At 46.4% G+C, this 288,358-nt stretch overlaps 3 protein-coding genes and 1 pseudogene across 3 annotated transcripts in view; 2 read left to right on the forward strand and 2 right to left on the reverse strand.

Moving 5' to 3' along the window:
- DNAJC2 (DnaJ heat shock protein family (Hsp40) member C2) overlaps window positions 1-3,481 on the reverse strand; it is a 116,686-nt gene extending 113,205 nt beyond the window's left edge. Inside the window, exon 1 of the mRNA XM_063927003.1 lies at window positions 3,189-3,481. Coding sequence (XP_063783073.1) covers window positions 3,189-3,246 — 58 coding nt within the window. The 5' untranslated portion in view covers window positions 3,247-3,481. The remainder of the gene's footprint in view (window positions 1-3,188) is intronic.
- Window positions 3,482-8,022: 4,541 nt separating this feature from the next.
- Window positions 8,023-8,140, forward strand: LOC134937750 (5S ribosomal RNA; annotated as a pseudogene).
- Window positions 8,141-55,460: 47,320 nt separating this feature from the next.
- Window positions 55,461-78,761, forward strand: PSMC2 (proteasome 26S subunit, ATPase 2). The gene is made up of 12 exons (XM_063927009.1): window positions 55,461-55,689; window positions 55,899-55,936; window positions 59,028-59,109; window positions 59,682-59,781; window positions 60,280-60,411; window positions 60,549-60,621; window positions 60,713-60,808; window positions 60,974-61,138; window positions 61,343-61,430; window positions 77,085-77,287; window positions 78,191-78,287; window positions 78,453-78,761. The coding sequence occupies exons 1-12, from the start codon at window positions 55,620-55,622 to the stop codon at window positions 78,608-78,610; spliced, it is 1,302 nt and encodes a 433-aa protein (XP_063783079.1). The 5' UTR covers window positions 55,461-55,619; the 3' UTR covers window positions 78,611-78,761.
- Window positions 78,762-94,214: 15,453 nt separating this feature from the next.
- SLC26A5 (solute carrier family 26 member 5) lies at window positions 94,215-230,977 on the reverse strand. Its single transcript, XM_063927010.1, has 19 exons — window positions 230,829-230,977; window positions 218,532-218,719; window positions 212,266-212,405; window positions 198,108-198,218; window positions 180,543-180,727; window positions 179,084-179,248; window positions 177,780-177,932; window positions 177,303-177,385; window positions 174,552-174,699; window positions 173,191-173,304; window positions 170,285-170,362; window positions 169,847-169,942; window positions 167,083-167,189; window positions 154,135-154,204; window positions 147,116-147,208; window positions 145,081-145,191; window positions 115,637-115,861; window positions 112,086-112,140; window positions 94,215-96,947 (listed from the first exon to the last, which is right to left on the reverse strand). The coding sequence occupies exons 2-19, from the start codon at window positions 218,684-218,686 to the stop codon at window positions 96,772-96,774; spliced, it is 2,265 nt and encodes a 754-aa protein (XP_063783080.1). The 5' UTR covers window positions 218,687-218,719; window positions 230,829-230,977; the 3' UTR covers window positions 94,215-96,771.
- Window positions 230,978-288,358: the final 57,381 nt, after the last annotated feature.

Below are 288,358 nucleotides of genomic sequence, written 5' to 3' on the forward strand. Positions count from 1 at the left end.
GTATATAATGCTCACACAGAAAGAGTAAATGGAATAATTGAATCGAACTTGATTTTACTATAGAACATTTTCTGTGGAAATAAAAAAATAAAAAATAGTCTTCAACTGCACCAAATCCATCAGTCTTCTGCCACCTGATACTTATTCCAGTGTCATCTGCTGATGTAACTATGTGTATTTACCCTGTACTTGTCCTATACTATCATCAACTGTTAGTTGCGGTTTTCATGTTTGATTATTTATGTGCTCTGTAATTGGGTGCTGCGGAACCCTTGTGGCGCCATATAAATAAAGGATAATAATAATTGGTGCATGCAAGTTTACAATATGCTTTTGGTGGGAAATAAATTCAGCTCATCTGCACAGTCAGTCACTGCCTACACCCAGCATGTATTGGTAACTATGCAGCTGAATTTATTACCCCTTATTTGTGTATCCTGCAATTGAAGCTGTCTAAAGGTGTGTACACACGGTAAGATATTTTCTTCCGATTCTGACTATATAGTCAGAATCGGAAGAAAAGATAGTGCAGATCGCAAGGTGACAGTCACCTTGCGATCCCGATCCGCGGCCCCGCGCGGTCGGCATCGGCCGAAAAAATAGGCTGTGCAGGCAAGTCAATAGAAACATAGAATTTGACGGCAGATAAGAACCACTTGGCCCATCTAGTCTGCCCCTTTTTTTTTATTCTTTAGGTAATCTCAACCCTTTTTGAACCTTAATTCTTTGTAAGGATATTCATATGCCTATCCCAAGCATGTTTAAATTGCTCTACAGTCTTAGCCTCTACCACCTCTGATGGGAGACTATTCCACTTATCCACTACCCTTTCTGTGAAGTAATTTTTCCTTAAATTTCCCCTGAACCTCCCCCCCCTCCAGTCTCAGTGTATGTCCTCGAGTTCTAATACTTCTCTTCCTTTGAAGAATGTTTCCCTCCTGAACTTTGTTAAGACCCTTGATATATTTGAAAGTTTCTATCATGTCTCCCCTTTCCCTTCTCTCCTCCAAACTATACATGTTAAGATCTTTTAGCCTTTCCAGGTACGTTTTGTGATGTAGGCCATGTACCATTTTAGTTGCCCTTCTTTGTACACTCTCTAATGTATTTATATCCTTCTGGAGATATGGTCTCCAGAACTGGACACAGTATTCCAGATGGGGCCGCACCAATGACCTATACAGTGGCATTATCACTTCTTTTTTCCTGCTACTGATTCCTCTCCCTATGCAACCAAGCATCTGACTTGCCTTTCTCATTGCTTTGTTGCATTGCTTTCCTGCCTTCAAGTCACTTGAAATAGTGACTCCTAAATCCCTTTCCTCCTCAGTAGTTTCCATTATAGTACCCTTGATACTATATTTAGCCTTTGGGTTTTTGAGACCCAAGTGCTTGATTTTGCATTTCTTTTTTTTTTTTTAATTTTGTGTCAATTGAATACCTCCAGGACCTCCATCCCAGCGCTATAAACATAGCGTTGAAGTAAATTGAGCCCACTGACTCATAACATTTGTATACAGGCTGACCTAAATGACAAGTTTGTATGTTCTCCCTGGGTTTGTGTGCATTTCCCTTAAATACTCCAGTTTCCTCCCACAGCCCTACACACATTCTGGTAGGGTTAATGGCTTCTAACAAAATGGACCGTGATGTGATACGTGTCTATAGAAGAGATAGTCAGGATTGACACTTAGCCAAAGTCGCACAGAACCAGGATCGCAAGCACACTCATTATGTGCTTGCGATACTGGCTAAGTGCCGACCCGGCCCCCCGTCGCACAGTGAGAATCGGATAAGTCCGAATCTCACCGTGTGTACACGGCCTTACAGTTCTTAAAAAAAAATACATCCAAAGTACTCGTCCATATAATCATACAATTGTATTACATTATTTCATATGCATGCTAACAGGACTTCCAAGCATGTTTGCTGATTAGCACATGTTGCAATTGGTCCATTTTATGAAATACCAAAGTATACAAACACAATGGGATCAATTCAATGTTAATGTTAAGAGCACCAGAAAGGAGATCCCTGAAGCTAGCCAATTGTCCCTCATTGCTAGTCAGAATATGCCAATTCTCACATTTTAAGCTGGGTGTTTAGTCGTGAGAACCGCCATTCTCGACTTAAGTGACTGCCATGATACCATGCTAAAGGCAGAAAAACACCAGTGAAGCACTAGTTAAGTTGGATTTCAGCTCGCACCTCAGGAGGGGTGCGAGCAGAAATCTTCTAGTCAGGCTTAATTTTGTGTCAATTGAGTACCTCCAGGACCTCCATCCCAGCGCTATAAACATAGCGTTGAAGTAAATTGAGCCCACTGACTCATAACATTTGTATACAGGCTAACCTAAATGACAAGTTTGTATGTTCTCCCTGGGTTTGTGTGCATTTCCCTTAAATACTCCAGTTTCCTCCCACAGCCCTACACATTCTGGTAGGGTTAATGGCTTCTAACAAAATGGACCGTGATGCGATACGTGTGTTTGTGAGGTAAGGAATTAGACTGTAAGCTCCAATTGGACAGGTACTGATATACAGGGGGTGAGTAAATTGTTTTTTGTGCAGCACTAAGTAATGGGTGCTGACGGAGATATACAATTGATTTTGGGCACCCATTGCTTATCGTGCCCAAAAGAACCGGGTTTAGCCATATAGGGGGCGACTGAATTGTTTTTTTGCGTGTTGCTAAATAATGGGTGCCTAACAAAGCGATAAAGTTTTGGGGCGCCCTTTACTTATCGCAGCTAAACCTACGCAGAGTCCTGTTTAGCCCACCTAGACGACATTTTGCTGATTACTGCTCGCCACCTTAGGAGACTATCACTCATTATTAAATCCGTCCCACTATTCTGATCAATGAAATTAAAGTGTAACAAAAATCCTGTCCTGAGCTCTAGGCTGTTACACAGGGCCACAGACCCACGGCACCCAGCACTATATTTTACAGTACAGCCTTGTGGAACACACGCAGAGGTGTGCCATACCTCCCCTACACTTACTGCCATTTCAGCAGCCAATGTATGATCAGTGAGTGACAGCACACAGTTGCTTGTGCCAGTCCCCCGGCAGCGCCAGCAATCAGTCCCCCATGCACGGAGCGCATTGTTCGGCTACACACAGAGTGCAGTCCACGGTGGGGTCAGGCCTGTGATGGAGGCAGAAGATGGGGGCTGCTCACTCACCTGAACACAAGGATTTGGTGACCACGGTGATGTGTTCGGGCTGCGCTTCTAGCAGCATGATGGCGAGCTGAGGACGCCGGTCAGCGGGGACTGAGCTGCTTCTCCTCCCGGCCGGCACTCACCCACCACAGAGCCGCATGGAGGAAAGAAACACGAGCACTTCCAGGTCACCGCCGGCGCCAGGTGTTACACACAATGCTGTCCGGCCGGCATCGCCTCCCTCCTGAGTCCGCCCTCGTTTACTCTGGTGTGCTGAGAGCAATACTACTGGTACTGGTACTGGTACTGGTACTGGTACTGCTGCTGCGTAATCTTTCTCATCATATGGGCCTATGTGCTGCCACGGAGTACTGAAGGAGGAAAAAAATATTAAATACAAGTGCATTTAGGAGTCTATTTAGAAAGAATAGAAGAACCCTGTTTCTAGGAAAACGGCATTTCACTGCGTTGGCCTATTTACAGCGTGTTACAGTGGAGAAGTTTCGGACTCCTTCAGTGGCATGAATCCAGTCCTCACATCTTTTCAGATTTTCAGAGAACAGTCCCATTTGTTTGGGAATGTCCCGCTTTCCCACCCGCGTGTGTCCGTGTCCCGCAGCGGTGTGGAGGCAGTCGGGAGGCACCTGTCACTGTGGTGAATAGATGCTGACCGCATTATTTATTTATTTATTAACAGTTTCTTATATAGCGCAGCATATTCCATTGCGCTTTACAATTAGAACAACAGTAATAGAACAAAACTGGGTAAAAACAGACAGACATAGAGGTAGGAAGGCCCTGCTCGCAAGCTTACAATCTATAGGGAAATAAGCATTGATACACAAGGATAGATGCTATCGAATAATGGTCCACCAGATTGCTAGGTTCTTAATGGGTTGTATGATGATACCCCGCAATGTTGGCCAAGTGTTAGGAGGGTGTAAGAGTAAAGAAAGACAAGATATGTGATATTATGTGTACTGTACAGAGAGGATGCAATTAGATAGGGAAGCACTGAAGGTTATGTGGGTGTTTCTGGAATTTGATAGGCTTGTCTGAAGAGGTGAGTTTTCAGGGAACATTTAAAGGTTTGGAGACTAGAGGCGAGTCTTATTGTGCGTTGGAGGGCTTTCCACAGAGTGGGTGATGCCCGGATAAAGTCCTATAATTTTGAGTGTGAACAAGTAATGCGTCTGGATGAGAGACGTAGATCTTGTCCAGACCGCATGCACACATCTATTCACAGGAGACAAGGGCTGGGGGCATGCCAGCAGCTCATAGAGCGTTGGGCATGCCTCCAAAGTGATGAAAACGGGAGGTGTGGTTCTCGGTCACTGCATCCCGCAAGGCCACGTCCCCTTTTCAGGAGCGTGCTGCTCCACTGCGCAGGTAAGTTCAGAATTTCTGATCAGTGATGTTGGGAGAAATGCTGAATTGCATCACTATACTTTAGTCCATACTTGCCTATCAGCGCTGACGTGTACCGCTACATCTGATAGGCGTGTCATAAACATGACTTACATCCTAATGTAAATGAGCACCACAGTTAGTAAGATCTACTTGTCGAAGAAAAAACACTGATATTTTGAAGGATTTGTTTGTGTATTGTGTTTTACAAGAGGTTCTATATACCGTAAGTGGCTACGAGAAACCTTATTTAAAATGCATGTAGCCATAGGAATCATTGTGCCTTATAACCAATGCAGGGAAATGGCACTGATGAGCCAATTTGAATGTACAGTGCCTTGCTGAAGTATTCACTCCCCTTGGCTTTTTACCAATTTTGTTACATTACAACCTGTAATTTAATTTTTTGTTTTATCTGAATTTTATGTGATGGATCTGCACAAAATAGTCTAAGTTGGTGAAGTGAAATGAGAATAATTTATATAAAAAAAATAATTTTTATAAAAAAATATATAAAAATTGGCATGTGCATACGAAGCCCTTTGCTATGAAGCCCTCAAAAGTTCTGGTGCAACCAATTAGCTTCAGAAGTCATATAATTAGTGAAATGAAGTCCACCTGTGTGCAATCTAAGGCCCCAGAGGCTGCAACACCACTAAGCAAGAGGCATCACATCATGAAGACCAAGGAGCTCTCCAAACAAGTCAGGGACAAAGTTGTTGAGAAGTACAAGTCAGGGTTGGGTTATAAATAAATATCCAAATATTTGATGATCCCCAGAGCACCATCAAATGGAAAGAACATGGTACCACAACAAACCTGCCAAGAGAGGGCCGGCCACCAAAACTCACAGACTGGGCGAGGGCATTAATCAGAGAGGCAGCACAGAGACCACAGGTAAACCCTGAAGGAGCTACAGAGTTCCCCAACAGTGACTGGTGTATCTGCGCATGTGACCACAATAAGTTGTACACTCTATAGAGCTGGGCTTTATGGATGGTCAGAAAAAAGCCATTACTTAGTGTTAAAAATAAGAAGGCACATTTTGAATTTGCCAAAAGGCATGTGAACGACTCCCCAAATGTATGGAGGAAGGTGCTCTGGTCAGATGAGACTAAAATGTAACTTTTCGGCCACTAAGGAAAATGCTATGTCTGGTGCAAACCCAACACATCCCATCATCCCAAGAACACCATCCCCACAGTGAAACATGGTGGTGGCAGCATCATGCTGTGGGGATGTTTTTCAGCAGCAGGGACTGGGAAACTGTTTAGAGTCGAGGGAAAGATGGATGGTGCTCAATATAGGGATATTCTTGAGTAAAACCTGTTTCAGTCTGCCTGTAATTTGACACTGGGATGGAGGTTCACCTTCCAGCAGGACAATGACCCGAAGCATACTGTTAAAGCAACACTCGAGTGGTTTAAGGGGAAACATTTAAATGTGTTGAAATGGCCTAGTCAAAGCCCAGATCTCAATCCAATTGAGAATCTGTGGTCAGACACGAAGATTGCTATTCACAAGAGGAAACCAACATGGAGCTGGAGCAGTTTTTCCTTGAGGAATGGGCAAAAATCCCAGTGGCAAAATGTGACAAGCTCACAGAGACTTATCTAAAACGACTTGCAGCTGTAATTGCCACAAAAGGTGGCTCTACAAAGTACTGACTTTAGGGGTGTGATTAGTTATGCACGCTGAAGTTTTCTATTTTGTGCTATTTGTTGTTTGCTTCACAATAAAATAAAAAATCATCTTCAAAGTTGTAGGCATGTTCTGTGAATGAAATGATGCAAACCTTCAAACAATCCATTTTAATTCCAGGTTGTGAGGCAACAAAACATGAAAAATGCAAAGGGGGTGAATACTTTAGCAAGGCACTGTATGTATTTCTGATTTCTCTTTTTCCCCAAGAATATAACAGCTACATAATGGGGGTAAGGTGCAATCAGCGAGATTACTACTATTTCAGGGAGTATCCTGCAGAATGTAGGAGGGTAGGCAACTATGCTTTAGTATGGTGCGTGCGATTCATGAAGGAATGGAAAGCTCAGCTTTCGGGTGGTCTTCTGTATGCCGGCGGTCGGGCTCCCGGCGCTCAGTATACCGGCGCCGGGAGCCCGACAGCCGGCATACCGACACTTATTTTCCCTCGTGGGGGTCCACGACCCCCATAGAGGGAGAATAAAATAGTGTGGCGCGCGTAGCGTGGCGAGCGCAGCGAGCCCGCAAGGGGCTCATTTGCGCTCGCCACACTGTCGGTAAGCCGGCGTCCAGCGACCTGTGGGGGTATTCTACTCCTCCACTGAATAGTAGGTCTCTGGGCATTCCTGACTTTACATCGGACTCAGTTTTCCCTGGTAATCTGTTTTTTGTTTCATTCATTGACAGTTTCATTAACCACTTTTGGGGGATCACATGTATATATATTTTTTTGATACATCCTTTTTGACAAATTGATCAGTAATAGGGAGATATACATATCTCTTACATTAACCAGGGAAATATGTTTAATAATGGGACTATACTAAATTTTTCAACATCATTGTCCAGGATATACTATTAATTTGTTAATACCTACCAATTACCAATTTTATGGTTCTTAATAGGGGATTTTTGGATACACTGCAAATTTGAAATAGGTTGCGGACTGTTTTGAGCAGCTGTGGATTGCACGTGATTTATCAGAGATTATCATCTAATTATTTTGGATCAAACACGTGATTCACCACAGATTATTACCTGAGTATTTTCCTATAAAGCAACATTTTTCAAATCAAATGAAATTTCTGGAACACCCTCTCATTCTGTTTAAACAATTTGGGTGGCTCTGCAATGCAATATGTAAACAGAGCACCATCATGTTATAAAACAGGACAGTAGAAGTGTTTCCCTATCTTTCTTCGGTATCAGTGTTGTCTCTCACCACACTCTCATTTTTTCATTCGATGCCCAGGCAGATGATTAAAAAGCAGAAGTGGTGTGCAACAAAACCTGATTCCCTTTTTCCTCCCTCTTTTTCTTTCTGATACTCTTTCTATATCTCCCCCCTTTTTCCTTTATACCTCCCCTATATCACAGCAGGGTCACACCATCATTCCTTCAGGACTTCTACAAACCTGGGGAGCCCCATCACACACCTCCAGATTATAGCCCCCTACTGTCTTGGTTTCTATAGGACTTCCAGCAATTATTAGATGTGATTTATCCACCCAAGGTCTACAACACGAAAGAGGCCTCACTTCATCAGATTTTTTTGAAGCCAAGACCAAGTGGTCCATTTCAGTACCAGGTCTGGGAGACCATCAGAGAATATCAGGCATCACTGGTTTCTTGATTTGGGAGCATTTAATAATCCTACAAGAAACTTTGGATTTCTACAAGAAACTTTTGGGATTTCTCTCAGAGTCCACAATACAAGGTTCCTGGTGTCATCAGGTGTGATATATCTACCTGCGGTCAAACCATACTGAGTATGCCCAACCTCGTCTGATCTTGGAAGCCAAGCACTGTGGGCCTGGTCAGTACCTGGTTGTGAGACCACCAGGGAATACCGGGTACTGCAGGTATTTTTATCCGAGCCAAGGACACAGGACCTAGAACCACACATTATTTCATATCCATTTTATTTGTAATTTATATCCAGTCAGGGATTAGGGTGGAGCCCGGTACACATCATACTGTAGATTTTTCTTCTTCCTGGTATATCCCTATTATAGGTTATACTGTCACAATTTCAGGAAGAAGACATTATACATACATATATAATATATATAATTTTCAATATTGGAGACACATACATATTTTCGTTCACAGAGCCATTAAGCCAAACTTAGATTACATCATGTGATGTTTACTTGGATTGATAAGGTTGTCTTTAATTGTTAGTATTTCTTCTTTTTTTCTTTTTGCCTCATAGCCATTATTTTAAGAAGGTTGCATATAAAAGTTATATTTTAAACAGACAACATTACATAATTTTCAATAAAAGTGTGCCCCAGAAGAGACATATAGTCTTTCTTTTTTCTCCTTGGCTCCGGTACTATACGGGAACCATTTTTTACAAATAGTTTACTGAACTATTTCTGGGAGAACCACCAACCCAGCGCCTAATACCAATTATTTGTTTTATATACTTGGCCAGATGTTGGATTATACTAGAGCTATAGCTTTAATGATATTATCCTAAACATTAAACATTTAGATAGAGTGATCCTGTGCAGACTCTACCAACCTTCCTTCCAAAATCATACCTAGAGCCAACACGGAGGCTCCCATTTCTGGGAACGATACTGAACATGGAGTCACAGAAGGTGTTCCTTCTGTTGGAAAAGGCATTGGTAATCCAGTCGATGGTTCGGGATGTCCTGAAGCCAACCCGGGTATCAGTGCATCTGTGCATTCGCCTTCTGGGGAAAATGGTGGCCTCTTATGAGGCACTTCAATACGGAAGGTTTCACGCAAGACCCTTCCAGCTCGATCTGTTTGACAAATGGTCCAGATCGCATCTTCACATGCACCAGAGGATCCATCTGTCGCCAAAGGCCAGGATCTCCCTTCTGTGGTGGCTACAGTCTTCTCACCTCGTCACAGGATGGAGGTTCGGAATTCAGAACTGGATTTTGTTAACCACAGATGCAAGCCTCAGAGGTTGGGGGGCAGTCACTCAGGGGGTGTAGTTTCAGGGAAGATGGTCAAGTCAGGAAGTCATCCTTCCAATCAACATTCTAAAACTCAGGGCCATATACAACGCCCTTCTGCATGCCACATCTTCTTCAAAATCGGGCAATTCAGGTCCAGTTGGGCAATATGACAGTAGTAACGTACATAAACTGACAGGGCGGAACGAAAAGCAGAGCAGCAATGTCAGAGGTGTCAAGAATTCTCCTCTGGGCAGAAAGACACGCTGTGGCATTGTCAGCGGTCTTCATTCCGGGAGTAGACAACTGGGAAGCATACTTCCTCAGCAGACACGACCTGCACCCGGGGGAATGGGGCCTTCACCTGGAAGCGTTCAGGTGCTTGACAAGTCAATGGGGATATCCACAGATAGACATGATAGCCTCTCATCTCAACAAGAAGCTCAGGCGGTATTGTTCCAGGTCGAAAGACCCACATGGTGATAGACACCCTGACAACTCCATGGGTCTATCAGATGGTGTACATGTTTCCTCCACTTTCTCTGATCCCATGAATTCTAAAATTAATAAAAAGGGAAAAGGTTCAAGTAATACTCATTGGCCAAGAAGGGCCTGGTACGCAGACCTTCTGGAGATGCTCCTCGAAGATCCGTGGCCTCTACCTTTCCGCGAGGATCTTCTGCAACAGGGCCCATTCGTCTATGAGGAATTACCATGGCTACGTTTGATGGCATGGAAGTTGAATAGCTGATTCTAGCCAGGAGTGGGATCCCTAACAAGGTTATCCTGACTATGATCCAAGCCAGGAAGGGGGTAACGTCTAAGCATTACCATCGTATTTGGAAGAAATAGGTGTCTTGGTGTGAGAGCAGAAATTATTCTGTGGTGGCATTTCATCTGGGACATTTCCTGCTTTCTCTGCAGGCAGGCGTGGATGTGGGCCTACGTCTGGGCTCCATAAAAGTCTAGATTTCGGCCTTGTCCATTTTCTTTCAGAAACAATTGGCTTCTCTCCCTGATGTCCAGACGTTCTTGAAAGGTGTTCTGCACATCCAACCTCCCTTTGTGCCTCTCGCGGCACGTTGGGATCTCAATGTGGTGCTGCAGTTCCTCCAATCGGACTGGTTTGAACCGTTACAGGAGGTGGACGTAAAATATCTTACGTGGAAGACCGTCACACTGTTGGTCAGCAAGATGTGTGTCGGAGCTGGGGGCTTTGTCTCACAAAAGTCTCTATTTAATTTTCCATGAGGATGGAATGACCCCTCAGAAATAATCCTTCCTCGTCTTTTGCCATCGTATGAGGATTATCATTCATTTAAGGGTGATTGCATTTTGTTCATAACATTTGAGTATGTATATGTATTTTCATGGTATTTGGTGAGCGCTGTATCTATGTGTGCATATTTCTTCTATATTCTAATTTTCCATGAGGACAGAGCTGAACTCAGAACTCATCAGCAACTGCTTCCTAAAGTGGTGTCCGCATTTCAAATCAATCAACCTTTTGTGGTTCCGGTTGTCACCGACACCTCTGCTACGTCAAAGTCTTTGGATGTTGTGAGGGCTTTGAAGGTGTATGTGAAAAGAATCAGCTCGTCACGGAAAGACGGACTCGCTGTTTGTTCTTTATGATCCCAATAAGATTGGGTGTCATGCTTTAAAGTAGACAATTGCACACTGGATCAGACTTACTATCCAGAATGCTTATTCCACGGCAAGTTTGCCATGTCCAAAATCTGTACTCTACTAGGTCGGTGGGTTCTTCCTGGGCGGCTGCCTGTGGTGTCTCGCTTTACAGCTCTGCCGAGCAGCTACTTTGTCAGGTTCGAACACGTTTGCTAAATTCTACAAGTTCGATACTTTGGCCTCTGAGGACCTTCAGTTTCGTCAATCAGTTGGTCAATCAGTTCTGCAGGAACCTCAGCACTCTCCCACCCAGTTTGGGAGCTTTGGTACATCCCCATGGTACTAAATGGATCCCAGTATCCTTTAGGACGTAAGAGAAAATAGGATTTTAATTACCTACCGGTAAATCCTTTTCTCTTAGTCTGTAGAGGATACTGGGCGCCTGCCCAGTGCTTTGTTCTTCCTGCACTGTTACTTGGTTAAGTAATGTTGGTTCAGCCGTTGCTGTTCCTGTTTCAAGTTTGGTTAGCTTGGCTTTCCTCTTGTGTGTGCTGGTTTGGAATCTCACCACTATCCTTATCAATCCTTCTCTCAAAGTATGTCAGTCTCCTCGGCACAGTTTCCTAGACTGGGTCTGGTAGGAGGGGCATAAAGGGAGGAGTCAGCCCACACTATCAAAGTTTTGAAGTGCCCATGGCTCCTAGTGGACCCATCTATACCCCATGGTACTAAATGGACCCCAGTATCCTCTACGGACTACGAGAAAAGGATTTACTGGTAGGTAATTAAAATTCTATTTCTCTAACGTCCTAGTGGATGCTGGGGACTCCGTCAGGACCATGGGGAATAGCGGCTCCGCAGGAGACAGGGCACAAAAGCAAGCTTTTAGGATCACATGGTGTGTACTGGCTCCTCCCCCATGACCCTCCTCCAAGCCTCAGTTAGGTTTTTGTGCCCGGCCGAGAAGGGTGCAATCTAGGTGGCTCTCTTAAAGAGTTACTTAGAAAAAGTTTTTAGGTTCTTTATTTTCAGTGAGTCCTGCTGGCAACAGGCTCACTGCATCGAGGGACTTAGGGGAGAGATTTTCAACTCACCTGCGTGCAGGATGGATTGGATTCTTAGGCTACTGGACATAGCTCCAGAGGGAGTCGGAACACAGGGCTCGCCCTGGGGTTCGTCCCGGAGCCGCGCCGCCGACCCCCCTTGCAGACGCTGAAGATGAAGAGGTCCGGAACCAGGCGGCAGAAGACTCTCAGTCTTCATCAGGTAGCGCACAGCACTGCAGCTGTGCGCCATTGTTGTCAGCACACTTCACACAGCGGTCACGGAGGGTGCAGGGCGCTGGGGGGGGGCGCCCTGGGCAGCAATGTATAATACCTGTATGGCGAAAAATACATCACATATAGCCCTTGAGGCTATATGGATGTATTTAACCCCTGCCAGATATCTAAAACTCCGGAGAAGAAGCCCACCGAAAAGGGGGCGGGGCCTATTCTCCTCAGCACACAGCGCCATTTTCCCTCACAGAAAGGCTGGTGGGAAGGCTCCCATGCTCTCCCCTGCACTGCACTACAGAAACAGGGTTAAAACAGAGAGGGGGGGCACTGATTTGGCGATATGTATATATATTAAAATGCTATAAGGGAGGAACACTTATATAAAGGTTGTCCCTGGATAATTATAGCGTTTTGGTGTGTGCTGGCAAACTCTCCCTCTGTCTCCCCAAAGGGCTAGTGGGTCCTGTCCTCTATCAGAGCATTCCCTATGTGTGTGCTGTATGTCGGTACGTGTGTGTCGACATGTATGAGGAAAATATTGGTGAGGAGGCGGAGCAAATTGCCTGTAATGGTGATGTCACTCTCTAGGGAGTCGACACCGGAATGGATGGCTTATTTATGGAAATTACGTGACAATGTCAACACGCTGCAAGCCGGTTGACGACATGAGAGGGCCGGCGAACAAATTAGTATCTGTCCAGGCGTCTCAAACACCGTCAGGGGCTGTAAAATGCCCATTTACCTCAGTCGGTCGACACAGACCCAGACACGGACACTGATTTCAGTGTCGACGGTGAAGAAACAAACGTATTTTCTTTTAGGGCCACACGTTAAGGGCAATGAAGGAGGTGTTACATATTTCTGATACTCCAAGTACCACAAAAAAGGGTATTATGTGTGAGGTGAAAAAACTACCTGTAGTTTTTCCTGAATCAGATAAATTAAATGAAGTGTGTGATGATGCGTGGGTTTCCCCCGATAGAAAATTATTGGCGGTATACCCTTTCCCGCCAGAAGTTAAGGCGCGGTGGGAAACACCCCTCAGGGTGGATAAGGCGCTCACACGCTTATCAGAACAAGTGGCGGTACCATCTACGGATAGGGCCGTACTTAAGGAGCCAGCTGATAGGAGGCTGAAAAATATCCTAAAAAGTATACACACACATGCTGGTGTTATACTGCGACCAGCGATCGCCTCAGCCTGGATGTGCAGAGCTGAGGTGGCTTGGTCGGATTCCCTGACTAAAAATATTGATACCTTTGACAGGGACAGTATTTTATTGACTATAGAGCATTTAAAGGATGCATTTCTATATATGCGAGATGCGCAGAGGGATATTTGCACTCTGGCATCAAGAGTAAATGCGATGTCCATATCTGCAAGAAGATGTTTATGGACACGACAGTGGTCAGGTGATGCAGATTCCAAACGGCACAAAGATGTATTGCCGTATAAAGGGGAGGAGTTATTTGGGGTCGGTCCATGGGACCTGGTGGCCAGGGCAACTGCTGGAAAATCCACCGTTTTTTACCCTAAGTCACATCTCTGCAGAAAAAGACACCGTCTTTTCAGCCTCAGTCCTTTCGTCCCTATAAGAGTCATATCTGCCCAGGGATAGAGGAAAGGGAAGAAGACTGCAGCAGGCAGCCCATTCCCAGGAACAGAAGCCCTCCACCGCTTCTACCAAGTTCTCAGCATGACGCTGGGACCGTACAGGACCCCTGGATCCTACAAGTAGTATCCAAGGGGTACAGATTGGAATGTCGAGAGGTTTCCCCCCTCGCAGGTTCCTGTAGTCTGCTGTACCAATGTCTCCCTCCGACAGGGAGGCAGTATTGAAAACAATTCACAAGCTGTATTCCCAGCAGGTGATAATAAATTTACCCCTCCGACAACAAGGAAAGGGGTATTACTCCACACTATATGGTGGTACTGAAGGCTAGGTGAGACCTATTCTAAATCTGAAAAATTTGAACACTTACAAGGGTTCAAATCCAGATGGAGTCACTCAGAGCAGTGATAGCAAAGAACAAGGGGACTATATGGTGTCCCGGGACATCAGGGATGCTTACCTCCATGTCCCAAAATTTGCCTTTTCTCACCAAGGGTACCTCAGGTTCGTGGTACAGAACTGTCACTATCAGTTTCAAGACGATGCCGTTGGATTGTCCAAGGCACCCCGGGTCCTTACCAAGGTAATGACCGAAAGGAGGATTCGTCTTCAAAGAAAATGGACGACCTCCTGATAAGAACAAGGTCCAGAGAACAGTTGGAGGTTGGAGTAGCACTATCTCAAGTAGTTCTACGACAGCACGGGTGGATTCTAAATATTCCAAAACCGCAGTTGTTCCGACGACACGTCTGCTGGTCCTAGGGATGATTCTGGACACAGTCCAGGAAAAGGTGTTTCTCCCAGAGGAGAAAGCCAGGGAGTTATCCGAGCTAATCGGGATCCTCCTAAAACCAGGAAAAGTGTCAGTGCATCATTGCTCAAGAGTCCTGGTAAAAATGGTGGCTTATTACGAAGCGCTTCCATTCGGCAGATTTCACGCAAGAACTCTTCAGTGGGATCTGCTGGACAAATGGTCCGGATCGCATCTTCAGATGCATCAGCGGATAACCCTATATCCAAGGACAAGGGTGTCTCTCCTGTGGTGATTACAGAGTGCTCATCTTCTAGAGGGCCGCAGATTCGGCATTCAGGATTGGATGCTCGTGACCACGGAGGCCAGCCTGAGAGGCTGGGGAGCAGTCACACAAGGAGTGTGATCAAGTCTGGAGAATTCTCTCCACATAAATATACTGGAGCTAAGAGCAAATTTATAATGCTCTAAGCTTAGCAAGACCTCTGCTTCAAGGTCAGCCGGTATTGATCCAGTGGGATAACATCACGGCAGTCGCCCACGTAAACAGAAAGGGCGGCACAAGAAGCAGGAGGGCAGTGGCAAAACTGCAAGGATTTTTCGCTAGGCGGAAAATCATGTGATAGCACTGTCAGCAGTGTTCATTCTGGGAGTGGACGACTGGGAAGCAGACTTCCTCAGCAGGCACGACCTCCACCCGGGAGAGTGGGAACTTCATCGGGAAGTTTTCCGCATGATTGTGAACCGTTGGGAAAGACCAAAGGTGGACATGATGGCGTCCCGCCCGAACAAAAAAAATGGGACAGGTATTGCGCCAGGTCACGAGACCTTCAGGCGATAGCTGTGGACGTCCTGGTAACACCGTGGGTGTAACAGTCGGTGTATGTGTTCCCTTCTCTGCTTCTCATAACCAAGGTATTGAGAATTATAAGACATAGAGGAGTAAGAACTATACTCGTGGCTCCGGATTGGCCAAGAGGGACTTGGTAACCGGAACTTCAAGAGATGCTCACAGAGGACTAATGGCCTCGGGAGCTAAGAAGGGATTTGCTTTCAGCAAGTACCATGTCTGTTCCAAGAGGAACCGTGGCATCGGCCTTTAAGAAAGGACCTGCTCCAGCAGGGACCTTGTCTGTTCCAAGACTTACCGCGACTGCGTTTGACGGCATGGCGGTTTGAACGCCGGATCCTAAGGGAAAAGGCATTCCGGAAGAGGTCATACCTACCCTGGTCAAAGCCAGGAAGGAGGTGACCGCACAACGTTATCACCACATGTGGTAAAAATATGTTGCGTGGGTGAGGCCAGGAGGGCCCCACGAAAAAATTTCAACTAGGTCGATTTCTGCACTTCCTGCAAACAGGAGTGTCTATGAGCCTCAAATTGGGGTCCATTAAGGTTCAAGTTTCGGCCCTATAGATTTTCTTCCAGAAAGAATTGGCTTCAGTTCCTGAAGTCCAGACGTTTGTCAAGGGAGTATTGCATATACAGCCCTTGTGTGCCTCCAGTGGCACCGTGGGATCTCAACGTAGTGTTGGGATTCCTCAAATCATATTGGTTTGAACCACTCAAATCTGTGGATTTGAAATATCTTACATGGAAAGTGACCATGCTGTTGGCCCTGGCCTCGGCCAGGCGATTGTCAAAATTGGCGGCTTTGTCTTACAAAAGCCCATATTTGATTTTCCATTCGGACAGGGCAGAACTGCGGACTCGTCCCCAGTTTCTTCCTAAGGTGGTGTCAGCGTTTCACCTGAAACAACCTATTGTGGTGCCTGCGGCTACTAGGGACTTGGAGGACTCCAAGTTGCTAGACGTTGTCAGGGCCCTGAAAATATATATATATATATATAATTCCAGGACGGCTGGAGTCAGAAAGTCTGACTTGCTGTTTATATTGTTGGCACCCAAAAAGCTGGGTGCTCCTGCTTCTAAGCAGACTATTGCTCGTTGGATTTGTAGTACAATTCAGCTTGCACATTCTGTGGCAGGCCTGCCACAGCCAAAATCTGTAAATGCCCATTCCACAAGGAAGGTGGGCTCATCTTGGGCGGCTGCCCGAGGGGTCTCGGCTTTACAACTTTGCCGAGCAGCTACTTGGTCAGGGGCAAACACGTTTGCTAAATTCTACAAATTTGATACCCTGGCTGAGCAGGACCTGGAGTTCTCTCATTCGGTGCTGCAGAGTCATCCGCACTCTCCCGCCCGTTTGGGAGCTTTGGTATAATCCCCATGGTCCTGACGGAGTCCCCAGCATCCACTAGGACGTTAGAGAAAATAAGATTTTACTTACCGATAAATCTATTTCTCATAGTCCGTAGTGGATGCTGGGCGCCCATCCCAAGTGCGGATTGTCTGCATTACTTGTACATAGTTATTGTTACAAAAAAATCGGGTTATTATTGTTGTGAGCCATCTTTTTTAGAGGCTACTTCATTGTTATCATACTGTTAACTGGGTTCAAATCACAAGTTGTACGGTGTGATTGGTGTGGCTGGTATGAGTCTTACCCGGGATTCAAGATCCTTCCTTATTGTGTACGCTCGTCCGGGCACAGTACCTAACTGAGGCTTGGAGGAGGGTCATAGGGGGAGGAGCCAGTACACACCATGTGATCCTAAAAGCTTGCTTTTGTGCCCTGTCTCCTGCGGAGCCGCTATTCCCCATGGTCCTGACGGAGTCCCCAGCATCCACTACGGACTATGAGAAATAGATTTATCGGTAAGTAAAATCTTATTTTTTTTCACACATTTCACCCTTGTAACACTCCTGACACATAGTAGCTGCTCTCACTTGTCTAACACTGTTTAACACTTGCTATCACCCACTAGTGTGTTGCCTTGGGGTGGTTTGGTTGGTATGGCTTAGGGGTGTCTCACGCCCTAGACTTAAACCCTTAGAATGTTAGGGACTTACCTGGTGATGAGGCTACCTGGTCTTCGTGGGTAAGCCATAACCTTGGCCAAGATTATACAAAAAAAATCTATGTAAATGAAAAATTAATTGCAAAATGTATTACAATTCTAATTAGTAATGTTTGAACAGTGCACCTGCATTCTTCCTTCATTTGTGTGTGGCACTCAGGGTAGCACCTCTCATTACAGGTAGTCAGAGTGTGCAGTCTAAGACCCACCTTCTATGAGCTAAGATATTCTACTGTGTGGTATGAGATAATAGTGAGCTTTGTCCCTTTAAATATTTTCTTATGAAAGTTGCAGATTAAAAATGTAAAAAAATAAGATTTTAAACCTACCAGTAAATCTTTTTCTCGTAGTCCATAGAGGATGCTGGGGACTCCGTAAGGACCATGGGGATAGACGGGCTCCGCAGGAGACATGGGCACTTTAAGAAAGACTTTAGGTCTGGGTGTGCACTGGCTCCTCCCTCTATGCCCCTCCTCCAGACCTCAGTTAGAGAAACTGTGCCCAGAGGAGACGGACAGTACGAGGAAAGGATTTTTGTTAATCCAAGGGCAAGATTCATACCAGCCACACCAATCACACCGTATAACTTGTGTATCTATTAAACAGTTAACAGTATGAAAAAATAACGTAGCATCAGTCCAACCTGATGAAACTATAACATACCCTTATGTAAGCAAAACTATATACAAGTCTCGCAGAAGTAGTCCGCACTTGGGACGGGCGCCCAGCATCCTCTACGGACTACGAGAAAAAGATTTACCGGTAGGTTTAAAATCTTATTTTCTCTAACGTCCTAGAGGATGCTGGGGACTCCGTAAGGACCATGGGGATTATACCAAAGCTCCCAAACGGACGGGAGAGTGCGGATGACTCTGCAGCACCGAATGAGCAAACCTTAGGTCCTTCTCAGCCAGGGTATCAAACTTATAGAACTTTGCAAAGGTGTTTGATCCCGACCAAGTAGCAGCTCGGCACAGTTGTAGTGCCGAGACCCCTCGGGCAGCCGCCCAAGACGAGCCCACCTTCCTAGTGGAATGGGCCTTGACCGATTTTGGTAACGGCAATCCAGCCGTAGAATGCGCCTGCTGAATCTTGTTACAGGTCCAGCGAGCAATAGTCTGCTTCGAAGCAGGGGCGCCAACCTTGTTGGCTGCATACAGGACAAACAGTGCTTCTGTTTTCCTGACGCTAGCCGTTCTGGCCACATAAATGTTCAAAGCCCTGACTACATCAAGGGACTCGGAATCCTCCAAATCTCGTGTAGCCACAGGCACCACAATAGGTTGGTTCATATGAAAAGATGACACCACCTTAGGCAAGAATTGAGGACGGGTCCGCAATTCAACCCTATCCATATGGAAAACCAGATAGGGGCTTTTATGAGACAAAGCCGCCAATTCCGACACTCGCCCAGCCGAAGCCAAGGCTAATAACATGACCACCTTCCCAGTGAGATATTTTAACTCCACCATTTGAAGTGGTTCAAACCAGTGCGACTTAAGGAAACTCAACACCACGTTAAGGTCCCAAGGCGCCACCGAAGGTATAAAAGGAGGCTGAATATGCAGCACTCCCTTCACAAAAGTCTGTACTTCTGGGAGAGAAGCCAATTCTTTTTTAAAGAAAATGGATAAGGCCGAAATCTGAACCTTAATGGAGCCTAATTTTAGGCCCAAATTCACTCCAGTCTGTAGGAAGTGAAGGAAACGGCCCAGATGGAATTCTTCCGTAGGAGCGTTCCTGGCCTCACACCAAGAAACATATTTTCGCCATATCCGGTGATAATGTTTCGCTGTCACGTCTTTCCTAGCCTTTATCAGAGTAGGAATAACCTCATCCGGAATTCCCTTTTCCACTAGGATCCGGCGTTCAACCGCCATGCCGTCAAACGCAGCCGCAGTAAGTCTTGGAACAGACATGGCCCCTGTTGTAACAGGTCCTGTCTTAGAGGAAGAGGCCACGGATCTTCTGTGAGCATTTCCAGCAGATCCGGATACCAGGTCCTTCTTGGCCAATCTGGAACAATGAGAATTGTTCTCACTCCTCTTTTTCTTATTATTCTCAACACCTTGGGTATGAGAGGAAGTGGAGGAAACACATAGACCGACTGGAACACCCACGGTGTCACTAGGGCGTCTACTGCTACCGCCTGAGGGTCTTTTGATTTGGCGCAATACCTCTGTAGCTTTTTGTTGAGGCGGAATGCCATCATGTCTATCTGGGGCAGTCCCCACTGACTTGCAATCTGTGCGAAGACTTCCCGATGAAGTCCCCACTCCCCTGGATGCAGGTCGTGTCTGCTGAGGAAGTCTGCTTCCCAGTTGTCCAGTCCCGGAATGAACACTGCTGACAGTGCGCTTACATGATTTTCCACCCAGCGAAGAATCCTGGTGGCTTCCGTCATTGCCACTCTGCTCCTTATGCCGCCTTGAGGGTTTACATGAGCCACTGCGGTGATGTTGTCTGACTGGATCAGAACTGGTTGGTCGCGAAGTAAGTTTTCCGCTTGACGTAGGGCGTTGTATATGGCCCTCAGTTTCAGGATGTTGATGTGAAGACAAGTCTCTTGACTTGTCCAAAGTCCTTGGAAGTTTCTTCCCTGTGTGACTGCTCCCCACCCTCCGAGGCTCGCGTCCGTGGTCACCAGGATCCAATCCTGAATGCCGAACCTGTTGCCTTCCAAAAGGTGAGAACTCTGCAGCCACCACAGGAGAGATACCCTGGCCCTGGGGGACAGGGTGATCAGCTGATGAATTTGTAGATGTGACCCGGACCACTTGTCCAATAGGTCCCAGTGGAAAGTCCTTGCATGGAACCTGCCGAAGTGAATGGCTTCGTATGTTGCCACCATTTTTCCCAGGACTTGAGTGCAATGATGCACAGACACTGGTTTTGGCTTCAATAGGTTCTTGACTAGAATCATGAGTTCCTGAGCTTTTTCTATCGGAAGAAAAACCCTTTTCTGGTCTGTGTCCAGAATCATGCCCAAGAAGGTCAGACGAGTCGTAGGAACCAGCTGTGACTCCGGGATATTGAGAATCCAGCCGTGTTGCTGTAACACCTTCAATGAAAGTGACACGCTGTTCAGTAACTTCTCTCGTGATCTCGCTTTTATGAGGAGATCGTCCAAGTATGGGATAATTGTGACACCCTGCTTGCGCAGGAGCACCATCATTTCCGCCATTACCTTGGTGAAAATCCTCGGGGCCGTGGAAAGCCCAAACGGCAATGTCTGAAATTGGTAATGACAATCCTGTACCGCAAATCTCAGGTACGCCTGGTGAGGTGGATAAATGGGGACATGAAGGTATGCATCCTTTATGTCCAGAGATACCAAAAAATCCCCCCCTTCCAGGCTGGCGATGACCGCTCTGAGCGATTCCATCTTGAACTTGAACCGTTTTAAGTATAGTTTCAGGGATTTCTTTATTCAATATGGGTCTGACCGAACCGTCCGGTTTCGGAACTACAAATAGGGTTGAGTAGTATCCCTTCCCTCTCTGAAGCAGGGGAACTTCGACCACCACTTGTTGAAGACACAATTTGTGAATAGCATTTAACACTATCTCCCTTTCTAGGGGAGAAGTCGGTAGAGCAGATTTGAAAAACCGGCGAGGAGGCACCTCTTCGAATTCCAGCTTGTATCCCTGAGAAACAATTTCTATTGCCCAGGGATCCACCTGTGAGTGAACCCAGATGTGGCTGAAAAGTCGAAGACGTGCCCCCACTGGGGCGTACTCGCTCAGTGGAACTAGCTGTGCTGTGCAGCTTTTTACCTCTGCCCTTACCTCTGGCAAGAAAGGACGATCCACGTACTCTTTTGCTTTTATTTGAACGAAAGGACTGCATTTGATAATGTGCAGTGATCGCGCTGAGACCAAAAAAAAGTGGGTCCCAGGGACCCCTCACTTTTAAAAATTGGGGTCCTACCTGTCCTTTTCTGGGTCCCATCGGAATGAAGGTTTTAATTAGTCATATTAATGATTCAAATATAAAAACACAAACTTGATTTGGACACTACAAAAGGGGTGCAAGGGGGAGGATGGGGTGACAATGCTGCTGGGCTGTGTAGCATACAGGACACCCCGCACTTTAGATGTAATTAGACATTTTGGTAACCTTGTGGCAGAAAGAGAATTGTTTCTCCCGCACCGACACTGAAAACTGCGACAGTGCGCGCCAAAGGCGCGCTGGAATTTTTTAGGGGCGTAGCTTCGTGGGGAAGGGGCGTGGTCACATAATAGTACCAATTCACATTATTCCACACAGTAGTGCCGCTTATACACGTTGCACCAGGTAGAACCTCCTATACACACTGAGCCAAGGAGAGCACGTTATACACATTGCGCCAGGCAGCACGTTATACACATTGCGCCACACGTTGCACCAGGTAGAGCACGTTATACACATTGCACCAGGTAGAGCACGTTATACACATTGCACCAGGCAGAGCACGTTATACACATTGCGCCACACGTTGCACCAGGTAGAGCACGTTATACACATTGCACCAGATAGAGCACGTTATACACATTGCGCCACACATTGCACCAGGTAGAGCACGTTATACACATTGCGCCAGGTAGAGCACGTTATACACATTGCGCCAGGCAGAGCACGTTATTCACATTGCGCCAGGCAGAGCACGTTATTCACATTGCGCCAGGCAGAGCACATTATACACATTGCGCCAGGCAGAGCACGTTATGCACATTGCGCCAGGCAGAGCACGTTATGCACATTGCGCCAGGCAGAGCACGTTATTCACATTGCGCCAGGCAGAGCACATTATACACATTGCGCCAGGCAGAGCACGTTATACACATTGCGCCACACGTTGCACCAGGCAGAGCACGTTATACACATTGCGCCACACATTGCACCAGGTAGAGCACGTTATACACATTGCGCCAGGTAGAGCACGTTATACACATTGCGCCAGGCAGAGCACGTTATTCACATTGCGCCAGGCAGAGCACGTTATTCACATTGCGCCAGGCAGAGCACATTATACACATTGCGCCAGGCAGAGCACGTTATGCACATTGTGCCAGGCAGAGCACGTTATGCACATTGCGCCAGGCAGAGCACGTTATGCACATTGCACCAGGTAGAGCACGTTATACACATTGCGCCAGGTAGAGCACGTTATACACATTGCGCCAGGCAGAGCACGTTATTCACATTGCGCCAGGCAGAGCACGTTATTCACATTGCGCCAGGCAGAGCACATTATACACATTGCGCCAGGCAGAGCATGTTATGCACATTGCGCCAGGCAGAGCACGTTATGCACATTGCGCCAGGCAGAGCACGTTATTCACATTGCGCCAGGCAGAGCACGTTATGCACATTGCACCTGGTAGAGCACTTAACAATTATATGATTAAAAAACAGGACAACATTATTAAATAATAAATTTTCTATATGTAATGGGTTTATGGTGCCGCTATAATAGAGCCCCAGACTGGATTTAGACACTACAAAAGTGTTGTGGGGGAGGGAGGGTGACAATGCTGCTGGGCTGTTATCATATCGGAAGTATGCATTCAGGATCCTGGCTGTCGGGATCCCAGCAGCCGTAATACCGATGCCGGAATCCTGACAGCCGCCACAATACCAACGCTGGCATCCCGAGGAGATCAGGATCCCGGCAACGATATCCTGACAGTCAGGATCCTGAAGGGAAGTATGCACTGCCGCCACTGGTTTAGCGTGCGGGTGGGAAGGGGGGGGGTTAGGATATGGTGTTGGGGAGGTTAGGGTTAGGCTGCAGGGGGGGGGGGTATAAGTGTTAGGCACTAAGGGGGTGGGTTAGGTTTAGGCTGCGGGAAACGGAGGGTAAGGAGTGGGAGGTTAGGGTACCCTCTGCACTCGTCACTCTTGCCGGCTTTGCTGCGATTGGGATGCTGGTGTCAGTATACTAAATGCCAACATCCTGACCGACGACTTCGGATACTTGGTACAACCAATGGATTTAAGTCATGCTGCCTGTAATTTATGTGCTGACTGATCAACTTCAGTGACACTCACTGTGCTGGCTTCCTTTACAGTAACCAGCGGCAACCAGCAGTAACCAACAGCAACCAGCAGTAACCAAGAAAGGCAGCCAGAACAGTGAGTGTCACTGAAGTTGATCAGTCAGCACATAAATTACAGGCAGCATGACTCGAATCCAGTGGTTGTATCAAGGGTCCTGTATGCTGCAGAGACCAGCAGCACTGTCACCCTCTCGCCTCACCCCCACTCCATACCACAAAAAATGTTGCCTTTAACACATGTTTGCCGGCGCCATGCAGCCCCCATCTCCGCCATCCCACCGATATGAACAGCCCCCCAGCCGCCACCGTAAGTTCAGCTCACCCTTCCGCACAGCACGCACAGTCCGCGGTCACCGGCGATCAACTTCCCCGCAGCACAGTGTGTAGCGCGCCGCAGAGCCGTCCTTGCTCTCTGTCCGGCTCCCGTGAAGCTGCAGCGGGTGATCGGCGGGAAGGGGGGGCGTCCTCACTGTCTGTCCGGCTCCCGTGAAGCTACAGCGGGTGATCGGCGGGGGCGTCCTCACTCTCTGTCCGGCTCCCTTGAAGCTGCAGCAGGTGATCGGGGGAAGGGGGGGGGGGAGGAGGGAGGGAAGCCGTCCTCACTCTCTGTCCGGGGGCCCGCGCCGCCACAAGAGGACTTACAGGAAGCTGCTTGAACAAGATGACCAGCTTCAGCGGAGCGCGTCCCCGGGGACCCACACAGTTTAGAAAAGTGAGTCCCCGGACCACAGATCAGGGTAAAATACGCGCTATAGCGCGTATTTGCGAACACTGATGTGGCGCTTTCTTAGGTTGTGAGGGAACATAAGGCAAAAAATAAGATTTTACTTACCGATAAATCTATTTCTCGTAGTCCGTAGTGGATGCTGGGGACTCCGTCAGGACCATGGGGATTAGCGGCTCCGCAGGAGACAGGGCACAAAAATAAAAGCTTTAGGATCAGGTGGTGTGCACTGGCTCCTCCCCCTATGACCCTCCTCCAAGCCTCAGTTAGGATACTGTGCCCGGACGAGCGTACACAATAAGGAAGGATTATGAATCCCGGGTAAGACTCATACCAGCCACACCAATCACACCGTACAACCTGTGATCTGAACCCAGTTAACAGTATGATAAACGTAGGAGCCTCTGAACAGACGGCTCATAACAATAACAACCCGATTTTTATGTAACAATAACTATGTACAAGTATCGCAGACAATCCGCACTTGGGATGGGCGCCCAGCATCCACTACGGACTACGAGAAATAGATTTATCGGTAAGTAAAATCTTATTTTCTCTGACGTCCTAGTGGATGCTGGGGACTCCGTCAGGACCATGGGGATTATACCAAAGCTCCCAAACGGGCGGGAGAGTGCGGATGACTCTGCAGCACCGAATGAGAGAACTCCAGGTCCTCCTTAGCCAGGGTATCAAATTTGTAGAATTTTACAAACGTGTTCTCCCCCGACCACGTAGCCGCTCGGCAGAGTTGTAATGCCGAGACCCCTCGGGCAGCCGCCCAAGATGAGCCCACCTTCCTTGTGGAATGGGCCTTGATAGATTTAGGCTGTGGCAGGCCTGCCACAGAATGTGCAAGTTGAATTGTGCTACAAATCCAACGAGCAATCGTCTGCTTAGAAGCAGGAGCACCCAGCTTGTTGGGTGCATACAGTATAAACAGCGAGTCAGATTTTCTGACTCCAGCTGTCCTTGAAATATATATTTTCAATGCCCTGACAACGTCCAGCAACTTGGAATCCTCCAAATCGCTAGTAGCCGCAGGCACCACAATAGGCTGGTTCAGGTGAAACGCTGAAACCACCTTAGGCAGAAACTGAGGACGCGTCCGCAGTTCTGCCCTGTCCGAATGGAAAATCAGATATGGGCTTTTATACGATAAAGCCGCCAATTCTGACACTCTCCTGGCTGAAGCCAGGGCCAGTAGCATGGTTACTTTCCATGTAAGATATTTCAAATCCACCGATTTGAGTGGCTCAAACCAATGGGATTTGAGAAAATCCAAAACTACATTAAGATCCCACGGAGCCACCGGGGGCACAACCGGGGGCTGTATATGTAGTACTCCTTTTACAAAAGTCTGGACTTCAGGAACTGAAGCCAATTCTTTCTGGAAGAAAATCGACAGGGCCGAAATTTGAACCTTAATGGACCCTAATTTGAGGCCCATAGACAATCCTGTTTGCAGGAAATGTAGGAATCGACCCAGTTGAAATTCCTCCGTCGAGGCCTTCCTGGCCTCACACCACGCAACATATTTTTTCCAAATGCGGTGATAATGTTGTGCAGTCACCTCCTTCCTGGCTTTTACCAGGGTAGGGATGACCTCTTCCGGAATGCCTTTTTCCCTTAGAATTCGGCGTTCAACCGCCATGCCGTCAAACGCAGCCGCGGTAAGTCTTGGAATAGACACGGTCCCTGCTGAAGCAGGTCCCGTCTTAGAGGTAGAGGCCACGGATCTTCCGTGAGCATCTCCTGAAGTTCCGGGTACCAAGTTCTTCTTGGCCAATCCGGAGCCACGAGTATCGTTCTTACTCCCCTGTGCCGTATAATTCTCAGTACTTTTGGTATGAGAGGCAGAGGAGGAAACACATACACTGACTGGAACACCCACGGTGTTACCAGAGCGTCCACAGCTATTGCCTGAGGGTCTCTTGACCTGGCGCAATACCTGTCCAGTTTTTTGTTGAGGCGGGACGCCATCATGTCCACCTTTGGTTTTTCCCAACGGTTCACAATCATGTGGAAGACTTCTGGATGAAGTCCCCACTCTCCCGGGTGTAGATCGTGTCTGCTGAGGAAGTCCGCTTCCCAGTTGTCCACTCCCGGAATGAACACTGCTGACAGTGCTATCACATGATCTTCCGCCCAGCGAAGAATCCTTGCAGCTTCTGCCATTGCCCTCCTGCTTCTTGTGCCGCCATGTCTGTTTACGTGGGCGACTGCCGTGATGTTGTCCGACTGGATCAACACCGGCTGACCCTGAAGCAGGGGTTTTGCCAGGCTTAGAGCATTGTAAATCGCTCTTAGCTCCAGTATATTTATGTGAAGAGACATCTCCAGGCTTGACCACACTCCCTGGAAGTTTCTTCCCTGTGTGACCGCTCCCCAGCCTCTCAGACTGGCATCCGTGGTCACCAGGACCCAGTCCTGTATGCCGAATCTGCGGCCCTCTAACAGATGAGCACTCTGCAACCACCACAGAAGAGACACCCTTGTCCGTGGAGACAAAGTTATCCGCTGATGCATCTGCAGATGCGATCCGGACCATTTGTCCAGCAGATCCCACTGAAAAGTTCGTGCGTGGAATCTGCCGAATGGAATCGCTTCGTAAGAAGCCACCATTTTTCCCAGGACTCTTGTGCATTGATGCACAGACACTTTTCCTGGTTTTAGGAGGTTCCTGACAAGTTCGGATAACTCCCTGGCTTTCTCCTCCGGAAGAAACACCTTTTTCTGAACCGTGTCCAGAATCATTCCCAGGAACAGCAGACGTGTCGTCGGGGTCAATTGAGATTTTGGAAAATTCAGAATCCACCCGTGCTGTTGCAGCACTACTTGGGTTAGTGCTACTACGTCCCCCAGCTGTTCTCTGGACCTTGCCCTTATCAGGAGATCGTCCAAGTAAGGGATAATTAATACGCCTTTTCTTCGCAGAAGAAACATCATTTCGGCCATTACCTTGGTAAAGACCCGAGGTGCCGTGGACAATCCAAACGGCAGCGTCTGAAACTGATAATGACAGTTTTGCACCACGAACCTGAGGTACCCTTGATGTGAAGGGCAAATTGGGACATGCAGGTAAGCATCCTTGATGTCCAGGGACACCATAAAGTCCCCTTCTTCCAGATTCGCTATCACTGCTCTGAGTGACTCCATCTTGAACTTGAATTTTTGTATGTACAGGTTCAAAGATTTCAGATTTAGAATAGGTCTTACCGAGCCGTCCGGCTTCGGTACCCCAAATAGTGTGGAATAATACCCCTTTCCCTGTTGTAGGAGGGGTACCTTGACTATCACCTGCTGAGAATACAGCTTGTGAATGGCTTCCAATACCGTCGCCCTGTCTGAGGGAGACGTTGGCAGAGCAGACTTTAGGAACCGGCGAGGGGGAGACTTCTCGAATTCCAACCTGTAACCCTGAGATACTACCTGCAGGATCCAGGGGTCCACCTGTGAGTGAGCCCACTGTGCGCTGAAATTTTTGAGTCGACCCCCCACCGCCCCTGAGTCCGCTTGTAAAGCCCCAACGTCATGCTGAGGGCTTTGCAGAAGCCGCGGAGGGCTTCTGCTCCTGGGAGGGAGCTGCTTGGTGCACTCTCTTACCCCTTCCTTTGCCTCGGGGCAGATATGACTGTCCTTTTGCCCGCTTGTTCTTATAGGAACGAAAGGACTGCGGCTGAAAAGACGGTGTCTTTTTCTGTTGGGAGGGGACCTGAGGTAAAAAGGTGGATTTCCCGGCTGTTGCCGTGGCCACCAAATCCGATAGACCGACCCCAAATAATTCCTCCCCTTTATACGGCAATACTTCCATATGCCGTTTGGAATCCGCATCACCTGACCACTGTCGCGTCCATAAACTTCTTCTGGCAGATATGGACATCGTACTTACTCTCGATGCCAGAGTGCAAATATCCCTCTGAGCATCTCGCATATAAAGAAAAGCATCCTTTAATTGCTCTATAGTCAATAAAATACTGTCCCTATCCAGGGTATCAATATTTTCAGTCAGGGAATCCGACCAAACCACCCCAGCACTGCACATCCATGCAGAGGCGATGGCTGGTCGCAGTATAACACCAGTATGAGTGTATATACTTTTCAGTGTAGTTTCCAGCCTCCTATCAGCTGGATCCTTGAGGGCGGCCGTTTCAGGAGACGGTAACGCCACTTGTTTTGATAAGCGTGTGAGTGCCTTATCCACCCTAGGGGGTGTTTCCCAGCGCGCCCTAACCTCTGGCGGGAAAGGATATAATGCCAATAATTTCTTTGAAATTAGCAGTTTTCTATCGGGGTTAACCCACGCTTCATCACACACTTCATTCAATTCCTCTGATTCAGGAAAAACTACAGGTAGTTTTTTCTGACCCCACATAATACCCCTTTTTGTGGTACTTGCAGTATCAGAGATATGCAAAGCCTCCTTCATTGCCGTGATCATATAACGTGTGGCCCTACTGGAAAATACGTTTGTTTCTTCACCGTCGACACTAGATTCGGTGTCCGTGTCTGGGTCTGTGTCGACCGACTGAGGTAAAGGGCGTTTTACAGCCCCTGACGGTGTCTGAGACGCCTGGACAGGTACTAACTGGTTTGCCGGCCGTCTCATGTCGTCAACTGATTTTTGTAACGTGCTGACATTATCACGTAATTCCATAAACAAAGCCATCCATTCCGGTGTCGACTCCCTAGGGGGTGACATCACCATTACCGGCAATTGCTCCGCCTCCACACCAACATCGTCCTCATACATGTCGACACACACGTACCGACACACAGCAGACACACAGGGAATGCTCTTATCGAAGACAGGACACCACTAGCCCTTTGGGGAGACAGAGGGAGAGTTTGCCAGCACACACCCAAGCGCTATAAATATATAGGAACAACCCTACAGAAGTGTTGTTTCCTTTATAGCAGCTTAATATATCAATATCGCCAAAAAAGTGCCCCCCCTCTCTGTTTTTTTACCCTGTTTCTGTAGTGCAGTGCAGGGGAGAGTCCTGGGAGCCTTCCTCGCAGCGGAGCTGTGCAGGAAAATGGCGCCGTGTGCTGAGGAGATAGGCCCCGCCCCCTATTTCGGCGGGTTCTTCTCCCGGTGTTTGTGAGACCTGGCAGGGGTTAAATACATCCATATAGCCCCAGGGGCTATATGTGATGTATTTTTAGCCAGAACAAGGTATTATCATTGCTGCCCAGGGCGCCCCCCCCCCCCAGCGCCCTGCACCCTCAGTGACCGCTGGTGTGAAGTGTGCTGACAACAATGGCGCACAGCTGCAGTGCTGTGCGCTACCTCATGAAGACTGAAAAGTCTTCTGCCGCCGGTTTCTGGACCTCTTCACTTTTCGGCATCTGCAAGGGGGTCGGCGGCGCGGCTCCGGGACCGGACTCCATGGCTGGGCCTGTGTTCGATCCCTCTGGAGCTAATGGTGTCCAGTAGCCTAAGAAGCCAATCCATCCTGCACGCAGGTGAGTTCACTTCTTCTCCCCTAAGTCCCTCGATGCAGTGAGCCTGTTGCCAGCAGGACTCACTGAAAATAAAAAACCTAATAACTTTTTCTAAGCAGCTCTTTAGGAGAGCCACCTAGATTGCACCCTGCTCGGACGGGCACAAAAACCTAACTGAGGCTTGGAGGAGGGTCATAGGGGGAGGAGCCAGTGCACACCACCTGATCCTAAAGCTTTTATTTTTGTGCCCTGTCTCCTGCGGAGCCGCTAATCCCCATGGTCCTGACGGAGTCCCCAGCATCCACTAGGACGTCAGAGAAAATTCGATTTACCTGCCGTAGCTGTGGAGACCAGGTCCGAGAGACCTTCCCCAAACAATTCCTCACCCTTGTAAGGTAAAACCACCATATGTCTTTTTGAGTCGGCATCACCTATCCACTGCTGGGTCCAGAGGACTCGTCTAGCAGAAATTGACATAGCGTTTATTCTGGAACCCAGTAAACTAATGTCTCTGAGCATCTCTCATATATAAGACAGCATCCTTTATATGCCGTAGGGTCAATAAAATGGTATCCTTATCTAGGGTCTCAATTTCCGCTGATAAGGAATCTGTCTATGCTGCTACAGCGCTACAAACCCAGGCCGACGCAATTGCCGGTCTGAGTAATGTACCAGAATGTGTGTAAATGGATTTCAAGGTAACCTCCTGCTTGCGGTCAGCAGGATCCTTGAGAGTAGCCGTATCTTGGGATGGCAGCGCTATCTTTTTTGACAAGCGTGTCAACGCTTTGTCCACCTTAGGGGAGGATTCCCACTGTATCCTGTCCGTTGGCGGGAAAGGATACGCCATAAGAATCCTTTTGGGAATCTGCAGTTTTTTGTCTGGAGATTCCCACGCTTTTTCACATAATTCATTCAACACATGTGAGGAGGGAAAAGTTACCTCAGGCTTCTTTCCCTTATACATGTGTACCCTCATGTCAGGGACAGGGGGTTCCTCTGTGATATGCAACACTTCTTTTATTGCAATAATCATATATCGAATACATTTAGCCACTTTTGGCTGTAACTTTGCATCATCGTAGTTGACACTGGAGTCTGAATCCGTGTCGGTATCTGTGTCTCCTATCTGGGATAGTGGGCGCTTCTGAGACTCTGAAGGTCCCGGCGACATAGGGACAGACATGGGTTCACTCCCTGACTGTTCCTTAGCTTCAGCTTTGTCTAATCTTTTGTGCAATAAGTTCACACTAGCACTTAAAACATTCCACATATCCATCCAGGTATCGGCACAGCCGACGGAGACCTCACATTCATACGCTCCCCCTCCTCCCTAGGTGAGCCTTCTACCTCAGACATGTCGACACACGTGTACCGACACACCACACACACAGGGAACCTCTTATCTAAAGATAGTTTCCCCACCAGGCCCTTTGGAGAGACAGAGAGAGAGTATGTCAGCACACACCCCAGCGCTATATGACCCTGGAAAAAAAACACTAAATGTTTATCCAGTAGCGCTGTTTATACTTTATATCTGCCAAATTTGTGCCCCCCTTCCCTCTTAAAACCCCTCTATCACCGTGTATTATCAGGGGAGAGTCTGGGGAGCTTCCTCTCAGCGCTGTGCTGTGGAGAAAAATGGCGCTGGTGAGTGCTGAGGGAGAAGCCCCACCCCCTCGGCGGCGGGCTTCTGTCCCGCTCAAAATTCCTGAAAACTGGCGGGGGCGCTGTTATATACATGTACAGTGCCCATCTGTACATGTATATACTTATTTTGCCAATGGAGAGGTTTTATTGCTGCCCAGGGCGCCCCCCCTGCGCCCTGCACCCTTACAGTGACTGTGGTGTGTGAGGTGTATGGGAGCAATGGCGCACAACTTTACTGCTGTGCGTTACCTCAGTGAAGATCATGAAGTCTTCTGCCGCCTCTGAAGTCTTCTTTTCTTCTCATACTCACCCGGCTTCTATCTTCCTGCTCTGCGAGGAGGACGGGGGCGCGGCTCTGGGACGGACGGCGAGGGTGAGACCTGCGTACCAATTCCTCTGGAGCTAATGGTGTCCAGTAGCCTAAGAAACAGAGCCTTGAAACTCACAGAAGTAGGTCTGTTTCTCTCTCCTCAGTCCCTCGATGCAGGGAGTCTGTTGCCAGCCGGCTCCCTGAAAATAAAAAACCTAACAAATATACTTTCTGACAGGAAACTCAGGAGAGCTCCCTGTAGTGCACCCATCTCCTCATGGGCACAGTATCAAACTGAGGTCTGGAGGAGGGGCATAGAGGGAGGAGCCAGTGCACACCCAGACCTAAAGTCTTTCTTAAAGTGCCCATGTCTCCTGCGTAGCCCTTCTATCCCCATGGTCCTTACGGAGTCCCCAGCATCCTCTAGGACGTTAGAGAAATATAGTGAATATTGTCTGCAGGAATGTCAGGGAGTTGCCATTCACATTACATTGCCAGAATAAATTAATAGACCAGAGTCTAATGCTGCACTATCAGGTACGGTATAAAAACAATTCCAAGCCGACCTGATGCTCCAGTCTCCGGAGGCCTTGAGTCTTCTCCATGTACCAAAAAGGAGCCGCAATCACAGACATTGCAGCTTCTTACTGGTCCTCTTCCTCACACCATGGCTGTGATAAAGTGGTTAGCAACACAGTAATAAAAGTAAAAAAACATGTCTGCTAAACAGCATGTACTGTACTATACATACAGTACTGTGCAAAGTTTTAGGCAGGTGTGGAAAAAATTCTGCAAAGTATGAATGCTTTCAAAAATAGAAGTGTTAATAAGATTTTACTCACCGGTAAATCTATTTCTCGTAGTCCGTAGTGGATGCTGGGGACTCCGTAAGGACCATGGGGAATAGACGAGCTCCGCAGGAGACTGGGCACTCTAAGAAAGAATTAGTACTACTGGTGTGCACTGGCTCCTCCCTCTATGCCCCTCCTCCAGACCTCAGTTAAGGAAACTGTGCCCGGAAGAGCTGACATTACAAGGAAAGGATTTTGGAATCCAGGGTAAGACTCATACCAGCCACACCAATCACACCGTATAACTTGTGATAAACTTACCCAGTTAACAGTATGAACAAACAGAGCATCAACCAATGGATGCCAACATCACATAACCCTTTATTAAGCAATAACTATATACACGTATTGCAGAAAGTCCGCACTTGGGACGGGCGCCCAGCATCCACTACGGACTACGAGAAATAGATTTACCGGTGAGTAAAATCTTATTTTCTCTAACGTCCTAGTGGATGCTGGGGATTCCGTAAGGACCATGGGGATTATACCAAAGCTCCCAAACGGGCGGGAGAGTGCGGATGACTCTGCAGAACCGAATGGGCAAACACAAGGTCCTCCTCAGCCAGGGTATCAAACTTGTAGAATTTTGCAAATGTGTTTGAACCCGACCAAGTAGCAGCTCGGCAAAGCTGTAATGCCGAGACCCCTCGGGCAGCCGCCCAAGAAGAGCCCACCTTCCTTGTGGAATGGGCTTTCACTGATTTTGGATGCGGCAATCCAGCCGCAGAATGAGCCTGCTGAATCGTGTTACAGATCCAGCGAGCAATAGTTTGCTTTGAAGCAGGAGCACCCAGCTTGTTGGATGCATACAGGATAAACAGCGAGTCAGTCTTCCTGACTCCAGCCGTTCTGGTTACTTAAATCTTCAAAGCCCGGACTACTTCAAGCAACTTGGAATCCTCCAAGTCACAAGTAGCCGCAGGCACCACAATAGGTTGGTTCAAATGAAAAGATGACACCACCTTTGGCAGAAATTGCGGACGAGTCCGCAATTCTGCCCTGTCCATATGGAATACCAGATAGGGGCTTTTACATGACAAAGCCGCCAATTCTGACACACGCCTAGCCGAAGCTAAGGCCAACAGCATGACCACTTTCCACGTGAGATACTTTAGCTCCACAGTCTTAAGTGGCTCAAACCAGTGGGATTTCAGGAAACCCAACACCACGTTAAGATCCCAAGGTGCCACTGGTGGCACAAAAGGGGGCTGAATATGCAGCACTCCCTTAACAAACGTCTGAACCTCAGGCAGTGAAGCCAGTTCTTTTTGAAAGAAAATGGATAGGGCCAAAATCTGGACCTTTATGGACCCTAATTTTAGGCCCATAGTCACTCCTGACTGTAGGAAGTGCAGGAATCGACCCAGCTGGAATTCTTCTGTAGGGGCCTCCCTGGCCTCACACCAAGCAACATATTTTCGCCATATACGGTGATAATGCTTTGCTGTCACGTCCTTCCTAGCCTTTATCAGCGTAGGAATAACTTCATCCGGAATGCCTTTTTCCGCTAGGATCCGGCGTTCAACCGCCATGCCGTCAAACGCAGCCGCGGTAAGTATTGGAACAGACAGGGCCCTTGTTGCAACAGGTCCTGTCTGAGAGGCAGAGGCCATGGGTCCTCTGTGAGCATTTCTTGCAGTTCCGGGTACCAAGTCCTTCTTGGCCAATCCGGAACAATGAGTATTGTTCTCACTCCTCTTTTTCTTACAATTCTCAGCACCTTTGGTATGAGAGGAAGAGGAGGAAACACATAGACCAACTGGAACACCCACGGTGTTACTAGTGCGTCCACAGCTATCGCCTGAGGGTCCCTTGACCTGGCGCAATACCTTTTTAGCTTTTTGTTGAGGCGGGACGCCATCATGTCCACCTGTGGCAGTTCCCGTCGATTTGCAATCTGCATGAAGACTTCTTGGTGAAGTCCCCCCTCTCCCGGGTGGAGGTCGTGCCTGCTGAGGAAGTCTGCTTCCCAGTTGTCCACTCCCGGAATGAACACAGCTGACAGTGTGCTTACGTGATTCTCCGCCCAGCGAAGAATTCTGGTGGCTTCTACCATCGCCACCCTGCTCCTTGTGCCGCCTTGGCGGTTTACATGAGCCACTGCGGTGATATTGTCTGACTGGATCAGAACCGGTTGGTCGCGAAGCAGGGTCTCCGCTTGACTTAGGGCGTTGTATATGGCCCTTAGTTCCAGGATATTGATGTGAAGGCAAGTCTCCTGCCTTGACCACAGCCCTTGGAAATTTCTTCCCTGTGTGACTGCCCCCCACCCTCGGAGGCTTGCATCCGTGGTCACCAGGACCCAGTCCTGAATGCCGAATCTGCGACCTTCGAGAAGGTGAGCACTCTGCAGTCACCACAGGAGAGACACCCTTGCTCTGGGGGATAGGGTGATTAACCGATGCATCCGAAGATGTGATCCGGACCACTTGTCCAGTAAGTCCCAGTGGAAGGTCCTCGTATGGAACCTGCCGAAGGGAATGGCCTCGTATGATGCCACCCTCCTTCCCAGGACTCGAGTGCAGTGATGCACTGACACCTGTTTTAGTTTTAATAGATTCCTGACCATTGTCACGAGCTCCTGAGCTCTCTCTATCGGGAGATAAACCTTTTTCTGTGTCTAGGATCATGCCTAGGAGAGGCAGATGAGCTGTAAGAACCAACTGCGACTTGGAATATATAGAATCCAGCCATGTTGCCGTTTCACTTCCAGAGAAAGTGATACGCTGTTCAGCAACTGCTCTCTTGATCTCGCTTTTATGAGGAGATCGTCCAAGTACGTGATAATAGTAACACCTTGCTTCCGCAGGAGCACCATCATTTCCGCCATTACCTTGGTGAATATTCTCAAGGCCGTGGAGAGACCAAACGGCAACGTCTGAAATTGGTAATGACCATCCCGTACCGCAATTCTGAGGTACGCCTGATGAGGTGGATAAATGGGGACATGAAGGTATGCATCCTTTATGTCCCGAGTCACCATAAAATCTCCCCCTTTCAGGCTTGCAATAACCGCTCTTAGCGATTCCATCTTGAACTTGAACCCTTTCAGGTATATGTTCAGGGATTTTAAATTCAATATGGGTCCGACCGAACAGTCTGGTTTCGGGACTACAACATGGTCGAATAATAACCCCCTCCTTGTTGAAGGAGGGGAACCTTGACCACCACCTGTTGAAGATACAATTTATGAATTGCAGTTAACACTGTTTCCCTCTCGTGGGGGGAAGCCGGCAGGGCCGTCGGTGAGGGGGCATCTTCTCAAAGTCCAGCTTGTATCCCTGAGACACAATATCTATTGCCCAGGGATCTAACAGGGAGTGAACCCACTTGTGGCTGAACTTACGAAGGCGTGCCCCCACCGGGCCTAGCTCCGCCTGTGGAGCCACAGCGACATGCGGTGGATTTTTGTAGAGGCCGGGGAGGACTTCTGTTCCTGGGAACTAGCTGTGTTGTGCAGCTTCTTTCCTCTGCCCCCGCCCCTGGCAAGAAAGGACGCACCTCGGACTTTCTTGTTTCTTTATTTGAAAGGCTGCATTTGATAATGTCGTGCTTTCCTAGGCTGTGCAGGAATATAAGGCAAAATATCAGAATTACCAGCTATAGCTGTGGAGACCAGGTCCGAGAACCCTTCTCCACACAATCCTCAGCCTTCCACATGCCTCTTAAGTCGGCATCATCTGTCCATTGCATAGTCTACAGGACACATCAAGCAGAAATCGACATAGCTTTGACTCTAGGACCCAGTATACTCATGTCTCTTTGGGCATGTTTTATATATATATATATATATATATATATATATATATACCTATCACTTAAGACAGCATCTTTAATATATATATATATCTTTATATATACATATATATATATATCTCTATATGCATACTAGGGTCTCAATCTCTGCTGATAAGGTACCTGTCCACGCTGCCACAGCGCTATAAACCCATGCTGACACAATCGCCGGTCTGAGTAGTATACTAGAATGTGCACACTATCTGCAGGATCCCTGAGAATAGCTAGTGCTACCTTCTGGGCAAACGTGACACCCTAGGGGAAGATTCCCATCACATCCTGGCCCTAGTGGGGAAAGGATACTGCTTGAGAATTTTTTGTGGGAAGCTGCAGTCTCTTGTCTGGAGATTCCCGCTCTTTTTCCTCATGAGAGGAGGGAAATTTACCTCCGCTTTCTTCCCCTTAAAATGTGTACCCTTGTGTCAGGGACAAATGAGTCATCAGTGATATGCAAATCATCTTTTATTACAATAATCATATATTGAATACCTTTCAGCCATCTTGGCTGTAACTTTGCATTATCGTAGTCGACACTGGAGTCAAACTCCGTGTCGATATCAGTGCACATTATTTTGGATAGTGAGCATTGTGAGACTCTGAAGGTCTCTGTGACATAGGGACAGACAAGGGTAGATTTCCTGTCTGTTCTCTAATCTTTTGTGCAATAAATTCACCTCAGCTCTTACACATATCCAAACAGGTGTCGGCGTTGTCGACGGAGACACCCTCTCACACACATATTTGCTCTATCTCCTCCTTAGGGGAGCCTTTTACCTCAAACATGTCGACACACACGTACCGACACACCACACACACAGGGGATGCTCTATTTGAAGACAGTTCCCCCACAAGGCCCTTTGGAGAGACAGAGAGAGAGTATGCCAGCACACACCCCAGCGCTATATATGACCCAGGAATCACACAGTAACTTAGTGTTAACCCAGTAGCTGCTGTATATATTGTTTTTACGCCAAATTTATGTGCCCCCCCTCTCTTTTTCACCCTCTCTATCGTGCAGTGGAGAGCCTGGGGAGCTTCCTCTCAGCGGATCTGTGGAGAGAAAATGGCGTTGGTGAGTGCTATGGAAGAAGGCCCCGCCCCCTCAGCGGCGGGCTTCTCCCGCGATTTTGTGTAAAATTAATGGCGGGGGCTCATGCATATAACAGTGTCCAACTGTATATATGCTGCTTTTGCCAGGAGGTACTTATTTGCTGCCCAGAGCGCCCCCCCCCCCCCCTGCGCCCTGCACCCTACAGTGACCACCGGAGTGTGTGGGTGTAATGCGGGAGCAATGGCGCACAGCTGCAGTGTTGTGCGCTACCTCATGTGAAGACAGGAGTCTTCTGCCGCCGATTTCGATGTCTTCTTGCTTCTGCCGGCTTCTGTCTTCTGGCTCTGCGAGGGGGACGGCGGCGCGGCTCCGGGAACGGACGACCAAGGTTAAGATCCTGTGTTCGAACCCTCTGGAGCTAATGGTGTCCAGTAGCCTAAGAAGCGCAACCTAGCCGCAGTTAGTAGGTTTGCTTCACTTCCCTCAGTCCCTCGTAGCAGAGAGTCTGTTGCCAGCAGAAGCTCTCTGAAAATAAAAAAACTAACTAAAACACTTTCTTATTAGCAAGCTCAGGAGAGCCTACTAAAAGCACCCAGCTCTGGCCGGGCACAGATTCTAACTGAGGTCTGGAGGAGGGGCATAGAGGGAGGAGCCAGTGCACACCAGTAGTACTAAATCTTTCTTAGAGTGCCCAGTCTCCTGCGGAGCCCGTCTATTCCCCATGGTCCTTACGGAGTCCCCAGCATCCACTAGGATGTTAGAGAAAGTTTATTTATATCTATTAAAAATGCAAAATGAATGAACAGAAGATAAATTTAAATCAAATCACTATTTCAATATCTAAATCAAATCACCCTTTGCCTTCAAAACAGCATACATTCTAGGTACACTTGCACATAGGTTTCGAAGGAACTCAGCAGGGAGGTTGTCCCAAATATCTTGGAGAACTAACCACAGATCTTCTGTGGATGTAGGCTTGCTCCAAACCTTCTATTTCTTCATGTACTCCCAGACAAACTTGATGTTGAGATCAGGGTTTTGTGGGGGCCATATCATCACTTTCAGGAATCCTTGTTCTTTTTTACACTGAAAATAGCTCTTAATGACATTGACTGTATGTTTGGGGTCATCTGACTGCAGAATAAACTTGGAGCCAATCAGATGCCTCCTTGATATTATTGCTTGATGGATAAGTACCTGCCATACTATACGCATGCCACATATCATTTTAATCAAATTAGTCTGCTTCAGTGTTGCAAGTAGAAAAAAATTCTTAGTGATACTTTGACCACATGCCACATGGGGCTTGGCCAATGAGAATGGGGGCGTGATACACATATGAGGGGCAAGATACACATATGCCCCCAATAGTGCCAGATACACATATGCCCCCAGTAGTGTAGTGCCAGATACACATGCCCCCCGTAGAGCCAGATACACATATGCCCCCACTAGTGCAGTGCCAGATACACATATGCACCCAGTAGTGCAGTACCAGATACACATATGCCCCCAGTAGTGCAGTGCCAGATACACATATGCCTCCAATAGTGCAAGATACACATATGCCCCTCAGTAGTGAAGTGCCAGATACATATATGCCCCCAAGTAGTGCAGTGCCTGATACACATATGCTCCCCAGTAGTGAAGTGCCAGATACACATATACCCCCCATAGGGCCAGATACACATATGCCCCCAGTAGTGCATTGCCAGATACACACATGCCCACAGCAGTGCAAGTCACAGCTGCTGCATGGGGCCGGCTCTGCTGCTGCTGTCTGCGGGGAGGAGAGTGCAACGTGCGCCTCTCCTGCCCCTCAGTGCTCAGTCTGGTCTCCGGCGGTGTGTATCTCAAATCAGACACCGGTTCGCGAACCAATCAAAGTTTGCAGTTCGGCAGCCAATCAGGAGCCACCGCTGCCGGTCCGCAAGCTCTGACTGGCTAACAAACGGCGCCTGATTTGAGATACACGCCGCTAGAGACCGGAATGAGCACTGAGGGTCAGGAGAGGCGTGTGCCCGTGGGCACACAGTGGCTGCAGTCAAGGTGGACGGGCCAGCAGTACTGCTTACCGGCTGTCAATTTCTCACCGGTACGCAGTACCTGCCCGTACCACCATACTTGCAGTACTGGTCTGCTTGTACATCTTACTTACATAGCGATGCTAATAAGACGCATTTTCAGCAAAAAAAAGATGCAAGATGCTAATAGAGTTGCACAGGACCTGTCAGTTCATTCATATGTGTGTATGTTTGTTTATTGGTGCCTATATGTCTGTGTTTTTACCTGTGGGGGCCTATGATACTGTCAAATGGTAATGACAGAGAAAGGAATACATATGATATATCGGCTATTGGGATCCCGGCTGTCAGCATCCCGACAGCGGCATCCCAGCAGTGAGTCCGCTCACCACGCATCAGGCCTGGTGGCGAGTTACATTCCCACTTGGATGGTGGCGTGTACCCACTACCCAAGTGTGAATATGGGGCTGCGGTCGGGATTCCGACCTCCAGAATTTAACCACCTCTCGGGTTTCCGGCATCGGGATCTTGAACGCCGGGATCCCGACAGGCGGTATATTAACCATATACCCAGAGAAACATGTCAAGGAATAGCACTACCTGACCTGTAACAATTTAGATGACTGTCTAAGCCACTTGAAGCCCTTATCCACAACCACGGCTCTGCGTAGAGGAGCTGCAGCTTTATTAGGAGCACAGTGCATATGGGTAATTGCCGGAGTATTGACTTTTGAAGCCTGCTGCAGCAGTGGTGTTTGGACCAGCATACTGTTCGAAAAAAATGTAAAAGAAATACCACAGTAAGCCCTGTAATAATTATGCCATCTTTACATAGCGTAATCACAGGGCCCACTGCGGATCCTGTACTTCTGCACAGATTCCTCTGCCCGCAAGCAGAGAAAGCTGTACAGGGATCCAGCAGTATGGTCAGCTCTGTGTGTTCGTTAGATACATAAGCTGATCACTGCAAAAAAAAAAAAAGGAAAGTAAACAAATTCCATACACACCTACCCAGGTACCGGTGAGCCGTGCGGGCTGTGACCCATCGTGCAGACAGCTCACTTTACAGCACCGGAGGTCACAGCAGCAGGGAGCCCTGATGACCGATCCCTGCCTCTGGTGAGTATGAGCTGCGGTGGTGATGGGGGGTGATATGTGATAGGGGAAAGAGCCCAGCGGCGACGCATGCTCAGCACATACTCAGGGTATTTCTCTGACGTCCTAGTGGATGCTGGGACTCCGTCAGGACCATGGGGAATAGCGGCTCCGCAGGAGACAGGGCACAAAAGTAAAAGCTTTAGGATCAGGTGGTGTGCACTGGCTCCTCCCCCTATGACCCTCCTCCAAGCCTCAGTTAGGTTTTTGTGCCCGTCCGAGCAGGGTGCAATCTAGGTGGCTCTCATAAAGAGCTGCTTAGAGTAAAAGTTTTGATAGGTTTCTTATTTTCAGTGAGTCCTGCTGGCAACAGGCTCACTGCAACGAGGGACCTAGGGGAGAAGAAGTGAACTCACCTGCGTGCAGGATGGATTTGCTTCTTAGGCTACTGGACACTGGCCCTCATTCCGAGTTGATCGCTCGCAAGGCGAATTTAGCAGAGTTGCTCACGCTAAGCCTACGCCTACTGGGAGTGTATCTTAGCTTCTTAAAATTGCGACCGATGTATTCGCAATATTGCGATTACAAACTACTTAGCAGTTTCAGAGTAGCTTCAGACTTACTCGGCATCTGCGTTCAGTTCAGTGCTTGTCGTTCCTGGTTTGACGTCATAAACACACCCAGCGTTCGCCCAGACACTCCCCCGTTTCTCCGGCCACTCCTGCGTTTTTTCCGGAAACGGTAGCGTTTTTATCCACACGCCCCGAAAACGCCGTGTTTCCGCCCAGTAACACCCATTTCCTGTCAATCACACTACGTTCGCCAGAGCGAAGAAAAAGCCGTGAGTAAAAATACTATCTTCATTGTAAAATTACTTGGCGCAGTCGCAGTGCGAATATTGCGCATGCGTACTAAGCGGAATTTCACTGCGATGCGAAGAAAATTACCGAGCGAACGACTCGGAATGAGGGCCACTAGCTCCAGAGGGACGATCACAGGTACAGCCTGGATGGGTCACCGGAGCCGCGCCGCCGACCCCCTTGCAGATGCCGAAGTAAGAAGAGGTCCAGAAACCGGCGGCTGAAGGCTTTTCAGTCTTCATGAGGTAGCGCACAGCACTGCAGCTGTGCGCCATTGCTCTCAGCACACTTCACACCAACGGTCACTGAGGGTGCAGGGCGCTGGGGGGGGCGCCCTGGGCAGCAATGTTAATACCTTTTCTGGCTAAAAAGAATACATCACATATAGTCCCTGAGGCTATATGGATGTATTTCACCCCTGCCAGGTCTCAGAAAAACCGGGAGAAGAGCCCGCCGGAATAGGGGGCGGGGCCTATCTCCTCAGCACACAGCGCCATTTTCCCTCACAGAACTGCTGGTGGGAAGGCTCCCAGGCTCTCCCCTGCACTGCACTACAGAAACAGGGTTAAAACAGAGAGGGGGGGCACTTATTTGGCGATATGATTATATATTAAGATGCTATAAGGGAAAACACTTATATAAAGGTTGTCCCTGTATAATTATAGCGTTTTGGTGTGTGCTGGCAAACTCTCCCTCTGTCTCCCCAAAGGGCTAGTGGGGTCCTGTCCTCTATCAGAGCATTCCCTGTGTGTGTGCTGTGTGTCGGTACGTGTGTGTCGACATGTATGAGGACGATGTTGGTGAGGAGGCGGAGCAATTGCCTGTAATAATAATAATAATAATAATTTTTATTTATATAGCGCTCTTTCTCCAACAGGACTCAAGGCGCTTTACAGACATCAAAAACAATGCACATAATACAGAGGATTTGAGTAATACAACAATAGACAAGCAACACAGACATAAAAGAAAACCTTAAGCCCACAGAAAGCATAACGCAGGATTGGTGCAGGCATTTTGGGTAATAACTTCCAAGGGTTGTGTATTCCACCCTTATAGGTGCCAAGTGCAGCAGCCGTCTTGGGCGCTAAGCGTAGGATTACCCAGGGTGGAATAGTCCACCCCTAGAAGAGATGACACAAAATGGGGGTGATTTCAGAGTCCTACAGTTTAGAGTAGGGTTCCAACAAAACCACAAGGTCCATGTATTTTTCATCCCATCCACAAGTGTACCATATGGGGCAGCCATGTTGGGCGCACTTTGAAGGTTACACTGTGGGAGGTGAGCCATACAAGGGCCAAGTTCATATATGGGAAAACTGATGCTTATGTAGTAGTATGATGTACCCTGCATGTAGGGCACAATGGAAAGGTGTGCAATCAGTGGAGGTAAACATTACAGGAAAAACACATGGTGGGGTGAAGCGAGCAATGGAAAGAAAAAAACATAATAGCAGGTAACTAGTGGCAGAAGTAGGAGTGGGATAACATTTTGATCAGATCTTAGTTCGGGTGGGTAGGAGAATGAGGGGGGCATACTCAGACGCAATGGGGATGTCCCTGCTGATCCTGGTCCTGGTGCTCTGCCCCCACAGTTCCCTGTTCATCTTGATGGTTAGGCCCAGGGGCAGACTTGATGTTCTCAGCCAGAGAGGTGGTAAGCCTGGTCTTGGTGTTCTCATGTTTGAGGCGAGGAGAGGCCACATAAAGTTCCAGAGTTTTTAGGTTGTAATGCAGTCCTTCTGTTAATTTGTAAGTTTGTTTGACTTCTGTTTTCCTTCGGTTTAACACAGGTATAACACTGCTATTGATATTAGCTGCCACTTAATAACTAGCCACTTTATACACTAGCCACTGCAACGTCCTTATAGGCCTGACGTCCTATACTATACTGGTTAAGTAAGTCTACAAACACATGCTCTTTGTGATTAAAACCCCCTCCCCCACACAGCAACCCTCCACCAAAAGGTGATAATCAACTACCAAATGTGAAATCTAAGCCCCAGTCAATCACAAAGTTTTTGCTGACTACAGATATTAATCCACTTAACAATTTACCAAATATCTCTTTTTATCTTTTTAGCAATAAACACACAGTGATCAGCTCTCTGCTGTAGTAATGGTGATGTCACTCTCTAGGGAGTCGACACCGGAACGGATGGCTTATTTAAGGAATTACGTGATAATGTCAACACGCTTCAAGGTCGGTTGACGACATGAGACGGCCGGCAAACAAATTAGTACCTGTCCAGGCGTCTCAAACACCGTCAGGGGCTTTAAAACGCCCATTTACCTCAGTCGGTCGACATAGACACAGACACGGACACTGACTCCAGTGTCGACGGTGAAGAAACAAACGTATTTTCCTTTAGGGCCACACGTTACATGTTAAGGGCAATGAAGGAGGTGTTACATATTTCTGATACTACAAGTACCACAAAAAAGGGTATTATGTGGGTGTGAAAAAACTACATGTAGTTTTTCCTGAATCAGATAAATTAAATGAAGTGTGTGATGATGCGTGGGTTTCCCCCGATAGAAAATTATTGGCGGTATACCCTTTCCCGCCAGAAGTTAGGGCGCGTTGGGAAACACCCCTTAGGGTGGATAAGGCGCTCACACGCTTATCAAAACAAGTGGCGTTACCGTCTCCAGATACGGCCGCCCTCAAGGAGCCAGCTGATAGGAGGCTGGAAAATATCCTAAAAAGTATATACACACATACTGGTGTTATACTGCGACCAGCTATCGCCTCAGCCTGGATGTGCAGCGCTGGGGTGGCTTGGTCGGATTCCCTGACTGAAAATATTGATACCCTTGACAGGGACAGTATTTTATTGACTATAGAGATATTTGCACTCTGGCATCAAGAGTAAGTGCGATGTCCATATCTGCCAGAAGATGTTTATGGACACGACAGTGGTCAGGTGATGCAGATTCCAAACGGCACATGGAAGTATTGCCGTATAAAGGGGAGGAGTTATTTGGGGTCGGTCCATCGGACCTGGTGGCCACGGCAACAGCTGGAAAATCCACCTTTTTTACCCTAAGTCACATCTCAGCAGAAAAAGACACCGTCTTTTCAGCCTCAGTCCTTTCGTCCCCATAAGGGCAAGCGGGCAAAAGGCCAGTCATATCTGCCCAGGGATAGAGGAAAGGGAAGAAGACTGCAGCAGGCAGCCCATTCCCAGGAACAGAAGCCTTCCACCGCTTCTGCCAAGTCCTCAGCATGACGCTGGGGCCGTACAGGACCCCTGGATCCTACAATGTAGTATCCCAGGGGTAAAGATTGGAAATTCGAGATGTCTCCCCCTCGCAGGTTCCTGAAGTCTGCTTTACCAACGTCTCCCTCCGACAGGGAGGCAGTATTGGAAACAATTCACAAGCTGTATTCCCAGCAGGTGATAATCAAAGTACTCCTCCTACAACAAGGAAAGGGGTATTATTCCACACTATATTGTGGTACTGAAGCCAGACGGCTCGGTGAGACCTATTCTAAATCTGAAATATTTGAACACTTACATACAAAGGTTCAAATCAAGATGGAGTCACTCAGAGCAGTGATAGCGAACCAGGAAGAAGGGGACTATATGGTGTCCCGGGGCATCAGGGATGCTTCCTCCATGTCCCAATTTGCCCTTCTCACTAAGGGAACCTCAGGTTCGTGGTACAGAACTGTCACTATCAGTTTCAGACGATGCCGGTTGGATTGTCCACGGCACCCCGGGTCTTTACCAAGGTAATGGCCGAAATGATGATTCTTCTTCAAAGAAAATGGACGATATCCTGATAAGGGCAAGGTCCAGAGAACAGTTGGAGGTCGGAGTAGCACTATCTCAAGTAGTTCTACGACAGCATGGGTGGATTCTAAATATTCCAAAACCGCAGCTGTTTCCGACGACAATTTGCTGTTCCTAGGGATGATTCTGGACACAGTCCAGAAAAGGGTGTTTCTCCCGGAGAAGAAAGCAAGGGAGTTATCCGAGCTAGTCAGGAACCTCCTAAAACCAGGAAAAGTGTCAGTGCATCATTGCACAAGGGTCCTGGGAAAAATGGTGGCTTCTTACGAAGCGATTCCATTCGGCAGATTTCACGCAAGAACTTTTCAGTGGGATCTGCTGGAAAAATGGTCCGGATCGCATCTTCAGATGCATCAGCGGATAACCCTGTCTCCAAGGACAAGGGTGTTTATTCTGCGGTGGCTGCAGAGTGCTCATCTACTAAAGGGCCGCAGATTCGGCATTCAGGACTGGGTCCTGGTGACCACGGATGCCAGCCAGAGAGGCTGGGGAGCAGTCACACAGGAAAAAAAAAATTTCCAGGGAGTGTGATCAAGTCTGGAGACTTCTCTCCACATAAAACAATGCTCTAAGCTTAGCAAGACCTCTGCTTCAAGGTCAGCCGGTATTGATCCAGTGGGACAACATCACGGCAGTCGCCCACGTAAACAGACAGGGCGGCACAAGAAGCAAGAGGGAAATGGCAGAAACTGCAAAGATTCTTCGCTGGGCGGAAAATCATGGGATAGCACTGTCAGCAGTGTTCATTCCGGGAGTGGACAACTGGGAAGCAGACTTCCTCAGCAGGCACGACCTCCACCCGGGAGAGTGGGGACTTCATCGGGAAGTCTTCCACATGATTGTGAACCGTTGGGAAAGACCAAAGGTGGACATGATGGCGTCCCGCCTGAACACAAGAGACCCTCAGGCAATAGCTGTGGACGTTCTGGTAACACAGTGGGTGTACCAGTCGGTGTATGTGTTCCCTCCTCTGCTTATCATACCCAAGGTACTGAGAATTATAAGACGTAGAGGAGTACGAACTATACTCGTGGCTCCGGATTGGCCAAGAAGGACTTGGTACCCGGAACTTCAAGAAATGCTCACAGAGGACTCATGGCCTCTGTCGCTAAGAAGGGACTTGCTTCAGCAAGTACCATGTCTGTTCCAAGACTTACCGCGGCTGCGTTTGACGGCATGGCGGTGGAACGCCGGATCCTAAGGGAAAAAGGCATTCCGGAAGAGGTCATTCCTACCCTGGTCAAAGCCAGGAAGGAGGTGACCGCACAACATTATCACCACATGTGGCGAAAATATGTTGCGTGGTGTGAGGCCAGGAAGGCCCCACGAAGAAATTTCAACTCGGTCGATTCCTGCATTTCCTGCAAACAGGAGTGTCTATGGGCCTCAAATTGGGGTCCATTAAGGTTAAAATTTCGGCCCTGTCAATTTTCTTCCAGAAAGAATTGGCTTCACTTCCTGAAGTCCAGAAGTTTGTCAAGGGAGTACTGCATATACAACCCCCTTTTGTGCCTCCAGTGGCACTGTGGGATCTCAACGTAGTTCTGGGATTCCTCAAATCACATTTAAACCGCTCAAATCTGTGGATTTGAAATATCTCACATGAAAAGTGACCATGCGGTTGGCCCTGGCCTCGGCCAGGCGAGTGTCAGAATTGGTGGCTTTGTCTCACAAAAGCCCATATCTGATTGTCCATTCGGACAGGGCAGAGCTGCGGACTCGTCCCCAGTCTCTCCCTAAGGTGGTGTCAGCGTTTCACCTGAACCAGTTTATTGTGGTACCTGCGGCTATTAGGGACTTGGAGGACTCCAAGTTGCTAGATGTTGTCAGGGCCCTGAAAATAAGAATTTACTTACCGATAATTCTATTTCTCGGAGTCCGTAGTGGATGCTGGGGTTCCTGAAAGGACCATGGGGAATAGCGGCTCCGCAGGAGACAGGGCACAAAAGTAAAGCTTTTACAGGTCAGGTGGTGTGTACTGGCTCCTCCCCCTATGACCCTCCTCCAGACTCCAGTTAGGTACTGTGCCCGGACGAGCGTACACAATAAGGGAGGATTTTGAATCCCGGGTAAGACTCATACCAGCCACACCAATCACACCGTACAACTTGTGATCTAAACCCAGTTAACAGTATGATAACAGAGGAGCCTCTGAAAGATGGCTTCCTAAACAATAACCCGAATTAGTTAACAATAACTATGTACAAGTATTGCAGATAATCCGCACTTGGAATGGGCGCCCAGCATCCACTACGGACTCCGAGAAATAGAATTATCGGTAAGTAAATTCTTATTTTCTCTATCGTCCTAAGTGGATGCTGGGGTTCCTGAAAGGACCATGGGGATTATACCAAAGCTCCCAAACGGGCGGGAGAGTGCGGATGACTCTGCAGCACCGAATGAGAGAACTCCAGGTCCTCCTTTGCCAGGGTATCAAATTTGTAAAAATTTACAAACGTGTTCTCCCCTGACCACGTAGCTGCTCGGCAGAGTTGTAATGCCGAGACCCCTCGGGCAGCCGCCCAAGATGAGCCCACCTTCCTTGCGGAATGGGCCTTAACAGATTTAGGCTGTGGCAGGCCTGCCACAGAATGTACAAGTTGAATTTTGTTACAAATCCAACGAGCAATCGACTGCTTAGAAGCAGGTGCACCCAACTTGTTGGGTGCATACAGTATAAACAGCGAGTCAGATTTTCTGACTCCAGCCGTCCTTTAAATGTATATTTTTAAGGCTCTGACAACGTCCAACAACTTGGAGTCCTTCAAGTCGTCTGTAGCCGCAGGCACTACAATAGGCTGGTTCAGGTGAAACGCTGATACCACCTTAGGGAGAAAATGCGGACGCGTCCGCAGCTCTGCCCTATGTCGAATGGAAAATTAAATAAGGGCTTTTATAAAACAAAGCCGCCAGTTCAGATACTCTCCCGGCCGAAGCCAGGGCCAGTAACATAGTCACTTTCCATGTGAGATATTTCAAATCCACATTCTTTAGTGGTTCAAACCAATTGGATTTGAGGAAATCTAAAACTACATTTAGATCCCACGGTGCCACCTTAGGCACCACAGGAGGCTGTATATGCAGTACTCCTTTGATAAAAATCTGGACCTCAGGGACTGAGGCCAATTCTTTTTGGAAGAATATTGATAGGGCCGAAATTTGAACCTTAATAGATCCCAATTTGAGACCCATAGACAATCCTGATTGCAGGAAATGTAGGAAAACGACCCAGTTGAAATTCCTCCATCGGAGCACTCCGCTGCTCGCACCACGCAACATATTTTCGCCAAATACGGCGATAATGCTTCGCGGTGACTTCCTTCCTTGCCTTTATCAAGGTAGGAATGACTTCTTCTGGAATGCCTTTTCCTTTTAGGATCTGGCATTCAAACGCCATGCCGTCAAACGCAGCCGCGGTAAGTCTTGAAAAAGACAAGGACCCTGCTGAAGCAGGTCCCTTCTCAGAAGTAGAGGCCACGGATCGTCCGTGACCATCTCTTGAAGTTCCGGGTACCAAGTCCTTCTTGGCCAATCCGGAGCCACTAGTCTTACTCCTCTTTGCCGTATAATCCTCAATACCTTTGGTATGAGAGGCAGAGGAGGAAACACATATACCGACTGGTACACCCAAGGTGTTACCAGCGCGTCCACAGCTATTGCCTGCGGATCTCTTGACCTGGCGCAATACCTGTCCAGTGTTTTGTTGAGGCGAGACGCCATCATGTCCACCATTGGTTTTACCCAACGGTTTAATAGCATGTGGAAAACTTCTGGATGAAGTCCCCACTCTCCCGGGTGAAGGTCGTGTCTGCTGAGGAAGTCTGCTTCCCAGTTGTCCACGCCCGGGATGAATACTGCTGACAGTGCTATCACGTGATTCTCCGCCCAGCGAAGGATCCTGGCAGCTTCTGCCATTGCCCTCCTGCTTCTTGTGCCGCCCTGTCTGTTTACATGGGCGACTGCCGTGATGTTGTCCGACTGGATCAACACCGGTCTTCCTTGAAGCAGAGGTTCCGCCTGGCTTAGAGCATTGTAGATTGCTCTTAGTTCCAGAATGCTTATGTGAAGAGACTTTTTCAGGCTCGACCACACTCCCTGGAAATTTCTTCCCTGTGTGACTGCTCCCCAGCCTCTCAGGCTGGCATCCGTGGTCACCAGGATCCAATCCTGCATGCCGAATCTGCGGCCCTCCAATAGATGAGCCTCCTGCAACCACCACAGAAGGGATACCCTTGTCCTCGGCGACAGGGTTATCCGCAGGTGCATCTGAAGATGCGACCCTGACCATTTGTCCAACAGATCCCTTTGCATGGAATCTGCCGAAAGGGATTGCTTCGTAAGAAGCTACCATTTTTTCCCAGGACTCTTGTGCATTGATGTACAGACACCTTTCCTGGTTTTAGGAGGTTCCTGACCAGGTCAGATAACTCCTTGGCTTTTTCTTCGGGAAGAAAAACCTTTTTCTGAACTGTGTCCAGAATCATCCCCAGGAACAGCAGACGAGTTGTCGGCATTAATTGGGATTTTGGAATATTCAGAATCCATCCGTGCTGCTTTAGCACCTCTTGAGATAGTGCTAAACCCATCTCTAGCTGTTCTCTGGACCTTGCCCTTATTAGGAGATCGTCCAAGTATGGGATAATTAATACGCCTTTTCTTCGAAGAAGAAATATTATCTCCGCCATTACCTTTGTAAAGACCCGAGGTGCCGTGGACAAACCAAACGGCAGCGTCTGAAACTGATAGTGACAGTTTTGTACAACGAACCTGAGGTACCCCTGGTGTGAGGGGTAATTGGAACGTGGAGATACGCATCCTTGATGTCCAAGGATACCATAAAGTCCCCTTCTTCCAGGTTCGCTATCACTGCTCTGAGTGACTCCATCTTGAACTTGAACTTCTTTATGTACAGGTTCAAGGACTTCAGATTTAGAATAGGCCTTACCGAGCCATCCGGCTTCGGTACCACAAAAAGAGTGGAATAATACCCCTTCCCTTGTTGTAGAAGAGGTACCTTGACTATCACCTGCTGAGAATACAGCTTGTGAATGGCTTCCAAAACCGTCTCCCTTTCTGAGGGGGACGTTGGTAAAGCAGACTTCAGGAAACGGCGAGGTGGCTCTGTCTCTAATTTCAACCTGTACCCCTGAGATATTATCTGCAGGATCCAGGGATTTACCTGCGAGTGAGCCCACTGCGCGCTGTAATTCTTGAGACGACCGCCTACCGCCCCCGAGTCCGCTTGCGAAGCCCCAGCGTCATGCTGAGGCTTTTGTAGAAGCCGGGGAGGGCTTCTGTTCCTGGGAAGGAGCTGCCTGTTGCTGTCTCTTCCCTCGTCCTCTGCCTCGTGGCAGATATGAATAGCCCTTTGCTCTCTTATTTTTAAAGGAACGAAAGGGCTGCGGTTGAAAGGTCGGTGCCTTTTTCTGTTGGGGAGTGACTTGAGGTAGAAAGGTGGATTTCCCGGCCGTAGCCGTGGCCACCAAATCCGATAGACCGACCCCAAATAACTCCTCTACGCATCGCCTGTCCACTGTCGTGTCCATAAAGCTCTTCTGGCCGAAATGGACATAGCACTTACCCGTGATGCCAGTGTGCAGATATCTCTCTGTGCATCACGCATATAAAGGAATGCATCCTTTATTTGTTCTAACGACAGTAAAATATTGTCCCTGTCCAGGGTATCAATATTTTCGATCAGGGACTCTGACCAAACTACCCCAGCACTGCACATCCAGGCAGTCGCAATAGCTGGTCGTAGTATAACACCTGCATGTGTGTATATACCTTTTTGGATATTTTCCATCCTCCTATCTGATGGATCTTTAAGTGCGGCCGTCTCAGGAGAGGGTAACGCCACTTGTTTTGATAAGCGTGTTAGCGCTTTGTCCACCCTAGGAGGTGTTTCCCAGCGCTCCCTAACCTCTGGCGGGAAAGGGTATAAAGCCAATAACTTCTTTGAAATTAGCAGTTTTTTATCGGGGCACCCCACGCTTCATCACACACGTCATTTAATTCTTCTGATTCGGTAAAAACTACTGGTAGTTTTTTCACACCCCACATAATACCCTGTTTAGTGGTACCTGTAGTATCAGCTAAATGTAACATCTCCTTTATTGCCAAAATCATATAACGTGTGGCCCTACTGGAAAATACGGTTGATTCGTCACCTTCACCACCGGAATCAGTGCCTGTGTCTGGGTCTGTGTCGACCGACTGAGGCAAGGGGCGTTTTACAGCCCCTGACGGTGTTTGAGGCGCCTGGACAGGCACTAATTGAGTGTCCGGCCGCCTCATGTCGGCAAACGACTGCTTAAGCGAGTTGACGCTATCCCGTAATTCCACAAATAAAGGCATCCATTCTGGTGTCGACCCCCTAGGAGGTGACATCCTCATATTTGGCAATTGCTCCGCCTCCACACCAATAACGTCCTCATACATGTCGACACACACGTACCGACACACAGGGAATGCTCTATACGAAGACAGGACCCACTAGCCCTTTGGGGAGACAGAGGGAGAGTCTGCCAGCACACACCAAAAAGCGCTATATATGACAGGGATAGCCTTATGATTAAGTGCTCCCTTATAGCTGCTTTTATATTAATATATTGCCATTTATTTTGCCCCCCCTCTCTGTTATACCCTGTTTCTGTAGTGCAGTGCAGGGGAGAGACCTGGGAGCCTTCCTGACCAGCGGAGCTGTGACAGAAAATGGCGCCGTGTGCTGAGGAGATAGGCCCCGCCCCTTTTTCGGCGGGCTCGTCTCCCGCTATTTAGTACATTTAGGCAGGGGTAAATATCTCCATATAGCCTCTGGGGCTATATGTGAGGTATTTTTAGCCTTTTTAAAGGTTTTCATTTGCCTCCCAGGGCGCCCCCCCCCCCCAGCGCCCTGCACCCTCAGTGACTGCCGTGTGAAGTGTGCTGAGAGGAAAATGGCGCACAGCTGCAGTGCTGTGCGCTACCTTAAGAAGACTGCAGGAGTCTTCAGCCGCCGATTCTGGACCTCTTCTTGCTTCAGCATCTGTGAGGGGGCCGGCGGCGTGGCTCTGGTGACCATCCAGGCTGTACCTGTGATCGTCCCTCTGGAGCTTCATGTCCAGTAGCCAAGAAGCCAATCCATCCTGCACGCAGGTGAGTTCACTTCTTCTCCCCTCTGTCCCTCGTTGCAGTGATCCTGTTGCCAGCAGGAATCACTGTAAAATAAAAAACCTAAGCTAAACTCTCTAAGCAGCTCTTTATGAGAGCCACCTAGAATTGCACCCTTCTCGGCCGGGCACAAAAATCTAACTGGAGTCTGGAGGAGGGTCATAGGGGGAGGAGCCAGTACACACCACCTGACCTGTAAAAGCTTTACTTTTGTGCCCTGTCTCCTGCGGAGCCGCTATTCCCCATGGTCCTTTCAGGAACCCCAGCATCCACTTAGGACGATAGAGAAAATATAGGTTTCCAGGACGGCTGGAGTCAGGAAAACTGACTTGCTGTTATCCTGTATGCACCCAACAAACTGGGTGCTCTTGCTTCTAAGCAGACGATTGCTAGTTGGATATGTAGTACAATTCAGCTTGCACATTCTGTGGCAGGCCTGCCACAGCCAAAATATGTAAATGCCCATTTCACAAGGAAGGTGGGCTCATCTTGGGCGGCTGCCCGAGGGGTCTCGGCTTTACAACTTTGCCGAGCTGCTACTTGGTCAGGAGCAAACACGTTTGCAAAATTCTACAAATTTGATACCCTGGCTGAGGAGGACCTGGAGTTCTCTCATTCGGTGCTGCAGAGTCATCCGCACTCTCCCGCCCGTTTGGGAGCTTTGGTATAATCCCCATGGTCCTGACGGAGTCCCAGCATCCACTAGGACGTCAGAGAAAATAAGAATTTACTTACCGATAATTCTATTTCTCGTAGTCCGTAGTGGATGCTGGGCGCCCATCCCAAGTGCGGATTGTCTGCAATACTTGTACATAGTTATTGTTACAAAAATCGGGTTATTATTGTTGTGAGCCATCTTTTCAGAGGCTCCGCTGTTATCATGCTGTTAACTGGGTTCAGATCACAGGTTGTACAGTGTGATTGGTGTGGCTGGTATGAGTCTTACCCGGGATTCAAAATCCTTCCTTATTGTGTACGCTCGTCCGGGCACAGTATCCTAACTGAGGCTTGGAGGAGGGTCATAGGGGGAGGAGCCAGTGCACACCACCTGATCCTAAAGCTTTTACTTTTGTGCCCTGTCTCCTGCGGAGCCGCTATTCCCCATGGTCCTGACGGAGTCCCAGCATCCACTACGGACTACGAGAAATAGAATTATCGGTAAGTAAATTCTTATTTTTTTATGAAAATACCTGGATATGGCTGCGGAGTGGCATTGCAGGGACAGAGCTTTCTCACAAGCTCTGCTTCTGCATGCGATTATTAATATATCCATGCGATGTAATCAATAATTACAATTCAAATTGGGTCATTTTTATCACATCCTAAATCTGCCCCTTAGTCACATTGCAGATGCACCGAGAAGCCCCTTACAGTGTACCAGAGACACAAGGCTACAACTTTACGCGCGAAGGACACGTGTATGCCAGGGACATCCAGGGGTCGACCACCATAAAAGGAGCATGGCTTCAAGTGATACCCACCAACACAAAAGAATGGCAGCAGTTTGGGTGAATAGTGAGTTACCTTATGGCTGGCAAACTCTACCAAAGGCAAAAGTTCTACCCAGTCATACTGTAAGATGAAAATAAAAAGTCCAAGATATTCCTCCACACACTCGGGTAAATTTACTAAGATGGGAGTTCTACTTAAGATGGGATGTTGCCTATAGCAACCAATCAGAATCTTCTTCTCAATTATCTAGCACCTTCTAGAACAGTGGTCTCCAACCTTAATTGGGGTGTGAGCTACTTTTGGAAAATAAAACCTCTGAAGGAGCTACCCCCTCCCCACAATGCGTTCCTGCAAAAGTGGGTGTGGCCTCACAACTACAAGTAATGCCCCCCCCCCCGCGTAGTGCCAGATTCACAAATAATGCCCCTCAGCAGTGCCAGATATTCAAATAATGCCTCCCAGCAGTGCCTATTATACAAATAATGCCTCCCAGCAGTGCCAGATACACAAATAATGCCCCTCAGCAGTGCCTGTTATACAAATAATGCCTCCCAGCAGTGCTAGATACACAAATAATGCCCCCCAGCAGTGCCAGATACACAAATAATGCCCCTCAGCAGTGCCTGTTATACAAATAATGCCTCCCAGCAGTGCTAGATACACAAATAATGCCTCCCAGCAGTGCCAGATACACAAATAATGCCCCTCAGCAGTGCCTGTTATACAAATAATGCCTCCCGGCAGTGCTAGATACACAAATAATGCCCCCCAGCAGTGCCAGATACACAAATAATGCCCCTCAGCAGTACCAGATACAATGCCCCCACCAGTGCCAGATACAATTCCCCCCGCAGTGCCACTTAAAATGCCCCCCCGCAGTGCTAACCCTTGCTGGCTTCTTCTACTGCCGCCGATGCTGCTCCTCCTGTATGAGGGACGGAAGGGGAGGAGTGCGCAGCACGCGCCTCTTCTGTGAAGTCCGGAGAGCGGCTGCGGTGAGGGTGACAGAGTCAAGGTAAGTGAGCCAATCAAAAATCGCAGTCCAGCAGCCAATCAGGTGCTCTGATTGGCTGGTGGCCGGCACCATATTAAAAATTAAGGGAGGAGGAGTGCCAGTGACTGCCCAAGCCCATTCGCTCTGTGAGCTCCCGAAAATACTACGGCGAGCTACAGGTTGGAGATCACTGTTCTAGAAGATAATACCTGGAATCTGATTGGTTGCTATGGGCCATACTTGCCTACTCTCCTGGAATGGCCAGGAGGCTCCCGAAAATCGGGTGACCCTCCCGCCCCTCCGGAAGAGCAGGCAAGTCTCCCGATTTCTGGGGTCCCCCCTGCCTGGGCGGTCCGGGCAGTTGATAATGCGATTCTTGTTAAATCGCGTCATCATAGCCAAGCCCCCTGCAGTATAATGCGGGTAATAGCGGCATTACACAGCGAGGGGCGTGGCTTATGATGTGATACATCAGCCATGCCCCTGTTTGCCTCTGGCCCACCCCCCTCTGCACGTAACATCACTGCCCCGCCCCTTGCTGAGGCGCCCTGGCTGCTCTCTCCCGTGTGCTATGAGCAACATCCCATCTTAAATAGAACTCCCATTTTAGTAAATGTACTCCTCAGACTGACTGTTAAACAGTGGTAAGCTGACAATAAATTATACATTTCTGTTTTATGATAATGCCCAACATAAACTGTATCAGAGTAGATAAATCTGTCTCCGCAAACATGTTGCAAGTCGCGGATGAGGACACACAGGCGTCACATGAGCTCCCACTAGTGCTCTAGTGTTGGTTGGCAGACAGAGCAGCATCAGGGATGCAGATTCCGTTTCCGGTCAACCCCGGAAGTGGTGTCTAGTTTGCTGTGTAATTGCTGCTGGTTAAGTGTGAAACCAAGTTGGATTGCAGTAGGGTGTCTGACTGTTTCCCGTGTGTCAGAGTCAGTGGTTGTGCAGCTCACCACCGTCATGCCGGACTACCTGGGTGCCGACCAGCGGAAGACAAAGGAGGAGGAGAAGGAGGACAAACCTATACGGGGTGAGCAGGGTAGGGGTTAGGCCTGAAATTACCGGCTGTATGATCCAAGGGTACCCGTTATTACCGGTGCCTAATGTGGCTGCATGCAGCAGCGAGTACCCGATTCCCGGAGTGGGCGGCCGGGCCCCGTCTCACAGTGCCACCGTGTTACTGGGGCTGCAGCAGCAATGTGCCAGTCCCCCTATTAATGTTTATTTTCCTCATTTCAGCGCTGGATGAGGGAGACATCGCTTTGCTGAAAACTTATGTAAGTTACTCTGCTGAACAGCAGCGATCTATACAGACTTGTACATGCAACTATTATTATTATTATTATTTTTTATTGTAATACACTCAATGTGTATTGATAGTCACAAAGAAAAACAAAATAGCAAGTCAATAGCTATAGCCAAATTGTAAGTGCTGATTTTCCCAATTAAATATGCAGCTGGTAATAAAACTCATTGATAAATGGGGCCCTGTATGTGTGACCTTTTTTGATGTGTGATATAACAGACTTAAAGTTAATGGTAACAGTCAGAAACAATGCAGATCACTTCAATGCTAATCCCTCCTTTTATTTAAACAACCTCCCATGCATTGGCGTTTCTATAATGGGTGCAGTGTGTGCGGGGCACACGGGCCCCTGAGTCCAGGGGGGCCCACACTGCAGCCATTTCTCCTATACTTACTTTTCCGGAGTCCATCGCTGACCGTGTGTGGGCCCCCTCCTCTCCCGTAGCTGTCGCGCTGCTGCTAGCGCACTGACCACTAGATACTCTGGCACAGTTCCAGAGTCTACAGCACATGCGCAGGACTCCAAAAAAATGGTGTGGCGGCCATTTTTCAGAGTCCTGCGCATGTGCTGTAGACTCTGACACTGTGACAAAGTCTACAGCGCTCATAGCGCTAGCAGCGGCGCGACGGCTACGGGAGAGGAGGGGGCCCACACACGGAGTCTGCACACGGGTCCCCTCCTCTCTAGAGACGCCCCTGCCCCACGGCACCTAATCCCGTAGTTTTCTGCCACCCTGATACTTTTGTCAGTTATTTACCCTGTAGTTGTCCTATATTGTTTTCAACTGAAAGTCACTATTGTCCTGTTTTGATTTTTCATTAATGTACTCTGTAATTGGGCACTGCTGATCCCTTGTGGCGCCATATATTTAAAGGATGAAAATAATAATCACATTAGCAGCCATGCAAATGATGTGCTTCTGATAGCCTTATTTACATTGCTTCTAAAGAGTTTAATGGGTTTTTTTCCCTTAGTTTTCTTATTGTCTGCACACACCAGTATATTTTTAATGTTTAACAATCTCTAAATTTAAAGTTGAAAATACTTAGAGGCATTTCTGTTCTTATTCACATAACCTTTTCCCTACCAAAACCTTTCTGTCAATCTTATTCAGAATCTTGTAGTTTAACATTTGGAAGCCAGAGGGTTTGATGTTGATGGTGGAGTGGATGAGTCTAGAGTTCCCATTAAAAAAAATAAAGAGGATGCAGCAGCCACAAATGCCTAACTTACCTCTTATCTTCTGCTGAATAATAACATAAGATTATGCATGTTTTTAGAATAAAGTTAATGACTGTCATTTTATTACCATACATTGAAACCCACAGAAGCCAAACCTACATTTGAATATCTAGTAATAAACTAAATGCTACTTACACACTAAACAACTTGTCATTAGTCCAACCAGCAATAAATAGTGGAAAACTGCTCTAATCAAGCTGGTAACAATCCCCAGGTGCTGCGGGAGGGGGTTACTCTAGACAAGAAATACAAAAGGGATTTTTCCCACGCACTCTGCTGGCTGTTAGTAAGAAGAACTATATACTATGTAATAATAGGAAATTTAGAGCTCTTCGTTACATATGTTTTGCAAAAGATATGATAAGCCTCCAGGCCACTTCACGGCTGCTCTATTGCTGGAGGTCCCTAACTAAGCATAGGTCCAAGGCTTGGACCCCACAAAGTCGGCTCAGGCCCGACCACCCCAGGGCAGCACACCATTGAAATACTAAAGTGTTAATATGTGTTAAGAAAGAAGCAGAAGCTATGGGTTAGAAAGTGCTACAAAAATAAGGGTGTTAATAAAATACTCAAAAGAGTAATATTAGTGAAAAAATAGGAGTGTTACATAAGTGCTAAATAAATAATATGGCATGCTACCCCAAGGTGGCCCAGCCCCACCAGACCCGGGGGGTACCACTCCCAAAACCCATACACAGCATAATAATAATAACATCCACTATGGGTCATACAATTGCTTAATATATGGCCACATGATAATGGCACATACAGAACATATCCAGATTGAGAGCTAGTTTACCTGGAGGCACCCCTGTATCCTCCAAATGGCACTACAGGACCCAGCATGCCCTCCTAATGCTGGCTCCATCTATGCCTCTCTGAACTGCAATAAATAGTGGAAAACTGCTCTAATCAAGCTGGTAACAATCCCCAGGTGCTGCGGGAGGGGGTTACTCTAGACAAGAAATACAAAAGGGATTTTTCCCACGCACTCTGCTGGCTGTTAGTAAGAAGAACTATATACTATGTAATAATAGGAAATTTAGAGCTCTTCGTTACATATGTTTTGCAAAAGATATGATAAGCCTCCAGGCCACTTCACGGCTGCTCTATTGCTGGAGGTCCCTAACTAAGCATAGGTCCAAGGCTTGGACCCCACAAAGTCGGCTCAGGCCCGACCACCCCAGGGCAGCACACCATTAGTCCAACCAGCAAAGGATATATCGCAAAGTGCATCTGTCATGTACAGGCAATATATTTGTGAACAATGTCTTCACAGACATATTGCATCTGTCTTGCAGTACAGCTGATTCAGATATATCTGTACATCTTGCTGTGTGTACGGCTGACCTACCCGTTATGTGGTCGCAGGAACCGCAGACAATGACATCACAACTGGACAGGCAAATTTAGATACCCACCCAATTGTGATGTCTGGCCAATCATATCGAGTAGCAGATTGGCAAAGCTACACAAACTTACCAATCAGCAACTCCTTCAGCAGACAAGTAGGCCTGATGTGTATTCATAATTGTTGTCTATAAATTTAAAAAGCCTGCCGGCAACTAAAACTAGTATTAAGTTTGTTATATCATTTGTATGCTTCATATAAGCAAAGTGAGCTGTAGTTGATGGTAACAGAAGATGTTCTTTAGAAGGGGAGGGCCATAGAATCCCAATGGTGCCAGAGGCAGTCACTATGAGTGGCATGTGGGCATAGACTGGCTATAGTATTTATGATGTTTAATGTTTGTGGTAATTATACTGTACATATATTGTTAAATAGGCAAATGTGAAAACCATTGATCTTGTTTTGCAGGGACAAAGCACATATTCTCGTCAAATTAAACAAGTGGAAGATGACATACAGCAACTTCTTAAGAAAATTAATGAGCTCACAGGTTTGTTTCTATCTTAGTATTAAGAGCGGAATTAGTGAAGAAAACTGCTCTGGGGCTTCTGCGATAAAATGGCATTGTATAACAGAACATATAACACAGCAGTTATATATTTTTCTAGCTAGTGAAGTTTAAGAAAAGTAATGTCCATTTCTGTCCCCTGTGAGTTAGTGTATTTAAAGTAGGCCTTATATTTTTGTGACAGGATTTGTGATTAGTTAATTGAAAATTGTAACCTATTTGTATGTGGTAGATTTCCTACTATAAGCATTTTCTATAGTAGTGTTTGTCTAGGTTCTCCATGAATGTCACACATGGCTACCGAACTGTAGCTACTGGCAGACAGGTTTAGTTTCCCATCTTTCCATTTCCAATATTACCTATGCAAAGCTGCTAAAGGCTTATCTGGAGCCGCTCATGTATATTGGGAGGATGATGCAGAGGATAAGGGCATCATTATGTTATAGAATTAGTGTTGTCCATCGAGCAGTTCTATTCCTCATAGTGTTGTGTGCTCCAGTGGAGGAAGAAGGGAGTGACTCCCAGCTTACACATGTCCTCTGTATTTATTTTAGGTATTAAGGAGTCTGACACAGGTCTTGCTCCCCCTGCCCTGTGGGACTTGGCTGCTGATAAACAGACTCTCCAGAGTGAACAACCACTTCAGGTGGCCAGGTACTGATTCACAATAAGGTCACATTACAAGTATAAGACAATTTATAGACAAATTTGACATATATCAAAATTGAGATGTGCATAGGGTAGTGTAACATGTTGCTAAGAGCTCACAGTCTTATGCTGCATTTCATTGATCACAGCCTGTTCTCTTTTTAACCATTGGCATATGCATCCGTTAACTGAACACGTATGATCTCTTTAGGCGTGTACATGTGCGTTTGTATTGCTGTACTTTCATATATTTGACTTGCATGTAAAAACTTGCACATGAATTGCTGCCTATTGTACCACATTTCTAATTCATCACTTAGCTTGTGGTGCTAGGGATTTTGGTCAAATTTTAAGTGAAAAGGTCTTAAATGAAAGTATTGTGTTCTGTATTTTTGCAAACTGCTATCATTGCCAGTTCTTATCTATGCAGCATGTTGCTAAATTGCTTACATGTTATCAGATGAAGTGTTAATTAGTAGTTTTTTCCCCCTCCTCTTTCTTTAGGTGTACAAAAATAATAAATGCTGACTCTGAGGATCCGAAATATATAATAAATGTGAAGCAGTTTGCAAAGTTTGTGGTAGACCTCAGTGACCAGGTTGCCCCTACTGATATAGAGGAAGGCATGAGAGTTGGGTAAGCAGTGTTAATAACCATTTAGTTGCATACGTGTTTTTCTGTGTATTTTTAAATACTGTATTTGGGTAATCTAGTGACAACAGGTGCAGTAAACCGATTCTCATTTCTTTATTACACATCCATCTTGTATACAGTGTGGACAGAAACAAGTACCAGATCCATATACCATTGCCTCCAAAAATTGATCCCACAGTGACTATGATGCAGGTAATGGTTTTCAATGAATAAAATGAAATGCATGTTATTGTTTGTCCTTACTGCAGTATATTAACAGCACAGTATGTGTCATCTTGTATAGGTGGAAGAGAAACCTGATGTGACATATAGTGATGTTGGGGGCTGCAAAGAACAGATAGAAAAGTTAAGAGAAGTTGTGGAAACTCCTTTGCTTCATGTAAGTTAATACACCATGACTGGTCTATGTTTGCTATGTTGTGGTGGTAGCTTGCTGGGTGAGGACATTGGCATTTTTATATTGATGCTACACACCACAAAGTCTGCTTGACTTCTAATGTTGATTAGATGAGCATTACATTTGTTTTTTTATTGCTTTCTTTAGCCTGAGCGATTTGTTAATCTGGGCATTGAGCCCCCCAAAGGAGTGCTTCTGTTCGGCCCTCCAGGAACTGGAAAGACTCTTTGCGCTCGTGCAGTTGCTAACAGGACTGATGCCTGCTTCATCAGAGTCATTGGATCAGAACTGGTCCAGAAATATGTTGGAGAGGTAAGAAATTATGTTTACCATGCATATTCTTTTTCATTTAAATTATTACTGGCTGCTACAACCATGCTATAAATATATACATTTTCTTTGGTGTCCAACTTGTATAACATGGTACCCAAACTTTTTGTTCACTTTGGAAGTTGAAGGGAAATTTTGTTGTTCTTTTAGAATTGTTAAATCACTGTTTATTTATGTTTTCCATAGGGTGCTCGAATGGTGCGTGAATTGTTTGAGATGGCCAGGACAAAGAAAGCCTGTCTAATTTTCTTTGATGAAATTGATGCTATTGGTGGTAAGAATTGGTAACACAAGGATATTGTCTCCTAAGCACACACTAATAACAATATGCATATATTTCTCATGAGACACAGTGGTGTTAACTAATGAAACCCAGGGCCTGAGGCAGCCATCTATGCCCAATCAATGCAGACCTTCGCTAATTAGAATAGATTAAAAACATATTGCCTAGTATATCAGTCAAAGGCGTCTTCAACCAAAATACTAAGTGAGCACACCGTGGGCGTTAGAGTAGACGGGTAAAAAAAAAGTAAGAGCTCATCAGCATGAAGCGGCACCTTGTTACTCAACCGAAGTCCAACGATGCCTGGATTTGCCCTTGGCAGACAGGCTAAATGTTCAGTGGCCGGCGCAAATAAAGTTTGGGACAAGTGGCAACTTTGCCATGTGCCCCAAGCCTGAGCAACGCTTTAACTTATGTTTAATTGTATGCATACTTTTCACCTTACTCAAATTGGCTAACAAGATACATTTCTTTATTTTCTCATTTGATTAAGTTATTGTTAATATTAAATCATGAAAAAGATGTAACCTATTTTATATGCTTCCAGAGCTTGCTAATCATTAAAATGTCATAATCCCTTTTATATCCTCCTAGACTTTTCCCATCAATCTTGTTGAGTTGTGATAATCCTCTGCAGTACGAATGGTTGGAGGACACGACCTAGAAAAAGAGGGAATTACATAACTATGCAAGGAAGTGACATGGCTAGTGCTGGGCAATTATCGGGCTAATCTACACAATTGTACAGTCTATTTCCGCTTCCGATCACAAATTATTGATCTGTTGGACATTCTAAATCATTGGTATGCTCGACAGATCCGACAAGTTTTGAGCTGTTAGTCGGCCACATCGGGTAGTATATACACTGCCCTGGGCTGAGTGACCAACATTTCCCTGGTTTCCTCAAAGGTGGGGAACTCTGGTATTGTGCCATACACTGTGAGCTATCTCAGAGTGTACAGTCAAGATATTTGCCGGCTTCAAAGGCTAAGTGCCAAATTTTCAGAGTCACTGGTTTTGGCAGTGTTGCCAACGGGATTTAAAACTTCTATAGAGGCAATTATTTTGCAATAACAGTGGATGCACTAGTGACACCATGGGTGTATTCCCTCCACTGCCTCTCATTCCAAAAGTTCTAAAGATCATAAGAAGAACAAAGGTTCAAGCAATCCTCATTGTTCCTGACTGGCCAATGAGGGCTTGGTATCCAGATCTTCAGGAATTACTCATAGGAGATTCCTGGCCTCTTCCTCTACGCGAGGACGTGTTACAGCAAGGCCTGTGCGTATACCAAGACTTACCGCGGCTACGTTTGACGGCATGGCGGTTGAACGACAGATCCTAGCCCGAAAGGGTATTCCCAGTGAAGTCATTCCCACACTTCTTCAGGCCAGGAAGGGAGTAACGTCTAAACATTACCATCGCATTTGGAGGAAATATGTGTCTTGTTGTGAATCCAAGAAGGCGCCTGCGGAAGAGTTTCAGCTAGGACATTTTCTCAATTTTCTACAAGCAGGTGTGGAGGCGGGCCTAAAGTTGGGCTCAATTAAGGTTCAGATTTCAGCCTTATCGGTTTTCTTTCAAAAACAATTGGCCTCCCTTCCAGAAGTTCAAACTTTCATGAAGGGTGTGTTGCACATCCAACCTCCATTTGTGCCCCCTGTGGCACCATGGGATCTTAACGTGGTGTTGCAGTCCCTTCAATCGCATTGGTTTGAACCTTTACAGACGGTGGAGTTGAAGGTTCTCACTTGGAAAGTGGTCATCCTGTTGGCTTTGTCTCACAAGAGCCCTTATTTAATATTTCATGAAGATAGAGCAGAATTGAGGATTCGGCAGCATTTTCTGCCGAAGTTGGTTTCATCTTTCCACATGAACCAGCCTATTGTGGTGCCAGTGGCTACTGACGCTTTCGTTGAGTCAAAATCTTTGGATGTGGTCAGAGCTCTGAAAATTTATGTCGCCAGAACGGCTTGGTTTAGGAAAACCGAAGCTCTGTTTGTCCTGCATGCTCCCAACAAGATTGGTTTTGTCCTGCTTCCAAACAGACCATTGCACGCTGGATTTGTAACACGATTCAGCATGCTCATTCCACGACCGGATTACCGTTGCCGAAATCGGTGAAGGCCCATTCTACTAGAAAGGTGGGCTCGTCCTGGTCGGCTGCCCGAGGGGTCTCTGCATTACAGCTTTGCCGAGCGGCTACTTGGTCGGGTTCGAACACTTTTGTGAAGTTTTAAAAGTTTGATACCCTGGCCGATGATGACCAAACTTGAGGTCTATCGGTGCTGCAGAGTCATCGGCACTCTCCCGCCGGTTCCAGAGCTTTGGTATAACCCCATGGTTCTTTTGGTGTCCCCAGCATCCTCTAGGACGTATGAGAAAATAGGATTTTAATACCTACCGGTAAATCCTTTTCTCTTAGTCCGTAGAGGATGCTGGGCACCTGTCCCAGAGCGTACTGTATCTGCAGTCATTAGTTATGGTTACACACCTGTTGTGTTCTGTTTATAGTCAGCCTGTTGCTGAAATAATTCATGCCGTTGGCTTGTGTTCTGTTGAATACCACGTTGTACGGTGTGCTTGAGGTGTGTGCTGGTATGAATATCACCTTAGTTTAACGATAAATCCTTTCCTCGAAATATGTCAGTCTCCCTGGGAACAGTTCCTATGTCTGGAGGAGGGGCATAGAGGGAGGAGCCAGTGCACACCCCTTTTGAAAGTCTTAAAGTGCCCATGTCTCCTGCGGATCCCGTCTATACCCCATGGTTCTTTTGGTGTCCCCAGCATCCTCTACGGACTAAGAGAAAAGGATTTACCGGTAGGTATAAAAATCCTATTTTTACCTCATTCTGACCACTTAGTTGACATACGTCAGGAATCCTGGGAATATCCAGGAAATAAATTCTCCCTGTCTAAGAAGATGCTAGCTTGTTATCCTCTCGCTGCAGAGTTAAGTAAAAATTGGGAAACACTGCCGCCAGTGGACTCACTGTTAGGAATTGAGTACCTGGAACTCAGGGGAGTATGCGACCACTGGGAAGTTCCTGTACTCACCGGTAAAGCTGAAGCTAGGTTTGAGGTTGGCAACAACTCGTACTCTACCCATGACTGCATTACCCCTCTTAGTGGTTGGATGGTACCTGCGCTGCTAAATTTCCTGTGCCCACGACAGCCGCGTTTGAATGGGCGAATTAGGTCTGCCCAAACGCCGATGCCCCCCAGTCTTAGTAAGTGACAAGGCACCACCCGAGACTGCGAGTAAGGGGAAACCTAACTAACCCTGCAACACCAATGCACGAGTGATAATGAGACCAACAATGGTTTTAGATGTTATAAACAAATAAACAGTGAGAGCAACAATGCTCAGGGATGTTAAAGATAAAATATAAACAAAGAACTGTTTAGCATGGATACTCCACAAAAACCTGAACACCTGCTGGCAAGATCTGGTCAAGAATCGATTAGTCAAAGTCTCCAGGTCACAGCACAACACAACACAGGAAGGATCTCCAACGAGCTGACAGGGACCAGGAACAGGTTTGCAGGAAACTAACCAGGAACATACAGGTACAAAACCCTACTAATATCACCAGCTCTGGATGCAGGGTCAGCTGAGTAATAAAGGAAGCACGCCCCAATCGGGATAGCTGGAAGCCAGGCAAAAATAAGATTTTACACTTACCGGTAAATCTATTTCTCGTAGTCCGTAGAGGATGCTGCGACTCCGTAAGGACCATGGGGAATAGACGGGCTCCGCAGGAGACATGGGCACTTTAAGAACGACTTTTGATTCTGGGTGTGCACTGGCTCCTCCCTCTATGCCCCTCCTTCAGACCTCAGTTAGAGAAACTGTGCACAGAGGAGATGGACAGTACGAGGAAAGGATTTTTGTTAATCCAAGGGCAAGATTCATACCAGCCACACCGTTTAACTTGTGATAAACTACCCAGTTAGCAGTATGAACAAACAACATAGTCCCGGTCCAAACCGATGAACTATAAGAAAACCCTTTTGTAAGCAATAACTATATACAAGTCTTGCAGAAGAATTCCGCACTTGGGACGGGCGCCAAGCATCCTCTACGGACTACGAGAAATAGATTTACCGGTAAGTGTAAAATCTTATTTTCTCTAACGTCCTAGAGGATGCTGTGACTCCGTAAGGACCATGGGGATTATACCAAAGCTCCCAAACGGGCGGGAGAGTGCGGATGACTCTGCAGCACCGATTGAGCAAACCGGAGGTCTTCCTCCGCTAGGGTATCAAACTTATAGAACTTTGCAAAGGTGTTTGATCCCGACCAAGTAGCTGCTCGGCCCAACTGTAATGCCGAGACCCCTCGGGCAGCCGCCCAAGAAGAGCCCACCTTGCTAGTGGAATGGGCCTTAACCGATTTTGGCAATGGCAATCCTGCCGAAGAATGTGCTTGCTGAATCGTGTTACAGATCCAGCGAGCAATAGTCTGCTTTGAAGCCGGTGCGCCAACCTTATTGGCTGCATACAGGATAAACAGCGCCTCTGTCTTCCTGACCCTAGCTGTTCTGGCCACATAAATCTTCAAAGCCCTGACCACATCAAGTGACTCGGAATCCTCCAAATCACGCGTACCCACAGGCACGGCAATAGGTTGGTTCATATGAAAAGATGAGACCACTTTAGGCAGGAACGAGTCCACAATTCTGCCCTATCCACATGAAAATACAGATAGGGACTTTTATATGACAAAGCCGCTAATTCCGAAACACGCCTTGCAGAAGCTAAGGCAAACAACATGACCACCTTCCAAGTGAGATATTTCAACTACACTGTTTTGAGTGGTTCAAACCAAGGTGACTTGAGGAAACTTAATACCACGTTAAGATCCCAAGGCGCCACCGGAGGTACAAAAGGAGGCTGAATATGCAGCACTCCCTTCACAAATGTCTGTACTTCAGGAAGAGAAGCCAATTCTTTTTGAAAGAAAATGGACAAGGCCAAAATTTGAACCTTTATGGATCCTAATTTTAGGCCCAAATTCACTCCTGTTTGAAGGAAGTGAAGTAGACGGCCCAAATGGAACTCCTCCGTAGGAGCAGTCCTGGCCTCACAGCAAGAAACATATTTTCGCCATATGCGGTGATAATGTTTTGCTGTCACTTCCTTCCTAGCCTTAATCAGGGTAGGAATGACCTCCTCCGGAATACCTTTTTCCGCTAGGATCCGGCGTTCAACCGCCATGCCATCAAACGCAGCCGCGGTAAGTCTTGGAACAGACAGGGCCCCTGTTGCAGCAGGTCCTGCCTTAGAGGAAGAGGCCACGGATCGTCTGTGAGCAACTCTTGCAGATCTGGATACCAAGTCCTTCGTGGCCAATCTGGAACAATGAGGATTGTTCTCACTGTTCTTTGTCTTATTATTCTCAACACCTTGGGTATGAGAGGCAAAGGAGGGAACACATAGACCCATCTGAACACCCATGGTGTCACCAGAGCGTCTACAGCTGCCGCCTGAGGATCTCTTAATCTGGCGCAATATCGCTTCAGCTTTTTGTTGAGATGGGACGCCATCATGTCTATCTGACCCGCGATCTGTGCGAAGACTTCCTGATGAAGTCCCCACTCTCCCGGATGCAGGTCGTGTCTGCTGAGGAAGTCCGCTTCCCAGTTGTCCACCCCCGGGATGAACACTGCCGACAGTGCGCTTACATGATTCTCCGCCCAGCGAAGAATCCTGCTTGCTTCTGCCATGGCCACTCTGCTCCTTGTGCCGCCTTGGCAGTTTACATGAGCCACTGCTGTGACATTGTCCGACTGAATCAGAACCGGTTTGCCCCGAAGTAATGCCTCCGCTTGACGTAGGCCGTTGTATATGGCCCTCAACTCCAGTAGGTTGATGTGGAGACAAGTCTCTAGACTTGACCTGAGACCTTGGAAATTTCTTCCCAGTGTGACTGCTCCCCAACCTCGGAGGCTTGCGTCCGTGGTCACCAGGATCCAGTCCTGAATGCCGAACCTGCGGCCTTCTAGGAGGTGAGCACTGTGCAGTCACCACAGGAGAGAGATCCTGGCTCTGGGAGACAGGGTGATCCTTCGATGCATTTGTAAATGAGACCCAGACCATTTGTCCAGCAGGTCCCATTGAAAGGTCCTCGCATGGAACCTGCCGAAGGGGATGGCCTCGTACGATGCCACCATCTTCCCCAGGACACGTGTGCAGTGAAGCACCGAAACCTCTTTTGGCTTTAATAGGTTCCTCACCAGAGCGATGAGCTCCTGAGCCTTTTCCATCGGAAGAAAAACCTTTTTCTGGTCTGTGTCCAGAATCAGGCCCAAGAAGGTCAGACGCATTGTAGGAACCAGCTGGGACTTCGGAATATTGAGAATCCAGCCGTGCTGTTGCAACGTCCTCACAGCCAGTAACACGCTGTCCAGTAACTTATCTCGAGATCTCGCCTTTATGAGGAGATCGTCCAAGTATGGGATAATTGTGACACCCTGCCTGCGGAGGAGCACCATCATTTCCACCATCACCTTGGTGAAAATTCTCGGGGCCGTGGAAAGCCCAAACGGCAACGTCTGAAATTGGTAATGACAGTCCTGTACCGCAAATCTCAGGAACGCCTGGTGAGGAAGAAAAATCGGAACATGAAGGTAAGCATCCTTTATGTCCAGGGAAACCATCCAATCCCCCCCCTCCAGGCTGGCGATGACCGCTCTGAGCGATTCCATCTTGAACTTGAACTTTTTCAAGTACAGGTTCAGGGATTTCAGATTAAAAATGGGTCTGACCGAACCGTCCGGTTTCGGGACCACAAACAGGGTTGAGTAATACCCCTTCCCTTGCTGGAGAAGAGGAGCCTTGACTATCACCTGTTGCAGATACAATTTTTGAATTGCAGTTAACACTAACTCCCTTTCTGAAGGGAGAAGCTGGCAGAGCCGATTTGAAAAACCGGCGAGGAGGCATCTCTTCGAATTCCAGCCTGTATCCCTGAGAAACAATCTCTATTGCCCAGGGATCCACCTGTGAGTGAACCCAGACGTGGCTGAAAAATCGAAGACGTGCCCCCACTTGAGCTGACCCCCCCAGGGAAGCCCCAGCGTCATGCGGTGGATTTTGCAGACGTAGGGGAGGACTTCTGGTCCTGGGAACTAGCTGTGTGCAGCTTTTTTCCATTGCCTTTACCTCTGGCAAGAAAGGACGATCCCCGTACCTTTTTGCTTTTATTTGAACAAAAGGACTGCATTTGGTAATGAGGTGCCTTCTTAGTATGTTGCGGGGGAACATAAGGTAAAAAATTCGATTTACCAGCCGTAGCAGTAGAGACCAGGTCCGAGAGGCCTTCTCCAAACAACTCCTCCCCCTTGTAAGGCAATGACTCCATATGCCGCTTTGAGTCGGCATCCCCCGTCTACTGTCTGGTCCACAAGAGTCGCCTACCAGAAGCAGACATAGCATTTATTCTGATGCTTAGTAAACAAATGTCTCTTTGAGCATCCCTCGTATATAACGCTGCATCCTTGATATGCTCTAGGGTCATTAGAATGGTATCCTTATCCAGGGTTTCAATCTCCGTAGATGAGGAATCTGTCCATGCTGCGACAGCACTACAAACCCAGGCCGATGCCATAGCCGGCCTAACGATAGTACCAGAATGTGTGTAAATGTACTTCATGGTAACTTCTTGCTTACGATCCGCAGGATCCTTGAGGGTAGCAGTATCCTGGGAAGGCAGTGTCACCTTCTTGGATAAGCGTGTCAACGCCTTGTCTACTTTAGGCGAAGATTCCCATCGTATCCTGTCCTTTTGTGGGAAGGGATACGCCATAAGAATCCTTTTGGGAACTTGTAGTCTCCTGTCTGGAGATTCCCAAGCCTTTTCGCACAATTCGCTTAGCTCAAATGAGGACGTAAAGGTGATCTCAGGCTTTTTCTCTTTATACATGTGTACCCTCGTGTCAGGGACAGGGGGTTCCTCAGTAATATGCAAAACCTCTTTAATAGCAATGATCATGTAACGAATACCTTTAGCCACTTTTGGCTGTAATTTTGCATCCTCATAGTCGACACTGGAATCTGTATCCGTGTCGGTATCTGTGTCAGTGATCTGGGATAATGTGCGTTTCTGAGACCCAGAAGGTACCTGTGCCACTGGGACAGGCATGGTCTGACTACCTGACTGGACAAAACTGAGGCTAGGGATCAATCTCTTATGCAATAAATTTACATTAGCATTCAAGACATTCCACATATCCATCCAGCCCGGTGTCGGCGTTGCCGACGGCGACCTGACATTCATGCCCTCCTTTTTCTTAGGCGAGCCTTCATCGTCAAACATGTCGACGCACCCGTACCGACACACTTCACATACACAGGGAAACTTTTTTTCTGAAGACCGGTTCCCCCTTAGGCCCTTTGAAGAGACAGAGAGAGAGTATGCCAGCACACACCCCAGCGCTATATGACCCCGGAGAAAAACACAGAATGTTTACCCAGTAGCGCTGCTGTAATGTATAATCGCCAATTATGTGCCCCCCCTCTACTTTAAAACCCTCTTTCACCGTGTGTCAAGCAGGGGAGAGTCCGGGGAGCTTCCTCTCAGCGGTGCTGTGGAGAGAAAATGGCGCTGGTGAGTGCTGAGGAAAAAGCCCCGCCCCCTCGGCGGCGGGCTTCTGTCCCGCTCAAACTTTGTAAAACATGGCGGGGGCTCTTTTATATACATGTGCAGTGCCCACCTGTACATGTATATAGGTCATTTTGCCATAGGAGAGGTTTATTGCTGCCCAGGCGCCCGCCCTGCACCCTTACTGTGACCGGAGTGTATGAGGTGTATGGGAGCAATGGCGCACAGCTGCCGTGCTGTGCGTTACCTCAGTGAAGCACCCGAAAGGCTTCTGCCGCCTCAGAATCTTCTTTCTTCGGGCTCTGTGAGGAGAACGGTGGCGTGGCTCTGGGATGAACGCCCAGGACGAACCTGTGTTCCACTCCCTCTGGAGCTAATGGTGTCCAGTAGCCGAGAAGCAGAGCCTATCATTTAAGTAGGTCTGCTCCTCTCTCCTCAGTCCCTCGATGCAGGTAGTCTGTTGCCAGCAGTGCTCCCTGAAAATAAGAAAAAACCTAACATATGCTTTCTTAGCAGGAAACTCAGGAGAGCTCCCTGCAGTGCACCCATCTCTTCTGGGCACAGTCTAAAAACTGAGGTCTGGAGGAGGGGCATAGAGGGTGGAGCCAGTGCACACCCAGAGTCTAAAGTCTTTCTTAAAGTGCCCATGTCTCCTGCGGAGCCCGTCTATTCCCCATGGTCCTTACGGAGTCCCAGCATCCTCTAGGACGTTAGAGAAAGGTAATGGCCTAATTACTGGCAGGTGAGACTGAACACATAGGAAACAGGCTGCAATTACACAGACTCACCACAGGCGGCCAACAACTGTACTCTAACCAAGTACATGAGAAATCCTGGCATGCAAACAGAAATATAACATAAAATACATGAGCAAAATGCAAACAGGAATGAGCCACTGCTGTGGCTCATAACACTCGCAAGTCGCGCGTCTGGTGGTGTCATCTGCTCTGCCTGTCACTACCTTCACCTCTTTGAAGGAACCGACTGATAAACGAGTGGAGGGTTGCTTGAAATCTATTTACACTCTTGCTGGAGCTGTGCATAGGCCTACTATTGCGGCCTCTTGGGCTGCTAAGGCCATAGAGGCCTGGGTTCAGGAAGTTGAAGCGGAACTACCGTCTAATTTTCCTGATAATGCTAGACAGTGTCTTTCATACATTATTACAGCCTCTCATTATATACAGGAGGCGGCATCGGATGCAGTTATCCTGGCGGCCGAAGCCTCTACTATGTCCATCCTGGCACGCCGGATCCTCTGGTTGCGGTCCTGGTCTGTAGATCTGGACTCTAAAAAGACCTTGGAGGTGATCCCTTTTAAGGGAAACATTCTTTTTGGGGAAGACCTCAATAAGATTGTTGCTGACTTAGCATCTGCTAAGACTGCATGTCTACCTAGTACTACTCCTTCAGCTCCGAAGGCTAAGCATACTTCCTTTCGTTCCTTTCGACCTCAAGGTAAAGCAAAGAGTCAGGCATACCCGAAACAGGCTTGCACTTCCAAATCCACTAAGCCCAAACCTAAACGAGCCTGGGCTGCCAGTCAGCCTGCTTCCAAAACAGACAAGCCTGCTGCATGATGGGGCGGGCCTCCCTCTGGGGGATCTCAGGGTGGGAAGCAGACTTCTACGGTTTGCTCAGGTATGGTTACAGACCACTTCAGACGCCTGGGTAAGGGAAGTCTTCGCTCACGGATATGCCATCTCTTTCAAGAAACGTCCACTTCGCCAGTTTTAATCAACAAACTACCCTTCGGACCCAGTAAAAGCAAAAACTCTCCATCTGGTGGTACGATCCCTCCTGGATACGGGAGTGATAGTGCAGGTGCCTCTAACTCAGAGAGGCAGGGGGTACTATTCAACGCTGTTCCTAGTGGATCTTCCTGACCCATTTCAACCTCAAGTCTGAACAAATTTGTGAGAGTTTAAAAATTCCATATGGTAACTCTTCACTCTATTGTTCTGGCTTTGGAGCCCAAGGACTATATGCTATCCCTGCACATTCAGGATGCTTACCTGCATATACCTATTGCAGTGTCGCATCAGCAATACCTGCAGTTTGCGATTGGCAACCTACATTTTCAATTCCAGGCCTTACCTTTTGGTTTGATTACGGCTCCAGGGATCTTCACCATGGTCATGGCGGTCATGACTGCTCTACTCCGCCGTCTGGGTATCAGGATCCTGCCGTATCTGGACGACTTGTTGATCCTGGTGAACTCTCTGGAGGTTCTCCTTCGTCATCTGGAACTGACTGTCCAATTCCTGCAAGCCCACGGGTGGCTTATCAACTGGAAGAAATCTTCCCTGGTCCCTGCTCAGAGCGTGGTGCACCTGGGAGCTCTATTGGACACCCACAACCAGCGGTTGTTTTTGTCTCAGGAGAAGGTCCTGAAACTTCAGGACAAGATGAGATGCTTCCTCTCTCGCCCACGTGTGTCGATACACTCTGCGATGCAAGTACTAGGCCTCATGGTGTCTGCTTTCGACATGGTAGAGTACGCTCAATTTCATTCACGCCCTCTGCAGAGGTTAATACTCTCCAAGTGGGACGGCCTACCTCACCGGATCAGAACTCAAATGATCTCTTTGACTCCGGAGGACCAGCAACTGAGCAGGGGTCGTCCCTTCTGGATCTCCGACTGGGTCCTTTTAACGACGGATGCCAGTCTGCGGGGTTGGGGTGCGGTATTGGAGCAACACTCTCTCTCTTCAGGGTCGGTGGACCAGGGAGGAATCTCTCCTCCTGATAAACATTCTGGAATTGCGGGTGGTGTTCAATGCATTGACACTAGCTCAGCCTCTGGTACTGAACATGCCTGTTCAAGTACAGTCGGACAATGCCACCATGGTGGCGTACATAAATCAGGGTGGCACTCTAAGCCACTTGGCGATGATGGAAGTGTCAAAGATTCTTCATTGGGTGGAACGCCATCTGCCAGCCATAGCAGCAGTGTTTATTCCGGGTGTCCTCAACTGGGAAGCAGACTTGCTCAGTCATCAGGAAGTACACGCCGGAGAGTGGAGTCTTCATCCGGAAGTCTTTCAACTCCTAGTGGACAAGTGGGGCCTACCAGATGTAGACCTGATGGCGTCTTGACACAATCACAAGGTTCCGGTCTTCGGAGCAAGGACAAGGGATCCTCAAGCAGCGTTCATGGACGCACTGGCAATTCCATTCCGTACGTGTTCCCTCCGGTGTCACTTCTGCCCAGGGTGATAAGGTTCAAGCAAGAAGGAGGAATACTACTTCTAATCGCTCCAGCGTGGCCCAGACGGCATTGGTTCTCAGACCTGCAGGGTCTTTTGATGGAGCGTCCTATTCTACTTCCGCAGTGCCCAGACCACCTCGTTCAGGGCCCTTGTGTCTACCAGGATTTGGCCCATCTGGCTTTGACGGGGTGCCTCTTGAAGCTTCTGTCCTGAGGACCAAAGGGTTTTCTGAGGCGGTCACTCAAACTATGTTGAAGACCCGTAAGCCGGCGTCTGCTTGGATTTACCATACGGTCTGGAATTCTTACTTCGCCTGGTGTGCGACTAATAATTATGACATATACAAGTTCAGTACTGCCAAACTTTTGGCCTTCCTGCAACAGGGCCTGGACTTAGGTCTTCGTCTGACCTCCCTCAAGGTGCATATTTCTGCCTTGTCGACATGGTTTCAGAGAAAAATTGCGACTCTGCCTGATGTTCATACATTCACCTGTGGCTCCTTGGGTTTTGTCGGTTGTTCTGGATGTCTTACAAGAGTCTCCGTTTGAACCTTTTGAGTCTCTGGACCTTAAGTGGCTTACTCTGAAGGTCTTGTTTCTGCTGGTTATTGCCTCGGCTAGACAGGTTTCAGACTTGGGTGCCTTGTTCTGTCGGTCACCTTTTCTGATTTTTCACCGTGACCGGGTTGTTCTTAGAACTCGCCCTGGTTATCTACCTAAGGTGGTTTCATTGTTCCACCTTAACCAAGAGATTGGAGGACAAACCTGGAGAGGTAAAGGCCGGAACCACAAAGAGCGGTCTTTGGATGTGGTACGGGCTCTCCGTATTTATGTGAGAGAACTGCTTCCCTTAGGAGATCTGATTCTCTGTTTGTCCTTTTTTGGTTTTCATAAACGTGACTGGCCTGCTAATAAGCAGACCCTGGCCAGATGGATTAGAATGGTGATTGCACATGCTTCTGTACAGGCTGGCCTTCCAGCTCCTGCTACCATCAAAGCCCATTCTACTCTGTCTGTTGGACCTTCTTGGGCGGCCCACCATGGTGCGACCCTTGAACAATTGTGCATGGCGGCTACGTGTTCGTCAGTGAACACGTTCATAAGGTTCTATGCATAGCACTAGGACTATAGATATTGTTATAATTACAGATAGTTGTTAATTACCACAGACTTGTTGTAGCAGTCTGCAATGAGAACTACAGGGAATAAACCTCTAAGTGAAAAGAAGGAAATATTTCCTTTAGTAGATAGTTAATCTTTCAAGCTACTAAACAAGACCACTTTAAATGGCCCATACGTGTGCACCAACAATCATACTGCAGTACAGCTTTGGACAGTTAATACCCGTGTATTAATTGTGTTTTTATTCAGGTATTTTATATGCATGCAACCATTATTGTATATGACATACTGTACTTGAATGTGTAGTATAGACAAGTAGGTTTTATGATTAATTCCCTGCGCCGTGGGACTTAAGGGGGATACCGAACCAACTTCCTAAGAGTTAATGGTTTGTAATCCCAGCTGACAGGACACTGAGCTCCTGAGGCGCTGTTTCTCACATCCCCAGGTTGTAAGCCCACACTGGCAGCATGCTGCCACCCCTTAACAGATGCGGAAGCAGACTCTGTGCAGTGAGTGTTACATCGGCCGTTGCAAGTTGGCGGCATGAGGGGACGGTGATCACCCGGCCTTTGGCCGCGGTGCCCACTGAGTACCCAGACTGGCAGTATGGTAAATGGGGGTTGCGTACACTCGTTTTACACGTTTAATGGAGAAAGCCAGTATAAATAAATGCAAGGACCGCACGCCATTATGAGGGCGGGGCTTCCCGAAGAGCGGGATCCGAGGCTAAACAGCGCCCATTGCCGCTGATACAGGCTGCATGCGGAGTCTGCTCCTCCACAGAACCCACTGAATCACCACTGTAACTGGTACCAGGGGGTTATAGTGAAGAGGGGAGCACATAACCAGCTGTTAAACCGCGGTGTGGAAAGTTACACATTGAAGACACCCAGCGGGGCGCTGCTCGGTCTGTGGTATGCTGGTTCCAATCCTCTGTGTCGCTCCATTAAGGGTAGTCTGGGATAAGTGTGCATATCTCACTAATACTGAACTGTTATCCTACTAACTGTGTGTTTTCTGCTCAAGCATGTCTGCAAATAAGTCTGTGTGTACTTTATGCAAGGCTAGGTTTACATCTTCCTCACAGGGCTCCTCATGTGTACCCAATTCTCAATTCCTTCATAGGGAAGTAATGTGCAGGAACCTGAGTGGATGGAATCATTTAAAACTATGATTTCCAGTATAATTCAGAGTTAGCTATGGCTAAACAAGAAAGACAGACCCTGAAACAAACTATGGTCACGTTTAGGTTTGCTGCTGCAGACCAAAGACAGGCTATTCAGCTTCCCCCCTGTTGGTCTCTCACAAACGCACTCTCCTCAATTATTGCAATCTGATTCTGAATTACCAGTTTGATGAAGGAGAGGCTGGGGTGGACAAGGATAATTCCCTGTCCCCAGCTGTTGAGGCCCTCATCTATGCCATTAGAGAGGTAGGGAATGGCTGTAAATAAAATTTGACCAAAAGCGTAATTTTTATTGGTGTAGTTATTGAACCAGAGTGCACTGAAGGACCACGTGACCTTGCATGAAGCCCCAACAATCTATTGCAGTGGGTTCTTGCATTTTCTGATATAGGCCTATTGACCAGCATGTCTTAATGCAACAGTTATCCAATAGGCAGTGGATTCTTTTAGAAGTTTAGTTCTTAAAACTGCCTGATCCTCATGGAAAAATAAGAAAGGTGACTGGTGAGTGTTACTAGATAATCACCTTGATGAAGAAATTACAGTCAAGAAGATACTAGCATGTTAGCATTTTCCGTCCTTTTGCAGAGCAGTAGCGTTAGGAAGGAAGTTGAAATAGATGCTATAGTAGAATTTCACAATTAGCCCTGTTTGCCGTTAAAACCTTCCACTCACCAAATCTTTGAATTACGGAGAATATGGAACAGTAGTAACTTTTTGTTTTTGTATTATTTGAGGAGTGAAGTATCTGGAGTCTGGATTTTTATTTTGCTGTCTTTATCACATTCCTTTCTAATGAAATATCCTAAGGTGCCTGTGTCTGAGAAGTAGGGATTATGTCAGAAGTACAGTGGGTTACAGCAGAAGGAGGATCCTTCTGCTTGTTACCATCTAACTGTGTAGAGAGTTCAAGTATAGACTGAATTAAGGTGTTAACACAACCCAGCCTCAGGAAGCGAACGTAGAATACGGTGCTTGCCTCTCAAAGGGTTCCCTGGTCCAAGTATGGGAGCGTGCCAAACAAGTAAGGGAACAATAAACTCCTCCAGCTAAGGACTGCTACAAGAAGGAGCTGCTAATCCCACTCCCCAGCATACCATGGGGTAGCCACTTGAAACTTATTTTCAACCACCAAGTCCAGTGCATGGTTTTGGGCTTCTAGAATTTAGCTTCTGATGGTTAATAAACCTTTAAGGAGCCCAGCATGTGTGGCGATGTTGATCAGGTCCCATGCCCCTCCCCAGAGTATGTCCCATGATGGGAGCAGGGTATAGGATGTACAGTATGTTTATCCTTCAGCTTGTTCCAAGCATACCTAGCTAACACTGAGGGGTGTCTAAATGAAAAAAATAATAATAATAAACCTTAAACAAGACAGGTGAAATAAGTCTAAGTAGCCTCCAGAAAAGTACTCAGCTCCTAGGACACTTGGGGTTTACAGGGAAGGAGCCTGTGTGGACAGAATTATGTGGCAAATTAAATCATGACAGTGATCTAATTCTTTCATTCTTGTTTTGTTAGGAGCCCGTTTTGATGATGGAGCTGGGGGTGACAATGAAGTCCAGAGAACTATGCTGGAACTTATCAATCAGTTGGATGGTTTTGATCCCAGAGGAAATATAAAAGTGTTAATGGCCACAAATAGGCCTGACACTTTGGATCCAGCCCTGATGAGGCCTGGAAGACTAGACCGAAAAATTGAATTCAGTTTACCTGATCTTGAGGTAAATAGGACTTTTGATATATTTAACACATGAGTATGGTTAAAAAAAAAAAAGTTTTATGGAACTTTATAAAGGAAGTAAAAATGGCAGGTGAACTGGTGTTTTAGAGACTGATTTTCTGACCAGGAGGCTTACATTCTAAAAACAAAGAATATGCTCACTCTGCACATTCAGAGCTTTCATAGTGGAGTCACTATGGTGCAATGGGCTAAGTGTTACTCTTTCAGCATACCAGAGAAGAGACTAATATCTATGGTACAGCTTTATGTTCTACATCACATTGCCATGCTGATAAAGTATTATGGGACTATTTCTTTACATTTGGCTTCTTAACGCCTTGTGCTTGAGAAAATATATATATATACACACACACACACACACTTTTGTACTGATGTACAATGCTTATTTTTGCCAGTTTGTTTTATATGCTGAAAAATTATAACTTTTTTTGCATTACCTAATGAATGTGCTGGTACTCCCTTGTTTATTTATTACATCTTCTTTTATTGTATGTTTATTGATATAGGATATATACAGTAGATACTATAATGACATTATTTTTACATTTGTAGGGCACTCATACACTGCTTAAGTCACCATTTGGCCCTCCAGCTATTTTGGAACTACACATCCCATCATCCTCTACCACAGTTTTAGCAGGCCCCAATAGCTAAATTGGCAGGATATGCTGGTATGTGTAGTACAACAGCTGGAGGGCCCATGTGTTGAATACCCATGTGCTAATGTGATATTTAATATAAAGTGTGTGTATATACACAATTGTCTAATAACCTAATTTGCCATAAATCTGATTTCACATTTTGGCTTTCTTGTAAAATATCGGAATTTAGATGAAAATCCATGAGATTATCCAATCATTTCCATTTTTTGTATCTTCTTAAGGGGCGTACACATATATTTAAGATTCATGCTCGTTCCATGAGTGTTGAGAGAGATATAAGATTTGAGTTGCTTGCACGACTGTGTCCAAATAGCACAGGTAATGTCTTCTTTGTATTATCCATATATTTTTTTGCTGTTTCAGAACTGTATAAAATGTTATTAGACACATACTATTAAAATTGATATACAGTTGCGTATATGTGCACTCTGGTAAAATACGGATGCCACATTTACATATTGTACTGATTTTTCTGCCCTCTAGGTGCTGAAATCCGCAGTGTGTGCACTGAAGCAGGAATGTTTGCTATCCGAGCACGTCGCAAAATTGCAACAGAGAAAGACTTCTTGGAGGCTGTAAACAAAGTCATCAAGTCATATGCAAAATTCAGTGCTACACCCAGATATATGACCTATAACTAATTATATAAAACTGTACAGGTGGAAATGTATGTTGCCAGGTTACAACCTCCATAGTCACATCTGGGCATTCTTAAATAATTTTAGCCGTGTGGTGTTTAGGTTTGGGGAACCCCAATACACATTTGTGATCATAAATAAAATATTGACTAGACTCTGTGTAGGCTTTTATTTGTTTGCTTTTTATCATGGTATCAATTTCTATTTCAGACTAACCAACAAAGCACACTAAGACTTACGTTGTCAAATCCACTTTATTTTGATTTGTGAAAACATTATTGTCCATAGTTAGTCACCAGAGCAAATAGTAACATTTGTTAGAAAGACAATTTTACTTATAGTATTTAACATAAAAATATATATCTATAAAAATATACTATCGGCAAATAAAATACACTAGCATTGTTCAAACAATATTTAGGTAAACATAACATGTATTAAAGTAACTGTAACATTTAGAACTCCTAACAGAAAAAATAAAAATCAGATGTTGGGTAAAGCAACTGTAGTGCTGTGATTAAAGCAGGTCTTTAATTTTTATGAAGAATGAAAATGTTGGAAAGATGTGCTCAATAGGAAAACTGCGTAACACCTGTATTATCTAATTACTGATTGTTCACTCCTAACGTATGCTGGGCATACACTGTCAGATAAAATGCCTGTGAGACCAGCAGATGTTTTAGCAGACAGCCAAACACCCATCAGATATTGTTGCTATACACTGTCATATTTCGGTATATGGCTACGTTATCTGCTTTCCCCTACTGGGGAGTAAACATTTCCTCGTTCTTCTCCTGTAAAGGAACAGGGGAAATGGCAGTGTATACACTGCTGGATGCCAACCAATTATCAGATCTGTCGGACATACCGAACAGTTTTGCATGCCAGTCAGACTGATAATGATTGGTCACGGTCCTACACCGTTCAGTCATCGCCCTGATCATATTATTATTATCAGCTGATCAGGCTTGGACAGTATGCCCAGCAATGACTAGTATCCACTCAAACTAGAAAATATTGTTCAGATAACAACTGTACTGCAGAGAAGCACTGACAACCAAGATTACGGCCTTAAGGTCACTGACAAATTTGCAAAGATTGGTGTTATTCATAAGCAGCCGCATTTTGTCTTAATTCTCGTGGGGGGGGGGGGGGGGGGGGAATTCACTAAAGCGGACAGCTGTAGACCACAGCATTAGGTTCCAAAACAATCTCCTTTATGGGTTTCCAAAATTTCATGTAAACAAATTTACTTTTACGATGAGATGATAAAGTTCAAGAAGTTTAATGTCTGGGTATGTGCAATTTATAGTAAAGAAAATATGTATTTCATAAACATAGTTCACAAAAACTGTTATAAATGACAATTACATATATATTACTAGCTGTAACATAAAAAACATAAGTTGCAGTCTTACTTGAAAAAATAAAACTACACTCAACCAAATGCATTAATACAATATACTCCATAAAATCTCATCCAGGAGATATCTTTTAAAAATCTAACGTAAACAGCAAAACTTTGGCTGAGAATAATCCCCTAATTTAGAGCCTCTATTTTAGCACGCAAATAGTGTATTTATGTAATGCATTTGGCACTTTTCTTGCAGTAGTAAAATAAAGTAAGCAAACTGCATAACATGATGTATCGGTACTTTTTTCTAAAAATATCAAGATTGGTCACAGAGCCATTCAACGTGTAATGAGGCTGCAAAGTAACAGGCCCAATTGTAACCTGATCCTTCTCATTCTGCAGAACGAAAGTTACTATTACCCTAAATAACGTTATGTTTTAATTTTAAATCTTAAAACTCCTTAATGATCGGAGGTGTTATACATAAATCAAGCAGAACAATGTTTTTGTATTTGCAAAGCATTACTTTTACCAGAAAATATTTATTTGTTCTGCCCAAGCAAACTTTAAAAATAAATGTCATCTGTTAAAAAAAAAAAAAAAAAACTTCTAGTGGGGGGAAAATACAGGACTTCAAGATTGTTAAAGGTAACTCAAGCATACCTAGTACTACATACATACACATTCATGTCATGCCATAATCTACTTCCCTAGGAAATAGATACCAAATATGTAACATTTGTAAACTGACACTACTGTAACTACTTTGTATTGCACACCTCACACGCTTTGGTTGAAAATGGGACAAACGTGTGTAATAAAAGGGACTTGGGGTGTGTTCAGCACTCGTGACATGCTGGAACACCCCTCTACAATAACCATCACCTAAAAACATTAGTATTACTACTCAATCGCTGTTGTGCATCTCTCTTGTTAATGGAGAGATCGGGTTAGGGCCCTTAAATTGGGACTGTTTCGCCCAAACTGGGATAGTTGGTATTGTATTACTTTTGCCTGACAGGAGATGGTTGATGTCACCTGAGCTGCTCCTTTTGCATGCCTGCTACTAGGGCACATCATGGTGACATAATTTGGTTTCACAGTGCATCCCTATAGCACTGCTGCTCTATGGATTGAGCACAATATCACATGACTCGTGGGTGTAATGCTTATTCAGCACTTGCTAACACTTAATGAGCATTTCTAAACATCCCAATGGTAAAATACCCTACATCTATCATATATTAATACGATCTTAGTTTGACCTCCATATAAACATAAATTTGCTGTATTTTAATTAATACATAACATTTCACTATCTGTGGGCTAAAATAAAAATATTACAATGGCTAGTTTGGGCTGCACAAGCTTTATAATAAAGAAGAGCAAAACAGTTCAAATAGTTTACTGTTTGAGAGATCTTTTAATATAGTGTGTGTGTGTGTATAATAAATATATTACATTTTATTTTTTTCTGTCAGCCAATGGTCTGACACTGGGGTCAGTGGGTATAGCCAGGTGTTCAGTCAGGGCACCAAGGAGTTAAATTTGTGGAGTGCAGCCTGGGAAGCTCCTCCCCCCCTATACCCAGCCTGCCTCAGGCCAGTCAGTTTATTTACTATACAAGCCAGGAACAGGCCAGTCAATTTTTTCCTTGGTGCTCAGGAAAGGGGCACTTTTTTTTTTTTTTTAATTAAGGAAAAGGGCTTTCAGTCCGCAGCGGTTAGTGCTACCGCTGCCCGCTTAACCGCTCCGCTCTGCAGCCGAGTCCCCGTCTCCACGGCCAGCCGCCCCAGTACCTCCCAGGCATCAGGAGCAGCCGCAGCAGACTGAGGGGACAGGTTAACGAGCGGGAGACCGTCAGCGCAATGAACACTAGGGGGGAGGCAGTGGCAATAATGGGTCTTCTCTTCACTAAGCCACCAGGGACATTACATAGCAGGAAAGGTCCCTGTGGGGGCTCTGAGGCTCCACCCCCAGCCCTGTTGCTCATTACTTTAGTAAGACAGCAGCTTTTGGGCGCTCTCTCCTCCCTCCCGCATCCCTACACATGCAGTGGCCATTTTAGAAGCACAATGCTGAGCATTCTGTGAGGGAGAGTTGTGCAGGTCCATACACTGTTACAAACCCTTGGTAACAGAGCCAAACCTGCCTCCCTTATACCAGCACTGCACCAGGTGTTAGGTTGTATAGTCTATACCTCACCTCATGGTGTAGGTATGGGACAGATGATGCCAGTTTCCTCTCTATTTTCTATTACACACTGCTAGGGGTATTGTAGTGCACTAAGATAGTGATATAGTAACACTGTTTACCTGAACAGTTGCTACTACTGTGGTGGGCTCACAGCTGCAGTACCACACCTACTTATTCCTTTATTTGTGGCTCTCTAGACCAGTGTTATATAGCCCTATCTTCTTCTTATCTATATTTCTAGGTGTGTGTGTGTGTGTCTGTTTTGGTAACAGGTTGGAACATGTCCTCTAGGGGATCTTCCAGAGCCTCCCAGGAGAAGGAAACTACCGGACTGCACGCCTCTACTTGTACAGCATGCAAGGAAAACTTTTCTTATATGGTACAGCACCACACGGGGCTCTGCGACCGTTGCTCTGACGAAGTTCCTGGCGTTTCAGCTGCAGAGGGTTCTACTTCGTCGGAGCCGGCTTGGACTACTTCTTTGGCTGGAAAGGAATTGACTTCCCAGCTAGTAGCTAACCGAGCTCCGCAAGTCGCAGTTTCCACGATAGGTGCAGACCATCCCCTCCCCTGCCACAGACGCAGCAGCCACAACACCAACAAACTACTGAACCAGAATGGGTCGAGGGATGGGTGTGGTATTGAAAGTCGACAGTAACTACTTCGACAATGTCTAGGTCGACAGGGTCTTTAGGTCGACATGTTCTAGGTCAAAAGGTCGACATGAGTTTTTAATGTTATTTTGGTGTCGTTTTCTTCGTAGAGTGAGCGGGAACCCCAATTAGTGCACCGCTTCGCTCGCCATGCTTCGGGCATGGTGCCTTCGCTTCGCTCGGCACAGATTACCGTTCCAATCGTAGTCCACGTGGATCGTTAAGTATGAAAATGTTCAAAAAAAGAAAAAAATTGTGAAAAACTCATGTCGACCTGTTGACCTAGAACATGTAGACCTAAGGACCCTGTCGACCTAAGGACCCTGTCGACCTAGACACCCTGTCAACCTAGTTACTGTCAACAAATAGTGGTCGACCTAGTTACTGTCGACTTTCAATCCGGATCCCCCAGGGTTTGTCTCAATCGGTCCAAGGCTTGGTGCAGGTTTCCTCTAATCTGCAACAAGCCCTGGGGTCTTCATTGCAGTGCAGAAGCAAATCCTCATCAGCGCTACCCCTTGTACCGTCAGAGGATTCCTAATCAGAGGAATTTTCTCAGGATTCAGAAGCTGAAGAATCTCCCACTTCAGAAGATCATATGAGCTTAGCTAGGGTGGAAGCCTTAAGTCAAGGCGGTTAGGGAAATCTTACAAATCAAGCATGCTGATTTTCCACCCGATGCACAGACGCCTCTTTTTAAAAAGGAAAAAGAAAGATCCGTCTGCCTTCCCAGTTCCATGCAGTTGGAGGACCTTTTTAAGGAACCTTGGTCTCATCCATATAAAAAGTTTTTAGTGACCAAACGTAATGCCTCCTTTTATCCCATGGCGGAATTTGACAGAAAAAAAGTGGGAAATTCCGCCACCTGTGGACGCGCATGTGGCCCGCCTTGTTAAGTCTTCCACCCTTCCTATACCAGACATAACATATCTAAAAGAACCTTCAGACAGGAAACTGGAACAGTTCTTGAAGTCCATCTATGCCAGGCTCTCAGGCCTGTTATAGCTTTAGCCTGGGTTTCTTTGGCTATTGGCAGTTGGTTGGATGTCTTGACGGAGGGTCTACGGTCAAACATGCGACGCTCTGACCTCATCAAATATGTTGACAATATGAGGGAGGCTAACACTTTCTTAGGAGAAGCAGTGCTGGATGCAGGCATATTTTCTTCCAAGATTTCTGCTTCATCACTAGCCGCTAGACGTGCCCTTTGGTTACGCTCCTGGCGCGCGGATGAAAATTCCATAAAGGCATTAGAGTCCCTACTCTTTTCAGGGGAGGTACTCTTCGGCAAGGAGCTGAACAAAATTATAGCCACAGTGGCAGCTTCCAAGACTGCTTTTCTGCCCTCCGCTGCACCAAAATCTAAATCTCCTACCTTTCATTACTTTTGGCCGCAAGGTAAGGCCCGAGGACAGCTGTCTTCCCGTTTCCAAACTCCCTCTCCTAAACCTGAAAAGGCAAAGGGACACCAAGCCTGGTCTGGAAAACGCCAGGCTCCCAAGCCAGACGCAAAGACTACAGCATGACTTTATGGTCTTTCCCCTGGAGGCCTCCAGGGTAGTCTGTCGTCTCCTTTGCTTCGCCGAAGTCTGGGAACAGACGACATCAGACGCCTGGATTACGGGCATCATATCCCAAGGTTACACCCTTACGTTCATGAACAGATCCCCCCAGACGTTTCTTTCCCACGGCCCTGCCTTCAGACCTCGGCAAGGCTACGGCACTCCAGCACTTAGTTCAATCCCTGCTATCACGGGAGGTCATTGTCCCGGTTCCAAAGCATCAACGCAGTACAGGTTTTATTCAAACCTATGCCTCGTTCCAAAGCCAGATGGTTCCTTCCGTCCTATACTCAATTTACAAACCCTCATCCATTTTCTCAGAGTCCTGAGGTTTCGCATGGAATCCCTCAAATCCATCATACAGGCCTTGGAACAGGAAGACTTTATGGCCTCTTTAGACGTCCAGGATACATATCTGCACATCCATATACGGGAAAGTCACCAGAAATTTCTCCGTTTTACAATTTAGCAAGATCATTACCAGTTACTGGCATTGCCGACTCTCCACGGCACCGCAAGTGTTCACCAAGGTGATGGCAGTAATGACGGCTCAGTTGCGGTTGCAGGGAATCCGCATCCTCCCTTACCTGGACGATCTCCTTCTGATGGCGCAATCTCAGGCCAGTCTTCAGGATCACATTCGCACCACTCTGACGTTTTTGCAGCCACACGGCTGGCTGATCAATTGGCGGAAATCCAGCCTCACTCATCCAGCACATGATTCATTTGGGAGCACTATTGGATTCTCAGGCACAGAGAATCTTTCTTCCGGATGACAAGCGGAGAGCCATCCAGGAGATGATACGAACCTTTCTGGCTCAAAGCACTGTCTCAATTCACTTTTGCTTGTGACTTCTGGGAAAGATGGTCTCTTGCTTCGAGATGGTGGAGTTTGCACAATTCCACTCCAGGCCATTGCAACTGGAACTTTGCGGAACTGGGATCACTCCCCAATGCATCTCAAATCTCAGAGGATCAGCCTCTCCAGAAACACCCGTTTATCACTTCTGTGGTGGCTTCACACATCGCACTTGACCAAGGGTCGCGGCTTCTGCATTCTCGATTGGGTCATCCTCACGACAGATGCCAGTCTACGGTGATGGGGTGCTGTGGTGGAAGATCGTTCCTTTCAGGATCGATGGACATGTCACGAGAGCAAGCTCTCCATCAATGTTCTGGAAGCGAGCGGTCTTCAGAGCGCTGTCTCAAGCGGGAACATCATTACATCACCGTCCCCTGAAAATCCAGTCGGACAACGCAACCGCTGTGGCATACATAAACCACCAAGGTGGCACTTACAGTCTGGCAGCCATGAAGAGGTTAGCCACGGTCTACGATGGGTGGAAAAATTTGTACCAGACGCATCGGGGGGTGTTGAATTGGGAAGCAGACTTCCTCAGCCGACAGGATGTACACTCAGGCGAGTGGTCTCTCCATCCCAAGGTATTCCAGATGTTGGTCGCTCGCTGAGGCCAACCTCAGAACGATCTGTTTGCTTCCCGGCACAACCACAAGCTTCCCCTTTACGGAGCACGGACAAGGGCACGTATCTCATAGACGCCCTGGCGGTGCCTTGGCCCTTTCAAATGGTGTATCTCTTCCCGCCTGTGGCTTCTCTTACCACAGGGTTCTTTGCAAGCTCAAATTAGAAGCGGTACCAGCGATTCTGATCGCTCCCTACTGGCCGAACCAGGTTTGGTATGCGGATCTACTCGCACTCTCCTTAGCTCCACCATGGCACCTCCCTCAACAACCAGACTTACTGTCTTAGGGCCCTTGTCTGCATCCGCATCTTCAACGTCTGAATTTGACGGGTTGGCTATTGAACGGTCGATCTTGAGAGCTAGGGGTTTCTCTTCCAAGGTTGTCAATACTATGATCTCTGCTAGGAAACCATCCACAACGCAGATTTACTATCGCGTGTGGTGCATCTATTTTAAGCGGTGCGCTGATCGCCGCCTGGACCTTCTCCAATATCGCCTCTCCCGACTCTTAGCTTACCTACAGTCGGGGTTAGACGCTGGACTTCTCTCAAGGTACAGGTTTCAGCTCTGTCCTTTTTGTTCCAGAAGCAGGTGGCTCGATGTTCCGCTATTCACACATTTCTGCAGGGGGTTCTTCATATTCAACAACCTTATGCACCTCCAGTTAACCCATGGGATTTGTACTTGGTCCTTCGGACTCTCCAGAAGGCTCCATTTGAGCCTCTAGAAAAGGTTGATCTTCACTGGCTCACCTGGAAGACAGCGTTTTTCTTGCCATATCCTTGATTTTCCATCCAGATAGGGCTGTTCTGCGTACACGCCTTCATTACCTCCCTAAGGTTGTCTCTAGTTTTCATATCAATCAGGAAATAGTGGTACCTGCCTATTCTCCTTCGGATTCCTCAGATGACAATTCCGCCATGGCCACACTGGATGTGGTCAGGGCTTTGCGTAATTATGTGCAACGTACTAGTGCCATTCGAAAAACAGATTCTCTGTTTGTCCTTTATGATGAACATAAACGGGGCTGGCCAGCCTCCAAGCAGACCACTGCTAGATGGTTGAGAGTTGCGGTCCAGCAGGGTTACCTGTTGGCTGGGGAGCCGGTTCCGGCATCGGTTATGGCCCCTTCCACTAGATCAGTTGGCACTTCCTGGGCGGCCCGCCGTGGGGCTTCGGCAGAGCAGCGACTTGGTCTTCAGCTCATACCTTTCTTCGGGTTCTATAGGTTTGACAGCTTCGCCTCGGCTGATGCTGCCTTTGGAGCGTCAGGTCCTTAGTGCAGCTCGGGAGCGTTCCCGCCCATAACGGGACAGCTTTCGGACGTCCCACTGCCCCCAATGTCAGACCATTGACTGACAGAAAAAAGGAGATTTGTCTTACCTGTTAAATCCTTTTTTCTGACGCCATGATTAACACTGGGCGCCCACCCTTCCGCTCCTCGCAACATTGTTTCCGGACATGTTCCTCTATTTATATACATCAGGGTTGTATGGGTGCGGGTTCCTTATTCTATCTTCCTTTCCTGTTCCTGGCTTGTATAGTAAATAAACTGACTGGCCTGAGGCAGGCTGGGTATAGGGGAGGAGGGGCTTCCCAGGCTGCACTCCACAAGTTTAACTCCTTGGTGCCCTGACTGAATGCCTGGCTATACCCACTGACCCCAGTGTCAACCATGGCTTCAGAAAAAAGGATTTAACAGTTAAGACAAAAATCTCCTTATTATAGGCTACTGACGATATGTACTCATAGTCCCCCTGAAAAAATAACAAGTGACATTGGAATTGTTCCTAATTTCTCTTACGTCCTAGAGGATGCTGGGGACTCCGTAAGGGCCATGGGGGAATAGACAGGCTCCGCAGGAGACATGGGCACTAAAAAGAACTTTAGATATGGGTGTGCACTGGCTCCTCCCTCTATGCCCCTCCTCCAGACCTCAGTTTGATACTGTGCCCAGAGGAGACTGGGTGCATTACAGGGAGCTCTCCTGAGTTTCTCTGAAAGAAAGAATTTTGTTAGGTTTTTTTATTTTCAGGGAGCCCTGCTGGCAACAGGCTCCCTGCATCGTGGGACTGAGGAGAGAGAAGCAGACCTACTTAAATGCTAGGCTCTGCTTCTTAGGCTACTGGACACCATTAGCTCCAGAGGGAGTCGGAACGCAGGTCTCCCCTCGCAGTTCGTCCTGGAGCCGCGCCGCCGTCCTCCTCACAGAGCCGGAAGATAGAAGCCGGGTGAGTATGAGAAGATAGAAGACTTCAGAGGCGGCAGAAGACTTCAGATCTTCTCTGAGGCAACGAGCAGCGGTAACGCTGCGCGCCATTGCTCCCACACACAACACACATGGCAGGCACTGATGGGTGCAGAGTGCAGGGGGGGCGCCCTGGGCAGCAATTTTAAACCTCTGGGACTGGCCAAAATATATATATATAGGCTCTGAGGGCCGTATATAGGAAATCCCCCGCCAGTTTTTAAAAGAAATCGAGCAGGACCGAAGCCCGCCGCTGAGGGGGAGGAGCTTGATCCCTCAGCACTAACCAGCGCCATTTTCTCCACAACACACCGCTGAGAAGCTGGCTCCCCGGACTCTCCCCTGCTGAACACGGTGACAGAGGGTTTTAAAGAAGGGGGGGGCACATAATTTGGCGCAGTAAATATATATAATAAAAGCGCTATATCTATCTGGGAATTTTTTCCAAGGTCATTGGCGCTGGGTGTGTGCTGGCATACTCTCTCTCTGTCTCGCCAAAGGGCCTTGTTGGGGAACTGTCTCCAGATTAGAGATTTCCCCGAGTGTGTGGGGTGTCGGTACGCGTGTGTCGGCATGTCTGAAGCGGAAGGCTCTTCTAGGGAGGAGGTGGAGCAAAGGAGTGTGGTGTCTCCGTCGGCAACGCCGACACCTGACTGGTTGGATATGTGGAATGTTTTAAATGCAAATGTGAATTTATTACACAAAAGGTTGGACAAAGCAGAGTCCAGGGAATGTACAGGGAGTCAAGCCCTGCCTTTCACTATGTCGCAGGGACCTTCTGGGTCTCAAAATCACCCACTATCCCAAGTTGTAGACACTGATACCGACACGGATTCTGACTCCAGTGTCGACTACGATGATGCGAAGTTGCAGCCAAAATTGGCTAAAAGTATTCATTATATGATTATTGCAATAAAAGATGTGTTGCATATCACAGATGACCCCTCTGTACCGGACACGAGGGTCCACATGTTTAAAGAAAAAAAGCCTGAGGTTACTTTTCCCACTTCACATGAGCTAAATGAGTTGTTTGAAAGGGCTTAGGAAACTCCAGACAAGAAACTGCAGATTCCCAAAAGGATTCTTATGGTGTATCCTTTCCCAGCTAAGGACAGGATACGGTGGGAATCCTCCCCAAGGGTGGACAAAGCGTTGACACGATTATCCAAAAAGGTAGCGCTGCCATCTCAAGATAGCGCAACCCTCAACGATCCTGCTGATCGCAGGCAGGAGACTACCTTGAAGTCAATTTACACACATACTGGTACATTACTCAGACCGGCGATAGCGTCGGCTTGGGTTTGTAGTGCTGTAGCAGCGTGGACAGATACCTTATCTGCTGATATTGATACGCTGGATAAGGAAACCATTTTATTGACCCTGGGTCATATTAAGGATGCTGTCCTATATATGAGGGATGCTCAGAGAGACGTTGGCCTACTGGGTTCCAGAGCCAACGCTATGGCGATTTCTGCTAGGCGAGCCCTATGGACCCGACAATGGACGGGTGATGCCGGCTCAAAGAGGCATATGGAGGTTTTGCCTTACAAGGGTGAGGAATTGTTTGGGGAAGGTCTCACGGACCTGGTTTCCACAGCTACTGCAGGTAAATCAACTTTTTTGCCTTATGTTTCCTCACAGCCTAAGAAAACGCCACATTATCAGATGCAGTCCTTTCGGTCGCATAAATCCAATAGAGTACGGGGATCTTCCTTTCTTGCCAGAGGTAAGGGCAAGGGGAAAAAGCTGCCAACTACAGCTAGTTCCCAGGAGCAGAAGTCCTCCCCGGCTTCTACAAAATCCACCGCATGACGCTGGGGCTCCGCTGAGGGAGTCCGCCCCAGTGGGGGCACGTCTTCGACTTTTCAGCCATGTCTGGGTTCAATCACAGGTGGATCCCTGGGCAATAGACATTGTTTCCCAGGGTTACAGGCTGGAATTCGAAGAGGTGCCTCCTTGCCGGTTTTTCAAATCGGCCCTACCGGCTTCTCCTCCAGAGAGGGAGGTAGTTTTAAATGAGATGCAAAAATTGTCTCTTCAACAAGTGGTGGTCAAAGATGGGGTATTACTCAACCCTGTTTGTGGTCCCGAAACCGGACGGTTCGGTCAGACCCATTCTGAATTTAAAATCCTTAAACCTATACTTAAAAAGGTTCAAGTTCAAGATGGAATCGCTCAGAGCGGTCATCGCCAGCCTGGAGGGGGGGGGGGATTATATGGTGTCCCTGGACATAAGGGATGCATACCTTCATGTCCCCATATATCCTCCTCATCAGGCGTTCCTGAGATTTGCTGTACAGGATTGTCATTACCAATTTCAGACGTTGCCGATTGGGCTTTCCACGGCCCCGAGGGTTGTCACCAAGGTAATGGCGGAAATGATGGTGCTCCTGCGCAGGCAGAGAGTCACAATTATCCCGTACTTGGACGATCTCCTAATAAAAGCGAGATCAAGAGAGCAGTTGCTGAACAGCGTATCACTCTCCCTGAGGGTGTTGCAGCAGCACGGCTGGATTCTCAATCTACCAAAGTCACAGTTGGTTCCAACGAACCGTTTGCCTTTCTTAGGCATGATTCTGGATACAGAACAGAAAAGGGTTTTTCTCCCGATGGAAAAGGCCCAAGAACTCCAGAGCTTGGTGAGGGACCTGTTGAAGCCGAAAAGGGTGTCGGTGGATCAATGCACTCGAGTTCTGGGAAAGATGGTGGCGTCTTACGAGGCCATTCCATTCGGCAGGTTCTATGCGAGGACTTTTCAGTGGGACCTTCTGGACAAGTGGTCCGGGTCACATCTACATATACATAAGATGATCAGCCTGTCCCCAAGGGCCAGGGTATCTCTCCTGTGGTGGCTGCAGAGTGCTCACCTTCTAGAGGGTCGCAGGTTCGGCATTCAGGACTGGGTTCTGGTAACCACGGACGCAAGCCTCCGAGGATGGGGAGCAGTCACACAGGGAAGAAACTTCCAAGGTCTGTGGTCAAGCCAGGAGGCTTGTCTACACATCAACGTACTGGAATTAAGGGCCATATACAACGGCCTTCGTCAAGCGGAGAATTTGCTTCGCGACCTACCGGTTCTGATTCAGTCAGACATCACCGCAGTGGCTCATGTAAACCGCCAAGGCGGAACAAAGAGCAGAGTGGCAATGGCAGAAGCCACCAGGATTCTTCGCTGGGTGGAAAATCATGTAAGCGCTCTGAATAACACAAACTCAGGAAATGTTCACAAATAAGTCACCATGTCTGCTTGTGACGTAAGCATTTTTTTACTTTTTAAAGCAGAAAACAGTGGCCTGGGCTGATCAGTGCACCTATATCACTGCTTGGAGACAATCTTGAGGTTGATAAGCCATTGTAATGAAATGGTGACATCTGTAAATGTATACCAATGAAATTAAAAATTGTTACATGGATAAATGCACCTTCATGGGCTGCAAGCAGAAATCATCCCTCTGTGATAACACAGGCAAAGTCGTTCTGGCAGCTTACATAAACCATAAGTATGTCACTAAGCCTTAATATAATAAAGGTGGCCAGAGTCTGGTCAAATGTACATTATAGCAGAGATTCTCAAACGTGGTTCTGAAGGCACCCCAACAGTCCAGGTTTTAGGGATATCCATGGCTCAGCACAGATGGTTAAATCAAATTGACTGAGGTACTAATTAAACACTTAACTGACAATTTTTCCCTTCAAAACCATAACTTTTTGTTTTTTATTTAATATAGTCTAAAAAGTATTTTTATAAAGTATTTTGATATTATATTCACATCTGCAAAATTAATCTCCTCCTCAAAAACTGGGGGACACAGTGGGGTGGCACCATGCCAGTTAAGTGGTTAAGTCACCTGTGGCTAAGCATGGATAAACTTAAAACCTGGACCATTGGGTACCCTGAGGACTGCATTTGAGAACCTCTGCCTTAAAGCATGGATATCAGCAGTAACTATTAAATATCATAGGAACACTCTGAAGCAGGTAGCTATGGAATAAACATGTCTGATCAGCTTTGTGTTGATACATACACAGAAGTGCAATGACCTATATGGTTGTGTAAAAGCCCCCTCAGAGAGATGCAGTTGTACATATATAAAAATCTATATTCACAGTGGCACTAATTATTATCTTCAGCAACTAAAAGCAATTCTTCTCTATAATATTGGTCTTCCAGTTTTGGCCTGCCCACACAAAATGCAAAACTATAAGAGACCAGCAACAAAGAAACCACAAATACTCATTTGCTATTAGAATTATAGTAAAAAGCAAATCCTTACCAAGTGTAACAGATGCCCTTTAATGCATGAAGCTCACGGATTTCTCAACAAAAAATTAAATGAACTACGAGTAAAACCTACTGTCAAAACAGAAAGAAAGGATTGGGTCACAGTTGCACGGCAGTAATAAGGCTTTCGTTTGTTGGTCTTAAATAGCAAGTATTCTAGTATAGGACACATCTTATATAATAGATTTCTACAGATAAGGATCACAAAGGAACCTGAAGTCTCGAACTATAAATACCTATTTAATGTAATTAACATGAGGTATTGAGGCTGCTATACACATCTTGTGCAGTCATGAAATGAACTTGTCTTTTGTCTGTGGAGCTGTACAAATGACGAAGACAAGATACATTTTAACATATATTGTTTTGCTAGGGTGTGGTATGAGTTGCCGTGTCCCCGGGCGGCCAGCATACCAGCGCCGGGATCCCGACCGCCGGCTTGCCGACAGCAGGGCGAGCGCAAATGAGCCACTTGCGGGCTCGCTGCGGGCACGCTATCTATTCTCCCTCCAGGGGGGTCGTGGACTCCCCAGAGGGAGAAAAGGTTTCGGTATGACACCGGTATACTGGGCGCCGGGATCCCAACAACCGGTATACTGAATACCACCCGTTTTGCTATACAGTGCACTACACTGCTAGCAACAGAAATGGATGATCATGTTTACAAGGGAGAGAGCAATTAATACAGTCAACGATATCGTTTTTTCTTTCCTCCAGCCCAGATATCTGAAGTGACCATAGTTTAGTTTGATAGCTTGACTTGGAAGGTGCAGTAAGTCAGGCGTGTTATTTCATAGTGTCATTTTCAGTAGACAAATAGAAGTTAATTTAATGGATAATGCATTTTGTTTCCTAAATACAATGGAGCTCATTCCGAGTTGGACCCAAACATAAAATATACCCATAAGAAAAAAAATATTTATCTTATTTTACTCCCTATTCTCAATTTGCCACAGACGTGACACGCAACCAACTTCGCTTATGGAGCAAATTCCCCATTGAAGTGACAGGAACAGATACTTCTGGGAGTACAGAAAAGCTCACACACATTCTACAGCTACACACTACACTAAATGGCAGGAACGTGTAGTTAAGAAGTATCCAAATCACTTAGAGCCTGTGGAATGCAAATCGAACAAGATGCCAATATACATTTTTCGCCACACTTCCCAGCGTCAGAAACATTCTTCATTTAAAAAATCTGTACAGTGTAATCTTGCTTTTAAATCAAAGCAGTAGCAGTTTTACTTAATTTGCATTATTGAGTGTGGCTTATGCTGGCAACACAACACGCCAACCTTCCTTCAACCATCCAACTTGTCTGTCCAACTAAAACAGTGCCTCACATACCTTACCAACTTATGTATAACCAGTGTCTGCCTACTTCTGCATGTTTTGTGTGGTGTGGTGACAGTGTGAGGGAGTAGTAGAGCACACTGTGTAGTGACAGTATGAAGAATATAATATAACCTCCCAACACCACTAATCTAACCGCCCAGCACCTGTACTTTATCACTAAACAAAACCTTTCTATGGCTTAAGATGGCTGATCTGAAACCCACAAAATCATATTAAGGCGGCAAAACACAGTTGCACAGTGCTGCTTGAAACATGTAAAAAGCAAAGTAGGCAAGCAGACTTTCAATTTTACGGTTACTATACACTAGGTCAGGCATGTCCAAACTGCGGCCCTCCAGCTGTTGTGAAACTACATATCCCAGCATGCCCTGACACAGTTTTGCTGTCAGAGAATGCTAAAGCTGTGTCAGGGCATGCTGGGATGTGTAGTTTCTCAACAGCTGGAGGGCCGCAGTTTGGACATGCCTGCACTAGGTTAATTTCATATATATATATATATATATATATATATATATAATTATCAACCGTTTGCTCCCACACTCAACAACAGTTGGTCCAATATGCGTTGGGTATGGTATCGCGGCAGGGGGCGAGCGCAATGGAGCCCCTCGCGGGCTCACTGCACTTGCCACAGGTTCTATTCCCAAACTATGGGTGTAGTGTACACCCATGAATGGGAATAGCCCCTGTTAGCCGGCTGGCAGCATTGTCAGTGGTCGGGATCTCGACTGCCGGCAATGTAACCGCATCCCATATATATATATATATATATATATAATGCTTGTAGCATTTTTTAGCTATGGATAACACATGCCCTCCTATGTTTGCCATCCAAGTCTCTGATTTGAAGGTGCATGGGCGTGGGAGACGGAAGGTACTGCTGCGGGTTGGTGATCATGACGGGTGTGTGGGAGGTGTCTGGTATAATAATACAAACCATGAGGACTGAGGCATACACCCCTGGAGAGAGACTGACGTGCAACAGCACTGATCCTCCTCTCGCTCAGCCGCTGACAGGGATCCCGGGCTGACTGGCAGCATTGCCAGTATCAATATGATGATGATGATGATGATGATGAAGAAGGCGGCAGACACTGCTGGCCAGTGTCCGTTTACTTATCATTCAGTTGTGGGAAAAGTTCCCCCGCACTAGATTAGTTGGAAAAACTAGTTAGACCAACCATTGTTGAGTGTGGGAGCAAACTGTGGATAATCATTTGCTCCCACACACTGCCAGATTATCATTCCAACCAGTCAACCTGTGGCTGGTTGGAATGATACTGTTCTTATGCATGGCCAGCTTTAGACACAGTGGACTAATTGAATGCAGCGTACAACTGGCATCAACCTCAGCTTGCAACTTTCACCAGGCTTTGAGTTCCAGCAAGTCGTGTCCATCTAAATAGGCACATGTGCGCTTTTCCGGTGGCCATTATGGCCGCAATTCTCCTCATCATGCCCTTAATGTCCTTTGGCTTCATCTACACTCCCCTCTCCAATCCCTGATCCAGCCCCCTTGTTCTAGAGAATCATTAAGTGCTACCTGCCTTCAAAAAAAACAAAAAATGCAAACAAAAAATAAGAGCAAGCTGTGGCCAAACAAGCTGCAACTTTTGTTAATGACCAACTCGGAATGAGGCCATATGTTAGAGAATTACCCCAGAGCACACCACTAAAGAAAGTGTCACAGAACAGGAGATCTAGACGAATTACCTATTGCTTCTCAAATGCAGAAAGTAACTTGTATTTCATGTAAAAGAAATGTAATGGCATTACAATGCCTTAAATAGACTTCATAAATTATGTTATCTGACTGTATGAATTACCTTACTGAAGTACTTTGTATATACTATACTATATAGTAGCTTCTTTTTACACCTGAGTACATGAATAATGCAGCATGAATTGCAGTTCACCTTCCAACACTGCTCAATGGACAGGTGCCCTTTGAGAACAATAAGCAAGAAACAATAAAGCAGTGATAAGCGCAGGGTGATAATACACCAGCCAATCATTCCGGATTTGAAAAATGACAGGTGCTGACTAGCTGATGCGTTATCACCTTGCACTTCTCACTTCTTTATCCCTTCTCCAGGCTTAATACATCTGACCCACAGTGACAGAAAGGGGAAATCAATATGATCAAAGACCAAACATATGGAACCCACTGATAAATATAACAAAAGTAAAGCACACTGAAAAGAAAGCAATTTAAAAATAATAACTTTGGTGGCTACTCAAAACACTGCTAGCATTCAAGATAAAAAAAATGTATAGACTTATACCCATCTTATCTATTTGGTTAACCAAGGGATCACACTTAAATAACATTGTAATTTAAGGAATCTAGATCAATAAACTGCATGAATTGAAGGCTCTCCACATGATTTTCTTTTTTCTTTTTAAACTGATGTAAAGTAGAGTTGCCCTATTGCCAAGTTCCATCAAAGTAGAAAACATTCAGTAAGGTACAATGGGAAGATATTTAGATAACAGAGAAGAAAATACCTAATGTCATCAAACAAGAACTAGCGCTCATTAGGGCCGCTGAGCACTGCCTGTAAACGCAGCTACTGTGGATATATAAATGAATCCTATCCATTCACACAAATCAGACATAATAAACTCTGAACAATTCTCTTTTCTCTCCCAATAGCCCTTAATTCCCCATCTCGTACCAGCAGCAGCACAGTATGGGATCATAAAAATAGGGGCATGCGTATTTAAAAGAATCTCTGTACCATTAGAAGACCCAAGATTTTTACACTCCTAATGAATGTATAAGCATTTACAATTAAATAATTTATCCTCTACACATAGCTCGCATAATTTACACAGTAATATTGTGTATATAAATGATGTCTCATGGGCTGATGTGTATAACCAGCAATCAACAATCTCATCAAACCAAAGCGGCACATAGTACCTTATCAAACAGGGAGGTACCTGTGATTTCAGAAATGTATTATACTCTGAGGCAACATTTTAAAATCTTATTGCATTGTCTTTCTCTGTGGAAGGAGATATCAGATCTGGCTTTGTGTGTCGGAGCTGAGAACTTGCTCTTCTGAAGATGCGAGAGCCAAAGAGGATGATCTAAACTTGCAGTGGATGACAGCGTCGTGAATACTGTGAAATATCATATCCCTTCGTATGGACGTATCAAAGAAATTCAACTTGGTCAAATCTTGTATAACCAGTCCTGCGGGGTAAGCGTAAACACTAATAAATACAAGGGTCTAATGCAATTACACAGCAAGTCAGATTCACAGAACAATATAAAATGGAGATTTATGGTAGACTTACCATAGTTAAATCTCTTTCTGCGAGGTACACTGGGTTCCACAGGGAATACATCGGGGTGTAGAGTTGGATCTTGATCCGAGGCACCAACAGGCTAAAGCTTTGACTGTTCCCAGGATGCATTGCACCACCTCCTCTATAACCCCGCCTCCAGGCACTGGAGCTCAGTTTCATTAACCAGTCCAATGCAGTAGCAGGTAAAAGAAGCGGCAGATGTTAGTTACATAGAACCACATTCTCATGACAGGAGAAGGGACCAGCGGCTAATGCCATACAAACCCAAAGAAGCTAAGTGCGTCAGGGTGGGCGCCATGTGGAACCCAGTGGACCTCGCAGAAAGAGATTTAACTATGGTAAGTCTACCATATAACTCTTTTTCTGCAGCGGGGTACACTGTGTTCCACAGGGAATACATCAGGGATGTCCTAAAGCAGTTCCTCATGGGAGGGGACGCACTGTAGCGGGCACAAGAACCCGGCGTCCAAAGGAAGCATCCTGGGAGGCGGAAGTATCAAAGACATAGAACCTAATGAACGTGTTCACTGAGGACCTCGTAGCCGCCATGCACAATTGTTCAGCGGACGCGCCTCGACGGGCCGCCCAACAAGGTCCAACAGACAGAGTAGAATGGGCTTTGATAGCAGCAGGAGCTGGGAGTCCAGCCTGCGCATAGGCTTGTGCAATCACCATTCTAATCCATCTGGCCAATGTTTGCTTATTCGCAGGCCAGCAACGTTTGTGAAAACCAAAAAGTACAAAAAGGGTATCTGACCTCCGGAGAGAGGCAGTCCTCTACACGTAAATACGTACCACATCCAAAGACCGCTCTTTGGAGATCAAACCAGAAGAGATAAAAGCCGGAACCACAATCTCTTGGTTAAGATAGAAAGATACCACCACCTTAGGTAGATAACCGGGGCAAGTTCTAAGAACTGCCCGGTCATGGTGAAAGATCAGAAAAGGTGGACGACAGGACAAAGCGCCTAAGTCCGAAACCCTCCTACCAGAGGCAATAGCCAGCAGAAACACGACCTTAAGCGTAAGGTATTTAAGGTCCACAGACTCAAGAGGCTCAAATGGAGACTCTTGTAGGGCATTCAGGACAACAGACAGATCCCATGGAGCTACAGGAGGAACATAGGGAGGCTGAATCCGTAAGACACTCTGAGTGAAAGTATGAACGTCAGGAATAGACGCAATTTTCCTCTGAAACCACACCGACAAGGCAGATATATGAACCTTTAGGGAGGCCAAACGAAGGCCTAAATCTAGGTCTTGTTGCAGAAAAGCCAAAATTCTGGCAGTTCTGAATTTGTATGCATCGTAATCTTTAGCAGCACACCCGGTGAAGTAAGAATTCCAGACCCTATAATAAATCCATGCCGAAAGCCGGTTGACGGGCCTTCAGCATAGTTTGGATAACAGCTTCGGAGAATCTTTTGGCCCTTAGGAGTGAAGCTTCAAGAGCCAAGCCGTCAAAGCCAGTCTGGCCAGGTCCAGGTAGACACAAGGGCCCTGAACAAGGAGGTCTGGGCATTGAAGAAGTAGAAGAGGACGCTCTATCGATAGACACTGCAGGTCTGAGAACCAATGCCGTCTGGGCCATGCTGGAGCGACTAGAAGTAGTATTCTTCCTTCTTGCTTGAACTTCCATAGTACCCTGGGCAGGAGTGACACTGGAGGGAACACGTATGGCAGCCGAAAGTTCCATGGAATTGCCAGTGCGTCCACGAACGCTGCTTGAGGATCCCTTGTCCTTAATCTGAAGTTCGGAACCTTGTGATTGTGTCAAGACGCCATCAGGTCTACATCGGGTAGGCCCCACTTGTCCACTAGTAGTTGAAAGACTACCGGATGAAGACTCCACTCTCCGCAGTGAACGTCCTGACGACTGAGGAAATCCGCTTCCCAGTTGAGGACTCCGGGGATGAACTCTGACGATATTGCTGGCAGATGGCGTTCCACCCAACGAAGGATTTTTGATACTTCCATCATTGCCATGCGGCTACGAGTGCCGCCTTGATGATTTATGTATGCCACCGTGGTGGTGTTGTCTGATTGTACTTGAATAGGCCTGGTCTGTATCAAAGGCAGGGCAAGAGTCAAGGCATTGAACACTGCCCGCAATTCCAGAATGTTTATCGGGAGGAGAGATTCCTCCTTGGTCCACCGACCCTGGAGAGAGTTCTACTCCAGCACCGCGCCCCAACCCTGCAGGCTGGCGTCCGTAGTCAGTAGGACCCAGTTGGGGATCCAGAAGGGACGGTCCCTGCTCAACTGTTGGTCCTAAAGCCACCAGCTCAGTGATAGACGAACCTCCGGAGTCAAGGAGAACATTTGAGACCTGATCCGGTGAGGCAGGCTGTCCCACTTTGAAAGGATTAACCTCTGCAGAGGGCGGGAATGAAATTGAGCGTACTCTACCATGGCGAAAGCAGACACCATGAGGCCTAGTACTTGCATCGCCGAGTGTATCGACACTCGTGGGCGAGAAAGGAAGCATCTGATCCTGTCCTGAAGTTTAAGGACTTTCTCTGGAGACAACAGTCTTTGACTGTGTGTGTCCAGCAGTGCCCCCAGGTGCACCATGCTCCGAGCAGGGACCAGCGAGGACTTCTTCCAGTTGATGAGCCACCCGTGGGCTTGCAGGAATTGGCCCGTCAGTTCCAGATGATGAAGAACCTCTTGGGAGTTCGCCAGGATCAGCAAGTCGTCCAAATATGGCAGGATCCTGATACCGATGGCGGAGAAGGGGCATCATCACGGCCATGACCTTGGTGAAAATCCGAGGTGCCATGGCCAATCCAAATGGCAGCGCCTGGAATTGATAATGTAGGTTGCCAATAGTAAACCGCAGATATTGCTGATGCAAAATGGCATTAGGTATATGCAGGTAAGCATCCTGTATGTCCTCGGGTTCCATGGCCAGCACAATAAAGCACAGGGTTTCCATACGGAATTTGTACACTCTCACAAATTTGTTCAAAGATTTGAGATTGAGTATAGGCCGGAAGGACCCATTGGGTTTCGGGACTAAAAACAGAGTTGAATAGTACCCCCTGCCTCTCTGGGACAGACATACCGGTATTATCACTCCTGTGTCCAGGAGAGATTGTACAATCAGGTGTACAGCCTGCGCTTTCAAGGGATCCGAAGGAAGAACCGTCGTGCAGAACTTGCAAGGGGGACGTCTCTTGAAAGAGACTGCGTACCCGTGAGAGACAACTTCTCGCACCCATGCATCTGAAGTGGTCTTTAACCAGACCTGAGTGAAATGTAGAAGTCGGCCTCCCACCCTGGGATCCCCCAGGAGGAGGCCCGCCCCGTCATGCAGGAAAGAGAGAGAAAGATTATGAGTGCGCTGTCAGCGGCAGCCAGTAAAGGGGGGGTCAGCCCCTAAGTAAAGTGAAGCAACAATATGGAAATATATACTGGCGCCGGCTGTGAAACCAATAAGGGACGATAATTTGTTAAGATAAAAAAAAAAATCACAAATTTTTAATAAACATATAAAATGGTTAATTGAATAAATCAGATGCAGTCACACTATCTTTATCTGTTCCTAAATCAGAAACAAATGATGTTAAAAGATGTTGATTAGGACCAATTGGATCCCACTCATGGTAAATATTATATGTACACAGTCTCCGGTTAGGACTCCCTCCTCATTATTTCTTGGTTCACTTGAGATAATAGTAGTTACCCAGTCCTTATGGATGTTGTCCCCAGGATCTCAGTTTAGCAGGTGAGAATCCAGTGAGCAGCAGGGGAATATTTCCAGGTTGTAGTGGGCTTGTAGTGTCCAATAGGGGCAAGAGTCCAATTGTTACCGGAGATACCAGGTGGATCCAAAGCTGATGGTCAGTGTCCTTAGCCCAGTCATGCAGCAGGCTTGTCCTGTTTAGAAGCAGGCTGACGGGCAGCCCAGGATTGTTTGGATTTGGGCTTAGTGGATACTTTAGCAGTACGAGCCTGTCTCGGGTACGTCTGACCCTTCGCTTTTCCTGGAGGATGAAAGGAACAAAAAGTGGTACTCTTAGCCTTCAGAGCAGGAGGATTAGTACTTGGGAGAAACGCAGTCTTGGCAGACGCCAAATCAGTTACAATCTTGTTTAGATCCTCCACAATGAGGATGTCTCCCTTAAAAGGGAGCACCCCCAGGGTCTTTTTGGAGTCCAGGTCCACTTTCCAGGACCTCAACCACAGAATACGGTGAGCCAGTATAGACGTGGTAGATGCCTTGGCCGCCATAACCCATGCCTCAGAGGACGCCTCCTGAATATAGTGGATGGCAGTGGTAATATGAGACAGATATTGTCTGGCAGTGTCAGATATAGCCTGAGGTAGCTCTTCCTCCAATGCCTGAACCCATGCTTCAATTCCTTTGGCGGCCCAGGAGTATCGAGAACCTTCAACTTGTTCATTAGCTAAGTATTATTCACTTGGTTTCTTCACCTCACCTTCCCCCTAGAGCAGCGCCAGCTCCCTCACGATCCACTTTTTCACTATACTACCAATCGAACCTTTCGGGATAGGTTTAATAGTGAGGTTAGATGGCAGCAACTATATACAGAAACACCCATTAGGTTTTCGAAACATACTATGTACAGCACCGGTAAGAGAATAAATAGACTTCAGGCATCCCTTCACATGCTTATTCGTCGGCTCCTTCAGTGAGGTGACAGTGGTGACAGGCAGAGTAAATGACACCACAAGACGGGCGACATGAGAGTCTACCGGCGGTGGATTTTCCCATTTGTTACTAAACTCAGCAGGAATAGGATAACAAGCTAGCATATTTTTAGGCAGGGAGAATTTCTTTCCCGGAGAAGACCAGGATTCCTGACGTATGTCAAGTAAATGGTCAGAATGTGGTAAGACTACTTTAGCAACCCTCTGATGTTTAAACTTATCAGGTTTCTTAGACGCAGTAGTGGGATCTACCTCATCATCAATTTGTAGCATCAGCTTAATCGCCTCCACTAGGTCAGGGACATCAACATGAGTTGTAGGTTTCTCATCAGAAGCAAGTGATTCAGTGTCTGACGGATCAGTATATTCCCCATCTTCATCAGAAGAATTATCTGAAATGTTAGTGGATTGTGAGGAGGAAGCGGCCCGCTTAGATGACCTCTTGACCCCAGTGGCGTTTGTACCACCAAAGATTGATTTAATTGTTGTATCTGGGTAGACAGTGTCTTCCCAGGGTGGATTAACTACAGGGACAATATGTGGTTGCAATGGCACAGGAGGTCCCACAGGGGGCATAAGACGTGACACCAGCGTATGCAACATACTGGAGAAATGGCTCCTGAGTGACTACGGGAGCTGTGGGCTGACTGGGAGATGTATGGCATCCAGTACACAAACCATCAGTTATAACTTCCCCCCCAAGTAAATCCGTGGTGCACGCCCTGCATGATGCAGAAGCGTCCGCGGATTTCCCGCCCTGCGTGGCAAACATGATAGCAGATGTAGCCGCAGAGCTAAACAGTACAAAATAGACAGACAAAAACAATACCTGCAAATAACCCCCTTATATTATGTGACACAAACAGAGGATTAAAGCGGTATGATGTGACTGAAACACACAGTAAAACACACTAAATAGTATAATAAGAATTTACTTACCGATAATTCTATTTCTCATAGTCCGTAGTGGATGCTGGGACTCCGTAAGGACCATGGGGAATAGCGGCTCCGCAGGAGACTGGGCACAAAAGTAAAAGCTTGAACTAGCTGGTGTGCACTGGCTCCTCCCCCTATGACCCTCCTCCAAGCCTCAGTTAGGATACTGTGCCCGGACGAGCGTACATAATAAGGAAGGATATTGAATCCCGGGTAAGACTCATACCAGCCACACCAATCACACCGTACAACCTGTGATCTGAACCCAGTTAACAGTATGATAAACGAAGGAGCCTCTGAAAAGATGGCTCACAACAATAATAACCCGAATTTTGTAACAATAACTATATACAAGTATTGCAGACAATCCGCACTTGGGATGGGCGCCCAGCATCCACTACGGACTATGAGAAATAGAATTATCGGTAAGTAAATTCTTATTTTCTCTAACGTCCTAAGTGGATGCTGGGACTCCGTAAGGACCATGGGGATTATACCAAAGCTCCCAAACGGGCGGGAGAGTGCGGATGACTCTGCAGCACCGAATGAGAGAACTCCAGGTCCTCCTCAGCCAGGGTATCAAATTTGTAGAATTTAGCAAACGTGTTTGCCCCTGACCAAGTAGCTGCTCGGCAAAGTTGTAAAGCCGAGACCCCTCGGGCAGCCGCCCAAGATGAGCCCACCTTCCTTGTGGAATGGGCTTTTACAGATTTTGGCTGTGGCAGGCCTGCCACAGAATGTGCAAGCTGAATTGTACTACAAATCCAAAGAGCAATCGTCTGCTTAGAAGCAGGAGCACCCAGCTTGTTGGGTGCATACAGGATAAACAGCGAGTCAGATTTCCTGACTCCAGCCGTCCTGGAAATATATATTTTCAGGGCCCTGACTACGTCCAGTAACTTGGAGTCCTCCAAGTCCCTAGTAGCCGCAGCCACCACAATAGGCTGGTTCACGTGAAACGCTGAAACCACCTTTGGGAGAAATTGAGGACGAGTCCTCAATTCTGCCCTATCCGTGTGAAAAATCAGGTAAGGGCTTTTATAAGATAAAGCCGCCAATTCTGAGACACGCCTGGCTGAAGCCAGGGCTAACAGCATTACCACCTTCCATGTGAGATATTTTAATTCCACAGTGGTGAGTGGTTCAAACCAATGTGATTTTAGGAACCCCAAAACCACATTGAGATCCCAAGGTGCCACCGGGGGCACAAAAGGAGGCTGTATATGCAGTACCCCTTTGACAAACGTCTGGACTTCAGGCACTGAAGCCAGTTCTTTTTGGAAGAAAATCGACAGGGCCGAAATTTGAACCTTAATGGACCCTAATTTTAGGCCCATAGACAGTCCTGTTTGCAGGAAATGTAGGAAGCGACCCAGTTGAAATTCCTCTGTAGGGGCCTCTTTGGCCTCACACCACGCAACATATTTTCGCCAAATGCGGTGATAATGTTTCGCGGTTACATCCTTCCTGGCCTTTATCAGGGTAGGGATGACTTCTTCTGGAATGCCTTTTTCCTTCAGGATCCGGCGTTCAACCGCCATGCCGTCAAACGCAGCCGCGGTAATTCTTGGAACAGACAAGGTCCCTGCTGGAGCAGGTCCTTTCTTAGAGGTAGAGGCCACGGGTCCTCCGTGAGCATCTCTTGAAGTTCCGGGTACCAAGTCCTTCTTGGCCAATCCGGAACCACGAGTATAGTTCTTACTCCTCTCCATTTTATGATTCTCAGTACTTTTGGTATGAGAGGCAGAGGAGGGAACACATACACTGACTGGTACACCCATGGTGTTACCAGAGCGTCCACCGCTATTGCCTGAGGGTCCCTTGACCTGGCGCAATATCTGTCTAGTTTTTTGTTGAGACGGGACGCCATCATGTCCACCTTTGGTTTTTCCCAACGGTTTACCATCTCTTGGAAGACTTCTGGATGAAGTCCCCACTCCCCCGGGTGAAGGTCGTGTCTGCTGAGGAAGTCCGCTTCCCAGTTGTCCACTCCCGGAATGAACACTGCTGACAGTGCTATCACATGATTCTCCGCCCAGCGAAGAATCCTTGCAGCTTCTGCCATCGCCCTCCTGCTTCTCGTGCCGCCCTGTCTGTTTACGTGGGCGACTGACGTGATGTTGTCCGATTGGATCAATACCGCCTGACCCTGAAGCAGGGGTTTTGCTTGACTTAGGGCATTGTAAATGGCCCTTAGTTCCAGAATGTTTATATGAAGAGATGTTTCCATGCTTGACCACAAGCCCTGGAAATTTTGTCCCTGTGTGACTGCTCCCCAGCCTCTCAGGCTGGCATCTGTGGTCACCAGGATCCAATCCTGAATGCCGAATCTGCGGCCCTCTAGTAGATGAGCACTCTGCAGCCACCACAGAAGAGACACCCTTGTCCTTGGCGACAGGGTTATCCGCTGATGCATCTGAAGATGCGATCCGGACCATTTGTCCAGAAGATCCCACTGAAACGTTCTTGCATGGAATCTTCCGAATGGAATCGCTTCGTAAGAAGCCACCATTTTTCCCAGGACCCTCGTGCACTGATGCACTGACACCTGGCCTGGTTTTAGGAGATTCCTGACTAGCTCGGATAACTCCCTGGCCTTCTCCTCTGGGAGAAACACCTTTTTCTGGACTGTGTCCAGAATCATTCCTAGGAACAGGAGACGTGTCGTTGGAATCAGCTGCGATTTTGGAATATTTAGAATCCACCCGTGCTGACGTAACACTAACTGAGATAGTGCTACTCCGACTTCTAACTGTTCCCTGGACCTTGCCCTTATCAGGAGATCGCCCAAGTAAGGGATAATTAAAACGCCTTTTCTTCGAAGAAGAATCATCATTTCGGCCATTACCTTGGTAAAGACCCGAGGTGCCGTGGACAATCCAAACGGCAGCGTCTGAAACTGATAATGACAGTTTTGTACTACAAACCTGAGGTACCCTTGGTGAGAAGGGTAGATTGGGACGTGGAGATAAGCATCTTTGATGTCCAGAGACACCATATAGTCCCCTTCTTCCAGGTTTGCTATCACTGCTCTGAGTGACTCCATCTTGAATTTGAACCTCTTTATGTAAGTGTTCAAGGATTTTAGATTTAAAATTGGTCTCACCGAGCCGTCCGGCTTCGGTACCACAAACAGCGTGGAATAATACCCCTTTCCCTGTTGTAGGAGAGGTACCTTGATTATCACCTGCTGGGAATACAGCTTGTGAATGGCTTCCAAAACTGCCTCCCTGTCGGAGGGAGACTTTGGTAGAGCAGACTTCAGGAACCGGCGAGGGGGAGACGTCTCGAATTCCAGTTTGTACCCCTGTGATACTACCTGCAGAATCCAGGGGTCCACTTGCGAGTGAGCCCACTGCGCGTTGAAATTTTTGAGACGGGCCCCCACCGTGTCCGAGTCTGCTTGTAAAGCCCCAGCGTCATGCTGAAGACTTGGCAGAAGCAGAGGAGGGCTTCTGCTCCTGGGAAGAGGCTGTCTGGTGCAGTCTTTTTCCTCTTCCTCTGCCCCGGGGCAGAAATGAGTGGCCTTTTGTCCGCCTGTACTTATGGGAACGAAAGGACTGAGTTTGAAAAGACGGTGTCTTTTTCTGCTGAGAGGTGACCTGGGGTAAAAAGGTGGACTTTCCGGCCGTTGCCGTGGCCACCAGGTCCGATAGACCGGCCCCAAATAACTCCTCCCCTTTAAACGGCAATACTTCCATATGTCGTTTGGAATCCGCATCCCCTGACCACTGTCGCGTCCATAACGCTCTTCTGGCAGAAATGGACATAGCACTCACTCTTGATGCCAGGGTGCAAATATCCCTCTGTGCATCACGCATATATAGTAATGCATCCTTCAAATGCTCTATAGTTAGTAATATACTGTCCCTATCCAGGGTATCAATATTTTCAGTCAGGGAATCCGACCACGCCACTCCAGCACTGCACATCCAGGCTGATGCGATTGCTGGTCGCAGTATAACACCAGTATGTGTGTATATACCCTTCAGGATATTTTCCAGCCTTCTATCCGCTGGTTCTTTGAGGGCGGCCGTATCAGGAGACGGTAACGCTACTTGTTTAGATAAACGTGTGAGCGCTTTATCTACTCTAGGGGGTGTTTCCCAACGCGCCCTAACCTCTGGCGGGAAAGGGTATAGTGCCAATAATTTATTAGAAATTAGCACTTTTTTATCGGGGGAAACCCACGCTTTATCACACACCTCATTTAATTCATCTGACTCAGGAAAAGCTACTGGTAGTTTTTTCACTCCCCACATAATACCCTTCTTTGTGGTACTTGTAGTGTCAGAAATGTTCAATGCCTCCTTCATTGCCGTGATCATGTAATGTGTGGCCCTACTGGACATTACGTTTGTCTCCTCACCGTCGACACTGGACTCAGTATCCGTGTCTGGGTCTGTGTCGACCCACTGAGGTAACGGGCGTTTTATCGCCCCTGACGGTGTCTGAGACGCCTGGACAGGCACTAATTGATTTGTCGGCTGTCTCATGTCGTCAACAGTTTTTTGTAAAGTGCTGACATTGTCACGTAGTTCTTTAAATACAACCATCCAGTCAGGTGTTGACTCCCTAGGGGGTGACATCACTAATACAGGCAATTGCTCTGCTTCCACATCATTTTCCTCCTCATACATGTCGACACAATCGTACCGACACCCAGCACACACACAGGGAATGCTCTGATAGAGGACAGGACCCCACTAGCCCTTTGGGGAGACAGAGGGAGAGTTTGCCAGCACACACCAGAGCGCTATATATATATATATATATATATAGGGATAACCTTATATAAGTGTTACTCCCTTTTATAGCTGCTGTTTATAATTTAGCTGCCAATAGTGCCCCCCCTCTCTCGTTTTTACCCTGATTCTGTAGGGACTGCAGGGGAGAGCCAGGGAGCCGTCCTTCCAGCGGAACTGTGAGGGAAAATGGCGCTTGTGTGCTGAGGAGATAAGGCCGTCGTGAAGGGGCGGAGCCTATCTCCCGCTTTTTTCTGGAAAACTGGCAGGGGTTAAATACATCCATATAGCCCAGGAGCTATATGTGATGTATTTCTTTTGCCATCCTAAGGTATTTCTGTTTTTATTGCGTCTCAGGGCGCTCCCCCCCAGCGCCCTGCACCCTCAGTGACCGGAGTGTGAAGTGTGCTGAGAGCAATGGCGCACAGCTGCAGTGCTGTGCGCTACCTTAGTTGAAGACAGGAACGTCTTCTGCCGCCGATTTCACCGGACCTCTTCGTTCTTCTGGCTCTGTAAGGGGGCCGGCGGCGCGGCTCGGGGACCCATCCAGGCTGAACCTGTGATCGTCCCTCTGGAGCTAATGTCCAGTAGCCTAAGAAACCCAATCCACTCTGCACGCAGGTGAGTTCGTTTCTTCTCCCCTTAGTCCCACGATGCAGTGAGCCTGTTGCCAGCAGGACTCACTGAAAATAAAAAACCTAAACTAAACTTTTACTCTAAGCAGCTCAGGAGAGCCACCTAGCATGCACCCTTCTCGTTCGGGCACAAAAATCTAACTGGGGCTTGGAGGAGGGTCATAGGGGGAGGAGCCAGTGCACACCAGCTAGTTCAAGCTTTTACTTTTGTGCGCAGTCTCCTGCGGAGCCGCTATTCCCCATGGTCCTTACGGAGTCCCAGCATCCACTTAGGACGTTAGAGAAATACTGTGTAACACTATATATGAGACCCTGACGCACCTAGCCCCCCAGGGTACAGAATACAGTGATAGCAATAGGTGGCATACACTAATGAAATCCACACAGCAGCTACAGGCACACTCAGTCACAGTTACAATGCAGAAATTAATTCAGATTAACACTAAAACTGCACGTGTGTGTGTGTGTGTGTGTGTGTGTGTGTGTGTGTGTGTGTGTGTGTGTAACAATGCACAGTAGATACTGGAAGTATATCTCAGAACACTTGTACTCAGTGTTCAGGCAGAAGCCCACTTGTTCTTATCTAACACTGTCTAAAATAACATGTAGAATACTTAAGTGACTGTAAAATCACAGTGCTGATGAGGCAGGCGGATTTACAGAGGAGACTTAGCCCAGTAGTCCCGGAGACCAGGCACAGCTATGTGAGAAAACGTGCCGAAATCTAAGTCAGGGAGTGAGGGAGAGTAATAAGCAGCTCCAGGGTGGGAACACCAGTAGTAGATGGCTCCTGGAGCTGGGGGAGGGGCTACAGGTCAGCGCCTTATCCCCTCTGCTGGTCCTCACCACCGGGTACTGTAGAGCCTATGTAACATGGATTTCTTAAAATCCAACCTGTGCTCCCTGCCCTGGTGGATATAGTGGGGTCCCTGTGCAGTACAGTGTCCTCGCCAGCGCCACAGTCCGTCTCCTGGGACCGCGACCAGAATGTGATTTAGTGGCGGGTTCCGCCTGAGGGACCCTACCTCCTCCCTGATGTGCAGCCACGCGATCCTGGAGAGCGTCAGCAGCGGTGTACCTATGAACCGGTGCGCCTCTGCTGCAAGTACCCGGGAACCAGCCGCGGGAGTATGCAGCGCTGCAGGGGAGGTAATGGAGCCACAGCACAGCATGTCAGAATGACATAGAAAGTGCTGCAACCCTTGAAGTATTCTAAAAAAAAAAGCTCTTTTCAGGGCTGCCTAGTGCAGCCCCCCTGTACGGAGACCTGCTCTACAGTCACCAACGTACAAACAGCTCCAGTGTCCAGAGGCGGGGTTATAGAGGAGGTAGTGTAATGCATCCTGGGAACAGTCAAAGCCTGTTGGTGCCTCGGATCAAGATCCAACTCTGCACCCCGAAGTATTCCCTGTGGAACACAGTGTACCCCGCTGCAGAAACATAACTAATAATAGTAATCATATTAATGTAAAGCACAGGGCGGACTTTGGGAAGTTCTTCTACATTCTAATTTTTGTACATTTCCAAACTATTCATACTTAAATTTTTCTGTATTCAGTACAGTTCTGTTTCTTTGTTCATGTTTAACCATTTTTTAATATTTACTTTTGTGGAATTTTTGGCATTATAAAATATCAGTCGATCATCCCTAATGCATGGCTAAGGGCTCTTTCATTTGGATTCAACTATCTAATCTTGCAAAAATGCAGTCTCCTTGGCCAACAGAGGACTTTCTTGGCCATTCATCTTCCTGAAATAACTGGATGTCCTGGAGTGGTGACATACAGGAGCCAAGGGTCTGTAGGGTTGTTGTTAGGAAAGGATGCAAGGTTACAACGAATAGATTTACTAGGAGGAGCACAGTGACACACACATCATGGCCCACTACAGCTAAGCACATTTGTGACTCTGCCACAGAGCTCTTTCTTGCCAACTTTCCCACAATCAGCATGCTGCAAACTGCATGGGTACACACAGGGCCGGATTAAGGCTGGTGAGGCCCAGGGCAACAGAGGTTGTGGGGGCCCCCACCATCACTAAAATTGCTGCCAAAGGCGCCCCCGCCACCACACACACACACACACACTCACTCCTAACGTCACTTACGGAGAACTGCAACACTGGGACAGCGTGCCTCCGCACCTGGCATCTCACAGTCATTGTTTTGTGGGATTTCCCTATCCCGCGAGACTGACACTGACTGTGCATGGAGGAGCTCCTCAGCAGCCACTCTTCAGAACGCAGTAGGTGGGGGCCCCTAATATGTGGGGACCCTGGGACAGCTGCTCCAGTCGCTCCTCCTTTAATCCGGCTCTGGGTACACAGCCTAAGCATCTTAAGGATGAACTGCGTCCTGATGCTTTCTAGTGTAACATAAATTTCATGTCACACAGTGAATGGTCTAATGAAAAGTCTGTGTAGGGACATTTACTGCAAACAAATCCAATATTCCACTTCTAATTGGCCAAAAATAATGATTCTATGCGACGCGAGGTCTCTGCTGTTTCCAGCAAATTGCAGACTATAGGTCAATCTCAATATACAATTCCTATTTGTTTAATAAAATCAAAAGCTTAGCTTGATACCTGTAAAGTTCATTCTCCTCTTGCCCACAAAAATCACTAAACTGGACTACATTTGTACAGGTGGGTATGTAATGGTATGCTGGCAGCCGGGATTCCGGTGGTCAGCATACCAACGTTGGGATCCTGGCCGCCAGAATGCCGGCAGGGGAGCAAGCGTAATGAAGCCCCTTGCAGGCTCGGTGGCTTACCGTGGTCACCACAGGTTCTATTCCCACTTTATGGGTGTCGTGGACACCCATGAGTGGGAATATCCCATTAGCTGGGATTCCGGCTGTAGCCATTGTCAGTGGTCGGGATTCCGTAGTCGGTATCCTAACCGCCGGGATCCCGACTGCCGGCAAAGTAACTGCATCCCATACAGGTTAACTTGCATCAGTGTTTCCAAATCCGGGGGACCCACAAACAGTGCGTATTTTTACAGATCTCTTGGTGCACAATTGTAGTCATTACTGGCTAACACTTTAAAAAGATGTAGCAACAGGCAGAGCTCATTATTTCACACGTCATACTGAGGAAATCTGTACAATATGCACTGTTAGGGGTCCCTGGAGACTGGACCTTGGAAACACTGACTTACATCATCATACTGCAATAAGCATGGACATGTTGCATCATCAAGTTTACGTGGAAGCGGAAACTCTTGAGCAGGGGTCGGTAACCTGTGGCACTCCAGCTGCTGTGGAACTACAAATCCCAACATGCTCTACCACGGTTTTAGCATGCACTAACAGCAAAACTTTGGCAGGGCATGCTGGGATTTGTAGCTCTACATCTACAACCCAGAGTGTGACAGGTTGCTTACTTCTGCTCTAGAGCAAATATGGTGGGTAAGGGCTAAATGTGATGGAAGTAAAGTTTTCCAAGCAGTGCCTTGGTAAATCACTCAGTGTTCTGGCCATGTGTGAAGCACTATTGCATGAATAAATGTGTTACATAGCAATTTGCATACCTCCCAGCTTTCGTAATCCTTAATGCGGGACATGCCGCGACGAAGGCGCTGCCGTGGCCGGAAAAGGGGCGGGGTTTCATGAGTGTACGCAGGGCCTCGAGTGATGGAGTGGGGCATCACACTACGATCCCCGGGTTTTGCTGTTTTGGGGGCGTGCCCAGCGCTCCTTGAGCAGCCCCTTCCTCTCCTCCCTGCACTGTTCAGAATCTAATCAGTGATCACCGGCTGCTTTGCAAAGCAGAGCAGCTGTGATAACTGGTTCCCCCAACTGCCCCCCGCCTGCGGGACACTTTGAACCGTGGGAGGGACAGCGGGACAGTGTCCGAATAGCGAGACTGTCCCTCTGAAATCGGGACAGTTGGGAGGTATGCATTTGGTTTGGAAAAATAGCCACGATAACAAGCATACAGGTGAACAGCATACAAACTACAGGTGAACAGAGGAACCCACCTAGTACTAATACTTTAGAAGTGACAGCATAGATTCAGGACTTACCATTACAGCTGGATAAAAAGATGTCAACACCGATTTCTTTGTATTCCTTGATTAACTGTAGGACAACAATTAAAGAAACCATTATGAAATGTAACGAGTTGCTAAGCCACTCAGGAGCACAACTATGGGTGCACTAATGTTTGATAAGCAAAGAACTTAAACAATAAATTCACATTTTTCTTTTATTGTGTTTATGAATATTGATTTTTTTGTTTTGTTGCTAATACGAGGACACAAATCTGTATATACAATTGGAATATAAGTAACATGTAAAACAGATATCTCCTTTTTTCAGTAAATACCAGTATAACAGTTCTTTGTGCATTTGTTTTATTAATATATTTTCCCTGCACTGGGGATTGTATCATAGTCACCACAACATTATGCTTTCTCAGGGACCTTGAAAACAATAGTGTAAAATACGGCAGATGTAGAATGAGGAAAAGCTAAATGCACATAAATCCTAATCCTAGGTACAAATAAAACAAACGTACAGTTTTAGCTGTCAATCACTTTAATACTCTGACCACCTTACACTGAAATACCCCAAACACTTAGCATAGGATCCACCATATACAAAACACTAATGCCGCTTTCACATTGGGTCCCACCCAGGAATTGGAAATGGGTCTTTCCTGGGTGGGACCCGGTATTGGACCCTATACACCGCCATGCCAACCCGGCAATATACCATGTCGGATTGCCATCCGGGGGCTGAGCTGGCATCGGGGGTGGAGGTAGCGCTGGGAGAAGACATCAACTCCGCACCGACTCTCCCTATGCAGTGAACGGGCCCCAGGTCACATCGACCCGGCAACCCGGTCAAACAGCACCTGACCCGGTATTTAACACGGGAATAACCCTTCTTTATTCCCGAATTGAATTACCGGGACAGGCGACCTGGGAATTCGTCCATGGCCCCTTTCACACCGCACAGTGACCGGTGTCGACCCGGCAATGTACCGGGTTATTTTTGCATTGTGAAAGGGGTATAAAAAGCAAAACACCACCATACAGTAACTCACAGCACAAAGGTGATAAATACCTTAGTATTCGTCGGCACAGCACTTGCTTCCCATTGGCCAAACAGCAACAATAATTTCTGATTGGCTGAGCAATTAGAATTTAATGTTACTTGCTGGTTTTGGGAAACCAGCAATTCACAACCATTGTCAGATGCTTTCCACAAGTGCAAGGCTCGGGGAGCACCAGTTTTCTATTAGCATTTAAGTGCCATTCAATTCTTACAGGTCAGTCAGTTAGTTAATTAATAATGGTGCTTATCGGCCAATGGGAAGCCAGCACCTCCATACAAAAGCATAAGCCATGCAGCCATACTACGGGAAAGCATGGTTAGTGAGCAGTATTCATTTCAGAATGGCAGAGAAAAGGGAAGCAAGAACAAAAAGACGTATATAGAATAGACTGAATGGAGTGAGGGGAACACATAATACAGGTTGAGTATCCCTTATCCAAAATGCTTGGGACCAGAGGTATTTTGGATATGGGATTTTTCCGTATTTTGGAATAATTAGATACCATAGTGAGATATCATGGTGATGGGACCTAAATCTAAGCACAGAATGCATTTATGTTACATATACACCTTATACACACAGCCTGAAGGTAATTTTAGCCAATATTTTTTATAACATTGTGCATTAAACAAAGTGTGTCTACATTCACACAATTCATTTATGTTTCATATACACCTTATATACACTGCCTGAAGGTCAATTAATACAATATTATTAATAACTTTGTGTATTAAATAAAGTTTGTGTACATTAAGCTATCAAAAAACAAAGGTTTCACTATTTCACTCTCACTCAAAAAAGTCCGTATTTTGGAATATTTGGATATGGGATACTCAACCTGTATAAAATATGTAAATTCCTGTAAAACGTAAATCGCGATTCAACCGTATTACATATTGCTAGAAAATATAGAATTGTACTTTCAGCAATAATGAACACGTTTCTGTCAACAAAAAAAGTACCCGATTGTAAAGTACAACAAGATACACTGGCACCATATAAATAAATGTTAATAAATAATACTCTAACACCTTTCTGTAACTTTGCCATGGCATCATTTAATGTACAGGTGCACTACTCACTGACATGATTGTGGTGGAATGGTTTCTTATTACTAAGCCCTAAAGTTTTAGGATCTAACTAAAAATGTGTGTTTTCAATCCATATTTTAGGATTTTAAAAATGTTAAAAATGTCAGTTTAGGAATTTATACTTTCTACGATATTCAATTTCCCGTACCGATTGTGGGTGTTAAAGTTTCGCTGGGGGGGAGCTATCTAATTAGCCCCGATAAGCCGGCGCGTGCCGCAGCTTACCAGTGATTTTGTTTCACCTGCCTCCGGCAGGCGAAGCAAAATCCCAGACAGCTGTCCTGTTTTCATCCGAAAACGGGGCTGTTTCACCCGAAAACAGACAACTTTCACTGAACCTGTGTGTTTATAGGTGTAACTGCAACTTTTACCGGCCGAGCTAATCAGATAGCCTGACCGCAGCTCCCGATGTCTCTTCGGGCAAAATTAAATATCCCTTTTTGTATGTCAATAAAACAAAACCACACAACATATCATTATGTTTGAAACACTTTGCCTTTATTACAGATGAGACCTGCTACTTGCTTGCAGCGTTTGCTCCTGCGATGCACTGTGCCGCGAGAGGCTGCAATCCATTTGCAGCCGCGGCTTTCCCACAGAAGCAAATGGATCACAGGTGTGTGCATACGCTTGTACCTGCGAATCTCGGGAGCCGACAGTCACGCTGCGTACGCTATGCAGCAAAGCTGTAACAGGACACATCTGCATATAGTATATGAAAACTTCCACAATGCATTTATATAGTTTAAAATTTAGATTTTTTTAGGGTCTAACAGTCAAAATAGGTCATTTGAGGTACTAACACATACCCTGCAACTGTACCTTTTTGGCAGGTACAGTACCTTTTTTATGGTCTGTACTGATTTTTGGCTCTCCAAACTTCCATTGAAAGTATAGGAAAAGGGGTGTGACCACGCCCCATTTACCCACGGCCACGACCCCTTTTCGAATTTGTACCGATTTTTATGTGTAAAATGTTGGAGTGTATGCTAACACCCATCTTTAGGTCCTGTAGAAATTAAGTATGTTACGCCCTGGTACATAAAACATAAAAGGAAACTTAAATTTGAGTGTAATGGGAAAGCATTAGAATAGGTTAGAACCTTATAATCATGGGATTACTTATCACACAAATAATGAGACCTTAGTTTGTGCAATGCACAAGTCACTTTCCCCACAGTACCCAAAGTGTAAGACACTACTGTATAATGCTGCACTTCACACCTATAAAGAGATCAATGATGTTGAAAAATGAAAATGATTAGCGTGTGTGTGTGTGTGTGTGTGTGTGTGTGTGTGTGTGTGTGTGGCCATCTTCCTACCACTACAGGTGCTAACGTGGCCCAGAACTGATCCAGAGGCTCTGCTTAAATGTCAAACATTTACACCTGTGTGTTAGACAGATCAGTTATTAGTCACTTACAGATTTTAGTGCTTTGGCTCCCACAGAGTCTATGAAGTTGACTGGTGTGAAGTCCACAATAATTGAGTGAATGTTGTTGACTGGAGACATGAAGTACTCCAGCTCTTCAGAAGGTGAATTCTGCACATTTCTATCAGCTGATCCATTTTTCACATTTCCTGACAAGTCTGTGGTTAGGTCATCATTCATCAGTTCATGTTTCACAGCCATTTCTACATCGTTAGTCTGAAACCAAATGCAAAACACAAAGCAATATAGTGAGCTGGGTAATTACTGATCATGGATCAACAAAAAAAATTGTCATTAGCAATACGTAGATGAAGGTACTATTCCAGTTATATGACAGCATCTAAATACACCATTAGTTTCCTGTACGATATACTGCTAAGCTGACGGAATTACGGTTTTGCATTTTATAGTTCAAGTTCCCTGGCTTTCCACACCGGAGTATAAGTGTGTGTACACACGGTGAGATCCTTGCTATGCCCGATTTTTACTTGCGATTTCCCTTGAACTCCCCGGAGCCCAGATAGCACAGATTTTGACTAACTTTTCTTGAGATATGGACTATGTGTGCTTACGATTTTGGCTTATGTGAGATTTTGGCTTATGTGAGAAGTCATTGACATGTGAGAAGAACTAGATAGTACACCGATCTAGCAAGGATTGACTTGCCTGCACAGTCTATCTTTTCTTGCGATGCCGACCTGGCGGGACCGCGCATTGGGATCGAATCGGGATCGCAAGGTGACTTTCACCTTGCGATCTGCACTAACTTTTCTTGAGATTTTGACTATATAGTCAAAATCGAAAGAAAATATCTCACCGTGTGTACATTAACAGTAAAAAGTTGCAAAATTGGGAGAGAGGAGTAAATTAGGGAAGATCAGAAGGTATGTACAGCACAGGAAATGAACTGAGGGAATTAGTATTATTATCCTTTATTTAAATAGCGCCACAAGAGATCCGCAGCACCCAGTTACAGATTACATAAACAAATAAGCAAAACAAGAAAAAAGTGACTTAAGGCCCATACACGCGGTGAGATTCGGGCTATGCCCGATTCTCACTATGCGACAGGGACTAGGTCGGTGCTTGCGATACTGACTAGGGTGGTCATTCCGAGTTGTTCGCTCGCTAGCTGCTTTTAGCAGCATTGCAAACGCTAGGCCGCCGCCCTCTGGGAGTGTATCTTAGCTTAGCAGAATAGCGAACGAAAGATTAGCAGAACTGCTACTAAATAATTTGTTGCAGTTTCTGAGTAGCTCCAGATCTACTCCTAGACTGCGATCACCTCAGTCCGTTTAGTTCCTAGTTTGACGTCACAAACACGCCCTGCGTTCGGCCAGCCACTCCCCCGTTTCTCCAGCCACTCCTGCGTTTTTACCTGGCATGGCCAGTTACCTCCCAGAAACGCCCCTTTCCTGTCAATCACTCACCGATCAGCACAGCGACTGAAAAGCGTCGCTCAGACCTGTGTAAAATTGCTTAGTTTGATGTTAAAATACTTAGCGCATGCGCGCTGCGTACCATGCGCATTTTCCACCTAATTGCTGTGTTGCGAAAAACGGCAACGAGCGAACAACTCGGAATGACCACCTATGTGTGATTTTGGCTAAGTGTCAATTTTGACTATCTTCTCTACGAGACAGTCAAAATTGACTTGCCTGCACAATCTATCTTTTCTTGCAATGCCGACCGCGCGGGACCGCGCATTGGCATCGAATCGGGATTGCCAGGTGACTTTCGCCTTGCGATTTGCACTAACTTTTCTTACGATTTTGACTATATAGTCAAAATCGTAAGAAAATATCTCACTGTGTGTACACACCATTACAGTTCAAGACAATAAAGGACAAGTACAGGGTATATAAACACAGCTGCATCAGCAGACGACACTGAAATAAGTATTAGGGTGGCAGACAACCAAGGGATTTGGTGCCGTTGAAGGGAGTAAGAGGGCCCTGCTCGTGAGAGCTTACATTCTAAAGGGGAGGGGCAAGTAGAGAATATATAAATAAAACTGAGTCAGAAATGTTAAGTAGAGCACAGTACTGTAAATGAGTCGTTTGTGTTTTGGGGACTGGACTTTACAGTTAATTCTGGAGAGTAACATCAAGGCTACAATTAAGCCTCTTAGCTTGCTTACTGCAACCATATATTGTGATTTGAGGTCATAATAATTAGTATTTATTTATAAGGCACCCACAATATTGTACGATTGGGTATAAAGCAAAATAACTACAATATATACACATGCATGGTGAGGTGGCGTTCATAGAAGAGAGATCAAAACCGTGAGCTAGCATGTGCCAAGATCACACAGAAAGTGCTGACATAGGTGCCAGGTGGATAGGATTGTGTAGGAAGGAGAACACAAGGAAAGAGGGCCCTGGCATTGAGATTTACTAGCATGCTATTCACAGTGCAAGCACTATACAAGGCAAACCCATAGTCAATGGTTTATCTAATCACTCTGCTGCCTGAACTGAAAGAATTGCCCATTATTACACCATTTACCATAGATATTTATATTAGCTAAATACACAGCATAAAAACACGAAGAGCCCAGAGCTCCCTTCCCAACAACAGCCCCTTGGTAAAATACAGTATTTGGCAACAATGGAGAAAATGCCTGAATATTTGAAGAAACCCCACAATTAGATCCAAATCTAATTCTAATGGTTCCTCAATAATATCACCTCTTATTAAAATGATCCATGCCAGGACTTCCTGTATTTTTACTGTAGTCATTGTAGATGATGGTTGACCTGAGCTAATCTACCAATTAAGTCTGCGTGAGTGTCTCTGCTACTCCCAATGTAGATTTGTGAGAGTCTTGGACTCTGACTCAAATTACTCCACCTCGCAACTGTCCCCTACCATATTATTCTCATATTTAATGTATACGTTTTTTTACACAGCCAGTCACATGCACAAGCTTTATCTGATGTTCAACAGATGGGGGCTCCTATCTAGTGAACCTTAGTTACACATATGTGGCCTTGCTTGGCTTTTGGTAACTTATAATGTATTTGAAACCATGTTGTTTTTTCTTTCTTTGACTGCTTTACTGTTCTTTTTCTGTATCTCTAATAATAACAGTGCTTTCTCCTTTATGGTTAGTGTTATGGAGTCATAAATAAGACTTACATTCCAGTTGTGGGGACTACTTGTGGACTACATCTGGACTCCAGATAAGAAAAAAAATGATTATTTATTGGTACAGGTTCACTTTAGCAATTTTTGCACTATTAGTGATTATCATCTACTATTGCACTTGTCCTTTGTGTTTTTCATATTATACAGTACATACATACATACATATACAGCCCTGATCCTCTCGCTGATGAACATCACTGAATCATTTCCTTGCTATGAAAATCATTCAAATTCTGAGAAAACCTTGCTGACTATGGGGGGTCATTCCGAGTTGATCGCTCGCTAGCTAGTTTTAGCAGCCGTGTAAACGCTATGCCGCCGCCCACTGGGAGTGTATTTTAGCTTAGCAGAAGTGCGAACGGTTGTATCGCAGAGCGGCTACAACATTTTTTTGTGTAGTTTCAGAGTAGCTCAAAACCTACTCAGCGCTTGCGATCACTTCAGACTATTTAGTTCCAGATTTGACGTCACAAACCCGCCCAGCGTTCGCCCAGCTACGCCTGCGTTTTTCCTGGCACGCCTGCGTTTTTCCGCACACTCCCTGAAATTGGTCAGCTGCCACACAGAAACGGCCACTTCATGTCAGTGAGACTGAAATGCATCGCTAGAGCCTGTGCAAAACTGCATCGTTCGTTGTGCCCGCACGTCGCGCGTGAACTGACGATTTTTAGCCTGATCGCTGTGCTGCGAACAAATTCAGCTAGCGATCAACTCGGAATGACCCCCTATAACCACTATGGCCGCATTCAATTAGATGTGGTAATTTACCGCACCCTTCTGTGAGACCTGTGTATACAGCACTACACCATGTGACACAGGAACTCACCTTCACCCCCCTTCCTCCCCGTGGCAACACGAATCAGAGCTACTGCACATGTGCGGCAGCTCCTCAGCTCTGATCGTCAGCCAGATGCACCAGAAGAAGGAAGATAGCCAAAGGGGAGTTGTAGTGCAGTCCAGCTGCAGCAGCAGCAGCTGCTTCCATGTCATTGCGGAGCCGCCAGTCTCCTGTCTCTTCCCTGCAGTTAGTGGCAGCGGTGAGTCACTGTGCAATTCAAGTTGAAAAATGTGTATGTGGGAGGGCTGTAATGCGTCTGTCTGTCTGGGGAGAAACAGTCTGCAGTGTCCGAGTATGAGTCTGGTGGTTGGGGAAGTCCGCATTCCTAGTGTGTGTGTAGGGGTGGTAGGGGGACACAGTCTGCAGTGTGTGTTTAATCTGCTGCCCTAGTTTTTGTGTGTTCTGGGGGAGGGGAGGTGCAGTCTGATTATGTGTGTGGAGGAGGTATAGTCTGTAGTGTAATCAAAGTGAGTGTGTGTGTGTGTGTGTGTGTGTGTGAGGGGCTACACAACGGTCTGCAGGTCTGTAGTGTGTTTGGGTAATCTGCTGTCCTAGCTTTTGTGCAGGGGAGGGGTGGTCTGAAGTCCTAGTGTGTGTGTGTGTGTGTGTGGGGGGGGGGGGGGAGGCAGGGTTAATTTGCAGTGTGTGTAAACTGCTGTCCTATAGTGTGTCTTGGGGGTGTGTGCAGTCTGCAGTCCAATTACGTGTCTGGGGGAAAGGTAGTCTGCAATCCAAGTGTGTGTTTTGGGGAGGGGAGGGGGGAGGGGGTGCGGTCTGCAGTAAAACAGTAAAAATATATCCATGTGCGAGAGGCATGTGGATGTATGTGTGTACATGAGCAGAGCACTATAATGAAGCAGGAACTATAAAAATAAGAATTTACTCACCGGTAATTCTATTTCTCGTAGTCCGTAGTGGATGCTGGGAACTCCGTAAGGACCATGGGGAATAGCGGGCTCCGAAGGAGGCTGGGCACTCTAGAAAGATCTTAGACTACCTGGTGTGCACTGGCTCCTCCCACTATGACCCTCCTCCAAGCCTCAGTTAGGTACTGTGCCCGGACGAGCGTACACAATAAGGAAGGATTTTGAATCCCGGGTAAGACTCATACCAGCCACACCAATCACACCGTACAACTCGTGATATGAAACACAGTTAACAGTATGAAACAATAGAGCCTCTCAACAGATGGCTCAACAATAACCCGATTTAGTTAACCATAACTATGTACAAGTATTGCAGATAAACCGCACTTGGGATGGGCGCCCAGCATCCACTACGGACTACGAGAAATAGAATTACCGGTGAGTAAATTCTTATTTCTCTAACGTCCTAGTGGATGCTGGGAACTCCGTAAGGACCATGGGGATTATACCAAAGCTCCCAAACGGGCGGGAGAGTGCGGATGACTCTGCAGCACTGAATGAGAGAACTCCAGGTCCTCCTCAGCCAGGGTATCAAATTTGTAGAATTTTTGCCCCTGACCAAGTAGCTGCTCGGCAAAATTGTAAAGCCGAGACCTCTCGGGCAGCCGCCCAAGATGAGCCCACCTTCCTTGTGGAATGGGCATTGACAGATTTTGGCTGTGGCAGGCCTGCCACAGTATGTGCAAGCTGAATTGTACTACAAATCCAACGAGCAATAGTCTGCTTAGAAGCAGGAGCACCCAGCTTGTTAGGTGCATATAGGATAAACAGCGAGTCAGATTTTCTGACTCTAGCCGTTCTGGAAACATATATTTTCAGTGCCCTGACAACGTCTAGCAACTTGGAGTCCTCCAAGTGCCTAGTAGCCTAGGCACCACAATAGGCTGGTTCAGGTGAAACGCTGACACCACCTTTGGGAGAAACTGGGGACGAGTCCTCAATTCTGCCCTATCCATATGGAAAATCAAATAAGGGCTTTTACAAGACAAAGCCGCCAACTTTGATACTCGCCTGGCAGAAGCCAAGGCCAATAACATAACCACCTTCCACGTGAGATATTTCAGATCCACGGTTTTTAGTGGTTCAAACCAATGTGATTTTAAGAAACTCAACACCACGTTGAGATCCCAAGGTGCCACAGGAGGCACAAACGGGGGCTGACTCTGCAGCACTCCTTTTATAAATGTCTGAACTTCAGGTACTGAAGCTAGTTCTTTTTGAAAGAAAATCGACAGAGCCGAGATCTGTACCTTAATGGAACCCAATTTAAGGCCCATAGTCACTCCTGCTTGCAGGAAATGCAGAAATCGACCTAGTTGAAATTCCTCTGTTGGGGCCCTTTCGGCCTCACACCATGCAACATATTTTCGCCATATGCGGTGATAATGAGTTGCTGTAACCTCTTTCCTGGCTTTAGTAAGCGTAGGAATGACTTCCTCGGGAATGCCCTTTTCCTTCAGGATCCGGCGTTCAACCGCCATGCCGACAAACGCAGCCGCGGTAAGTCTTGGAACAGACAGGGCCCCTGCTGCCGCAGGTCCTGTCTGAGTGGCAGAGGCCATGGGTCCTCTGATATAAATTCTTGAAGTTCTGGGTACCAAGCTCTTCTTGGCCATCCACGAGTATCGTTCTTACTCCTCGCCTTCTTATTATTCTCAGTACCTTTGGTATGAGAGGCAGAGGGGAGAACACATAAACCGACTGGTACACCCACGGTGTTACCAGAGCGTCCATAGCTATCGCCTGAGGGTCCCTTGACCCGGTGCAATATCTTTTATAGCTTTTTGTTGAGGCGGGACGCCATCATGTCCACCTGTGGCCTTTCCCAATGGTGTACAATCCTATTGGAAGACTTCTGGAGGAAGTCCCCATTCTCCCGGGTGGAGGTCGTGTCTGTTGAGAAGATCTGCTTCCCAGTTGTCCACTCCGGGAATGAACACTGCTGACAGTGCTAACACATGATTTTCCGCCTATCGGAGAATCCTTGTGGCTTCTGCCATCGCCATCCTGCTTCTTGTGCCGCCCTGTTGGTTTACATGGGCGACTGCCGTGATGTTGTCTGATTGGATCAGTACCGGCTGGTTTTGAAGCAGAGGCCTTGCCGGCCTCAGGGCATTGTAAATGGCCCTCAGGTCCAGAATATTTATGTGTAGGGAAATAACCTGACTTGACCAAAGTCCCTGGAAATTTCTTCCCTGTGTGACTGCCTCCCAGCCTCAAAGGCTGGAATCCATGGTCACTAGGACCTAGTCCTGTATGCCGAACCTGCGGCCCTCTTGAAGATGGGCACTCTGCAGCCACCACAGTAGAGATACCCTGGTCCTTGGAGACAGGGTTATCAGCCTATGCATCGGAAGATGCGATCCGGACCACTTGTCCAACAGGTCCCTCTGAAAAGTTCTTGTATGGAACCTGCCTAATGGGATTGCTTCGTAGGAAGCTACCATTTTTCCCAGGACTCGCGTGCAATGATGCACCGCTACCTATTTTGGCTTCAGGAGGTCTCTGACTAGAGATGACAACTCCTTGGCTTTCTCCTCCGGGAGAAACACTATTTCTGGTTTATGTCCAGAACCATCCCCAGGAACAGTAGACGTGTCATAGGAACCAGCTGTGACTTTGGACTGTTTAGAATCCAACCATGCTGTTGTAGCACTTTCCAAAATAGTGCTACCCCGACTACCAACTGCTCCTTGGACCTCGCCCTTATAACGAGATTGTCCAAGTACGGGATAATTACAACTCCCTTTTTTTGAAGGAGTATCAACATTTCGGCCATTACCTTGATAAAACACCCTCGGTGCCATGTACAGTCCAAACGGCAGTGTCTGGACTTGGTAATGGTAATCCTGTACCACAAATCTGAGGTACTCCTGGCGAGGATGGTAAATGGGGACATGCAGGTAAGCATCCTTGATGTCCCAGGATACCATGTAATCCCCCTCGTCCAGGCTTGGAATAACCGCCCTGAGCGATTCCATCTTGAACTTGAATTTTTGTGTTCAAGGATTTTAAATATAAAATGGGTCACACCGAACCATGCGGTTTCGGTACCCCAACCCGTGTGGAATAGTAACCCCGTCCTTGTTGAAGTAGGGGCACCTTGAGTATTACCTGCTGGGAATACCGCTTATTAATTGCCTCTAGCACAGCCTCCCTGCCTGAGGGAGTTGTCAGCAAGGCATATTTTAGGAAACGGCTGGGGGGAGACATCTCGAATTCCAGCTTGTACCCCTGAAATACTACTTGAAAGAAACAGGGATCCACCTGTGAGCGAGCCCACTAATTGCTGAAATTTTTGAGACGGCCCCCCACCGTACCTGGCTACACCTGTGGAGCACCCGCGTCATGGTGTGGCCTCACAGGAGGCGGGGGAAGAATCTTGATTCTGGGAACAGGCTGACTGGTGCAGCTTTTTTCCCTCTACCCTTGTCTCTGCACAGAAAGGAAGCGCCATTTGACCCGCTTGCTTTTCTGAAGCCGAAAGGACTGTACCTTTGTCTGTGAGGAAACCTGAGGTAAAATTATTTCTTCCCAGCAGTTGCTGTGGATACGAGGTCCCAGAGACCATCCCCAAATAATTCCTCACCCTTATGAGGCTCTCTATGCGCTTTTTAAGTCAGCATCACCTGTCCAGTGACAGGTCTCTAATACCCTCCTGACAGAATGGACATTACATTTATTTTGGATGCCAGCCGGCAAAATATCCCTCTGTGCATCCCCCATATATAAGACGACGTCTTTAATATGTTTTTATGTTTTCCAACTAGTATCCCTGTTTGACAGGGTCACCGACCACGCTGCAGCAGCACTATCTGCAGGTCTCAGTCTAGTACCTGAGTGTGTAAATACAGACTTCAGGATAGCCTCCTGTTTTTTATCAACAGGTACCTATTAAAGTGGCCGTATCCTAAGACGGCAGTGCCACCTTTTTTGACAAACGTGTGAGCGCCTTATCCACCCTAGGGGATATCTCCCAGCGTAACTTATCCACCTGGCGGGAAAGGGTACGCCATCAGTAACTTTTTATAAATTACCAGTTTCTTAACGGGGGAACCCACGCTTTCACACACTTCATTTATTCATCTGATGGGGGAACAAAACACTGCCTGTTTTTTCTCCCCAAACCTAAAACCCATTTTTAGAGGTGCTTGGGTTAAAGTCAGAAATGTATAACACATTTTTTATTGCCGGGATCACGTCACGGATGTTCCTAGTGGATTGTGTATATGTCTCCACCTTGTCGACACTGGAGTCAGACTCCGTGTCGACATCTGTGTCTGCCATCTGAGAGAGCGGGCGTTTTTGAGCCCCTGATGGCCTTTGAGACGCCTGGGCAGGCGCGGGCTGCGAAGCCGGCTGTCCCACAGCTGTTACGTCATCCACCCTTTTATGTAAGGAGTTGACACTGTCGGTTAATACCTTTCACCTATCGATCCACTCTGGTGTTGGCCCCACAGGGGGCGACATCACATATATCGGCCTCTGTTCTGTCACCATATAAGCCTCCTCATTCAACATGTCGACACAGCCGTACCGACACACCGCAGACACACAGGGAATGCTCTAAACGAGGACAGGACCCACAAAAGCCCTTTGGGGGGACAGAGTAAGAGTATGCCAGCACACACCAGAGCGCTATATATATATACAGGGACTAACTGAGTTATGTCCCTAATAGCTTTTATATAATATACTGTATACAGTGCCAATTTTAATGCCCCCCCTCTCTTTTCCCTCTTACTGTACTGTAGAATTGCAGGGAAGAGCCAGGGAGCTTCCCTCCAGCCGAGCTGTGAGGGAAAAATGGCGCCAGTGTGCTGAGGAGATAGGCTCCGCCCCTTTTTCGCGGCCTATTCTCCCGTTTTTTATGGAATTCTGGCAGGGGTATTTACCTCATATATAGCCCCTGGGGCCATATATTGAGGTATTTTAGCCAGCCAAGGTGTTTTTATTGCTGCCTCAGGGCGCCCCCCCCAGCGCCCTGCACCCTCAGTGACCGGAGTGTGAAGTGTGTGAGAGGAGCAATGGCGCACAGCTGCAGTGCTGTGCGCTACCTTGGTGAAGACAGAGTCTTCATGCCGCCGATTTTCCGGACCATCTTCTTGCTTCTGGCTCTGTAAGGGGGACGGCGGCGCGGCTCCGGGACCGAACATCAAGGCTGGGCCTGCGGTCGATCCCTCTGGAGCTAATGGTGTCCAGTAGCCTAAGAAGCCCAATCCGGCTGCAAGCAGGCGAGTTCGCTTCTTCTCCCCTTAGTCCCTCGCTGCAGTGAGCCTGTTGCCAGCAGGTCTCACTGAAAATAACAAATTCTAAGACTATAACTTTCTAAGAGCTCAGGAGAGCCCCTAGTGTGCATCCAACCTCGGCCGGGCACGAAATCTAACTGAGGCTTGGAGGAGGGTCATAGTGGGAGGAGCCAGTGCACACCAGGTAGTCTAAGATCTTTCTAGAGTGCCCAGCCTCCTTCGGAGCCCGCTATTCCCCATGGTCCTTACGGAGTTCCCAGCATCCACTAGGACGTTAGAGAAATAAATAAATTCTCAGTAAACATATAGTTGTTTTACACTATCCAATATCTTCCGCTTTTTCATCTGAGGTGTATAACATTGTGATGAGAAGGTCATAACCATTATGTGTATAGATATAATAGATAAAGTGGGAATTTAATTCTGAGTGAACTCACGTGACTCCTCTTTGCTTAAAAGTGAGATCCCGCTGCCATAAAGTGCGGTAGGGTCTTACTTTTAAGCAAAGAGGGGTGCGAATCAGCCAGACGAAGAAGGGTACAGGTCAGGCTGCCGTTGCCAGCATTTAAACGCTGCTGCAATGGCAGTTTGCCCCCTTCGCCCACACTTGAATTCCCCCTAAAATACATTCATATATGGAAAAAAACGAGTTTTATGGTAAGAACTTACCTTTGTTAAAACTCTTTCTGCGAGGTACACTGGGCTCCACAAGGAAAGACATAGGGGTGTAGAGTAGGATCTTGATCCGAGGCACCAACAGGCTGAAAAGCTTTGACTGTTCCCAGAATGCATAGCGCCGCCTCCTCTATAACCCCGCCTCCCTGCACAGGAGCTCAGTTTTTAGTTAACCAGCCCAATGCAGTAGCAGGAAAAGAGACGACAACGGTTAGTAGCCACATACACCACACTCTCACGACAGGAGAAGTGTCAGCGGCTAATGCCATACCAACCCAAAGAAGCTAAGTGCGTCAGGGTGGGCGCCTTGTGGAGCCCAGTGTACCTCGCAGAAAGAGTTTTAACTATGGTAAGTTCTTACCATAAAACTTGTTTTCTGCTGCGGGGTACACTGGGCTCCACAAGGAAAGACATAGGGGATGTCCTAAAGCAGTTCATTATGGGAGGGGAAGCACTGTAGCGGGCACAAGAACTCGGCGTCCAAAGGAAGCATCCTGGGAAGCGGCAGTATCGAAGGCATAGAGCCTTATGAACGTGTTCACAGAGGACCACGTAGCCGCCTTGCACAATTGTTCAAGGGTCGCACCACGGCGGGCCGCCCCAAGAAGGTCCAACAGACCGAGTAGAATGGGCCGTAATGTGAGCAGGAGCTGATAGACCAGCCCCACCATTCTAATCCATCTGGCCAAAGTTTGCTTGTGAGCAGGCCAGCCCCGTTTGTGAAATCCAAACAGCACAAAGAGAGAATCAGATTTCCTAATAGAAGCAGTTCTCTTCACATAGATACGGAGAGCCCGTACCACATCCAAAGACCGCTCTTTGGGAGACCGATCAGGAGAAACAAGTGCCGGAACCACAATCTCCTGGTTAAGGTGGAACGAAGAAACCACCTTAGGTAAATATCTGGGACGAGTCCTAAGAACCGCCCGGTCACGGTGAAATATCAGATATGGGGAACTACAAGACAAGGCACCCAAATCAGACACTCTTCTAGCTGAAGCAATAGCCAGCAGAAACACCACCTTAAGGGAAAGCCACTTAAGATCAGCTGAACCAAGAGGTTCAAACGTAGACTCTTGTAACGCCTCCAAAACCACCGACAAGTCCCAAGGAGCCACAGGCGGGACATAGGGAGGTTGGATATGCAACACACCCTCAGTAAAGGTATGCACATCAGGTAAAATCGCAATCTTTCTCTGAAACCACACCGACAAGGCAGATATTTGAACCTTGAGGGAGGCCAGATGCAGGCCTAAGTCCAGGCCCTGCTGAAGAAAAGCCAACAACTTGGCTATACTAAACTTGGAAGCATCATAATTGTTAGATGCGCACCAAACAAAGTAAGAATGCCAGACCCTATAGTAAATCCGAGCAGAAGCCGGTTTCCGGGCCCGCAACATAGTTTGAATGACCGCCTCAGAAAACCCTTTAGCCCTTAAGACGGAAGCTTCAAGAGCCACGCCATCAAAGACAGCCGGGCTAGGTCCTGGTAGACACAGGGGCCCTGATCGAGGAGGCAGAATTGGACGATCTGACGATAGGCCCTGCAGGTCTGAGAACCAGTGCCGTCTGGGCCACGCTGGAGCTATGAGAAGCAGAATTCCTTTGCGGGCCTTCAGCATAGTTTGGATAACAGCTTCGGAGAATCTTTTGGCCCTTAGGAGTGGAGCTTCAAGAGCCACGCCGTCAAAGCCAGTCTGGCCAGGTCCAGGTAGACACAAGGGCCCTGAACAAGGAGGTCTGGGCATTGAAGAAGTAGAAGAGGACGCTCTATCGATAGACACTGCAGGTCTGAGAACCAATGCCGTCTGGGCCATGCTGGAGCGACTAGAAGTAGTATTCTTCCTTCTTGCTTGAACTTCCGAATTACCCTGGGCAGGAGTGACACCGGAGGGAACACGTATGGCAGCCGAAACCTCCACGGTACCGCCAGCGCATCGACGAATGCTGCTTGAGGATCCCTTGTCCTTGCTCCGAAGACCTGAACCTTGTGAATGTGTCGAGACGCCATCAGATCTACGTCTGGAAGGCCCCACTTTTCCACTAGGAGTTGAAACACTTCTGGATGGAGGCCCCACTCTCCGGCATGTACGTCCTGACGACTGAGAAAGTCCGCTTCCCAATTCAGGACTCCCGGAATGAATATTGACGATATGGCCGGTAGATGGCGTTCCGCCCAATGTAGAATCCGTGAGACTTCCTTCATTGCCAAACGGCTTCGAGTGCCGCCTTGATGATTTATGTAAACCACTGTAGTGGCGTTGTCCGACTGTACTTGAACAGGACGGTTCTGAATTAAATGCTGGGCCAAGTTCATTGAAGACCGCCCGCAATTCCAGAATGTTGATCGAGAGGAGAGATTCCTCCTTGGTCCACCGACCCTGAAGAGAGTGTTGCTCCAGCACCGCGCCCCAACCTCTTAGACTGGCATCTGTCGTCAACAGGACCCAGTAGGATATCCAGAAGGGACGGCCCCTGCACAATCGTTGGTCCTGGAGCCACCATTGCAGCGACAGAAGGACCTCCGGAGTCAATAAGATCATGTGAGACCTGATCCGGTGAGGCAGGCCGTCCCACTTGGCTAGAATCAGCTTCTGGAGGGGGCAAGAATGGAATTGAGAATACTCCACCATGTCGAATGCTGACACCATGAGGCCCAGCACCTGCATCGCCGAATGTCTCGACACTTGCGGACGAGAAAGGAAGCAACGAATCCTGTCCTGGTTGTGAGTGTCCAATAGCGCTCCCATGTGCACCATGCTCTGAGCAGGGACCAGGGAGGATTTCTTCCAGTTGATGAGCCACCCATGGGCTTGTAGAAACCGGACAGTCATATCCAGTTGACGTAGGAGAAGTTCTGGGGAATTTGCCAGGATTAACAAGTCGTCCAGATACGGCAGTATCCTGACCCCTCGACGGCGGAGTACCACCGTCATCACCGCCATAACTTTGGTGAAGACTCGCGGAGCCGTAGTTAAACCAAAAGGTAATGCCCGAAACTGGTAATGGAGGTTGCCAATCGCAAACCTCAGGTATTGCTGATGTGACACTGCTATAGGAATATGCAGGTAAGCATCCTGTATGTCCAAGGAGACCATGTAGTCCCCAGGTTCCAAGGCCAGAACTATAGAGCGAAGGGTTTCCATACGGAACTTGGAAACTTTCACAAACCTGTTCAATGCCTTGAGGTTGAGAATGGGCCGGGAAGACCCATTTGGTTTCGGGACCAGAAACAGCGGAGAATAGTACCCCCGGCCCCTCTGCGCAAGAGGCACCTGTACTACGACTCCTGTATCCAGGAGGGTCTGTACCACCGAATGTAGAGTGTTTGCCTTTGTCTGGTCCAATGGGACGTCTGTCCGGCAAAATCGATGAGGGGGTCGTTTTTTGAAGGCCATGGCGTAACATCGAGTGACGACTTCCCGTACCCAGGCATCTGAAGTGGTCTTCAACCATTCCTAGGTATACCCTAGAAGCCAGCCCCCCACCCTGGGGTCCCCCAGGGGGAGGCCCGCCCCGTCATGCGGCAGGCTTATTGGTCTTGGAAGCTGGCTGACGGGCAGCCCAGGCTCTTTTGGGCTTTGGCTTACCAGGTTTGGAAGTGCGGGCCTGCTTATAGTACGCCTGACCTTTTGCTTTACCTGAAGGACGAAAGGGGCGAAAGGAAGTACCTTTAGCCTTTGACACAGAAGGAGCGGTACTTGGCAGACAGGCAGTTTTGGCAGTAGCCAAGTGAGCCACAATCTTATTTAAGTCCTCCCCAAACAGAATATCTCACTTGAAAGGGAGTACCTCCAGGGTTTTTCTAGAGTCCAGATCCACAGACCAGGATCTCAGCCACAATATCCGGCGAGCCAGGACTGATGTAGTAGAGGCCTTGGCCGCTAGGATACCGGCATCAGAAGCCGCCTCTTTAATATAGTGAGAAGCTGTGACAATATATGACAAGCATTGTCTAGCATGATCAGAAGAGATTTCAGCTTCCAACTCTAGGGCCCATGCTTCAATAGCCTCTGCCGCCCATGTAGCTGCAATAGTGGGCCTTTGTGCAGCACCCGTGAGGGTGTAAATCGCTTTTAGACAACCCTCGACACGTTTATCCGTAGGCTCTTTTAGAGACGTGACGGTAGTGACAGGTAGAGCTGAGGAAACCACCATCCTAGCCACATGCGAGTCTACTGGAGGAGGCGTTTCACAATTTTTAGACAGCTCTGGCGCGAGGGGATAGCGAGCCAGCATCTTCTTATGAGGCACAAACTTCTTACCCGGGTTTCCCCAGGGTTCCTGACGTATATCCACTAGGTGGTCAGAGTGAGGTAAAACCTGTTTAACCACCTTCTGACGCTTGAACCTATCTGGTTTCTTAGGAGGGACGGATGGCTCGGGATCATCCGTAATCTGTAAAAATAAGAATTTACTTACCGATAATTCTATTTCTCATAGTCCGTAGTGGATGCTGAGGACTCCGAAAGGACCATGGGGAATAGCGGCTCCGCAGGAGACTGGGCACAAAGTAAAAGCTTTAGGACTAGCTGGTGTGCACTGGCTCCTCCCCCTATGACCCTCCTCCAAGCCTCAGTTAGGATACTGTGCCCGGACGAGCGTACACAATAAGGAAGGATTTTGAATCCCGGGTAAGACTCATACCAGCCACACCAATCACACCGTACAACTTGTGATCTGAACCCAGTTAACAGCATGATAACAGAAGGAGCCTCTGAAAAGATGGCTCACAACAACAATAACCCGATTTTTGTAACAATAACTATGTACAAGTAATGCAGACAATCCGCACTTGGGATGGGCGCCCAGCATCCACTACGGACTATGAGAAATAGAATTATCGGTAAGTAAATTCTTATTTTCTCTAACGTCCTAGTGGATGCTGGGGACTCCGAAAGGACCATGGGGATTATACCAAAGCTCCCAAACGGGCGGGAGAGTGCGGATGACTCTGCAGCACCGAATGAGAGAACTCCAGGTCCTCCTCAGCCAGGGTATCAAATTTGTAGAATTTAGCAAACGTGTTTGCCCCTGACCAAGTAGCTGCTCGGCAAAGTTGTAAAGCAGAGACCCCTCGGGCAGCCGCCCAAGATGAGCCCACTTTCCGTGTGGAATGGGCTTTTACAGATTTTGGCTGTGGCAGGCCTGCCACAGAATGTGCAAGCTGAATTGTACTACAAATCCAATGAGCAATTGTCTGCTTAGAAGCAGGAGCACCCAGCTTGTTGGGTGCATACAGGATAAACAGCGAATCAGATTTCCTGACTCCAGCCGTCCTGGAAACATATATTTTCAGGGCCCTGACTACGTCCAGCAACTTGGAATCCTCCAAGTCCCTAGTAGCCGCAGGCACCACAATAGGCTGGTTTAAGTGAAATGCTGAAACCACCTTAGGGAGAAATTGAGGACGAGTCCTCAATTCTGCCCTGTCCGTATGAAAAATTAGGTAAGGGCTTTTATAGGATAAAGCCGCCAATTCTGAGACACGCCTGGCTGAAGCCAGGGCTAACAGCATTACCACTTTCCATGTGAGATATTTTAAGTCCACAGTGGTGAGTGGTTCAAACCAATGTGATTTTAGGAATCCCAAAACTACATTGAGATCCCAAGGTGCCACTGGAGGCACAAAAGGAGGCTGTATATGCAGTACTCCCTTGACAAACGTCTGAACTTCAGGAACAGAAGCCAGTTCTTTTTGGAAGAATATTGACAGGGCCGAAATTTGAACCTTAATGGACCCTAATTTGAGGCCCATAGACAGTCCTGTTTGCAGGAAATGCAGGAAACGACCCAGTTGAAATTCCTCTGTAGGGGCCTTCCTGGCCTCGCACCACGCAACATATTTACGCCAAATACGGTGATAATGTTGTATGGTTACATCCTTCCTGGCTTTGATCAGGGTAGGGATGACTTCATCCGGAATGCCTTTTTCCTTCAGGATCCGGCGTTCAACCGCCATGCCGTCAAACGCAGCCGCGGTAAGTCTTGGAACAGACATGGTCCCTGCTGGAGCAGGTCCTTTCTTAGAGGTAGAGGCCACGGGTCTTCCGTGAGCATCTCTTGAATTTCCGGGTACCAAGTCCTTCTTGGCCAATCCGGAGCCACGGAGTATAGTCTTTACTCCTCTCCTTCTTATGATTCTCAGTACTTTTGGTATGAGAGGAAGAGGAGGGAACACATACACTGACTGGTACACCCACGGTGTTACCAGAGCGTCCACAGCTATTGCCTGAGGGTCCCTTGACCTGGCGCAATATCTGTCCAGTTTTTTGTTGAGGCGGGACGCCATCATGTCCACCTTTGGTTTTTCCCAACGGTTCACAATCATGTGGAAGACTTCTGGGTGAAGTCCCCACTCCCCCGGGTGAAGATCGTGTCTGCTGAGGAAGTCTGCTTCCCAGTTGTCCACTCCCGGAATGAACACTGCTGACAGTGCTATCACATGATTCTCCGCCCAGCGAAGAATCCTTGCCACTTCCATCATTGCCCTCCTGCTTCTTGTGCCGCCCTGTCTGTTTACGTGGGCGACTGCCGTGATGTTGTCCGACTGGATCAACACCGGCTGACCCTGAAGCAGAGGTCTTGCCTGACTTAGGGCATTGTAAATGGCCCTTAGTTCCAGGATATTTATGTGAAGTGACGTTTCCATGCTTGACCACAAGCCCTGGAAATTTCTTCCCTGTGTGACTGCTCCCAAGCCTCTCAGGCTGGCATCCGTGGTCACCAGGACCCAATCCTGAATGCCGAATCTGCGGCCCTCTAGGAGATGAGCACTCTGTAACCACCACAGGAGAGACACCCTTGTCCTTGGAGACAGGGTTATCCGCTGATGCATTTGAAGATGCGATCCGGACCATTTGTCCAGCAGATCCCACTGAAAAGTCCAGAATCATCCCTAGGAACAGCAGACGTGTCGTCGGAATCAGCTGCGATTTTGGAATATTTAGAATCCATCCGTGCTGTCGTAGTACTACTTGAGATAGTGCTACTCCGACCTCTAACTGTTCTCTGGGCCTTGCCCTTATCAGGAGATCGTCCAAGTAAGGGATAATTAAGACGCCTTTTCTTCGAAGAAGAATCATCATTTCGGCCATTACCTTGGTAAAGACCCGGGGTGCCGTGGACAATCCAAACGGCAGCGTCTGAAACTGATAGTGACAGTTCTGTACCACAAACCTGAGGTACCCTTGGTGAGAAGGGCAAATTGGGACATGGAGGTAAGCATCCTTGATGTCCAGAGACACCATATAGTCCCCTTCTTCCAGGTTCGCTATCACTGCTCTGTGTGATTCCATTTTGAACTTGAACCTTTTTATGTAAGTGTTCAAGGATTTCAGATTTAAAATGGGTCTCACCGAGCCGTCCGGCTTCGGTACCACAAACAGCGTGGAATAATACCCCTTTCCCTGTTGTAGGAGGGGTACCTTGATTATCACCTGCTGGGAATACAGCTTGTGAATGGCTTCCAATACCGCCTCCCTGTCGGGGGGAGACGTTGGTAAAGCAGACTTCAGGAACCGGCGATGGGGAGACGTCTCGAATTCCAATTTGTACCCCTGAGATACTACCTGCAGGATCCAGGGGTCCACTTGCGAGTGAGCCCACTGCGCGCTGAAATTCTTGAGACGGGCCCCCACCGTGCCTGAGTCCGCTTGTAAGGCCCCAGCGTCATGCTGAGGACTTGGCAGAAGCGGGGGAGGGCTTCTGTTCGTGGGAAGAGGCTGTTTGCTGCAGTCTTTTTCCCCTTCCTCTGCCCCGGGGCAGATATGAGTGGCCTTTTGCCCGCTTGCCCTTATGGGGACGAAAGGACTGAGCCTGAAAAGACGGTATCTTTTTCTGCTGCGAGGTGACTTGGGGTAAAAAGGTGGATTTTCCAGCCGTTGCCGTGGCCACCAGGTCCGATAGACCGACCCCAAATAACTCCTCCCCTTTATACGGCAATACTTCCATATGCCGTTTGGAATCCGCATCCCCTGACCACTGTCGCGTCCATAATCCTCTTCTGGCAGAAATGGACATCGCACTTACTCTTGATGCCAGAGTGCAAATATCCCTCTGTGCATCTCGCATATATAGAAATGCATCCTTTAAATGCTCTATAGTCAATAATATATTGTCCCTGTCCAGGGTATCAATATTTTCAGTCAGGGAATCCGACCAAGCCACCCCAGCACTGCACATCCAGGCTGAGGCGATTGCTGGTCGCAGTATAATACCAGTATGTGTGTATATACTTTTAAGGATATTTTCCAGCTTCCTATCAGCTGGTTCCTTGAGGGCGGCCGTATCAGGAGACGGTAACGCCACTTGTTTTGATAAGCGTGTGAGCGCCTTATCTACGCTAGGGGGTGTTTCCCAACGCGCCCTAACCTCTGGCGGGAAAGGGTATAATGCCAATAATTTTTTTAGAAATTAGCAGTTTTTTATCGGGGGAAACCCACGCTTCATCACACACCTCATTTAATTAATCTGATTCAGGAAAAACTACGGGTAGTTTTTTCACACCCCACATAATACCCTTTTTTGTGGTACTTGTAGTATCAGAAATGTTCAAAACCTCCTTCATTGCCGTGATCATGTAACGTGTGGCCCTACTGGAAAATACGTTTGTTTCCTCACCGTCGACACTGGAGTCAGTGTCCGTGTCAGTGTCTGTATCGACCTGAGGTAACAGGCGTTTTATAGCCCCTGACGGTGTTTGAGACGCCTGTACAGGTATTAACTGATTTGCCGGCTGTCTCATGTCGTCAACAGTCTTTTGTAAAGTGCCGACACTATCTCGTAATTCTTTCCATAAGACCATCCAGTCAGGTGTCGACTCCCTAGGGGGTGACATCACTAACACAGGCAATTGCTCCGCCTCCACACCATTTTCCTCCTCATACATGTCGACACAGCGTACCGACACACAGCACACACACAGGGAATGCTCTGACAGAGGACAGGACCCCACTAGCCCTTTGGGGAGACAGAGGGAGAGTTTGCCAGCACACACCAGAGCGCTATATATATACAGGGATAACCTTATATAAGTGTTTTTCCCTAATATAGCTGCTGTATATATTAATATGCCAATTTAGTGCCCCCCCTCTCTTTTTTTACCCTGTTTCTGTAGTGCAGGACTGCAGGGGAGAGTCAGGGAGCCTTCCTCCAACGGAGCTGTGAGGAAAAAATGGCGCTTGTGTGCTGAGGAGATAGGCTCCGCCCCTTTTTCGGCGGCCTTTCTCCCGCTTTTTTTGTGGAAAACTGGCAGGGGTTAAATACATCCATATAGCCCAGGAGCTATATGTGATGTATTTTTAGCCATTTAAAGTATTTTCATTGCGTCCCAGGGCGCCCCCCCCCAGCGCCCTGCACCCTCAGTGACCGGAGTGTGAAGTGTGCTGAGAGCAATGGCGCACAGCTGCGGTGCTGTGCGCTACCTTATTGAAGACAGGACGTCTTCTGCCGCCGATTTTCCGGACCTCTTCACTCTTCTGGCTCTGTAAGGGGACCGGCGGCGCGGCTCCGGGACCCATCCATGGCTGGGCCTGTGATCGTCCCTCTGGAGCTAATGTCCAGTAGCCTAAGAAGCCCAATCCACTCTGCACGCAGGTGAGTTCGCTTCTTCTCCCCTTAGTCCCTCGATGCAGTGAGCCTGTTGCCAGCAGGTCTCACTGAAAAAAAAAAAACCTATTTAAACTTTTACTCTAAGCAGCTCAGGAGAGCCACCTAGATTGCACCCTTCTCGTTCGGGCACAAAATCTTAACTGAGGCTTGGAGGAGGGTCATAGGGGGAGGAGCCAGTGCACACCAGCTAGTCCTAAAGCTTTTACTTTGTGCCCAGTCTCCTGCGGAGCCGCTATTCCCCATGGTCCTTTCGGAGTCCCCAGCATCCACTAGGACGTTAGAGAAATTAAATGAATAGCCTCCAAAAGATCAGGAACATCCACATGTGAACTACCCTCCCCATCAGCAGTATCTGTGTCAGAATCTGTGGGGTCAGTGTAAGTGCCATCTTCATCAGACGAGGTGTCAGTGACAGCAGTGGATTGTGAGGAGATAAGAGCTCGCTTAGAGGACCCCTTGGTCTTAGGCGAGCGAGGGTCAGACTTTTTAGTAGTCAAGGACTGGTTCAACTTCTTCAATTGAGCAGATAAATTGTCCGCCCACGGCGGGTTAGCTGCGGGGGCCACATACGGTTGCACCGGCATAGGAGGTCCCATAGGGGGTATTAGTTTATTAACTAGCGTATGTAGAAGCGTGGAGAAAGCAGCCCACGGTGGGTCATTATGTACCTCCGTTGCCACAGTCCCACTGGGGGGCTAGGAGCCCCCAGAACCAAAGCCCGTAGCTGCTATATTCTCCTCATAGGGATCTGTGGCTTCAGCAACACCGGCAGTGTGTTCAGCCCCAGAACCGTTACCTTCAGAAGCAGACATGATATAACTTGCAGTATCAGGTAACACAGTACAATTGTCAGCAGCACAATACCTCTTGCCCAAACCCCTGCGCTGTGTAGTCAGCACAAGCAGAGATACAGGAGAGATATGGTGACTAAAATCACAGAGAAAAATACGTATCAGAGTATATCTTGTGAAAATCCTATATAAATTATAAAACCTGATGCACCAAGCCCCCTCAGTTTATAGAATATAGGGATAGCAAGTTGAGTGAGAGACACGAAATGGAAACCACCCAGCAAGCTAATGCACACACATATAGTCACAGTTAAGCAATGCAGAGGTTATTACTAACAATAATACTGCACTGGACCAGCTTATATAGCTATGTAGTCAATAGATATAACACTGCACAGTAAGAACTGGATGTATATCACAGGGTAATTGTACTAGAGAACCCTGACTAAATGCACTCTTTCTTACTAACACTGTCTAATTGACATGTAGAATACTTAAGTGTCATGTAAAGTCACAGCGCTGTCAACCAGGCGGCTTTACACAGTAGGATTTGCTCAAGCAGTCCCAGGAACAGTGTAGCTGAGAAAAATGGCGCCCAAACACTGACAGGGAGTGAGGGAGAGACAGATATGCAGCTCCAGGTCAGGAACATTTGCTGTAAATGGCGCCCTGGGGCTGGGGGAGGGGCTCCGGGTCTAAGCCTTATCCCCTAGCTGGCAAAACCACCGGGTACTGCGGGCTACTAGTAAAACGGTTTTAAGGGAAAACCTGACCTGCACCCATGCCCTGGTGATCTAGTGGGATCGCCTGTACTGCCATAGTGTCCACCGCCAGCGCTCGCGGCCCGCCTCCCACTGACCGTGCCGGATCGCGATAAAGTACGGGTCCGGGGAGCGGGACCCACTCACCACCTCCCGAAGCGAAGCCACGCGATCCCGGAGAGCCCCCGTCGTGTGTGCCTGACCATAGAAGAAAACCGGAGCCTCCTGCTGTAGTTACCTGGCAACCAGGGCTCGGGAGTGTACAGCGTCGCTGGGGAGAGCCGGAGCTGCAGACGTGAATGTCACTAGACATGTACACACTGCTACAGCCCTTGAAGTCTTCACTTTTCTTCTCAAAAAGCTCTTCTTAGGGCTGCCCAGAGCAGCCCCCCTGTTATGTGCCTGCTATCTGCGGCACCAACTACAAAACTGAGCTCCTGTGCAGGGAGGCGGGGTTATAGAGGAGGCGGCGCTATGCATTCTGGGAACAGTCAAAGCTTTTCAGCCTGTTGGTGCCTTGGATCAAGATCCTACTCTACACCCCTATGTCTTTAATTGTGGAGCCCAGTGTACCCCGCAGCAGAAAAACAACTCACAAAAACTGAATTTGCCCCTGACCCCTTCCTCTTTTTCTTAACTTTTCTCATGGTATACCTACTCCCTGTGCTTCTGAGACTGACCCAGAGTGATTCCTAATTCAGTAGAGCCTTAAATCAATGAGTAAAGGGGTGAACACATGGTGCAATATGCACTTAACTATATATTCAAAATCGTAAGGAAAGTTAGTGCATATTGCACCGTGTGTACACAGCTTGCGATGCCGATGCGCTGTCCCACGGGATCGGCAACGCAAGCAAAAATAGACTGTGCAGGCAAGACAATTTTGACTAGCTCGTGTAAAAGATAGTCAAAATTGTCACTTAGCCAAAATCGGTATCGCAAGCACAGTCATCTTTGCTTGTGATACCAGCCACAGTCCATGTCGCATAGTGAGAATCGGGCATAGCCTGAATCTCACAGTGTGCATGGACCTTAAGACTCCTACTTCAGAGTGGCAACAGAAGCCCCAAGGTTGTGTAATTAATGTCAATTTAAAATAAGAATTTACTTACCGATAATTCTATTTCTCGGAGTCCGTAGTGGATGCTGGGGTTCCTGAAAGGACCATGGGGAATAGCGGCTCCGCAGGAGACAGGGCACAAAAAAGTAAAGCTTTTACCAGATCAGGTGGTGTGCACTGGCTCCTCCCCCTATGACCCTCCTCCAGACTCCAGTTAGGTACTGTGCCCGGACGAGCGTACACAATAAGGGAGGCAATTTGAATCCCGGGTAAGACTCATACCAGCCACACCAATCACACCGTACAACTTGTGATCTAAACCCAGTTAACAGTATGATAACAGAAAGAGCCTCTTAAAGATGGCTCCTTAACAATATAACCCGAATTTGTTAACAATAACTATGTACAGTATTGCAGATAATCCGCACTTGGGATGGGCGCCCAGCATCCACTACGGACTCCGAGAAATAGAATTATCGGTAAGTAAATTCTTATTTTCTCTATCGTCCTAAGTGGATGCTGGGGTTCCTGAAAGGACCATGGGGATTATACCAAAGCTCCCAAACGGGCGGGAGAGTGCGGATGACTCTGCAGCACCGAATGAGAGAATTCCAAGTCCTCTTTTGCCAGGGTATCAAATTTGTAGAATTTTACAAACGTGTTTTCCCCCGACCACGTAGCTGCTCGACAGAATTGTAATGCCGAGACCCCTCGGGCAGCCGCCCAAGATGAGCCCACCTTCCTTGTGGAATGGGCCTTAACAGATTTAGGCTGTGGCAGGCCTGCCACAGAATGAGCAAGTTGAATTGTGTTACAAATCCAACGAGCAATCGTCTGCTTAGAAGCAGGGGCACCCAACTTGTTGGGTGCATATAGTATCAACAGCGAGTCAGATTTTCTGACTTCAGCCGTCCTTGAAATGTATATTTTTAAGGCTCTGACAACGTCCAACAACTTGGAGTCCTCCAAGTCGCCAGTGGCCGCAGGCACCACAATAGGTTGGTTCAGGTGAAACGCTGATACCACCTTAGGGAGAAAATGCGGACGAGTCCTCAGTTCTGCCCTATCCGAATGGAAGATTAGATAAGGGCTTTTATAAGATAAAGCCGCCAATTCAGATACTCTCCTGGCGGAAGCCAGGGCCAGTAACATAGTCACTTTCCATGTGAGATATTTAAAATCCACCTTTTTCAATGGTTCAAACCAATGGGATTTGAGGAAATCTAAAACTACATTTAGATCCCACGGTGCCACCGGAGGCACCACAGGAGGCTGTATATGCAGTACTCCTTTAACAAAAGTCTGTACCTCAGGAACTGAGGCCAATTCTTTTTGGAAGAATATTGACAGGGCCGAAATTTGAACCTTAATAGATCTCAATTTGAGACCCATAGACAATCCTGATTGTAGGAAATGTAGGAAACGACCCAGTTGAAATTCCTCCGTCGGAACACTCCGATCCTCGCACCACGCGACATATTTTCGCCAAATGCGGTGATAATGTTTCGCGGTGACTTCCTTCCTTGCCTTAATCAAGGTAGGAATGACTTCTTCTGGAATGCCTTTCCCTTTTAGGATCTGGCGTTCAACCGCCATGCCGTCAAACGCAGCCGCGGTAAGTCTTGAAAGAGACAGGGACCCTGTTGTAGCAGGTCCCTTCTCAGAAGTAGAGGGCACGGGTCGTCCGTGACCAACTCTTGAAGTTCCGGGTACCAAGTCCTTCTTGGCCAATCCGGAGCCACTAGTATTGTTCTTACTCCTCCTCACCGTATAATCTTCAATACCTTTGGTATGAGAGGCAGAGGAGGAAACACATATACTGATTTGTACACCCAAGGTGTTACCAGTGCGTCCACAGCTATTGCCTGTGGATCTCTTGACCTGGCGCAATACTTGTCCAGTTTCTTGTTGAGGCGAGACGCCATCATGTCTACCATTGGTCTTTCCCAACAGTTTATTAGCATGTGGAAGACTTCTGGATGAAGACCCCCCTCTCCCGGGTGAATATCGTGTCTGCTGAGGAAGTCTGCTTCCCAGTTGTCCACGCCCGGGAAGAACACTGCTGACAGTGCTATTACGTGATTCTCCGCCCAGCGAAGAATCTTGGCAGCTTCTGCCATTGCACTCCTGCTTCTTGTGCCGCCCTGTCTGTTTACATGGGCGACCGCCGTGATGTTGTCCGACTGAATCAACACCGGTTTTCCTTGCAGGAGTGGTTCCGCCTGGCTTAGAGCATTTTAGATTGCTCTTAGTACCAGAATGTTTATGTGAAGAGACTTTTCCAGGTTCGTCCATACCCCCTGGAAGTTTCTTCCTTGTGTGACTGCTCCCCAACCTCTCAGGCTGGCGTCCGTGGTCACCAGGATCAAATCCTGTATGCCGAATCTGCGGCCCTCCAATAGATGAGCCTTTTGCAACCACCACAGAAGATATACCCTTGTCCTTGGCGACAGGGTTATTCGCAGGTGCATCTGAGGATGCGACCCTGACCATTTGTCCAACAGATCCCTTTGGAAAATTCTTGCATGGAATCTGCCGAATGGAATTGCTTCGTAAAAAGCCACCATTTTTCCCAGGACTCTTGTGCATTGATGTACAGACACCTTTCCTGGTTTTAGGAGGTTCCTGACAGGTCGGATAACTCCTTGGCTTTTTCCTCGGGAAGAAAAACCTTTTTCTGAACCGTGTCCAGAATCATCCCTAGGAACAGCAGACGTATCGTCGGAAAACAGCTGCGATTCTTGGAATATTTAGAATCCAGTCGTGCCGTCGAAGAACTACTTTAGATAGTGCTCTTCCGACCTCCAACTGTTCTCTGGAACTTGCCCTTTTTAGGTCGTGCAAGTAAGGGATAATTTAGATGCCTTTTTTCTTTGAAGAAACATCTTTTCGGCCATTACCTTGGTAAAAAGGCCCGGGGTGCCGTGGATAATTCAAACGGCATCGTCTGAAACTGATATTGACAGTTCTGTACCACGAACCAGAGGTACCCTTGATGAGAAGGACAAAATTTGGACATGGAGGTAATCCTTGATGTCCAGGGACACCATATAGTCCCCTTTTTTCCGGTTCGCTATCACTGCTCTGAGTGACTTTATCTCGATTTGAACCTTTTATGTAAGTGTTCAAAACATTTTAGATTTAGACTATGTGTCACCAAGCCGTCTGGCTTCAGTACCACAATATAGTGTGGAAAAATAATACCCTTTTCCTTGTCGTAGGAGGGGTACTTTGATTATCACCTGCTGGATATACAGCTTGTGAATTGTTTCCAATGCTGCCTCCCTGTCGGAGGGAGCCGTTGGTAAAGCAGACTTCAGGAACCTGCGAGGAGAAGATGTCTCGACTCTCCAATCTTTACCCCTGGGATAATACTCGTACGATCTAGGGGTCAACTTGCGAGTGATCCCACTGCGCCCTGAGACTCTTGAGACTACCCCCCCACCTTGAGTCCGCTTGCACGGCCCCAGCGTCATGCTGAGGACTTGGCAGACGCGGTGGAGGGCTTCTTTTCCTGGGAAAGGGCTGCCTGCTGCAGTCTACTTCCCTTACCTCTATGTCTGGGCAGATATGACTGGCCTTTTGCCTGCATGCCCTCATGGGAAAGGAAAGATTGAGGCTGAAAAGACGGTGTCTTTTTTAGCTGAGATGTAACTTGGGGTAAAAAAGGTTGGATTTCCCAGCTGTTGCTGTGGTCCCCAGGTCCGATGGACCGACCCCCAAATAACTCCTTCCCTTTATACAGCAATACTTCCATCTGCCGTATGGGATCTGTATCACCTGACCACTGTCGTGTCCCTGACATCTTCTGGGAGATATGGACAACGCACTTATCTTGATGCCAGAGAGCAAATATCCCTCTGTGCATCTCACATACATATATATAGAATGCATCCTATTAAATGCTCTACATGAATAAAATATTTTCAGTCAGGGAATCCGACCAAGCCAACCCAGCACTGCATCTCCAGGCTGATGGCGATCGCTGGTCGCAGTATAACCACCGTATGTGTGTATATACTTTTTAGGATATTTTTCCAGCTTCCTATCAGCTGGCTCCTTGAGGGCGGCCGTATCTGGAGACGGTAACGCCACTTGATAAGCGTGTGAGCGCCTTATCACCCTAAGGGGTGTTTCCCAACGTACCCTAATTTCTGGCGGGAAAGGGTATAACGCCAATATTTGCTATCGGGGTAACCCTACGCATCATCACACACTTCAATTTATTTTATCTGATTCAGGAAAAACTACAGGTAGTTTTTTCCACTCCCACATAATACCCTTTCTTGTGGTACTTGTAGTATCAGAAACACGTAACACCTCCTTCATTGCCCTTAACGTGTGGCCCTAATGAGAAATACGTTTGTTTATTCACCGTCGACACTGTATTCAGTGTCCGTGTCTGTGTCTGTGTCGACCGACTGAGGTAAATGGGCGTTTTTAAAACCCCTGACGGTGTTTCTGAGACGCCTGGACCGGTCCTAATAGATTGTCGGCCGTCTCATGTCGTCAACCGACCTTGCAGCGTGTTGACATTCTCACGTAATTCTCTAAATAAGCCATCCATTCCGGTGTCGACTCCCTAGAGAGTGACATCACCATTACAGGCAATTTCTCCGCCTCCTCACCAACATCGTCCTCATACATGTCGACACACACGTACCGACACACAGCACACACACCGGGAATGCTCTGACAGAGGACAGGACCCACTAGCCCTTTGGGGAGACAGAGGGAGAGTCTGCCAGCACACACCAAAAACGCTATAATTATATAGGGACAACCTTATATAAGTGTTTCTCCCTTATAGCATCTTTTATATATATACAATATCGCCAAAATCAGTGCCCCCCCTCTCTGTTTTAACCCTGTTTCTGTAGTGCAGTGCAGGGGAGAGCCTGGGAGCCTTCTCTCCAGCTTTTCTGTGAGAGAAAATGGCGCTGTGTGCTGAGGAGATAGGCCCCGCCCCTTTTACGGCGGGCTCGTCTCCCGCTATTTTTGAAGTTAGGCAGGGGTTAAATATCTCCATATAGCCTCTGTGGGCTATATGTGAGGTATTTTTTGCCTCTAATAAGGTTTTTATTTGCCTCTCAGAGCGCCCCCCCCAGCGCTCTGCACCCTCAGTGACTGTTGTGTGAAGTGTGCTGAGAGGAAAATGGCGCACAGCTGCAGTGCTGTGCGCTACCTTTATGAAGACTCAGGAGTCTTCAGCCGCCGATTTTGGACCTCTTCTCTCTTCAGCGTCTGCAAGGGGGCCGGCGGCGCGGCTCCGGTGACCATCCAGGCTGTACCTGTGATCGTCCCTCTGGAGCTAGTGTCCAGTAGCCAAGCAGCAAATCCACTCTGCACGCAGGTGAGTTCACTACTTCTCCCCTAAGTCCCTCGTTGCAGTGATCCTGTTGCCAGCAGGACTCACTGTAAAGTAAAAAACCTAAGCTAAACTTTCTCTAAGCAGCTCTTTAGGAGAGCCACCTAGATTGCACCCTTCTCGTTCGGGCACAAAATCTAACTGGAGTCTGGAGGAGGGTCATAGGGGGAGGAGCCAGTGCACACCACCTGATCTGGTAAAAGCTTTACTTTTTTGTGCCCTGTCTCCTGCGGAGCCGCTATTCCCCATGGTCCTTTCAGGAACCCCAGCATCCACTTAGGACGATAGAGAAAATAAATGAAGTCTCCCCTCTTTTTCTCCTCTCTCTGCCCCTCACCCCTTCTCTGCCTCTCTATCTCTCCGCTATGTCTAAAACGTTTCCCGCCAGCTCCCATCTCGCTTCTTCCAAGTGTCCATAGTCTCTCCCCTTTGTTGTTGGCTCCCTTTGGCACCCTTTTCTCGCTGAAACTGCAATACAAACTGCAACACTGTCAGCTCCCCATAAAAGTATAGATCTGCCCCTGCTGGCGCTGCTGATCAGGGGCGCTTCTGCCCATCTCCAGCCTCTTCCGCCAGCAGCAGCTCTCCCAGCAGTAGCGTGGCTGCTGGGAGAGCTGCTGCTGGCAGAGGATGGAGAGCAGCAGAATCGGTCCCCACGTTGCCACGAGAGGAGGTTTCGGAATTTGCCCTCACTGCAGGAGTGCAGGTAGGACCTGCGCTGTTGCCGCCTCATGGATGTGTAAGGGAAGGAGGCACAAGCACAGCAGGCACAGCCAGGGACGGTGGTAACAGGATATAGTGCTAGGGATTGTATGAGGAAGGGGGGCCCCAAATTGGTGTTTTGCTTAGGGCCCCATGAGGGCTAAATCCGCCTCTGCTGCCGGGTATAACTGAATAGGCCCAGAAGATCAACTAGTGCGCAGTAATTAACCGCGGCTAACTGAATCAGGCCCTAAGTGTAGAAGAATAAAATGAGAACAAATTGCTAAACTGGTGACTTACAAGCTTCAGAACTGCTCTTCTTTCACATTTATTTGTTTTCTTCATTTCCTTGGCATGTCTCTTCTGGGCTTTTTTCTTTGCAATTAATATAGCTCCTGGATCAATGCCGGTCTTTTATGAGAAACAAAGATAACATTACTTAATGCCCCCAACAGGGCATTATGCTCACAACTGATGTATGCTGTAATAAAAGGTTCATGCAAATGGTCAATGGGTTTCAGGTTTGTTCAATGTTCAGAATGTCTTCAAGTACACATGTAGCCATTTTTATAGATGGGATTTTTAATTGACTGAACTAAGGGGTATGCTGAAACACCGCTGTACTGGTGACATCTATGTTTCCCATGATGCTTTACTATTCAGTTATTGCTATTCTAGTTTCTATTGATACAACTACCAACAGTATAAAAACCATTGTACAATAAAAAATAAAATCTGCCCCATGACATGATCCCCCTGCATGTCACTGTTTCTATAATGATTTTATGGCCCCTCACATTATGAATGAGGGCAGGTTTATCAATTTATGAAAAAACTACAATTCTAGATAGAAACTGATGAGGGACATGTAATGGGGTCAGGGAAGACTGCATGATGGGTCCTGTGGAGTATTAGTCCTACATGTATACAAGATAAGTAGTAATACTAACCTTACAATTATACTACGGATATACTGTAAAGCAGACCATACACTGGCCAATGTGGCCACTCAGACTGACATGGCGTAGATGTAGTCATCGTTTCACTGCAAATCCCAATCCCATTTCACTTCAGCAATATTTGTGTCTGTACATGGGATGATTTGTATCCAATTAGGTCTAAAATGGCCTAATGCAGAATTTCCCAAACTCCATCATTATAGTCCAGGTTTTAAGGCTATCCATGCTCAAGTCCAGATGGTTAATTAAAATTGACTGAGGTACTAATCAAATCACCTGTGCTCAAGCATGAATAGTCTTAAAACCTTGACTGTAATGGCGGAGCTTGGGAAACTCTGGCCTAATGGCTATCAAAATAGCACCATCTTTATGAACCATGCAGTTTTAAAGCCACATCATTGATGCAGGTGTAAGTAGTCTGCTAAAGATGGATGATTTTGTTAATCTGCTGTAATATGCAGCTTCAAGAAACACATGACATCAAGAGTCTTTATAAAAGCATAAAACGGAAATTCCCTGTAACACATTTTTCGGCAACCAGATGGCGCTTTACCACAAGAATACTATACACATCAAATGAGGGGTTATGGGTCATTAGGTCGACCACAGTTAGGTAGACAGTCATTAGGTCGTCCACACTTAGGTCGACCACACTTAGGTCGACAGCCATTAGGTCGACCACACTTAGGTCGACAGTCATTAGGTCGACATGGTCACTAGGTCGAAATGGTCACTAGGTCGACATGAGTTTTCTTCTTTTTTTTGGTGTCGTATTCTTTGCAAAGTGACGGGGAACACCAATTAGTGCTGTGCTCAGCACAGGTTACTATTCCCAATCGTAGTCCACGTGGAAAGTATGAAAAAGGTCAAAAAAGGAAAAAAAAAATTGTGAAAAACTCATGTCGACCTTTTTCCATGTCAACCTAATAACAATGTTGACCTAGAGACCATGTTGACCTAATGCATGTCGACCAATAGTGGTCGAGCTAATGACTGTCGACCTAAGTGTGGTCAACCTAATGACCGTATCCCGAATGAGGTAAGGAAATGCCCCAGCATGTGTCAGCAGAGGCCTATACCTTCTGGAAGGACGCTCTTTGCAGCTGTGGTAGCATGAGAAATCCCTACTGATAATGGAAAATGGTGGATATCAATTACTGAAGATTTGGGGAGAACAGATGTTTGTAATTGAAGCGGAGAATACTGTGAAACATTTGCAGTTCAACGAGAATTTTTTTCTCTGCAAGTGACTGACAGGTAACTATTCTCCATAGTCTAACCAAAAATATGTCTAGGTCTAGGAGAAGAAGGTTTATGTAATTAATGTTCTGCAATAGAATGCAAATCCACAGAAACTGAGGGAACCAGCAAAATACCTTTTTTCTCAGTGCAGAAACATAGAGATCACTGTTGGCAAAGTACAGGGACGTGTTAGCTTGAAATATCTTTATTCCAGGAAATTCTTTTATCTATTAAACAGTAAAACATTTTTATATTAAAGCTAGCAACCATAAACAGAGACATATGAAACAAACTCTAAATATGTACATTGTATTCAATGGCATTATTATATAATTACACATCAAGGGATAACCTTCACTGACATGTTACATACATGATATCAGTATAAATGGCACGTCCTGATCTCAGCGCACACAAATTATACTCTAAAGATGTTTTACTTACCCATTCCCAACCTGAAAGATAATGGCTTACTACCCAGCTATAGTCCGGGAATGGTGACGGACTAGGTCAAGAAGGGCCCACCGGTGGGATGCAGTGGCATAGGCCCACGTGTACAGGGTGTGGCCAGTCACAAGAGAGGGTGTTGCCAGCATGTAGTGAGCCAGGCACCCATATTTATAAGTGGTCCTGCTCCTCCGGGTAACTGAGCCTCTAATAGGGTAAGAATTTGTACATTGAGTGCACAGTCTGGAACCTGAGCTCTAGAGGAGCGGATGGGACCACAGGGGATTGCATCCCTGTGGGCCAGTTTCACCCTGTCCAAGGATGCCGCTTGTATTGCAAGAAACAGGAAGTCACAATGATGCAGTAGACGACATACTTATTGCGGGTGTGGTATGCTTGACCGGGATGCCGGCAACGGACTCCCGGCGGGGGACGGGGAAGGGGGGGGGGGGGTAGTGCAGCTAGCCCCTTGCGGGCTCGGTGGCGACCGCTATTCTTCCAACTCTATGGGTATCGTGGAATAGTCCCTGTTGGTCGGCATGCCGACCGTCGGGATTGTGAGGCTTCGGGATGTAGAGGGAGGATATGTGACCGTCGGTGTCCTGACCGCCGGTCACATGAATACATCCCCTTATTGCAGCAGCCCTAACAGTAACAAAAGTTACAAGGGTGATAGTGGCTGCAGCTCCAGATATTAGCAGCTGGTAGGAAGGACGTGTGAAAAACGGTCAGTGCCTGTATATCACTGTGTGTCAGCGTGTGTGTGTGTGTCAGCGTGTGTGTGTGTGTGTGTGTTAAGGAACATAAATTATAAAATCAAAATAATATATATTGTAAGGAATTATGTATTTAACATGATTACACATTTTATAATAATTCTATGATTTTAATATCATTATCATGGTCTGTACGCTCCACAAAACTGCTGCTTCCGACAGCTTACAGTCTAGAGGACCTGTATAAATATATATGGTCACGGACCCTTTTAGTAACATTTAATATCCTTATAGAGTAAGGAGGACGATTAATCAATATAAAAGCTTGCTGTTTTATGACAAGCTTCCCCAGTAAAATTTTTACACAAAATAAAGCATCCATTTATAACGTATAAACAGACCATAAATAAATGAGTGAAGCTGGATTAAAAATCAAGAAAAAAATAAGAATTTACTCACCGGTAATTCTATTTCTCGTAGTCCGTAGTGGATGCTGGGAACTCCGTAAGGACCATGGGGAATAGACGGCTCCGCAGGAGACTGGGCACATCTAAAGAAAGATTTAGGACTATCTGGTGTGCACTGGCTCCTCCCCCTATGACCCTCCTTCAAGCCTCAGTTAGGACACTGTGCCCGGAAGAGCTGACACAATAAGGAAGGATTTTGAATCCCGGGTAAGACTCATACCAACCACACCAATCACACGTATAACTCGTGATAGGAACCCCGGTTAACAGTATGATAACAAAAGGAGCCTCTGAACAGATGGCTCGCAATAATAACCCGATTTGTGTAACAATAACTATTTACAAGTATTGCAGACAATCCGCACTTGGGATGGGCGCCCAGCATCCACTACGGACTACGAGTAATAGAATTACCGGTGAGTAAATTCTTATTTTCTCTGACGTCCTAGTGGATGCTGGGAACTCCGTAAGGACCATGGGGATTATACCAAAGCTCCCAAACGGGCGGGAGAGTGCGGACGACTCTGCAACACCGAATGAGAGAACTCCAGGTCCTCCTCAGCCAGGGTATCAAATTTGTAGAATTTTGCAAACGTATTTGCCCCTGACCAAGTAGCAGCTCGGCAAAGTTGTAAAGCCGAGACCCCTTGGGCAGCCGCCCAAGATGAGCCCACCTTCCTTGTGGAATGGGCTTTTACAGATTTAGGCTGCGGTAGTCCCACCGCAGAGTGCGCCAGCTGAATAGTGCTACAAATCCAGCGTGCGATAGTCTGCTTAGAAGCAGGAGCACCCAGTTTGTTGGGTGCATACAGGATAAACAGCGAGTCAGTTTTCCTGACTCCAGCCGTCCTGGAAACATAAATTTTCAGGGCCCTGACTACGTCCAGTAACTTGGAATCCTCCAAGTTCCCAGCAGCCTCAGGCACCACAATAGGCTGGTTCAAGTGAAACGCTGATACCACCTTCGGGAGAAACTGAGGACGAGTCCTCAATTCTGCCCTATCCGTATGGAAAATCAGATAAGGGCTTTTATAGGACAAAGCCGCCAATTCTGACACACGCCTGGCCGAAGCCAGGGCCGACAGCATGACCACTTTCCACGTGAGATATTTCACATCCACAGTCTTAAGTGGTTCAAACCAATGTGATTTCAGGAACTCCAAAACCACATTGAGATACCAAGGTGCCACTGGGGGCACAAAAGGAGGCTGAATATGCAGAACTCCCTTGACAAAAGTCTGAACTTCAGGCAGGGAAGCTAGTTCTTTATGGAAGAAAATCGACAGGGCCGAAATCTGGACCTTAATGGACCCCAATTTGAGGCCCAACGTCACTCCTGCTTGTAGGAAATGCAGGAATCGACCCAGTTGAAATTCCTCCGTTGGGGCCTTCCTGGCCTCACACCAAGCAACATATTTTCGCCAATGCGGTGATAATGTTTTGCGGTGACATCCTTCCTGGCTTTGATCAGGGTAGGGATGACTTCCTCCGGAATGCCCTTTTCCTTCAGGATCCGGTGTTCAACCGCCATGCCGTCAAACGCAGCCGCGGTAAGTCTTGGAACAGACAGGGCCCCTGCTGCAGCAGGTCCTGTCTGAGCGGCAGAGGCCAAGGGTCCTCTGAAAGCATCTCTTGAAGTTCCGGGTACCAAGCTCTTCTTTGCCAATCCGGGACCACGAGTATAGGTTTCACTCCTCGCCTTCGTATTACCTTGGGAATGAGAGGCAGAGGAGGAAACACATAAACCGACTGGTACACCCACGGTGTTACTAGAGCGTCCACAGCGATCGCCTGAGGGTCCCTTGACCTGGCGCAATATCTTTTTAGCTTTTTGTTGAGGCGGGACGCCATCGTGTCCACCTGTGGTCTTTCCCACCGGTTTACCAGTATTTGGAAGACTTCTGGATGAAGTCCCCATTCTCCCGGGTGGAGGTCGTGCCTGCTGAGGAAGTCTGCTTCCCAGTTGTCCACTCCCGGAATGAACACTGCTGTCAGTGCTAACACATGATTTTCCGCCCATCGGAGAATCCTTGTGGCTTCTGCCATTGCCCTCCTGCTTCTTGTGCCGCCCTGTCTGTTTACATGGGCGACCGCCGTGATGTTGTCTGATTGGATCAGTACCTGGCTTGGCTTAGGGCATCGTAAATGGCCCTTAGCTCCAGAATATTTATGTGAAGCGAAATCTCCTGATTTGACCACAGTCCTTGGAAATTTCTTCCCTGTGTGACTGCCCCCCAGCCCCGAAGGCTGGCATCCGTGGTCACCAGGACCCAGTCCTGTATTCCGAATCTGCGGCCCTCTAGTAGATGAGCCCTCTGCAGCCACCACAGCAGCGACACCCTGGTCCTTGCCAACAGGGTTATCCGCTGTTGCATCTGGAGATGGGACCCGGACCATTTGTCCAACAGGTCCCACTGGAAAGTCCTTGCGTGGAACCTTCCGAATGGAATTGCTTCGTACGAAGCTACCATTTTTCCCAGGACTCGTGTGCATTGATGTACCGACACCTGTCTTGGTTTTAGGAGGTCTCTGACTAGAGATGACAACTCCTCGGCTTTTTCCACTGGAAGAAACACTTTTTTCTGGTCTGTGTCCAGAATCATTCCCAGGAACAGAAGACGTGTTGTCAGGACCAGCTGTGACTTTGGAATATTGAGAATCCAGCCGTGCTGTTGTAGCACTTCCTGAGAAAGTGCTACCCCCACTACCAACTGTTCCTTGGACCTCGCCTTTATCAGGAGATCGTCCAAGTACGGGATAATTAAAACTTCCTTCTTGCGAAGGAGTATCATCATTTCGGCCATTACCCTGGTAAAGACCCTCGGTGCCGTGGATAACCCAAACGGCAGCGTCTGGACTGATAGTGACAGTCCTGTACCACAAATCTGAGGTACTCCTGCTGAGGGGGGTAAATGGGGACATGTAGGTACGCATCCTTGATGTCCAGGGAGACCATGTAATCCCCCTCGTCCAGGCTCGCAATAACCGCCCTGAGCGATTCCATCTTGAACTTGAACCTTTTGATATAAGTGTTCAAGGATTTTAAATTTAAGATGGGCCTCACCGAACCGTCCGGTTTCGGTACCACAAACATTGTGGAATAGTAACCCTTCCCTTGCTGAAGGAGGGGTACCTAGACAATCACTTGCTGTGAATACAGTTTCTGGATAGCCACCAACACTGCCTCCCTGACAGAGGGAGTTGCTGGTAAGGCAGATTTTAGAAAACGTCGGGGGGGGGGGGGGACGTCTCGAATTCCAGCCTGTACCCCTGAGTTACTACTTGAAGGATCCAGGGATCCACCTGTGAGAGAGCCCACTGTGTGCTGAAATTTCTGAGACGGGCCCCCACCGTACCCGGGTCCGCCTGTGAAGCCCCAGCGTCATGCTGTGGACTTACCGGACGCGGGGGAGGACTTTTGTTCTTGGGAACTGGCTGTATGCTGCAGCTTTTTCCCTCTACCTTTGCCTCTCGGCAGAAAGGATGCGCCTCGAGCCCTCTTGTGTTTATGGGGCCGAAAGGACTGTACTTGATAATACGGTGCTTTCTTTTGCTGTGGGGTAGCCTGTGGCAAAATGTCGATTTCCCAGCCGTAGCTGTGGAAACGAGGTCTGAAAGACCATCCCCAACAGTTCCACCCCTCAGCAAAATATTGTCCCTATCCAGGGTATCAATATTATCCGACAGGGAATCTGACCACGCAGCAGCAGCACTGCACATCCATGCTGATGCAATTGCTGGTCGCAATATAATGCCCGTGTGTGTATATATAGCTTTCAGGGTAGCTTCCTGCCTTCTATCAGCAGGATCCTTTTGGGCGGCCGTATCCGGAGACGGTAGTGCCACCTGTTTTGATAAACGTGTGAGCGCTTTATCTACCCTAGGGGATGTTTCCCAACGTGACCTATCCTCTGGCGGGAAAGGGTACGCTGCCAATAACCTTTAGAAATTATCAATTTCTTATCGGGGGAAGTCCAGGCTTCCTCACACACCTCATTTAATTCCTCAGATGCAGGAAAAACTACTGGTAGTTTTTCTCACCGAACATAATACCCTTTTTTGTGGTACCTGGGGTACTATCAGAAATGTGTAATACATTTTTCATTGCCTCAATCATGTAACGGGTGGACCTATTGGAGGGTACACTAGTCTCATCGTCGTCGACACTGGAGTCGGTATCAGTGTCGACATCTGTGTCTGTCATCTGAGGTAGCGGGCGTTTTAAAGCCCCTGATGACATTTGAGACGCTGGAACAGTCACAAGCTGAGTAGCCGGCTGTCCTATGTCGTCAACCTTTTATGTAAGGAGCTGACACTGTCACGTAATTCCTTCCATAAGTCCATCCACACAGGTGTCGACCCCTCAGGGGGTGACAACACATTTACAGGCATTTGCTCTGCCTCCACATCATTTTCCTCATCATACATGTCGACAAAGCGGTACCGTCACACAGCACACACACACAGGGAATGCTCTGACAGAGGACAGGACCCCACAAAGCCCTTTGGGGAGACAGAGGGAGAGTATGCCAGCACACACCAGAGCGCTATATACCACAGGGATATCACCTATAAAGAGTGTTTTCCCCATATAGCTGCATATATATATATATTATACTGCGCCTAAATTTGTGCCCCCCCTCTCTTTTTTACCCTTTCTGTAGTGCAGGACTGCAGGGGAGAGCCAGGGAGCGATCCTTCCAGCGAAGCTGTGAGGGAAAATGGCGCCAGTGTGCTGAGGGAGATGGCTCCGCCCCTTTTTCGGCGGGCTTTCTCCCGCTATTTTAATATTTCTGGCAGGGGTTAATATACACCTATATAGCCTCTGGGGCTATATATGGTGTCAGTTTGCCAGCCAAGGTGTTATTTATTGCTGCTCAGGGCGCCCCCCCCCCAGCGCCCTGCACCCATCAGTGACCGAAGTGTGTGGTGTACATGAGGAGCAATGGCGCACAGCTGCAGTGCTGTGCGCTACCTTGGAGAAGACAGAAGTCTTCAGCCGCCGATTTTCCGGACCTTCTTGCTTCTGGCTCTGTAAGGGGGGCGGCGGCGCGGCTCCGGGAACGGACGACGAGGTCGGGTACTGTGTGCGATCCCTCTGGAGCTAATGGTGTCCAGTAGCCTAAGAAGCCCAAGCTACCACCACTTAGGTAGGTTCGCTTCTTCTCCCCTTAGTCCCTCGGTGCAGTGAGCCTGTTGCCAGCAGGTCTCACTGTAAAATAAAAAACCTAAATTATACTTTCTTTCTAGGAGCTCAGGAGAGCCCCTAGTGTGCATCCAGCTCAGCCGGGCACAGAAATCTAACTGAGGCTTGGAGGAGGGTCATAGGGGGAGGAGCCAGTGCACACCAGATAGTCCTAAATCTTTCTTTAGATGTGCCCAGTCTCCTGCGGAGCCGTCTATTCCCCATGGTCCTTACGGAGTTCCCAGCATCCACTAGGACGTCAGAGAAAAAGCTAGTAACATTATGTTTATCTTAATAAGTGACCTGGTTGCTATCTCATAAAAGAATAGGACACATACCTCCTCGTATTCTTCTACATCACAATATATGTCCGTATTTGGTACTTGTCCAAGGATTCTGTACTGTGGACTAAAAAAGGACAGTGTCACAAAACCCATTATATACAGTAGCTCACTAGATCAGCTTTTATTTGAGAGGAATTGTTTTGTTTGTGAACAACCACAGAAACATGTCAGGGGCATAAATTACAGTTATTTGCTGGGCCCTGCAGTCTGGTCACTAGAACTGCCCATCTAATGCTTACAATATTCAGGAGGTGTGGCTCTCAAATAATACAGTATATTAGGGTACATGTGACACCACACATATAACCAGTATACAGTGTATGTGTATCAGGTTACATGTGACACCACATACATAACCAGTATACAGTGTATGTATATCAGGGTACATGTGACACCACACATATAACGAGTATACAGTGTATGTATATTAGGGTACATGTGACACCACACACATAACCAGTATACAGTGTATTTATATTAGGGTACATGTGACACCACATACATAACCAGTATACAGTGTATGTATATAAGGGTACATGTGACACCACACATATAACCAGTATATAGTGTATGTATATCAGGGAACATGTGACACCACACACATAACCAGTATATAATGTATGTATATTATGGTACATGTGACACCACACATATAACCAGTATACAGTGTATGTATATTAGGATACATGTGATACCACACACATAACCAGTATACAGTGTATGTATATCAGGGTACATGTGACATCACATACATAACCAGTATATAATGTATGTATATTATGGTACATGTGACACCACACATATAACCAGTATATAGTGTATGTATATCAGAGTACATGTGACACCACACACATAACCAGTACACAGTGTATGTATATTGGGGTACATGTGACACCACACACATAACCAGTATACAGTGTATGTATATTGGGGTACATGTGACACCACATACACATAACCGGTATACAGTGTATGTATATTGGGGTGCATGTGACACCACACACATAACCAGTACACAGTGTATGTATATTGGGGTGCATGTGACACCACACACATAACCAGTATACAGTGTATGTATATTGGGGTGCATGTGACACCACACACATCACCAGTATACAGTGTATGTATATCAGAGTACATGTGACACCACACACATAACCAGTACACAGTGTATGTATATTGCGGTACATGTGACACCACACACATAACCAGTATACAGAGCATGTATATTGGGGTACATGTGACACCACATACACATAACCGGTATACAGTGTATGTATATTGGGGTGCATGTGACACCACACACATAACCAGTACACAGTGTATGTATATTGGGGTGCATGTGACACCACACACATAACCAGTATACAGTGTATGTATATTGGGGTGCGTGTGACACCACACACATCACCAGTATACAGTGTATGTATATCAGAGTACATGTGACACCACATACATAACCAGTACACAGTGTATGTATATTGGGGTACATGTGACACCACATACACATAACCGGTATACAGTGTATGTATATTGGGGTACATGTGACACCACACACATAACCAGTATACAGTGTATGTATATTGGGGTGCATGTGACACTACACACATCACCAGTACAGTGTATGTATATCAGAGTACATGTGACACCACACACTTAACCAGTATACAGTGTACAGTGCCGTAACTAGGCATTTTAGCGCTGTGTGCAAGAAACGACAGTGGTGCCCCCCCATGCAATATAGGGGCAGTGCGCGTCGTAGGCGCGCAAAAAAATTATAGGGGCGTGGCTTCACGGGGAAGGGCGTGGCCACAAAATAATAGCAATTCATACTACGGTGCACAGTAGTCTACATTATTCAAATTACGCTGCACAGTAGCGCCACTACACCAGGTAGAGCCCCTTTTATACATTACAGCAGACAGCGTCCCCCTTTTTACACATTACGGCAGCCAGTCCCCCTTTTTACACATTGCGGCAGCCAGGCCCTCTCTTTACACATTGCGGCAGCCAGCCCCCTTTTTACACACTGCGGCAGCCAGGACCCCATTTTACACATTGCGGCAACCAGACCCCCTTTTTATACATTGCCACAGCCAGGCCCCCTTTTTACACATTGCGGCAGCCAGGCCCCCTCTTTACACATTGCGGCAGCCAGGACCCCTTTTTACACATTACGGCAGCCAGTCCCCCTTTTTACACATTGCGGTAGCCAGGACCCCTTTTTACACATTGCGGCAGCCAGGCCCCCTCTTTACACATTTCGGCAGCCAGGCCCCCTCTTTACACATTGCGGCAGCCAGGCCCCCTTTTTACACATTGCGGCAGCCAGGACCCCATTTTACACATTGCGGCAGCCAGTCCCCCTTTTTACACATTGCGGCAGCCAGACCCCCTTTTTATACATTGCGGCAGCCAGGATCCCTTTTTACACATTGCGGCAGACGGTGTCCCTCTGAGAGAGAGAGAGAGAGAGAGAGAGAGAAAGAGAGAGAGAAAGAAAGAGAGAGAGAGAGAGAGAGAGAGGGATATACTTACCTTCTCCCCGCTGACAGGCTCCTCGTGCTGGCATCTCCCTCTCGGTGCAGGCAGTGACATGAGAAGGAGGAGGAGGGAGGGGGAGCAGGGAGCCGCAGCAGCGCTATTTGATTGGTAGTAAGCGCCGCTGCAGCATCCCCCCTCTCCTTCTGTATTGGCTGCCCGCGCGGCTATGGATGCTGGGATGAAGGACCCGCATCCCAGCATCCACAGCAGCGCCGGGCAGCCAATACAGAAGGAGAGGGGGATGCTGCAGCGGCGCTTACTACCAATCAAATAGCGCTGCTGCGGCTCCCTGCTCCCCCTCCCTCCTCCTCCTTGAACCCGGCGCTGGTCTCTTCTCCCTCCAGCCGCGCACGGCGCACACAGAGGCGGCATGTAATGAGTCAATTTGACTCATTACATGCCGCTGGCCGTTGCGCCCTCAGGGCAACTGCGCTGTGTGCCAAGCCCACTTGGCACACACGTAGTTACGGCCCTGACAGTGTATGTATATTGGGGTACATGTGACACCACATACACATAACCGGTATACAGTGTATGTATAATGGGGTACACTGTATACTGGTTATGTGTGTGGTGTCAGATGTACCAAACTAATTAAGGGTATGGAGACGCTGGAATACGAGGAAAGGCTTGCAAGACTAGGCATGTTTACACTGGAAAAGAGGAGATTAAGAGGGGACATGACCAACATTTACAAATATATAAGGGGACAATATACAGATCTTGCGCAGGACCTGTTTTTGGTTAGATCAACACAGAGAACTCGTGGACACTCGCTCAGGTTAGAGGAGAGGAGATTCCGCACAATACAGCGTAAAGGCTTTTTTACGGTAAGGACGATACGTGTTTGGAATTCCCTGCCTGAGGGAGTTGTAATGGCCGACTCAGTCAACACCTCTAAGAATGGGTTAGATAAATTCCTAATGGATAAGGATATCCAGGGTTACGGGGCATAGTCTCCCATATTGAAGCATGTGGTCCTGAAATGATGTTACGATCTTAAATTATGTGATGATAATTAAAATTAATTAAGCTGAATACTCATTAAAACAGGAATCATACATTTCTATCTCATTAGTGCTTTTGGCATATCCAGGTGAGTTTGGAGGTTAAAAGGATTTCCTCTACATAGCTCCATGGCAGCCCTAACATATGGGTTAAACATTGTTCAGCTCAGCACACACAGAATAAAGTTTATACAAGCCCATATGGTATATAGGGGGTCATTCAGAGTTGTTTGCTCGTTGCCGATTTTCGCTATATTGCGATTAGTCGCTTACTGCGCATGCGCAAGGTTCGCAGAGCGCATGCGCTTAGTTATTTTACACAAAAGTTTGGTATTTTACTCACGGCATAACAAGGTTTTTTCATCGTTCAGGTGATCGTAGTGTGATTGACAGGAAGTGGGTGTTTCTGGGCGGAAACTGGCCGTTTTCTGGGCGTGTGCGAAAAAACGCTGGCGTTTCTGGGAAAAACGCGGGAGTGTGAAGAAACGGGGGAGTGTCTGGGCGAACGCTGGGTGTGTTTGTGACGTCAAACCAGGAACGAAACTGACTGAACTGATCGCAATGGCTGAGTGAGTCTGGAGCTACTCAGAAACTGCTAAGAAATTTCTATTCGCAATTATGCAAATCTTTCGTTCGCTATTCTGCTAAGCTAAGATACACTCCCAGAGGGCGGCGGCTTAGCGTGTGCAATGCTGCTAAAAGCAGCTAGCGAGCGAACAACTCGGAATGAGGGCCAATGTGTGGCTCTTCCTTCCATTCCTTTTTCCTGTCTCTTCAGGCGAGCAAGTCACAGCAGGCGAGTTCTGTTAGTGGAAATGAAACCTGCTTAGGACAGAAGAAAGTCCATATGGTCCTGTCTTCCATGATGGATGACCCATTGGAACAAACGGTCCCCAGAGTTTGTTTTCTTCTACCATAGGTAGTAGAGGCAAAATGAATGTCTCATTTTACAAATTTGAAAAGCCTTTGACCTGACAAGGGATCACTGAGAAGAATGTGTGTATGATGAGCAAACACATACAGAAAAAAGCTGGGCGCATGCTCACTGGGTATTGTGGAGATGGAACCTGCCTCTAAAAATGCCAGGGACCCCCCATTCTACAGAGCCCCGATAGGGCCTTTAGCTTGTTAGGGGTTGGACAGGATTTTCATTTGCAGTTTTGTTTTCCTTGTCAGATTTGTTATAGTGTTCCTGAGTGTATAGTTGGAAAGAAATCTAGCAAGACTCATTATCGTGTTGTAGAGCCTGTGATTAGGATTTATCCTGAGTACACATACTGTATGGATAGTATCCCGAATAAAAGTAATAAAGTGTAGCATCCAGGAAAGTATAAAGAATTGGATGCAGAAAAATATTGTTTCAGAGGAGGAAAAAAAAGGCAACTCAAAGGGGTTAAAACAGGGCCCACCAGCTTATGTCAGTGATACACGCTGCCGCTCAGTCCGGCGGCAGCGTGTCTCAGCTGTCAGAACAGGGAGACGGAGGAGAGCGCGGCTGTCGAGTGGGAGCGGCGGCGTGTAGTACTTCAAACCAGCCACCGGTCCGTGAGCCAATCAGAGCTCGCGGACCAGCAGCCAATCAGGAGCCGCGGCTACCGGTCCGCTAGCTCTGATTGGCTCTCGAACCGGCGGCTGGTTTGAAGTACTACACACCGCCGCTCCCACACGACAGCCGCGCTCTCCTCCGTGTCCCACGGTAAGCAGCACGGAGGGGAGAGGGGAGGGGGGAGGGCATCTGTATAGCTGGCACTGTGGGGACATTTGTATACCTGGCACTGTGGGGACATTTGTATACCTGGCACTGTGAGGGGCATTTGTATACCTGGCACTGTGAGGGGCATTTGTATACCTGGCACTGTGGGGGCATTTGTATACCTGGCAATGTGGGGGCATTTGTATACCTGGCACTGTGGGGGGCATTTGTATACTTGGCACTGTGGGGGGCATTTGTATACCTGGCACTGTGGGGGCATCTGTATACCTGGCACTGTGGGGGCATCTGTATACCTGGCACTGTGGGGGCATCTGTATACCTGGCACTGTGGGGACATCTGTATATCTGGCACGGTGAGGGGCATTTGTATACCTGGCACTGTGGGGGCATCTGTATACCTGGCACTGTGGGGACATCTGTATACCTGGCACTGTGAGGGGCATTTGTATACCTGGCACTGTGGGGGCATCTGTATACCTGGCACTGTGGGGGGCATTTGTATACCTGGCACTGTGGGGGCATCTGTATATCTGGCACTGTGAGGGGCATTTGTATACCTGGCACTGTGAGGGGCATTTGTATACCTGGCACTGTGAGGGGCATTTGTATACCTGGCACTGTGGGGGCATTTGTATACCTGGCACTGTGGGGGCAATTGTGGATCTGGCACCGCACTATTGGGGGCATATGTGTATCACGTCCCATTTTAACTGGCCACACCCATTTTTTTGGCGCGTGCGCGCACAGTACCTCTAAGGGGCAGACCTGGGGGGCAGGGTAATTTTTTAAGTTGAGAATTTTTGTATGGCCCCCGAAGGATTTTATAAATATCCAAATGGCCCTCGGTAGAGAAAAAGGTTCCCCACCCCTGGGTTAAAAGGACGAGACCACAGAGAGGTATAGAACTGAAAAAAGTATGAGTTTTCATCAAAAGGTTTTATTAATTAATGTGATAAAAAAACACCCGATAGAGAAAAAGGAAAAATACATTGGAGAAATGACAAACTCATTTTAAGATATTAAACAAGGTTCCCCTTCCACAGACCGAGAACAAAGTAGGACCCAAGATTTGCAAACACTGCTATACAGTTAGTGGAGGACGGTCCACTTAAAGATCATATGGACAGAAAGATGGAGGCAGCTTTTAAAACATTACATATATCCAAAGACATAAAATTGTCATCAAGTGTGACTATGGCTTCGGTATCCAGAACCATCAGAATTTGGTTACACAATCGGTATTACCAAGAAAAAGCAAGTAGACAAAGCTTACTAAAAGATTTGGAGATTATAAAGAAAGGAGTTGATTTCCTTTGTCAATCCTCAATGGATTTGTTACACTTGCAGCTAAAGGGATATTATTCACATCAATGGCTACATTTATGGACAGCATGTAGGCAGAAACACAGATCATCTGTTTGTGCTTCTATAAATCCATGTCAGGATAATATTCTTCTAAAAATAAGATTTTAAACCTACCGGTAAATCTATTTCTCCTAGTCCGTAGAGGATGCTGGGGACTCTGTAAGGACCATGGGGTATAGACGGGCTCCGCAGGAGATAGGGCACCTAAAAAGAACTTTGACTATGGGTGTGCACTGGCTCCTCCCTCTATGCCCCTCCTCCAGACCTCAGTTAGAGAACTGTGCCCAGAGGAGATGGACAATACAAGGCAGGATTTAGCAATCCAAGGGCAAGATTCATACCATCCCACACCAATCATACCATGTAACCTGGAACATACATAACCAGTTAACAGTATGAACAAACGACAGTAACGGTCCAAGACCGATGTCAACTGTAACATAACCCTTATGTAAGCAACAACTATATACAAGTCTTGCAGAGTTTTCGCACTGGGACGGGCGCCCAGCATCCTCTACGGACTAGGAGAAATAGATTTACCGGTAGGTTTAAAATCTTATTTTCTCTTGCGTCCTAGAGGATGCTGGGGACTCCGTAAGGACCATGGGGTTTATACCAAAGCATCCAATCGGGCGGGAGAGTGCGGATGACTCTGCAGCACCGACTGAGCAAACGCTAGGTCCTCATCAGCCAGGGTATCAAACTTGTAGAATTTAGCAAAAGTGTTTGACCCCGACCATGTCGCCGCTCGGCAAAGTTGTAAAGCCGAGCCGCCTCGGGCAGCCGCCCAAGAAGAGCCCACCTTCCTAGTGGAATGGGCCTTAACCGAATTTGGTACCGGCAATCCAGCCGTAGAGTGAGCCTGCTGAATCGTATTACAGATCCAGCGAGCAATAGTCTGCTTTGAAGCAGGAGCGCCAATCTTATTGGTCGCATACAGGACAAACAGAGCCTATGTTTTACTAATTTTAGCCATCCTGGCTACATACATTTTTAAGGCCCTAACTACGTCCAGGGATCTGGAATCCTCCAGGTCACCAGTAGCCACAGGCACCACAATAGGTTGATTCATATGGAATGACGAAACCACTTTAGGCAAAAATTGCGGACGTGTCCTCAATTCAGCTCGATCCACATGAAAAATTAAGTAGGGGCTCTTGTGTGATAGAGCCGCCAATTCTGACACTCGCCTTGCTGATGCTAAGGCCAACAACATTACCACCTTCCAGGTAAGAAATTTAAATTCAACCTTGTTAAGCGGTTCAAACCAGTGTGATTTTAGGAACGGCAACACCACGTTCAGGTCCCATGGTGCCACTGGAGGCACAAAAGGGGGCTGGATGTGCAGCACTCCCTTTACAAACGTCTGGACTTCTGGAAGAGAAGCCAATTCCTTCTGAAAGAAAATCGAGAGGGCCGAAATCTGCACCTTAACAGAGCCTAATTTCAGGCCCATATCCACTCCTGTCTGTAGGAAGTGAAGAAGACGACCCAAATGAAAATCTTCCGTAGGTGCATTCTTGGTCTCACACCAAGACACATACTTTCGCCAGATACGGTGATAATGTTTTATCGTCACCTCCTTCCTAGCCTTTATTAAAGTAGGGATGACCTCTTCCGGAATCCCCTTTTTTGCTAGGATTCGGCGTTCAACCGCCATGCCGTCAAACGTAACCGCGGTAAGTCTTGAAATACACAGTGCCCCTGCTGCAACAGGTCTTCCCTCAGAGGAAGAGGCCAGGGGTCTCCTGTGAGCATCTCTTGTAGATCTGAGTACCAAGCCCTACGAGGCCAGTCTGGGACAACGAGTATCGTCTGTACTCTTCTTCGTCTTATGATCCTCAACACTTTCGTGATGAGAGGAAGAGGAGGGAACACGTAGACTGAGTCGAACACCCACGGTGTTACCAGTGCATCTACTGCTACTGCTTGAGGGTCCCGAGACCTGGCGCAATACCTCCGAAGTTTTTTGTTGAGGCGTGACGCCATCATGTCTATTTGAGGAGTTCCCCAAAGACGTGTTACGTCTGCAAAGACTTCTTGATGAAGTCCCCCCTCTCCTGGATGGAGATCGTGTCTGCTGAGGAAGTCTGCTTCCCAGTTGTCCACTCCCGGAATGAAGACAGCCGACAGAGCGCTTACATGATTTTCCGCCCAGCGAAGGATCCTTGTAGCTTCCGCCATTGCGACTCTGCTTCTTGTCCCGCCTTGGCGGTTCACATGAGCCACTGCTGTGACATTGTCTGATTGAATCAAACCGGAAGGTTTCGAAGAAAACTCTCCGCTTGTCGAAGGCCGTTGTAAATGGCCCTGAGTTCCAACACATTGATGTGTAGACAGGACTCCTGGTCTGACCAAAGACCCTGAAAAGTCTTTCCCTGTGTGACCGCTCCCCATCCTCGGATGCTCGCGTCCGTGGTAACCAGGATACAGTCCTGAATCCCGAACCGGCAACCCTCCAGCAGGTGAGCACTCTGCAACCACCACAGGAGGGACACTCTGGTTCCTGGGGACAGAGTTATTTTCCCGATGTAAATGCAGATGGGACCCGGACCACTTGTCCAGAAGGTCCCATTGAAAAGTCCTTGCATGGAACCTTCCGAAGGGAATGGCCTCGTAGGCCGCCACCATTTTCCCCAGAACTCGAGTGCATTGGTGAACTGACACCCTTTTCGGTTTTAGCAGGTCTCTGACCATGTTCTGGATGTCTTGGGCTTTCTCTATTGGGAGGAAAACCTTCATTTTTTCCGTATCCAGTATCATACCTAGGAACGGTAGACGAGTTGCCGGAATCAACTGTGACTTCGGTAGATTTAGAATCCAACAGTGTTGCTGGAGCACTCTCAGAGAGAGCGCCACACTGCTCAGTAATTTCTCTCTTGATCTCGCTTTTATCAGGAGATCGTCCAAGTATGGGATAATTGTGACTCCATGCTTGCGCAGGACCACCATCATTTCCGCCATTATCTTGGTGAAAATCCTCGGGGCCGTGGAAAGTCCAAACGGCAACGTCTGAAATTGGTAATGACAATCCTGTACAGCGAATCTCAGGTATTCCTGATGGGGGGCATATATGGGGACATGAAGGTACGCATCCTTTATGTCCAGAGACACCATAAACTCCCCCTCCTCCATGTTGGCTATTATCGCTCTGAGTGATTCCATTTTGAATTTGAATCTTTTTATGTACAGGTTTAGGGATTTCAGATTCAAAAATCGGTCTGACCGAACCGTCCGGTTTCGGGACCACAAATAGGGTTGAGTAGTAACCTCTTCCCTGCTGGTGCAGGGGAACCTTGATTATCACTTGCTGTATACACAGTGTTTGAATTGCAGCTAACACTACATCCCTTTCCGATGTGGAAGCTGGTAGGGCCGACTTGAAAAATCGGCGCGGGGGCACCTCCTCGAATTCCAGTTTGTAACCCTGTGAAACTATTTCCAACACCCAGGGATTCAGGTCCGATCTGACCCAGGCCTGACTGAAAAGTCGAAGACGTGCCCCCACCGATGCAGACTCCCTCAGGGGAGCCCCAGCGTCATGCTGTGAGTTTTGGAGCAGCCGGGGAGGACTTTTGTTCCTGGGCACCTGACAAAGCAGGTGCTCTCTTGCCTCTGCCCTTACCTCTGGCGAGGAAAGAGGATCCCCGACCTCTTTTGGACTTGTGCGACCGAAAGGACTGCATCTGATAAGGTGTTGCTTTCTTTTGCTGTTGGGGAATATATGGTAAAAAATTTGATTTACCTGCTGTAGCTGTGGAAACCAGGTCCGTCAGCCCATCCCCAAACAATACATCACCCTTATAGGGTAGTACTTCCATATGTTTTTTGGAATCCGCATCACCCGTCCATTGGCGAGTCCATAAGGATCTTCTCGCGGAGATAGACATGGCATTGGCCCTAGAAGCTAGCAATCCAATGTCCCTTTGAGCATCCCTCATAAACAAGACTGCGTCTTTTATATGTGCTAGAGTTAGGAATATAGTACCCTTATCCATAGTATCAAATTGATCTGTCAGCTCATCTGTCCAAGCTGCAATTGCGCTACACACCCATGCCGACGCAATCGTCGGTCTTAGCACAGCACCCGTATGAGAATAAATACCCTTTAAGGTAGTTTCTTGCCTGCGATCTGCAGGGTCCTTAAGGGCCGCTGTGTCAGGAGACGGTAGCGCCACTTTCTTGGACAAGCGCGTCAGGGCCTTGTCCACAGTGGGGCGTAATTCCCAAATCTCCCTGTCCTGCTTAGGGAAAGGGTATGCCATAAAAATTCTTTTGGGGATCTGCGGTCTTTTATCCGGAGTCTCCCAAGCTTTTCAAAAGAACTCATTTAATTCATGAGATGTGGGAAAATTAATAATCTGTTTCTTTTCCTTAAACATGTGTACCCTTGTGTCGGGGACCGAGGGTTCATCCACAATATGCAACACATCCCTTATTGCCACAATCATACACTGAATAGTTTTAGTCACCCTAGGGTGCAATTTTACTTCGTCATAGTCGACACTGGAATCAGAATCCGTCTCGGTAGTAGTGTCTTGTGTTAAGGGACGCTTTTGAGACCCCGACGGGCCCTGTGAGTCGGTCCAATCTGAGGATTGACCGCCTGATGTCCCCCCTAAATCAGCCTTATCAAGCCTTTTATGTAAAGATGTCACACTTGCATGCAACGTATGCCACATGTCCATCCAATCTGTAGTCGGCACAACCGACGGGGACACACCACTCATTTGCTCCACCTCCTCCTTGGAGAAGCCTTCCGCCTCAGACATGTCGACACACACGTACCGACACCCCACACACACAGGGAGTTACCTATAAGGGGACAAAACCCCAACCAGGCCCTTAGGAGAGACAGAGAGATAGAGTATGCCAGCACACACCCAGCGCTTAAAAACACTGGAATATATGACCAGATAACGGTTATATGTTTATAATTGTAATCTCCACTCACTGCGTCGCCAAAGTGCCCCCCTCCTCTTTTTTCCAACCTGTGAAGCTCAGCAGGGGAGAGAACAGGGAGCCAGCGTTTTCTCATGCAGCCTCTGTGGAGAAAATGGCGCTGGTTAGTGCTGAGGATCAAGCCCCGCCCACCCGACGGCGGGCTTCGGTCCCATCATCATATACTAATAAAATGGTGGGGGTCCGCGGATTTACTGTCCCACAGCCTAATCCATCTTATTTATGGCCAAATTGAGGTTTATTGCTGCCCAGGGCGCCCCCCTTTGCGCCCTGCACCCTTCAGTGCCTGCTTGTGTGTGTGTGTGACTGGGAGCAATGGCGCGCAGCTTACCGCTGCGCGCTTACCTCATGAAGATCTGATGTCTTCTGCCGCCTGAAGTCTTTTCCTCAATACTCACCCGGCTTCTATCTTCGGCATCTTTGAGGAGGACGACGGCGGCGCGGCTCCGGGACGAACCCCAAGTGAGACCTGTGTTCCGACTCCCTCTGGAGCTAATGGTGTCCAGTAGCCTAGAAGCAGTGCCCAACTTTACAAGCCAGCTCTGCTTCTCTCTCCTCGGTCCCACGATGCAGGGAGCCTGTTGCCAACAGGACTCCCTGAAAATAAAAAACCTAAGAAAATTCTTTTTCCACAGAAAACTCTGGAGAGCTCTCTGCAGTGCACCCATTCTCCTCTGGGCACAAGATCTAACTGAGGTCTGGAGGAGGGGCATAGAGGGAGGAGCCAGTGCACACCCATAGTCAAAGTTCTTTTTAGGTGCCCTATCTCCTGCGGAGCCCGTCTATACCCCATGGTCCTTACGGAGTCCCCAGCATCCTCTGGGACGTAAGAGAAATCATGTTTACAAGACGAAACGGGGTTAACCTCACCAGTTTCTAAGAGGAAAGGAGGTAAGGTGCCAGACATGTGCAGAGCATATTCTACACCCCCCTCGCTATTCACACACTCCGTCACTTCCCCCAAATGGCCGGAGTCGGTTAATCAAGCTGCGGTACTGCGATAGATATTGCAGAACAAGATCTGCACCTGCACAGTGCAGCATCTGACACCATCGATGCAGATCTCACACCATCGGAGATGTGGACATGATGGACATCTCTGAATCAGGCCCTCTGTTTAGAAGGAAGATTTATAAAGCAATGACATGCTAAAATCTTTTTTTTGTGCATGAACAGATCCATCTGGTCCCTCACATATATAATCGGTTTGGTTCATCCCATACATAAGGGCTACCATGAAGTGCACTGAATAAATTCAATCATAAGGTAAACATAATTTGCATATATCAGCAGATGCAAAAGCTTCAAAACAAGAAATGAAACAATGGTAGATAAATGGTAGACTCAAACCTTTGTGTGCGGTATATTACAGTAATGATGGCAAATGCCACTGCGACAAGCAAACCGTAGTCTAGACCCAATGAAACAGAGGCCAAGAATGATACCACCCACATGGCCTAAGTAGTGGAAGAAAAAAACAAGTATTACACATTTTTATCCATTTCCAGTTATACAAAGTAACACATCTAAATCTAATATAAGAATCAGTTTGTCGGTTGGACATGTAGTATTAATGACAACATCAATATAATTTGGATATAGTTGCTACACATTATAAGAACCTTAAGCATATTCACTGATGAAATATTATACATTACTATAGATAATGCAGAGCCGGTCCTAAGCATAGGCAAATTAGGCAATTGCCTAGGGCATTTGTCATGCACGCCAAGCCTAGAGCTGGCTCTACCTGGGGCAGCAGTAGTTTTGTGGGGCACCTGCCGCTATGCAGGTCCTGTACCGCCTCATTCATGTACCAGCCCCTGCAACCCCACTGCTAGCTGCAGCGCTGCCTCCTGCAGTGAGGTTCGCCCAGCTCCTCCACGTACCATTCATTTAGCTGGCGGGCAGCGCTGCAGAAGTCCGTGTGCATTCTCCGCCCTCTCCCGGTTCCCCCACTCTCTGGCCACAGCGTCTCCTGGGGGCTCACTCCCAGTCTCCCATAACCACAGTGCCCTACAGCCACGAGGTCCGCAGTGTTTGACTGAGGCAGGGGGAATGCGGGCGGGTGGAGGAAGCAGGATTCCAGCCTGAGAGTCAGCCCCGCCAAGTCTCCAGCAGCAGCATCAGGTGCCCCCAGGTCAGAGTGTGACAGCAGCAGCCAGCATCAGTGACTCAAGTAAGACACATCTGTCTGTCACTGTCACCACTGTTTTGTCACTAATACCAATCTCTCCCATGCACTCTGTTCTGGCATGGCCCTGTCACCCCTATCCTGGCCCTATCCTTTCTGTCCTGGCCCTGACACCCCTATCCTGGCTCTGTCACCTCTATCCTGTCCCTGTCATTTCTGTCCAGGTCCTGTCGCCCCTATTCTGGCCCTGTCACCCTTATCTTGACCCTGTCACACCTGCCCTTGCCCTGTCACCCTTATCCTGGCCCTGTCACAGTTATCCTGGCCCTGTCACCCCTGTCCTGGCCCTGTCATTTCTTTCCTGGACCTATCGCCTCTATCCTGGCCCTGTCATTTCTGTCCTGGCCCTGTCGCGCATCTCTCTTGTCTCTTTCGTTCTGTCCTCGCCACGTCACCCCTGTCCTTTTCCTGTCCTGGCCCCACTGTACTGTCCCTGTCAACTCGGCACTGGCCTTGTCACCCCTGTCCTGGGCCTGTTTCTCCTGGTCCTATCACCTTTATACTTGCCCCTCTGTCCTGGTCCTGTCCACATTGTCCTTATTCCGTCCCTTTAACCTTTGCCCTGGCCCTGTCACTTTTATTCTGTGTCTTTCACCTTTGTCCAGTCCCCTCTGTACTGTAGGCAGGGCCAGAGTAAGGCTTATGGGGGCTCCCACTAATAAAATTGATTGGACACATGCACACATTCACACGTTACTGGAGAAGGAAGCAGCCAGGGTCACAAAGTGTCATCTGTCGCGATAGCGTTACATGCAAACGGTGCGACATGCATGGTGTACGGGCAGCAATAACTGCGATAGGGGTCTAAGGGCTGCAGCTGCTAAGATTGGAGGAGGTGGCACCACCATTCCCTGTCTTTCTGTATCCCCACTTCCACTCAGATATGGGGCCCCGGAACTGTGCTGGGAGAGGGGTGCTGGGTCATAGGCAGAGCTAGAGCTAGGTGGGGGGCACCAGCCAAAATCTTGCCTAGGGCATCAAATTGGCTAGGGCCGGCTCTGAGATAGTGACAGCTGGAATATAAATACTACAGTAAGGATATGTACATCTTAGACATCAAGTTGTGAGGCATTGGTCCCTGAGTGATATGGTCTAATGGTTAAATAAATAAATTCATAGTAGATATCACTATGTGTATCCAAATGAAGGCATAGAAGTTCCACCAACATTTTATCAGCAATGTAGAGACAAATAACAAAAAAGGGGGGAAAAGCCAAACAGAATTTTCAGCAAAGGGTCCGCCATTCTTTAGCCTCCATTCATCTACAACACCCTTCTACCAGCTATTTCTACGATCCCTGACTGTGTATATGCATCTACAGTCACATCTCCAAGTCACCTGTACAAGTTATATTTCATGTGGTCAAACTTGTGCAGTTATATGAATGCTACCTTCAGAGTACAAATACATATGCAGTACAGTCTAAAGGAATACCAAGGAGCTTACAATCTAAGTACCTGAGGCAAAGGGAGATAAAGTGACTTGCCCAAGGTCACACGGAGCTCGTTTTGTAACCAGGATGCCTGGTTCACAGTCCGGTGCGTTAGCGCCACTCCTCCTCCCTATGACAATCTGCATAAATAAATGGTAGTTTATGTGAGGTCTGCACAGCTCTGCTGCAATGCCATTAGTCCTGCTAACATGCCCAATGCTGAGGAGTCATCACATTACAATGAAGATAGATCATTATTAAACTAATTCAATATTTTTAGTATTCAAAAGATATCCTGAAATAGAAGATCAACCCACTCCGCACATGTTCACGTTAATCTTCTAAACACAGACTAATAATATAAATACAAATACTGTACATAGAGACATTCTCATTCTATGAGCAATTTGCCATGTCCTCAAATCACATCGAAGGTAAAACGTAGTTAATAATGGATACTTATATGCTAATTTATTTAATCACTTACCAGTTCTAGTCGGCTCGTCCTCCATAAATGTGGAATATCTGCAAACTGCTTGAACATTCCTTTTAGGTTCACCATCACAATGGCTGCTAGTACAGTCTAGAATTGTAACATAAATACCAGATATTTCATTCAGGTTATTTCACTGTGTGTCTATTGCTCACAATTATCTTTTTGACAATTACTCTGCCACTGAACATGAGAATATTTCAGTGCTCATCAATACTGTGAGTAACAGACAGCCAATACAGGCGATGGACTAGATGAGTAGCACTTGAAGAGCAGTAGGAAACAGTAATCTAGAGAGGAAATGATAAAATCATAAACACGTTCTATACAATGGGAGTTGATAGTACAAGCACTGTAATTCATATGGGTCTGCTACAGTATTGTGTCTCTTGATTTTGCAAATAAAGTTAGATAGTTATTACATTTACATACCTGCGGCAATGGTTGAAAGAGGTATCCAATGACCAATATTACCAACAGCACCATAAATGAGGACAGCAGGCCTGCAATCTAATGATAAATACATATTAGTGAAAAGGGCCCATTAACACTGCTCATCCAGTATTGGTGGTATCTTGCTAATAAAACAAATTTAAAAAAAAAAACAGATTGGGGGACTGAACAACAATATAGTGCTTCTTTCTGCTGGAGAACTGAAAAGCAGGCATGTCTGTGATACACTATCATTCAATGAACCCAATTTATAATAACTGAACCCATGTTCCCAAAACAACTAATCTATGATGAACAGTATTCTACATCTAAATTATTTACATATATGCCTGGCTTTACCGCATCTTAATCAAAACCTGCACACAGCCACAAGCATAGAAGTCCATGGTCAGACAGAAGAAACTGCACCTGCCATAGGGCTGGTGCAGTTTTGACGGTGCGATCGTTGTTGGCAAATAAACACGCACCAATCAGTGTTACAGCATGCAAAGTGGGCATCATTGTCCTTGCACATTCAGCAGCACAGACGTACACAAGGGAACGCGTTTGTAGTGGCATTTGTATAAACTCGCAGACACGGAACCACCAATAGACGCTGCTACATGCACTTTTCCATGAGACTCCGCATCAGCCTTAGTGTTCTTTCAGGATAAAAGAACAAAAAAAAAAAAAAATGCAAAGCTGAAGCAGTGCCTTTATACCTGACCGTACATATGTAGAAGCTCCTGGAAATACATTTTAATTCCAGTGGAAACCAAAGTCATTGCAGTAGCTAGCTGTAAAATTGGTGGATTTGAGAGATACATTTTAACACAATTTCTGCCAGCTGATGAACTTGGTCTTCCTTGTTCTTTCAAAATAAAAATAAAAAAATAGATACTCTCACCAAACACCAGGCATTGGTCTGACATAGATAACAACCCCCTGTATTTGGGCATTCTAGGATTTTTACCCTGGTTCTCCAAGAAAGACCTGTCTACTACTAACAAGCTCCACTTACAGAATTCACCACTGGAATCTTAGGTATCAGTGGGTAGCAGTTGATTTAACGACGTACACAATATCGATGGTCATAATCCCGACAGCCATTGGCCTACAGTCAAAATACCGACACGGTCAAAATACTGACATTCATTATGCTGACATGTTCAAAATGCTGACAGTGTCAGAATACCGACATTTGAAATGCTGAAATGCGTTTTTAAGGAATTTTTGCACCAAAAAAGACTTGTTCATACTTTACCATCCCAGTGGACCTGGAGGGGGAATATAATAGTGTGCCGAGCGCAGCGAGGCACTGTGCCTGAAACATGGCTAGCGTAGCGAGCCACGCGAGGGGACGTGGTACGCTTAGACGGTGTCCATGTAGACCTATGTCAACATTGACACACACAAAAAAACAAAACAGAAATTCACGTCGGCATTTCGACATGTCGGTATTCTGACTATGTCGCCATTTTGAACATGGAATAATGAATGTCGGTATTTTGGCTGCTGGGATTATGACCATCGGTAAATCATACTGAACCCGTATCAGTGAATGAAAGTATCCATCTGTACTCCTACCACACACACACACACTTTTCCATGGCATCACACTATGGGCCTAATTCAGCATGGGTTGCAGTTGTGCATAAATTTGCACAACTACAACCCTTTACGCTAGCATACAGGGGGGGGGGGGGGGACGTGCCCCCGGCTATCATGCGAATGCTTCACTCAGTAGCGAAGCACTCGCATGATAAGTGTAGCACCCTAGCTGCGAAGGCAGGTGGCTACCCACATCTTTTGGGTTGCAGCACTTGCGTGTGATGTCATGCAGCCGCCGCATCCCGCTCACAAATGGTCCGGACACGCCTGTGTTGTCCGGACCGCACTGTTCCCCCAACGCAGCAATGCTGCCCCAGACACACCAACACGACATCCCTTCCCTTCTGTCAAGGCAGAGGTGTTCGCATATGTGAGATGTCACCGCATCTCACTGTGTGCGCATCCGTGGTGTGGACACTGTACTGTTAGGGTGAATTTAGGACAGAGGGGCAGATTTATGAAGCCTTTTGAAGTGATAAAGTGGAAGGTGATAAAGCACCAACCAATCAGCTCCTAAATTCCATGTTACATGCTGGGTTTGAAAAATGACAGTTAGGAGGTGATTGGCTGGTGCTTTATCACCTTCCACTTTATCACTTCACCAGGCTTCATAAATCTGCCCCAGAGTTTGGAAAACCCTCCAGAGACAATTAGGTAATTGTCTAGAAGAAAGAAAGAAAGAAAGAAAGAAAGAAAGAAAGAAAGAAAGAAAGAAAGAAAGAAAGAAAGAAAGAAAGAAAGAAAGAAAGAAAGAAAGAAAGAAAGAAAGAGAGAGATTGAGAGAGAGAGAGATTGAGAGAGAGAGAGATTGAGAGAGAGATTGAGAGAAAGAAAGAAAGAGAAAATAAAAAGAGAAAGAGAAAAGAAAGAAAGAAAGAAAGAAAGAAAGAAAGAAAAGAAAGAAAGAAAGAGAAAAGAAAGAAAGAGAAAAGAAAGAGAAAAGAAAGAAAGAGAAAAGAAAGAAAGAGAAAGAAAAGAAAGAAAGAGAAAAGAAAGAAAGAGAAAGAGAAAAGAAAGAAAGAGAAAAGAAAGAAAGAAAGAAAGAAAGAAAGAGAAAAGAAAGAAAGAAAGAAAGAGAAAAGAAAGAAAGAGAAAAGAAAGAAAGAAAGAAAGAGAAAAGAAAGAAAGAAAGAGAAAAGAAAGAAAGAAAGAGAAAAGAAAGAAAGAAAGAAAGAAAGAAAGAAAGAAAGAAAGAAAGAAAGAAAGAAAGAAAGAAAGAAAGAAAGAAAGAAAGAAAAGGAAGGAAAGAAAGAAAAGAAAGAAATAGCAATTCAGAAGACTATGACAACACATACCTGTGTATTCCCTCCTGTGCTCTCCTGGACCAGGCTACGAGACATTGAGCAGGTCACAGCAAATGTTTGAAAGAAAGAGCCAATAGAATTACACAGCCCCAGAGCAATAAGTTCCTGCAAAATGACAAACTGTTCAGTATCAGGTCCATTAATGCAATAACATTGGGTTGATTCCATATCAGGTCTTTTAATGTAACATTTGGTGGAGCTAGTTTATTTGAGACCTTGTAATAGAGCTGAATTTCATACATATTTAATTATTTATGTACTAGTTACCAGCCCATCAAACTAACGGAACAACAAAGCATTAATGTCAGGGCCTGCGGCTGTGCGCGCCTGAACAGAGCAACACTCCAAAGACTCACCGTAGGAAGAGAATAATAAACAAAGGGTATAGGAAGCAAATTATATGGGCGTACACTACTCACAGTTTAAAACATCTTTGGAGACAAAGGTCTGGAAAAGAAACCTTTTTGGGCCCATCTCAGTGTAATACAACAATATGTCACCTATACTATACAAACAGAGGTGGAGGATTTAATCATCCTGGATTATATGCCTCTCCTTGAGTGGAGATAAGGCCAACCTGTGATGTACTGTATAACACTATTGCTGTTTTTTTTTTAACGTACGTACATTGGGATATACTCCTATATCTATGGATTGCGGTCTTCCCACCCTCTATCCCCACTTTTCTGTAGTACATTTACTTTTTATTTCAGTTTATTCTTTAAAAATTTAAAATAAAAACATTGATGGTCAAAAAAAAAAAAAAAACATTAGAAACATGTAATAAAAATTTTGTGGATCTTTAAGAAACACCTACATGTATACAAGTAGCAGCTTTGGCCACAGAAGGACTCCAAGACAGAGGCCTGATTCTGATTTGTATGCAGCAGCCTATGCAGCTGCGATTTTTTTAGCCTATGGACTTGCTAATTATCACAAGTGAAGCAGCCACCCAGAAATGAATACTGATGTCCACCGAAGCCATTGTAAAGTCCTCAGCTAATGCGTACATATACGAAGCATCAAGGAACACAGACTGGCTGCGGGACATGAGAGGCTAGCACCATGTTTTGTACATGCAAAATTGCAGGTCTAGGCAGATATATGCCCCAAAATGGTCGTGACATACCTTTGTCTTTTGTTACTACTCCCCATTACTTCCCCCAAATGGTCCTGTCCTGTAAATCACTTTGCAATTAAATCCTCACTGCAAGCGGCATCGCAAACGTACCTTGTTGCATGTGCAGTACGATCAGGGTGCATGTACAGTCGGATGACAATCACATTACGTACAAATCGGAATGAGTCCCAGAGTATTGTATTGGAGACTAACATTTGCATTGTATTCTCACCTGATTACCACTGACTACATATCCATGTTTAAGAGCAAATATTTTGGCCATTGAAATTGTCATGGAAAATCCTACAACTGCTATTGCCACTGCATCCACAAACACTGCAGAGAAGAGACTAATGTCAGGGAGATCTGGGGAGCGGAACCTAGAGAGAGACCAAATCAAAACAATTAATGCCACAAGGTAGAAGTTATTTGCCTCATAAAAGCCGGGTAAAGAAACAATTATTGTTGTTTTTATATTTTAGAGTATTTCCCTGGTACAAAACATGCACAAATACCAGGAAAGGTCCAGTGCTACTCAGCCTGCAACGGCTACAATCTAGGAGTGGGGGTCCAGTAATGTTTCATGACCCTCCTAGAGAACAAACCCCAAAGGTAAACTGCACTGAACTTGTAGAAAATGGAAAGGTGAAACTGGGTGTTTTACATCGGCTTTACTCATGCAATTTATTAAAGAAAAACAAAAAAAACAGGCACATCATAGTTAATCTGAAAAAATGTATACAAAAACTCCCCTTAGGAAAACACATTGAAGTGTGCCAAAGGTTTTCTATACGTAAAACCTTTTTCTGTCATAACCCCATGCTTTCATAGACTATATGGGTTAATGTAGCCCCTATGTAAATCATAACGTTATTATATCACAGAAGAGATTGGAAGGTATGAAGCTGTAGAGAGACAGCAGGGTGTCTGAGATGACTTAATATCTGTAATAACATTTCATACTAAACACTGAAGTGTTGATACCTCAACTCTCAAATTAGAAGTGAATGAATCATATGAATCACTGTTTAGGAGATATCATTTACCTAGATCATAAGATGTGTGCTCAAGGGCACTTACTTACAGCAATTATTTTATTCCATTGCCTCAAAACTGTACTGGAGACTAGCAAGCCCATAATACTAGTGGGTTTACCTGTTTAAAGTGTTTTCTTTACTTTTCTGTACATCTTTTTTTAAGGACTATAATACTGGAAATAGTTATAACAAGCACCAGTTATATAAAAAAAAGTTTCAATAGACATCCTCAGATTGTAACAGGAAACAGCGCTATGACAAAAATGAACAGATTTTCACGGTATATATATTTGCATTTCAGCCACATTACTACACCACAACATGCAAAGTGATAAAAAGTAATATACACTGCTCAACAAAATAAAGGGAACACTAAAATAACACATCCTAGATCTGAATGAATGAAATATTCTTATTAAATACTTTTTTCTTTACACATAGTTGAATGTGCTGACAACAAAATCACACAAAAATTATCAATGGAAATAAAATGTATTAACCCATGGAGGTCTGGATTTGGAGTCACTCTCAAAATTAAAGTGGAAAAACACACTACAGGCTGATCCAACTTTGATGTAATGTCCTTAAAACAAGTCAAAATGAGGCTCAGTAGTGTGTGTGGCCTCCACGTGCCTGTATGACCTCCCTACAACGCCTGGGCATGCTCCTGATGAGGTGGCGGATGGTCTCCTGAGGGATCTCCTCCCAGACCTGGACTAAAGCATCCGCCAACTCCTGGACAGTCTGTGGTGCAACGTGGCGTTGGTGTATGGAGCGAGACATGATGCCCCAGATGTGCTCAATTGGATTCAGGTCTGGGGAACGGGCGGGCCAGTCCATAGCATCAATGCCTTCGTCTTGCAGGAACTGCTGACACACTCCAGCCACATGAGGTCTAGCATTGTCTTGCATTAGGAGGAACCCAGGGCCAACCGCACCAGCATATGGTCTCACAAGGGGTCTGAGGATCTCATCTCGGTACCTAATGGCAGTCAGGCTACCTCTGGCGAGCACATGGAGGGCTGTGCGGCCCCCCAAAGAAATGTCACCCCACACCATTACTGACCCACTGCCAAACCGGTCATGCTGGAGGATGTTGCAGGCAGCAGAACGTTCTCCTTGGCGTCTCCAGACTCTGTCACGTCTTTCACATGTGCTCAGTGAGAACCTGCTTTCATCTGTGAAGTGCACAGGGTGCCAGTGGCGAATTTGCCAATCTTGGTGTTCTCTGGCAAATGCCAAACGTCCTGCACGGAGTTGGGCTGTAAGCACAACCCCCACCTGTGGACGTCGGGCCCTCATACCACCCTCATGGAGTCTGTTTCTGATCATTTGAGTAGACACATGCTCATTTGTGGCTTGCTGGAGGTCATTTTGCAGGGCTCTGGCAGTGCTCCTCCTGTTCCTCCTTGCACAAAGGCGGAGGTAGCGGTCCTGCTGCTGGGTTGTTGCCCTCCTACGGCCTCCTCTACGTCTCCTGATGTACTGGCCTGTCTCCTGGTAGCGCCTCCATGCTCTGGACACTACGCTGACAGACACAGCAAACCTTCTTGCCACAGCTCGCATTGATGTGCCATCCTGGATGAGCTGCACTACCTGAGCCACTTATGTGGGTTGTAGGGAGGTCATACAGGCACGTGGAGGCCACACACACTACTGAGCCTCATTTTGACTTGTTTTAAGGACATTACATCAAAGTTGGATCAGCCTGTAGTGTGTTTTTCCACTTTAATTTTGAGGGTGACTCCAAATCCAGACCTCCATGGGTTAATAAATTTTATTTCCATTGATAATTTTTGTGTGATTTTGTTGTCAGCACATTCAACTATGTAAAGAACAAAGTATTTAATAAGAATATTTCATTCATTCAGATCTAGGATGTGTTATTTTAGTGTTCCCTTTATTTTTTTGAGCAGTGTAGTTACACAGAATGAAGAATTTCTTACCCTGTTGGGATATTTCCAACCACATCTACATCATACGTCTGTTGAAGATTTAGTCCAGCTGAAATTCCAGTTGAGATAATTACCTTAAAAAATTGGGTAAAACATATTGTAACAAAAAAAAAAATACATTGCTGATCAAAAAGAAGCGGTCCCTTGCAAAATCTCTTCTCCACTCCAAACAGCGGTGTAGTAATAAAGCAGTGAAGCATGTGTGTGCTGCATTGTACCATTGTTTGTCCAGGTGCAAAATTTGCCATTTTATCTGCATTTGTACCCAACAGGGAACATAAAGATATTTTACATTGGCTTCAATTAATTTCTTTTTATGTTCACATTAGTGATATTTACTAGGAAATTTAGTTATGTACAGCAACAGTTGCCCATTACTGTATTCAAACAACAATGTGAAGTAGTAGTAAAGCAGTTAACAAGGAGATATATGGAGAAATGTAATGTTTATTGCAAATAAATACTCACAACAATTATCTCCATTGGAATTGGAACTGGCAATTTTTTTTTAAACCGGTCATTAATCTCTTTGGCACCCAGCAGTAATACAATACATATCACTCCAGTAATCAGGGTGGCAACATTGGTTAATGTTATACTGGAAAGGACAGCAACTAAACTCTGAAACAGAAAAAAGGAAAAAATACTTCAGTTGAGAAATACAGTATTCATATATACCACTCCCATTTTACTATACCCTATATAACTGCTAACCCTTTTCCCTGTCCCCAACTCGGGAACTTGATCAATTCTGGGGTCCTGTATCCTGCACTGGCAGGATTTGTCCCTTGGGTGCAGAATGTGTGCGCGTGGGGGCCTGGGGGTCTGGTTTGGGCCTGGGCCCACAGGTGAATGATTTCAAGAAACACCCAACTGCTCATAATATAGTTGTGGATTAAAGGGCTGAAAATAATCTGTTTAGCAAACAAGACTTCATGGATTTAAACAGTAATTATGAACTGTTTTCACAACCAGAGTTTGTAAAACAGCTGAGTCATTATTAAAACATATGGGTAGATTTTAATTAAGAAACAGATAAGAGAGAAAAGATTTAAAATAAAGAATATGCATAGTCAGGGATTATTATAGAGAATGGTCTATAATGTAACAGAATTTTTATAAAGTATCACTGGTGAACGCTGAACTCTAAATTCTTGGGGAGGGGAATAATCTATTTCCTGGTTTTAAGGCATCCTATCCCAAGAATGTTCAAGGATTTTCATCAAAGAAACTATAGGTTAAATAACCCTGTAAAAATGTTTATTACAGAATAAGGAAATAGTAATAATAATAATAATAATAATAATAATAATAATAATAATAAAAACACATTCTAGGCAAGTTGTACATTGGGGGTAATTTAGAGTTGATCGCAGCAGCAAATTTGTTAGCAGTTGTGCAAAACCATGTGCACTGCAGGGGGGGCAGATATAACATTTGCAGAGAGAGTTAGATTTGGGAGGGTTATATTGTTTCTGTGCAGGGTAAATACTGGCTGCTTTATTTTTACACTGCTAATTAGATTGCAGATTGAACACACCACACCCAAATCTAACTCTCTCTGCACATGTTATATCTGCCTCCCCTGCAGTGCACATGGTTTTGCCCAACTGCTAACAAATTTTCTGCTGCCATCAACTCTGAATTAGGCCCATTGTCTACGCAGTGTCATAAGTCCATTAAAAATTATCACAATCCACATTTAATAGGATTGCGGAAGGAAAAATAATGCAGTCAGCCCAGCATTAGGTGACTAGAATTAATTATCTTACATATATAACTGCCAGAAGTCCGCTGTATCTCTTCGTTTTAATTCCAAAGAGGTACTTCAGTTGAGATGTAAAGACATGTACTGCTGCTGCTGTAGTGAACCCGCGCACCAAAGGTTCAGTCAGGTAAATGGCTACGAAGCCAAATCGAAGTATGCCTAGGCACAACTTGCAAAAATACACAAAAATTAGTAAATATGTCCTTTACAAGGTCATTAACATTTTTTTAAAGTATGCAACTGTTCAAAAATAAAAACCAATCATAACTACATTATCTATGTAAAGGAGTTAAGAATGAATATGAGACTTTACTAAAAAAGCAAGAAAAAAGCCAGTAGGCTGCTTCACTGAAGACCGGGGGCTTATTTACTATAGCCTTGGATGGAGGTAAAGCGAATGGAGATAAAGTACCAGCCAATCAGCTCCTAACTGCCATGTCACAGGCTGGCTCCTGCGATCACATCACAAGGATACAAATGCCTCTGACTGATTGACAGGCAAAGGCATTTGCAGGGAGGGACCGGGCCCCCATTTTCCGGGAGTGGCTAGGCCAAGGACTGCGTTACTTTGGCCTCAAAAGGCCACCCGCAACGCCAAGCCTGAGGAAGATCAAGCTTAATCGGCCTATAGTCGCAGATGAACATCGCGACTGATGGTCGCAATGTTTATCATAGATGTGATCCGATTGCAAATACAGGAAGCAGGTTGTATGCACCTCCTCCTGCATTTGCATTGCAAAGGATTGCAATCCTTACTGAATTAGGCCCTATGGGGGTATTTATTAAAGCTTGAAGAGCGATAAATTTGTGAGAGATAAAGTACCTACCAATCTGCTCCTATATGTAATTTTTTTAAACACAGCCTGTAAAATGTAAAGCAGAAGCTAGTATTTATCTCTCACAATTTTCACTCTCTCCGAGCTTTAATAGACACCCGCCTAAAACTTAAATATTCAAAGAATAAAGCCAGAACACCCTTTAGCCACACATTCCAAGGACATAAAAAGTGAATGCCATTGCCATATTAATCCTGTTTCATGGAAAGTTTCTGTATTTCTAAAAGTTAAACAACAACATCTGTTAGTTTAATAATAATAGTAATAATATGCTATTTTTTTATTCTTTCAAATATCAGGCTATTGGAATGTAAATCTGCCCACCGCTAAAGAAAATGGAGATGTATAAACAGATATGTGAATATGTACATTATCCTCAGCTTAGCCCAGTTGGTTTACTTAATGAAATCCTATCAACGCAACCATTTGACAAACAGAAGAGCAAATAAATTAGGAGAATGCGAAACTGAACCCACATTGTCTGACTGTCATGCAGTACATGTGACAGGGAAAGGTATCTGTGATCTCTAATGACCTATACAACAGTCACCTCTAAGGTGTTACGCAGAATAATCACCAGAGTGTGTATACTGTTAATTTACAAGATAGTACCGAGTAAATGATTACCTGAATGAGACCTGAAAGCAAAGTGATTGCAACAGCCACTTTCACTCTCATTGCATCTCTTGCTTCATACTTCTGTAGGAGCTCTGTGCTATTAGTAACATTGCTTTCCACTATATCAAACATTTCATCTGGGGCTATTCTTACAGCAACCCCCCCAATCATTAGGCTGATGACTGCAAATGTACCTGCAATACAATCAAAAACAATATATCACTGTCAAAAGAAATCAAATACAGGAGGAAAATATTTACAAGACCTTGATTAGATACAGGTAAGAAAATAATATAACTAATAGAATCTGTCCAGCAATCCAAAACCCTTTTACCATTACATGTCTTAACCGATTAGTCTTAATTTTGCTGGACTTCCATTATTTAAATGAGATGAAGGTGTGGAGAGGATATATTTACAGGGGAAATACATTATTTGTGGACTGTGCATCGCCATTTCTTCCCCACAAAAAACGTTGTGACCTAGTACCTCTAAAGAGCAGAGATCATGCCTCATTCATATCCTTTCAATAGGGCTCATTTTGTACCTTGCAGATGCACTTGTTCTACATGTACTTCAACATATGCAATAAAGAGCTTCAAACACAGAACAATGCCTTGTGTAATAAACACTGTCCAAATGTCCCATCACGCATGATAATTAAAAAGCCATAATTGTAGCAAACCATGTAATATTGAGAAAAAAAACTGCAGGTGGTAGATTTCTACAGTGGAAGTAGGTAGAACTTTGATGTGATGTTTCTATTGATTACACCATGTACATTTTCAGAATGGCAGATGTAGACGTAAGCACATTTGTGCAAACAAACATCAAAGAATGACCCAATGAAGCATATCTTTTGCTAGAAATCAATAGTCAAGTGGCCTCTCATCACGGTGGCTCTTGTCCCAAATGAGGGGATACCGGTGAAAATGTATATCAATGTTTAGATCACTGTTTATTGCAGTGTCTTCTATTAAGTCACTTTTGGGAGCAATTGACTACATATGAGAACACAGTATCAGGCTTTTCTTTCAATAATACATCATATTAGGTAGTTTTAGGTCACCTTACTGAACAACCACTGGTCTTCAGATTGTACTTAAAAGAAAAAAACTCTGGTAGTATTAACCACCGGTCAGAAGACTTCTTATATGCTGTCACCAAAACTTTCTGAGACTCTCCTCCCAAAGTAACAAATCATTATGACTCTTCAAAATCTATTGATGTTAGTTTACAGTTTTCCAGCTAGCCAGACACATTGCCAAAGTCACTGCTTACAACTTTCATTGCCCGACCTTTCTTGTTTAGTCTAGAATTTCAACTTGACAAGCAATTTAGAATCTAAAAGGACCTGCTCCTTATCTCCCTTGAATAAATTAATGGAAAATAGGTCGCTCCTCAACCACCTGTGTCCAACCGGCAGCTATATATGCTTTATTGGGTTACTGTTTCAATACCCTGGTTAGGGGCCCCGTAATAATGTATAACTTTTTGTCATCCAATTCTTACCTCTGCCGTGTTATTATTTATGTTCTCTAGGGAGCATTTCATAATCATATTTCTCTCCTAAATTGTTACTTCCAAATGGGTGACAATTGCTTTTCCCCCCACAGTCCTTGCTCAACCCTTTAGCAAGCTTCACTAACATCACACCAACCTCCATTCTCTGCCATTCTATAACACAATCTTATCCTAGCAATTTTCTTCTCTTCTTCCGAGAACCTCTCTTTTCCTTCTCCCGTGCACAGATATACAGATGTGTCCTCATCCATCTTGCCTCAATACACCATGCAGCAGGAGATGCCTGGCATGAGTCATCCTATGTGACTAGGACGCACAAGCAGCTCATGCTGATTAAAATGATATGCGGCATGTCCATAATCTGTGTGCAACTGTGGCTGTATCTGCATACAAACTGCTATGTTACTGTTCTGTAGCATTTCATATGCAGATACAGCCGCAGTGACACATAGACTATAGGCATGCCGCATATCATTTTAGTCAGACGAAGCTGCTTGTGCGTCCTATTCATATAGAGTCGCATTGCAATGAAAACATTTGCAAATAAAGATGCTCGGCGCTACTGAGTCATGCCACAGCATGACTCAGTAGCGCTGTTTAATGTGACTGCAGCAAGAATGTAGGAGGACACATCTGTAGTTTCATGTTGAGTACCTGGCAGCCTTGCTGCCATCATTGGGACCATGATTCTGGTCATCCTTATGAAGAAACCATTAATCCATTTTGAATCCATTTTCCTTGCCAACTGTTCATTAGACATGATTCATGTTTGTAAGTAAAGGGAAAAAAAAAAAAAGTAACTAACTTTGGGGGTCATTCCGACCCGTTCGCACGCTGCGGTTCTTTGCAGCGTGCGAACGGGTAGGTGCTGCGCATGTGCGCCGGCCGCAATGCGTGCGCGTCGCTGGGCAATGACAAGAATAACGAAGAAAGCGATTGCTGCCGCGATCGCAAGAAGAGTGACAGGCGGAGGGCGTTCCGGGGCATCAACTGACCGTTTTCTGGGAGTGAAGCAGCGAACGCAGGCGTGTCCAGGCGTTTGGAGGGCGGGTGTCTGACGTCAATTCCGGGACCTTCATCGCTGGATCCATCGCACAGAGTAAGTAACTGCAGGGCTAGTTTTGTTTCACACAAAACTTTTTAGCATAGCAGGGCTGCACAAGCGATCGCAGCCTTGCTATGCTAAAATACACTCCCCCATAGGCGGCATCTAGTTGACCGCACGAGCAGCAAAAAGTTGCTACGTGCGATCAACTCGGAATGACCCCCTTTGTGTCTGGAACAAACCATGTTGCCATACAAGGGGAGCAAATACATTTATATTTTTTCTGTGCAGGGTAAATACCGGCTGCTTTTGCATCTAGCCTCACAAATGTTAGACATCTATATTTGAACCCTGTAATTTAGATTTTAGTTTGAACATACACCACCGAAATCTAAATCTTTCTGCACGTTACATCTGACCCACCTGCAGTACAACATGGTTTTGCCCTGTTGCTTGCTTTTTTGCTTTACTTTCAAATATAAATGAGTCCCTTGTCTGATGATCCGCTCTGTCAGTCCATCCATTGGTTGCTTGTATTCTACCGCATTCAATATAAAATACTTTTACTTAGGGGCGATTTAACAGAGGAGGAGGCCCGTGTGCACCTCCGGGTTGGCCCCCTCCTCTTTAGGTCGTAGTAGTCTCTGGCATTGTGCCGGAGTCTACTGCGATTGTGCAGGTCTCCAGAAACATGGTGCCCACCATGTTCTCGGAGACCAATTTGGCTACTGACTATGGAGGGCAACCATTTTGGTGGCGATTTTTGAAGCAACTGCAGCGCATGACGCTGGACTCCGGAAAGGTAAGTATTAAAATTGGTGCAGTGTGCGCGGTGTGGGCCCCCCTGGACCCAGTAGCCTGTGTGTACCATATAGAAACGCCTATGCTTTTATTACACATAAGGCTATAAACCAAAAAGCACCAACATACATCTTTTCGCTTATCTCAAAATATCTCCTTACCTGACCTATCCGCTCTGCATAAGATCTGCGTCTCTCATCCACACGCATTACAGGACAATCTTATAAGATTCCAGAACCACCCACATTCACTTCATAACTATCCTACCCAATTGCATCCCCTCTATACAGTCCACACATACACTCACATATTTTGTAATATTCACTTTCATATCTTCCTTACTCCCGACCCCAAGCCAACATTGCTGTGTGACCATATCATACAGCCCATTAGCAACCTTTGCTATCTGGCAGGACCATTATGCAATAGGTAGCACCTATTTCTTGAGGATCAATGCCATGCCATATAGATTGTAAGCTTGCGAGCAGTGCCTACCTACCTCTATGTCTGTCTGTTATTACCCAGTTTTGTTCTATTACTGTTGTAATTGTTAACTACAAGACAAGAAGGAAAAGAAAAAAAAACACTTGCCTGGCATGGTTGCATTGTTTGCGACCACACAAGACAGTGCGTTATCTGATCTGGTCACAAATGATGCAACAAGTCAGATAGACAGTGTTGGGCAGCTGCAGGAAGATAATCTTCCCGCTGCTGCTGCTCTCAGAGGCACCATCCAGCCCCTCTGCTTCCCGGCACCCTCCCCCAGTGTCTGCCATGCTGCTGATCACTGCTGATGATTCAGCACAGTAGGACCCCACTCCCAGTGGCTGCAGCCTCTAGGAAAATGTAAACTAAACCCCACCATTGTGTAGTTGGTGGCTGCTGAGATGAGCAGCCGTTGGGAAAGTTAACATTGTGATGGCCATGTTCCGATGGTGGCGATCCGAAGTTACGATTTTTATTTACAAATATTATATATATATTTTCCAAATCATTTTGGTACTGTACATGTTCTACACCTAAGTGGTTGTAAGAGACAAAACCTGTGCGCTAGTTAATAACTGGTATATAGACATGCACAGAGCATCACAATAGTCACATATGATGATGATGATGATATACAATACGTCCAATTCAATGGGGTCAAGTTGTATTCGCACTTCTGGCTATTCCGATTTCGCTTGGTGCTTCAGCTCAAACTTGATCAAATGGTGAACATAAAAAATAAAAATACAAACAAATGTGTAGAACAGCTTTAAACTTCAAAAACGGTGTTCACTTGATTCTGTCCAATAAACATGAGTGCCAAAACGTGTAATGGATTTTATCCACAAGATGTGTCACAATAATAATGGATGTGCATGAAATAAAGTCTTCTTTTTTAGAAGGTGTCTTTATAGTAAGTGTCTTGACCACATTGAATTGGACGTATAGTATATCACCATACGTGACTATTGTGATGCTCTATGCATGTCTACATATCACTTATTAATTAGCGGCCAGGTTTTGTCTCTTCCAACCTCTTGTTTGTTTGATCTGTTTTAAAGTGCGGTGACACTTAGGGAAGGGGCTTTACCTTAGCCAGCTTTTACTGCGCCAGGGAATTGGGGATCCTCAACAAAAATTTATCTATGTTCTACACCTAATTCACTCATTAAAAAAAAAACGACAATTTCTGTGCGGTTTTTATGGAGAAAATATTGCCAGCTAAGTATGTTTCACATAAATCACTAAAGGGTCTGACGTCATCAGTGTTTTCGCCCAGGTACACTTTGCAAACAAGGTTTGTACCCCCCCCCCCCCCCCAGTTGCTGACCTCACCTTTTCATGCAAGACTGCTCATTCTTGTCTTTATAGCTTGTTTTTCAAGAAGACGACCCAGCAACCTGATAATTATGGCTTTGACAATTTTATCTCAAGGAATCCCAGACCTTTTTTTGCTTCAGTGGACTATAAGAAGTGGGGAGTGGTAATCATCACACATTTTAAAATAGTTTTCAGTGATTAAAAAGTATTCTGACCCAGATGGTCTCTTGTGGTTGTTACTCTCCGTCTGAAACAGTAATCAAAGTTTCCACATATTCTCCTAAACTGGTATTAGGCACTTTCTTTGCTAGTTTTTCCGTATGCATTGATTGCGCCTTCACATTTTATTATGAATGGACTCCCATTATAAAATAACTTTCCGCCCCCCATTGGTGGTCTTAAATTGAAATTGTAGCCCACTTAGCAGTAAAAAAAATCCATGTTTTATAAGGTATCTGGTCTCTAGGTCGACAAGACTTAGGTCGACAGTGTCTAGGTGGACCACTATTGGTCGACAGTAACTAGGTCGACAGGTCGACATGAGTTTTTCACATTTTGTTTTCTTTTTTTGAACTTTTTCATACTTTACGATCCACGTGGACTACGATTGGGAACGGTAAACGGTAACCTAATACCCCGCCCCCATTAAACGGTAACCTAATACCCCGCCCCCATTAAAAGCCCCTTATCTGTAAACACCGCTCCCCCCACCCACGCCCTGTGACCAGGGTATTTTTTTATTATCATTTTACCCCTCATCCTCTGAGGAATTATTTCAATATTTATCTATTTTGGGGTGGGGTTACTCCCACTCCTTCACCACGAAGAGAGCAGCGGAGCATGTGCATGATCAAGTTCAAGTTTATTGTCATCAGCCAAAGCAAGTTACGGGCATGATGACGGACTCCTGGCTTTGGCGAAGCTACTACAGAGCTTAGTTTTACACCATTTTCTTGAACATATTATACAGGAGTATAAATCCTCCTTGAAATTATACATTAGCGCCATGTGCAGAGAGAGTTAGATTTGGGTGGGTTATATTGTTTCTGTGCAGGGTAAATACTGGCTGCTTTATTTTTAAACTGCAATTTAGATTTCAGTTTGAACACACCACACCCAAATCTAATCCCTCTGCACATGTTACATCTGCTCTCCTGTAGTGAAACATGGTTTTGCCCATTTGTTTGCTCTTTTAGTTTACTAACAATGGGCAAACATATGGGAGCTCACAAGGCCACTTCTAAGCTCAACATCAACTGCCAAAAAACCTGGCGGCTTAAGAAATCTTTTCGTTAGAAGGAGGTATAAGTCTTATTTTAGATCAACACAAACTCCCACCAAATCCCTTCTCTCTCAAGTCAAGATCCTCAAAGGTCAGCTTAATAATGTTCTATCTTGCAAAGCTGCTAATAGATGTAAAATCTGCAACAAAGCTTTTTGTGTAACCCTACCCTCAATACCTTGAACGAGAGCTGTCTATGTATTCTATTAAGGGATGGTTACCTAATAGCTGTGCCTCCACTCAAGCTATGTGTAGTATTTAACTACCGTTAAGGCTTGCTTGAGTAAGCCTGATCTCTATCCTTAGGGGATGATTCCCTTATATCATAGATATATTATCTAATATACCTGTCTCTTTCTTCCAGGATCTTCAGATCAACTTCCAGACGGACCAGACACACATGGCAAGTATAACACTTTAATGACCAGTACCAAATGGATTAAGTATACATTAACATTTCATCAATTACACATTCACCTTTAAGTCATTAATCCATGCTAACCCCCGGTCAATTAGGCCTATACACAGTACCTGCATGCAATACAACAAATCCTTTTTCTTTTCAACACACCCTTAGGTGTTAGAGTGACCCGGGTACTCTTAATATGATAGTGCACTATAAGGGCCCATAAACTTCCTAAAAATAACAGCAGTTAATACAGAATGTCTGACACTATGTTTTAGTATCAACTATCAGTTCTCCCTTCAGTTAAAGAGAAAGATGTTTGGCTCAGTCTACTTATGGTAGCGATTACTTTCTCCTATAAGGTTACTTATAGTTCCTCCTTGGCAGATAACAGAAAGTATCTATTTAGCTCATAGATAGTAACATCAACAGTTGATTACCAAGGAATCTGTATCCTTTCCTCAGTAAAAATGTTACTGTAGTTGTCCAGTATTAAACTAAACTCCTAAGAAGCTGGTATGATAAACCTTTGTTATGCTGCGTCCTTGTGTCCATTTGAAGTAGCTGATGCTTTCTATAGTTCAGAGCATATATAGCTTTTCGATTCCTGTATGCCTCAAATTATTGTTGTCTCTTAGGATGAGTCTATATTAAATATATCTGCAAGAGATGGTTTCTCTTATCATAGTCACAGCGAGCTCAAATCCTTTAACTTTAAAACTAATAGTCTCTTACGTGTCAGTCCTTCTTACGGGTTCACGAATATACATATAACACAGTTGTATTACAGTGCCACAAGCTAGTCCTTGAATCGGGATGATAGTCTAATCCTTTGTGGCTAAGAGGCTTTAACATTCATCCAATGTCACTGTAGTATGGCTACCTTTAATGTCCTTGACTCTAATTCTGCTAATTCAGGGGCATAAATACACACATTAGGTGGCAGCTTTAGGGTGTTACTTTCTATTTAGCGCTGCGGAACAATGTCTCTGGCTCTCCTTTGACTGATGTGATGCTGATATATGGGGGAGTTTTAAAACTATTTATGAAGCGTTAAACAGTTCAAGTTTCACTCCACTCCTCCTGTTACATATATATACCCAGTGCTTTCTACCTTCTCCTTAGCACTATGATTAAGCCATACATGGAACTGTAATTATAGGTCACTCTGACTACTGTGACCCATTACTATCCTCCTGCTTAATAGCCATTATTGCGGCCTAGCCCTGGAGTCCTTAGTCCCAATATGAAATTGACTATGTACAATAGTCACCTATGGCTTGCTGTGCTTAGTGTAGGGGTAATATAAATGGCTGGATTATACACTCACACTTCTACGATCTAGTGATGCTGCAGCAGGATGCTCCCCCGACTCCTCCCTTACACTTACAGCCACACAGAATGGAGCCTCTGCTGCTGGTCCTGGCTTCTTTGTTGTGGCTGTCAGAGTCTGTGCCGGTAATAGGTAGGAAGGAACCCTCTCTGTCTCCCTGTCATAGATGTGCCCTTCCAATACTGCTGGGTGAGTTGACTAGCGCTGATCTTGGGTTCTATGAACAGTTCTGAGTCTCAATGCTGCTGTCACCACCTTTACAGTAAGGAAGCCCTGTTCTGGCTACACACACTAAGCCCCCTCCGTCCGCCGCAATGTATACCGCTCAGCTCTAATGCGGGCGACGGCCGGAGCAGCAAAAAACTATGTCCTCTCACCAAGGGATATGCAGTCTCTCCCTCAGCTACACTCACAGCACCTCTCCACCCCTCTCTAGTAGTCACATGACCCACTCTGAGGTGATGCCCCGCCCACTGGCAATCACCCCACTAGGTGATTGACAGTTAGGAGCACAAGGACATTAACCCTTTAGATACACTGTGAAACCATAAAATAAGCCTTCATTGTATTCACCACTACATTTACATCAATGTACATACAATTACATATATGTGAACTGTATTATTTACCTCAAAACATGCATACAGTATTACAACATCCATTCACTTTTATATGAATAATATATATGCTTATACTCCATTTTAGTCACCATATTATAACTACCTCAGTATAAGTGTTGTTTAAACCCTAAATCAGGGTTACATTTCTCCCCCTGGTGCATTGTCACTGTTTAACATCTTTAGGTGCCAATGCACCATCTACCTTACTCACTATGCTAAAATAGTATATATTCATTCACATCCATTAGCAAGCCACCTCATCTCAACCATTTTAACTGTTGGCCAAATAGGGAGGGATGGAACTACATAGCCTTCATGCCTCCCAGGGATAGTGTTCTCTGATCGTGCTGGTTTCCCTTGCTCTTCTACACCTGATTTATTGACTTCTTTTAGTACTGGACTTCGGATGGAAGATTTAAGAGATTGTGCTAGGGTAAAGTTATCATGTACCTCACTACGATTTTCACTGAGACTAGTTTCTTTCTCTGACGAAGCTTCTAAAGTTATCAAGTCTTTAGCATCTGAATTTTCCGTTTCTTGATCCTGGGACTGATTTACTCTACCATTGAATCTCGAGAGAGGTCGGTAATGTAAGGTTGTAGAAGGATGACATGGAGCTGGATCTCTCCCTTGCCTTTGTTCTGAATATGCACTTCCTTCATCAACCGCTTTTTCTCGTGGTTGATAACAATAACTGTATGATCCTCGTCGGTTTGGAGCAAATCGACTCCCTTTCACTGGTACTCCACCTATGCCAGTCACATTTGCTGCATGTACACCCTTTTCCCCTTCCAACACTTCAAATTCTACTTTCTCTCCATCTCCTACACTGTACAACAGTTTTAGGGGGTTATTCTTCGTTATGGATGTCCAATGTACAAATATGTCTTCTCCGGTGTCATGCCTTTTAATGAAGCCATAGCCTTTCTTCACATGGAACCATATTACTGTGCCAGTCATTTTAAGAGACATATACTGTGTCCCTTTACTATCAACTTTATTCATAGAAGATTGTCTCAGCAATATACCATCCACTACCTCAGTCTGTAATGCTATGTCCTTAGTATCCGGTCGCATAGAAAATTCATGGATACGGTCTTCAGGACAGTTGTTTAGGAAGTTGGCATCCTTGAGTATTTTATTCTCAGATTCTAGCTGAGACAGTCTTTCTTTCATTTCATTCAGACAAATATGATCCTCCTTTTCAGTTTCTTTACCCACTTCCAATAATTCAGACAACTCAGTTATTTTTGATTCCAGAGAATGAATATTGTCTTCCTGCTGCTGGTACATTATCAACTTTTGTTGCTCCTGATCCACTCTGGTTTGTCTTTCATCAGATGCCATGGTTTCCATCTCTCTCTGTATAAACCAAAGTTCTCTTTCAAGCTCTTTGTTCCGCTCATCAATTTTGGTGTTAAACATCTGTTCTTCTTTTAGCTTCCATCGGGTTTCATCTAGAACCTCCAACAACTGATAAATATGTTTAGACCTGTCCAGTGCTATATGTCTTATCACCTCTATCGGGGTCTGTAGATCCACTGGGCTATCTCTTCTTGTTGGTTCCTCAATGGAAGTTGGAAACAGGGAAAGCAGGTCCTTCTGTTGATCTTTTGGAAGAGCTAATACTAATTGTCCATGTTTCTTATAATCCTCAGCTATTTGCTTTAGCACAGTTTCTAATCTCTGTATACCTACATCTATCTTCACTTCCCCTGGAACTCTCTCTTTCAGTGGTAGAACATTCTTATCTCCTTTCATTCCATAATCCATGTTAGCGACCAAAGTATGAGCAAGGTTGTCACTAACACCTCCCTCACTATCCTTTAGGTGGGGATCAAGTCTGACTTTCTTGTCCTTTGATTTTTTCTTTCTCTTCTCCAACTCTACAGGGACATCTAATATTTTTTCATTTTTCACACCTAGGTTATTTACAAAAGTTCCCACAAACTTGCATGTCACCTCTTCCTTTAAGCCTGGTCCCTTATGGTACTCTTGTTTGTCCATACTTTTACATTCTCTATTGGCTTCAACTCTCCCAACTGATACAGCAATGGCTTTATGTCCAACCTTCTCCCTGTTCCTTTGCTTCTTTCCCATATTTGTATTTTATTTTTAGGGACGTGAGGACTTTATCAATAATAATTAATGGCAGCTGACACCTGTGGTGTAACAGGGCCTGAGTGTAACTTCTATCTCACGCGGTGCCTCCAAATGTAACCCTACCCTCAATACCTTGAACGAGAGCTGTCTATGTATTCTATTAAGGGATGGTTACCTAATAGCTGTGCCTCCACTCAAGCTATGTGTAGTATTTAACTACCGTTAAGGCTTGCTTGAGTAAGCCTGATCTCTATCCTTAGGGGATGATTCCCTTATATCATAGATATATTATCTAATATACCTGTCTCTTTCTTCCAGGATCTTCAGATCAACTTCCAGACGGACCAGACACACATGGCAAGTATAACACTTTAATGACCAGTACCAAATGGATTAAGTATACATTAACATTTCATCAATTACACATTCACCTTTAAGTCATTAATCCATGCTAACCCCCGGTCAATTAGGCCTATACACAGTACCTGCATGCAATACAACAAATCCTTTTTCTTTTCAACACACCCTTAGGTGTTAGAGTGACCCGGGTACTCTTAATATGATAGTGCACTATAAGGGCCCATAAACTTCCTAAAAATAACAGCAGTTAATACAGAATGTCTGACACTATGTTTTAGTATCAACTATCAGTTCTCCCTTCAGTTAAAGAGAAAGATGTTTGGCTCAGTCTACTTATGGTAGCGATTACTTTCTCCTATAAGGTTACTTATAGTTCCTCCTTGGCAGATAACAGAAAGTATCTATTTAGCTCATAGATAGTAACATCAACAGTTGATTACCAAGGAATCTGTATCCTTTCCTCAGTAAAAATGTTACTGTAGTTGTCCAGTATTAAACTAAACTCCTAAGAAGCTGGTATGATAAACCTTTGTTATGCTGCGTCCTTGTGTCCATTTGAAGTAGCTGATGCTTTCTATAGTTCAGAGCATATATAGCTTTTCGATTCCTGTATGCCTCAAATTATTGTTGTCTCTTAGGATGAGTCTATATTAAATATATCTGCAAGAGATGGTTTCTCTTATCATAGTCACAGCGAGCTCAAATCCTTTAACTTTAAAACTAATAGTCTCTTACGTGTCAGTCCTTCTTACGGGTTCACGAATATACATATAACACAGTTGTATTACAGTGCCACAAGCTAGTCCTTGAATCGGGATGATAGTCTAATCCTTTGTGGCTAAGAGGCTTTAACATTCATCCAATGTCACTGTAGTATGGCTACCTTTAATGTCCTTGACTCTAATTCTGCTAATTCAGGGGCATAAATACACACATTAGGTGGCAGCTTTAGGGTGTTACTTTCTATTTAGCGCTGCGGAACAATGTCTCTGGCTCTCCTTTGACTGATGTGATGCTGATATATGGGGGAGTTTTAAAACTATTTATGAAGCGTTAAACAGTTCAAGTTTCACTCCACTCCTCCTGTTACATATATATACCCAGTGCTTTCTACCTTCTCCTTAGCACTATGATTAAGCCATACATGGAACTGTAATTATAGGTCACTCTGACTACTGTGACCCATTACTATCCTCCCGCTTAATAGCCATTATTGCGGCCTAGCCCTGGAGTCCTTAGTCCCAATATGAAATTGACTATGTACAATAGTCACCTATGGCTTGCTGTGCTTAGTGTAGGGGTAATATAAATGGCTGGATTATACACTCACACTTCTACGATCTAGTGATGCTGCAGCAGGATGCTCCCCCGACTCCTCCCTTACACTTACAGCCACACAGAATGGAGCCTCTGCTGCTGGTCCTGGCTTCTTTGTTGTGGCTGTCAGAGTCTGTGCCGGTAATAGGTAGGAAGGAACCCTCTCTGTCTCCCTGTCATAGATGTGCCCTTCCAATACTGCTGGGTGAGTTGACTAGCGCTGATCTTGGGTTCTATGAACAGTTCTGAGTCTCAATGCTGCTGTCACCACCTTTACAGTAAGGAAGCCCTGTTCTGGCTACACACACTAAGCCCCCTCCGTCCGCCGCAATGTATACCGCTCAGCTCTAATGCGGGCGACGGCCGGAGCAGCAAAAAACTATGTCCTCTCACCAAGGGATATGCAGTCTCTCCCTCAGCTACACTCACAGCACCTCTCCACCCCTCTCTAGTAGTCACATGACCCACTCTGAGGTGATGCCCCGCCCACTGGCAATCACCCCACTAGGTGATTGACAGTTAGGAACACAAGGACATTAACCCTTTAGATACACTGTGAAACCATAAAATAAGCCTTCATTGTATTCACCACTACATTTACATCAATGTACATACAATTACATATATGTGAACTGTATTATTTACCTCAAAACATGCATACAGTATTACAACATCCATTCACTTTTATATGAATAATATATATGCTTATACTCCATTTTAGTCACCATATTATAACTACCTCAGTATAAGTGTTGTTTAAACCCTAAATCAGGGTTACATTTGGATAAAGCATTGTTGGAAAAAGAAAAACTCAGGCAAAATGGGGCTCTGATTGACATAATACAAAATAGGAAGAACAGGTCTGTAACTTGACCCTAAAAAACGGATTTTTGTGATTTCTGTAATTTCTTCGAAATGTATGCAAACCTTCTGTTAGAATTCAAGGGGCTTTATGCATACCTAGAAAATACTCTTCTTCCCAAACCATCCATGCCAAATGCGCAAGACAAGACTTTTGCCACTGTTAAAGCTGTTCATTTTTTTTTGTGCCACAGGCACGTATGGCTTGGCCTACAAGAGGTTGTCAACTGTTTTTAATAAGATATTTGATGGCTTCCCTTGACTTTGGGGGTCACTTAGATCTGATCACTGGGCTGCGATTTTTGCTGTCCTGCGTTCAGACAGTTGCTGCCTACAGGGGGAGTGTATATTCGCCGTGCAAGTGTGCGATGCTATGTGTACGCCGAACTGCTAATATTCAGTGTGTGCAGTCTCTGCGCAGCCCAGTACTTTCTCCTCCAGTGCAATCACATCAGGCTGATCGGGGCCGGAGCTGACGTCAGACACCCCCCCTGAAAACGCTTGGGCACGCCTGCGTTTTTCTGAACACTCCCAGTAAACGGTCAGTTACCACCCACAAATGGCTTCCTCTTGTCAATCACCTTGCGAACACCTTTGCGAACTGAGTTTTTGCGCCATCCCGCCGCTGACCAGTGATGCCCTTTGTAGATGTCCAACACGAGCCTGCATGCGCAATTAGTACCTGATCGTCCGCTGTGCAAAATCAGATCAGTGTGTTATAAAGCTAACTATAATACTAGCTAATAGAATGGGTCCTCTTCTCCCATCACTTATACCCTATAACAATTAGAGTTTATTCTAGGGTACCAAGCCCCTGACAATTCGGAATGGATCACTCTATCCATGAACCATAATTCCCTTAATTAGTCTTGATTTAAGATGCTGAAAAAGCATCTCATGGTTGTTCATGTTCAGGGTGGTGGGCTTCCTAGGAAAGTGGACACGATATTGGCTGTATTGAGCAGATGGTAAGGTTGTCACCTCTCCCCAGTCATTTTTGCATTAATCATAGAACCTGTCATTTCAAAAAAACAAGCTAATTGGGAAATTATCAGTTGTAAGTTGAGACCGCAGAACGCAAAGTAGCTTTACATACTGATGATGTTAAAACACACAGCAGCAGATGCTTTCTGTACCCATCTAAGCATATAGAGGAAATAGATAGGTATGAACAGTTTTTGGGATACAAATGAGCCCTCAGAAAAAGGTTTTGGTCTACAACTTACATCGGGGGGGAAGGTCTCCCCAGAACAGACACTCCTATTCAACTGGCATCAGTAGTAGATAAGTATCTTGGAACTTCTATAACCAAACGTTATCATCGTTTGGCAAACAATACCTTAATACTTGGTCACACTTTTTTTATTTCCTGGATTGGCTATATTAACATGCTAAAAATAAAAGTGTCCTCGACAGGTCATTTCCTTTAGTAGGACTTCAGGATCTGCAGAGGACCTCATATGGTGTTAGCCTTGGAAACACTGATTTCAAACATTACTATATTGCCACATAACTCACTCAGTTCATTTTATGGAATAACCCTGCATCAGCTAAAGGGGGGTATTCTATTAGGTCAGTTTTTTTCGCCTAAACCAAAAGGGCACTTTTCGCAATTTTTTTAGGGTGAATGGGGATTCGCTCTATTTAATAGTAGGGCCATTTTTTCGCCTAGATGAAAAATTCAGAAGGAGCAAAAAACATGTTTTCCCACCTACGCCGGTAAAAATTAGGGTCACTTTTGCCGATTTTGAGGCATTTTTTGCCAATGTCTTTTCACTTAAAAAAAAAAAAACAAAAGGTGAAAAGGCATTGGCGAAAACGCCTTGAAAACAGGCCATAATTAAATACGCAGGCTTGTCCTCACTGTGTTCCCTCATTTGCTGCATCCTATACATCTTTCTCTCATCTGGGACTGTATCAACACGTCATATTCATCGACCCTCAACCCTCTCTGATTATACAGCTTTCCAATAACCCTACATTTTCTCCAGGTTTATCTCAACTCATTTTGTCCCTGTATGACAAGTACATGAGTGATATAAATTGCGACAGCTCATTCACTCCATTTAGAGAAATTTGGTAATTTTCATATACTTATCAGTTCCTGCAAGTCAGACACTTTCACAGTAAGATTATGCAACATTCTTCTTGTACAGTCTTTCCTCTGGTTTGGGACTCCCTTTATACCTCCACTGGGACTGCGTTTTGAAGGCTCCGGAGCCTGCATCTAAGAACCTGCTATTCTCAAACCCACCCAGATTTATCCACTGACTCATCCCTGCTGTGCTACTGGACCCTCCACTACTACAGTTAACCCCTTCTCTGCTGTGCACCAGGTCCCTCCAGTACCATCTTGCCTACTGTAATCGGGGGTGGGGGGATATACTGACTGACTGGGCTCCATTGTTTAAGGAAGAGGAACGCCAAATCAGTTTAAGGCTTAGGGCCCCATTAAGTCTAAATCTGCCTCTGGTCCAGTGGATGTATTACGGAAGTGTCTCAGGCATGTCAATGCAGGCAGCTGCGTTCTAAGATACAAAGCTGCAGGCCTAGGAGGCCATAGTTAGATAGGCCACAAGGCTGGTGAAAGTTTTGATGTCCTGATAACCACACAGATGCTAAAAGTGGGCACATCAGTCCTTGCATATTGGGCCACACAACAGGAGCGAAGGGAAGGAGATAACAGTAACATTCGCATACAGTCACAGATGTGTGACCACCAACTGATACGACTCAGAATAAAGACCCACTGTGTGGCATACATGACTAGCCTCATCAAAAATTCTTTAATACCATCTATCCTTTCATATGCTCTGCATACTCTCTCACAAAGTAGACTGTCTGCCATGCCATCCCTACTCCCTACATTAATGTTACCATTCCTTTTTTTTTATTATAGAAAACTGGTCAATTATGAAGGCTACTTACCATGTCTGCTGATAAGCTATTGACTATACCTCTTTGATATAGCACGTCTTTCTATACCTACTGACCTTCTATAGACAGTAAGAAAAACCCTGAGTGGTGAGCAGGAAAGGAGTGCTTCAACAAAGGATTCAAGACACTCCTTATTCCTTAGATAAGAGGACTTCCAGACTATTTATTTTTAATATGGACTGGAAGGAAACCACCCACAATAAAGAACACTTATCTACTGTAATCTGTTGTTGGGGTAAATGTATGCCATAAACCACTAAAGTGGCACTTAAAAAGTACTTTGAAAACACCTCTTGGTATGCTTGCCAATTAATAACATCATCATTACTCTATTCTAACTGCACTTGTTATACAGATTCCTACCAAAATGGGCGTCTTTCTGTATCAGCAGTGACTAAAACAGTAAGTTGTCCCTCTTATCAGTGGCTTCCTCCCTAGCAGCTGCCAGCTCATTTTCCTGGTGAAATTGCCGATTAGCTATCACAGGTCTGCCTCATTACACGCCAATATGCCTGTATTTTATCTAGAGAGCATTGTCTGCCCTTATAAAAAAGACATTTGTTTTAATCTGTTGTGCCTGGTACATTACTCAATCCGCTGCTATGTTGACTAAGGTAGATATGAAAAACACATCACTTCATTCCATCTGAGTCATTCTCACAAAACATTTTAAATAAATTTCCGCACTACAGCATTATGAAAGCAGCCCTGCAAATTGTGCTCCTTTAATATACCTAGACAGATGCATACATTTACAGCAGAAAGATAGAGGAGAATATTAATGAGGAAATGAACAAAAGGCTAATGATGTAAACATACATTATGGTGCCGATTCTGAGATAGGAGGAAAGAAAAAAAAAGCAAGACACGTTGTTTCTGGGACAAACCATGTTGCAATGCAAGTAGTGCAAATTCATGTATTCTCTTTGCATGCAGGGTAAATACTGGCTGATTTGCATGTAGCCACAAATGCTGGTTGGCTTTATCTTTAGACTGCAATTTAGATTTCACTTTGGACACCCCTCTCACTAAAGTTCTGCACATTTAAAATTTACCCCACCTGTAGTGCAGTATGGTTTTGCCCAGGTGCACAGTTACTTGCCATTTTTGCTTTACCCCTATAGTTGGAGTCCACTACAGTGAACATACATCTAAGATTTACATGAAAGCACATAGTACCTATTGAGATGTGTCTTGATGTACCAAAGAAAGTGTACAGGAACACTGGATAAAATGATGAATACAATCCAAATACTGGCGGGACAGCTGCCAGCAAGGCATAGGCTAAACCTGAAAAACAGAAAGTAAGTAGGACATGTTATGTAAACAACCACAAATATACTTACAGGTTATCTAACAAACTGTTTAGAGTTGCTTTTTTTTTTTTAGCCAAGGTGTGTCACCTACTGAGTAATGTCACCTCTAAAGGCCCGTATTCACGGGCCGATGTGGGAGAGATGTGTGCTGAGCGAACCGCACAGCACACATCTCTCCCACCGCTCAGCACAGCGCAATGTGTGCTGAGCGTGCGGGGGGAGACGGGGGCGCTCATTTCACCCAGCGGGTGAAATGAGCGACCCACCAGCGATAGCGATGCGCGGGGCTGCGCATCGCTATCGCTGTAGGGGGTACACACGGAGCGATCATGCTTAAAATCTAAGCAATCTAGTCAGATTGCTTAGATTATCGCTCCGTGAGTACCCCCCTTAAGAGTTATTCTTAAGCCAGTAAAGTGGAACCACCCAACGCTCTATATAGTGCTGCAAAATAACATAAATGGAACAAGATGGAATTCTTGCAAAAAACAACAATTATATAAACTGTTAAATTATACATTTGTAGTTCAGTTACAAAAAAAAAACAAAAAGCAGATAAAAAACAAAACTAGCTAAGATCAGAAAAAGAAAAATGGGAGGTCATTTGGTACCGTCATACGATCAGATGGTAATAATGTAAGAGAAAGTATAATTTTGTTTCAGTGGCAATACAGTGACATTTTCCTATTATATTTAATTTCCTGTTACAATGTTATTCTTAATGATGGAGTTTCTGATTCAGTATAGCACATTGGTATAGCAGTAAGTAGTCTATTAAACCAGTAACTAAGAAGGCTGTCCATTGACAATTAGAAGTAGCACCCTGTTCTTTAAGTACAGTGGTAGACAAGTAACTTATGCCCATATAAAGAGATACACTAAAGTACAGTTTTCCCAAACTGATTGTCGCTTTAATGTGCGATTTGTAATTAGAGTGATTTAGCAAAGGCCAGAAAACTTTACTTACTACTGCAAATCATCGCTCTTTGTAATTTAGAAAAAAAAAAGTAAAGTAAATCTCGTGAGCTAGCTGAAAGCACATGCTGTTTGCTCTATCTTACCTGCCAAAATTAGGGAACAACTATTAAAAAGGGGGGGGGAGGGGGGGGGGGGGGACACAATAAAAACCTCCCATCTGACCAGGGCAGTGCTGTAAGAATATAGGGGGTGATTCCGACTTGATCGTAGCTGTGCTAAATTTAGCACAGCTATGATCAGGAACACAGACATGCTGGGGAGACACCCAGCACAGGGCTAGCCTACCCCGCATGTCAGTCCCTGCCCCGTTGCTGAAGTACAAAAGCATGCTTTTGCACTTCAGGAGTAGCTCTGCGTGTGACGTCACTCAGCCTCTGCGGACCGCCCCCCGCACAGTCCGGCCACGCCCACAAAACAGCAGCCAAATGCCGCCGTGCTGGCCCCTCTTACCCAGCGACCGCCTCTGCCTGTCAATCAGGCAGGGGCGATCGCTAGACAATGACAGCCGTCAGCTGTCAGCCATGCGCCGGTGCGCAGATGAGCAATTCTGACCTGATCGCTGCCCTGCGAAGAACTGCAGCGAGCGATCAGGTCAGAATGACCCCCATAGTGCACACATTTTTGACACTACAAATGCCAGCACATGGGGGTTCTTGCAAGGTGGCACTTTTATAATTACAAGTATCAGCGTGCACATAGGCACAAGTGCATAAACGATCACTAGAAGTAACGGGAATGTGTTGCACTGATAAAAAGAAAACAAAATACTTGCCCCGACCATACATGATGTCCCCAATGTAAGTGCCATTGGGCACTGGGTTGTAAACGATGTTGACCATGTCAACATTCATCATTTCAACATTCATCATTTACACAGTGATAAAATGGCAACATGTTACAATGCCAGCATATCGTTTCTGGCGTCCCAGAGGTGACTTACATTCTTGTGGCGGCTGCAGACGTTTCAGAGGTATCATCCAGGTCCTGAGGTCACATGATTGTCACTCCCGGTTCAGACCTCTGATACTCTGGCATTCCAGTAAGTACTTCTCTGCTATCCTTAAACCAAGTTCCTATACCAAGCCCTTCCTCTAGTGCCTAACACTAACCTCACTCCTCAGCAGCCTGACCCACCCGCCCGCATCCTAAACCCAATGTCCACATTCTAACAATAAAGACATGTCAAAAATGTTGGTAATACCGCACCGATCTATCGATTATCAAATAGATTTAGAACCAATGATAGACAATATTAGGGAGAGCCCCTGATTTGTGTCAAATTGGCGGTGCGCCCGGAGACAGTGGGTAAAATAAGAATTTACTCACCGGTAATTCTATTTCTCGTAGTCCGTAGTGGATGCTGGGACTCCGTAAGGACCATGGGGAATAGCGGCTCCGCAGGAGACTGGGCACAACTATAAAGAAAGCTTTAGACTACTGGTGTGCACTGGCTCCTCCCACTATGACCCTCCTCCAGACTTCAGTTAGGATACCGTGCCCGGAAGAGCTGACACAATAAGGAAGGATTTTGAATCCCGGGTAAGACTCATACCAGCCACACCAATCACACCGTATAACTCGTGATACAATACCCAGTTAACAGTATGATAACAACTGAGCCTCTCAACAGATGGCTCAACAATAACCCTTTAGTTAAACAATAACTATATACAAGTATTGCAGACAATCCGCACTTGGGATGGGCGCCCAGCATCCACTACGGACTACGAGAAATAGAATTACCGGTGAGTAAATTCTTATTTTCTTTGACGTCCTAAGTGGATGCTGGGACTCCGTAAGGACCATGGGGATTATACCAAAGCTCCCAAACGGGCGGGAGAGTGCGGATGACTCTGCAGCACCGAATGGGCAAACTCAAGGTCCTCCTCAGCCAGGGTGTCAAACTTGTAGAATTTAGCAAATCTGTTTCACCCCGACCAAGTAGCTGCTCGGCAAAGTTGTAGAGCCGAGACCCCTCGGGCAGCCGCCCAAGAAGAGCCCACCTTCCTCGTGGAATGGGCTTTCACTGATTTAGGATACGGCAGTCCAGCCGCAGAATGTGCAAGCTGAATCGTACTACAGATCCAGCGAGCAATAGTCTGCTTTGAAGCAGGTGCACCCAACTTGTTGGGCGCATACAGGAGAAATAGGGAGTCAGTCTTTCTGACTCCAGCTGTCCTGGAAACATAAATTTTCAGGGCCCTGACTACGTCCAACAACTTGGAAGCCTCCAAGTCTTTAGTAGCCGCAGGCACCACGATAGGTTGGTTCAGATGAAAGGCTGATACCACCTTAGGGAGAAATTGGGGACGAGTCCTCAATTCTGCCCTATCCATATGGAACATCAGATAAGGGCTTTTACATGACAAAGCCGCCAATTCTGATACACGCCTGGCCGAAGCCAAGGCCAACAACATGACCACTTTCCACGTGAGATATTTCAATTCCACGGTCTTAAGTGGCTCAAACCAATGTGACTTTAGGAAATCCAACACCACGTTGAGATCCCAAGGTGCCACTGGAGGCACAAAAGGGGGCTGAATATGCAGCACTACCTTAACAAAAGTTTGAACTTCAGGCAGTGAAGCCAGTTCTCTCTGGAAGAAAATCGATAGAGCCGAAATCTGGACCTTAATGGAACCCAATTTAAGGCCCATAGTCACCCCTGACTGTAGGAAGTGCAGGAAACGGCCCAACTGAAATTCTTCCGTTGGGGCCTTCCTGGCCTCACACCACGCAACATATTTTCGCCATATGCAGTGATAATGGTTTGCGGTTACTTCTTTCCTAGCTTTAATCAGCGTAGGAATGACTTCCTCCGGAATGCCCTTTTCCTTCAGGATCCGGTGTTCAACCGCCATGCCGTCAAACGCAGCCGCGGTAAGTCTTGGAACAGACAGGGCCCCTGCTGCAGCAGGTCCTGTCTGAGCGGTAGAGGCCATGGGTCCTCTGAGATCATTTCTTGAAGTTCCGGGTACCAAGCTCTTCTTGGCCAATCCGGAACAATGAGTATAGTTCTTACTCCTCTTCTCCTTATTATCCTCAGTACCTTTGGTATGAGAGGAAGAGGAGGGAACACATAAACCGAGCAGTACACCCACGGTGTCACTAGAGCGTCCACAGCTATCGCCTGCGGGTCTCTTGACCTGGCGCAATACTTTTCTAGCTTTTTGTTTAGGCGGGACGCCATCATGTCCACCTGTGGCCTTTCCCAACGGTTTACAATCATTTGAAAGACTTCTGGATGAAGTCCCCACTCTCCCGGGTGGAGGTCGTGCCTGCTGAGGAAGTCTGCTTCCCAGTTGTCCACTCCCGGAATGAACACTGCTGACAGTGCTAACACGTGATTTTCCGCCCATCGGAGAATCCTTGTGGCTTCTGCCATCGCCGTCCTGCTTCTCGTGCCGCCCTGTCGGTTTACATGGGCGACCGCCGTGATGTTGTCTGACTGGATCAGTACCGGCTGGTTTTGAAGCAGGGGTTTTGCCTGACTTAGGGCATTGCAAATGGCCCTTAGTTCCAGAATATTTATGTGCAGGGAAGTCTCCTGACTTGACCATAGTCCTTGGAAGTTTCTTCCCTGTGTGACTGCCCCCAGCCTCGAAGGCTGGCATCCGTGGTCACCAGGACCCAGTCCTGTATGCTGAATCTGCGGCCCTCTTGAAGATGAGCACTCTGCAGCCACCACAGCAGAGACACCCTTGTCCTTGGAGACAGGGTTATCAGCCGATGCATCTGAAGATGCGATCCGGACCACTTGTCCAACAGGTCCTACTGAAAGGTTCTTGCATGGAACCTGCCGAATGGAATTGCTTCGTAGGAAGCTACCATCTTTCCCAGGATCCGCGTGCAGTGATGCACCGACACCTGTTTTGGTTTTAGGAGGCCTCTGACTAGAGATGACAGCTCCTTGGCCTTCTCCTCCGGGAGAAACACTCTTTCGAAGGAGTATCATCATTTCGGCCATTACCTTGGTAAAGACCCTCGGAGCCGTGGATAGACCAAACGGCAACGTCTGGAATTGGTAATGACAATCCTGTACCACAAATCTGAGGTACTCCTGGTGAGGATGGTAAATGGGGACATGCAGGTAAGCATCCTTGATGTCCAGTGATACCATGTAATCCCCCTCGTCCAGGCTTGCAATACCCGCCCTGAGCGATTCCATCTTGAACTTTAATTTTTTTATATATGTGTTCAAGGATTTCAAATTTAAAATGGGTCTCACCGAACCGTCCGGTTTCGGTACCACAAACATTGTGGAATAGTAACCCCGTCCTTGTTGAAGTAGGGGCACCTTTACTATCACCTGTTGTGAATACAGCTTGTGAATTGCCTGTAACACTGCCTCCCTGCCTGAGGGAGTGGTTGGTACGGCAGATTTGAGGAAACGGCAGGGGAAGGGGGGGGGGAGACGTCTCGAATTCCAGCTTGTACCCCTGAGATACTACTTGAAAGATCCAGGGATCCACCCGTGAGCGAGCCCACTGATTGCTGAAATATTTGAGACGGGCCCCCACCGTACCTGGCTCCGCCTGTGGAGCCCCAGCTTCATGCTGTGGACTTAGAGGAAGCGGGGGAGGACTTTTGCTCCTGGGAACTGGCTGTATGCTGCAGCTTTTTCCCTCTACCTCTGGGCAGAAAGGACGCGCCCTTAACCCGCTTGCCCCTATTGGGCCGAAAGGACTGTACCTGATAATACGGTGCTTTCTTTGGCTGTGAGGGAACATGGGGTAAAAATGTAGACTTCCCAGCTGTTGCTGTGGAAATGAGGTCCGAGAGACCATCCCCGAACAACTCCTCACCCTTATAAGGCAGAACTTCCATGTGCCTTTTAGAATCTGCATCTCCTGTCCACTGCCGAGTCCATAACCCTCTCCTGGCAGAAATGGACATTGCACTTATTTTAGATGCCAGCCGGCAAATATCCCTCTGTGCATCCCTCATGTATAAAAGTGCGTCTTTAATATGCTCTACGGTTAGCAATATAGTGTCCCTGTCTAGGGTATCAATATTTTCAGACAGGGAATCTGACCACGCAGCTGCAGCACTGCACATCCATGCTGAAGCAATAGCTGGTCTCAGTATCACACCTGTGTGTGTATATATAGACTTCAGGATAGCCTCCTGCTTTCTATCAGCAGATTCCTTCAGGGCGGCCGTATCCGGAGACGGTAGTGCCACCTTCTTTGACAAGCGTGTGAGCGCTTTATCCACCCTAGGGGATGTATCCCAACGTGACCTATCCTCTGGCGGGAAAGGGTACGCCATTAGTAACCTCTTAGAAATTACCAGTTTCTTATCAGGGGAAGCCCACGCTTCTTCACACACTTCATTTAACTCTTCAGATGGAGGAAAAGCTACTGGTAGTTTTTTCTCTCCAAACATAATACCCTTTTTTGTGGTACCGGGGGTAACATCAGAAATGTGCAACACATTTTTCATTGCCTCAATCATGTAACGTGTGGCCCTACTGGAAGTTACATTAGTCTCATCGTTGTCGACACTGGAGTCAGTATCCGTGTCGACATCTGTGTCTGCCATCTGAGGTAGCGGGCGTTTTAGAGCCCCTGATGGCTTTTGAGACGCCTGGGCAGGCACAGGCTGAGAAGTCGGCTGTCCCACATTTGGTATGTCGTCAAACCTTTTATGCAAGGAGTCGACACTGTCGCGTAATTCCTTCCACAGCACCATCCACTCAGGTGTCGACCCCGCAGGGGGTGACATCACATTTATAGGCATCTGCTCCGCCTCCACATAAGCCTCCTCATCAAACATGTCGACACAGCCGTACCGACACACCGCACACACACACAGGGAATGCTCTGACAGAGGACAGGACCCCACAAAGCCCTTTGGGGAGACAGAGAGAGAGTATGCCAGCACACACCAGAGCGCTATATAAACACAGGGATCCCACTATAAATAAGTGTTTTTCCCTTATAGCTGCTTATATTATATATATATATATATATATATATATATATATATATATATATATATATATATATACATACTGCGCCTAAATTTAGTGCCCCCCCTCTCTTTTTTACCCTTCTGTAGCTTGTACACTGCAGGGGAGAGCCAGGGAGCGTCCTTCCAGCGGAGCTGTGAGGGAAAAATGGCGCCAGTGTGCTGAGGGAGATGGCCCCGCCCCTTTTCCGGCGGACGTCTCCCGCTTTTTCTGGAATTCTGGCAGGGGTATTTTTACACCTATATAGCCTTCCTGACTATATATGGTGTAGATTTGCCAGCCAAGGTGTCTTATATTGCCCTCAGGGCGCCCCCCCCAGCGCCCTGCACCCATCAGTGACCGGAGTGTGAGGTGTGCATGAGGAACAATGGCGCACAGCTGCAGTGCTGTGCGCTACCTTGTTGAAGACTGAAGTCTTCTGCCGCCGATTTTCCGGAACACTTCTTGCTTCTGGCTCTGTAAGGGGGCCGGCGGCGCGGCTCCGGGAACGAACACCAAGGTCGGGTCCTGCGGTCGATCCCTCTGGAGCTAATGGTGTCCAGTAGCCTAAGAAGCCCAAACTACCACCAGTCAGGTAGGTTCGCTTCTTCTCCCCTTAGTCCCTCGCTGCAGTGAGTCTGTTGCCAGCAGATCTCACTGTAAAATAAAAAACCTAAAATATACTTTCTTTCTAGGAGCTCAGGGGAGCCCCTAGTGTGCATCCAGCTCAGCCGGGCACAAGATTCTAACTGAAGTCTGGAGGAGGGTCATAGTGGGAGGAGCCAGTGCACACCAGTAGTCTAAAGCTTTCTTTATAGTTGTGCCCAGTCTCCTGCGGAGCCGCTATTCCCCATGGTCCTTACGGAGTCCCAGCATCCACTTAGGACGTCAGAGAAACAGTATGAACAAAAAGAAAAAGAAGACTCTTGTGTGGGCGCAATCTTGAAACTTGTTAATAGTGGTTAAATAAGAATTAAGATTAAAATCAATAAGCTTTAATAAGTATCATTAAACATAATGTTTGTCTGTCCCAATGGATTCACCTTAATAAATTTCCTCTTTTTTAATGATACTTATTAAGCTTATTGATATTAATTTTAATTCTGATTTAACCACTATTATTAACTAGTTTCAAGAGCGCGCCCACACAAGAGAGTCTTCTTTTTTCTTTTTCTTCATAATATTGACATGTCACCTGTCAACAGTCTCAGAATATCGTCACATTGCATGTTGACAATTTAACAATGCTGACATAAATAAGATTTTACTTACCGATAAATCTATTTCTCGGAGTCCGTAGTGGATGCTGGGGTTCCTGAAAGGACCATGGGGAATAGCGGCTCCGCAGGAGACAGGGCACAAAAAGTAAAGCTTTTCCGATCAGGTGGTGTGCACTGGCTCCTCCCCCTATGACCCTCCTCCAGACTCCAGTTAGGTACTGTGCCCGGACGAGCGTACACAATAAGGGAGGATTTTGAATCCCGGGTAAGACTCATACCAGCCACACCAATCACACCGTACAACTTGTGATCTAAACCCAGTTAACAGTATGATAACAGCGGAGCCTCTGAAAGATGGCTTCCTTTAACAATAACCCGAATTAGTTAACAATAACTATGTACAACTTATGCAGATAATCCGCACTTGGGATGGGCGCCCAGCATCCACTACGGACTCCGAGAAATAGATTTATCGGTAAGTAAAATCTTATTTTCTCTATCGTCCTAGTGGATGCTGGGGTTCCTGAAAGGACCATGGGGATTATACCAAAGCTCCCAAACGGGCGGGAGAGTGCGGATGACTCTGCAGCACCGAATGAGAGAACTCCAGGTCCTCCTTAGCCAGAGTATCAAATTTGTAAAATTTTACAAACGTGTTCTCCCCTGACCACGTAGCTGCTCGGCAAAGTTGTAATGCCGAGACCCCTCGGGCAGCCGCCCAAGATGAGCCCACCTTCCTTGTGGAGTGGGCCTTTACAGATTTAGGCTGTGGCAAGCCTGCCACAGAATGTGCAAGTTGGATTGTGCTACAGATCCAACGAGCAATCGTCTGCTTAGACGCAGGAGCACCCATCTTGTTGGGTGCATACAATATAAACAACGAGTCAGATTTTCTGACTCCAGCTGTCCTTGCAATATATATTTTTAATGCTCTGACAACGTCCAGTAACTTGGAGTCCTCCAAGTCACTTGTAGCCGCAGGCACTACAATAGGCTGGTTCAGATGAAATGCTGACACCACCTTAGGGAGAAAATGCGGACGAGTTCGCAGTTCTGCCCTGTCCGAATGGAAAATCAGATATGGGCTTTTGTAAGATAAAGCTGCCAATTCTGACACTCTCCTGGCAGAAGCCAGGGCTAGAAGCATGGTCACTTTCCATGTGAGATATTTCAAATCCACCTTTTTTAGTGGTTCAAACCAATGAGATTTTAGGAAGTCCAAAACCACATTTAGATCCCACGGTGCCACTGGAGGCACCACAGGAGGCTGTATATGCAGCACTCCCTTAACAAAGGTCTGGACTTCAGGGACTGAAGCCAATTCTTTTTGAAAGAAAATCGACAGGGCCGAAATTTGAACCTTAATAGATCCCAATTTGAGACCCATTGACAATCCTGATTGCAGGAAATGTAGGAATCGACCCAGTTGAAATTCCTCCGTCGGAGCACTCCGATCTTCGCACCACGCAACATATTTTCGCCAAATTCGGTGATAATGTTGCACGGTTACTTCCTTCCTTGCTTTAATCAAAGTAGGAATGACTTCTTCCGGCATGCCTCTTTCCTTTAGGATCCGGCGTTCAACCGCCATGCCGTCAAACGCAGCCGCGGTAAGTCTTGAAACAGACAGGGACCCTGCTGAAGCAAGTCCCTCCTTAGAGGTAGAGGCCACGGATCTTCCGTGATCATCTCTTGAAGTTCCGGGTACCAAGTCCTCCTTGGCCAATCCGGAACCACTAGTATCGTTCTTACGCCTCTTTGCCGTATAATTCTCAATACTTTTGGTATGAGAGGCAGAGGAGGAAACACATACACCGACTGGTACACCCAAGGCGTTACCAGCGCGTCCACAGCTATTGCCTGCGGATCTCTTGACCTGGCGCAATACCTGTCCAGTTTTTTGTTGAGGCGAGACGCCATCATGTCCACCATTGGTCTTTCCCAACGGGTTACCAGCATGTGGAAGACTTCTGGATGAAGTCCCCACTCTCCCGGGTGAAGATCGTGTCTGCTGAGGAAGTCTGCTTCCCAGTTGTCCACTCCCGGGATGAACACTGCTGACAGTGCTATCACATGATTCTCTGCCCAGCGAAGAATCCTTGCAGCTTCTGCCATTGCCCTCCTGCTTCTTGTGCCGCCCTGTCTGTTCACATGGGCGACTGCCGTGATGTTGTCCGACTGGATCAATACCGGTTTTCCCTGAAGCAGAGGTTCTGCCTGGTTTAGAGCATTGTATATTGCTCTTAGTTCCAGAATGTTTATGTGAAGAGACGTTTCCAGGCTCGTCCATACTCCCTGGAAGTTTCTTCCTTGTGTGACTGCTCCCCAGCCTCTCAGGCTGGCGTCCGTGGTCACCAGGATCCAATCCTGTATGCCGAATCTGCGGCCCTCCAATAGATGAGCACTCTGCAACCACCACAGAAGAGACACCCTTGTCCTTGGAGACAGGGTTATCCGTAGGTGCATCTGAAGATGCGACCCTGACCATTTGTCCAACAGATCCCTTTGGAAAATTCTTGCGTGGAATCTGCCGAATGGAATCGCTTCGTAAGAAGCCACCATTTTTCCCAGGACTCTTGTGCATTGATGTACAGACACCTTTCCTGGTTTTAGGAGGTTCCTGACAAGCTCGGATAACTCCTTGGCTTTTTCCTCCGGGAGAAAAACCTTTTTCTGAACCGTGTCCAGAATCATCCCTAGGAACAGCAGACGAGTTGTCGGCATTAACTGGGATTTTGGAATATTCAGAATCCACCCGTGCTGTTTTAGCACTTCTTGAGACAGTGCTAATCCCATCTCTAGCTGTTCTCTGGACCTCGCCCTTATTAGGAGATCGTCCAAGTATGGGATAATTAATACGCCTTTTCTTCGAAGAAGAATCATCATCTCGGCCATTACCTTTGTAAAGATCCGAGGTGCCGTGGACAATCCGAACGGCAGCGTCTGAAACTGATAGTGACAGTTTTGTACAACGAACCTGAGGTACCCCTGGTGTGAGGGGTAAATTGGAACGTGGAGATACGCATCCTTGATGTCCAAGGATACCATAAAGTTCCCCTCTTCCAGGTTCGCTATCACTGCTCTGAGTGACTCCATTTTGAACTTGAACTTCTTTATGTACAGGTTCAAGGACTTCAGATTTAGAATAGGCCTTACCGAGCCATCCGGCTTCGGTACCACAAAAAGAGTGGAATAATACCCCTTCCCTTGTTGCAGAAGAGGTACCTTGACTATCACCTGCTGAGAGTACAGCTTGTGAATGGCTTCCAACACCGTCTCCCTTTCGGAGGGGGACGTTGGTAAAGCAGACCTCAGGAAACGGCGAGGTGGATCTGTCTCTAATTCCAACCTGTATCCCTGAGATATTATCTGCAGGATCCAGGGATCTACTTGCGAGTGAGCCCACTGCGCGCTGTAATTTTTGAGACGACCGCCCACCGTCCCCGAGTCCGCTTGAGAAGCCCCAGCGTCATGCTGAGGCTTTTGTAGAAGCCGGGGAGGGCTTCTGATCCTGGGAAGGAGCTGCGTGTTGCTGTCTCTTCCCTCGACCTTTGCCTCGTGGCAAATATGAATAGCCCTTTGCTCTCTTATTTTTAAAGGAACGAAAGGGCTGCGGTTGAAAAGTCGGTGCCTTTTTCTGTTGGGGAGTGACTTGAGGTAGAAAGGTGGATTTCCCGGCTGTAGCCGTGGCCACCAAATCTGATAGACCGACTCCAAATAACTCCTCCCCCTTATACGGCAAAACTTCCATATGCCGTTTTGAATCCGCATCGCCTGTCCACTGTCGCGTCCATAAAGCTCTTCTGGCCGAAATGGACATAGCACTTACCCGTGATGCCAGTGTGCATATATCCCTCTGTGCATCACGCATATAAAGAAATGCATCCTTTATTTGTTCTAACGACAGTAGAATATTGTCCCTGTCCAGGGTATCAATATTTTCAATCAGGGATTCTGACCAAACTACCCCCGCACTGCCCATCCAGGCAGTTGCTACAGCTGGTCGTAGTATAACACCTGCATGTGTGTATATACTTTTTTGGATATTTTCCATCCTCCTATCTGATGGATCTTTAAGTGCGGCCGTCTCAGGAGAGGGTAACGCCACTTGTTTAGATAAGCGTGTTAGCGCCTTGTCCACCCTAGGAGGTGTTTCCCAGCGCTCCCTAACCTCTGGCGGGAAAGGGTATAATGCCAATAATTTCTTTGAAATTATCAGCTTTTTATCAGGGGCAACCCACGCTTCATTACACACGTCATTTAGTTCTTCTGATTCAGGAAAAACTATAGGTAGTTTTTTCATACCCCACATAATACCCTGTTTAGTGGTACCTGTAGTATCAGCTAAATGTAACGCCTCCTTCATTGCCAAAATCATATAACGTGTGGCCCTACTGGAAAATACGGTTGATTCGTCACCGTCACCACTGGAGTCATCGCCTGTGTCTGGGTCTGTGTCGACCGACTGAGGCAAAGGGCGTTTCACAGCCCCTGACGGTGTTTGAGTCGCCTGGACAGGCACTAATTGATTGTCCGGCCGTCTCATGTCGTCAAACGACTGCTTTAGCGTGTTGACACTATCCCGTAGTTCCATAAATAAAGGCATCCATTCTGGTGTCGACCCCCTAGGAGGTGACATCCCCATATTTGGCAATTGCTCCGCCTCCACACCAATATCGTCCTCATACATGTCGACACACACGTACCGACGCACAGCAGACACACAGGGAATGCTCCTAATGAAGACAGGACCCACTAGCCCTTTGGGGAGACAGAGGGAGAGTTTGCCAGCACACACCAAAAGCGCTATATATATATCAGGGATAGCCTTATAATAAGTGCTCCCCTATAGCTGCTTTGTTATATAACAATATCGCCATAAATTTGCCCCCCCTCTCTGTTTTACCCTGTTTCTGTAGTGCAGTGCAGGGGAGAGACCTGGGAGCCGTCCTGACCAGCGGAGCTGTGAGAGGAAATGGCGCCGTGTGCTGAGGAGATAGGCCCCGCCCCTTTTCCGGCGGGCTCGTCTCCCGCTATTTTGAGAAATCAGGCAGGGGTTAAATATCTCCATATAGCCTCTAGGGCTATATGTGAGGTATTTTTAGCCTTTATAGGTACTCATTTTGCCTCCCAGGGCGCCCCCCTCCCAGCGCCCTGCACCCTCAGTGACTGCCGTGTGAAGTGTGCTGAGAGGAAAATGGCGCACAGCTGCAGTGCTGTGCGCTACCTTTAGAAGACTGCAGGAGTCTTCAGCCGCCGATTCTGGACCTCTTCTGTCTTCAGCATCTGCAAGGGGGCCGGCGGCGCGGCTCCGGTGACCATCCAGGCTGTACCTGTGATCGTCCCTCTGGAGCTTGATGTCCAGTAGCCAAGAAGCCAATCCATCCTGCACGCAGGTGAGTTGACTCCTTCTCCCCTCAGTCCCTCGCTGCAGTGATCCTGTTGCCAGCAGGAATCACTGTAACATAAAAAACCTAGCTAAACTTTCTCTAAGCAGCTCTTTAGGAGAGCCACCTAGATTGCACCCTTCTCGGCCGGGCACAAAAATCTAACTGGAGTCTGGAGGAGGGTCATAGGGGGAGGAGCCAGTGCACACCACCTGATCGGAAAAGCTTTACTTTTTGTGCCCTGTCTCCTGCGGAGCCGCTATTCCCCATGGTCCTTTCAGGAACCCCAGCATCCACTAGGACGATAGAGAAATAATGATGTGGTTATTGTGGACCTTTTGACTACATCCTTTCCAGCAGTGATTGAAAGCCATCACCTTTTTCCTGCATCTGCCTATATAATATTTCCCCAAAGGCGGCAATATCCTAAAAACTGGGGATGGGAAAAGTTCTAGTATATCTATAATAGAACACAACACCAACCTTGAGGCAGCTGCATTACTCCTGTGCTCAGTCCTGAAATGATGTCTCCTAGGAGATACTCCTTCACTGGGTAACGTGGCAGCCATTTCAGAATTGGGAGAAAGCTATACAGCTGAGACTTTGCCTTTTTAGCAGTACACCTGTAACACAGGATTCAAATGTATTAGCAGCATAGACGTACCCTGGCATTCCCTGTATGTCCTGAGCCACAGCAAAATGGAGTGTGAACTCTAGTATCTGGTGAGCGCTGGGACCATGTGCTCTATCAGCAGCTAAATAGCCACTTTGCCGTAAGAAAACCTTTCCATATGCAACATATAGTATTATCTGCATGCTAAACTCCAGCAAGCCCAGACTGCTTCACTCACAAACTACATTTTATTTCCAAACAACTAAAATGTTATAAACTAACGCGTTGGGTCGGCGCAAGGGATTCCGGTGCCGGGATGGTGCTCCGGCATTTCGATCAGTGTCGGAATTCCGGCGTCGGTATTTCGACTGCCGGGATCCCAACCGAATCCCACTGTCCCCACCTCAGAGTTTATCAGTTGTATGCAATAAACTGGCTTCTCTTTCTCTCAGCAATATTTATAGTAGCCAACGGCTTTATAGTAGGTAAGTAAACTATACACGTGTAACAGGAAATGTTATCTAATCTTACTTAGGTGCTGTGTACATATCTGCTTAATGCATAGTTATGTGACCAAGCAATAATCTACAGTAACATTTTCAATATCTAACAATGATTAGCAGATTGTACTATTGACAAATGACTAAAAAGTATACTGTCAGAATGCAATTAACCCAATGGAGGACTAGAACAGTCAACTATTCAAGTACTGTATAATTCTTTCATTATTGAATTCTTTTGACTGTTATCAGAAGCATTTTTTTAAACAATGGACTGACCATGTACCAGACAAATGCATCTCACAATGCCTTACCTTTTTTTTTATGTTTGTTTAATGCTTGGACATGAGGCCCAAGAGACAGTTACAATATACTGGGTACAGGCAAAAACCAAATGTTCCAAAAAGAGAGATTTTTTTCTATTTTTTTGCAGTGGCAGCCTTAGCAACCTCCGCTCACTCCATCTGACTGACAAATAGACGCCAGTGTGTATATACGGAAGTACAGTGCCCATTCTAGAACCCTGCTACTAATCAGTGAGGGAGGCATATTTTAATTTTTAAGGGCACAATTTAATACGTGATGTGTCGCTACAGTAGCTGTAGTGACACATCACATCTAAAATTTTGCCCTACCTTTCGCCATTTCTAAGAGAGAACCTGTGAGTGACCTCTTATTCACATCTGACTCCTGTAGGGAGACGTCACTGCTTTTATTTTGCTAGGGACTCTGGGATGCCTACATTGACCAAAAATGAGCTAAACCATTAGATTTTGTATGTAATAAATAGGTAAATGCAGGGATATGGGGGTGTTCTATTGTAATAAAGATGTTTTTCAATTCGGTGTACAAGCCCTGCAGGGCTCTGACTTCTATTGTGTGCTGGCACTTGGGGTTTACCAAGTACCAACATACAGTATGCCTGCAGCCCTAAAAATAGGGCATGACAGGACTTGTCAAGACCTGTAGTGCTTTTTAGACAAAGGTTTTGAATCAAATGATAATGTGATGAATGTAACCAAAATGGACAGTTTCGGAGGATAAATGTCCAATAGTGTCCTACTGGTGGTGCACCCAGGAGTCAGTGGGTAAACTGTATGAAAACAAGAGAGAAAAGACGACTCTTTTTTGGGTGCACTCTATTTCATTTGTAGGATTAAAACTTAGCATTTATTAAATATGTTTTATTATTCATGTATCTACCATTTAAAACTTACATGTATGAGAACAAACAAACTCACTAACATAGAACAGCCACCCAGTAAAAATGTGGCCAACATATAATAGCAGGACCCTCAATCTGGATAGTATGATCCAGAAGTCACATGTCACAGATAAATACATCAAAACAATGCAAGTTCTGTGTATTAAGGGTGTTTGCTTTGTGTAACAAAGATACGATTACCCCAGTACTGGAGGGTATTAGGTCATCCTCGGGAAGCCTATTCCATGAATATCTGAGGTTATTCTCCAGCAGTGGGAAGAGATTTTAATACCTCTAAGTTTGTAAGTACTTTTTTTTTTTTACAGGTATTCAGTAATAATATTGAGGATGACGTCCAATTGTACACTTACTTACTCAGAGTCCGTAAGGCCTTAATTCACCAGACAAGTATTCAGGGACAATAATGGTCCTAATTTATGGACCTTCTATTGTGAGTTAGGCAGCACTTACGTAGCTCAGGATCTATGTATATCTATGTTTTTATTCGTTGCCAACGTTGGCATATGGTTATATTGTAAATCTTCTGATAGATAGTAGGTGGGTTCCAAGGTGAAGACAGAGATAGAAAGACCAAATGGTGATGTTAGGCATAGAGTACGGAGACTGCATAAAGTGCAGTCCAATATTCAAATAGGGGAGCCAAACCAACTACCAGTGATGTTTAGCAGTATTTGCAGTGGCAGTGCGTACCTACTGTATGAACCTCAAGAAGTGTCCACCAAACCACCCCTCCTACCTCTCACAGGCATCACCACTTCCTATCCCCAAAAAGGCTCCTGCCAAACGTTGTGCCAGATACATGGACGCTTAAAGCAGGAAGCAACTTCAGAATGCAGCAACAAAATATGCGCAGAGTAATCCTGCGGTGCACCATGTTGCGGTGGCCAAGTACCAACAAAATAACCCCAAGGAGCACAGAGCAGCGCAGTCTCGACATGAACAACACAATCCAAGTAGAGAGGTGAGCACTTCCTTCGACGGTCAAGGCTCACTCAGGCATGGCGTATAACTTAAGTTCACATGGGATGAAGGAAATGGAAACCATAAATATCGAAGGTCTACCCACATGAAACTGGGCATATCAGCTAGTATCAGATAAGGGAACAGGGTAGCTCTAAGTTGCTGGTGGGTAGGAGCAATTGCAAACCACAACCTGCAGCACTAATAAGCCAATTAGAACAGAAACATACTTTTTAGATCCAGGCCCCTGTAGCCCTTAACTTGGCACAGGATATGTAAGTGCCCATTATTAATATTAATTTCTGCAGCACCAGCATACAGAGCTTTGCAGTACATATATACATACATACAGTGCCACCCTGATAGTTTGTGTGTGTACACCCATCTCTAGATTTCATACAACTTTTGGATACATGCATACATACATGAATCATAGCCAATTAGCCACCCAGATTGCAGCTTTCATAGATACCCTTAAAGATTTGAAGGTTATAATAATTTCTAATACAGCTAGTAATTTCATATACCAACTCTAAATAATTCTGTTAGATTTAATGCAAGAAGCGTGTCCTCTCCTTTACTGTATATTGATAGCTCAACATCCAGTGGCCTCTGACTAATTTAGGAGTGGCTGATTAAATAGTTTCCATGTTTGTAGCAGATAAGGAGCATGCGTGTATTTACGTATGTGCAGGTCATTACTTTTCCTCTGCAGGGTCTTACCTGAAGTAACCAACATACTTCCTCTATCACATGTATTAACGCATCTCAATTTAGGATATCTCCTGTTTGGTTTGACATATGGCTGGGCAATTTGCAACAGTCAATTGGTTTTCTGCAACGGTTCCCAAAGCTTTCCCTTATGTTTACCCGAGATAGCAGTGCACACATTGTATTTACTCACTGGTACAGTTCCAATACATGTTAATTATTTTTCAATATGCTGCCCAAATATTATAATTGATAGGGAATGGGGTCCCTTTTCTTAAGAAGATACCTTTAGGCTCTATTAGTACAAAGCCTAATGGTGATCCCTATACCATGGTCAAATGTGCCTTTTACCCAGTTATTATAATTGCCCAGCTTGGACTGCTCATATACACCTGATATACAAGTTCAACAGCTAGTAAAAAAAAACTGCAGCAAAAAGGATTGTTGTGGAGCGTGTACCTTGGTGGGGGCCGGATCACATTGGTCTCTGCTCTCTCTGTGACAGCGGACCCTGTCCTTTGTGCTTTCCTCAGTTCGGCACTCGGTCAGACATATTCTAATAGTGCCAGTTATACTGGTTGTGAGCTGCCTTTTGTCACACAGACAGCAGCGAATCAGAAAGAAAATACAGCTGTTTGTTAATTATTGCCAGTAAGTGGCAGGACTCCTCTATCAGTCCAGCACATGCAAGGTCAGCTCTGCCTACCTAAGGTATGAGGCAGGTTCCTCAGGCAGTGGGCCCACCCTACTCTCTGCACTGGGCCATTCATCAGACACTGCTCAAAATGGTCTGGGAGATGATAATTAATTGCTAGTCTGGTCAGTAGTGGGCCCCTTAGTCCTCAGGGGCCCTGATGTAAAGCACCTACTGCACCAATGGTAGTTCTGCCTCTAGAGGGTAGGGCCAGGTCAACTTGTTTCGTGTCATCATGGGCTCACCCTTCAAATTTGGTTTGGTCATAATGATACAAAAACAATACTAACTATCACTCAACAATATATTCACATTAAAAATAAAGTTCAAAAATAGCCCTCTATTGTGTACATCTTCAACACCCCCTACCCCTTGGTCATTTACACACTAAATGTCGATGAACATCTGTAGGCAAAGTGAAGTTTCACTGAATGTCCAGGTATATGGGTTATTTTTTAGCAGGAAACAGGTGAAGAAACGTTGCTCCTTCATATATAGCAGCAGGGCGCACCTCACTTGTGAATAAACATCACAAAACATACCCAGAAAGACTAAAAAATCTCAATATGTATAGTTGGAGCAGAGAAGGGAAAGGGGGGACATGATAGAAACTTTTAAATATATCAAGAGTTTTAACAAAGTTCAGGAGGGAAACATTCTTCAAATGAAGAGAAGTATCAGAACATGAGGACATGCACTGAGACTGGAGGGAGGGAGGTTCAGGAGAAATTTGAGGAAAAATTACTTTACAGGAAGGGTAGAGGACACGTGGAATAGTCTCCCATCAGAGGTGATAGAGGCTAAGACAGTGGAGCAATTTAAACATGCATGAGATAGACATAAGAATATCCTTACAAACAAATAATGATCAAATAAGGTTTGAGGTAAAAATCTGCTAAAAAAATGGGCAGACTAGATGGGCCAAGTGGTTCTTATCTGCCGTCAGTCCGCGGCTTCCTCAGTCAGTACACGGAGAGGTGATTCAGGTGGGGAAACGCGTTTTATGATCATTTTAATGACAGCTGGTGAGATATCACGCTGAACACGATCCTGAGAACCTCTAAAAAAACGTCTGGGAATCTTCTGAAACATCTCCAGATATGGCTTTATAAAAGGATTAAGTTCTAGAGCCGGCAGCCCAAGAGTTATTCGATTATAGAGGAAGAAATTGGTAAAAAATCTTTTTATTGATACTTTATGACATGGCCATGTTTAACATCTAATTAATAAGCAAGCCTTTAACAACATCTGCTTCTGCATAAAAATTCTACTATTGCTGCTATAATGGAACTGCATGATTACATACACTTTCCCACTGTTTGGATAGAAACTATCTAACCATTAACTTGGAAAAGTTCTCCTATAAGAAATAATAATATCTACTAATCTAACAGCACTCTTGCGAAGGGACTTTTTTTGTATACTGATGGTGGACATAACAATATATGCATGAAGTGTCTTTTGTGTAAGTGGATGTAATCTGCGATAGTTAAAACTGTATGTGATAATTTCTTTAGTAGAAGTGTTTTGGTAATAGAAGAACTAGATGGGATGTTTTATGATTGCTATTGCAATTTTCTGACCAGCTGAGATTGATTTTAGATATTTCCTATTGATATTTTATATGTAAAATAAAAATCTTTTTAAAATAAAAATATATATATTTTTTTGTCAGCGTTTTCTATCCATTTTTCTGGTTTTGTTCGCTATAATATATCAAGTAGAAACACTGTTTTTTACATAATGGTATTAAACATGGACTTAACTATATGGCATAGCTACACAAACAGTACATATAACAAGAGTAGCCTGTTCTTCTAGGTGTCCGGGAAATTTCCCCTTATATACAAGTTGTAAGCATACAGAGCCACACCACAGCTGTGATTTACAGGGCATAGACAATATTTGTTACATTGAATAACATGTACAATATTAAAGAACACAAAAACCCAAACCTTTTTATCACCTAATAACATAAATGCTCAATGAGATTACAATGAGGGCACTTGAAAATAAAAGAAAACAGCAGAAGGACAAGATTCTCACCGGCAGGACTGTGCTACTTTATGGAGAATGGAGGTAGCCTCTCTCTTCCTCAGATGGAGATGTTCTTGCAGATATTCCTGGGTATATATTGGCCGCTCCACACAGTACTTTTGTCTCTGGCAAAGGCATTCATCTTCCCCTGAAGCTAGTTCCATAGCACATTTCAGGACTTGGTTAAGTGAATGTCACTACGGAGTGTACCCAGATTTAGTCAATCACATAACAATAACAACACTCCTCATGCATATTTATATCAGCCATTATGGGATACTCATAGCTCTTCCATAAATTATATGGTAACTAAAATAAAAGAATGGAGTAATTGTTCACATACTTCTGTGCTGTTCCCAGTTGCTCGGTGTAACATTTTAGGAAAATCACAAGGGTATCCGATCCGAGGAAACCTTTCTGCAGTTTATTTTAGGTAGCCTATATTACCAAAGGGTGTTATATACTGTACTAGCAGACACACATCTCTTATATGCCAATAAAATGTTAAAGAGATAGCAGATGATGGGCCTCATCTGGAGTTGGCAGCATATGAAGGATGCAAATTGGCACCTGGACAAACTATGCTATGATGCAAGGGTGCAAAGACTTTAGTGTGTGTGTACATGCAGCACTCACATACAAGAAAACTTTAGCTTTACATTTCAACTTACAATTTAGTTAGGACTCACCCCCTCCCAACACTTAAATCTGCTCACACATTGTAAATTCCCCTCCCACACACCCACACACACACAATAGTTTTGCCAAGCTGTACTTTCCAATGTTGGTTGTTGTAGTTGGTAAACTGTACTCATAGCTAGACCACTATGAAAAGATCATCTAGAGTTTATAGTAACTATTGCAAATCCAGTAATATGCACTAGGAGCAGGAAGCTGAATCATGGGCTACACACGTGCTCAGAATGAGTTCTTTCCTGCTTGTGTTATTGCACTTGTACATCTACTTTGTATATATTGTTGTAAGAAAGCATTTGCTGCTAGATATGAAATGCTATGGGTGAATGAATCCATCATAAGCAAAATTTTTGTTTGGTTTAACTCTTATATTAATTTTCTCATAGAAAAATTAGGCCAGATGCACAAATTAATCTTATATTTATTATGTGAAATGCAGAGCTGTTTTACATGTGGCAAGACAGAAGATATAGGTGTGTGTATATGTATAGAAAAAGCGGATGCCTCAAATTAAGTACAACAAAACTGTACTACAGCCACGTTAACTAGCTGGGATATGCTGATGGATATAGCACAATATGGGTGTATTTACCACAGATGGCAGTGGGCAGACAGTAACTATCAAAGTGACTCACTGCACATGACAATTTACCATATCTGGGTTACTTTGGGAGGCCCTGTGAAAACTCTACAGCAAACGTCTGTACATGCACATAGTAATTAGACTTAACAGGGATCACCACTAAACCTTTGATGAGCCAACTCTCCAGGCTGTTGCTGGCTCATCTCCTCTTCATAAATAGACCCTTATTGGCCTACCAGAAAAATGAGACAGTGCTCGTGGGCCCAGATGGCTTGTAGGTGCCCCAGTCCTCCCTCTCTCACAGGGGGTTGCTGCCAGTGGCTTGCCAGAAGCATGAACTCCAGCACGGGCCTTCTGCGCATGTATGGCACCTGGTGCATGGCCTACTCTACTCTCCAGGTGTGTGACACATGCATGAAGAAGTGTATTAGAAAGGAGATGCAGATGTTGCGCAGTGTGGGCCTAGGATTGGAGAGACACAGGCATGTTGCTGAAAGTGTTTGCCTACAGAGATGCTGAATCACTTACATTGGAGGCCATACTCTGGCAGATGATCTGCACCTAGTATAGGGCTGGTGTAAGTTTCTGTCAACTGTTTTTATTTAAAAAAAGTACTGCAATCCGTAACATATGTCAGCAATGGGTTAGTGCGAGTTTCAAAGGTGCGACTGATTGTGTGGTCTAAAGACGCACAAAGGATGGCTGCAACATCTGTAGACACTGACAGTGGGAGACTCAGTCCTTGAACATTAGGACACACAGATGTACACCAGGAAAGGGCATTGTGGCATCATTAGCATAAAGTCACAGGCACATCTGCGACAAAAGACACAAAGAAAGCGGGCACCATGTCCAACTTAGAATCAGGCCCTATGAGGGAGTATCCTGCCCCCCTTGACAAACCCCAAGCCCTTAACAGACCCCGCACCCATCGGGGCTGCTTCCAAAAATTTCCCTCTGAGGTTTTCCATCCTAATCCACTCCAAATACAGTATATAAATGTCTCAGGAAAATTATATTATTGTTGCGGCCTTACGGCACACAAACGTAGGCTGGCTGCGATTACGAAGAATATATTTTACCATATTAAGCAACAACCACATTTTGCTTTGTGATAGAACGAGAACGAACAAAGATTAAAAAGCCACAGATCAACAACAGTGTATTCAGCCACTGGTAGAGCTTCAAGGACACATCTGTGTACAGAAAGAGAAATATTGGGAGAAGGTCAGTAGCTGCCTCTATGTCAGGGGTGGGGAACCTCAGGCCCGAGGGCCATATAAGGCCCTCAAAGCCACTTGATCCGGCCCGGCCAGGCTCACCTAAACGAGAGGAGATGCCAAGCGCCCGCTGAGATTTTACCACCAGCGGGCGCCCAGCTCCTCATCACTCCTGAGCGCCAGCTTCTGGCTCAGGCAGTGTACATGTGTGGCTGTGCGGCACTATGGGAGAGACGTCATGACATCTCCCATAGTTTCGAGGAGAGGGAGGGCAGCGGTCCGGTAGCAGTAGCAGGGCTGGTGAGCATTGTGGGTTTTTTTTCTTTCTTTTAATGTGTGTGTGTGTGTGTGTGTGTGTGTGTGTGTGTGTAAGCGGCACTACTAGGGGGCATATTTAATGGGGCATAACTACAGGGGGCATATCTAATGGGGTATAACTACAGGGGGCATATTTAATGGGGCATAACAACTGACGGGGCATATCTAATGGGCCAAAACCACTGACAGTGGGCATATCTAATGGGGCATATGAACTGACTGTGGGCAAATCTAATCGGGTATAACAAGTGACGGGGCATAACAAGTACAAACAAAGAATTATGGCATAACAAGTAACTGGGGGCAGGCTAATTTTTAAGTTGATAATTTTTGTATGGCCCCCGAAGGATTTTATAAATATCCAAATGGCCCTTGGTAGAAAAAAGGTTCCCCAACCCTGCTCTATGTGATCCTACTGCACAGACAAATAAGTTATGTCCTGTCTCCAAAACCGTAGCCCTGGATGTGTTTATTAGAACTCTTTTTCAAGCCTCTTCAAATATTATTGTCCATTCCAGACATAGTACTGTTCCACAGTTCATTGCCCTGAAATAAATTGCACTATTAAAGTCAACAAATGTACCTCCCTACTCCTGTTTCCACGTACATTTCTTAGATGGCTCTATGGCAGACAAGTTTTCTATAATGGCCAGTATAGTACAGTGTATACATTCATTTCATAGGGCACAAAGCTGGCTGCTGGGACAGATATTTTGTACTTTACCATGGCATAAAATAAGTTTCAATGAAATATGTGAGAGTTTTCTTTATGAAAAAAACTATTTATACTGTATGTTGAAGTGCATTGCTTTGCAGTCTAGGTGTTTACTAGGTTGTACAATTTAGCATCTTCAAAAGAGAAGGAATTGGCTATATGGGTTTTTTCTTGCTGGGCACAGACATATGTATCTCATACCACGCACACAGAAAAAAAATAAGAATTTACTTACCGATAATTCTATTTCTCATAGTCCGTAGTGGATGCTGGGAACTCCGTAAGGACCATGGGGAATAGCGGCTCCGCAGGAGACTGGGCACAAAAAGTAAAAGCTTTAGACTAGCTGGTGTGCACTGGCTCCTCCCCCTATGACCCTCCTCCAAGCCTCAGTTAAGATACTGTGCCCGGACGAGCGTACATAATAAGGAAGGATCTTGAATCCCGGGTAAGACTCATACCAGCCACACCAATCACACCGTACAACTCGTGATCTGAACCCAGTTAACAGTATGATAACCGTAGGAGCCTCTGAAAAGATGGCTTCCAACAATAAACAACCCGATTTGTTTGTAACAATAACTATATACAAGTATTGCAGACAATCCGCACTTGGGATGGGCGCCCAGCATCCACTACGGACTATGAGAAATAGAATTATCGGTAAGTAAATTCTTATTTTCTCTGACGTCCTAGTGGATGCTGGGAACTCCGTAAGGACCATGGGGATTATACCAAAGCTCCCAAACGGGCGGGAGAGTGCGGATGACTCTGCAGCACCGAATGAGAGAACTCCAGGTCCTCCTCAGCCAGGGTATCAAATTTGTAGAATTTAGCAAACGTGTTTGCCCCTGACCAAGTAGCTGCTCGGCAAAGTTGTAAAGCCGAGACCCCTCGGGCAGCCGCCCAAGATGAGCCCACCTTCCTTGTGGAATGGGCTTTTACAGATTTAAGCTGTGGCAGGCCTGCCACAGAATGTGCAAGTTGAATTGTACTACAAATCCAACGAGCAATCGTCTGCTTAGAAGCAAAAGCACCCAGCTTGTTGGGTGCATACCGTATAAACAGCGAGTCAGATTTTCTGACTCCAGCCGTCCTGGAAACATATATTTTCAGGGCCCTGACTACGTCCAGCAACTTGGAGTCCTCCAAGTCCCTAGTAGCCACAGGTACCACAATAGGTTGATTCATGTGAAACGCTGAAACCACCTTAGGGAGAAATTGAGGACGAGTCCTCAATTCCGCCCTATCCGAATGAAATATCAGGTAAGGGCTTTTATAGGATAAAGCCGCCAATTCTGATACGCGCCTGGCTGAAGCCAGGGCCAACAGCATTACCACTTTCCATGTGAGATATTTCAAATCCACTGTGGCAAGTGGTTCAAACCAATGTGATTTTAGGAACCCTAAAACTACATTGAGATCCCAAGGTGCCACTGGAGGCACAAAAGGAGGCTGTATATGCAGTACCCCTTTGACAAACGTCTGAACTTCAGGCACTGAAGCCAGTTCTTTCTGGAAGAAGATCGACAGGGCCGAAATTTGAACCTTAATGGATCCTAATTTTAGGCCCATAGACAATCCTGCTTGCAGGAAATGTAGGAAACGACCCAGTTGAAATTCCTCCGTAGGGGCCTTCTTGGCCTCACACCACGCAACATATTTTCGCCAAATGCGATGATAATGTTTTGCAGTTACATCCTTCCTGGCCTTGATCAGGGTAGGGATGACTTCATCTGGAATGCCTTTTTCCTTCAGGATCCGGCGTTCAACCGCCATGCCGTCAAACGCAGCCGCGGTAAGTCTTGGAACAGACAAGGTCCCTGCTGGAGCAGGTCCTTCCTTAGAGGTAGAGGCCACGGGTCCTCCGTGAGCATCTCTTGCAGCTCCGGGTACCAAGTTCTTCTTGGCCAATCCGGAGCCACGAGTATCGTTCTTACTCCTCTCCTTCTTATGATTCTCAGACATATACCGACTGGAACACCCACGGAGTTACCAGAGCGTCCACCGCTATTGCCTGAGGGTCCCTTGACCTGGCGCAATATCTGTCCAGTTTCTTGTTGAGACGGGACGCCATCATGTCCACCTTTGGTTTTTCCCAACGGTTTACAATCACTTGGAAGACTTCTGGATGAAGTCCCCACTCCCCCGGGTGGAGGTCGTGTCTGCTGAGGAAGTCTGCTTCCCAGTTGTCCACTCCCGGAATGAACACTGCTGACAGTGCTATCACATGATTTTCCGCCCAGCGGAGAATCCTTGCAGCTTCTGCCATTGCCCTCCTGCTTCTTGTGCCGCCCTGTCTGTTTACGTGGGCGACAGCCGTGATGTTGTCCGACTGGCTCAATACCGGTTGACCCTGAAGCAGAGGCCTTGCTTGACTTAGGGCATTGTAAATGGCCCTTAGCTCTAGGATATTTATGTGAAGAGACGTTTCCATGCTTGACCACAAGCCCTGGAAATTTCTTCCCTGTGTGACTGCTCCCCAGCCTCTCAGGCTGGCATCCGTGGTTACCAGCATCCAATCCTGAATGCCGAATCTGCGGCCCTCTAGAAGATGAGCCTTCTGTAACCACCACAGGAGAGATACCCTTGTCCTTGGAGATAGGGTTATCCGCTGATGCATCTGAAGATGCGATCCGGACCATTTGTCCAGCAGATCCCACTGAAAAGTTCTTGCATGGAATCTTCCGAATGGAATCGCTTCGTAAGAAGCCACCATTTTTCCCAGGACTCTCGTGCACTGATGCACTGACACTTGTCCTGGTTTTAGGAGGTTCCTGACTAGCTCGGATAACTCCCTGGCCTTCTCCTCCGGGAGAAACACCTTTTTCTGGACTGTGTCCAGAATCATCCCTAGGAACAGAAGACGTGTTGTTGGAATCAGCTGTGATTTTGGGATATTTAGAATCCACCCGTGCTGACGTAGCACTACCTGAGATAGTGCTACTCCGACCTCTAACTGTTCCCTGGACCTTGCCCTTATCAGGAGATCGTCCAAGTAAGGGATAATTAATACGCCTTTTCTTCGAAGAAGAATCATCATTTCGGCCATTACCTTGGTAAAGACCCGTGGTGCCGTGGACAATCCAAACGGGAGCGTCTGAAACTGATAATGACAGTTTTGTATCACAAACCTGAGGTACCCTTGGTGAGAAGGGTAGATTGGGACATGGAGATAAGCATCCTTGATGTCTAGAGATACCATATAGTCCCCTTCTTCCAGGTTCGCTATCACTGCTCTGAGTGACTCCATCTTGAATTTGAACCTTTTTATGTAAGTGTTCAAAGATTTTAGATTTAAAATTGGTCTCACCGAGCCGTCCGGCTTCGGTATCACAAACAGCGTGGAATAATACCCCTTTCCCTGTTGTAGGAGGGGTACCTTGATTATCACCTGCTGGGAATACAGCTTGTGAATAGCTTCCAATACTGCCTCCCTGTCGGAGGGAGACGTTGGTAGAGCAGACTTCAGGAACCGGCGAGGGGGAGACGTCTCGAATTCCAATTTGTACCCCTGTGATACTACCTGCAGGATCCAGGGGTCCACTTGCGAGTGAGCCCACTGCACGCTGAAATTCTTGAGACGGCCCCCCACCGTGCCCGAGTCTGCTTGCAGAGCCCCAGCGTCATGCTGAGGACTTGGCAGAAGCGGGGGAGGGCTTCTGCTCCTGGGAAGAGGCTGCATGGTGCAGTCTTTTTCCCCTTCCTCTGCCCCGGGGCAGGAACGAGCGGCCTTTTTCCCTCTTGCCCTTATAGGGACGAAAGGACTGGGTTTGAAAAGACGGTGTCTTTTTCTGCTGAGAGGTGACCTGGGGTAAAAAGGTGGATTTTCCAGCCGTTGCTGTGGCCACCAGGTCCGATAGACCGACCCCAAATAACTCCTCCCCTTTATACGGCAATACTTCCATATGTCGTTTGGAATCAGCATCACCTGACCACTGTCGCGTCCATAACGTTCTTCTGGCAGAAATGGACATCGCACTTACTCTAGATGCCAGGGTGCAAATATCCCTCTGTGCATCTCGCATATATAGTAATGCATCCTTTAAATGCTCTATAGTTAATAATATACTGTCCCTATCCAGGGTATCAATATTTTCAGTCAGGGAATCCGACCAAGCCACTCCAGCGCTGCACATCCAGGCTGAGGCGATCGCTGGTCGCAGTATAACACCGGTATGTGTGTATATACCTTTTAAGATATTTTCCAGCCTTCTATCAGCTGGTTCCTTGAGAGCGGCCGTATCAGGAGACGGTAACGCCACTTGTTTTGATAAGCGTGTGAGCGCCTTATCTACCCTAGGGGTGTTTCCCAACGTGCCCTAACCTCTGGCGGGAAAGGGTATAGTGCCAATAATTTATTAGAAATCAGCAGTTTTTTATCGGGGGAAACCCACGCTTTATCACACACCTCATTTAATTCATCTGACTCAGGAAAAACCACTGGTAGTTTTTTCACACCCCACATAATACCCTTTTTTGTGGTACTTGTAGTGTCAGAAATGTTCAATGCCTCCTTCATTACCGTGATCATGTAACGTGTGGCCCTACTGGACATTACGTTTGTCTCGTCACCGTCGACACTGGATTCAGTATCCGTGTCAGGGTCTGTGTCGACCATCTGAGGTAACAGGCGTTTTAGCGCCCCTGACGGTGTCTGAGACGCCTGAACAGGCACTAATTGATTTGTCGGCTGTCTCATGTCGTCAACAGTTTTTTGCAAAGTGCTGACATTGTCACGTAATTCTTTAATTACTACCATCCAGTCAGGTGTCGACTCCCTAGGGGGTGACATCACTAACACAGGCAATTGCTCTGCTTCCACATCATTTTCCTCCTCATACATGTCGACACAATCGTACCGACACCCAGCACACACACAGGGAATGCTCTGATAGAGGACAGGACCCCACTAGCCCTTTGGGGAGACAGAGGGAGAGTTTGCCAGCACACACCAGAGCGCTATATATATACAGGGATAACCTTATATAAGTGTTACTCCCTGTTATAGCTGCTGTATTTATATATTAGCTGCCAATAGTGCCCCCCTCTCTGTTTTACCCTGTTTCTGTAGTGCAGGACTGCAGGGGAGAGTCAGGGAGCCGCCCTTCCAGCGGAGCTGTGAAAGAAAATGGCGCTTGTGTGCTGAGGAGAAAGGCTCCTCCCCCTTCACGGCGGCCTTTTCTCCCGCTTTTTTCAGGAAACTGGCAGGGGATAAATGCATCCATATAGCCCAGGAGCTATATGTGATGCATTTTTTTTAGCCATATAAGGTTTTTATATCGTTTTTATTGCGTCTCAGGGCGCTCCCCCCCAGCGCCCTGCACCCTCAGTGACCGGAGTGTGAAGTGTGCTGAGAGCAATGGCGCACAGCTGCAGTGCTGTGCGCTACCTTATTTGAAGACAGGAACGTCTTCTGCCGCCGCTTTCTCCGGACCTCTTCGCTCTTCTGGCTCTGTAAGGGGGCCGGCGGCGCGGCTCCGGGACCCATCCAGGCTGAACCTGTGATCGTCCCTCTGGAGCTAATGTCCAGTAGCCAAGAAGCCCAATCCACTCTGCAGTCAGGTGAGTTCGCTTCTTCTCCCCTTAGTCCCACGATGCAGTGAGCCTGTTGCCAGCAGGACTCACTGAAAATAAAAAACCTATTTAAACTTTTACTTCTAAGCAGCTCAGGAGAGCCACCTAGCTTGCACCCTTCTCGTTCGGGCACAAAAATCTAACTGAGGCTTGAAGGAGGGTCATAGGGGGAGGAGCCAGTGAACACCAACTAGTCTAAAGCTTTTACTTTTTGTGCCCAGTCTCCTGCGGAGCCGCTATTCCCCATGGTCCTTACGGAGTTCCCAGCATCCACTAGGACGTCAGAGAAAAACAGATAAGATTTATTATTATAGGACATCCAACTATGGACAAGTAAGGCTCATCCTAAGAGCTCCAGGGGTTGTATGGGCTATGGGGGTAATTCTGAGTTGATCGCAGCAGCAACTTTGTTAGCAGTTGGCCAAAACCATGTGCACTGCAGGGGGGGCAGATATAACATTTGCAGAGAGAGTTAGATTTGGGTGGGTTATTTTGTTTCTGTGCAGGGTAAATACTGGCCGCTTTATTTTTACACTGCAATTTAGATTTCAGTTTGAACACACCCCACCCAAATCTAACTCTCTCTGCACATGTTATATCTGTCCCCCCTGCAGTGCACATGGTTTTTCCCAACTGCTAACAAATTTGCTGCTGCGATCAACTCAGAATTAGGCCCTATATGGGGTGGGAATTACCTAAAATGTCACTATTATAGATGTTGTCACTTGAACCTGGAGTTGAAGGGGCTGGATGTCATCATCAAGCCAGGGTGCAATGACTAAGCCCTGTCCATGCCTGCATATATATTGCAAGCACTTTACAAGCTGGGAATAAGGGAAGAAAGCTTTACAAATGCTCTCTCCCACCTGTCCTGGCACCCATGTACTCTGTTGTACTCTCAGCTGAAAGAGGCAAGTCTCCATTTTCAAACACTGTGACACCACAGCAGCTATTCTCTGGTACGCTTGTGAGATCAGTAGCAAACACAATACCCTCCAACATGAACCATTCCATTTACAAAACGCTCCGTTCCTGGACTTCCTTGCCAGCAGCAGTTCCAAAATTCAAATAGGGGAGCCACACCAACTGCCACCCCAAATACAGCCAGACATCGCCATCCAGGACTAGCTGGCAGTTGGTGTGGTTTCCCTATATGAGTTTTGGACTGTGCTGCAATCCCACCTCCGCAACTGCCATTGGCAAGGATGTCCAGTAGCAGAGCATTTGGTACCTAATGGAACTGGCCATGCTGGAGGGTATGGAGCACCCTTACACCACATAAATAATTATGAAGTCCACGGATGGGAGGATTTCCCTCCACCCTGGCATCAATAAACTCGGGAGGCAACTTTATTTGATAGCGGATTCTCACCAGTTTTAAATAATGTGGTCCCTAATGGGGAGCACACATGGGGCAACTTGTGCCTGTGTGCTTAGGGATCTAGGTTAGCACAGATCACTCAGCACACATGGCTATACATTGCTATACACACAGCGATGTGTGCTGCACGATCTGTGATAACCAGTGCTCTTTATGCACATGCTAGGCGATCTAACTAGATCTTGTCTGCATGTTTGAATGATCTGAGCCGGCGATAGTGACGCGTGGGGCCGCACATCGCTATCGCTATGGGGCATACAGACGGAGTGATTTGTGCTTAATTTCTAAGCAATCTAGTCAGATTGCTTAGAAATAGGTAAAAGTCGCCCCGTATGTAACCCCCATTAGAGGTTATTGTTCAGCAATCACGCTCGCCCACCCAACTGAGACATGCCCTCCTCCACCCCCGCTGTTCCCACCTGGCTGCCCCAGTCAGCAAGCAAACAATAAATTCATTTATGTGGTAGTTTGTCTATTTATCAAAATGGTGTGCCTTATTTGGGTACCAGATCATTCCTTCACATTTCATCCAAACAAGTAAAAAAGAAAAAAAGGAACAGAAAAAAATGCTTTATCTCTGCAAGTACTTGTGCCTGGAATTTTGGTGTGAAAGAGGAAGAAAGCACAAAACACCAGTGCACCCAAGCCCCAACTGAAACCACAATATGCAGAATTAGAAACAATCCTTTTACCATCTATTTAAAAATGTCAAATGTCATGTGATCCAGTATAGTAGGCTTGCCATAATATCCCTTTAATTCGGGACACCTATGATCTACTCAGGTTCTGTGGCTGACTACATTGATGCCTGCATTTGGGATGCGGTTAAGATCCCGGCGGTCGGAATACCGACACCGGGATCCCGACCAGCACAATCCCGACATATTCTCCCTCTGTGGGTGTCCACGACACCCATAGAGGGAGAATAAATTAAGTGTGCCGGGCGTAGCGAGGCACTGTGCCCGCAAGGGGCTGCATTGCGCTCGCCCCCTGTCAGGATTGTGCCGGTCGGGATCCCGGTGTCGGTATTCCGACCGCCAGGATCTCGTACTAATCCCCTGCATTTCACCTAGTTTACATCAGCCATAGAACCTTTGTAAATCATAGGTACGGCAAACCTATATATAGGAGGAGCAATTTAAGAAGATCTTTATACAAGCAAGTCCTGTCTAGCTGCACCAACACTGTATATAAAAGTTATTTAATATATTATTACAAGCTTAATATGTGGGGATTATAAAATGTTGTGCCTTAGACATCAGAAAATTGTTAACCTTCCATGGATGGCACTATGACACAGTGATTACCATGGCTGTTTTGCAATGTGCGGAGTTTGTATGGTTTCCATGTCTGCCATTGGTTTCCCCATATTTCACAACACATCACAAGAATATACTGGTAGGTTAATCAGCGTTTTACAAAATTGCCATACGTTTGTGTGTTTGTGGGGTAGAGAGAGATAGCTACTGTACACTGCGGCAGGGACAGAAGTGAATGATTAACCATCCGTTGTCAACGCTACAGAATATGTTGGTGCTATATAATTGATGATAATATTAATATTCCAAAAACATGCTGTCAATTTTATCAGATACAATGTCCCTAAAAACTGTTAAATACTATAAGTACATAAAGCTTGTATATTAGCAATGATTACAAGAACTGTGTACATTTCAATGAATTATTTTTAGTCCTCATAGCTGTAGTATTGAGGGTGATTAATGATCACCTTACTCCTCTGTCTTAGTACTGCTAAGAGATAGGTAAAATGCTCCACATACACATTATCTAATGCAGATTCACCCAGGTCACATACCTTTATACTCGATGAGGTCTCCTTTCCCTTTAATTGACTGCACAGTAGCTGTTAGCTCTTCACTGTAGTTACAATTTAACAGCAGCACCAGCAGTCCACTTCTGACTTGGGTAACTATCAGCTCCTTGAAATGTGATAGGAAAGCAGTACGCCTGTGTAAGTGACACGGGGGTGGCTGGATAATGTAGTTCTGTGCTTGTAAAAACAAACTATGATGCCGGCACATGAACTACAACTCCCACAATGCACCGCTCTCGAGTTAAAGGTTAGCCTGGGAGTGATATAAGTAGTCCCTCCCTTGTTACTTGTGTGAATGTGAGCTATAGAACAGGAGAATCCCTGAGTCTGTGTCATGGTGATAATCCTTCAACTGCCTATAATGTCACCACGACAGTAATAATGCATGTTATTGGGCATACCCTTTCACTGAAAGCCTTTAGTTATTATTTATGGTGTACTGGTTACAGAGTTATTTTAAGGAGAAAGGTAGGCATGTCTCTTCCTTAATGCAGTTTTTATCAATATTCATAAAAATAGTTTTAGATACCATTTGCATAATACATGTTTTTAAATGTCTACTTTTAAGTAGATGATGCTAAAATGCTATGCCAGTTGTTTAGGTAATGTGCTGGGTGTATTTACAGTATACTGTGCAGGGCATGCACATAGAAAAGACTGATGAGAGAAAATCAGGTGCTTCCAATGACTGTTAAAATTCCTTTAATATACAATAAAAGGAAGTTGGGACTTATGCTGCAAGGGTGTACAGAATGAGTTATTTCCTGTAGTAGAAGGGCTGTTTCTTTTAGAAATGTTGCTTTACTTCATAATACACATTGATGAAGAGTAGTTACACTTAACCCTTTTACTGCTGAGGGTTTTCTTGGCACTGTGTTGAGGCAAATTTTTGAAGTTTGTGCTTCATATTCCAACATCAATATCACGATTTTTCTCTTTCAGCAAGGCTGGGAAACACTGGACCATGGGATTGCAGGTTGGCTGGAGGAGCAGGGATTGCCATCGTTGATTCCTAATCATTGATGGTTTAAGGCCGATATAGAATGGTCATGCCATCGATGGGAGAGAACCAGATGGTTTCCCTCCATCGTTGGCGTAGCCTATACAAAGATTTTTTTTTATTTATTTTTTACAAAATGCAGGCACATGGAGCATAGCCCCGCCCCTGGCACCCACAAAGCCCCTGCCCCCAGGCTGTGATTGGCCCGCAGGTCACTTACAAAAATAATAAGGATAGCCATTGATGAGTGATACCATCGATGGTCTCCCATAGCATAGTTAGTGACAATCGATGGCCACTCACATTTTCCCCATTGATGGCGAACACAACGATAGCCATCCCTATGGAGGAGTTGTCACTTAGACTAAACTGTAGCTTTACATTTTTTAAGCTCCTCTCTCTGCAACCTCATAATAGCAGTCTTCTTTACGTGCCTCACGGAGTAGGGCAAGTTTTCAGGGGCCCTTATTGTAGCTAGATTATTTAAACTTTTTTTGTAAGTTTTTCTCTTTGCTTTCTAGTTAGGTACTGTGCGCATGTGGCTGCAGGGAGCTTTAATAGGCTTGCCGTGCAGCAGCTGTGTTGGGGGGAGGGATTGCGCACAGTAGGGACAGAACTCCAATCAGGTCCAGGGGACAGTGTGTGCTCTCACCCTTCCAGAGGGTTCATAAATGGCAGCGCTGTCCTGGTCATCTTTCCAGTTTGCATATGGCAGCTCCCTGGAAAGCGTGTGTAGACATGTGCGGCCAGATAATTCATATACAGGGTGCTTTACCCTTGCAGAAAACGGGAGTAGCACCTTGACAGAGTGAATGTGCTGAGAAAGGGGGTGGAGCCTTGCTTGTGGTCCCCCCTCCACATTTCAGCAGAAGTGGTACAGTCCTGGTTACTACTTACCACTTCACATGCAGGGTTTGGGACCCTCTCATCTACAGCCTCTGGATTGGCAGATAAGTGTATCTTTCTGTAATACCCCTTTTACACCGCCAGCATATAACACGAGTTAATGCACATGAGCGTGCATAACCCGTGTTTCTGCTCGGTGTGAAAGGGCAGTGTTGGAATAATCCGGGTCGAGTGACCTGGTATTCCAACTCGGGTAGTTTGCGGGGTTGAACACGTGTTCAACCCGGCAAACTGTGCAGTGTAAACGGGAGCCGGATCGCACGACCCGGCTTCCCGTTTACAATGAATGGATGGGTCGTGTGATCTCCAAGCACCACCCCCGTCGTGTCACTTGCAGCGTTACCAAGCCGGCAATATGCTGGGCTGGTGACTTCGGTGGAAAAGGGGGCTGACACGGGTCGCAGCTGGGTAGCTCCCGTGTCAGGCTCCCGTCTGTGACCCGCGATTTAGGTATAAAAGAGGTATAACTCTCTGCATATCTGTGTACGCTATATATTGGTGTGATTCATGCTCACCTATGTGTGTTCATCAGTGTATATTGCTGTGTCACTTTTACCTATGTGTATCTATGTATGCTATATATAGTTGTGTCTTGTGCTCACCTATATGTGTTAATCAGTATATATTGCTGTGTCACTTTCACCTGTGTGCCGTGGCGGAACCTGCGAGTGGTGAGCCCAGGTGCAAAAATATACTCTTGGCCTCCCCACAGGGAGTTACAGAGGTGTATACGTTTTATGATGACAAATATATGAGGTTTTCAGGTAAGATGATCGTACCTCACTTACACAAAGTGAGCGAGGTATACAGCATATAAAGGTTTCTTTTACATGCGAATACTGGAATTAGGTGGCGTACCTAACTTACAATAAAGAATAGTGGCATAAACACATCATGGTATCTTTATATGCTGAGCTGCTTACCGGTACTCACTGAAAGATGCGTATTTCGTCTGCACATCAAGGTATCTTTATCCAAGGCGTGTTCTTATTAAGGCACCCATGTATAAAAAAAGGATTTATTGGATAAAAACAAAAGGGTTTACACACGGAGGGAATGTTGACCACAAGGAGGGGGAGCTGCCAGACAGGGGAACTTGTAGGACCATCAATAAACAGATCCACCAGGCCTGGTACCAATAGGACTTAAAAAATGAATCTAGACGGTCGTACCTTTCCCCAGTCGTGCAGATGGCAATCCAAGTGACAAGAATCCTCTTCCCAGCCAACGCGTTTCGAGATGACTCTCTTTATCAAGACCGCCCGTACACATGCAGCGGCGGCCGACGGTGATTGACAGCTGAACTGGGCGGGCGTGTGTACACGCCCGCCCAGTTCATGACGTCAGTCCCCGACGGATCGGGCAGTGTGTATGCACAGCACACTGCCCGATCCGTCCATAGATATATTTGCAGATCAATTGATCTGCAGATATATCTATTAGTGTGTACCCACCTTAACAGTGGAAGGCAGAGTGTAACGAGATAGTGGGCGATAGGGAAAGGTAGTGGGTGACTGGGGAGGCAGTGGGTGAGAAAAACATAGAGGGTAACAGAGGAAGGTCTAGGGTAGCAGTGAGATATTGGGTGACTGGGGAAGCATAGTATATATAGGTGGTTGTGCACATTGGGGCTGATTCAGAGAAGGACGCAGCCGCGCATCCATACTGCATTTGATGATTACAACAAGAAAAGTTACTTACAGCACTGCACTGGCTTTATGTTCCCCCAGCCTTCCTCATTTCTTCATCCTCTCCTTAAGCTGCAGCTATGGCTATGCCCGGTGTGTCGTGTCCTCACTTTCTCCTGCAACCAGGCACAAGAGGAGGGCTGCTGATGTTAACGGTTACTCATGAACCACGTAATCAGAGAGAAGGCTTAGCCTAACACTGCCGCTCTTTTCAGCAACTTCATTCTCTCACAGAGATGTTCATTTCAGGCTGCAACAGATTCCAGTGGACAGTCGCCAGCAGGCAGCCTTACACTACAGTCAGTGGTTACTGGTGCAGTCCTGCAGATCTGATCGTTAATAAAGATCCGATCAGCGTGGGTGGCTCTCTCGGATGGGAGGCCGGGCGGTACATGACCCCAGTGCTGCCACCCCCCACCCCCCCCCCCCTTAATCAGGCTCTGATTGCACTGCAGACAGAACAACTTCTATTCACCCTGCTGTCAATGAACAATCTTCCCCAGTGGCACCTCATTCCTGCTCAGCACCCAGCCAGTCACTGTCACTCAGGAGGCAGGGAGTTGTAGCTGAGGAGAGATGAGGGGAGCCCTCCTTCCCCTCCTCCAGAATGCGTCTTAGGGATCCCAGCTTCTTGGGCACGGCACATGGAGCAGCGTGGCGCCACACTAATACAGGTAATACAGGTAATACATCGGGGTGTAGAGTTGGATCTTGATCCGAGGCACCAACAGGCTAAAGTTTTGACCGTTCCCAGGATGCACTGCAACGCCTCCTCTATAACCCCGCCTCCGGGCACTGGAGCTCAATTTGTAAGTTGGTGCCTGCAGAGCAGGTCACTAACAGGTGGGGCTGCTCTAGGCAGCCCTGAAAAGAGCTTTTTAGAAGACTTCAATGGCCGCAGCACTTTTATGTCAGTCTGACATGCTGTGCTGCGGCTCCATCACCTCCCCAGCAGTGCTGCATACTCCTGCGGCCGGGTTCCTGCGTACTTGCAGTGGAACCGCACCGGTCTTCCGGCACACCACTGCTGACGCCCTCCTGGATCGCGTGGCTGCACATCAGGGAGGAGGTAAGAGGGTCCCCCAGGTGGGACCCGCCGGTAAATTGCGGTCCCAGGAGACGGACCGCGCCGCTGGCATGGACACTGTACTGCACAGGGACCCCACTATATCCACCAGGGCAGGGAGCACAGGTCGGATTTACTAAAATCGGTTTTACATAGGCTCTACAGTACCCGATGGTGAGGCCAAGCATAGGGGATAAGGCTCTGACCTGTAGCCCCTCCCCCAGCTCCGGGCGCCATCTACTGCTGGTGTTCCCGCCCTGGAGCTGCATTTCACTGTCCCTCACTCCCCTGACAGAGATTTTGGCGCCATCTTCACACAAGTAGATTGGCTGATCTCCGGGACTACAGGGCAATGTCTCCTCTGTAAGGCCGCCTGTCTCATCAGCGCTGTACATTTACAGACACTTAAGAATTCTACATGTCATTTTAGACAGTGTTAGTTAAAACAAGTGTACTGCTATCTGAATATTTAGTACAAGTATTCTGTGATATATATCCACTATCTACTGTGCATTGTTATATCTATATTCATACATATCTATATGTAGTTTTACTAGTCCAGTGCAGTTTTATTATTTATCTGTGATAACTTCTGCATTGTACCAGTGACTGAGTGTGCCTGTAGTTGCTGTGTGGATATAATTCTCTTGTATCACACTACTTGCTACCATTATATTTGGTACCCTGGGGGATTTGGTGCGTCAGGGTATCATTCATACATACATGCATACATACATACATACATACATACATACATACATACATACATACATATATATATATATATATATATATATATATATATATAATAGTGCTACACAGTATATACGGTTTGCTATTTTTCCCTTAAGTCCTAGAGGATGCTGGGGTCCAATGTAGTACCATGGAGTATAGACAGGTCCTTTGGGAGCCACTGGCACTTTAAGAGTTTAACAGTGTGGGCTGGCTCCTCCCTCTATGCCCCTCCTACCAGCCTCCGTTTAGAAAATGTGCCCGGAGGAGCCGGTCACAGCTAGGGGAGCTCCTAGGAGTTTTTCCAGTTTTATTTTTTTTTCTAAGAGTTGTTAGGTACAGGAAGGCTGCTGGCAACTGCCTCCCTTCTTCGTGGGACTTAGGTGGGGAGTAGGAACCAACTTCCTGAAGAGTTAATGGTTCTCTATCTCCGCTGACAGGACACTGAGCTCCTGAGGGTGCTGATCGCAAGCCCACGAGGCGACCGCTTACTCCCGCAGCACGGCCGCCACCCCCTAACAGAGCCAGAAGAAAGAAGAGTGGTGAGTACAGCGCCGGCGTCCCGGTTAGTGGGTCGCCGACGGGTATGGCGGCACAAGGGTGTGAGCGCAGCTCTGACAGGCTGCGCTCCAGAAAGCTCAGCAACACTTTGTGTAAGCGCTTTGAGGGTCATCCTGAGCATGCACAATTCACCCTAAACTGGTCACTCAGCTAACGGACTAATCCCGCTGTTAGCAACAAACACCTCAGGCCAGTATAAACAATTAGTGTGGGAAGCCGCACGCCATTGCTAGGGGCGGGACTTCCTCTCAGAGCGGATCCAGGAGTGTGATACTAGTACTAATTACCCTATTAAGGGTAGTTAGTCTACGCCAGGCTTTTATCATAATTGCCTACAGGGGTGCTGTGTGTCCGGCTCCTTATACTCTGTGACTCTCTGAAGGTACTCTGGGGGAAACTGTGTCTGACATTTTCCTGTGTGTGTGTGTGTCCTGTGCTGCAGAGTTTCTCCGTAATATGCAAACATCCCTAATGGCTTCAATCATGAGCTGCACGCCATTATCAAGGGATGCATCTCTCCCCTGCATATCCCCATCACCGTCCCCTGTATCAGAGTCGGTATCAGTGTCAGCTTGCATTATCTGGGCAAGTGGACGCTTTTGTGACTATGTAGGTGGGCTCTTAGGCGAAGTAGTGGGAGCTGAAAACTTCAAACTCTCTACAGATTTTCTCTCAAACTGCGTCTCTTTCTCAGTATGTGACATCCTATTTGAAATCTGGGATATCATTCCCCTTAAAGAATCTACCCATGGGGGTTCGAATTCAGAAGGCTGAGACAGCATATTGCAGTCCTGAGTACATGGAATAGACTCCTCAGGAGAAGATAAACAGGTACCTGAGCCGGAAGAGGAATCTTATTTTACAGTAAATAAGAAATCCTTGCTCACCTTCCCGGCTTCAATGGAGTTAAACTCCTTGTTTGAAAAAGAGAGAAAAAATTGCAAATCCCTAAAAGAATTCTCATTGATTTCCCTTTCCCTGAAGAGGATAGGAAGAAGTGGGAAAACCCACCTATAGTGGACGCTTCTGTATCTAGGTTGTCTAAAAAGGTGGTTTTACATGTCCCTGATTCAACCACCTGAAAGGAGCTGGCTGACCGCAAGATGGAGACTACGCTCAAATCACTATACACGGCTACAGGCATGGCCTTAAGGCCCTCTATTGCTTGTGCGTGGATTTCTAAAGCCATAGTAAAATGGTCAGGCACTTTACAAGAGGACTTAGATACTATGGATAGGAGTGACATTGACTTGTTTTTACATCACATACAGGATTCTGCAGGTTTCATGGTGGAGGCCATGAAGGACATTGGCCTGCTTAATGCGAGGGCTACTTCCATGGCAGTATCGGCACGCAGAGGACTCTGGCTACGTCACTGGACTGCGGATGCAGAATCCAAGAAAAGTGTGGAGAACCTGCCCTTCACAGGTCAGGCACTATTTGGAGACGCATTGGATGCGTGGATTTCCACGGCCACTGCCGGTAAGTCAACATTTCTTCCCTCTGCAGCAGCACCGGCTAGGAAATCTTATCCTACGCCTTCTCTACAGTCCTTTCGGACAGCAAAATTTAAAAAATCCAAACCTCCCACCACCTTCTTTTGAGGAGGTAGGGGATAATCCAGAAAACCTGCACCACCAGGTTCCCAGGAACAGAAACCAGGTTCTGCTTCCTCCAAATCTTCAGTATGACGGTGGACCTCCCAGCCTGGAGATCGGGCAGGTGGGAGCGAGACTAAAAGATTTCAGTCACGTCCGGACGTCATCATGACTGGACACCTGGGTGACAGATATTGTTGCCCAGGGGTACAGACTGGAGTTTCAGGAACTCCCACCTCACAGATTCTTCAAATCAGGTTTACCAATTTCGCTGACAGAAAGTTCCATCCTACAGGAAGCCATTAAAAAATTGGTACGAACAAATGTCATTGTTCCAGTTCCACGTCACCTAAAAACCAAGGGTTATTACTCAAACCTGTTTGTGGTACCAAAACCGGACGGTTTGGTAAGGCCTATATTGAACCTGAAGTCATTGAACCCCTACTTGAGGGTTTTCCAATTCAAGATGGAGTCTCTGAGAGCGGTGATCTCAGGTCTGGAGGAGGGGGATTTCCTAGTATCCCTGGATATCAAGGATGCGTACCTTCACATTCCGATCTGGCCACCTCACCAGGCCTATCTACGGTTTGCACTACTGGACTGTCACTATCAGTTCCAAACATTGCCATTTGGCCTCTCCACAGCACCTAGGGTGTTCACCAAGGTCATGGCGGAGATGATGTTTCTCCTCCACAAGCAGTGAGTGAGCATAATTCTATATCTGGATGATTTGCTGATAAAGGTGTCTTCCAGGGAACGGCTGTTGCAGAGTATTGCTCTCTCAACTCAGCTGCTCCAGGATCATGGGTGGATCCTGAACCTTCAAAAATCGCATTTGGAACCGACAAGGAGACTGCCCTTCCTGGGGATGATTCTCGACACAGAAGTAGAGAAGGTGTTCCTACCACTGGAGAAAGTGTTGGTGATTCAATCCATGGTTCGGGATGTCTTGAAGCCAGCCCGGGTATCTGTTCATCAGTGCATTCGCCTTCTGGGAAAGATGGTAGCCTCCTACGAGACTCTACAGTACAGAAGATTCCATGCACGGTCCTTCCAGCTGGATCTCCTGGACAAGTGGTCGGGATCACATCTCCACATGCACCAGCGAATACGCCTGTCGCCGAAAGCCAGAATTTCGCTGCTCTGGTGGCTACAAACTTCTCACCTTCTCGAGGGCCGCAGGTTCAGGATTCAGAATTGGATTCTTCTAACAACAGATGCAAGTTTCAGAGGTAGAGGAGCAGTCACCAAAGGGGTAAACTTCCAGGAAAGGTGGTCAAGTCAGAAAGCTGTCCTTCCGATAAACATTCTGAAGTTAAGGGCCGTATACAACGGCCTTCTACAAGCAGCACATCTTCTTAAAGATCAACCCATTCAGGTTCAGTCGGACAACGTCACAGCGGTGTCCTACATAAATAGGCAGGGCGGAACGAAGAGCAGGGCTGCAATGTCAGAGATAACAAAAATCCTCCTTTGGGCAGAAAGACACGCACTGGCGCTCTCGGCAATCTTCATTCCGGGAGTGGACAAGTGGGAAGCAGACTTCCTCAGCAGACACGATCTACATCCAGGAGAATGGGGTTCCCACCCGGAGGTATTCGCAGAGGTAACAAGCTGATGGGGGGTACCTCAGATAGACATGATGGCCTCTTGCCTCAACAAGAAGCTTCAGAGGTACCGTTCAAGGTCTCGAGACCCACATGTGGTGGCGGTAGACGCCCTGGTGACTCTGTGGGTGTTCCAGTCTGTGTATGTGTTCCCTCCACTTCCACTCATCCCAAGGATTCTCAAACTAATCAAAAAAACAAAAGTTCAGGCGATCCTCATTGCTCCGGACTGGCCAAGAAGGGCTTGGTACGCGGATCTTCTGACATTGCTGCTGGAGGATCCGAAGCCTCTTCCTCTTCGCGAGGACCTTCTACAACAGGGGCCATTCGCTTATCAAGACTTACTGCGGCTACGTTTGACGGCATGGAGGTTGAACGCCAGATCTTAGCTCAAAAGGGCATTCCGAACAAGGTTATTCATACTCTGATCCGACTAGGAAAGGGGTAATGTCTAAACATTACCATCAAATTTTGAAACAATATGTGTCTTGGTGTGAATCCAAGAAGTTTCCTACGGTGGCATTTCAACTGGGATGTTTTCTCCTCTTTCTGCAAGCAGGTGTGGATGTGGGCCTATGCTTTGGTTCTATCAAGGTCCAAATTTAGGCTTTGTCCATTTTCTTCCAGAAACAATTGGCAGCTATCCCTGAGGGTCAGACTTTCTTGAAAGGAGTTCTGCACATCCAACCGCCCTTTGTGCCTCCTACGGCACCTTGGGATCTTAAAGTGGTGCTGCAGGTGGACGTAAAGTTTCTTACTTGGAAGGAGGTCACACTGTTGGTATTGGCATCTGCAAGACGTGTGTCAGAATTGGGGGCATTGTCGCACAAGAGCCCCTACTTGATTTTCCATGAGGATAAAGCTGAGCTCAGAACGCATCAGCAATTTCTTCCGAAGGTTGTGTCGGCCTTTCATATCAACCAACCTATTGTGGTGCCAGTGGCTACTGACACCTCTATTACCTCAAAGTCCTTGGATGTTGTGCGGGCTTTGAAGATATGTGTGAAGAGAACCTCTTGTCACAGGAAATCGGATGTTTGTCCTTTATGATCCCAACAAGATTGGGTGTCCTGCTTCTAAGCAGATGATTTCTCGCTGGATCAGGCTTACTATCCAGCATGCTTATTCTACAGCGGGCTTGCCGATTCCAAAATCTGTTCAGGCCCACTCTACTCGTAAGGTGGGTTCTTCCTGGGCGGCTGCCTGGGGTATCTCGGCTTTGCAGCTTTGCCGAGTAGCTACTTGGTCAGGGTCGAACCTGTTTGCTAAATTCTACAAGTTCGATACTTTGGTCTCTGAGGACCTAAAGTTTGGTCAGTCTGTTCTGCAGGAACCTCAGCACTCTCCCTCCCATATTGGGAGCTTTGGTACATCCCCATGGTACTAAATTGGACCCCAGCATTCTCTAGGACGTAAGAGAAAATAGGATTTTAATTACCTACCGGTAAATCGTAGTCCGTAGAGGATGCTGGGCGCCCACCCAGCGCTTCGTATTCCTGCATTGTTACTTGGTTCAGCCGTTACTGAATTGTTCCAAGTTGGTTAGCTTGGCTTTTCTTTTTTGTTATGTGTGAGCTGGTGTGAATCTCACCACTATCTGTATATTTCCTTCTCTCAAAGTATGTCCGTTTCCTTAGGCAAAGTTTCTAGACTGAGTCTGGTAGAAGGGGCATAGAGGGAGGAGCCGGCCCACACTGTTAAACTCCCAAAGGACACGTCTATACCCCATGGTACTAAATTGGACCCCAGCATCCTCTACGGACTACGAGAAAAGGATTTACTGGTAGGTAATTAAAATCCTATTTCTACTGTGCATTTCAGTCACCTCATACCGCTTAAATCTTCTGTTTGTGCCCTGTATTTACTGACATATAACACAGTGGGTTATTTGCAGGTATTGTGTTTGTCTGGCTATATTGTACTGTTATGCTCTAAAGCTACATCCCCTATAATGTCTGCCACACAGGGCGGGAAATCCGCAGATGCTTCTGCATCATGCAGTGCTGGCACCAAGGATTTACCTGAGGGGAAAGTTTTAGCTGATTGTTCAGGCACTGGGTGCCATACACCTCCCAGTCAACCCGCAGCACCTGTGGCCAATTAGGAACTACCTTGGGCAGCGTTCTCAAGTATGCTGTGTACGCTTGTGACATGTCTTATGCCCCCTGTGGGACCCACTGTGCCATTACAGCCACATATTGTCCCTGTAGTTAATCTGCCCTGGACGGACACTCTGTCTACCCAGTTACAACAATTAAATCACTCTTTGGTTATACAAAAGTCTACCCCATGCCCTTCTGGGGTCAAGGGGTCATCTAAGCGGGCCATTTTTTTCCTCACAATCCACTAATATTTCAGATAATTCTTCTGATGAGGATTGGGAATATACTGATCCATCAGACACTGATACAGTCGCTTCTGATGAGGAATCTACTACCCAGGTTGATGTTCCTGACCTAGTGGAGGCTATTAAGCTTATTAAGCTGATTCTCCAAATAGATTATGAGATTTAGCCCACTACTGCGTCTAAGAAACCTGATAAGTTCAAACATCAGAAGGTTACTAAAGTAGTCTTACCACATTCTGACCATTTAATTGACATACGTCAGGAATCCTGGTTGTCTCCAGGAAAGAAGTTTTCCCTGTCTAAAAAGATGCTAGCTTGTAATCCTATCTCAGCGGAGTTGAGTAACAAGTGGACACTCCACCACCGGTGGACTCTCTTGTTGCCCGTCTTGTGGTGTAATCTACTCTGCCTTTCACCACTGTCACCTCACTGAAGGAACCGACGGATCAGCGTGTGGAGGGATGCCTGAAATCTATTTATTCTCTTACCGGTGCTGTACATAGTATGTTTCGAAAACCTAATGGGCGCTTCTGTATATAGTTGCTGCCATCTAACCTCACTATTAAACCTATCCCGAAAGGTTCGATTGGTAGTATAGTGAAAAAGTGGATCGTGAGGGAGCTGGCGCTGCTCTAGGGGGAAGGTGAGGTGAAGAAACCAAGTGAATATTACTTAGCTAATGAACAAGTTGAAGGTTCTCGATACTCCGTGATTCAACTCCGAAATATTCATAGACATATGAAAAATAACATAAGATACACCACAATGTGTAGTATTGTCTTATTTACAAGAATGTACAATCTATAAGTGGGTATTTAGAATTTCCCATATCATAAGTATCAGCAAAAAAATTGTAAAAGCGTGCCTTTCGGGCAGTATAGGTAAATAAATTCCTCAGATGAGGATTTATTTTATAAATGGATAATGGTGATCTATGGACAGCTGGAAACACATTTAAACACACCTAACTCACAAGATAAAAGGCGTGTTCATGCACATAAAGGTATCTTTCCACTTTATGGGTTTGTACTTAAAACTCAGAGTATGGGGTGCTGGTATCTACATATAAGGGTATCTTTGCTTGTGATTCCAACGAATGTCAAATATTGCTTTCCTCACAGTTGTTCGTGGGCCGCTCGTGATATATGAAAAACCTTACTTACACTCAAAGCAGGTATGTTGCCCATATAACGGTATCTTTATCCGCACAGAATACATTTCTCAAATAACAGAGAGATGGTGAAAAGATTTCTAACTATATGCACATCTGACTTACGCAGGTCTAGGTGTATGAACTCATATCAAGGTATCTTTGTAAACAGATTGATTTGTACCAATTACTCACACTTAGAGTAGCAGTGGTCCACTCATAAAGGTATCTTTTCCAGTTTAAAAAAAATGGCACAGCTGTGGGGCCAACTTGTTTATGAGCTTTTGGGAGGAAAAGGTAATCTACATAAATGAAAAATGGGGTAATCCCCTAACACACTGGCTTCGATACATCGATGATGTCCTCTTATTTTGGAATTCCACAGAGGAGGAATTAAAAGAATTCTTCACTGATTTAAATGTTAACACTCTTAACATTGAGTTCACCATGGTCAGTAGTCAAGAGAAAGTCAACTTTCTGGATTTAACCATTTATCTGGTAGAAAATAAACTACAAACCATGATCTACCAAAAACCAACGGACGTAAATACATATATTCCTGTAGATAGCCAGCACCATACATTGTGGCTAAAAGGCGTCCCAAAAAGTCAACTGTTAAGAGTGAAGACAAATTGCAGCAATGAGATCGTATGCAAACAGCTCAACCATATGAATAGGAACTTTATTGAAAAAGGCTACGAAGAAGAGACTTTAGACAAGATCATTACAGATGTAGAGAAAATAGATAGAACAACTCTCCTTCAACCAAAACAAATTAAGAAAAAGAATCCTGCAGAGAATGAACAGAAATGGGCTTTCATTTCTCAATGATTCAACATAAACAAGTGGAAAGGATGATTCAAAGAAATTGGCATTTATTAACGAAGGATCCAATCTTGTGTGACATCATTCCAGCAAGACCTAAATTTGTCTATAGAAGGGCAAAAAACCTAAAAAACCATCTGGTCAGAAATGCTTTAACAGCACCCACTAGAAACCTTATAAGGACTAAAGGGTTTCATTGTTGTGGACTTTGTATCGGGTGTAGGAATATTAAAGATCAAAATAGCAAATACACTGAAGTCACAGTAAATGGAAAAACATTGAAAATTCGTGACTTCATTACCTGCCACACCACCAACGTCATCTACCTAATAGAATGCACTTGTGGATTGCATCATATTGGAAGGACCACACGACCCTTAAAAACCAGATTAGGAGAACATCTGCGAAACATCAAAAAAGGTTTAGAGACACAACACCTTTCTCATCATTTTAAAAATGAACATAAGTGTTCCATCCAGCATATACAGAAATTCCTTGGAATCAAACATATCAAACCAACCTGAAGGGACAAGAATGTGGCGAAGAACTTAGCTATATGCGAAATGAAAACCATTTTCTCACTAAAAACTCTAAAACCAACTGGGCTCAACCAGGATTTCGAATTAAAATGGTTTCTTTAATATAATACCATGTTCACATTGCCGCCCCTGCAAAAAACCTGTGTTGTTAAAACCTTCACGGAACACCTCAGCTCAGAATCACCCCGTTCACAGTGCACCAATGACTCGGGAAATTCCCGGGTCGGTACTGTTCACACTGACACAGTGGTCTGCCCTGGCAAGAAGTGTGAGGAATGAAAAGAACAGCTTTGATTGGCTGGCAAAGATGATGTCATTTAAAGTGGACTTTGTGAACACAAATAGGTGGGTGGGAACTGCACATTGCATTGCTGTAATCATGGCCGACGAGATACAAGTGTGTAGCCCAGAGTTCCTGGTTTATATCCTGATTTTGTTGTTTCATACAGCAAATGAGAGCTTGAGGCAGCTGCTAACACTGTGCTACCTTGCACAGTGTCATTTCCAGAGGAGAAGCGCACAATTTAAGGCTGAGAGAGAGCGTGCTCGATGTCATTATTTGCGCAGGAGGAGATCTTTTATGATGGCCAGCATTTCCTCCATATTGAGATTGACCACAGCGAGTAGCCGACAAATATGGAGTAGAGACCGCAGGCAGGGAGATGCTTTCTGGTCTACCGTGGAAGCTTATGAGGACGATCAGTGGATGGCATACTTCCGCATGTCACGTTTGACATTTCAATATGTGCTTGACCTTATCACTCCTGCACTTACTCGGCAGACCACAAACCTCAGAAAACCCATTCCAGCAAATAGGAGACTAGCGATAGTGTTGTGGTGGTATGCTACCCCTGGCGAATACCGCACAATCGCCTGCTTGTTTGGCGTAGCGAGATCCACGGTTTGCACTTAAGTGCATGAGGTCACAGAGGTTTTGCTAAAAACACTTTACCGTCATTTCATCTCCATGCCACAAGGACAACGCTTAGATGACACCATCACTGGCTTCCAGAAACGTGGATATCCACAGTGTGCAGGAGCCATAGATGGGACACACATCCCTATCATTGCCCCCAATGACAACCCTGCGGATTACTACAACCGCAAAGGCTGGCACTCTATAATTCTGCAGGCCGTGGTCGACCACACGTATTGGTAAGCATCATTGTAAGCTCACAAGAGCAGCACCTTCTTTCCTCATGTGCCTTTCCTTTTCTACTCCATACTCCCTTTGATGGCACCTAAGCCCTGGTTTTCTATACCTGTCCTATATTGTCTTGAACTGTAAGTGCTGTCTTCTTGTTTGCTAACTTGGTTATGTATACTGTGTAATGGTCGCTGCGTATCCCTTGTGGCGCCATATAAATAAATGTTTATTATAATAACACTTATAGTAATAATCTGTATTTTAAAATGTAAAACTATCTTTTTTGTTGTGTATTGTAAAACATACAAAGCTAAACACTTTTTATAGCTTCACAGATGTGTTTATTGGGTGGCCTGGTCGTTCCCATGATGCCAGAGTTCTGGCAAATTCAGATCTGTACCTAATTGCAGAGGAGAAGCTGAACGGCTGGTTGTTTCCTAGATATATATATAATATATACACAGGTGGTGGTCCGGCACAGCCACATAGTTAGATAATGTCCTGGGTGCCCTCACAGAAAAGGAATGGATAGCGTACAGATGGTGCGGCACTCCAAGGATCTTCCCACCGACAGCAATTGAATAACAATTGCTGTCGGTGTGAAAATCCTTGGAGTGCCGCACCATCTGTACGCTATATATATATATATATATATATATATATATATATTTTTTTTTTTTTTATATATATATATATATATATATTTTTTTTTTTTTTTTTAAAGATGCTTTTCTTGAGTCCCATACACACTAGGTGATATTGTTAACAATTTAGCTCATAAACGGCTTTCTGAGCGATATTGTTCACAATATCGTCTAGTGTGTACACTCAATATCATTGTTTTACTTGTGTGAATGCTTACATATTCAAATTGTTATATTTTAAAACAGAAATCAAAGACCATTAATGGGGTGGAGATACCAGTACACATAATCGGGGATGCGGCTTACCCATTGCGTCGATGGTTAATGAAAGGTTTCACTCAGCACCATCAACTTACTGCGGAACAAATTCGCTTCACCCATACCCTTAGCTCTGCTCGTATGGTGGTTGAAAACGCCTTTGGCCGACTGAAAGGACGTTGGCGGTGTCTAATGAAGCGAAATGACATCGATACCAGTTTTATGCCTCATGTGGTTGCTGCATGCTGTATTTTGCACAATATTTGTGAATTGCAAAAACAGAATTTTCTACCGGAGTGGGAAGTAGTGGACTCTCAAGAAGCTGAGCATTCTGCACAGTCGGATACGTATGAGGGAACAAACGCCTGTGCAGAAGAAATTCGCAACACCATCACCACCAACCTATCAGCTCTGATCCAGACGAGCAGACAAGTTTAATTTGTTAATAAAAAGGCACAAAGGTTTAAATGTTTGTGTACATATTTATTCATACGTACATTAATACTGCTTTGCCTTGAAAAAAGGTATGTATATTATGTAAATATTGGTACCCATACACAAATGGTATCAAAAATAAACGAGCAGAAAAATTGGCAGGTATGCAACTGTACCTGTGCAATAAGTACAAAGGTTTTTAAAAACCTATCTATGTATACAGCCAAAGACAAAACAACAACATTGAAAGACCACCTACTCTAAAGATCTACAATTGTTGGAAATGTGTGTACTCAGGCTTATGGGCACCGGCGGGGTACTCAGAATTCTGCGGAACAGATGGGTACTCGGGGTAATGAGAAGGAATTTGTGGAGAATGATGTGTGTTCTGTGGTGCTATGCTTCCTGGGTTTGGGGGCACCATGCTTCCTGGTTTTGGGGGCACCATGCTTCCTGGATTTGGGTGGAAGAAATGTGGTTCCCCTCTGTAACTACCCGCATGGTTGTATGGAGCCTGTGGTGGAGGTGGAGGGTATGCTTGCCATTGAACCCTTGTTAAAAGCTGATCAAGGAAAACCATTTGTGTTTCTCTATTTTCCCTGTTTATATGCTCATGCATAGCCACTATTTCTGACAGAAAAGATCTCTGGAGCTCACGTTCATTGTCAAAAAAGAGCTGTTGATTTTCTTGCGCCTGCATAGACAGATCCATTTCCTTCATCTGTTCGAACATTATGCTGTCAAGGCTTTTGTGGCTTGTTCCACCTTTGTAGGCTTCTTTTTACGTTATGGGACATTATAAACTAGAAATAAGAAAAACAAACAGAACACATTAGGGTCACCAATATACAACTTTATACTATGTCTGGTGTCAAAAAACAATTGGGTGGCCATGCCGTCAGCATTCCCTCGGAGCATGCAAATTGCGCCTGCTGCACTATAGATATATTGCGTCGTCTGAAGCACATTGGTGCCAAATAAAAAAGCAGTGTTTGAGGCTCATATGTGCTTGAGGCCCCTTCCCTCTTGCACACTAACTTCACACTGCAACAGATATGTAATGATGTTTGTTTAAAAAATGACTGTCGTGACAAAGTATTACATTAAAGCTTACTGTTGGAACGTAAGGCTAGGGTCTCCGTAGCTGGTGTCAGTTGAGGCACTGGCGTCGGGTGAGGCTCTGCAGTAGCTTCAGGCATTGACGTCTGGTGAGGGAATGGTGAACATGAAGGCACGATAGTTTGGGACTCTGGAAATAGGTCCATAGATAGGTTCATGCTGTCTTCTGTCCCTGCAGAGTAAGACGAGTCATCAATAACCACAGGTGATGATGCACATGAATCACTGCATTCAGGTGTTACACTGCCAGCAAAGCTGCTAGATGAGGACAGCGAAATAGGACTGGCCAGGGCAGAGTTTCCAAATACAATATTGCACTGTTCATAGAACGACCAGTCCATTCGGGCAGCCCCACTCTTTGTGCGGTTATGATCATGCACTTTTGAGTACTGTTTTCTAAGTGCTTTTAACTTGTTTACTACCTGCTGCTGGGATTTCTTAATGCCCCGGGAACTCAGGATTTTAGATATATTATAATACACTGTGGCATCCTTTACAGTACCAGTGATTTGCTTTTTTATCTCCTCCTCGCCTTTGATAGCCAGCAGCTCCCGTACTTCCTCATCCCTCCAGTGAGCAGCCATCTTTCCTCTCCTCTCTGCAGCAGTAAAAGGACGTCATCAGATGTCACATGATCTGCTTCCCCAATCCGCTCGTTTTTTCCAAACACGGGTACAAAAACCTGTGTCGCACCGTTCACACTGGCGGCTATCCATGTAGTACACGGGAATAACCCTCCAAAATACCCGGATGCAAATCCCTGATCAATAGACCCGGGAAGATGCACATACCCCCGTTCACACTGTCTTGATGACCTGTGTCGGCAGAGCTCGTCCCGGCAAAAACCCGTTTTTGTGGCAGTGTGAACGTGGTATTACTTATTTTTCACGCACTCTTTTCCTCATTATGAGCAAATTTTTAAATCTTTCTGTTCTATAATAGAATTCATCTATTCATTAACTAAGACTTATTTTCTAAAGCTTAAAGTAAATAATGTATTTTTGTATTTTTATATATATAAGCTTTTAGTAGGTATATAATCTTTTAGTAGATATATATTTTTATTAGAATATATTCTTATTTAGTCTCCATCTTAGATCTCTGGATTCCATATTGCTTCTTGCAATTATTGTACAGGTTGAGTATCCCATATCCAAATATTCCAAAATACGGAATATTCCGAAATACAGAATTTTTTGAGTGAGAGTGAGATAGTGAAACCTTTGTTTTCTGATAGCTCAATGTACACAAACTTTGATTAATACACAAAATTATTAAAAAATATTGTATTAAATGACCTTCAGGCTGTGTGTATAAGGTGTATATGAAACATAAATTAATTGTGTGAATGTACACACACTTTGTTTAATGCACAAAGTTATTAATAATATTGGCTAAAAGTACCTTCAGGCTGTGTGTATAAGGTCTATATGAAACATAAATGCATTCTGTGCTTAGACTTAGGTCCCATCACCATGATATCTCATTATGGTATGCAATTATTCCAAAATACGGAAAAATCCGATATCCAAAATACCTCTGGTCCCAAGCATTTTGGCTATGCGATACTCAACTTGTATAAACAAGGGAATTATTACCAAATAAGGACATTGTGTACTACTTTTCCCACAAAATGTGGGATAGCTTTAATTATACCCTAGCCATATACTGTATGGGACTACGATTCATCATATCCATATAATTAGAAGTACGCATCGTTACTTTGTGAAACTACATCTACCAGAATCAACAGCGTCCTTCCGGCCAGCATGAGTGCATCTATTCGGCCAGCGGGACTTGCGACTATGGTATAGAACTACATCTCCCAGAATTCATTTAGTCTAGTTATGCATCCGATCCGACCAGCAGGACTCTTTTTGATTGTGCGGAACTACATTTCCTAGAACTCATTGTGTTTAGCAACATATCCAGACTCCATCTGGGTGAATAATAACTTCCGGTCTGATACTTCATTTCCTGTAAAGCGGACTAAGTTTAAACTAAATTATTTTATGTTATTTCAACAGCATTTATAATTAATATGTATTTTATTACACTTACTAAGATTCCACTAAATTGCTTGTCTAATATTCCGGGCTCGTCTAATACCAACCCGGAACCGGAAGTGATGTAATGCTTACATTAGTGTGTTACTATAAATATTGGAATGAGCTCCATGTACCCCTATGCCTTGAAAAAGAGTGCCCACACTCGAAACGAGTTGGCATAGGAGGTATTGTTCTGGTGATCTGGTGCCACTCCTTCAGAAGTAGGTAGACGTTTTTGTTTTATTTATACTTACCATTGGGAGTATTTATTCCGGATTTTTACTCTCTACGATTGGCTCTCCACCTCTCCTGGGGATGGGCACCCCCACCACACAATACTTTTAGTCTTTTTATCGTGTATTTCTCTTACGTCCTAGAGGATACTGGGGTCCACATTAGTACCATGGGGTATAGACAGGTCCACTAGGAGCCATGGGCACTTTAAGAAATCAATAGTGTGGGCTGGCTCCTCCCTCTATGCCCCTCCTACCAGACTCCGTTTAGAAAATGTGCCCGGAGGAGCCGGTCACGCTTTGGAGAGCTCCTGAAGAGTTTCTACTTTTATTTTAAATGTTTGTTATTTTCAGTCAGGGCTGTTTGGCAACAGCCTGACTGCTTCATGGGACTTAGGGGGGAGAACGGCCCAACTTCCTTCGAGTTAATGGTCACGTTTCTCTGCTGACAGGACACTGAGCTCCTGAGGGAGCCATTCGCAAGCCACGGCGCAGCGTACCCTCCCGCAGCACGCCGCCACCCCCTAACAGAGCCAGAAGATGAGGAGTGGTGAGTACAACGTCGGCATCCCGGTTAGTGGAGCACCGGCGGGAATGGCCTCCGCTGGTGCCCACACTGGCCACAACGTACTAACAGGGGTTTTAACTCTTGGTTAGACATTTTTTACCTCAGGGCCAGTATAAAAAATGCGGGAAGCCGCGTGCCATTACAGGGTGCGGGTCTTCACTCAGAGCGGATCCTACAGCTTTCCAGTGCCATTTCCCTCCGCAGCTCATACAGGCAGCATTCCCAGGGACGCGCAGCTCCTCCACAAGGACTCCAAGTCTCCTCAGTGGTACCAGGGGGTCTTAGTAAAGGAGGGGAGCAAGTTTAAGATTATAACCACTACTAAGGTGCTTAATTCTGTGCGACCCAGCTAGGTTTTACCTTGCTAGAAGGGGCACTGTGTGGCTGGCTCTGATTTCTGTGTCTCTCTGAGGACCCTGCCCACATATACTGAGTTTTCACTAGTGAGTGTGTGTGTGTGTGTGTGTGTGTGTGTGTGTGTGTGTGTGTGTGTGTGTGTGTGTGTGTGTGTAGGTGTCCCTTTACAATCATGTCCAGGGACTGTGTGTATTGTACAGCGGAACGTCTCTCATCACCTGGGGACTCACCACCCTGTACTCAGGATAGTGTTCACTCCCAGTCCAGTGGGGCTGAACCCCCATGGTTGGCCGCCATTAAAGGGATGATTTCAAGTATTTCTTCTAAGCTGTCTCATACTGAGAATGACTGCAAAAGAAAAAAATTACCAAGGTAATAGGTTCGGCGCTTATGAGGTGTGGTGCTTCTCGTTAAGCGGCTGTAAAAAGGGGGGTAGTTAGCCCCTGAAAGCAACAAAAAAGAATACAATATACAGCGCTTGGAAAAAAACTGGATATGGAAAAAAGCAATTGAATTTTATTTAGTAAATTATATTGCAGAAATTAGTTAAAAATTCATAGATGTACATCAATTAAAAAATAAAATAAAATAATATACACTGTTAGTATAAAATTATTGGGCAAGCACAGCACAGCAGAATGGTTTGGTATATTACCATATGAGAGGTTGAGAAGTCAATTGGTGCATATACTCCTAGGAACTTATGCCACAGTCCTGGGGGCAATTTTACAATGCAGGCAGATGTAAGTCCACAAATTTCTTTAGGAACAGACCTTATGCTTTGTTCCGAGCAGCAGCTCAGTCCTATTGGTCGCTTGGTCTCCTTTCTCTGTAGTGGATATCTGTCAAATCCCCATTTAGGCAGGTAAATGGACTTCCAGGCTTGTTCCAGGTGTTTGGCAATTGGAGTCTGTATGCCCAACCTCTCCAGACCAACGCGTTTCACTGTAACAACAGCTTTCTCAAGGTGTAGTTTTTTTCCATATCCAGTTTTTTCCAAGCGCTGTATATTGTATTCTTTTTTTTTTTCATACTGAGAATGAGACAAAATTCTTACGGCAGTCTATGGATGACCTGATAAATAGAGATTCAGCTCTCATGCCTGTGCCCCACACTCTCGTCATTTGCCCACCAAAGCGTACTCTGGCCCAAATCATGCAGGGTGATACTGATCCTGACACGTTGGATCCAGAGGAGGGTGAAGTGGATGCGAGTGGGGGTATGCTGTCCTGTCACAGGGTGTACAGGCCCTTATTGAGGCTATCAGATCTGTCCTACATATTCCTGACAAGACTGAAGATGTAGAAGAGGAATCTTATTTTAACACTAAAAAGAAATCCTCAGCTACTTTCCCCGCTTCAAAGGAATTAAATGCCCTGTTTGAAGAGATGTGGGTGAACCCTGACAAAAAGTTTCAGATCCCTAAAAGGCTGATTTCTTCCTTTCCCTTTCCTGCGGAGGATAAGAAATGGGAAAACCCGCCGATTGTGGACGCATCAGTGTCCAGTTGTCGCGTAAGATAGTCTTACCGGTTCCCGGGCCCGCTGACCTCAAGATTGAGACCACTCTCAAATCTTTATACACTGCGGCTGGGGTGGCCAGAGACCCACTATTGCTTGTGCATGGATCACTAGGGCCATTGCTAAGTGGTCAGGTAACCTAATTGGCGGCTTAGATTCCTTACCCAGGGGCGAGATTATTTTACTCCTACAGCATATTCTGCTAACTTTATGGTGGAGGCCTTAAAGGAAATTGGTTTGCTCAACGCACGCACCACGGCCATGGCAGTGTCAGCACGCAGTGGCTTGTGGCTACGCCAGTGGACTGCGGATGCGAATTCCAGGAAAGGCGTGGAAAGCCTACCATTCACGGGTGAGGCTCTTTTTGGAGATGAACTGGATACGTAGATATCCAAAGCTATGGTGGGTAAGTCTACATACCTTCCTTCCGCAGCAACCCCAGCTAGGAAAACCTACTCTGCTCCAACTCTTCAGTCCTTTCGGACTGCAAAATTTAAAGGAAAATCCAAGGGTTCTTCTGCAACCTTTCGAGGTGGTAAAAGTAAACCCAGAAAACCCACTGCTGCAGGTTCTCAGGAACAGACCTCCGGATCTGCTTCCTCAAAGCCTTCAGCATGACGGTGGACCGCACTGCCTGGAAGACAGGCAGGTGGGAGCCCGGTTACGTTATTTCATTCACATATGGGCGAAATCATGTCAAGATCTCTGGGTCAAAGAGCTTATTGCACAGGGATAAAGACTGGAATTTTAGGAACTCCCACCTCCAAGATTCTTCAAATCCAGCTTACCAGCTTCTCCAGAAGCAGGTTTGACTTTGCAGGCAGCGATTCAAAAACTGGTACAGACCCAGGTAATTGTTCCAGTTCCACTACACCTACAAAACAAGGGTTATTATTCCAACTTGTTTGTAGTACCAAAACCAGACGGTTTGGTAAGGCCCATTTCTCTAACGTCCTAGTGGATGCTGGGAACTCCGTAAGGACCATGGGGAATAGCGGGCTCCGAAGGAGGCTGGGCACTCTAGAAAGATTTATGACTACCTGGTGTGCACTGGCCCCTCCCACTATGACCCTCCTCCAAGCCTCAGTTAGATCTTGTGCCCGGCCGAGGTTGGATGCACACTAGGGGCTCTCCTGAGCCCTTAGAAAGAAAGTATAGATTTAGGTTTTTTATTTTCAGTGAGACCTGCTGGCAACAGGCTCACTGCAGCGAGGGACTAAGGGGAGAAGAAGCGAACTCGCCTGCTTGCAGCCGGATTGGGCTTCTTAGGCTACTGGACACCATTAGCTCCAGAGGGATCGACCGCAGGCCCAGTCCTTGGTGTTCGGTCCCGGAGCCGCGCCGCCGTCCCCCTTACAGAGCCAGAAGCAAGAAGAGGTCCGGAAGAACGGCGGCAGAAGACATCAGTCTTCACCAAGGTAGCGCACAGCACTGCAGCTGTGCGCCATTGCTCCTCATGCACACCACACACTCCGGTTACTGATGGGTGCAGGGCGCTGGGGGGGGGGGGCGCCCTGAGCAGCAATATAAACACCCTGGCTGGCAAAAATACATCACATATAACCCCCAGGGCTATATGGATGTATATTAACCCCTGCCAGATTCCATAAAAATGCGGGAGAAAAGTCTGCGAAAAAGGGGCGGAGCCTATCTCCTCAGCACACTGGCGCCATTTTTCCCTCACAGCTCCGTTGGAGGGAAGCTCCCTGGCTCTCCCCTGCAGTCTACACTACAGAACAGGGTTAAAACAGAGAGGGGGGGCACTAAATTTAGGCGCAGTATAAATTATATAAAAGCAGCTATAGGGGACATAACTCAGTTAGTCCCTGCATTATATGGCGCTCTGGTGTGTGCTGGCATACTCTCACTCTGTCCCCCCAAAGGGCTTTTGTGGGTCCTGTCCTCATTGGAGCATTCCTTGTGTGTGTGCGGTGTGTCGGTACGGCTGTGTCGACATGTTTGATGAGGAGACTTATGTGGAGGCGGAGCAGATGCCGATAAATGAGATGTCGCCCCTGTGGGCCGACACCAGAGTGGATGGATAGGTGGAAGGTATTAACCGACAGTGTCAACTCCTTACATAAAAGGCTGGATGACGTAACAGCTATGGGACAGCCGGCTTCTCAGCCCGCGCCTGCCCAGACGTCTCAAAGGCCGTCAACGCTCCCTCAGATGGCAGACACAGATGTCGACACGGAGTCTGACTCCAGTGTCGACGAGGTTGAGACATATACACAATCCACTAGGAACATCCGTTACATGATCCCGGCAATATAAAATGTGTTACACATTTCTGACATTAACCCAAGTACCACTAAAAACAAAGGGTTTTATGTGTGGGGAGAAAAAGCAGGCAGTGTTTTGTTCCCCCATCAAATGAGTGAATGAAGTGTGAAAAAGCGTGGGTTTCCCCGATAAGAAACTGAATTTCTAACAAGTTACTGATGGCGTACCCTTTCCCGCCAGAGGATAAGTTACGCTGGGAGATATCCCCTAGGGTGGATAAGGCGCTCACACGTTTGTCAAGGTGGCACTGCCGTCTTAGGATACGGCCACTTTGAAGGTACCTGCTGATAAATAGCAGGAGGCTATCCTGAAGTCTGTAATTACACACTCAGGTACTAGACTGAGACCTGCAGACTGCTGCAGCGTGGTCTGTACCCCTTTCAAACAGGGATACTATTTTGCGAACATAAGACGTCGTCTTATATATGAGGGATGCACAGAGGAATATTTTGCCGGCTGGCATCCTAAATTATTGCAATGTCCATTCTGTCAAGACCCGACACTGGACAGGTGATGCTGACTTTAAAGGGCACATAGAGCCTTATAAGGGTGAGGAATTGGTTGGGGATGGTCTCTGGGACCTCGTATCCACAGCAACAGCTGGGATGAAAATATTTTACCTCAGGTTTCCTCACAGCCTAAGAAACGCACTGTATTATCAGGTACAGTCCTTTCAGCTTCAAAAAAGCAGGCGGGTCAAACGAGGGAAGAGGGAAAAAGCTGCACCAGCAGCCAGTCCCCAGAATCAAAATTCTTCCCCTGCTTCCTCTGAGTCCACCGCATGACGCGGGGGCTCCACAGGCGTAGCCAGGTACGGTGGGGGGCCGCCTCAAAAATTTCAGCGATCAGTGGGCTCGCTCACAGGTGGATCCCGGGATCCTTCAAGTAGTATCTCAGGGGTACAAGCTGGAAGTCGAGGCGTCTCCCCCCCGCCGTTTACTCAAATCTGCCTTGCCGACAACTCCCTCAGGCAGGGAGGCTGTGCTAGAGGCAATTCACAAGCTGTATTCCCAGCAGGTGATAGTCAAGGTGCCCCTACTTCAACAATGACGGGGTTACTATTCCACACTGTTTGTGGTACCGAAACCAGCCGGTTCGGTGAGACCCATTTTAAAATGGAAATCCTTGAACACTTACATAACAAAGTTCAAGATGGAATCGCTCAGGGCGGTTATTGCAAGCCTGGACGAGGGGGATTACATGGTATCCCTGGACATCAAGGATGCTTACCTGCATGTCCCTATTTACCTTCCTCACCAGGAGTACCTCAGATTGTGGTACAGGATTGCCATTACCAATTCCAGACACTACCGTTTGGACTGTCCACGGCACCGAGGGTTTTTACCAAGGTAATGGCAGAAATGATGATACTCCTTCAAAAAAAAAAAAAAAAAAGGGAGTTTTTATTTATCCCATACTTGGATGATCTCCTTATAAAGGCAAGGTCCAGGGAGCAGTTACTGGTCGGAGTAGCACTATCTCAGGAGGTGCTACAACAGCATGGCTGGATTCTGAACATTCCAAAGTCACAGCTGGTTCCTTCCACTCGCTTACTGTTCCTGGGGATGATTTTGGACACAGAACAGAAAAAAGTGTTTCTCCCGCAGGAGAAAGCCAAGGAGCTGTCATCTCTAGTCAGAGACCTCCTAAAACCAAAAAGGGTATCGGTGCATCGTTGCACACGAGTCCTGGGAAAAATGGTGGCTTCATACGAAGCAATTTCATTCGGCAGGTTCCATGCGAGGACCTTCCCGTGAGACCTCTTAGATAAGTGGTCGGGATCGCATCTTCAAATGCATCAAATGATAACCCTGTCTCCAAGGACCAGGGTGTCTCTACTGTGGTGGATGCAGGGTGCTCATCTTCTAGAGGGCCGCAGTTTCGGCATACAGGACTGGGTCCTGGTGACCACGGATGCCAGCCTTCAAGGCTGGGGAGCAGTCACACAGGGAAGAAACTTCCAGGGCCTATGGTCAAGTCACGAGACTTCCCTACATATAAATTCTGGAACTGAGGGCCATTTACAATGCCCTAAGTCAGGCAAGACCCCTGCTTCAAAACCAGCCGGTACTTTACAGTCAGACAACATCACGGCAGTCGTCCATGTGACCCGACAGGGCGGCACAAGAAGCAGGATGGCAATGGCAGCAGCCACAAGGATTCTCCGATGGGCGGAAAATCACGTACTAGCACTGTCAGCAGTGTTCAGTCCGGGAGTGGACAACTGGGAAGCAGACTTCCTCAGCAGACACGACCTACACCCGGGAAAGTGGGGACTTCATCCAGAAGTCTTCCTGCTGTTGGTAAACCGTTGGGAAAGGCCACAGGTGGACATGATGGCGTCCCGCCTCAACAAAAAGCTAAAGAGATATTGCGCCAGGTCAAGGGACCCTCAGGCGATAGCTGTGGACGCTCTAGTGACACCGTGGGTGTACCAGTCGGTTTATGTGTTCCCTACTCTGCCTCTCATACCAAAGGTACTGAGAATAATAAGATGGCGAGGAGTAAGAACGATACTCGTGGTTCCGGATTGGCCAAGAAGGGCTTGGTACCCGGAACTTCAGGAAATGATATCAGAGGACCCATGGCCTCTGCCGCTCAGACAGGACCTGCTTCAGCAGGGGCCCTGTCTGTTCCAAGACTTACCGCGGCTGCGTTTGACGGCATGGCGATTGAGCGCCGGATCCTGAAGGAAAAGGGTATTCCGGAAGAAGTCATTCCTGCGCTTATTAAAGCCAGGAAAGATGTTACGGCAAAGCATTATCACCGCATGTGGCGGAAATATGTTGCATGGTGCGAGGCCAAAAAAGGCCCCAACAGAGGAATTTCCACTAGGTCGATTTCTACATTTCCTGCAAGCAGGAGTGAATATGGGCCTAAGTCTAGGCTCCATTAAAGTACAGATCTCGGCTCTGTCGATTTTCTTTCAAAAAGAATTAGCTTCAGTACCTGAAGTTCAGGCATTGTGAAAGGAGTGCTGCATATTCAGCCCCCGTTTGTGCCCCTGTGGCACCTTGGGATCTCAACGTGGTGTTGAGTTTTCTTAAAATCACATTGGTTTGAATCCACTAAAAACCGTGGATCTAAAATATCTCACGTGGAAAGTGGTCATGTTATTGGCCTTGGCTTCAGCCAGGCGAGTGTCAGAATTGGCGGCTTTATCATGTAAAAGCCCTTATCTGATTTTCCATATGGATAGGGCAGAATTGAGGACTCGTCCCCAATTTCTTCCTAAGGTGGTGTCAGCGTTTCACCTGAACCAGCCTATTGTGGTGCCGGCGGCTACTAGTGAATTGGAGGACTCCAAGTTGCTATACGTTGTCAGGGCCCTGAAAATATATGTTTCCAGGACGGCTGGAGTCAGAAAATCTGACTCGCTGTTTATCCTGTATGCACCCAACAAGCTGGGTGCTCCTGCTTCTAAGCAGTCTATTGCTCGCTGGATTTGTAGTACAATTCAGCTTGCACATTCTGTGGCAGGCATACCACAGCCAAAATCTGTAAATGCCCATTCCACAAGGAAGGTGGGCTCATCTTGGGCGGCTGCCCGAGGGGTCTCGGCTTTACAACTTTGCCGAGCAGCTACTTGGTCAGGGGCAAACACGTTTGCAAAATTCTACAAATTTGATACCCTGGCTGAGGAGGACCTGGAGTTCTCTCATTCGGTGCTACAGAGTCATCCGCACTCTCCCGCCCGTTTGGGAGCTTTGGTATAATCCCCATGGTCCTTACGGAGTTCCCAGCATCCACTAGGACGTTAGAGAAAATAAGAATTTACTCACCGGTAATTCTATTTCTAGTAGTCCGTAGTGGATGCTGGGCGCCCATCCCAAGTGCGGATTGTCTGCAATACTTGTAAATAGTTATTGTTAACTAAAGGGTTATTGTTGAGCCATCTGTTGAGAGGCTCAGTTGTTTTCATACTGTCAAACTGGATATAGTATCACGAGTTGTACGGTGTGATTGGTGTGGCTGGTAAGAGTCTTACCCGGGATTCTAAATCCTTCCTTATTATGTCTGCTCGTCCGGGCACAGTGTCCTAACTGAGGCTTGGAGGAGGGTCATAGTGGGAGGGGCCAGTGCACACCAGGTAGTCATAAATCTTTCTAGAGTGCCCAGCCTCCTTCGGAGCCCGCTATTCCCCATGGTCCTTACGGAGTTCCCAGCATCCAGTACGGACTACGAGAAATAGAATTACCGGTGAGTAAATTCTTATTTTTAAACCTCAAGTCACTGAACCCGTATTTACGGGTGTTCAAATTCAAGATGGAGTCTCTGAGAGCGGTGAGCTCAGGTCTGGAGGAGGGAGAAATCCTGGTGTCTCTCGACATCAAGGATGCGTAGCCTCACATTCAGATTTGGCCACCTCATCAGACATATCTAAGGTTTGCCCTGCAGGATTATCACTACCAGTTTCAGGCCCTGCCATTTGGCCTCTCCACGGCACCGAGAGTTTTCACCAAGGTGATGGCAGAGATGATGTTTCTCCTCCGCAAACAGTGTTCCTTCCCTTAGAATAGGCATTGGTAATCCAGTCAATGGTATGGGATGTCTTAAAACCAACCCGGATATCTGTTTATCTGTGCATTCGCCTTTTGGGAAAGATGGTAGCCTCTTACGAGGCTCTGCAGTACGGCAGGTTTCATGCTAGACCATTCCAGCTGGATCTGTTGGACAAATGGTCCGGATCACATCTTCACTTGCACCAGAGGATACATCTGTCGCCAAAAGCCAGGATTTCTCTTCTATGGGGGCTCCAGACTTCTCACCTGACCGAGGGTCGGCGGTTCGGGATTCAAAATTGGATTCTGCTAACTACGGACACAAGCCTCAGAGGTTGGGGAGCAGTCACCCAAAGGGAACTGTTCCAAGGAAGATGGGCAAGTCAGGAAGCCATTCTGCCGATCAACATTCTGGAATTAAGGGCCATATACAACACCTTTCTACAGGCATTGCATCTTCTTCAAGATCAAGCCACTCAGGTTCAGTCGGACAATGTGACGGCCGTAACGTACATAAACCGACAGGGCGGAATGAAGAGCAGAGCTGCAATGTCAGAGGTAACAAAAATTCTCCTCTGAGCAGAAAGACACGCAGTGGCACTGTCGGCAATCTTCATTCCGGGAATAGACAACAGGGAAGCGGACTTCCTCAGCAGACACGACCTCCATCCAGGAGAGTGGGGCCTTCACCCGCAGGTGTTCGAGTCCTTGACAAGTCAGTGGGGAATTCCACAGATAGACATGATGGCCTCTCGTCTCAACAAGAAGCTAAAGCGCTATTGTTCCAGGTCGAGGGACCCACAAGCAGTGGCGGTGGACGCTCTGGTGACTCCATGGGTTTACCAGATGGTTTACCTGTTCCCACCTCTTCCACTGATCCCAAGAATTCTCAAAAGAATAAAAAGGGAAAAGGTTCAAGCGATTCTCATTGCACCAGATTAGCCGAGAAGGGCCTGGTACGTGGATCTACTGGAGTTGCTCCTGGAGGACCCGTGGCCTCTACCTCTGTGAGAGGATCTTCTGCAACAGGAGCCGTTCGTCTATCAAGACATACCGCGGCTACGTTTGACAGCATGGAAGTTGTACGTCAGATTTTAGCCCGGAAAGGCATTCCGAACAAGGTTATTCCAACCCGGATCCAAGCTAGGATAGGGGTAACGTCTAAACATTACCACCGTATTTGGAAAAAAATATGTCTTGTGGTGTTTACTGACACCTCTGCTACCTCAAAGTCCCTGAATGTTGTGAGGGCTTTGAGGATCTATGTGAAGAGGACAGCTCGTCACAGAAAATCTGACTCGCTGTTTGTTCTCTATGATCCCAAGAAGATTGGGTGTCCTGCTTCAAAGCAGTCTATTGCTCGCTGGATCAGGCTTACTATCCAGCAGGCTTATTCATCAGCAGGATTACTGGTTCCGAAAGTACAGGCCCACCCTACTAGGTCAGTGGGTTCTTCCTGGGCGGCTGCCAAGGGTGTCTCGGCCTTACAGCTCTGCCGATCAGCTACTTGGTCAGGATCGAACACGTTAGCTAAGTTCTACAAGTTCGATACTTTGGCCTCTGAGGACCTTCAGTTTGGTCAATCAGTTCTGCGGGAACCTCAGCACCCTCCCACCAAGTTTGGGAGCTTTGGTACATCCCCATGGTACTAATGTGGACCCCAGTATCCTATAGGACGTAAGAGAAAATAGGATTTTAATTACCTACCGGTAAATCCTTTTCTCATAGTCCGTAGAGGATACTGGGCGCCCGCCCAGTTCTTCGTGTTTCCTGCCCTGTTACTTTGTTAAGTAATGTTGTTGGTTCAGCTGTTGCTATTCCTGTTCAGTTTGGTTAGCATTGCTTTCCTCTTGTTTGTGTGTACTGGTTCGAATCTCACCACTGTTCAGTTAAATTCTTCTCTCGAAGTATGTCTGTCTCCTTGGGCACAGTTTCTAGACTGACTCTGGTAGGAGGGGCATCGAGGGAGGAGCCAGCCCACACTATTGATTTCTTAAAGTGCCCATGGCTCCTAGTGGACCCATCTATACCCGATGGTACTAATGTGGACCCCAGTATCCTCTACGTACTACAAGAAAAGGATTTACCGGTAAGTAATTAAAATCCTATTTTTAACTGTGTTAATAATTTTTTTCTGGATATGTATAATATCTGCTAAATTTTGTGCCAACTGGAAAAGATACCTTTATGAGTGGACCACTGCTACTCTAATTGTGAGTAATAGACACGAATCCATCTATTTACAAGATACCTTGATATGAGTTAATGCACCTAGACCCGCATAAATCTTTTCACCATCTCTCTGTCATTTGAGAAATTTATTCTGTGTTGATAAAGGTACCGTTATATGAGCAACATACTTGCTTTGATTGTAAGTAAGGTTTTGCATATATCGTCGAGCGGCCCACGAAAATCAGTGAGGAAAGGAATATTTGACATTCGTTGGAATCGCAAGCAAAGATACCCTTATATGTGGATACCAGCACCCCATTCTGTGAGTTTTCAGTACGAACCCATAAAGTGGAAAGATACCTTTATGTGCATGAACACGCATTTTATCTTGTGAGTTAGGTGTGTTTAATTGTGTTTCCAGCTGTCCATAGATAACCATTATCCATTTATAAAATAAATCCTCATCTGAGGAATTTATTTACCTAAACTGCCCGAAAGGCACGCTTATACAATTTTTTTGCTGATACTTATGATATGGGAAATTATACCCACTTATAGATTGTACATTCTTGTAAATAAGACAATACTACACATTGTGGTGTATCTTATTTTATTTTTCATATGTCTATGAATATTTCTGAGTTGAATCATTGGAGTATTGAGAACTGTCAACCTGTTCATTAGCTAAGTATTATTCACTTGGTTTGTTTACCTCACCTTTCCCTACAGTAGCGCCAGCTCCCCCAAAATCCACTTTTTCACGGGAATTGAAGCATGGGTTTGGGTAATTGAGGATCAGCTGCCTCAGGATTTTTCTGACACTGCCAGACAATATCTGTCTTATATTACCACGGGTATGGGTAGTTGGGGCGACCCAACTTAGGTCGACACTCATTAGGTCGACCACCAAAGGTCGACATTGCCATTAGGTTGACATGGGCGTTAGGTCGACATGTACTAGGTCGACAGGTCAAAAGGTCGACATGAGGTTTTTGACTGATTTTGGTGTAGTTTTCTCCGTAAAGTGACGGGGAACCGAAATTAGTGCACCATGTCCCCTCGCATGGCTCGCTTCGCTCGCCATGCTTCGGGCAAGGTGCCTCGCTCCGCTACCGCTTCTCTCGGCACAGATTACATTACAATCGTAATCTACGTGGCTCATTAAGTATGAAAAAAATACAAAAAATACAAAAAAAATTCAAAAAATGTATGTCGATCTAGTACATGTCGACCTAATGGCATTGACGACCTTCAGTGGTTGACCTAATGGGTGTCGACCTAACGTCCGTAACCCGAAACGGCTATGGGCAGGTCTGAATATCAAACCTAAGAAATGCAGAATTGCGGTCAGTGAGGCACCAAGTAGAGGAGGTACCCTTAGTCCAGAACCAAAAAAGGTAGTGGCCATTACTGCGTGGCCTACTTCTAAGAATAAAAAAACAGTCATGTCATTTTTGGGTACAAAAAAACAAATATATCCTTGTGCTCCCCAAAGCCACCTGATTATCTGCAGTGTTAATGTAGCCACACAACAAATGAGGAATGCTGTTCCTCACACAAAAGACTGTTGCAGCACTAGGGACATTAAAAATACACAGTAAGCATGGAATATAATAAAGAAAATACATTTTTAATAAAGACACTAATAGGATCAACTACCGGGAGTATACTGTAAATACTACAAATACTTAATCAATATAAAAACAATGAGATGTACAAATTCTCTCCCATACTGTATGTAAACTTGATGCAGCTGACATACACTAAAACGATCAACTGTTAAAGTTGCTATCAATATATTGCAATGTAAACTAGCAAATAGTGTAAGTAGCAGTGAGGAAATAGAAGAGTCTGATGTTCTGCTAAAATGCACACAGGTAATACGAGGGGAGTTAATGGATAACATACAGCAGGAGTTGGTGAGGTGCTATGTATAATTCATGTTTCTCTGACGTCCTAGTGGATGCTGGGGACTCCGTAAGGACCATGGGGAATAGCGGCTCCGCAGGAGACTGGGCACAGCTAAGAAAGATTTAGGACTACCTGGTGTGCACTGGCTCCTCCCACCATGACCCTCCTCCAGACTTCAGTTAGAATCCTGTGCCCGGCTGAGCTGGATGCACACTAGGGGCTCTCCTGAGCTCCTAGAGAGAAAGTATCTTTTAGGTTTTTTATTTTACAGTGAGATCTGCTGGCAACAGACTCACTGCAGCGAGGGACTAAGGGGAGAAGAAGCGAACCTACCTAACTGGTGGTAGCTTGGGCTTCTTAGGCTACTGGACACCATTAGCTCCAGAGGGATCGACCGCATGGAACCGGCCATTGGTGTTCGGTCCCGGAGCCGCGCCGCCGGCCCCCTTACAGAGCCAGAAGCAAGAAGAATCAGGAAAATCGGCGGCAGAAGACATCAGTCTTCACCAAGGTAGCGCACAGCACTGCAGCTGTGCGCCATTGCTCCTCATACACACTTCACACTCCGGTCACTGAGGGTGCAGGGCGCTGGGGGGGGGAAGGGCCCCCTGAGAAGCAATAAATACACCTTGGCTGGCAAAGATATCACAATATATAGCCCCAGAGGCTATATATGTGATAAATACCCCTGCCAGAATCCATAAAAAAGCGGGAGAAAAGTCAGCCGAAAAAGGGGCGGAGCTATCTCCCTCAGCACACTGGCGCCATTTCTCCCTCACAGCTCCGCTGGAAGGAAGCTCCCTGGCTCTCCCCTGCAGTCTACACTACAGAAAAGGGTAAAAAAGAGAGGGGGGGCACTAAATTTAGGCGCAATATACATATAGCAGCTATAAGGGGATATAATTTAGTTAATCCCTGATTTATATAGCGCTCTGGTGTGTGCTGGCATACTCTCTCTCTGTCTCCCCAAAGGGCTTTGTGGGGTCCTGTCTTCTGTCAGAGCATTCCCTGTGTGTGTGTGTGCGGTGTGTCGGTACGGCTGTGTCGACATGTTTGATGAGGAGACTTATGTGGAGGAGGAGCAGGTGCCTATAAATGTGTTGTCACCCCCTGCGGGGCAGACACCGGAGTGGATGGACTTGTGGAAGGAATTACGCGAAAGTGTCGACTCCTTACATAAAAAATTTGACGACATGCCAAATGCGGGGCAGCCGGCTTCTCAGCCCGTGCCTGCCCAGACGTCTCAAAAGTCATCAGGGGCTCTAAAATGCCCGCTACCTCAGATGGCAGACACAGATGTCGACACGGATACTGATACCAGTGTCGACGACGAAGAGACTAATGTAATGTCCAATAGGGCCACTCGTTATATGATTGAGGCAATGAAAATATTTTACACATTTCTGAGGTGACCCCAGGTACCACAAAAAAGGGTATTATGTTTGGGGAGAAAAAACTACCAGTAGTTTTTCCCCCTTCTGAAGAATTGAATGAAGTGTGTGAACTAGCGTGGGCTTCCCCCGATAAAAAATTGGTATTTTAAAAAAAAAAAAAAAATTACTAATGGCGTACCCTTTCCCGCCAGAGGATAGGTCACGTTTGGAAACACCCCCTAGGGTGGATAAAGCACTTACGCGCTTATCAAAAAAGGTGGCACTGCCGTCCCAGGATACGGCCGCCCTAAAGGAACCTGCTGACAGAAAGCAGGAGGCTCTCCAGAAAGCTATATATACACACACTGGTATTATACTGAGACCAGCTATTGCCTCAGCATGGATGTGCAGTGCTGCAGCTGCATGGTCAGACTCCCTGTCAGAAAACATTGACACCCTAGACAGGGACACTGTATTGCTAAACGTAGAGCATATTAAAGACGCTGTCTTTTACATAAGAGATGCACAGAGGGATATTTGCCGGCTGGCATCAAAAATAAGTGCACTGTCCATTTGTGCCAGGAGAGGTTTATGGACCCGGCAGTGAACAGGTGATGCAGATTCTAAAAGGCACATGGAAGTTTTGCCTTATAAGGGTGAGGAGTTGTTCGGGGATGGTCTTTCAGACTTAGTGTCCACAGCAACAGCTGGGAAGTCAGCATTTTTGCCACATGTCCCCTCACAACCAAAGAGAGCACCGTATTATCAGGTGCAGTCCTTTCGCCCCCAAAAGAGCAGACGGGTTAGAGGCGCGTCCTTTCTGCCCAGAGGCAGAGGTAGGGGAAAAAAGCTGCAGCATACAGCCACTTCCCAGGAACAAAAGTCCTCCCCCGCTTCTTCTGCTAAGTCCACCGCATGACGCTGGGGCTCAGCAGGCGGAGCCAGGTACGGTGGGGGGCCGTCTCAAAAACTTCAGCAATCAGTGGGCTCGCTCACAGGTAGATCCCTGGATTCTTCAAGTGGTATCTCAGGGGTACAGGCTGGAATTCGAGACATCCCCCCCCCCCCCCCGCCGTTTCCTCAAATCTGCCTTACCAACGACTCCTTCAGAAAGGGAGGCTGTGTTAGAGGCAATTCACAAGCTGTATTCCCAGCAGGTGATAGTCAAGGTGCCCCTACTTCAACAAGGACGGGGTTACTATTCCACAATGTTTGTGGTACCGAAACCGGACGGTTCGGTGAGACCCATTTTAAATTTGAAATCCTTGAACACATATTTAAGAAAATTCAAGTTCAAGATGGAATCGCTCAGGGCGGTTATTGCAAGCCTGGAAGAGGGAGATTACATGGTATCTCTGGACATCAAGGATGCTTACCTGCATGTCCCCAGTTACCATCCTCACCAGGAGTACCTCAGATTTGTGGTACAGGATTGTCATTACCAATTCCAGACGTTGCCGTTCAGCCTGTCCACGGCACCGAGGGTATTTACCAAGGTAATGGCCGAAATGATGATACTCCTTCGGAAAAAGGGAGTTTTAATTATCCCATACTTGGACGATCTCCTGATAAGGGCGAGGTCCAGAGAGCAGTTGTTGGTCGGCGTAGCATTATCTCAGGAGGTGCTACACCAGCACGGTTGGATTCTGAATATTCCAAAGTCTCAGCTGGTTCCGGCGACACGTCTACTGTTCCTGGGGATGATTCTGGACACAGTCCAAAAAAAAGTGTTTCTCCCAGAGGAGAAAGCCAAGGAGCTGTCATCTCTAGTGAGAGGCCTCCTGAAACCAAAACAGGTGTCGGTGCATCATTGCACGCGAGTCCTGGGGAAGATGGTAGCTTCCTACGAAGCGATTCCATTCGGCAGGTTCCATGCCAGAACCTTTCAGTGGGACCTGTTGGACCAATGGTCCGGATCGCATCTTCAAATGCATCGGTTGATAACCCTGTCTCCAAGGACCAGGGTGTCTCTGCTGTGGTGGCTGCAGAGTGCTCATCTCAGAGAGGGCCGCAGATTCGGCATACAGGACTGGGTCCTGGTGACCACGGATGCCAGCCTTCGGGGCTGGGGTGCAGTCACACGGGGAAGAAACTTCCAAGGACTTTGGTTAGGTCAGGAGACTTCCCTACACATAAATGTTCTGGAACCGAGGGCCATTTACAATGCCCTAAGTCAAGCAAAGCCCCTGCTTCAAAACCAGCCGGTTCTGATCCAGTCAGACAACATCACGGCAGTCGCCCATGTAAATCGACAGGGCGGCACGAGAAGCAGGACGGCGATGGCAGAAGCCACAAGGATTCTCCGATGGGCGGAAAATCACGTGTTAGCACTGTCAGCAGTGTTCATTCCGGGAGTGGACAACTGGGAAGCAGACTTCCTCAGCAGGCACGACCTCCACCCGGGAGAGTGGGGACTTCATCCAGAAGTCTTCCAACTGATTGTTACCCGTGGGAAAAATCCACAGGTGGACATGATGGCGTCCCGCTTAAACAAAAAGCTAGAAAAATATTGCGCCAGGTCAAGAGACCCTCAGGCGATAGCTGTGGACGCTCTAGTGACACCGTGGGTGTTCCGGTCGGTTTATGTGTTCCCTCCTCTTCCTCTCATACCCAAGGTACTGAGGATAATAAAGATCCGGAGGAAGTCATGCCTACGCTTATTAAAGCTAGAAAAGATGTAACCGTACAACATTATCACCGCATATGGCGAAAATATGTTGCGTGGTGTGAGGCCAGGAAGGCCCCAACGGAGGAATTCCAGCTAGGTCGATTTCTGCACTTCCTACAGTCAGGGGTGACTATGGGCCTAAAACTGGGTTCCATTAAGGTCCAGATTTCGGCACTGTCGATTTTCTTCCAAAATGAACTGGCTTCACTGCCTGAAGTTCAGACATTTGTCAAGGGAGTGCTGCATATTCAGCCTCCTTTTGTGCCTCCAGTGGCACCGTGGGACCTCAACGTGGTGTTGGGTTTCCTAAAGTCACATTGGTTTGAGCCACTCAAAACCGTGGATTTGAAATATCTCACGTGGAAAGTGGTCATGCTTTTGGCCTTGGCTTCGGCAAGGCGTGTGTCAGAATTGGCGGCTTTGTCATGTAAAAGCCCCTATTTGATTTTCCATATGGATAGGGCAGAATTGAGGACTCGTCCCCAGTTTCTTCCTAAGGTGGTATCAGCTTTTCACTTGAACCAACCTATCGTGGTGCCGGCGGCTACTAGGGACTTGGAGGACTCCAAGTTTCTGGACATAGTCAGGGCCTTGAAAATTTATGTTTCCAGGACGGCTGGAGTCAGGAAGACTGACTCGCTATTTATCCTGTATGCACCAAACAAGATGGGTGCTCCTGCTTCAAAGCAGACTATTGCTCGCTGGATTTGTAGCACAATTCAGCTTGCGCATTCTGTGGCTGGCCTGCCGCAGCCTGAATCTGTAAAAGCCCATTCCACGAGGAAAGTGGGCTCTTCTTGGGCGGCTGCCCGAGGGGTCTCGGCTTTACAACTTTGCCGAGCTGCTACTTGGTCAGGGGCAAACACGTTTGCAAAATTCTACAAATTTGATACCCTGGCTGAGGAGGACCTTGAGTTCTCTCATTCGGTGCTGCAGAGTCATCCGCACTCTCCTGCCCGTTTGGGAGCTTTGGTATAATCCCCATGGTCCTTACGGAGTCCCCAGCATCCACTAGGACGTCAGAGAAAATAAGATTTTACTCACCGGTAAATCTATTTCTCGTAGTCCGTAGTGGATGCTGGACGCCCGTCCCAAGTGCGGACTGTCTGCAATACTTGTATATAGTTATTGTTAACTACAAGGGTTATTGTTGAGCCATCTTTTGAGAGGCTCTGTTGTGTTCATACTGTTAACTGGGTATATTATCACGAGTTATACGGTGTGATTGGTGTGGCTGGTATGAGTCTTACCTGGGATTCAAAATCCTTCCTTATTGTGTCAGCTCTTCCGGGCACAGTATCCTTACTGAAGTCTGGAGGAGGGTCATGGTGGGAGGAGCCAGTGCACACCAGGTAGTCCTAAATCTTTCTTAGCTGTGCCCAGTCTCCTGCGGAGCCGCTATTCCCCATGGTCCTTACGGAGTCCCCAGCATCCACTACGGACTACGAGAAATAGATTTACCGGTGAGTAAAATCTTATTTTTTAATTCACGTGATTAGCTGAATTTTCCTGAAGTCACTGTATATTAGATGAGTAACGCAAGCTTCTTGCAGTAGAGCCCATGTACTCTACCTCTTTTTTCTCTCCTTTCCTATAGGTTAGGGCTCTGTTTACCCAGAAAACAGATTGGAAAACTGTGGCTGATTTGCATTATAGGGGGTAAATCAGACCTGATCGCTGCTGTGCGTTTTCACACAGTAGGCAATCAGGCACAAACTGTGTATGCACCGCAATGCGCAGGCGTGTCACACGGGTACAAAGCGGATCGCCGCTCAGTGATGGGTTTGTGCGACGGATCCGGGGGTTAAACATTTGTTCATTTAAGATCGGTCATCATATAGACCAGGGGTGGGAAACCTTTTTTCTACCGAGGGCCATTTGGATATTTATAAAATCCTTTGGGGGCCATACAAAAATTTTCAACTTAAAAAATTACCCTGCCCCCCAGTAGGTCTGCCTCATAGAGGTACTGTGTGTGCGCGCCGGAGGCGCGCACGCGCCCCAAAAATGGGTGTGGCCAGTTAAAATGGGACGTGATACACATATGCCCCCAATAGTGCGGTGCCAGATCCACAATTGCCCCCACAGTGCCAGGTATACAAATGCCCCCACAGTGCCAGGTATACAAATGCCCCTCACAGTGCCAGGTATGCAGATGTCCCCACAGTGCCAGGTAACAGATGCCCCCACAGTGCCAGGTATACAGATGCCCCCACAGTGCCAGGTATACAAATGCCCCTCACAGTGCCAGGTATACAGATGTCCCCACAGTGCCAGGTATACAGATGCCCCCACAGTGCCAGGTATACAGATGCCCCCACAGTGCCAGGTATACAGATGTCCCCACAGTGCCAGGTATACAGATGCCCCCACAGTGCCAGGTATACAAATGCCCCTCACAGTGCCAGTTATACAGATGCCCCTCACAGTGCCAGGTATACAAATGCCCCCACAGTGCCAGGTGATAAAGCCTAATATTTATCCTATATTAAACACTATAAAAGGTTAAGAGACACAGTACGCAATTGGCGTATGGGGTACCGTAAGGGTACGCACTTAGCGTAGCATACGCTCGGCCGTGATCGAGACGCACATGCGGCACGCTCGCTCACAGCTTAATGCGTGGTGTCGAGCACGCTATAGGCGAGCGACTACCGTAATGCTACGCTACTAGCGTAGCGTACGCTCGAGACCACGAGGAGATCACGAGCGGCGCAGACGCTTACAAGATGGCAATCAGTAAACCTTGAATGTAACACACAGAAAGGATACTCTTATACTGTAAATCTTGTACTGAAACACTGTAGCGATATAACGCTGCTTGACCTTGTTAATACTAAAGCTGTTTGAGCGATCGTGACGCTCTTATTACCCACTGTAATGTAATGAACACACGATACCGTGCTAAGGATCCAACACCTTTACTAACGAGCTTTTAGTTATATCGAAAAGAGAAACAGTTAACAAGTCATACACTACAGGCTAACATATAATTCTAACAGGATATCTAGACAGAAATATACGCAAATAGTAAACAATCGCAAATACAAATACATAGACTAAGAATGAATGGCTAACATTACACGGGTAACAAAGTGGCAACAGAGAAACATACCATACGGGGAACACTCGCAGGCGCAACCGGAATCCAGTCCTCCAATTATCAGCGATAACTGTTGAAGAGAGAGTACTGGCCGGTCTGGGGACAGTGACCCTTATATACACAACATACAGTGTACTTCAAAGGGCCCTACAACCTTATTGTTCATTGGACACAGGAATGTCTCTCTGCACTATATCAAAAGGTCATAGGTTAGTTTGAACAAGTGGGTTGTGACTATTTCAAACAGCTCAGGTGGGTGGGAATCTCCGGATTCCCGCCGCATGGATAATGAACTGCAAATATAGAATATGTCCAGAAACTACTAATGGCCATAACTACACGCAGGAGCGATTAATCTTTACCTAACCAACACCGGATTATTGCTATTAAAATACTCTTCGGTTAGGTACCAGACACCACTGTTCAACCTTAAACAGACCCTTTGTACCACGCAAAGAGGGATTCCCAAGTCCGTGAACAAGTCACATTAAACAAACTTACAGTTATTACTAAAGGGAACATTACCTATAAAACATGCTATTTGGTTCTATCATTAAACGATTGAGTCGCCCGCTAGACGCACACAAAGTCTACCGTAAATGCACATACCACGCGCTCGAGCGCATGGCCGAGGCGCCATGGGCGGCTGCGAGTATCCGTACGCACGGGAGAGAATGTGCACATGCAGCAGGCACGCGCATGAGGTGAATATATGGCAACGTGCAGCGTGATATTTTCCTGACTTTGACAGTCCACCCTTTGGCAGTCACCAATAACTGCCACTTGCTAAAACAGTTCAAAAAGAGAAAAATATATGTCATGTATAATACATTTCTATGATTGGGTAAGGGAGAAGAGAAGAAGGTGGGAAAAAGGTATGACCTAGTGAGATAGTAGAAGCATGTATTTATGAGTCCATGTTTGAGGGGTCATGTATCATCGTGCCGTACGTGTTTTAAATCAAGCTTCGAGGTATTGCGAAGTATACATTTGAATTCCTTCTTATCCCGTGGTACGGGTCTGCGGATGGGCTGTCAAACTTTACCGAGCTCTTTTCGGCTTTTGGTTGCAACAAAATGGGGGAGCACATTTTAGTTGATGATACATGAATGGGGGGATATGTGAGTGCTGATATCTGTGCCTGTATTCCCTATCGACTATGTGTGTCTTTACCTGAAGGTTGTAGAGATGAAGATAAGAAGCAATTATGGTAAATGCAGTCATAAACTATGTGAGTTTAATGTACATTTGCCGATTGAGGTCTTGTCTGATGTCTTGTCTCGATGTACATGTTGACTGTAGTCTCCCGATGCTTTTGCTATAATTGCTTGAGCAAAAAGCTTTCTCAATGTCCATAGACTTACAAAAATGTTGGGCTATCGTAAAATGTTAAAATCGCTAGGGATATTGGGGGTCTATGGCATTGTCCATCAATGGTCTGTGTAAAAGGTTGTCAAATTCTTCTTCCAAGCGGATGTCTTTGTACCTTTACTCGGTGATTATGTTGTTCTTGGAAAACTACGCCTGCATCCTGGTCATCAGAACCCATTCCTGATCCTTCCTCGACCTCCATGGTACTCTCACCGAAACAGACTGCTCTGGTCAACATCATGGTCAACAGGAAAATCCGGATCACAGTCTCTTGGGGCAAGTCCATCTTATAGGAGGAAATGGAGAAAAATGAGAAGGGGGAAAGAAATAATTGAGGGAGATGGGATGGGAGGTGGAGAAAAACAATAAAAAGGAACAGGGGATCGACAACTGCCTCCGATCTTATTATTCTCAATGCTCAGGTGCCGTTTCACTCTTCCTGGAACAGACACTCCAGTGATACAACTTCCTCTACCGTCTGTTCTTTATCACGAGACCTCTCTGGATCAGCAACCTTCTTACAATGGGACGAATGAACCCAAGTCTCTCTCTCGGCAACCTTCAATGCTGTCGTGCTAATCAATAAGACTTGGTATGGTCCTTCCCATCTGTCAATAAGGCAACCTGAGCGTAGAAAATTCCGTATCATTACATAATCCCCAGGTTCAATGTCATGACAATTACTATCTGGCAGATCAGGAATCACCAACTTCAAATTATCATTCTGATTCCTTAGCTGTTTACTCATCTTAACCAAGTACTTTACAGTCACTTCATTGTTACACTTTAAATCATCCTGAGGGTTAATCATAACATGCAGTTGTCGACCAAACAGAATTTCAAAGGGGGACAGATTAAGAGGGGACCTGAGAGTGGTTCTGATGCTGTATAGTACAATGGGCAAAGCTTCTGGCTATGTCAATCCTGTTTCTGCCATAACTTTGCTCAATTTATTTTTAATAGTGCTGTTCACTCTTTCTACCTTCGCACTCGCCTGGGGGCGGTATGGAGTGTGCAGCTTACTATTAATTCCCATCAACTTACACATTCCTTGAAAGACATCACCTGTAAAATGGGTACCCCTATCACTTTCAATTATTCTAGGGATACCGTATCTACACACAAATTCCTGCACAATTTTCTTAGCAGTAAACATAGCGGTATTTGTGGCCGCAGGAAATGCTTCGACCCAATTTGAAAACACATCTATACAAACTAGTACATACTTCAAATTTCGACAAGGGGGTAATTGTATGAAATCAATTTGTATTACCTGGAAAAGGCCATCTGTTGGAGGGATATGAGATGGTTCTGTTGGTATTGCCTTTCCGATATTCTTCCTCAAGCAGGTAAGACATGTCATTGCTCTCTTACCCGCATGGGAGGAAAATCCTGGGGCGCACCAATAAGCTCTTACTAGCTTACACATCCCTTCTTTGCCTAAATGAGTCAGCCCGTGTGCTGCTTCCGCTAGACTTGGAAGGTATGCTCTTGGTGCCACTGGTTTACCATGTCCATCTGTCCAGAGTCCTGAGGACTCCTGGTCATATCCTTTTGACCTCCAAACTGCCTTTTCCTGTGGGGAACACAAATTTTGCATTTCACACAATTTCTGTGTGTTTACAGTATTAAATACCATCAGTTGTGTGGTGTCTGTCTGTCTGGGGGTACCGGCTGCTAATTTAGCAGCTTCGTCTGCTCGGCTGTTACCAAGTGATACCGGGTCTTGGCTATATGTGTGAGCTTTACACTTGATAACAGCCACTCTGTCGGGTTCCTGTATCGCTGTTAGAAGTCTTTTGATGTGAGCTGCATGCGCTACCGGTGTACCAGCTGCCGTCATGAAATTTCTGAGGCGCCATAGGGCTCCGAAATCATGGACTACCCCGAAGGCGTATCTAGAATCGGTATAGATATTGGCTGACTTTCCCTTAGCCAATTCACATGCTCTGGTTAGGGCAACCAGTTCAGCAACCTGGGCTGAGTGAGGTGGGCCTAGCGGTTCCGCTTCTATGGTGCCTTGGTCATCTACGACTGCGTATCCAGTACACAAGTCTCCCGAGTCCGTCTGTCTGTGACAACTACCGTCAGTGTAGAAAGTAAAATCTACATCTTCCAGTGGGTTGTCACTGATGTCAGGCCTTGCCGTGAAATTTTGGGTCAAATATTCCATACAATCATGTGTGTCATTCTCTGTATTAAATCCTCCTTCACCATTACTCTCATCCTCCACCCTTTGTGCCTGTCCAGGCACACCTGGGAGATACGTTGCAGGATTTAATGCGCTGCATCTCCTTATGGTAATGTTTACGGGGGCCATCAATGCCAATTCCCATCTTGTAAACCGCGCTGATGAGACGTGTCTGGTTTGGGCAGAATTTAGTAAGGCTGACACTGCATGTGGTGTATGAATTGTGAGGTTGTGTCCTAGCACTACATCTTCGCTTTTTGTAACTAGCAATGCTATCGCTGCAACACTTCGCAAGCATGTGGGGAGGGATCGCGCTACCGTGTCAAGCTGGGCACTGTAGTAAACTACCGGCCTGCTGGCATCACCATGCTTCTGGGTTAGGACACCTGCTGCGCACCCAGCACTCTCTGTTCCGTACAGCTCAAAGGGTTTCCCATAGTCTGGCATACCTAATGCTGGTGCCTGCGTTAGGCACTGTTTAAGTCTCTCAAATGCCATCTCAGATTCGTCTGTATGCGAAATCCGATCAGGTTTGTTTGATGAGACCATCTCCTGCAAAGGTATTGCTAGTATGGAAAAGCCTGGGATCCAGTTACGGCAATACCCACACATTCCTAAAAACGTTCTAATCTGTTGCTGGGTTTGTGGCAGGGTCATGTCACGAATTGCTTGAATTCTATCAGCGGTCAGGTGTCTCAGTCCTTGTGTTAGACAGTGTCCCAAATACTTCACACGAGTCTGGCATAATTGTAACTTGTCTTTGGAAACCTTGTGTCCTGTGTCTGAAAGATGAAACAGGAGCTGTTTCGTATCTCTCAGGGACGCTTCCAGTGAATCTGAACACAGTAGTAAATCGTCCACATACTGGATCAATACTGATCCACTCTCTGGTTGGAAAGACTGTAAACAATCATGCAGGGCTTGTGAGAAGATACTTGGACTGTCTATGAAACCTTGTGGTAAGCGAGTCCATGTGTATTGAACTCCTCTGTATGTGAATGCAAATAAGTATTGGCTGTCAGTGTGTAGAGGTACCGAGAAGAAAGCGGAGCAGAGGTCAATCACAGTGAAAAATTTGGCAGTGGGAGGGATTTGCATTAGGATGACAGCTGGATTAGGCACTACGGGGAATTGACTCTCAACTATTTTGTTGACCCCTCTTAGATCCTGCACTAATCTATAACCCCTCCCCCCACTCTTTTTAACAGGGAAGATGGGACTATTGGCAGTGCTGGACGTCCTTACCAGAATGCCCTGTTGTAGCAAGCGCTCTATTACAGGGTAAACTCCTAACTCCACCTCTGGCTTCAGAGGGTACTGTGGGATTTTTGGAGCTATCCTACCATCTTTTACTTGCACAACTACTGGGGCTACATTTGCCATCAATCCAGTGTCTTGCCCGTCCTTGGTCCAAAGTGATTCCGGTATCTGGGAAATCATTTCTTCTACCCTGGACGGACACCTATTTACAACAACAGTGTGTGACATTAATCTTGTTGGGGAGTCTAACATATCTTGTGCTTCCTGAGCGTGGTTTTCGGGTATGTCCAAGAACACACCTTCAGGAGTACAATATATGACGCATCCCATTTTGCACAGTAAATCTCTCCCTAAGAGATTAGTCGGAGCCGATGCAGCCAGCAGAAAAGAATGCTTGGTATGCAAAGGCCCTATCGTAACCTCTGTTGGTTTGCTTAAAGGGTATTGTCGTACTACTCCTGTTACTCCCTTGGCTGGAATTGTTTTACCAGTGGTTCTCATGCCCACGGTCGAATTTATCACTGACTTGGCCGCCCCCGTATCTACAAGGAAATTTAGAGATTTACCAGCTACATCAATTGTAACCTCGGGTTCACTTCCAAGGCTTGCAATCAATTTCACTGGCTGCAGATTACAGGTGTGACCACACCCCTATGGTGCGTGGTGACCTCCCTGCATTGCAGTGGCTGCTATTACCTGTGAAGGGGGTAAATGGGTATTATCAGAGACTTGCCAGTCTCTTTTTGGGGGATACCTTCTTGTTTCCCCTGCGTGTGGCTCATAGCTCCGTCTCTGCGGTCCTTGATCCCAATTTCGTATGTCATGTCGTTGTCTAGGGTTTTTATGTGCATTATGTGAGTTATTTGTACAGTTACGTGCAAAATGTCCTTCCCTGTTACAATTGTAACATTTTACCACATACGGCTTACCACCAGGGGTCTGTGATCGGGACTGAGGCGGCCTTGTTGTAAGGGCCTGGATACTTATTGCCATCAGTCTATCACTTTGTGACTCCCTGCGTCTTGTGATGTTCCTGTCGTGCCCAACAGCAGTCTCTCTTAAGGCGGCCACCGACATACCTCTCCAGTTAGGTTGAGTAGTTTGTACTCTACTCCTTAATACCTCCTTTAAACCGTCCATCAAGACGGACACCGCTACCTCTCTATGGTGTATATTTGCCTCAATGTCCACGATCCCAGTATATTTAGCCATTTCCTCCAATGCCCTGTGGAAATAGTCAGGGGCAGTTTCCCCTTCCATTTGTTTAATGGAGAATATTTTGTTCCATTTTACTACAGCTGGGAAGTATATTCCCAACTGCAGATTGATTCTGGTTACATTGTCTTGATTATATTCGTCCGTAAGGGGTACCTCCTCATCTAATTTACAGTCGGCTATAAACTTTATGGGGTCAATACTAGAGGGCAGACATGCCCGCAGTAGTGTCCGCCAATCTTTGTTGTTAGGTTCAGTGGAGTTACCTAGGTCCTTAATGAACCTCTGGCATGCGGCTAAATCTTTTCTGGGATCAGGAAATTCAGACAAAATTGTTCTTAATTCTGCTCGGGACCAGGGACAGTGCATAGCAATATTCCTAATGGGTGTGGCTCCATTTGTGTCAGTCTTACCATTGGGGACCGCTATTACTCTAACAGGGTTAATATTATTTACTTCACTCTGGTTTGATTCTTCAGTGTATGGTGCAATAGTTTCAGCATATTGTACAGTGCCGTACTTACCTGTAGACACAACCTCACCTGTCCCTGAGCTATGGGATTTAGATGCCAATCTTACTGGTTGGGCGATGCCCACTGAAGTATCGCTTATGGTGGCCGCTAGAGAGAGAGCTGAAATCGTAGTGGGCTCATCTTCTTGGTCGTATTCCTGGGGGAAGTTTAACATAGGATACAACTTGCATGGGTTAGCGTTAGTATCAACATTTGCATTAACTTTTATCTTAACCTTATCACTACTACATTGATTAAGTGCACTCTTATCGTACACCCGCATGTCATTCTCTGTAGCCACTTTGTCCCCTACTATGTATGGTGGTGGTGCCGTTGCTACTAGATTTCTACCAGTATTTGGAATTGCTTTCTGAGCTAATTCCTGTTGTATTTCACTTTCCTGTTGCCATATCTGTAAACAATCATAATGTCTAATCCTCTGCTTTGCAGATTTTATTAGACCTATCCTTTTTCTTAGATTCTGCAATACATCAGGGTTCAGACTGCCTACCCGGGGAAACTGTTCCCCATCATCCTCTGTCATACGTTCCCATTCTTTGCATAATACCTGTGTGTGTGATCCGTATTTTTCACACATTATATACCGTGCGGACCCTTTGGGCCAGCAACTACCAACGTGAACCCTTGTTGGACGTCCCTTCTTTGAACAACTGGCCCCCATCGTTTGCAGATATTGCTGTCTTAGCTAATTCTTACAAACAGACCAACTTGCCCGTGGTAAGGCGACGGTGAAAGTTCAACTAGTGCCTTCACTCACTTCCGTCCTGTAACCTCTATTTACTGGGGCGCGTGGGAGTATGCTACCCTCCCCAGTAAGTATTGGTTGTTAGAGATTTCCTGAGTGAACAGCGAAACTCCCTTAAAATAACAAACACCTACACAAATCACGTTAGAATGTACAAATAGCGTTTATGATCCCACAGTAAATTGTTGATGGGTATCAAGGTAACAAACTAGTGCACACAATTACGTGCGGTACAGTCGCACTGCGTATAAGTAACTATTACTTATCCGCCTTACGACCAGCGGAATCGGTTGTTTAGGCTGCGAAACCTTCAGCCGGAGCTTTAACTTTTCTATATGGGTGCTACGCCAAACCCCCGGGGCTGCGCTTAAATACCTCGCAGTCCTTTTGTCTGCGGAAACTACTTGCTCCTTTACCTTATACAATGTTAACGCGGGTGAGCTAGTCCCACGCCACCAAGTGTCCACTCACCTGATGTGGTCTCCGACGGGATCCCGATTTGTGGGTTCACAAAAATAATACCTTAAGTTCCACACTCACTCCTACTCACTCATATACACACTGATCTTTTTCTGTACAGAAATTCCTTTCATACAGGTAGGGGTCTAATCCCTGGGTTTTGCAGTAGAAAAAGGTTTTCTTTTAACTAATATTTTTTTTTTTTAAAAACTGAACAACCGTGTGCTATTATCAGGTGGCTGTACTATACCGCCCACTCTAAACAAGGTTATTGTGTGATTTGAGTCTCAGTGGGCATATCCGTACGCTCCGTTGCGTAAAACACGCCGCGTGCGTATGCCTTTGCGTCACGTACGTGATTTCGCACGTTGTCCGAGACACGTATGCACAAAATGCGGATATGCCCACAGCGACACAATTAACACGCTTCTATCAATGTAAACGATATTCAGCTATGATCGCTTACCGTACACCACACAGTATTTGCTATGCTGTGTGCGTGTCCTTTACAATTATTCCCTTAAAAATTATCCTATTTAATCTCAACTAAATAGCACCAGATTTCTTCAGCACGTGTCTAATAATCAATTCTAATGGCAACAAGAAAGTGAGCTGCAACAATGTAGATGTGTGCATGCATGTGTGTGTGCGTATGCAAAAACAGAAATAAACAGTTTTAAAAGATACTAACGTATTGTTCTTACCTCCGGTTCCGGATTCCACCCCAGCACTCCTACAATGTAGCGTAACAGACGCTCATCTAGTCAGCACCACTGTATCCCTCACCACCAATACGGATACGAAGGGATACTGCGTTCCCGCCCTTTGCTGACAGATAAAGTCTGATTACAGTAGTGAGGATATGTGGAGGACGGACGAGCCCTCAATTGATAAAGCCTAATATTTATCCTATATTAAACACTATAAAAGGTTAAGAGACACAGTACGCAATTGGCGTATGGGGTACCGTAAGGGTACGCACTTAGCGTAGCATACGCTCGGCCGTGATCGAGACGCACATGCGGCACGCTCGCTCACAGCTTAATGCGTGGTGTCGAGCACGCTATAGGCGAGCGACTACCGTAATGCTACGCTACTAGCGTAGCGTACGCTCGAGACCACGAGGAGATCACGAGCGGCGCAGACGCTTACAAGATGGCAATCAGTAAACCTTGAATGTAACACACAGAAAGGATACTCTTATACTGTAAATCTTGTACTGAAACACTGTAGCGATATAACGCTGCTTGACCTTGTTAATACTAAAGCTGTTTGAGCGATCGTGACGCTCTTATTACCCACTGCAATGTAATGAACACACGATACCGTGCTAAGGATCCAACACCTTTACTAACGAGCTTTTAGTTATATCGAAAAGAGAAACAGTTAACAAGTCATACACTACAGGCTAACATATAATTCTAACAGGATATCTAGACAGAAATATACGCAAATAGTAAACAATCGCAAATACAAATACATAGACTAAGAATGAATGGCTAACATTACACGGGTAACAAAGTGGCAACAGAGAAACATACCATACGGGGAACACTCGCAGGCGCAACCGGAATCCAGTCCTCCAATTATCAGCGATAACTGTTGAAGAGAGAGTACTGGCCGGTCTGGGGACAGTGACCCTTATATACACAACATACAGTGTACTTCAAAGGGCCCTACAACCTTATTGTTCATTGGACACAGGAATGTCTCTCTGCACTATATCAAAAGGTCATAGGTTAGTTTGAACAGGTGGGTTGTGACTATTTCAAACCGCTCAGGTGGGTGGGAATCTCCGGATTCCCGCCGCATGGATAATGAACTGCAAATATAGAATATGTCCAGAAACTACTAATGGCCATAACTACACGCAGGAGCGATTAATCTTTACCTAACCAACACCGGATTATTGCTATTAAAATACTCTTCGGTTAGGTACCAGACACCACTGTTCAACCTTAAACAGACCCTTTGTACCACGCAAAGAGGGATTCCCAAGTCCGTGAACAAGTCACATTAAACAAACTTACAGTTATTACTAAAGGGAACATTACCTAAAAAACATGCTATTTGGTTCTATCATTAAACGATTGAGTCGCCCGCTAGACGCACACAAAGTCTACCGTAAATGCACATACCACGCGCTCGAGCGCATGGCCGAGGCGCCATGGGCGGCTGCGAGTATCCGCACGCATGGGAGAGAATGTGCACGTGCAGCAGGCACGCGCATGAGGTGAATATATGGCAACGTGCAGCGTGATATTTTTCTGACTTTGACACAGGTATACAGATGCCCCCCACAGTGCCAGGTATACAGATGCCCCCCACAGTGCCAGGTATACAAATGCCCCTCACAGTGCCAGGTATACAGATGCCCCCACAGTGCCAGGTATACAAATGCCCCTCACAGTGCCAGTTATACAGATGCCCCCACAGTGCCAGGTATACAAATGCCCCCACAGTGCCAGGTATACAAATGCCCCTCACAGTGCCAGGTATACAGATGCCCCCACAGTGCCAGGTATACAGATGCCCCCACAGTGCCAGGTATACAAATGCCCCTCACAGTGCCAGTTATACAGATGCCCCCACAGTGCCAGGTATACAAATGCCCCCACAGTGCCAGGTATACAGATGCCCTCCCCTCTCCCCTCCGTGCTGCTTACCGTGCTCCTTTCGGCGGGACACAGAGGAGAGCGCGGCTGTCGGGTGGGAGAGGCGGCGTGTAGTACTTCAAACCAGCCGCCGGTTCGAGAGCCAATCAGAGCTCGCGGACCGGCAGCCGCGGCTCCTGATTGGCTGCCGGTCCGCGAGCTCTGATTGGCTCACGGACCGGCGGCTGGTTTGAAGTACTACATGCCACCGTTCCCACCCGACAGCCGCGCTCTCCTCCCTGTTCTGACAGCTGAGACACGCTGCCGCCGGACTGAGTGGCAGCGTGTCTCACTGACACAAGCTGGTGGGCCGGACCAAACGGCTTCCGGCCCGCGGGCCGGAGGTTCCCCACCCCTGATATAGACCATAGTCTGAGATAGTATTCTCTGGACTCCTATTAAATATGGAATATTGTCAGGCTCCTTTATTACAGCTGTTTCTATGTTAATTAAGGTGTAATAATAAGATGAACCGTACTTTTGATTAGCGTCCTCAGATCTGTTTGTTCATTTTGTATTCTTTTGAACCTCGACTAATAGGAGGTTCTTCTTGAGGTGCTATAAGAAAAGAACACTCTGCGCTATTTAAGAACCTTCCAGACTCCAAATAAAGTGAATTCACATGTATACATAAAAACACCTTTTTTTTTTTTAAACAATGGTTTTTCTTTTTTGATCACAAACATACAAGGCCAGATACAACAGCACATGTGAAATCCAACATGAATAGGAGTTGACTGAATTGAATGACAAGCAGAAATACAACGATACATTGACAGTACAACAGTGTATACAATGTCCTAATCATGTACTGCGAAATCCAGCAATGGACAAATATAGAACTAACATACCAACAGATAGAGAAAGAAATATAGTAAGACAAGAAGAGAGACAACACAGTGAGACACACCGGGGATAACAAAGACACGGGTCAAGTTCCACTACTGGGAACGTTCCCAATACAACTAATAAAACATAGATCTAAAGTATAAATGATATATCTGATTTATAGCAATAATACTCAGGTAGCCTCAGATTGTGGAGAGTGTAATTGTGACAAATCTATAGAGCCAGTATTAACCATAGGCAGCCCTTTCCGCTCCCGAAATTCTTTCCACTTCAACCAAGAGTTCAGTACAGACGGTGGTGATGTAGAATAATTACAACCAGCCGTTTCAAATAGAAAATGTTTATGTGTGCTGATAGCAATGGCTTGGATAGTGGGTACATTTTGTGTTTTCCAAAGCTGTCCAATTGCAGCCTTGGTGGATATGAGAATATGGCCAGCAATGTATCTATCACAACGTAATAGGTCAGGTGATGTGTAATGGAATAGAGCAAACATAGGATTCATAGGGACCTCCACCCCCAGCACCTCCCGGAGAAGAGAGAATACTTCGGTCCACAGCGACCTCAAAACGGGGCATTCCCAAAAGACGTGTAGAATATTACCCACGTGACCACAATTCCTCCAGCACAGCCGGGAGACCGAGGGCCAAATGGTATGGAGCCGCTGTGGAGTAAAGTACGCCCTTTGGCACAGTTTAAAGTACATCTCAGAATGCTGAAGGCATCTCGAGATCCCAAAGCACCTCGAGGAGATGGAATCCCACTCCTCCTCCCGCAGGTCAATGGAGAGATCCCTCTCCCACTTCAGCTGCGAGGGAATCTTACCCTGTTTAGAGAGGAGAATTATATACTGATACCATTTAGATATCCCACCGTCATGATCCGGGGAGGACAGTCTGAGGCGAAGGGAGGCCGGAAGGGGGACGGGAGTCATCCCATCCCTCCCACATGACTGTAGCCAATTTCGGATCTGCAGGTATTTGAAGAAGTCTTGCCTCAGAATACCCGAGTGACTTAATAACCTAGAGAAGGGCACCAAACCTCCCTCTGAGCATAGGTCCCCTAAATGCACAATCCCAGCCTCGATCCATGTGTCCAACCCCAGGTTGGGTATGAGACTGGCAATAGTCCTAATTTGTAATTCAGCCGAGGGCAGCAAGATTTTCGGATCAGATGCAGCAACCGCATGCCAAAGCTTCAGAGTGCATCTAACCGACTCCCCCGGGCCCAGCCGCTTTGGGACACAATGGGCGGGCATTAGAAACATATCTCTCAAGTCGATCGAACCTAAAAAGGACCGTTCTATGAGGACCCATGGCTTGGGGTTGTGCATGTCGAACCAATCTCGAGCCTGACTGAGAAGGCAAGCGGAGTGGTACGCCTCCAGGTTTGGGTAGGCTACACCCCCGACCGTCTTAGGCAACATCAGGACCTGTCTAGCTATGCGGGGCCTAGACCCCTTTCATATATACTGGGAGATGATCATGTTAGCTTTCACCAGGAGAGGCTTGGGGAAGCTACGAGGGATAGCCCGGAACAAAGGAGGTCATTCCGAGTTGTTCGCTCGCAAGTGAATTTTAGCAGATTTGCTCATGCTAAGCCGCCGCCTACTGGGAGTGAATCTTAGCATCATAAAATTGCGAACGATGTATTCGCAATATTGCGATTACACACCTCGTAGCAGTTTCTGAGTAGCTCCAGACTTACTCGGCATCTGCGATCAGTTCAGTGCTTGTCGTTCCTGGTTTGACGTCACAAACACACCCAGCGTTCGCCCAGACACTCCTCCGTTTCTCCGGCCACTCCTGCGTTTTTTCCGGAAACGGTAGCGTTTTTTCCCACACGCCCATAAAACGGCCTGTTTCCGCCCAGTAACACCCATTTCCTGTCAATCACATTACGATCGCCAGAACGATGAAAAAGCCGTGAGTAAAATTCCTAACTGCATAGCAAATTTACTTGGCGCAGTCGCAGTGCGAACATTGCGCATGCGCATTAAGCGGAAAATCGCTGCGATGCGAAGATTTTTACAGAGCGAACAACTCGGAATGAGGGCCAAATATAGAAGTTTATGGAGTAATATCATCTTGGTCGCGGAAATTCGTCCTAACCATGATATTTCATGAAGGGACCATTCTTTTATTAATTTTTCGAAGGCGCTAAAGAGGGGTAAATAGTTACAATCATACAGGTCTCTGTCTAGGGAGAGGTGAATTCCTAAGTACTTAATGGATCTGACCTGCCAGGCATATCGGTATCGGTCCTTAAGTAGGGTCACAGTACGTGGCGGTATGTGAAGCGGTAGGGCTTCGGTTTTGGATGTGTTCAACTTGTAATATGAAATTCTGGAATATCGGTCCAGGATAGTATTGAGCGCAGTTAGTGAGGCATCTGGGCGAGTTAAGCAGAGCAAGATGTCGTCAGCAAATAGGCTGATCTTGTGAGTCAAACCACCTATTCCTGGGCCTGTAATTGTTGGTTCAGACCTAATGGACTCAGCCAGCGGCTCAATAGCTAAGGCGAATATGAGGGGTGACAGGGGGCAGCCCTGTCTGGTTCCGTTGGTGATATTAAAATCCCCTGACAAACAACCGTTGACAAACACCTTTGCAGAGGGGGCAGAGTACAGAGCAAAAATGGAATCCAAGAACCTCCCAACAAACCCAAATTTATCTAGAACAGCTCTCAGATATCCCCAGTGGAGTCTATCAAATGCCTTTTCGGCATCGAGTGAGAGTATAAGAAGGAGCGTTTTATGCGCATCACAATGTTCTAGTATGTTAAACACTCTTCGGGTGTTGTCCGGGGCCTGCCTGCCCGGGACAAAGCCCACCTGGTCAGCAGCTATGAGGGAAGGAAGCAGAGGGGAAAGGCGATTATCGATTAGCTTTGCAAAAAGCTTGACTTCTGTGTTCAACAAAGCTATGGGACGATAATTTTGTACTGCTGTGGGGGGCTTGCCAGGTTTTGGAATGGCAACTATCTGTGCCTCAAGCATTTCTCTGGGAAACTTCCCCACGCCCGATGCCTCATTGAAAACAGACAGCAGTAAGGGGGCCAGTTCATTCTTATATGATTTATAGAAATTGGAAGGGAAGCCATCGGGACCCGGGGCCTTGTCTCTCGGGAGAACAGAGATAGCTGCATCTAGTTCTTCTAATGTCCAAGGGGAGCTAAGGGACAGGCAGGCCCGCGGAGTCCAACGCCGGGAGGGAAATCTCTTTCAGAAACGACTGAATATCAACCTCTCTGGGTTGGGGGGTAGTCGGGTCAGACCTTAAATCATAGAGTTTGGAGTAATACTCTGCAAAGGTGTTTGCAATATCATAGGGGTCAGATACCCTAGATCTCGTAGAGGAACAGACATAGTGTATCCTGGCCCTAGCTCGTTTACTCTGTAGCTTCCGAGCCAAGAGGCGTCCCGCCTTATTACCAAGTACATAAAACCTCTGGTTTAATCGAGCAATATTGCGCTGCACATCTCTAAGTGAGAAGATGTTTACCCTTTCCCGGGCGGCCAATAATAGGTTATGGGTAGATTTATTGAGAGGATTCGCTTTATGCAACAATTCCAGTCTGGCAGCCTCTTTATCAGCTAGCAGCCTGTTGAGAGCGTTTAAGTCTGGCAGCCGTCTGGATGGCAGAGCCTCGAATCACCGCTTTAAGAGAGTACCAATTATTAAAGATCGAGGTATCTTCCGATTTGTTAGTATCAAGGTATAGTTGTATAGATTGTCGAATAGTGAGAAGGACATCAGGGTGATTGAGTAAGAACCTCCCCAGTCTTCAGGGCCCTGGGGGGATCCCACCTGCCTCCAGCTCCCAAACTACCATTACCGGGGAATGATCAGACCAAGTCATAGGTAATATCTTAATTTCTCGGATGGCCGTCAGGGTCTCCTTATTCGTCAGGGCAAGGTCTATCCTGGAATATGAGCAGTGAACATGCGAGTAGAAGGAATAATCTCGCTCTGTGGGGTGTTTAGTTCTCCATGCATCATATAGATCGAATTCCCCCAGTAGCTGGCGGAGGCTAGGCCTCCCGTCCCGAGCATTCCGACCTCCCGACAGGGTGCTTCTAGTAGTACTAGATCTATCTAGTAAAGGGTCCACAACTAAATTAAAATCCCCCAAGATCGCCCCCTTAGTGTGCTTTTGTATCAGGGAACAGAGTTTCTTACAAAAAGTGAGCTGACCAGAATTCGGGGCATGAGACTAAGGTGACCATAGTGTTTTCCAATAGCCCTATTAATATGATACATCGAACCTCAGGATTTATTATTTGGGATTCTAGTGTGAAAGTGCAGTTCAGGGAAAAGAGTATCGCTACCCCAGCCTTTTTTGTAGGACCATTGGCCATATAGCAAGTAGGAAAACGGTTATCGTGAAATTTAGGGGGATCCAATTTTCTAAAATGGGTTTCTTGAACCGCAACCACATTCGCCTTCATTTTATAGAAGGAGGACAACGCTAGTTTACGTTTCTGTGGGGAATTTAATCCTTTAACATTTAGTGAAACTAACCTGACCATAACTGATTAGTAAGGGAACATATCAACCGCTGAATCCAATAGCTAGGAACAGAACCCTGAGGGGGACAAGACACATAGGGGAGACAAACAGGGGTAGACAAGAGAGAATTATGAAAGAGAGAAAGGAAACAGACCCCATAAAGATATGGGGCCACAGTAAGGCGCCAAAACATCCAGCGCCTCACCCTATGAAATAGAGAGGTTGGTGGCCAACCTCCCCGCAACCTAACAGCCGAGGATTGTATATCTCGGCGTATGTACACCCACACGGCCTACAACACTCATAACCCACACAGTATGGGAGATACAGGGAGGGTGAGATACAGGGAGAGTGAGGATAAGGGTGCTGAGGGAGATTTACGGGGAGTCTGAGGGTAAGGGCGCTGAGGGGGGAGGTACAGGGACATAACATTTGTATCAAAAAAGCTAAAATATGTTTGGAAGATTTATATATATATATATATATATATATATATATATATAGATAGGTAAAAGAAGAATGGAGGGCGCAGGTGTGAGTAAAAACTTACAATTCCATTTATTGCACAATAAAGCTCACATACATCTTAGCTTCTGTAGCTCCGCATAATCAGCCGTCTAGCTGCAAGCGTCTAGGGGTCTCTCCGTCTCTCCGTCTCGTCTCAGTTCAGGACGGCACACCGCCAAGGCTGTCAGACGCTGCCTGTCCGACACACCAGGACCAGACGAAGTCCATTGACGAAACGCGTTGGGCGTGGCTTGTGGAGCGGTAGACGTGGTAACGTCTGGAAGTCTGGTCCTGGTGTGTCGGACAGGCAGCGTCTGACAGCCTTGGCGGTGTGCCGTCCTGAACTGAGACGAGACGGAGAGACCCCTAGACGCTTGCAGCTAGACGGCTGATTATGCGGAGCTACAGAAGCTAAGATGTATGTGAGCTTTATTGTGCAATAAATGGAATTGTAAGTTTTTACTCACACCTGCGCCCTCCATTCTTCTTTTACTTGCATGTACATTGGATCCAGTGGTTCTGGTCCCAAAAAGGAGGAAGCGGCAGGATACACCTTAGAAACAATCCGAGATATATGGACTCAGACTGTAAAGAACTGATTGACATTTGAACTTAAGGTGGATGTGGATGCGCAGCTATTTCTGTATTGATATATATATATATATATATATATATATATATATATATTAGAGATCAGCGGGTTCGGTTCGTTGAGATCCGAACCCCCCCAAACTTCACCTATTTTACACGGGTCCGAGGCAACCTCGGATCTTCCCGCCTTGCTCGGTTAACCCGAACGCGGCCGAACGTCATCATCCCGCTGTCGGATTCTCACGAGATTCGTATTCAATATA

This window comes from Pseudophryne corroboree, chromosome 6 (assembly GCF_028390025.1).
Source record: "Pseudophryne corroboree isolate aPseCor3 chromosome 6, aPseCor3.hap2, whole genome shotgun sequence".
Taxonomy (NCBI): domain Eukaryota; kingdom Metazoa; phylum Chordata; class Amphibia; order Anura; family Myobatrachidae; genus Pseudophryne; species Pseudophryne corroboree.

Excerpts from the sequence above, each read along its gene's own strand:
- PSMC2 (XM_063927009.1), top strand. The coding sequence starts at position 55,620 with ATGCCGGACTACCTGGGTGCCGACCAGCGGAAGACAAAGGAGGAGGAG. Across the intron at positions 55,690-55,898 it reads GGAGGACAAACCTATACGGG|CGCTGGATGAGGGAGACATC; the intron begins GTGAGCAGGGTA and ends TCCTCATTTCAG. Across the intron at positions 60,412-60,548 it reads GAGGAAGGCATGAGAGTTGG|TGTGGACAGAAACAAGTACC; the intron begins GTAAGCAGTGTT and ends TCTTGTATACAG.
- SLC26A5 (XM_063927010.1), bottom strand. The coding sequence starts at position 218,686 with ATGGAACTAGCTTCAGGGGAAGATGAATGCCTTTGCCAGAGACAAAAG. Across the intron at positions 177,933-179,083 it reads GACTTCTGGCAGTTATATAT|AGTTTAGTTGCTGTCCTTTC; the intron begins GTAAGATAATTA and ends TTTCTGTTTCAG. Across the intron at positions 174,700-177,302 it reads GTTGGAAATATCCCAACAGG|GTTCCGCTCCCCAGATCTCC; the intron begins GTAAGAAATTCT and ends GTCTCTCTCTAG.